Source organism: Neospora caninum, chromosome Ia (assembly GCF_000208865.1).
Source record: "Neospora caninum Liverpool complete genome, chromosome Ia".
Taxonomy (NCBI): Eukaryota; Apicomplexa; class Conoidasida; order Eucoccidiorida; family Sarcocystidae; genus Neospora; species Neospora caninum.
The window spans coordinates 1338390-1616195 of record NC_018385.1 but is presented as its reverse complement, the minus strand read 5'-3'; the positions used below and the strand labels follow the sequence as shown (position 1 = coordinate 1616195).

Sequence of the window (277806 nt, the reverse complement as noted above, 5' to 3'; positions counted from 1 at the left end):
TGGGTAGGGTGCCCTTTGAACACAGGTCCGTAGGAATCTGAATTTGTAGGACACAGAACAAAATTGCCTTCTTATGGGCCAGAAACGCAGATGTTTGAAGTCTGTTGCTTGCCATTTTACCCTCATAAGGAGTATCGAGGAGGGTAGAACACTGGTTAAAGGCCAGTTAATCTTAGAGAAATCAGCGTCAGCGGCCAGCAGGAACTGGTACACGTTCGTAGTAGCCAAGAACGTACCTTCCTTGTTGAGTGCTCTGTAGTTTTTGCTAGTGTCCATCAGAGGGAAGGAGAGAGTAAAGAGAAGAGTGATTTTATTCTTCTCAATGTACGACTTCTATGGTAGGAACAGGCAAGTGATGAAATGGGCCATAGTAGAAATGAGGCAAAGGAAACCTGAAGGAATACCGTACCTCTACGGCGTGCAGTCCGTTGACGGACATTTGTTGGTGTGGCGAAAGACGAAGCGAAACTTCGTTGCTGGTTGCCTGTCGAAAGTCTCTTTCGAGTTAACCAGAAAGCAGTTTGCCAGATTCGGTTCAGTGAATATTTAGAAACAGTGAGCGCCCGTGGCCGACTCGGTTTACGCTCACATTTCAAATGAGTACCACCCAATGGAGGTGGAACGTTTGCTCCAGGGTACATTTTTGAAACAATAATGCAGTGTCCATTTGTCACAGTGATTGATCAGATATCTGCGCATGCCCAAAAGGAAGAAAATATCTCTTCCTTGCAGATTTCAACGTGAGCTGAGCTGAGTAAAACGATAACATAGCAGGTAACGATTCATGCATGACCGTTTTTCAAGTCTGTGGAGATGAGCTAGGTTCAGAAAAATCCGTCATCGTCAATGAATAGGGGTGACCAAGAGTTAACTACTGCTCAGCCCACAGTCCTTTATGTGTACTGGCACTGGCTTTCGGCAATAAAATGTATGGGGAATTGGTATGTTTATGGTAACGCAGTGCTGCCGGTTTCCTCATGCTCTTGATAACAATTTAGCAAAGGAAGCACCAAATACCTTCTGGTCCGTCGCTGTGACGAAAAAATTCATAGGGCATTCGATGATCTTCATCTTTTTGTTTAGGACATGCTCTGAGTCTCGTCACAGGGCCCTGAAGTGGGAACTTCCATAATGCGTGTGTATATATCTCTGGCCCTTCGTTTCCAAGCACAACAGCGGACCTTCCGACTCTTTCCAGTGGAACAGGTTGAAGGACCAGAAGAGTGTTGTCTATTTTTGAGTGTTAGGAAAGGACTTTGGTGATTTCCCAACAGATCCCCACGCGTCGTATAGTTCCACTTCCGAATCTGTCAACACGTCTTTTCCGTGCTGTTTTCGAAAAGTCACGGTAATCCGCATGCGATGCTCCAAGGTGTTCCACCGTCTACTCAGGATATTTCTCGAACAAAATAGAATTGCCAAAGTGTTTCGCGGTCACGTAAAGTCTTGCGCGCAAGGGAGTACAATACACACGCTTAATAGGTAGCCCGAGCATCTGAACAGCAGCTCCTTATTGTACTGGTCAGCCACGTAGCTTGTGATGATCGGTCTATTAAGGGCATATAGGGGGAAATATATTTCATTCTATTAGCTTCACCCAGCTGCACTGGGAGTACAGCAGCGGCTTAGACTGAACTGCCCCGTGTCCGCAGCACGCGAGACGGCACCGAGGTGGAATTTACGATCTCACCAGTTTACAGTTCTCTGGAGTGCCGTAATCTGTTCACCGATACCACTCTTCGCTGCTACTGGGGGAGTGGGGGTTTCCACGTCCAGTATTCGAGTCCCTCCTTGCTAGGTGCCCACAACGACCAACGATTAACGACATAGTGGTGGCCTTTTTCGTTCACGTTTGAAGCCGCAGGACACGATTTTATTGATGCGTTTCCAGTGCAACTGCCATCGAGAGGTCGTCCGTTTTTCCAGCCATGCTCGAGTGTACATTTGATGAAGTTGAAACTGTTGTGCTTGACAATGGATCACACAGTCTGAAGATTGGCTTTTCGGGGGAGGATTTGCCACGCAGCGTCGTTCCTTCCCTACGTGCAACAGTTACCAGGCAAGGAGACTCCGATGACGGGCACATCGAGGATGGATCTTGTCTTGAGACTGAAGTTCTCCTTGGTAACGACGCGTGGAAAACATTTTCAGGAGGTTAGCGCGAACTAGAACAAAACTATGCAGAATCCTGTGTACACAGAACTCGGGCGTTTTTTAAAGTAGTCTCGGGGTATTTCAGGCAACTCCTGGATTTCTTGTGTCGACTGCTGCAATTTCAGATGCCGAGTTAAACTACCCTATACGGAATGGTATGATACTGGATAAAGACGCAACAGAAGACCTTTGGGAGGTAGCATTAAAAAAGCTACCTCCTCCAGAAACAGATGATATGACCTTCCTTCTCACATGCCCCTCTCTGGCGTCAAATTCCATAAAAGAATGGATCTTTGAAGTTTTTTTCGAGCGATTTAGATGCAAGCGGATGGCACTGGTCCATCCAGGGCCGCTTTCGTTGTTCTCTTCAGGTAAGCTCCCTCTATCCGGTATCATTCAGTTTCCTTCTTCAACGAGTTATCGGATAATCGTCGAAAATGTTTCGGTTGCTTGTGCGCCACCAGCGTGTCCCATATCAATGTCTCCTGATGATGGTATGCTCGTGCAGGCCGATCACGGGGCCTAGTGGTCGAGATCGGGCACAGTATAACAAGCGCCGTTCCAGTCTTCGAAGGCTTTCCGCTGGCCTACGCGACGTTTCGATCGTTCAGAGCAGGTGACCAGTCCTCGATTGCTCTCCAGTCAACCGCTCAGCCCTACAGAGAGTCCAGATCACCGTTTGTCATTTGCCGTGCCCGAATGACACGTGCCTGACTGTCCTACTTTCGTCACTTGGGCACACCATGTGCATTGACTGCAGGAGGAGCAATAACATCCTCTCTCAATCAACTTCTTGCAGAAACTTCTTGGTTCGACCCCTACATGCATCTTCACACACCAGCAGTAACGGAGGAAATCAAACACAAGTTGTGTCAAGTGGCGGTCCCAGACGAGCGCTCTCAGCTGCTGAGGGCAGACACGTCGGATTTCGAAGACAGGGCTTTCCAACTACCCGACGGATCGGTCATCGAAGTACGGTTTCACAGTGCTGTCTATGTGGGAAAAGTCAGAAGAGGGGAACATGAGGCACTGAAGAGAGCGAACGTTTGCACTGCTGGTGCTTCAATCAGCACAAAGTGTCGATCCTTTTATCAGTAGCGACACTCCCTTTACAGCTGTCGGTGTCCCACGAGAATCAGGGTACAAACACATTTGGCTAGATGGAAAAGCCGGCTCCATGGTGCCTAAAGCACCGACGCACCCGCAACCGGTGTGCCTTGCATTTTTCCGGTAGAACATAAAATCTCACCTCCGAGTTAGGACGACAAACTTCACTGCTACTCGATTTACGGCTTTAAGATAGCCGATAACACAGAGCCAGCAAGGCTTGATTGTTCCTCTTTCTTCCTCGAAATGAGCAGTTCGAGGTGACCACACATACCCCCCAGGTTCCACACTACAGTGGCCAGTATATGTGTGTTTCTGATGGCGCTGCAGCTTGACCAGAGGCTCCGCTGCAGGCCACCAGAACTTTTGTTCGACGAGTCCTTACATATCGACGCACCTTTGAACGAAGACAATGTTCCACCTTCTCTGCAGAGTGAAGTCCGTGCATGTGATACACTGCAAAGCATTGTCCAAGCTGCTATTGCAGCGACGGACCCCGAGTTTCAGGAGGAGATGCAACAGAATATCGTTCTGGCTGGTGGCTCTTCTCTCCTAGGAAATTTGTCTAAAAGACTACACGGGGAGCTTCTATGTCTACAACAGGTGGAGAAAGATCCTTTCTCTATTGCTGCAGATAGTCATAGACGATTCAGTGCATGGGTTGGTGGTTCAATGCTTGGTAGTCTCGGGACTTTCGAAAAGTTCTGCATCCAGAGGCATGAATACGAAGACGGAAGTAGAACGCTTGCAAACATGATACATGAAAGAAATATGGGTCGATAAATTGCTTCCAAAAGACTGTATTTTTGTCAAATGACCGCGGAATGCCGCGGAGCCACGGAACCTCGTGACGGCTACGATTTTTCTATGGGTCACTGATGTAACTGGTGCTGCCATTACAGGTTCACCAGTTGTAAGTTAAGGTATAAAAAGTGCAACAACCCGGATCTTGCGAACTAGTAGCGCCACCCTGTTGTTGGGCACACGTACGGACTAGTTTGCTGCAGTATTGGCGATTCCGGGCTGATCATTGCAGGTGTGATACGAAGACACTCTAAGTGTGCGTCGGTCGCGGCGAAAATTTTCACTGGGCACATGTTCATTTTCTTGCCAGAAGAGACAGGTTACACTCTGTATGATAAATATAGCCCTTTCGAAGTCATGAAAGATAGCGCACAAGCTCTAGGGGAGGCTCCACTATTGCGAGCTAACGTGTGCATCTGTGGCGCGTGCCGAACTGGAGCGCCATTTGTGGCGCAAAGTAGTAGGCCGTGAGTCTGTTTTTGCTCGTCACCACCATGTAACGGAAGTTTCCTTTCAAAGTATAAGTTGAGAGAGTCCAGCCACTGAATGCTAGGGGACATGTGTCTTCCGTGCATGCATGTGAGAAAGTGACCACAGGTAGGCGATAGCTCACTCCGTTTGCGTCGTCACTATTGAACCACAAGCAACAGATGAAACGTTCGTCTCCACTGTCGTTGCGATCGCTCATATGTGCGACATGTAATGTGAGTATACATGCTTCTTTTCCGTTGTCTGTGAGCCTCCTATCAGCCGTATTGCCTTTTTCAGCGTCTTGGCCTTCATTGTTGTCCGCATCAAACGGATGCCTTCGACATAGTTAGCACTGACATCGTTTGCACCCACCGATGGCATCGGGGAGCCTGTGTTTTGCATTCCACTAGATATCTTCTGTTCTCGCGCGGATACAACCGTCTCACGGAAGATAACTCGAGATAATATTACGTGATACACTGCGATACCCCCCGGAGGTTTTCGTGCACAGATAAAATCTTCCTCACTCGGTCTCCACCCGAGATATTTTGCCAAGGTCCGACTCCACGACGCTTAATGTGCAGCAGGCGTTCCTCTCCACGGAGAAAGATGTCCGCTAAAATCGGCATGTTGACGTTTTTCATCTTTGTTCTCACTTCTTTGACGGAGTCGATGCAAGGGCAGCTGGCTTCGGCTGAGGCGTTGTCCAGAGAAGTGCGTGTCATGAAGAACTTGGACATTAACAGGTACTTAGGTACCTGGTACGAGCACGCCAGCAACCTGGCTGCGAAAGCAACCTTTGAATTAGGGTGTACGTGCAGCACCGCTGAGTACTCCTTGACCCCAGGATCGACAACTGTTGATGTACGTAATAGCTGTCGCAGAAGGGCATTCGGTGAAGTTCGCGGAAAGGCGTATCCGGTGTCGCCGGTTTCAGAAGACGGTATCATCAAAGAGGCACGCTTCAAAGTGGACTTCACAGGAAGTGGCCCGCCATCGCAAGGAGATTTGGGAAATTACTGGGTACTGTGGACTGACTATAACTACGCCATCGTCGGAGGGCCTGTACCGTTCAAGAGACTTTTCTTCCTTTCACGGACAAGCCACGTCACTGATGATGAGCTTGCTGTTATGTACAAGCATGCTCTAGATGCAGGTGTGCTACCAGTGGAGCTTCTTCCGCCGTTTCTGGTACGCACTGATCAGGATCCATACCACTGCCGTGATGAAACCGAGGCGACTCGTTAAGGTTTTTCTTTTGTGCGTTCAACTGGCAGCATTTGCCTGATTCAATACAATGAAACGGACACGAGACTATCCAAGGTAAGCGTGGAAAGTTCTGTCACAGAGGTTTCGATGGAAAAGACTCCTACTACATGTGCATGGCCATGAACGGCTCTGGCAACGTCCCCCTCTCTGGAAACTTTGTATTCAGTGCTTCAGCGCAATGGTGGTAACGTTGGTCAGGCTTTGTAGGTGCATATGAAGGAAGGTAGATAAGAGTTGCCTCCGGGAATGTTGTAAAACTGTCACTGTATTACTTCGTCTCGCATTATTTAAGAAACTCTCAGTGGTGTCGATACAGTTCCACAGGCGGCTGACGCTGACAGTACCAGCAACGATCTGAGCGAATGCCATATCTGACGGAGCGGGACGATGCTTTTTTTGGGAAGAGTTCTGGCCTGCTTCAGTAGAAAGCACATCTACGTATATCCCAGAAGCCTGATTTTTTGTGACACCTCGAGGGGACATGAAATGCTGTTCGAAGGGGTCCAGTAGCACGGGCAAGAGCGATCAAATACCACGACTTCCATTCGTGTTACAACGCCACATTAGGACGAAGTGCCTGGCGTAGAGAGTAATCTTGAGCGACCAACTTCAATTCGCGGAGCGATAGCCCTGAAATAATTTAGCGGAGCTCTGCAGGCGAAGAACACGAACACACATACGAACTGCCACTGTGACGATGACTTACTGCCAAAAATTGCCGGCACTGCTTATGTTCAAGCAGTGCCGGCAATTTCGGCAGGCGTCACACCCCATCTCTACGCCGTCCGCGATTACGTCATTCACTCGAAAGTGCCACAGATCTGAGCTCCTCAACTGGCGTTCAATACGGTTGTGAATTCTAACGAGTGGCAAATGGAAGCCTGCATCAGCTGTGACGCTCCTTACCGGGCGGCGATGGTGTAAAACTGTTCGTATTTGATAGACAACGATGTGCCCTTTCTACACTGCTACCTGTGATATTGGCACTGGGGCTCGTGGGTACGAAGCTGCCAGAAACCACACGGATTTTCTTTGACCGAAGGAGCTGCTACTCGTTAATACAGTATCGTCGCAGCCGGACGAGTGCTCCATCGGCCATGAATTACATAATTCGAGCTTGGAGCCGTCTACAGCTGCTGAAGTCGTAGCCCTTAGAACTACACGTGAAAAATTGTTAACAGCGCTTCCTGAGTACAGCACGGTATAAGACGAAAATGACTGCCATATACACGTGTTGAGAGACAACAAGCTAGGCATGTCATCAACCAGCGGAGTCCGACGCAATCAAACATTCGCGATTGTGTCAGAACGACAGACACCAACCCACGAACACGCTGGTTCCGTACCCATCCACGATATCTCCGAGCAGTGCCGCTTGTGTTAACACCGATGCAAAGGTATCGACAGGCCAAAGCATATACCAGGAAACGAGGGCACTTGGCGGAGCTCTTAAATCCAATTGACGCCTCTTCCTCAGCACACCGGCCCTCCATTCATGGATACTCGGCAAAGGTACATTTGACCGTTTCACCATTCGAGAATCCTGCACGTGAACAGATGAAACGAATAGCTGAATCTATATGAAGTGCTGATGTATCATCAGACGACGGTCATACATCCATGGCCACTCCACTAGTACAAGCGAGCTTCCTGACACATCACATGACAGTTGCAGTCTTCCGCTTGACACTATCCATCACACGCCAGTTCACTGGCGTCCAAGTTATGGACAAACGGAATCAAACAAAAATGCACAGTCACGCTTCTGCGGATACGAAGCTTGCTGGGCTACGTAGACAGCAAAATGCTGATAATTTTGCATCACCTGACGAATATTCACGGTCTGCCCATAGATATTAAGAAACTGAACAAATGGACCAATTCAGTGGCCCTCGCCAAGAAACGAACAACACTGAGGGTCGTCCCAAAGTAACTTTGTGGGCTGCCCCGGGGTAAACAAGGTCTGCAACAACAGGGAAAACATAGGCGTTGCCAAGCCATGACATCTCTCGTCCCACCAACTTATTGTGCAGAGCATTAGCAAATGTATTAAACTCATCCGCCATGAGAAGCGAACACGAACCCTCGACCACGGTGCACCGGAACCGTTCACCCGCCTTTCCGACTCTACCGGATTGACTCTTCTCCTTGACGCTAGTAGCGCTATGTAACGCCCCCGTGAAAAAGCAATCTGTACCTAGATGGGCTTTTCCACGAGAAGAGACACGGCCAATTTGGGCTCCCACGGGGTAGCTGACAGTGTTGGAGAGCCCGCACGTACTCCATCATGACAGCGAAGTGCTATGTGCACGTCACAGCCTGATTACCCTAAGAATGTGTTACTGGACGCAGAAACACACACAAAAATGGGGGTGACTCGTTACGGGGAAATCTCTGCCACAGCAACCACTGTAGATATCATAGCAGAAAGTCACGGACGACAGGACGCAGAAAGCAGCCCCCCATGCAGCACAATGACCCACGCGGGAATTGGGTTAGAAGCACTAGACCACGAAACTGCCATTGACAACAGGAGAACTCCGACCGTCGACTACTGACACGTCTCCTGCAAGAAAAAGGACAAACGGAAGGACCGTAACACGCGATAGCGACACTTGTCACACTTCGTACAATCAAGAAATATTCACCAGAGGATATTGCTCTCAAACACACACCATCCTCTCTTTCCGCACCTTTCGCTGTTGTTGCTGCAAAATCCAGAACGAGTGAGACAGCAAAACAAAGGAAAAGACTCGTTTAACAGCATCCACGATCACACACCACGTTAACCTAGACTAACTGCTGCCGGCTCAGACAACCAAGCAAGCACACTCTTATGGCACTTGCTGCAAGGCTGCTTCCCTTCGTACCGCCAGCAGCCAGAGCCGCACATGCCGGCCTTAATGCTCCAGCGTAAGCCCGGTGTTTCGCAAGGATTTGCCAAGCCATCCCGGAGTCACCAGAAGAGCCTTTCTGTACAGATTCGGCTCTCCTTAGCTAGTGGCGTAAGCAGTGTGACCTCCATCGTTACCCAAGGTCATGCCACCCGATATAAAGACAGCATTCCCACTTGTTGCCCCTCAGGTAGTTCACCTTCCAATTCATGTATCACAGGAGCTCTGCGTTTACAGCGCCAACTATTTTTCCCGTCGTCTTGCTCGACTAAAGCTGACAACAGGATCCGCTGAAGCTACAGTGGCAAAAATGGTAAAAGCACAACGCCCTCCACTACGAATGACAACGCAGCCGGTGGAGGCTACCGACAAAACAGAGGATCTCAAGAATTTATAGATTACGGTAAAAACATTCATTTCTTGTGCAGAAGCGGTGTCGAGGTTCCGAAGACGGACAATACAACACAGAGAATTCTACACGAAACAACCTTGGATTTTTTGGCTGGGTAAAACTTGAAAACAAGTGAGGATGAACAGACGAGCCACGTTACGCAAGTTGCCGCCACGCAAACTCTTTCACCACCTTCCAATGTTCGTCCTGCTTGTAGGAAAGCGTCCTGGAAACCAGGATTCATGGCGACAACATTGAGCTGCTCGCTTCCCCTTGCACGCATTCCTAGAGGCGAAATGACCCACACAGTGACCACGACTGTGCCTGCTGCGATGACACTAATGCCATACGCGCGGTAGTGACGGTCTCCTACGGAGGCGCCGGATCTAAACCTTAGCTTTCGTTGGACTGCGCGCACGCTCCAAGCATGACATGTATGTCACGTTGAAAACGAGTCACGCCGTGCTTTTTCTGCCCCTGCCATCCCACGGACGCTGGGTATCGAGATCACCCACTGCTTGGGCCTCAGAGATCTATCAAGAAAATGGAAACTGACATTGAATGCCTGCTGAAAAACAATGAGCACCAACGGCTTCAAATGCTTGAGTCACTAACAACTGTTGTTCACTTCGGTGACATCTTTCCTGTGAAAAGCAAAACAGCTGATCGGCGATCCGGTTGGAGTTTGCGCGCTCGGCTCGCTTGCACGCGGAGACCAGGGAGTAGCTGTCGGACTTCCAAGGGACTTTTCCAGTCGGAAGCACATATAGCCGTCGTCTTGGGAGCTCGCGGGACCGTCAGAGAAACAACAGCTGCTTAGGGGACTTCAAAATCAACTGGAAGATGCTCCATGACGATGTGCTCTAGACTGTTAGCACCAGTTCCCTTTACCAACCCAGGGAGTCTCCGGGGTGTCTGTTCTGCTCTCACCACTTCCCTCAGGAAGGGCGGTAAACGGCACCGAAGCGACTACAGTGGGCAGCGTACTCGGTTCGGGCACAGGTCGACGCCCACCGACAGAGGCAGGTTGTGGAAAATAGGCCCCCACTGGCGGGGCTGAACCACGGCAAAATCTGCCATCTGTAGGTGCAGTGGTTGAGGGCGGCATTGCTGGAAGACCCTGCTGCGACCCAGGAGCCACCTCTGCAGGCAGCGGCGCCTGCAGGGGATTTTCTTGCAAGCTACTGCCGGGTGTGGTTCGTCCGGAACTCATCGGAGCGACAGTGGAGAGGAAATATTGCACAGAGTCCTGCAAATGGCTGTCGCCTTTCATGAGCAACAGCCGCCGCGGACTCGTACCGGCGTGCTCCCCACCATCGTCTCTCGCCGAAGCGGCGTCGAGGACCGCTGCGGCCCCGTCAGTCGCCAGTCCCAAAAACCCTCCATCCGCCAGCGGGAATGACGCCCCACTGTCCTGAGAACGCGGTTCCAGCGCAGACTGCACTGAGCCTCCAGGTTCTGGCCTAGCAAGCAACTCCAAAAGGCCCACAGCCGTCGAACTCGAAACTGCAAATGATGGTACCGAGGACGTCCGCGTAGTCCTTCCTGAAGCAAGTGCCGAGCTAAGGTGCACCGAATCGAGTCCTGCTGCAGTCGGCACCGGTGTCCAAGTTCTGGGTGACCGTGACTCGCTGAAACCCCGAGCTGTTCGCGGAGTCGGTGTCTCGCGATACAGCGGCCCATGATGCAACCGCTCTGTCGGCGACTCATCGACGGAAGCCATCCTCTGTGTTGACCCTCCAGCGAAGTCCCCTGCTCTGCACCCCAGCAACAACTGAAGCAGCGCGCCCTGTTGCGCCCGCCGCTGCTGGGCAACGCTAGAGGGAAGCCCTTGGACGTTCCGGCTTACAGACTCCAACGGGTCTCCAAAATTTGACGGACGCTGTTGCAATCCTCGGGAAGCGGATAGTTGAAACTGGGCACCACCCGAGCCTGTCCGCGAGACCGGAGCTACAGTCTGGTTGTGCGACATCGACGGCACGCGCCCCCGCATGCCACTCACTGCATATGGTTCCGACACACTCAGTAAGTTCTGTCCTTCCTGACTTGAAAAGTCCGCATTCTGCAATGCCAACAAGGCCGACAGATACTGCGTTAGGGCCGCTGGCACTTGTTCTGCCGTGTCTCTCCACCCGTCGTTTCCTCCGCCGCTCACACTCCAGGGGACGCAAGCTGGAACCTGCCGCGTCACCTGTTCGGGTCTCTGCATGGGCGGGCGACTCCTCTCAGGGGGCGGCTGAATCCATGGAAGGCGGAGATCTGATGCTAACACTTGAGCCAAAGGATTCAGAGTGGGTTGTCCTCCGCGACTCTCCACGGCATCCCTTTCTCGTCCCGAGGAATCAAATGGATCTGCACCGGCGGCGCCACTCGCGTCTCGCGCTCGGCCGTTGTGAGGCGCCACCAGACCCAAGTCGCGCGAAGAGCGATACGCTGTTATCTCCCGGTCTGAAACATAACCTCGCAAACTGTCACCGTGCTGGCGACTTGGCTGCACGCGAGTATGACTATGCGACTGAGAAAAGCCATCTCGGACTCGCTGCGAGCTTGACATTCCTAGGGCGGCAAGGGCCACCTGCGCTTTTCTGTCTTCTGCTCGGCCTTTTCGCTGCGGACCAGAGACACCGAAGCTCTGCTCTGGCCCTGGTGCCACGGCACGCACATGCTGTCCAGCGCCCTCCGTTCCTGCCGCTGGTCGACGAGTTACCGGAACCCGTCGCTCTCTAGTCAGTGCCGCACGGTCCGACGCTTGCGGCTTCTTCTCGGCGAGACCTTTCGCAGTCGCCGAAGGACCACTAGGAGCGGCTCCGTCCCATTTCGACTCCGCCTCGGTATTCTCGTCCTCCTTCGCCCGCTTCCCACTGGCTTCCTTTGTTTTGTGGGCGTCGCCGCTCTCTCCTGTTGACGAAGAAGCGTTACCTTTCCCTCCATTCACCGGCGACGCTCCTTCTTCACTTTGCTGACAGCTCCTCTGCAACCCAGCTGCGCCATTCAAGTTGACCTGCAACTGCGAGCCTCGTGACAGCGCCACAAGTTCCTGCTGACTGCGCTGACGGTGCCGCTTCAACTCCTCCAAGCCATGAGCGTGGCGACACGCTGGACCGGCTCCGCACTTTCCTTTGTTCCACATATGGCAGATTTTTCTGAAAAAAAGCGCAATCAGTTGCAGACCGACCAGTGTATTCGCTCCGTTCCAATGCCCATCACCTGCCGCCCCTCGGTCGGATGAACGAGAACCCGGCACGCAATGACTGGCTGCTTTGCACTCCTGTCCTGTGAATCAACTACGCCACACACCCTCGTGTGTCTCGTCTCCCACATTTCGGCTAACAGGCTTCCGAGCTGCGCACTCCCTCGCCTTACGTTTTGAAAACAGTAACTGTATGACGGAGTTCAACAGCGCTGTGTGCATAGGCACAGGAGTCTTTGTTGGGGCAGGCGCCTGTCTGCTTGAACACCGGGCACAAGCGCGTCTTCTCCAAATTGGGCGGCTCCCTCAGCTCGCTTTCACTATGTGCGTAGACGCACTTGCTATCGCGGGCACAGGCCCTCCCTTGGACGACATACGCACACATTTTCGTCTGAAAAAAACACACGAGACACATGACGTCGTGAGCACCGGACCCAGCCAACAGAATTCGCGTCGCACAGCTGCTTGTCTTCTCTAAGCTACTGCTGTTCCACATGGGCGAACCCTGCGCTCAAACATGCGAGAGAAGTGAATACCGGCCGGATGCAAGCTGCATTTACACGCGTCAGGGAGACATGAGCTCACGCATCCGAAAAAGAGATATGACAGCGTCTAGGTTTTTGTGGCGCGCCAGTTTACTCACTTTGTAGTACTGGGAGTACGCTCTCACGAGGCGAACAGGAGGGCCCGCGACGCTGTCGCCGCTGTCTCGCCGTTCAGAGCTGGAAGCGGGAGGTCTGTCTCCATCACTTTCGTCTAGGTCTGTGGCCCTTGGATCAACTTCGCCGCTACTCGACGGCTGAGCATCTCCGTCGGCCTCGCTGTCACCTCTCCCGCCCGTTTGCGTGGCAGCCGAGACACCTGCCTCGCGCAGCACGCGAATGACAGGCGCCTCTGAGTGTCCCAGGCTGGATTCCACAGCTTTCCCGTGAAGAAGCACCGTTTTCGCGCCCTTCCTCTCCTCTTCGGCGGATGCTGTCGCTGCCACTCGCTTGTTTTTGTCACCAAACTCGGTCACAGTTTCTGCATGGCACGTGCTTGCCTTTGGACGGGCTCCTGCTCGTATGTGACCGCCTGCTTCCTTCTCTTCACGGACCCGAACCGTTGAAGCTTCGCTTAAAAAGTCCGTCTTTCCTGAAGGGCCGGCCTCCTCATGCGAGCTCGGTCCGTCTCGGCTACTCGCAGGGCGTTGCACTTCGCCTGTTGGATCGGAGTCAGTTTGCTCGTTCTTCTCGTCCACAGTCGCCGCGGCCGAACCATGCTCACGTCCCTCCGACCTTGTCTCTGCTTTGTCTTTCTTGCTTCGCCGGCGAGTTCGCTGACGGCCAATCTTCGACGCGCCGCCACTCACAGAGCGCGGATTAAACGCCCCACGGGGCAATTCCGCCTGGGAGGACGCATCCGCCGCGACGGACTTTTCAAGGTGAGAGTGCCGGGGACGGCACGCACTGCCAGTACGCCCGTTCATTACGTTTGGAAAGTGGTCTTGCGCTCCACAAGACATATGCACGATACCATCGCCGTCAGCTCGCCCACCTGCGGGGCTCGCGCGACTGGTCACCTTGCCGGAGGTTGCCGGTGACGGTGTCTCTGAAGAGGAGCCGCCACCGGGTGACTTTCCCGCCTCGCCCTGACGACCAACCATTGTGCTGCCGTATGAGACAAGACTCTGAGAGGCACGACGACAGCATCGGCTTGGACGGCCCGCAAGTGCGCAGGTCCTTTTCGGTAGGGTGGGACACCCTACCGTTTGCACACAGCGCTTAGTCGCCTCAGTCCCAAAATCTCGGTAAACTTTGGAGAGGAAGCGAAACTAAGCAGAAAAGATCCACACGTTTGGTTGACGCTCCTGCTTTACGGGCACGGAGCCCACAACCCCGGCTCTCTGCGGATCGAAGGTCGATAGCCTTTGTGCTATTCCTTCCGCCTGCTTGTGGGAACTAGCACCACTAACGACAGCCGCTCGTTGATTCTCTTGAGTAGAAAAAATCTCACACAACGCAATGGACCCTGGGGACTGCCTCTGAAGGGGGACTGCTCTGAATATGCCCAACAGAATACACTGTGGAATTGAGCCGCCCCCCCCCCCACACACACACGAATGCTGAATGAACACGAACGCTGCCGAGACAGGAACTAAAATGGAGGAAAGCCTGAAGACGGAAAGACACGACACGTCTCTTCAGGCCCTCGACAAACGCATCACCAAGCGGTTCTCCGGAGTCTCCTTGTAAAAGGGACGAAAGCGACAGCAGAGACAGCTCCCGCTTTCCAGGACGGGAATCCGACGAACAAAATTGGCTCGCTCGAGCCGCCCCAAAGAGACGAACCTCGTTTTGCGGAGAGCCGGGAAGAACTGAAAACACTGTGGAAAGACCACGAATGGACACGCGCACCGACTTCCCCAGTCCACTGTGACGGGGAAGGCTGAAGGGAAGGCCAGAGGAAATCCGAGCGAGGCACAAACCGAGGATCCCAGTCGCGCAAGAACCACCTCTTCACGGCAGTGTCGCCGCTAACACCGTCCTCACACGTCACAGACCTGGAACACGGCTTCTCTGCACTTCCCTCCTCGCTCGTGTTCGCAGATGACGTCTCAACGGTAGGGTGAAGATAATTTTAGAAGGGGATTGTCACCGTCTTCAAGACGACCTAGGAAGTCGAGCGATCTGAACCCGTTTTCCCAAGCTCAAAAATTTCGAGGAAAGCAAGCATCGGCTCCCTTGCAAGGTTACAAATGTGTGCACGCTCAGGGTAAACTCTGTGCTTCGAGCAGAAGAATCGAATCTTTCTCAACGGTAAGTCTACGTTATGAAGGGTGGAACGGCGCGGGCCACGTGCCTGTCTCCTGTCTCAAAACGAAGAGCCACACTGCCTCGCTCTTCCGGGCACGCACCGTCACAAAACACACACTTGTGAATGAGAGAGAATTTCACTGTCGACTACTTGACATGTAAAAGGCTTCGCATAGACGCAATCCTTCCACCAGAGCCTCCCTTCCTTTTCAGCAAGCACGCTACAAGACGCAAAAGGCAACGGCGGTACCGTGTCCGGCCTCCTTGCAAGGAGAGGCGAATGCCTGGGAGAAGCGGGAAAGGCAAAAGAATGGATCTGCTACACAAAAGTCGACGGGGAGTCTCGCTCCTGAGCTACCCCAAGATTATTCAACACACAAAACGATAGAAGCAGCAACCACAGAATATCACGAGCGTCTTTGAGTATGAATCCATCCCCACCCTCGGACGAAAGTCAGGCACCTGTCTCCCTTCGAGAGAATTCTCAAGGACGAGAGGAGTGTGTTTCCGAAAGCACCCTGCATACACCTGTTCCTTCTCCGCCTTTGTCGGAGACTCACACCTATTCTTGATCAACTGGAGGACTCCCCAGTCTGAAGACCTCTTCACGGTAGATGGAATTCGTCTCTACTCCCCAGGACACGAGCAAACTCGAGACTGATGATATAACGTACACTTGCGCGAGCTTGCGAAGAATGAAGGAGGCCCTGAGGACCTGCTTCGGAACTCCAAATCAGATGAAGAGCGCCCCCTTCAACTCACAGACCAGAGGATAGACACGCTCCAGCGTTGTGGACACTTCGAAGCCAAGGGTGCGAGGAGACAGCTCAGTTCTCTCGTAACCTGGAAGAAGCGAGCCAGGCGGTCTGTTCAGAAAGACGTTTTGTTCTCATGGACAGTCCTGACATTTTCCATTTTGTTCTTCAATACGGTTATGGCCCCCGTGTGCAAGGGCCGGGGACAACGAACGCAGAGAGAAACTCACGCAAGAAAGCGGAAGGGGAAATGAACCACCGTCCGCTTTCCGCGCATATCTCTCTTGATGATTCTGAGTCCGGTAAATTTCGACGTCAACATGCCCGCGCTTTTGACACGGACGGAGAAACAACTCGCAAAGGGATTTTTCTGCAGCTGCTGGGAATGGGCACGGTCACGTCACCACGAGGAGCAAGGACAAGGGTGCGCCGGGAACTTTTCTGAAACAACTCAAACACCTCCAGGGACCCAAGGAAACAAGGGGCTCTCTTTACGGGGAGACCAAAAGACGAACAGAGAGGATCTCCACACAGCGGCCAACGGGGTGTGTATAGACTCCCCGATCTCCTGGTTGTGGCTTGGCGGAATGGCGAAGAGGACCATCCAGTTATATGAACCACTGACTGGGAAACGCCTGTGGGCCAGAGAAGCCAGCAAGTCCCTTGAGTACTGAGCTCGAGACAATTTGCCGGTCTTAAGTCTAAAAGACGAGCACGCCAAATATGTTACATGCTACGTCCGGCCGCGTCCGCAATGACGAAGCCAGCCGCTGCACAACAGAACCCCGGGAAGGAAACGGTTCGGTTGTGTTTCCGTATGTGGAGCAGACGGTTCTTTATACCTCAGCCACTGAGACGTCGCAACGGAAGACGTGCGCAGTGACCCTTGGAGAAAACTCCTGTCCTTGTGCTTCTGAAGGATCCGGCACGACCCACGGAAGGGATCGGTTTGCAATGTGGGTTTGGAGGGAGAACTACGAGGTAAGCGTTTGAGGGGACGCCACCTTGGGGCAGATGAAACGAAGACGCTCCGAGAAAGGAATTCCTGCCTGCCTAACTCTCCCGGGAGTCTTCGAGCTTGGCGTTTCGGAGATCCACCGACGAGGACGCCGAATGAACAGCGTATCCTCAAGCGAACGACCTAGAGAAGGCGCCCACGAACAGGGCCAAAAGGGAAGGACTACCGACCAACTCGGTTGGCAAGAAAGCCATACAGCGGAATTCGCTGGGATGCACCCGTTGGAGAACGGACAGGGAGCATGTGAGTGAGAGAGTTGTCCCTCACTGAGCCTGCAGCGTTGCCCCTTTCGACCGCTCTGGTGGAACGGGATGTCCCGTGTGTATCACACCGGGAAAAGGGTCCTATCCTGGTTTATTCCCGTCAATGAACTGCCACAATCGTCAGGCCACAACGAGCGGGAGGAGCTGGCCTGGTGAGAAGGTGTATTTGGAAGAATTGCGTATGGAGGGCATGACAACAGAATGCGAATTAGCAGCAAGATGGGGGAAACGAAGAACAGAAACACGCCTGCTTTGGGAATATCCACCGGGAAAAACAAGCGTGGACACCCCCGTTCATGAAATGCACAGAACGGGCCGGTAGATATGTGCACACACACACGACGCACATATAGTTTCTCATGGATTCTCCCTCCTCCGCACAAATCGAACCACAGCTCTTTCTTCTGGACGTGAAAGGAATGTTTCTTCGGGAAACCTGCAGCTCCAGCCGCAACTTCAGAGCAGGAAGCCCACGCACAGGAACAGCATGTCCCGCGTGGCGATGCCCTCCTACTTGAGGGGACGCCGCAACAGGGTAAAACTCTCTTGCAGTTTCCCCTGTGTTCCTGTGGGCGATACAACTTCTTTTCTGTGCGGTTTCGACCGCTCGGTCCCGACAGAAAAATGCGAATGACAAACAAAACAGAAAAGGGAACATCCCCGTGGCCACGCCGAGGAAAGCGGCCGCAGCCAACCGGTACAGTCACACAGCGAGATGGGGCTGCGCTGTTCGCTCGGACAGTCCACACGACACGCCACCCCCGGGCACGTTGCGGCAGGGTCGAGGCTTCCCCGAAATGTGTGTTTGGGAAGTGGAGTGAAAAAACAGAAAAAACACGAGAGACCGGCCTCGTGGGAGACGAGCAGCTTAGGGTGAAGACGTCTGTACGTGGCTCCTCCGAAAATCCCGGGGCTAAAGAAGCCCGTTCCCCCATTTAAAAGGATCCCTTCTGCTCGACCAGAAGTTACACCCCAGGCAAAGAGCAGCACGGTGAGGGAGCAGAGAGGGGGACTACTAACCGATCCGGACTGTCAAGAGGGAGTGGGGACGCCGCCTCCGACGCCGCTCTCGGTCCAACGATCAGCCTAGACGCTCCCCTTCCACAAAAGTTCACGCGCGCACGTCCTCTAAATTGGCTCTGAGGAAGCATGGTGCTAGACCTTTGCAAAAATGCACAATCCCGGTTGCCTTACCCATCGCTATGCTGGCTGCCGCGCAAATCCCCACGAAACGAAGACTGTACATGCCCGATTCGGGACGTCGCGTGCTGCAGCGGCGGAGGGATTTAATGCTGCGGGAGGGCGGTACAGAATGAACGCAGTACACAGTTGGCATAATCCAGAAGACACAAAGAGACTTCCGACACGCTGCGGTGAGACGAAACGACGGTGGGACAGCCGGACGAGAGGCTCGTTTTCACTTGGGTCCGTTTTCCCCCGTGCAGTCTCCCGTCAAACGGGACGACAACAAAAGCGGCGTGCCGGCGCCGGAGGACACAGAAAAGATTGGAAACGTGAGACAGTAGGAAACGGCTCAGCGAGCTGCGCAAGTGAGGCTCCGGCCAACGTGTGCAAGTCCACATTTGACCCGCCCGTGAAGCATTCTTGCCGTAGAGTTTCCGTTTCTAAAAACGAACCAGGAACCCTATTTCCACAAATGCGGAAACCAGCAGGGTTCGATCATGTTAATTTCGTCTGCTGAATTGCGCTTGAGTGCCAACAGTGAAGAATGCCCCAGGGTGCCCTTAACCAGCAGTTGCTCGGTGCGTGGGTTGCTCTGGCGGCAAGAGATTCTTGCCCTAGAGGCCGTGTCGTGAATACTCTGTCAGCCAACCAACAAAGTAAGGATTGCGTAAATTCTGAGAAAGAAAAGGAACGAGCGTTCATCTTCCGTCGTAGCACGGGCGCGACGTTGCCATATCAGGACAGCGGTCGTCATCTGCTGCTTACCAGCAGCCAGCACAATTGCTCAGTGCTCGACCCAACGCGCTGCATCTGGATGGCAGGCGGCTGCCGGGTTTGTGCCCATTTTCGGGAAGCGCATCTTTTCAGTTGCTATGAGATGCTCTGTGTCACCTTCAAGAAAGAATGACAACGTTGCACCACTCGCTCCACACCGGTGGTTCGCCCTGTCCATGCTGCAGTCGACCGTGGGAGGAGTTGCCGGATTTCAACCCCAATGAAGCTGTGTCCTTAGCGAAAGGAGAACCGAGAGGAGACGGGATTCTTCGCGTCTCAGGCGTTGTTTCTAGAGCCAGGAAGCTCAGTTCTCGCCTTCTGTTCGCGGATGTGTCCTGGCCTCCAACCGGTGCGTCAGGTGGGCAAGATGGAGGGGCTGAAGCCGTCACGTGCCGTTCACCACGGGCAGCGATACGCCATGCATCTTTGAACACCACCACTAGTGGCTTTCCCAGAGGTGAAGAAGAGACGTGTTCAAGATCACCAGTTGGTGATTGGACAAAGAGGGACGGAACGAAGGAGATGGAGCCGTCGCAGCACAGTGTGTCGTGCACGGATAGGGGGTGGCAGGAAAACAACTTCATCTCCCCTGATGAGGGAGAAGCCGAGCATCATGCTGCGGGCCACGACAGAAAAGATAATCTCAGCGAACCTAGATCTACGAAAACTGAAGCAGACCCCCCCGGTGGATGTAAAACGCAGCTGGTGTTCGACTTTGCAGCGTTTGTGGGGATCTGCAGAAACTGCTTCGCGCGCAGGATTGGTCTCGAGAATGGGCCGGAAAGCAATCCGTCAGATAAACTCTGTTTCGCACAAACCCAAGCAACAGACACCTCACCGGCGTCCTCTTCTGTAGACGGCCGCGCTTTCCCGCAGGATGTCCGACATACTTTGGAAAACACTTGCCAACCCCCTGAAGCAATTTTCAGGAGCCTCTGTGCTCTGCTGCTCCACGCTGGTTGCCAGTTGTGCGTGGCAGGCAACCCCATAAAAACGAAAAGCGGTCATTTGTCGCTCTCTGTAACGGTCGTCACCTATGTCCAGGCGCCGCCTACTTTTGAAGCTCTTAACAGACTGTGCAAGAGCGTCCAGGAGGCCACCTTGCCGCTAGAGGCTTTGATTGCCTCGACGACCGTTGGGAGTCGGTGGCTCGACTGTTCGGGAACCACGCAGGGGAAGTCGCTATTCCACCAGCTGCTGCAATCAACGGCACAGGAAAGGAAACCTATGCTCAAGAGGCTTTGCCGGCGTCTGACTGATCGGCCACTAGAGAGAATGCGGCCTCCAACTTTTGTCGCAGAAGACCTCGCCACTCTGGATTTCGTACGTGGTTCCGACAACCTTTCAGAGCCTGCTCGTCTTGGAGAGAATAATTCCCAATTGAGGAGAAGCAAGTTCCAGGGGTGCATGCTTCTGGCTGCTTTCTGGCCTTCAGTAAACTTTCGCTTTTTTCCTATTGGCTCACCCTATTAAGGAAACGCATTTTACTGGACCCGGAACATCAGGGAAGCGGGCACAATATAACTGGTGTTTCTCATATGACAGAGACGACCTGCTGTTCATCTTTTTTCCCGTAGTATGCATCCACAAAGTCACATACCAGATGGTGACATTGTTGACACTCTGCAACTAACTGTAGGTTATTCGTAGTAGCTGTACAGAGTAGAGATTTCAATTCGGCGTTCTGTTGACGGGTGCTGTAAACGTGTTGTGTGTTCGCCTGAACCAACAGTTTGGCAAGCGAGTTTCGTAAAGTTTCGTCAGTTGGTGTTCATAGCGCACTGCACTGGATGGGTCCACTTTCAGCCCTAATATCTAGAGTGGAATGCCCCCGCACCTGCAGTCCTACGAGTGTTTACTCTGTGCTGCTGACTGCATGCACCCTGGTGCCGTTCATCCCCAGCGTGCAGTAATGTATTGTTGGTCGGTCTCCAATAACCTGCCTACTTCCTGCTTCAGACAAAGTTGCTTCGGACGGAGTGGCCGATCTCTGACTACTTCGACAATTGTCTCCATTCCACATGTACCGCAGCTGTGACCGGGCCCCAGAAACAAGCAAAGCCCACTGCGTCGTCTACCAAGAAAGCTGCCGATATGCAAGAGTATATGACCCACAAGAAAGGTCCTCAAGTTCGGTGGATGATACAGCAGATCAGGCATCTGTACGAGAGCTTGCACTCGCGACAGATCTCGACACCAAGTAAGGCCAAGGAAGGCGCAACTTTTCCCATTAGGGTAGTTTTTCAAAATGGCAGACTGACACAATCAACAGGCACGTGCACGTCGGCTTCCTAATCGGGATAGTTCTTTCGCAGTGGACACATCAAAGCATGTCTAGATTCCTTCGTGATGCCACTGCTTTGCAGGCTCACCGAGACTCGGAAGCAAGGAAACAGAAACTAAGATTCGATGTCTCGATGTTGGAGGCGGAAGGGGAGACCTCGCATTCGCCTTAGCTACTAGTTTCCCTCAGTTGCATGTAACGGTTCTTGACATCAATGCGACGTCGCTCGCTGCTGCTCGACTGCGTGCGGAAGATGCGGAAATTCCCAACATCGACTTCGTGTGTGAGGACTTCAGCCAGTATGAAATCAGGTATGCACACTCCCGCGCGGACGCGAGCGTCTCGTACAGCGACAAACCACAGAGTGCGACGCCATCCTTGACCTCCTGCAAGCCTTGCTTGCTTGGTGTCGTACCACCAACAGCGCGGGACGGTCAGCGTCGTTTTCGTTTATCTCATCGGGGAAGATTCCAAGGATTCCGTGTAGACACGGTTTGGGAGAAAAGTTAGGAAAAGAACGCATTACCTTGTGCCCGGCTTAGGAAGGGTGATCTAGCTATGTGAACAGTTTGCAAATGCACGGCAGGTGAAACTCTTACGGCGCTGTTGTTTGTATTTTTGCTGGCCTGCAGCTCTGACACGAAACTGATTGTGGGGTTGCACTCATGCGGAGGTCTTGCTGACTCCATCATCTCGAGCGCTATGGCACTAGGAGTAAGCTTCGTTGTCAGCACGTGTTGTTTCTGCAAGCATCCTCATCTCCGAATGGAGTCCCTGGTGAAACAACTGCACGAGCTCCGTAATGCTCGATCGCGAACAGCAGTCGGAGAAGAGGAACGACCTGAACCACAGGGCGCAGAGCGCCTCAACCCAGAACATTCCACCGTTGTGAAAGACCGTCATCCTGTCGTGCTAAGCTATCCAGAGCCCAGGCTTGCAGGAGAGTCGCAGATGGACCAGGTGATAAAGATAGAGCCTCTTCTTCCCCGTCTGTGCAAGTAAGATGCCTTTCCATTATGTGCAGGATACATCCAGCGGTTCCTCCGTATTACTGAACCCACATTTTGCTTCCGCGTGGTAGCTGCAGGAGCTGGTATCCGAGTACTTGTTCTCTCCCGCTGTTTGTAAGAGTGGTAACAGTAATCCATATATTGCGCCTAGAGCGTAACGGCGGTGGAGCAGTCCGGTGAGGTGATGCAGCAATCAGAGTCGACTGAAGCACAGCTTTGCGGGCTGCCCAACAGAGCACATTCCTTTCCCATCCACACTACTGTGCTCCTGCTTTGTATTTGTGCATCCATTGTACGTGCAGGCTAGCAGAAAGCAGCGACAGGGCAGTAAGCCTAGCGGCCATGCACGCGGTAAACGCCTGGCGACTAGCCTGTGTAAACGAGATCAGCAGACAGCGAGTGACGCCGGACCTGAGCGGATGCGAGTTGCCCCCAAGAAATCCTTTGTACGGAGAACTCTGCATAAAAGCATTTGCGCAAGAGTACTCCCCCAAGAACCTTGTCCTTGTCGGTGTCGTGAGGTCTCTTGTGAAATGAACTGCACATCGCCTAGGTCCATGAACGCACCGAGTGTGCACTGTGAGAGGAGGACGGCAGTGATGCTCAGGGAAGCTTCTTCAATGGGGTTGGATAAAACAGTGCAACCGCAAACAGGTACTACGTCTTCCAGGCGCGCAATCAAGTGTTGTGGGCCGAACCAGCCACGGGTTACCCTGGGCGTTAACAAGCCGGGGGAATACGAAACAAATTTCATTCTTGACGCGGGAGACTGTTTGGCACCGAAAACAAGTTTGCTCCACTACCACGCGCGATCGGATAGAAATGCCCTCTGACCCAACAGAATCTGCTATCAACATTAGGCATAAGAGACCTTTGGAGCAGCAGCACTCCCGGTGCCCGCAAGGCACACTGACAAACAATCGAACACCATGGCGCGTTTTTTACATGGTCTATTTTGAAGAGGAGAGGTATTTGCAGAGGCCTGAGTCATAGTATGTCCTGAAGGCCTCTTGAACCATACCCTCTGTCAGGTCAACGTCCTGTAAGCTGTACATGTGTTTTGTCAGCTTGTCGCGATGCTTGCGATTCTCGTTACAGAAACTGGCGATTCCAGTTTGGGCAGCTAGAGTCAGCGGAATGCCGAAGTGTTGGTAGATGCTCTTGACGACTCCAATAGGATTGTTTATAAGGTCCTGATATTGAACATCCATAAATCGCGATGCGAGCTCCGGATGAGAGCGCCGGAAAGCCAAGGCCCGATTGATCATGGTGCTCATAGCTCTCAGCTCCTCACGCCCGAGAGCAGCGGGGTCGACATTGTCCATCAGTGACTGCTGGGCATGTTTTACGAGGCTTGCCCAACTTCCCATTGTCTCCTTCGGATCTCTGAGAATACAATGTAAACAGGGATAGCGGCACACACAGAGAGCCGAAATGACAGCGGTGACCAAGTAGCATTGTTGATTACGCCTAAGCATTGCCGCAGGCACACGAGACGGTATGAAAACAGCAACGCTCTTCTGCGCGCCTGCTAAAAGTATATAATTTCCTTGCATAGCTTCGTGGGACCTACCTATGCATAAAGATAATCTTTGCATCTGGGTACGTATCGAACAGCGCTTCAAGAGTAAATAGGTGAAAGGGCATTTTGAGTAGCCATCGCTGGGCGGGGCGTTGCCACTGAAGATGCTGGAGAAATCTTTTGTGGAATGAATAGCCTTTTCGAGTTTCTTTGTAGTTATCAGCTGCAAGCCAGGCGCGGTACGACGGCACGCTGAATTCCGTGCAGATCGAGTAGCATCGACCGCAGTGCTCGAAAATGACGAAGTCTTCTTCCGGAAGCTCTGCTCGTTGCGTGTGAATCGCCATCCACTCCTCTGATAAACCTAATTGACTATCGAGAATCTCTTGTGCAAACGGGATACGTGGATCCTGCAACAAGAAAACAATTCATAGACCAATAAGATTGAATGGAGGCAATGCGCATCCTTTTGCTCGCCTCTTTCGAACAGAAATATGAGAATTAAACCCCGGAGCGTGTGACGGAAAGAAAGCGTGTCGCTCATGCACAGCCCGAACATACCTTTTTCCAGGATTCTTCAGTGTTCGGTAGCCCCTTAGGCCTGTAGTTTCCATCTGGACCGTACGGCGCAATCATTTCGCAGTAGCGCAGACTGCGGTTGCTGGGGTCCGTGGACATGAGGTTCTGCAAGAAGGTCGTTCCAGTACGGTTGAGGCCGACAATGATAAGAGGAGCCTGTATCTCCTGTTTCTCGATTTCGGGACATTTTGCTTGGGCATCAGCTAAATACATGACGTTCATGAAGTAATGGCGTACAGTCCTATAAACTGCGAGTTGGCCACCAAAGAGCAAGTCACATTCCCGTTTCGCGGACTCCTGCAGAACCTTCCATGGCTGCAGGAAAAAGGCTTCGCCCTCATGACCCATCAATTGAAGGCCGCATATACGACGCGCCTCGGCTAGAGCAACTTCAGGATCGAGAACGATAGACCTCGAGTTCTTCGGGAAGAATCCCATTCGGACGCTGCAACAAGCAAGCAGCAGGGGGTAGTCGCAGGCACACCCTCGGAAACAAGTGAATTTCGCTGACGATCAAAATTTGCGCCAGATGTTATGCTTGCCGAAAGACCGAGTCATGGGCGGATTCTTCCACGTCTAGAGGTTCCCCCTTGCTTCAACACCATCTGCGCTTTTCTCAAGGAGACCCACCTGTACAGAAGGGAGTTCTTGAAGACTTCTCGAAGCGAAGGCCAACGCATATGCGGAAGATCCTCGAAAATGTGCCTATTTGAAATTGGGAAAGACTCAGTCCGTTCCTCAGGATCGAACCAGAAACGTCGCCAGTGCTGCATCAAAGGGACGAACTTGAAGACCGGAGATTCCGGACCTCTCTTTTTGATGGCCTCGAGGAACGCGTCGACCTTGACGCCCACGTAGCTAATGCCGAGTTCTTGGCTCCATTGTTCCAAGTCTGCCCTGTTGTGCACCCGTGACAGCATACACACCACTACGAAGTTACCAAGAAGCGCAGAGAAAAAGTTGGCAATTAAATGCAGGTGGCGCCTCCTCTTCACCGGGATAGTTGCGCGTATCTTATAAATCGCTAAACGCCCCGGCAACTTATTTCGACACAGGATAAGGAGAAACAAGACTCGAGAAGGAACAACGGGCTTCCCCAAGCGAACGCTTCTTCCATTCGGGAAGATGCATTGCTAACGCCTGGGGTCGTCTTACCGCGTGACGAGGCGCGGGTCAAACAAGTGGTATACCCAATGCTTCGGTTTCTCCAAGAAAGACGCTTCGACCTGCAAACCCCCGAATCCAGAGACAAGACAACAAGCCCCCGTCCTTCCCTTGGAGCTTGCAGAGGACTAGCCCTCACTGTATTCTTCCCGAAGAAACCGAGATCAATCATTCCAAATTCAGCGTTTCGTAAGAAAACGCGGTCCGGGCTCTAAGCAGGTTGCCTTTTCAAGTGTTCACTCTGACGAACAAACGCAGTCATATGAACCTCAGGCTCTTTACCCCCATCTGCGTGCTGGGCGTCAGCCGGTTAGATGGGCCTGAAGTATGACCGGCCCAGCGTCTCTTCTTTCTGATTGGCACTAACACACTTACCAGCATATCACAGATTGTATCAACTGGCGTGAGTGGTGCGGTTGCTGCTCCTATAGGGAACACGCCTTCCTGGATCGAGGCTATCATCAAGGCTGTTGCGTAATCGGTTTTGTTCGTGTATCCCGTTTTGTAGGCGATGTAGGTGTTTGGCAGCCGATAAATGGCCACAGGCAGCCCACGTTTTTTGGCTCCCTCCAGCACTCTCTCTGCCGCCCACTTGGACCATGGGTAACCCTGTCGATTCGGAGGGTAGAAGTTCTCCATTTGAGAAACGTCCGGCGTAGAATCTTCCTTAATCGATTCTTCACTGAAATGCCCGGTAAACATCGCAAAGAACGCTGGGAATTGTCCCAGGGTGGAGGCAAAATGGAGAGGCTTCACTTTGTACGTGGTACACAGATCGATTATTGCTTTTACGCTGAGCACATTGGTAGCACGCAGTCGCCCGTAGTTGCTTAGCAAATTCACGTCGCCACCGGTGTGGTAAACGATATCGATTTTTCTTGCAAGCTCTTGGAATTCCTCTGAACTTATCCCGAGCAACGGCTGTGTGAAGTCGCCGGGCACGGGAACGATGCGGCTAACGAAGCTCTCCTGCCAGCACTTGGCCTCCTTGGTTGCTTCCCTGATGCGACTCAGCGCATGATCGGCATCGCGAGCACGAACCAAGCAATACACTCTCAACTCGGGCCGCTGTCTGAGTTGCAGCAGCGAAGACAGCTGAACTCGGCCTACGAATCCAGTGACGCCAGTTAGGAGAACGTTTTTCACCTTGCCAGGAGGGGTTGCCGGCCGGAGTGCGCTCACATCGAAATCGAGAGACGCCAACAGGGTATCCACGTCTTCAAGCGGGTGTGGCATCCGCGGTTTCGGGTGGTCGGAGACGGATACAACCGTCGAAGGAGCCCTGACATCTTTTACAGTTGCACGCTTAGCCGTGTTGATTTGGTTGCATAGATCATCCCACGCTACATGCAGCCGCTCAAAGTCCCCACTGTCTTCAACACCCAAGTCCTCCAACGCAGTGATGATGTCCTCCTCGGCTGCCATTCTCTGTAGAGTTCCATACTCTGAAGCGAAGGAGTCAATGTAGAGAGCGAACCTCTCAGCGGGCTCAAGTATGCTCATGAGCCACTGATCCAGCGGCATGTCCAAGGCAGGGATATCGGACCCTTCACTGCCTCCTCTGGTGCCACCTCCACCTGCTTCGCCGTGTCTTCCTGCTGCCTTATCCAGAATGTAGTCAGAAATCGAGGAAATGGAAGGATTCTCAAACATGAGGTTCTGAGGAAGTTTCACACCCACTTTATCCGCTACGGAATTGCGGAACTCGACTGCTCCAAGCGAATCAAGCCCCAAGTCCATGAGGGGGGTATCGACTGCGGGCTTCTCTGCCGCGCCGGAAACTGCTTGGGCTAAAGTGGAGATGAGTTCACACAGAGCGTCCTTTGTGATTGTTGCCAAGTTCACCGTGGCTTCGGATGATCCCGCGCCGGCCATGGGGACAAGAGCAAAGAAGGTAGGCGTCTCGAACGCATAACGACGCAGGAACTTACGCCACTGGAGAGACTGCGCACCGACAACTGCGACATTTGGATGCATCAGCACGTCCCCCAGAACACGCAGACCAAGCTCGTTGCTGATGCCACGCATTCCAACCTTCTCCAAGTGCTGCGTCAACTGCACAGCCATACCTTGTTCAACCCATGGTCCCCATTGAATACTTTGTCCACAGAGCCCTAGAGATTGCCGGTACATTGCCAACGCATCGAGGCAGGCATTTGCTGCTGAGTAGTTTGCTTGGCCGAAATTGCCCAGTAGGGCAGCAACCGAAGAGAACATGACGAAGATTTCCAGAGTTTTATTCAGCCCCAGAGTGTCACAAGCGTCGTGCAAATTCCACGCTCCAATGGCCTTCGGCAAGTAGACCTGATCTACGGAATCAGCCGTCTGGTTCGCAAGGGCGGCGTCCGCCGTGACACCGGCAGCGTGAAAGATGCCCGTGAGAGGAGGAAGGCCTCTGGCCTCAATTTCCCTGAAGACTCGGAGTACATCATCCTTTTGGGAAACGTCGCATTGCAGCGTTGTCACATTAATGCAGTTCGGCTGCTCTTCACCACACAAGTATTTCCACGTTGGATCTCCCGCCTTCACGCTGCTTGGAGGTTCACCTCTTCGAGAAAGCAGGACAATGTTGTGCGCACCTTCTTCGATGAGCCACCGGGCAACAACTAAACCCAGGCCACCTGTTCCACCCGTGATCATGTACGTCTTGTGCATTTGCTCAGCAACTGGCTGAGACAGAGGCTTTCCGACTGCGTGCGTGGGCGCAGCCTTATCGAGACTGTGATGTTCCTTGCTCTCTTCATTCTCGTTTTCTCCTCCCGAGTTTGTCATGAAACTGTTCACCTCCAGCGCGCTAGAGAGGCGAATCACAACCTTCCCAATATGCTGAGCGCGCTGCAAGAAACGGAAGGCGGCAACTCCCCCTTCAGCTGAATCCGTCATTTCGAAGGTATGCAGTGGCAGAGGCTGAAGCAGACTGCTGTCCACCAGATCCCGAATGCGGTCAAGCATACCACCGAACCACACAGGGTCGTCTTCCATCATTGAGTCTATGGCCACTGTTTCATACAGCACATCGGGACGTTCCGCTTTCATTTGTTCCCGTGTCCAGATGCCACGTTTGCCTAGCTCGATGAACCTGCCATTCGGCGCAAGGAACTTTAGAGTTTCGGGAATGTAATTTTCGATCAAGCAATTCAAGACCACATCAAGCTTGTCTTTGCCGTCTCCAAAAAACTCGTTCATGTCCTCCGCGAATTTCTTCGGATCACGGCTGCTCGTTATATGCTTGACACCCAAAGAACGCGCAAACTCTTCCTTCTTGCCTCCACTGCACGTGCCATAGACTTCAGCACCGACCCGTTTGCAGAGCTGTACTGCAGCAAGGCCGACGCCTCCCGTTACCGCATGGATGAGAACCTTATCTCCCTTTTTCACCTTCGCCAGATCGTGAAGGGCGTATTCAACTGTCGAGGCAACAACGGGAAGCGCCGCAGATTGCTCGAATGTGAGCCTGCCGGGAACGGGGCGAACCAGATGCGCAGAAGTGGTTACGAATGTCTTCAGGGCTCCCTGTGCGATACCGAAAACTGCATCACCGACTCTGAGGTGCTTCACCCCCTCGCCAACAGCAACCACGGTACCTGCGCAGTCTGCGCCAGGAGGACCAGGGTCGCCAGGGTAGAGGCCCATCACGTTCAGGACATCTCGGAAGTTGAGGCCGACGGCCCGTACCCGAATTTCCACGCAGTCTCTCGGGGGGGGCACCCGTGCCGATTTGGGCATGGGTCGGAGCTTGAGCATCGACAAGGCACCACGGTCACTCATGTGCAGTTCGACGGCGCCGCGGCAGTCGATGGCGCTTTTGACCATCCTTGGGACCATTTGCTTCCCGCTGCGAATCACCGTGTGCTGCTCGCACGCGCCAGCAGCGCCTGATGGGTCAGCTTCTGCTAATACCTGCTGTAAAGCTGAGACAAAGGCAGTCGGATCATCCAGAAGTGGATCTTCGGAGGCGAAGTCCAAGGTCCCGAGATAAACCGGTCGGCCAATTATATTCTCCAATTCGAGTTGCGCCGACCGGCAAAAGCCATACAGTCCTGCGTGCGCGGGCACTGTGGCGGTGGGAAAGTCTCCGCATTCCTGGATACAATGCTGACCTCGAGTGACAAAAAGAACATTCGCCAGGGGTTGATCTGGTGCCGTATTCCCGAGAGCGTTGGCGAGAAGAAGAGCGTCCGCTACGCAGGCAGTCGGCGACAAGGTGGGAGAAAGCGCGCCCAAGTAGATGATCGTTTCCCACTGACCGTTGTGCAGCTTTGAAGCGATGCCACTGGCCGGATTTTTCTCATCCATTTCTTCGACAAACGCCGACGCCGTTCCTTTCAGCGCTTGCTGGAGACCCTTCAGCATGGACGACGGCGTCTTCAGCAGAAGCCACTTTGGCTGACCTGTCACCGTTGCCTTACGAGAGGGCTTCTCGACCTCGCCTCCAGTTGGATGCACAGCAGGCTTGGGGGCTGTTGGGTTCGCTTCGCCTGCTTTGTCATGCTCCGTGGCGTTGACGCCCTCCGCAGGTTCCAGTGTTTTCGGGATCCAAGAGACCTCCCACAGAAGTCCTTTCGGAATTTGAGCACCGGCAACTGAATCAAATGCTCGAACGGCGACGTCGATCAGTTGTCCAAGAATAGCCCCCTTTGCGCTGAAGAGTGTGACGTCCATGGTGGCTGACCGGAGGTCTTTGCTTTTCACCACAACGTGACTCCAGACCTCTGAGCCTGCCGGCACGCGAGCGAGGAGTGCACGCTTCACCCCCACTGGCACGAGAGGCCTTTTATGGCCCATTTCTGCGAAAAGGACCGCCGCAGCTTGCAGAGCACCATCCAGCAGCACCGGATGAATGCGGAAGTTCCGTTCAAAGGGTTGGAGAGGCTGCTTAGGGCGCAGCTTCGCGAGCACTTCGTCAGGGGCAAAGGCGTAGCATTCCCGGATCGACTGGAAACGCGGTCCGTATTGAAGGCCCACAGACTGCAGCGTTTCGTACAACATCGTGATCGGCACAGGCGTTGTAATCCGGCTTTGAAGAGAGGCCAGAAGATCAGGTGGTTCAGTCTGGAGACTTGTTCCAGGACAAAGAGAGAAGCTGCAGCGGCTGTGGAAGATTTCCTCGTCTTCGCCCTCCAGCACGCTCTTCAGGGTGATGTCTTTATTGTTGATTGTGATCATCAGTTTGGCAGCCTGGGTAAACTCCCCGGTGGCCGGATCGATTTTCGGGATGAGCATCGGTCGCTCGAACTCACATTCTGTTAGAGCCACGACGGTGCTCGGCAACTTGCCGTCCAGCAGCATGAAACCACCGGCAGCCATGGCCTCAAGGAAGCCGACACCAGGCATCATTGCTGTCCCGTTGACGACGTGATCGTGCAGCAATTCTCCCACCGCAGGAGAGAGAGATACCTGCGAAACTGCTTTCGCCTCGTCCTGATCCTGTACAAATTTATCGACGAACGGATGCACTACGACTGTCCATGGGAAAGCCTGGCGCTTCCAGGTGTACGTGCACGCCATGTTACTGTTGATTTTTTCTAGCGCTTGCGAAAAGCTATTCCTGTTGCTGTCCTTTGGATCAACGGGAGCCACCCAGATGTAGTCATTGCGTGGTACACATTGCTGACCCATGTTCACCAGTGTCGGCCGGGGTCCAATCTCAATGAGAATGCCTGCTTCACCGCTCGTTACCGTTGCACGCATAGCTTGAAGGAATTGCACGGGCTTTGTGATATGGGTCGCCCAGTACTCTGGTTTTGTAAGTTCGTTGGCTCTGACAGAATCCCCAGTGACTGTGGAAATGAATGTAATTTCGTCCTTTGGATTCGATAGCTTCACCGATTGCACCTTCGGCAAGAGCAGGTCAGCTGCTTCCCCGACTAGTGGACAGTGGAAAGCATGCGAAACAGTGAGCTGTTTCGCTCTCGACTGCATGTCCATAGCTTGGAGAACTGCAAGGACGTCGGGACGGGTGCCCGATAGTACGATGCTCCTTGGGCCGTTGATTGCCGACACAGTGACGGCACTGGTCTTTTCACCAAGAGTCTTATCGATGGCAGCCTGAGCGTCCTTCTCGCTTGCTCGGCAAGCGTACATAACTCCATCATTCGGATCGATCCGCTGCATGATTGCGGCTCGCTCGTGTACAAGAAGAAGGGCATCCTTCCAATCCATCACCCCCGCGACAGCTGCGGCGGCATACTCACCCAAGCTGTGGCCCATGACCACGCTCGGACTGAAGCCTTTGCTGATCATCAGCTGAGCGAGAGCGTATTCGACACAGAAGATCGCCGGCTGAGAGTAGCCTGTCTGGTTAAGCAGCTGCAGCATCTTCGCTTCCGTGTCTGCTGTGGGATACATCACTTCCCTAAGATTCACTTCCAGTTTATCTTTCAAGACAGTGAAACATGCATCCATGCGTGAACGGAATTCTGACTCTTCCTCGTACAACTGTTTGCACATATTCGGGTACTGTGACCCTTGTCCAGTAAAAAGGAAGGCAAGGCGTTTCTTGCCTGCTGATTCGGCAGCTTCTGCCGCCCGACTTTCGCCACCTTCCGTCGCCGCGGGTGGTTCTGGATACTCTTCAAAGACCACATGGGCGTTGGCTCCTCCGAATCCGAAGGAACTGACAGAGCCGAGGATCGTCGCGCTCTTCCTGGAAGGCTGAAGCTTCATCTGTTTTTTTGGGAGGATTACATGGAAATCCGAAAGGTCCATGTGGGGGTTTGGCGTGTCGAAGTGAAGATTCGGAGGCACCTCGTGATGTCGTAGACACAGAATCACCTTGAGAATGCCCGCAATTCCTGAGCTTCCTTCTAAGTGTCCAATGTACGACTTGAGCGCACCAACGACCAGTGGACTGTCGGCAGACCGGCCAGTTCCATATACAGCCTTTATCGCTCCCATCTCAATAGGATCTCCAAGAGCTGTTCCCGTTCCATGAGATTCAACAAAAGCGACATCAAGCGGATCCACGTTTCCAAGTTGAAGCGCGCTGCGAATGACGTCTTGCTGAGCAGGCCCGTTGGGAGCTGTGAGACTTGCACTGCGGCCATCGTGGTTGACAGCAGTTCCTTTGACGATTCCAAAAATGCGCTTGCCTTCACGCTGGGCATCAGCCAGATGACGAAGCACAATCGCACCGGCACCCTCTCCACGCACGTAGCCATTTGCCTTTTCATCGAAAGTTGCACAGCGGCAATCCGGCGATAGCATGCGGGCCTTGCAGAAGGCAAGGAAGAGCTGAGGAGAAAGCATGAGATTGACGCCACCAATCAAGGCTCCGTCGCAGTACCCGAACCGCATAGCTTGCGCGCCGCAATCCGCGGCAACAAGGGAAGACGAGCAAGCCGTGTCGATTGTCATGCTGGGACCTTTCAGGCCAAAAACGTAGGAGAGACGGTTGGAAACCAGGCAACCTGAACCACCAGGTCCAGAGTAGCTGCTGCTTTTATCTGGATTGCTTTGCTGCTCCAGGAAGTGCCAGTCCGAATTGCAACAGCCTATCCAGACTCCATAATTCTTCCCGATAAGGTGCTCTCGGGAGTACGCTGCGCTGTAGAAGGCGTCGTAGGCAACTTCAAGCATAACCCGCTGCTGTGGATCCATGTAGGTGACCTCTGCGGCTGATATGTTGAAGAACGAGTTGTCAAACATGTCCGCGTCTTCCATGAAACACGCTTTCCTCACATACATCTTCCCCTTCGCATCGACATCGGAATCGTAGAACATATCCACATCGAAGCGTGTCAGCGGGACCTCCACGACGCAATCTTGCGCCCTGCAAAAAGCGAACAGGCAACCGTGGGCCGATATACCATGCTACACCGCGGAGGGTTTACTGGACTGCTGTCTTCAGCTGGCGTCAAAATTCATCGAGTGCGAACGCAGAGGTAACCTTCATGTCGTCCCGGATCAGGTGAGCCGGCTTCACCAAAGGCAACACGCATGCGGAAATCTGACCGTTTGTAAACCTACGTTGTTGATGACTACGGAAGCGAGAAGCACCTGCAAACCACGCTTCATTGTGTGGCATTTTCATACGCACAACGTGAAGATCCTGTCGAACTCATTTAGTGTCCGTAGACGCCAGACACAACACAGCAAATGCAGGTATACGGTGAAGCGCTGAGAAGGCAGGCGTGGGTGTCTCCATGAAAAGTGGGTGTGCCTTGGGACTCCCGCAAGCGGTACGTGTGCAGCAGTGCGCCTGGTTGACGAGGGAAGCGCCCGTTCGTCCGGCTGTTTGCATATGCGTCTCACCTTCTCAGCATCTCCCACAGTTTGTCGGGAGTCTCGCTGCCCTGAGGAAGTCGGCAGGAATAGCCAACGACGGCGATGGGACTGTCCATTCCCGCTGCAAGGCCGCCAGACAAGAGAGCACCACCAGTTGCTCCTTTTCCTGCGGAGGCCTCGCCGGAAACCTGGTTGACTATATAGTCAATGATGGCTCTGATCGTGGGATAGTCGAAAAGGGTGGTTGCTGAGAGCTTGACGCCGAGGCGTTGCGACAGAGAGTTTCGCAACTCAACGGCACCTAGTGAATCGATACCCAACTCTTGCAACGGTGAGTCCAAAGCGGGAAGTTCACTTGTCCCAAGGACTTGCCGGGCCGTGTCCAGAACGACGTTCGAGACGTGGGCGCGGAGCTCGTCAGGTGTCATCGAGCTATACAGCACTTTGAAGGCACCCGGAGACGCGGTTTCGAACTCGATATTGCTGAAGAACTGCGGAATGACATCGAAACGCTGTACGAATCTCTTCCAGATGAAGGACTGGGCTAGAACGGTTACCACTGTCTGCGAATTGCGCACGGCTTCGACCAACACTCGAATGCCAAGTTCGTTGGAAATGCCGCGGAGCCCAGCCTTCTCCGCCAAGGCTTTCAAATCTGCGGCCATACCCTGTTCTATCCACGGCCCCCACTGGATGCTCTGCGCACACAGCCCTCGAGACCGGCGGTACTCCGCCAAAGCGTCCAGGCAAGCGTTCGCCGCCGAGTAGTTCGCCTGTCCAAAGTTCCCCAACAGTGCGGCGACGGACGAAAACATCACGAACATGTCCAGATTCTTGTCTAGCCCCAGAGTCTCACAGACCTCGTGGAGGTTCCAAGCACCCGTCACCTTGGGAAGGTAGACTTGCTCGAGGGACTCGCGAGTTTGGTTTGCCAGCGAAGCGTCTGCCGTGACACCGGCCGCATGGAAGATGCCTCGAATGGGCGGGAAGCCGCGGGCCTCGATCTCCTTGACCACGCTGATGATGTCGTCCTTCACGGAAACGTCGCATTTGAGGGGCAAGACAGAGACGCAGGTTCGCTCCTTCTCTGTCAGGTACTCCCATGTCGGGCTCTGTTTCACAGCCGCAGACGGCTCGCCTCTGCGAGAGAGCAGAACAATGTGCCGGGCGCCTTCCTCGACCAGCCACTGTGCGACTACCAAACCTAGGCCACCCATCCCGCCAGTGATCACGTAGGTTTTCTGCGTTGTCGTGGGAGGGCCGACGGTGATTCGTTCAAAGTCGAGCGAGCTGGGAATAGCGATGACGACTTTCCCTACATGTTGGGCCTTCTGCATGAACCGGAAGGCTGCAACGCCTCCCTCATTCGGATCATTCATGTTGAAGACTGTAAGAGGCAAGGAGAGGAGTTGCTTGCGGTCTACAAGGGTACGGACGCGGTCGAGCATGATGCCAAACCAGCGAGGATTTTCGCTGATCATGACGTCAATGGCAACGGTTTCGTAGTATACATCTGGGCGCTCCGTCCTCATTTGCTCGTGGGTCCATATGCCTCGTTTGCCGAGTTCAATGAAGCGTCCGTCTTTTCCGAGGAGCGCAAGAGAAGCGGGAATGAACTTGTCAATCAGAGAATTGAGCACAACATCTACTGTGCCTTCTTCCCCAAGAAATTGTTTCATTTCGGCCGTGAACTTTTCGGGGTCACGACTGCTCGCCACGTACTTGACTCCAAGCGACTCCACAAATTCCCGCTTCTTCTCGCTGCTGCATGTGCCGTAGACCACTGCGCCGACTCGCTTGCAGAACTGTACAGCGGCGATACCCACGCCCCCGGACACTGCGTGGATTAACACCTTTTCTCCCGCCCGCACCTTGGCGAGGTCATTGAGCACATACTCAACTGTCGTGGCGACGACGGGCAGCGCCGCGGCTTCTTCGAAAGACATGGAGGCTGGCATTTTGCGTATGATTTGTGAGTTGGTCGTGACGTACGTCTTCAGACACCCGGGCGCGACACCATAAACAGAGTCGCCGACCTTCAAGTGCTTCACGCGGTCGCCCACGGCCACGACTGTCCCAGCGCAATCGGCGCCTGGTGGCCCCGGATCTCCTGGGTAGAGGTTCATCACATTGAGGACATCCCGGAAGTTCAGACCCACCGCTCGGACTCGCAACTCGACCATATCCCCCTTTGGCGGGACTCTGGCAGCATAGGATTGAGGTCGGAGAGTTAGGTTGGTAATTGACCCGCGATCAGACATGTGGAGCTCCAGAGCGCCTCTGACGTTCAAGGGCGAGCGAGCGAGGCGAGCAACAAAGTGTTTCAGGCGCGTTGGACCGGACGAGGTCTTTCCCTTCTCTGTTTTCGGGTCTTCTGCCGCCGCAACTTCGTCGAAAAGAATTTCTCGCTCATATCTTTCTTGACTCTGGATTACAGCGAGGTGCTGGACTACATCAGGCAGACGGCACTCGGGGCCAAGGTCAACACATCCAATGCTGGCTTCTTTGCCCGTTTGAGCGGATATCTCGAGTCGGGCTGTACGCGCAAAGCCCCAGAGGCCCGCGTGGACAGGGTTGGAGACTCGAACATTCTCACTGTGGCTTTGAGCCCCCTTGGTAAGGATCCATATCGGTAAGAACTCCTGTTTCCGGTCTTCCTTGGCAACTTTCTCTAAGCCAGCTGACAGCTGGAGCAGGTAGTCGGCTGCCTCGATAGCGTCGTTTGCACTGCTCAGGCCAAGGAAAAGCACAACCTTGTGCGGGTTGGACGGAGACGCTGTTTCGCCTGCGTCACTGGCTGCTGCGGCTGTGGGTGTCAGCGAGACAGAACTGCCAGATGGAGAGACGCGAAGGACGTGCAGAATGTCGTCGACCGACGAGTCGCGCTCGAACACCTGCACCGAAGCGAACATCTTCTGTTTGAGCTCTTTGACCACTGTGTGCTGCATTCCGAGAGGGTCGATAACCACAACATCGATTGCGCTGGGAACAGGCACTGGGTTCAAACTCTGCCCTTCTTCCCAGTCAACAGTCCAGGTCAGTTCTCGCGGAATCTCTGCCACAGGAATCGGGTCGAGCCGCCTCATTGTCAGCTCCTTGAGACAGCAAACTGGCTCTCCGGTCATCGACATGATGTCTATGTTCACAATGGCCTGGTTCGACTCGCGCTTCACCAGCGCGACGTGGGCCCAGAGGGCATTTGCGACTCCGTGCATAGATGTCAACGTGATACGCTGGATCATGAAGGGAATCATCAGCTTAAGAGTCCCGGGGTTGACCGTAGCGCCTTCTTTCCGTGCCTGTTCGTCGTGGGCCATGACGAGCGCTCCAACTGTTTGAAACGTCCCATCCAGCACACAAGGATGCATGCGGAAACCAAGTTCACAGGACGTGGGAGTCTGTGGCAACTGCAGCTTCACCTTGGCTGTTTTGGGACTGCATTCGATCGATTGAATGGTGCGGAATTGAGGCCCGAGCATCAACCCGTTCTTCCACAGTTTAGCGTACATGTCTCCCGCATCAACGGGGACACGATCCGTGTCTTCGTCGAGGAATTTCAGGTTCTCTTCAGGCGTGCGCGTGAAGGCCGAAGAGTCTTCGGCACTGGCGATTCGGCACGTCGCGTGGACAAACTGCTCCTCATCGCCAGTCTTTGAGCTGGAAATCGAGGCGTTGCCGTTCGAACTGAGATTCGCCATCAACATCTGGAAGATCTGGTGGCCAGGGCCCTCCGGAGCCTCGAGGATCATGGGACGCTGGAATTCAATGTCTTCCAAAGTTACCGCAGCTCTGTGATCAGGACGAAGCATCTTGCGCGAGCAAGGGTGCAGAAACTCGGAGGTGCATGCTGCCGAGGTAAGCGTTTCGAGATAGCATGCCGCGGGCATCACAGGCCTGCCTTCGACCATGTGTTGCGCCAGCAGGTCAAAGACATCTCGCCGGATCTCCATGGCAATTTTCCTGTCATCCGCTTCGGAACGTGTTTCGTGACCCAACAGCGGATGAAACGCTTCATACCAGGGAAAGCTCCGCCGTTCCCATTTGACCGGTGGCGTCTTCTTCTGCGGCGCCTCCGCCGCATTCGAGAGCTCGAAGTGTTCCTCGATCACGACATGCGCATTGGCACCACCGAAACCGAAGGAGCTGACGCCAGCAAACAACTTGCGAGTTACAGGGAGGTCGACAGTGGCCTTGGGGAAAACGGCGGAGAAGTCAGTCATGTCGATGTGTGGATTCAGCTGTTGGAAATGGAGATTCGCCGGAAGCTCACGATGGCGCAGACACAACACCAACTTGATAAATGCTGCTATGCCTGATGAGCCTTCAAGATGACCGATATTCGTCTTGAGTGCTCCGATATAGATTGGATTGTCTACACCCCGATGGTGCATAAACACCGCTTTAATCGCCCCGACCTCGATAGGGTCTCCTAGCTGCGTGCCTGAGAAGTGAGCGGGAAACGAAAGCATGAAATGGCAGTTCGCTGGTGTTGACAGAAGCCTAGCGTGCAACCGAATTCGTTCTCTCTAGCTGGACCACGGTGCCACTCTCTGAAGTGAAAAATATGGCTCGCCCGCGTCCGGTGTGGACCGCCTGGCCGGCTCTTCTAACCGGCGGGTGAATCCAGGGTCTGGTCCTGTGACTCCACGAAAATGTGGATATCTAAATGCATCCCCCGTACGCTGAAATGGTGCGCGTCCTCTTGCAGTCTGTTCCCTGGAGTTACACAGCCTAGTTCTACAGTACCTCTCACCCCGCTGTGAAGCACTAGCTGGCCTCTCCCTTAACGGATGCGAGGCCACCAGACCAGGCCCAATGAGAACGTTGCTTTCAGATTTGAGAGCGGCCGTTGCTTATTCGCTTCTGTTCGCGAGGCTTCGGGAGCAGCACCGGCAACAGGTGTTAAGCCAGCTGCCGTGGTGAGCCGCCGTGCAGCATCTGCAGCCTCTCAGCTCATTACCTGTGCCGTGGGACTCCAGAACGGTAATGTCGGTAGGTTTGACGCCTCCACTCTGAAGCGCTGCGCGGATGACAGCCTGCTGAGCTGGGCCGTTGGGCGCAGTCAGACTGGCACTGCGGCCATCGTGGTTAATGGCGGAGCCTCGCACGACGGCAAGGATTGTGCTTTCGTCTTTCCGTGCGGCGGACAAAGGTTTCAAAAGGACAGCGCCTGCACCTTCTCCTCGAGCGTAGCCATTTGCTCGGTGATCGAACGTTCGGCAGCGGCAGTCGGGAGACAGCATCCGGGCTTTGCTAAAGCAGATGAAAAGATGGGGAGACAGCATGAGGTTCACACCGCCTACAAGAGCTGCCGAGCAAGATCCCTCGATGATTTTGCACATGGCGTTGTCCAGCGCCACCAGCGATGAGGAGCACGCCGTGTCGACCGTCAACGAAGGGCCTCGAAGACCCAAAGTATAAGAAATGCGGTTGGAGATTATCGATGTAGAACTGCCCGTCCCTGCACAGCGGCACGCGCATAACGGTCGGTGGGGCAGCAGAGCGACACCAAGGATGGACCCTTCCTGTGCTCATTAATCTCTGCTGTCTCAACCCTGCGGTTCGGGTGCAACAGGCGAATGTGAGTTCGTGGCAAAGCTACGGACGCGCACATTCTTCGAGCAAGCCTAGTGTGCACAGGAGGAATCCAGCGTTAGGCTACCGTCTGAAAATGTAGACTGCCTCGACTTCGGAAACTGCAAAACTACGCTGTTGAGCGGTTCCTAACTCGCATAAGCAGCGAGGTTGTGCCTCGAGGATCCGAGGCTCGAAAAGCCGCAAAGCTGCGCACCTCTGAAATACGCACAAGGACTGAGCACGTTCTCTCTAGGCAAGCGACAACATTATTACCTGTGAAGGGCCCCGAAGGCACGTCCAGCATGTGCCAATCAGCATTGCAGCAACCAATGAAGCATCCTATCGACTGCTGGCTCGCTTGGCCACTGCTGACGTAGCCAGCACCGACCATTGTCTCATATGCGACTTCTAAAATGATACGCTGTTGAGGATCCATAACGCGCACTTCCGCAGGGCTAATGTTGAAGCAACTGTTATCGAACATGTCAGCGTCCATGATAAAGCCTCCGAGTTTGGCGTACGAAGTGTCCAGAGTGTCCGGATCGGGGTCAAAGAAAGTGTACATGTTCCACCGGGTCAAGGGCACCTCCGTGATGCAGTCTCGCATCTGATGCATCATATCCCAGAACTCGTCGACGTTTTTAACGCCCCCAGGCAGGTGGACAGCGATGCTAGTCACTGCAATATTTCCTTCGAGTCGGTGCATGATTTGTGGAACCAAATTCATCTGGTTCTCCGCCGCCAAGTCTTGGTCCGCACCAGCGCACTGCTCGGCAAGCGTCGAGTTGATATAATCTACCATCGCATCCAGTGTGGGGTAGTCAAACATAGCCGTCGCAGGCATCTTCACACCTAGGCGGCTTGAGAGGGCGTTTCGCAGCTCGACAGCACCGATGGAGTCTATGCCCAGTTCTTGCATTGGCAAGTCCATCGGTGGCGGCTCTGCGAGCCCTAGCGCCTGCTTAACCACCTCGCGGACAGTCTTCTCCACATACGCCCTCCTTTCTTCTGCTGTCATCGTTCGTAGCATTAGGGTCGAGTCCGCAGTTGCGCCCTGGCCGGCTCGCGTGTGTTTAAATAGAGGCGGCACGCGCTCGTACCTAAGTGAAACACCGCGCATCATCCACACGGGTTGCTCATGTCCGATACACTGTGCAGCAACCTCCAGTTTGCAGGCAAAAAGGAGATTCCATGCCAAGAATATTTGCGGAAACACTTTACACAGGATGAAGCTGTGTTTTCTCTCTGATGTTGGCATTCTTCAACCGCTGAAGGGATCATTGCTTCGTATCCGGCTGCATAGCTTGATGGTGCAAAACTGGCTCCTGGCGCAGACTACATCAAATCGTGTGGTGTATCGCCAACAAGCCCAACTCTCAAAACAAGAGTCATGGAAGTCATGTTAAGGGGGCTCCACCTGGTACGGAAGACGACGGAGGCGTCGCTGCGTGAAGCCTCGATTGCGACAGCCCCGAAAGCGATAACCTACGTGAGCTACCACGGGGCAGACCAGGGAAACTTACAAACGGATGGCGTCTGGCGTCGTACAATCGATACAGGCAAAACGACTTGTGTACGTGGAGAAGCTGAACTGCAGAAGATCCAGGGCATGGCTTCGGTCTCGAACAACCGAACAGGAGAAACTTACCTTTGAAGGAACTTCTTCCAGATGACAGACTGGCAGAGAATTGTTGTTGCTCGGTGAGGGTTGCGAACGACCTCGCTGAGAACTCGCGTGCCCAGTTCATTACTGATGCCTCGCATGCCGACCTTGTCGAGGGCTTGCCGGAAGTCCGCCGCCATACCCTGTTCTATCCACGGCCCCCACTGAATGCTCTGCGCACACAGCCCTCGAGACCGGCGGTACTCCACCAAAGCGTCCAGGCAAGCGTTCGCCGCCGAGTAGTTCGCCTGTCCAAAGTTCCCCAACAGTGCGGCGACAGACGAAAACATCACGAACATGTCCAGATTCTTGTCTAGCCCCAGAGTCTCACAGACCTCGTGGAGGTTCCAAGCACCCGTCACCTTGGGAAGGTAGACTTGCTCGAGGGACTCGCGAGTTTGGTTTGCCAGCGAAGCGTCTGCCGTGACACCGGCCGCATGGAAGATGCCTCGAATGGGCGGGAAGCCGCGGGCCTCGATCTCCTTGACCACGCTGATGATGTCGTCCTTCACGGAAACGTCGCATTTGAGGGGCAAGACAGAGACGCAGGTTCGCTCCTTCTCTGTCAGGTACTCCCATGTCGGGCTCTGTTTCACAGCCGCAGACGGCTCGCCTCTGCGAGAGAGCAGAACAATGTGCCGGGCGCCTTCCTCGACCAGCCACTGTGCGACTACCAAACCTAGGCCACCCATCCCGCCAGTGATCAAGTACGTTCTGTCCGCAATATCCTTTGTAAAGGTCCCGATTGCGGCAGTACCCTGATTGCCCGCTCCAGCCAGCACACCGCTCTCTGGGGCAGCAGGTTCCTTCGACATGGAAGGGTTCGTTACCTCAAGGTCACTCGCTATGCGAATGACGACCTTTCCGATATGTTGAGCTCGCTGCATGAATCGGAAGGCTGCCACGCCGCCTGCCAGCGGATCAGTCATCTCGAAGACGTGCAGAGGCAGGGGCCGGATGTGCCCCGTGTCCACGAGGTCCCGAATGCGATCGAGCATACCGCCAAACCATACAGTATCTTCCTGCATCATGGAATCCACTGCAATGGTTTCGTAGTACACATCGGGACGCTCGGCGGCCATCTGTTCCTTTGTCCAGATTCCACGCTTGCCCAGCTCCATGAAGCGGCCACCCGGGGCCAGCAATTTAACGGACTCGGGAATGAAGTTGTCAATCAACGAGTTGAGCACAACGTCGATTTTCTCTTCCTCCCCCAGGAACTCGCGCATGTCTTCCGCGAATGTGCTCGCATCGCGGCTGCTCGTCAGGTACTTCACTCCCAGGGATTTTGCGTAGGCGGCCTTCTTCCCGCCACTGCATGTGCCGTAGACCGTGGCACCCACGCGTTTGCAAAATTGCACCGCGGCGAGGCCGACACCGCCGGTGACTGCGTGGATAAGAACCTTGTCTCCAGCTTTTACCTTGGCCAAGTCGTGCAGAGCGTATTCCACAGTTGCCGCGACGACAGGCAAGGCAGCCGACTGCTCGAGCGTCAGCGACTCCGGCATTCTGCGCATCAAATTGCTGTTGGTTGTCACGTACGTGCGGAGACAGCCCTGGGCAATCCCGTAAACCGAATCGCCTACCTTAAGGTGCTTCACATCGCTCCCGACCGCAACCACGGTACCTGCGCAGTCCGCGCCAGGAGGACCAGGGTCCCCCGGATAAAGCCCCATCACGTTCAGGACGTCTCGGAAGTTGAGGCCGATGGCCCTCACACGGACCTCACACTCGTGACTCTGCGGTGCTGTCCTACTCGCAAAGGCCTGCGGCCGGAGCACGAGGTTCGAGATGGCGCCACGTTCTGGCATGTGAAGCTCGACGGCGCCTCTAACTGAAATGGGTGAGCGATGCAGGCGAGGGCAAAAGACATTTACGGTAAGCTTGTCGTTCGGATTCGCGGCTTCCTTAAGAAGCGATAGCGCCGCAGGAGTCAGCGCCATCCTATCCGCAGCAGCAGAGTTGGCAGAAGCGTCGCTGGCATTTGTGGCCGCGGTTTCCAGACCAACAGCGGCAAAGCTGGCGGCAGCGCCGCGCTCTTCCCCTTTGGCGAGTTGGGCGTCTTCTGCTTCTCTGTTGGAGCCGTCAGGCAAGCATCTGAGAATCAGCTCAGCTTCGAAGGGCTCCTCTGTTCGCTTTTGCAGTATATACTGGAGCGCGACATTTACCTCCAAAGCTTTGTCTAGATCCACGCAGCCAAACCTGACACTTCTACCTATCTGCATCTCCAACTCCAGCCGCACTGTCCGCATCATGCCCCAAAGCCCTGCATGTTTCGGAGCAACGACGCTCTGCCTCGGACCTTGAGCGCCGGAGGTGAGCACCCAGATGCACGGAAGCTTCTTGAACGTTTCGGCAGCGAAGACTTTGACTGTTTCCAGGAGGCCTGCGGCCAGCTCCTCTGCCGGGGTGGCCTCGTCGAGGGCCAGGAAAAGGATTGTTGACGGGGACGCAGGGTCCGTTTTTGTGGCTGCTGCTTCAACAAACTGGCGCAACTGCTGCGCGTAGAGCTCGGGACTGCCTGCCTTGCTCAAAACCTCCACCTCGCAGGTGTCTCGAATGGAGGCGACGACCGCTCGGTGGCCCCCGGAGTAATCAACCAAAAGCAGGTTGTGCATGATCTTGTTCTGGACAGCTCCAGCAGTCTCGTCAATCGGTGAAGGCGCCGCTGTCCGCGGCGTTTCAGTCGATAACCCCGGCATAACAGACGAGACCTCACCCGATGGCGTTTCCGCGTTCTCGCCAGTGACTAAGGGACTTGGCGTTCGAGTCACATCTTCTGCACCAGACGCATCTGTTCCAGCAGGCGTCGCTAAAGAGCCGTGTTGGGGCTTGGAGTATGACCCGGCGAGTTCCCAGTCGACCTCCCACAGAAGCTCTCTCGGGATGTCTGCGGCCGTGTTAAATTCGATCGGCCGAAGCGTCACACCCATCAGGACGGCAATCGGCTCCCCGTCATAGTCGTAGAGGTGAACGGTGGCGGATGCGGACGAGACACCCTTTTTGATCAGCACCACGCGTGCCCACAGTTCCTTTTCAGGCGGGAAGTTCTTCAGGAGGACAGTGTCGACGCCGAAGGGAACCATTGCCCGCGTGCTGCCCTTCTCGAAGGCCAGTATAGCTGAGAGCTGTAGCGCTCCGTCCAGAACAGCTGGATGCATCATGAAGCCAGTCTCAAAGTTGGTCACGTTCTGAGCTTGGAGGAGCCCCAAAACCTCGTCTTCCCCCTTGAAGATCTTCACGATCGTTTGGAAACGGGGCCCGTACTGGAGTCCCACGTTGTGGAGCTGTGCGTACACTTGGCTAGCGTCGACCTCAGTTTTGCAGCGCGCGCGGATGTCCGTCAACGCCGGGGCCGTTGGCAGGGCGTCGACGATATTCACCTGGCAGACGGCGTGGTCCTCCGCTTCTTCTTCGCTGTTCGTGACTTGACTGGCAACCCGCACTTGCCCGCGGGTCTCGACAGTCACCAGTACGCTGAGGGACGTGTCGTCGGGGATGAGCAGTGGCTTCTCGAAAACCAGCTGAGACAGGGCCACCAGTTTCTCTTCTTCCTGGTTGGGAATCATGTGCGTGGTGGCAGAGGCCATCATCTCAATCAGGCACGTCGCCGGAAGCAACGCCTTGCCGTACACAACGTGGTCGAGGAAAAGCGCCTTGACCAAGTCTCGAAGCGGAGCTGAGTAGACGACGGAGCCGTCCGGCCGGGTATTCTTCCCACCCAGGAGCGGGTGGCACGTCTCCGTCCAGGGGAAAAATTTCCGGTCAAACACAGCAGGTATGGCGCCGCTCCCGGACTTAGCCAGTGCAGAGAGAGAATCGAAGACGGCCGTTGCTGGCGTCTCGGGCTCCAGCGAGTTGATCCACTGAACTTCATCTGCAGTGGCTTGAGGTAGACAGCCCTTGCCCATAGTCGACAGCGTTGGCCGCGGGCCGACTTCCACCATGATCTTTGCACCCTGTGCAACGCATGCCTGCACAGCGTCGCAGAACCTGACAACCTTTGTGATGTGCTCCGCCCAGTAACTGGTGTTTTGCAGCTCGTCCCTTGCCACCTTTCCAGTGACGGTGCTGACAAACATGATTCGAGGTTTGTTCAGCCGGACCGTTTCCAGGACTCGCTTGAAGGGGGCGACGGTGTCCTTGACGAGCGGCGAATGGAAGGCGTGAGACACGCGAAGCATCTTCGCCCGAGAAGCAGCGCCAAGTTGCCGCAGCACAGCCTGAACGTCGTGCTGGTTCCCAGAAACGATGACGCTCTTCAGGCCGTTCACGGAGGCCAGGGCAACATTCTTCTCACCGTCCCCAAACAACGTGTGGATCGCCTCTTCCACTTGCTCCGCAGTGGCGCGGCAGGCGACCATCACTCCGTTGCGGGGCGGAGCGCGGCTCATGATTTGGGCCCGCTTCAGGACGAGTTTCAAGCCGTCTTGTATCGAGAGGACGCCTGAACAAACCGCCGCAATGTACTCGCCAAGACTGTGTCCCATCACCATGTCCGGCGCGACTCCCCGGGACTTCCACAGTTCCAGGAGAGCGTAGCCGACCACAAAGACTGCGGGCTGCGAATAAAGGGTCTCGTTGATGGCCTCTTGCATGGCCTCCCTTTCTTCCGGAGTGGGATAGATAACGCTCAGGAGCGGCAGCGGCAGGTACTCCTTGGCAATCTCCACGCAGCGGTTGATCGCCTCTCTGAACACCGGCTCCTTTTCGTACAAGTGTCGGCCCATACCAGCGTACTGCGAGCCCTGCCCAGTGAACATAAAACAAATTTTGGGTCGGTTTTCTTCTTTCCGCGTCGCATTCTGATCGCGCGTTGCTTCCTCGAGGAGGATGTGGGCGTTCACACCTCCGAAGCCAAAGGAACTCACACCTGCCGTGTTCTTCTTCCGAGTGGATTCGACAGAGTCGAGAGAAACAAACTCCGTGACAAACTGCACAGGAAAGTCCTCGATATTGATGTGCGGGTTGAGCGTCTTGAAGTGGAGGTTGGGAGGGATTTCCCGATGGGTAAGGACCAAACAGGCCTTGATCAGTCCAGCAATCCCAGATGATCCCTCCAAGTGCCCAATGTTCGTTTTCACCGCGCCAATCAACAGAGGCTTCGTCTTTTCACGACCGGGCGCGAACACGGTGCGCACTGCGTTGACCTCGATCGGATCGCCGAGTGATGTTCCGGTTCCGTGACTCTCCATGAATTTCAAATCGTTGGGCTTCATGCCTGCGCGCCGGAGTGCCATGCGAATCACCTCTGCCTGGCTCGGCCCGTTCGGAGCAGTCAAGCTGGCGCTCCGTCCCACGTGGTTGCATGCGGTTCCTTTGACCACAGCGTGTATGGTCATTTGTTTTGCTTTCGCTTCAGTGTAGGGCAGCATCAACACTGCGCCTGCTCCTTCTCCTCGGACGTACCCGTCTGCGGAAGCATCAAAGGTCTTGCATTTGCAATCGGGGGACAACATGCGGGCCTTTGAGAAGGCAATGAACAAATGCGGAGTCAGCATGAGGTTGACGCCCGCCACGAGGGCCATGCTGCAGTCTCGCAGCACGAGCTTCTCAAACGCATAGTCCGCGGCAACCAGCGAGGAGGAACATGCTGTGTCGACGGGGATGGATGGGCCTCTGAGCCCCAAGCAGTACGAGACCCGATTCGCGATGACGCTCCCCGCAGACCCGGTTCCGGTATAAGCAGATATTTTGTCTTCTTGGATCAAGTACGTCCAGTCGTGGTTGCATGCACCAACGAACACACCAATGTCTGCCCCAAGAAGCTTCTCCTTCGTCAAGCCTGCACCCGCAAAAGCCTCATATGAGACTTCGAGAAGCAGCCTCTGCTGCGGGTCCATGTGCTTGACCTCGGAGGGTGAGATACCGAAAAATGAATTATCAAAGTATTCTGCATTCTCGATGAAGGCGCCTCGACGGGTGTAGCACTTGCCGGGGAGATCTGGATCTTCGCTGTACACCTCTTCCGCGTTCCACCGCGTCAAAGGAATGTCGCACACGCAATCTGTGCATCGCATCATCATATCCCAGAAAAGATCTGGGCAAGTGGAATTCCCTGGGAGCCGACACGACATCGAGATAATTGCCATGCCGTTTTGGGCGAGGTCATTTTCAGAGATCACTCCCATCTTCGTCGAGAGACTATCATCCTGGCTACTTTCTCCGAACACTTCGCAGAGGTGGTCGATGATGGCATTGAGTGTTGGATAGTCGAAAAGTGTCGTCGCCGACAATTTGACGCCAAGCTTCTTTGACAGAACATTCCGGAACTCGACAGCCCCAAGTGAGTCGACCCCAACATCCTGCAGAGGCGTGTCAAAGGGCGGCGGGGCGCTGCTTCCAAGCACTTGTCGAGCTGCCGCAGCAACTTGAACCTTGATGTAGTCGCGCCGTTCCGACGGAGGCAGATTGCGCAGGACAGCGTTGGAGTCGTGAGAAGTCACCTGGAGGTCCATTTCAATGTTTGCGAAGAACGGAGGTTGCTCAATGTACCGATGCATGAACAGCTTCCATTTGATTGCCTGACAACCAATGACTGGAGTAGCTTTCTCTTGCTGTCGGATCGCGTCGTGTAACACTCTCAATCCTACTTCGTTGCTGATGCCTTTCATGCCGTTCCGTTCAACCTGATGCTTCAGTTCCGCAGCCATCCCCTGCTCGACCCAAGGCCCCCACTGAATGCTTTGACAACAAAGGCCCTTTGCGCGGCGCCACTGGGCGAGGGCGTCGAGGCAGGCATTTGCCGAGCAATAGTTCGCCTGGCCAAAGTTGCCGAACAGAGAAGTGACGGAGGAGAAGAAGACGCAGAGTTTCAACTGTTCATTCAGACCTAATTCCTCCAACGCCCGGTTCAAGTTCCAGGCCCCCTGGACTTTGCCACTGTACACCTTCTTCATCAACTCCGGTGTCTGGCTGTCGAGGAGAGCGTCAGCCAGCGCCCCCGCCGTGTGGATAATACCCGTAATAGGCGCCACATTCGTCTGTATGGTCCTCAAGACTGTGCGGACGTTCTCGTACTTTGACACGTCACAGCTGAAGAAATGGACGTCGCAGTTGATGGTGCTCAGCCAATCCCACCCAGGAATCTCTCCGGGTTGCGGAGCCTCTTCTCGCCGCGATAGGAGGCAGATGTGTCTCGCGCCTTCTTCCGCCAGCCAGCCAGCGACGACCATGCCCAGTGCGCCTAGGCCACCTGTGATCACAATGGAGCCATTTTTAGACGCTTCTTCCACAGGACTTGGGATCTTGAGAACCACTTTCCCGATGTGCTGGGCACGCTGCATGAATCGGAAAGCGGAAACCCCTCCATTGTCACCTGTGTCCGCCATGTCGAAGACATGCATCGGCAACGGCTGGATCTTCTGTTCCGCCACAAGCGCTCGAACACGCTCCAGCATCCCGCCGAACCAAATTGGGTCCTTCTCCATCATTTCGTCCACTGCAATCAGTTCGTACTGCACATCTGAACGTTCGGCAGCCATCTTCTCCTTAGACCACACGCCGCGTTTCCCCAGTTCGATGAACCTGCCATACGGCCCCAGGAGTTTCAGCGACTCTGGAATGAAGTCGTCGATGAGACAGTTGAGAATGACGTCAAATTTGCCGTCTTCACCTAAGAATGCACGCATGTCTTCGGCGAAAGCCTTCGCATCACGACTGCTTGAAATGTACTGAACACCCATGGACTTGGCGAACGCCGCCTTTTTTCCTCCACTGCACGTGCCGTAAACAGTTGCCCCCACGTGCTTACAGAACTGCAGCGCCACCAGACCGACTCCCCCCGTGACAGCGTGGATAAGGACCTTGTTGCCCGCCTTCACCTTCGCCAAGTCGTGCAACGCATACTCAACCGTGGTCGCGACGACAGGCAGCGCCGCTGCCTGTTCGAATGTCATGGACTCTGGCATTCTCCGCAGAAGCTGGGCGTCCGTTGTGACGTAGGTTCGAAGACAGCCTTGAGCGATACCAAAGACACAGTCGCCGACTTCAACGTGCCCGACGTTCTCGCCAACAGCCACAACAACGCCCGCGCAGTCTGCACCCGGTGGCCCAGGGTCTCCCGGATAGAGACCCATGACGTTAAGGACGTCGCGGAAATTTAGGCCGACAGCACGGACGCGCAGTTCAATCTGGCCGTCCTCAGGCGGCAGACGCGAAGCGAACGCTTGTGGACGCAGCGTAAGGTTTGAGATCGCTCCCCGCTCTGGCATGTGAAGCTCGATAGCACCGCGCACATCCACATCAGTCTGAGGGGCGAGACGAGACACAAAGAGGCCGTGTTCCCTGACCGCCGCTTCCGATTCATGGGCCGTGACCACCTTCGACTTCAAGGCATGGAGGATCTGTTGAGCCATTGAAGACACGTCGGCGCCAGAGACATCGAGACAACCCATGCTAATCGGCGAGCCGGCGGAAACCTCCATCTCGAGTCGAGCAGCCTTGACCAAACCCCAGAGGCCAGCATGGGCGGGAATCTCAGCTCCGGGCTTGTCTGCGCCAATATTGCAGAACACTGTGTCCCGCGTAACGAACCAGAGTGCCCCAACAGCTTTGCCGCTGTTGAGGTTAAGGTAGTGCGCCTGGATGAGACGCACGGCTGCATTCATCACATCTAGGGCATCGTACACGCCAGCGGTGACGGCCTCAACGTACACGATTGCTTGCCACTGTTCAGCGTCTAAGATCTTCTGGAGCTCGGCTCTTTCTCTCGGAAGCGCATCTACACTCAGTGTCTTGCAGTTGGATCCCATTGCATTTTCCAGAGCCTCCGCCAGCTCAATGTTGCCACCAATGAAGAGCACCTTTTGTGTCCAGCCGGCAACCTCCTTGTCGCCGTCGTCAACCAACTGCCAATTCACCTTCCACAGCATATCCTTTGGTATTGTCGCCACCACATTCGCAGAAGGATCGACTTGGCGGACGACGGCATTCTGCAGTGAGGCAACGACTTCCCTGGTCGCTTCATCGTAAATGGTAATGTTGAGAGTGGCCGCCTTCGCGTTTGTCTCTTCCAGGTGGACATGTGCCCAGCACGGCTGGAAAACCTCGACCTTAGTCAGTGTCGCGCTACCCACAGAGACCGGTACCATCACCTTATTGCCACTGTGGGACTGTTCTAGAAGACAGCCAGCAGCCTGAGAAGAAACAGCAAGAACGACAACAAGACCTCCCATTTATCAGACATTTATGCGTCACTCGAGCCGAGGAATGGAAACGCCGAGACTAACCAGAAAACTCGAGGCAGCCCTGTGGGGGTTTCTGACCGCTGGGGCTGCGAAACCGGCGGGCACAGAACGTGAACCGCAAACGTGGATGTACCTAGTTACGTAGAGATATCTGTTTCGGCTTTCCTGTGTTCCCGTTAGCCCCAGTGGACTTTTCTGTTGCGCTACGAGAGAGTCACCAACGAAAATCTGTTTTTCGAGCCGAAAACGGCTATCCTTGGTGCCAGGCCTCGTGTTCCGACGCCACTGAAAGTCGCCTACCTGAAGCGCGCCATCTAAGATCGCCGGATGAACGAGGAAGCCGCTTTCGAACGGGTCTTGCTTCACGTTGCCGACAACCTGTACTCTGGCTACAGCTTCTTTCTCCCCTCGGTGCAGTTCCTGAATCGTGCGGAACCGAGGGCCATACTGTAGCCCAGCGTCGTAGAGCATGTCGTAGTACTCGTTGACATCCATACGATGTGCGCAGCGGCTTCGTACTTCCTGTAGCGAAGGGTAGGTCTCTTGTTTTTTGTCGGCGATGACAATCGTCGCATAACAGTGATCGGTCACCTCATCATCCCACACAGTGCTCAGTTCCACCTCCTTCATCTTGGTCACTCGACACCGTATCGTCATCTCCACGCTGAGAGGTACAGCCAGGCCATCGCCGCGGTCCGTAGACGACACAATGCCGCTGGTTCGGCTTACGGTTCCACAGCTTCCCTCTCGGGGATGTCTCGCGATGATGCTTGGCTGAGCTACAGAGGGCGGCAGAGAGGCGGGCACATCACTCTCTTCCGCATGCAGGGCTGCGCGACGAAGCATGTTATGGGCGTAGTCCTTGATGTCCTCCAGGACGCCGAGTTTCGTGTGGCTCGCGTGATGGTGGACGGACACTGGATTCTGGCCGGCCTCAGTCGACGCGGGTCCTGCTGTTTCCGCGATAGCCTTCTCCGCACTCTTTTCGCGGAGACCCAAGCGTGTGTACGCGTCGTTCACGAGGCGTGGAGTCCGCACGGTTCTAGGACTCGTACCTGCGCCTCCTCCTTCGCCTAACGAATGTCTCCTGTTGTATTCATAGGTGACTCGGTGTGCTCCAATAAGCATAGGACGCTCAAAAGAGACATTTTCGAGGGCAACGGCTCCAGAGGTCGTACGGAGGTCAAGAGCGAGCGCGGCAGCGCCAACCATCTCAAGCATCCCCGCGCCCGGCATCATCGCTGTTCCATTCACGGCGTGGTCAGCGATCAAAGGAATCGCTCGTCGAGGGAAGGCATTCTCGAAGACAACATCATCTTTCTCTGTGAACTTATGGCCACTGAGGAATGGATGCGGGATCTCTGTCCAGGGGAAGGGCTTTCGGTGGAAAATGAGTTCTTCTTGACCATGTTGGCCTTCTTCCAGACTACGCTCTTCACCGATTATTTTGATGGCTTCGTTGCATGCATCTATGGCCTTCTCAAAGAAACGAGCGTCGTCGCTGGTGGTGTCGTAGGAAGGTACCCATGTAACGTCCTTTGCGTTGCCGTTGAGACTCTGCTGGGCAAGTTTGGTAAGCACGACTTGAGGGCCGATCTCAACGAACAAAGAGCAACCAGAAGCTACGATATTTCCGACGGCTTGCTGCAGCTGAACAGTCTGAGAAACTTGCCGGGACCAGAAGCGGCCAGACAACGCTTCCTTGTCGACGAACTCTCCGGTTGTGCTACTCACCAGACGGACCTTGGGACGGCATAGCTTTACCGTCGACATGAGATGAGTGAAGGGGGGAACAATATCTGAAACAAGATTCATTGTGAGCACATTGTGCACCGGCAGGTACTTCCACCGTCCGGCAATATTCAGTTTCATGAGAACATTATCGATTTCCGATTGCTCGCCAGACAGAATCAAGTTCTTCCTGCCATACACCACAGCAACGGAAATCGACTTGCGAGAGTTTATTTCCATCTCCGAGAGTGCCATTTCAACCTCCTGTTCGCTGACGCGGCACGCAACCATAACGCCCTCAAACGGCGGGAGGTTGTCGATCAGCTTTGCGCGCTGCGTAACAACGTAAAGAGCTTCTTCAAGGCCCATTACTCCTGAGAAGGCTGCTGCCACAAACTCACCGAGACCCACGCCGAAGACAACATCCGGCTTCACACCTTTACTGACCATGGATTCAGCCAGTGCATATTCAAAGGCGAACAACGCAGTGTGGCCGAACCGCGCTTGACACATCATCTTATCCATCTCCATTTTTTTATCTGTCGGCGGATAGAGAATGGAAAGCAAAGGTACATTCAGCCATCGCTTTAGAATATCGTTGCATTTGTTGATGATCTCCTTGAACACGTCATCCGTTTGATACAAGTGCCGCCCCATGCAAGAGACCTCGTAGCCTTCACCGGTGAACATGAAACAAATGATGCTGCGCTTTGAGTGGCGTTTGCAGGGCGGCTTGTCTCCAGTGGGTTGCTGCAAAGCTTCCTGGAGAATGACGTGGCCATTGGCACCTCCGAATCCAAAGGAACTCACACCAGCAAACAGCCGGCCGCCTTCCTCCCTCGGGAAGGCCATCGGTGCAGTGGGAACGACGACGTGAAATTCTCTGACGTCAATGTGGGGATTCATCTGTTTGAAGTGCAGGTTGGGGGGTATCTGTTTGTAGCGAAGGGCGAGCATGGCTTTGAGAACACCCGCAATGCCAGCAGCTCCCTCCAGATGCCCGATATTCGTCTTTGCGGCACCGAGAATCAGCGGTTTTGTCTTGGCGTCGCGGCTGGCAGCAAAAACAGACTTCAGCGCCCCCACTTCGATGGGATCTCCCAACGACGTCCCCGTCCCGTGGGTTTCAACAAAGTAGATGTCTCCCGGCGTGAGCCCTGCCTGTCTTAGCGCCGTTCGAATGACGCGCTGTTGCGAGGGTCCGCTAGGCGCGGTGAGGCTGGCTGACCTGCCTCCGTGGTTGACGGCAGTGCCTCTCAGGATACAGAGAATCCGGTCGTCGTCTTTCTCTGCCTGGGAGAGACGTTTCAGAACAATTGAACCGAGGCCTTCTCCTCGAACATAGCCATTGGCACTCGCATCGAACGTCTTGCAGCGAGCATCGGGGGCCAGCATACGTGATTTACAGAAAGCCACTGTGATGTGGGGAGACAGCATCAGGTTAACTCCAGCGACGACTGCAGACGTGCAGCTGCCTCCTTGCAGCTCTTGAGCCGCAATGTGGAGAGCGACGAGAGACGAGGAGCAGGCAGTGTCGATTGTCATAGACGGGCCCAGAAGCCCAAAAGTGTAGGAAAGACGATTTGCAATGATCGACGGAGCATAACTTGTGGTCGTGTAACTGCTAATCCCCAATTCCAATTGACTGCACACTTGGTACCAGTCATTCGAGCAGCACCCTACGAACACGCCGACGCTTGCTCGCTGCAAACCCTCGCGGGTGTAGCCGCTATCGTAGAGAGACTCGTACGCAACCTCCAGCAGAAGTCGCTGCTGCGGGTCCATCGACTTTGCCTGCCGGTACATTCCACAGAACAGAGATCACGCAACGCAAGTCAGAGGGCGAACGGCACAAAGGTGAGATGCCCTGAAATGACGCGGAGTTCCCTATCTATCTCACGCACCCTATGATTTGCCGAGGAATCCATACCTCGGGCAATACCTCGGCATGTATGTACGTATCTATATCCGTGACTTTGTTGCAGAACCAGCAACCGACCCCTCTCCGTTCATACAGGTATACAACGCATACACACATCGATGCCATTATCTATCTATACAAATACATACGCATATTTCGTGCTGCGGTATCGCCGACCTCTCTCGTACACCTGATGATCTACGGCTGGTCGCGCTCTACTTGAAGTTCCCTGGCAATGAGGTGTTCCTGGCTGGTGGCAATTTTTGTGACTAACTTCTGATGGGGAAATCCGGAAGAACGCGGCATCGAACATCTCCGCGTCTTCAATGAAGCCTCCTTCTCGAACGTACGCCTTGCCGTCAGCTCCCGGATCCGGGTCGAAGTACTCCTCCACATCCCAGCTGTCAACACCAGGGGAGGTCAAGACATCTTTGTGGAATCCTCAAAAACTATTCTGTGCTCTGCGCCTTTTCCGCTGGAGTGTGCCCAGGGAGCAGCTATCCGATTTCAGAGGTCATCAGACCGCGTGAGCTCCGTTAAAAAACTGAGGGGCGAGGCGTCTTCGAAGCAAGTTTCTGTCCTGTGTGGCTTGAGATCCTGCTATGAGTTACTGAAAAAAAGCTGGCGCGTGTTGAGCTGTAGCGTGTATTTACGGTGTATGTGCAGTGCATGGATGCAAGGGTATGTGCTTGTCTCCGCATGTGTGTACGTATTAGTTTAGATATCTACGCTTATACCTGTGCTTGTACACATGCATTGTGGACTGGCTGCTACGCTGGGGAACAGCCGAAACCCTCGTTGACACGGTCATGTCGCGAACCGCGATTTTTTCGAGTCTACATGGGTGTCTTGGTCTAACCGCCAGGTTTGGAATCCCTTACCGTGAGCGAGGTACTTCGGCAATGGCGTCAACTCCGCACATGAGGAGGTCCCAGAAGGCATTTAATGATGTCGTTCCTCCTGGCAAATTACAGGCTGCTCCAATGATTGCAGCCGTCGTTTCTCTGGTTCCTGTTTTCTCAGGCGAGACTGCCAAGTCCTCTGTTCCTTTCCCTTCCAGCTCCCTTACGAAGAAGTCGATCACATCTGACAGGGTCGGGTAATTGAATAGCAGCGTCGGCTCCACGTCGACCTGGAGTTCCGCTGAGATCAGTTCGGAGAATTCTACCGCGCCGATAGAGTCAACACCCAGTTCATGAAGAGGAGCATCTATTTCTGGTATCTCAGAACTTCCGAGCACAGTCTTTGCTGCGTCAAAAACGGTTTGCTTCACTTTCTCTGTAAGAGCGGCATGTGCGCTACACTCGGACGCTGTGGCGCCCGCTCCAGGCACTTGGTCGGAAGAACTTGTGCCGCTGGCGTCCTCTCGGTGCTTATGCTCTTTTTCAAGATGGCCTCCATGAGAGACAAAAACGCCTAGCCTTCCCCCTGCGGTAGTTGTGTCGCCTCGGAAACTTCCATGGTGCGCATTTTGCGAAGGGCCAGCGGTCGAAATAGAAGTGCCACCGTGCTTAGGATGATCTTCGCCAGTAGCATGAGAGCTCGCTGTGCCTTCACCCGCCGCTGCGCCTCCAGATGGCGTGAGTCCGCTGCCCGTTCGTGTTCGAGGGCGGCTGCTTCCAGCGACGCCGTCACTGAAGAAAACTTGATGCTGATGGTGAGCGTGGTCAAGAAGAATACCCTCTAGCTTACCACTTACCAACTTTTCTTTTGTTAATGATCTACGGACTTTCCCACTGCTTGTTTTGGGTATCGTACGTGGTCGGAGAAGCCAAATTCGGTGAATTGTAAGGCCCGTGTTCGCCGCAACAGACTTCGATATGTCTCGTACAATTTGTTCATAGTGGCTTCTATCAAATTGCCGTTTTACGCGGAGCCAGAGACCTTTGATTCCCTCCTCTAAACGGACTTCTGCAGCCACAGCAAGGGCCTCGTGACCATCGACTTCAATGGCAAAGGCTGCAGAAGAGCCCGGTCTGACCATGGGCACCTTATCGACGGCCTCCTCAATATCTTGCGGATAGAAATTGCGGCCTCGAATGATGATCAAATCTTTCAGCCGGGCAGCCACAAATAGTTCACCTTCGTACATAAAGCCGCCATCTCCCGTCCTCATGCCGAGGGGCGGCGTTGGTTTCCCTTGGATATCTGTGAAACTGTAACAAAATGTTTCCCTCGTAGCGTCAGGCCTCCCAAAATACCCACGAGCGACGGAGCTGCTGTAGACCACGATCTCGCCAACCTTCCCCGGAGGTAGTTCCTTTCTCGTTTCCGGATCCACAATTCTTACTGCAAAGAGAGACCAGAAGGCAACTGAAAATGTGCTGAACGTGGAGTATGGATATCTTTCACAAGACAGTCGAAAACCGATAACGGACGCATGCACTGGAACAACGGTTGCAGAAAACGGCTCTATGGGCAGTCACAACACGAGAATTCAGACATCAGTAGTGAACGAATGGAGGCTACAAGTGAGGGCACTTGACGCTGGCTTGTTACAAATATGTTTACAATGCAGAGCAGCTATGTGCTTGCTTGTACGCAGTTACATACGGCAGCCACATGAACAAGATATCGTGCGCTGCACATCACAGATAGTTTCCAGAACGATTACACATCAGGGTGTCTGTCTGACACTTTTGTTGTTAGTGGAGATCCCCTACCTTGGACCCCTTCCAGTGGAACACCACACCCGACCAAGACCTGGTATTCTTCAGAATTCATGGTAACTGTGGCTTCCGGCGTCAGGGGAACGACCTTCTTCTCGTGCTGGAGTTGAAACGAATCCACGATGAGCAACTTGGGCATTGTTTGCCAGGTTTTCCGTGCCGTGACGATCAAGGTACTTTCAGCCAGGCCGTACGCTGGGCAAATTGCGGAGCGCTTCAAACCTTTCGGGCAAAATTTCTGCGTGCACAAGTGCACACGAAAAAAAATGGACGTGTATTGCTTTTCTCGCAAAATCTCTCCTCTTCGGTATGCATGGATGTTGCTTCAATATTCGAACTCAAATGTGCAAATCATTATCTGACTGGATTCAGGCGTACTGGAGGTGTAGACAGGTAGAACGGCATGGGTACAGACGAACAACGTTTTCGTCATGTACAGCAATCTGTTGTCGCAGAACTGAAATGCAGACGGCGGCAAATGAGAACTACGCAAAAACATTGACCGATACATTCGTACACATGGGCACGAATGGAGATAACAGTAGCTGTAACACGAGGAGAAACAGGCAATCTTCAGCGACAGCCCATACCTCGCAGAAGCGGTCGATGGTTGATGCTCGAATTGGTTCGGCGCCAGACAGGAAACCGCAAATTCGGGACAGATCCAGTTGTTCATAGACATTGTCGGGCATCTTCCGTGTCACGACTTCGAATGCGAAGTTCGGCGCGGCGCAGCAGATGCAGTCGTACTTGGACATTCCCTGGAGCCAGAGCCACGGACGTCGAATGAAGTCGATTGGCGACATTTGATAGAGTGTTGCTCCACAGAGCAGTGGCGAACAGACAAACCCTATAAGCCTGCGAATGACAGGTAATGGAACACACGCTTCCAAAAAGTGCACTGGGGACTTCCGCTGTAAATCGTTTACAATTTCGCTTCAATGAACGAACCAAAGGGAACATCACACAAGGCAAAAGTCTCACCACCTCCAGTTCTCTCTTCAGTACACAGTAACCCAGTTTAGGCTCATCGGTTAACACACTCGGAAAAAGTGAAATATCGAGGTATGAGACAGACATTGCTTGGACACGATATTTATACTTCTACACAACACTCCACTGGCTACTCAGTTTCTCGTCCTTTTTCAACAAATTGGCAGATAGGTGCACCGCGATGCCGTCCTGCTGATTTTGCAGACAACGTCGTGAATTATATTTCGATCTAAACTGTGTCGACAAAGCATTTGACGCTTGAAATCAGATGGCCTCCAACCAGGAGGAAAAACAGGGAATTGTTGAACGTTGCGCGAAGCAGTACCCAGGGAAGAAAACACTAGCACTCAGCAGCGTGTGGCCTATCACCAGAGACTACTACGTTGACGAAGTCAGTTCCAGAGTCACCTGAGCACTCGGACGTCTTCTTTTCTGTATGCGATACACGTACCCCATATCATGGTAGACAGGCAACCAGGAGAAGGCTCGAAGTCTATGTCCTCTGGATTTCAGAGAAATTTCTTGCCTCCGGCGCCAGAATTCCCTCTGGTTGACCAACGAAAAGTCGTGGTTTGTGATGTTTTCATCGTCGCCATCATTCTCGTAGTGAGAAGGGAACTCGTAAGCGCTCCAGCAAAGGTGGCAATTGTGAAGAAGAGACCCGTGAGTGACGATAACGCCCTTTGGGTTGCCCGTGCTCCCAGATGTAAACTTTGAGGACAACATGCACAGAAAAGACCCAGAAAACAAACATACAAATGTTCTCGCATTTCGACTGATGGGGAAGAAAATCATCCTAGCTGCTTGTGGATGGGTCTGGAACAGCAAGGTGGCACTGAGTTGTCAATCGGGATTCTATGCCGTGTAACATTCATCTCTTGGATTGTCAAGTGACAGGACAGGCGTAACAGCAAACCACCCGTGTGTATGTTTTTACTTACATGCGTGTAGGACGTTCCTACTTCTTTATGCTTGCATAAATAAATATATATATATATATATATATATATATATATATATAGCTGAGTGTATGGTTGTAGACATGTACGTGTGTATGTTTTTACTTACATGCGTGTAGTGTAAACACGCATTCACAGAAAAGCGGTTTTTGGTTGTGTTTCTGTGGCACACCCCTACCTGAAGGAACGCTGGGTGATGAGGCGAGAGATTTGGAAAATCAGGGCCAACATTCTTTTTTGCTTCTTCTGCGTGGCGCTTGATGACATCGTCGGTGCAAACCCAGTGAACGGAGCGCCATCGGGAATCTTTGGCAACGGTCGCTATGACCTGCACGACTCGCTTGTACATGGAATTCGTAAGTGCCGTCTTACATCCCGCAATTTCATTGATGTCACAGAACCGGGGCACGTCACTCAGGCCCTTTGAAGGATCGGGGGGATACACTGGCACTGCGACGAGACCCGACGTGATACAGGCAAAAAACGCAATAATGAAGTCAGTCCCTGGAGGATAACACAGAATAAGTCGATCTCCCACTTGCAGTCCAGCAGCTCGCAGAAAGCTGCTGAGTTTTGTGACTCGAGTATACAGCTCTGCAAACGTCGTGGTCTCAGAAATATCACCATCCGAATTCAACCACACAACAGCATCCTCATCAAGATTTAAACGATTCCAACACTCCAACACGTTGCCAAACGGGTTTTCGCCGTAGGCCGCCCATAACTCTTTCAGGTCCCTGTTTAACGGCCGTTCAGGGATATCTTGCAGAGCAGCCAGCAGGTGGCATCCCGCCGCCGATGGGGGGGCCTGCTGCTGACTCACGGGCGGGCGAGTCATTGTGTGCGAAAATTCGCTGTTCACAAAGAACTAGAAACTGTGTACGTAAAATACAAGTAGCGACTCTGTTACGCTGAAGCGAGCTCGAGACGCTCCAATGTTCACTGATCCTAGCAAAAGATTTGCCACACGAGGAACCCTGAGCAACCGCGAGGCCAGCTCAGGTGTATGCAGATCTTCAGATATACATGCATGTATCCCTTGCTATCTTCCTCGTTTGCGCAAAACATAAAATCATGCACGTATGCATGTATGCATATATACACCGAGACTATTCCGGTGCAACTTCAGCGAATCACTGCTTGCCGAGGTCTTAATGCGAACAAATTGAAAGCATGAAGAAAGCCTATATACGATCGTGCCTCAGCAGCTATTTTCTGAAGCTTATCGTGTCTATCACACATGCATGCGTATATGTATATATACATACATGTACGTACAAAGATGTGCAAACATGTGCATATGATATATATACATATATATATATATATATATATATATATATATATATATATATATTCGTATATTTGGGGTAAAGCGCGCACAACACAGGAAAGCCGCCGTTTCCAAAAAAGCTGTTGACACCTGGGCCTTGAATAAGAAGGAATAAAAATTGTCTCGGCTTTTCTGCTGTAGCAGAGATGCACTGCCTATTTTGAATTTGGGCGCGAAATCAGGCTGGTCGGCCAGAAGCGTCTGGAAGAACAGGCAGGGCTCTCTCCGGCGTTTCTGGGTCTCCAGCCACAATTGAGAACATAACTATACCACAGACTGAGGGAAACTTGTTAACAGCACGAAAAAATAACAGCTATAAAACTCCAGAGCACCACAAGGCCGTGTCCTGAACATTGTCGAGGAGGGCGAACGACAACAGAGTAACAGCTATTTTCTGTTCTTTACACGGTAAAAAATTCTACCAGCCGAACGTCTTTGCAAAGGCAAGCCCAATAAAAATCGCTTTGTTGAAAAGCGGTATTTTTTACTTGTTTGGTGGTGCATAGATGAGAAGAATGAAGAGTAGGCATGAACAGACGGCTTCACTGTACGGGACTAGTTGTTTACCCCAGTCGCCTGCGCGGGCATCGCCGGAATCCACAACAAATCAGGTCGAGAGCAAAGGACTGCACACTTGTGCCTATGAATGTGTAGTTGCACAGTATATAACAGAAGGACCGGGATCTTGGCTTTTGGGGAAGAAGCAAAAAATATAAAGTTGGTTCGCACAGAACGTAGTAAGCCACCGAGGCTCAGCCGTTGAGGTCGAGCCGAGGAGATGCAAGTAACGCCGGCGATGACCAAAGATTCGGAAAGCTGAAGCTTTTAACAGGCAATCTGTCTTTTACAGATGGGGTTGGAGTGCTAGATACCGTTAATCTGGTCTGGGCTTTCGGCGAAGAAGCGAAATGCCCTTGAGTTGCTTGAGTGAGAAAAACGGCCTTCTGAAGTGTTTTTTCAGAGAAGTCAGGAAAGGGCATTCAACGGCGTAACAGGATGGAGAAATGGGGACAGAGATGGAGACGCAGTCCTTCTTTGGCAAAAAAGCAGAGAAGTAAGCACCAACTGAAGTCTCCTAGCTCGCGGTGGTGACGGCTTTTTGAAAAGTGTGCGGTCGGGTCTCCCGTCAGAGGAGACAGGAGTTAGGGCCCCAAGGAAGTTTTGCAGGTGCGCCGTTGAGTTTTTGTATGTTCCTTCCTTTACTCAAATAGACTCGTGAAAAAAAGAAACAGCAGCAAAAAGACCGTGCAGTAGTGGCTCTTTTCCCTTGGGTTCCCCAGCGAAGGTACCAGAGAAGACAAGTGTGATGCTCGGTCCAAGTGCCAGCGCGCTCGGCAGAACGAGCTATCACGTCTTTTGCCCATGCTCGTCCTTCTTCATGCTGCCAATGTTGGAAAGTCTTCTCCTCTTTTCCCGGCGCTAGCGGTGAAAAGAAGAGAGAAACGATGTCAATCCCAATGTGGTATAGGCGAGTGGGGCCAACGGACAACGGAAGTCAGGAAGAAACTGAACGAGATACCGTGTCGTTAGGCAACCGGTACCTACTACGAAGCCGAGAACGACATACCAGGGAGGAGACACGGCCACAAAGTGGAGTACGCGCACACGAACCCGCAGAAGAGTATGCGAAACAGCTCCAGTGAAGAAAGCCTAGAGAAAGTTCTCTTAAGAAAGGCTTGCAACACAAAGAGTGCCTAGCGGAAAAAAGCAAAAAACTCAGCTGAATGAGGCAGTGGTCGTTGACAAGCAGTTTGCTCGGCAACCCCCAAGCAGGCTATCCGCCTGTCGGGTGCACGACGCCGAGGAGACACTCTGCAGCCGGAGCCGGCCCGCGCCGCTCGATGTGGCCGGATGTTCCTGCGCTACACCCGAGGAGGTACTTTGGTGACAGGGAAAAAGCTAGAGCCAAAAACAACTCGTTCGGAAGCCCGGAAGAGGAAGGTCGTAGAAGAGGGGAAGAAAAAGCGGTGTGCAGCAAAAAAGAGACGAGACTAGGAGCTTTTTTATTTTTGCAGGTGCCAGCGCTGGACGGGGTCAAGTCGGGCCGCTACTTGCTTGGCGGTTGTACCCCAGTATGCGTCCTTGTACCACAATCGAAAAATCGCGAAAATGGATAGAAAGGCCCTACTTCTTACCCCAACACAGTTTTTGCTGCCGCTTTCCTCGTTACTCCCACCTCTCCGCACATGCCGACAGATGCTGCAACAACTGATTGCACTAGCTCCATTGTACTGGTATTTCCCTTCTCAATGGTGTACTGTGTTACTACGCCTCTGCGGCCCGCTGGCTATGACCCTGAAACACGAGGACCAACGTGGCCGGTCAGGTGCTGAATGACCGTTGCTGTCATGAAGTACATCTGATACAGCAAGGAGGAGGAGTGAGTAGGGCTCTGCAGGCTTTTTCAGACTTTATGAGTATCAAGAGAGGGAAACCATGGACGAACAGCCAAAGTTCTCGATCCAAATCTTCGATACGCCTCACGTGACATAATGCTGCCACTGATGCTGAAAAAAAGAGTCGCCAACCCTTCTCTACCGACCACTTGGGGGGTTGAGTAAGGATATCCAGCCAAGAGCCATGCTGCTGTTGTCTTTAGTGACAGTTGCAGAATCTTCACCAACCCAGTTAGCAAAAGAGGCAGCGTCCACATCGTATTCCAACAGTACCCAGCCTCGACGGCACCAGCCTCAAGGCGCCTCCACAGCCGGCGGGCTACGAGGATTCGCCATTGCACCGGAGCTGAGCACTCTGGAACGTCCACATATCCTTCGGATGTCTAGCGTGTGCGACACATATATGTGTACACCCCGTACATATATGGGTAAAAACTACATTTTTCTGCACTAGCATACATTCACACACATGCATATATATATATATATATATAAATGGCGGCTTCAAAAATAAGCCAGTGGTCCAGGCATGATACAATGAACCGATGATTGTCGACGGCTTAATAAAAACATTGAAGTACTTGGATGCATTCTTCCGTTGAATGTGATCGCGATTTTCAGGCAGATGCCTAGAAATCCGTGCGGGATACAATCACGGTAAAATATATGTCTCTACGGCTTTGCTACCACCTTCGCGTCATCTCACTGAAGCTGTTACCGATGCCGTGGTAACCAGCGAGATATTCAGTGTGTAACAGGCGAGATAATCAGTGCAGGTGTATAATGGTAAGAGAGACAGCAAAGACTGCCACGATTGAAAGAAGTTTATTCTGGGATAAAGGAGTAGATGTCTGCCAGAACATCGTCGCCAGCAATTGGACACACTTGACGATGTGGTGAGAATACTGACAAGGAACAAGAAAGAAGCGTTAACGCAATCTCCCCTCATGAGTTTTTTTTCTCCTCTGTAGAGGCTCTGGAGTGGGACAGAGGGCGAGAAGCATAGCCAGTCTCAACAGAGTTTGGGTGTAGGGGAGGAAGAAGAGAAAAAAGGAAAAACGAGGCGTGCTAGGGCCTCAGATGGAAGACTCGGCTTCCAGATTGCCGATAATCTTTTAGCCTAAAGTAGTGTACCGCGACAGATGGTGTCTGCAGGCCACGTTGCCTCCTGTCGAGACCCGAAACGATGCGGTCTTGTGCATAGTTCATTCTCCATGAAGTGTTCGAGGCCCTCGTGCCTCCCCAGAAGACAAACAGTGACAGGCCCCGATAAAGTCTCGACATTTTATGAACCGACCCCTGCGATCTGTGGTGTTTTCCGCCAGGACAGGTTTTCGCAATGTACCCTAGGGACCCCTGAAACTTCAAAATGAGATGTCTAATTCAGGTCGCTGGTCCTGGCTCTCTTGGACAGTGTTCATGTGAAAGAGGTTCACTAGTTTTTTCCAAGTCGTACTACACCACTGACTTTGCAGCTTTCGTATCGTTCGCGCTCACAGTTGGCAAACGAAAAAGAAGAAACCTTGGCGTGTTGTATGTGGGTGTGAAAAAGCCTTCAACACCGGCATTGGAGTGGACAGAAGACAACACAAGGGGCAGCAACCACACAAGCACACCGTGGTTAACGCTAAAAGACAAACGAGAGTCGGCGAACTTTACACGCGTTATGCATTTTGTCTACACGTAAACGATCTTCGTTGCTTCTTTGTATGAAGGTCATCACCGATTATCTTTGCCGTGGTGCTTCCTGTTGACGTTCTCGCTTAGTGTGGGCTGATGTATCCACTCGAGCTCGCCTGTTTCAAAATTGATAAAAATTTCAATGTACCTGAGGCATACGAAAGCACGATGTTTACGCACGCCACACATTGTTCATGGAAACGCCTGGAACGCTGTATTCTTTCGCATGTAGCATCCTCTCTTTTCAGCTGAGTCAATGTATAAAGACGCCCCCTGGTTGTTGACACCAACCAACAATCTGTTGCCAACTGGCCAAACGGCGCACACTTGCGGAGCAATCAGTCCCTGCCTATCGTCCGCTGTTTTTTTTTCCAGGTGCAATTCAAGAACTATAAAAAGTACCGTCTTCTGACCGTCCCCTATGAAATTACCAGGGGAACTCCTTGCTATATTGGTGACGGCCGGTTTGGAAATGCATCACACCCGTAATCATTCAAATACGAATGTCAGTCGTACCAAGTGGAGCGGGCCATGAGACACCGACCACCAAAGACAGAAAACACAGCATCGCCAGAGTCCCGGCACAAACCGAAAGGTATGTGTACATATTTACTGGAGGCAAGAAAATCAGACCGTCCGACCGTCGAGGTTTGCACTGGAATCGCACAAGAGTAGATCGTAGCATTTCACCGTAGAGCTTACCGTGTCTGCCTGGTAGATGCAATAAAATGTCCCCGCCTCAAGTTAATCAAAAAGGTCATTTTTCCCGAACGAAACCTTTGGCAACGTTTAGCTTTTCCGCTCCCAGGCTCAATATCGACACAAATCTCCAACAATCTACACAAAATGAATTATGCCTTCTCTCTTTTTGTTGAGATATGTCGACAACACACCAAAGGCGACTTACCGGCCATGGAGATACGACCTGTGTTTGTCCTGCTTCGCCCGTCTAGCTTCCTGCTCCGTCTCAAAGTACACTGAGGCCCAGCCGGTGGGTCTGCCGTCCATGCGTCGGTGGAGCTGGATGGCTTCCTCTGGCGGCCCAGCAAGGCTGTAGCCCTCAAAAAACTGTGCAATATCGTCGGTTGTAGCCCGGTAGGAAAGACCCTGGCATAGAGGCAAAACGGCGAAACACGGAATGGGACAGGAAAATAGTCAGGACGTGGTGTGGATCCATCCCTAACCCAGAAGAAAGCCTGCCTCCATGCAGCTGTGAGTAAGCAAATAGATTCGAAACTGGGATGCATATGACTAGCCGTTGCAGGGAAGGCCTTACGGTCGCAAGCAATAAGTCAAATCCGAACGCGACACGCATGTTGTGTGTGGCTGCTCCTCGGATATAAGACGCATTTCACAACCTTTCCTGAGCCTGAGTGACGCTCGAATGCCTGCACGAACTTCCGACTGAAGGTAAGAACAGTATCGCTAAGCAAACGGACGCCATGCTTCACCACTAATCACCATCATAGTGTACGGCCGTACACGGAACGACTATACTCCCAAACAGTTCTTTAAAATTTGTTGAAGACGTCGCCAATTATGGTCGTGCTTTACTTCACCTCCTCTCAGCAGTTAGCGTGTAGCGCTGGACAAAGATATCGTCTTGCAAATGGTTTCTCCGGAATGGAGATATACACACTCTATTTCGTGGGGATACAGTGCCCGCCACGGTTCCTTATTCGTACAGTTGTGGAAGGGAAAGAGAACATTAGCACCCAACCCCTGCTTTCAAGAAACACATCTGATTAATAGTGATCTCTACTGGCTTAAACACGCAGCGTACGCCACGAGCGGTCCTGACTGCAAGTGTAATGCCACACACTAGTTGTATCAAAACAGTCTCTTAGAAATGGAGATAGGCACCAGTGTTTGATCTCCCACGCCATTCTTGCAATCACATGCTACTCCTCGGGTACTCCTCCCACCCCTCTCGTTAACGCGATTCACGTCTGCTCGAGTGGCACACAACAACGTCCGTGCCAAACGCTTCGTTGCTTACCCGTAACCGCAGGGTAGCCGGCTTCTCCTGCATGTGGGAGATAGGCTCAGTTGAGAAGCTTCGACTGTTACCAGTAAGTTTGCACATTCCAGAATGGGTAGGAAAGATGCCAAAATGCGTCTCCTTCGCCTCCCCTGAGGGTGACACGATGTCTCTAACGCTGAGACCGACGGTATATGACGTCGCCGGTCCAGCAGGTACTTTCTGCAGTCCCAGAGCGAGTAAAGAGGCTCCCATCCTCCTCTTTCTTTTCCACAGTTCGGTGTCAACAGGGCATGCTTCACCGCTGAGAGCTGGCTGGCAATTTTTTAATACATGCGGCCGGAGGACGCGAGGATCCGGGGTGTGATGCGGCATCCGCATAACCGTTCCTCCGCGAAAGGCGCACCGTAGGCCGCGAGTTGAGGTGACACACACCGGGAAACTCACCATGTTGACTAATACATAGTAAGGGCGGTTCTCCACTGCGATACTAATTTAGGTATTCTCATCTCCTGGTGTTTAGGATCAATTGAATCATCCGACTCTGCACTGTACGTGGTATGCTTTCCTTTTCTTGGTCAGTTCATTTCAAGGAGCGCAAATGCAACTTAAGAAAAAAAAAACATGTTCCACGAAGTTCCTCCGAGTCCTGGTTACCGCTGCTGATTTCCATAGAACGGAGTTGGAGGAGCACATTACTCGAAATATCGATCGAAGACGTCGGTTAGGCGACAGCGGAAACGAGGCCAATGGTGACGGAATTCCATCGCGAATTGGCGAATGGACTGTCGCCGGCAACGCTGCTCACCCAGAGTATTCGTTGCTGACAGTTTTCGCTGCGTATTCAAGAGGTTTTGTCGTAAGGCTGGAGTAACTTCACGGAGGCCTGGATGTTACACGGCAAAAAAACGCAAGCGCGAGCGACGCTCGAAGACCAATGCACTGAAAACGACGAGTCTTGCCCTTTTCTTACGCGGGTGAAAGGAAGTTTCTGAAGCGGAGGTCTTTAGCGGAACAAAAACAGAGCAGATTTTGCTGCATTCACGAGAACTGTTCATGCATGTAAATGCGAGTAGTCTAGGTTATGGGTCCCAATGAAACATAACAGCGTGCATGCTTCGTTGCATGCGCGCCTTGTTGCAGGTGCAGCCGCTTTCCTTTTTCGCCTCCAAATATTATTCTCTGGTGTATCCACGAAAGTATTAAAAAGTGTTAAAACGTCTCCAAATTTTCTACTGATTCGCCTGTCGAAATATAGCACTTCTCCAGAAGTATCCCCCGCGTGATGTTGTCCGACCACAGGAGTAGAGTAGCTCATTCGGTAATTTTGGGATCGACTAGACCCCGTATCTCAGCGGCAGATGAGTGTGTTGGTGCCGTTTTTACATTGGTATGGGCAGCATCCTAAAAGGTGGGCGGTGGCTTTTGATGCCTTATCCCATGAAATTCTCCAGGCTTCAAATCACTGGTTCTTGGTGCGTCCACTGGCACGTACGAAGGTGGTGGATGTGGTTCACCGTAGTAACGTTTCCGTCTCGCCCACTGCTACGTACGGTTGAAGGATGACTCTTACCTAAGTGATGTTTGCAAGTGTATCTGTAGACTGACGTTGTGGGGAAAGTGGTTTGGCAGCAGACTGCTAGAGTCGTGGCTTGTCCAGGGAAAACTTCAAACTGCAAACTCCACAATATACATGTTGACAGACATTTGTCAACATAGCTGGTCTGGGGTTTTGTGTTTGATTACGCGCGCCACTGTTCTCATTGTTGTCCTTGCTAAACCGGGAACGCTTCTGCTGCGTCACGCGCAACGAACCGCACTTCAGCATCAATGGGTAGCATCACTCGGAAGGCGATCGAATGGAGGGAAAATATTTCGGCGCGAAAAGCGGTGCTTCGTACACACTGCACCCATCAGTTTGGCGGCACACAAGCGGCACCACCCTTTGCATCTTGCAGGTATCTAGAAATGATTGTCAAGTCCCTTGTATCTAGTTAGCTCACTGCGTACTTAGGATCAGACCAAAAAAGAGTTCACTAATGGTGCTAGGAAATAGGAGATCGCGTTAGTTCTTGGGGAAACGACTTCCGAACCCCCAATATGGATTGGTACAGAGCCTTGACGGAATCACTCAAAATAACCGAGCAAGTAGACGGGTTCAACAGACGCACCGCTTTGTCACCGATACGACGCTTGATCCCTTCGTAAGTAGTCTGCGCCAAATCAGCCTGGTGATAGCAACGCCGGCCGTCAGCTGGAAGGATAACTCGTGGAGGTTTCGCGTGGTAACTGTGTTACAAGTAGCGCTAGTTATCACATTTTCCGACGGTATCAGTGAAGAAGTTAAACCGTGCAAGTGTTCCGTATTGCGTTCACATCGAACCAACCACACAAGCTACAGGCTCTGCTGGTCTAGGTCGGATGTTCGCACAGCGTAACGGCTTCCTTCACGTCGCGAACTGCGCAGTCAAGTTGAGTGTAACGCCGGAATGTGTCTCTGCGCAAATAGCGTTCTGCATTGGTGCCAGTATTTCCTGAACTGTGCGTGAGGAGTCGATGGAGTTGAGAAAGGAACATGTTGGAAACGTAATCAGTAGTGACAGCCGCACCGAAGCCGTCATTTACAGTACTGCTCGAGAGCAGCCTAAGCAGGTGTGTTCGTTGTCTTTCGAAAATGAATAAATTTTGCATTGCTTGGTCTTTATCACAAGACGAGACCAAGAAAGTCTTCTGGGGGCTCCATTGAAAACAGCAGAGAAGTGGGAGAGGCCGCGAAATCGTCAACTTTTAGGGCATGGCGTTGTTGTTTAAGCTGTGGAACAGGGTTGACTGATCGTCTACTTTGTATTGTTCCAAACGCCGTACCTTCCCTCTCTTACTCCGATGTTTATTCTCTCTTTCTCGCTGCATTACCTGCTTCGCGTCTGAACGTCTCCCAGATTCATGTGGTGCTTCGTCGTCTGCTCCCATCCGACGTTAGAGTGTTTCTTAGGAATGTTAACTTCAGCGTGGATAGCTGTCTCTTACCCTCATCTGATTCAGTGGCCTACAAAGGCGACCACAAGTGTAGGCTCAACGCTGTTGCTGAAGCTGGTCAGAAGTCCTCTGTAGTTAATTGTTGGCGCCCGAAAGGGGAGTCATTTCCCAACCTGCGCAGATGTTTACGACATTCTGGAAAGTAGCTTACACAGAGAGGGAAACAGCGTCTCTATTGAAAGACGATTACTTTGATGAGTCTGTGAAAGGTCTTTATGTTAGGCTCGCCTGCATATTTCGTATTACACGGTGCGCCCCGGCTCAAGTCTGCTTACACATGCTTACGAGGGACCGCAACACAGAGATTTGAAATTTCATGGAGTAGAAGAACAACGTTCACAAAAACGATGGTCTGCCGCAGTCGGATGCACTTCTGAGCACGTAACGCAATGATACTGATAGTGCCAGAGCAGATCCTGGAAAACTGTTTGCAGGCGCCAGTTCCAGAAAACTGACACAAGTAGCCTACGGCGTCATGCACCCTATGGCATCCTTTAGGCAAGTGATGTGCCAAGGCAGATGGCAATTTATGTTGCCTTGCTCACCCGCTTGCGGACGCGGGTAAATCCCAGCACGATCTGTACGATCGCTACTAGCAGGCGGTACAACCGGAATCCGTTTGGTAGTGCCGTCATGTTTCCCGTTTGTGTCGGTAGTTGCACGGACAGCGCAACCTTCAAAGCTGCATTTCATGGGAGCCTACAGTCGAATCAACCCGGTTCCCTTTTGCGGATAAGAATGGCAGGATCTTTCGGGTGTACGTATGGTACCATCCATCCAAAAGAGGAATCCCCCCTAGGCACCGGCCGGGCAACTTTCCGGGCAAGAGGTCTGGCTCTCCAGCGTGTGTCGAAAGCACAGTGACTGTGTTTTTTTGTGGGATGCATATAACAGCCAGCACTAAAAAGCATGAAACCACAGCAGAGACGGCAAGATGTAGAAATGAAGTAACTGCTTTCAGAATAATTTCGATAGACGCTGTCCTCTTTGTTTGGCACACTTGACAAATTGGAAGCACAATTCTGGACGAAGATGTTCCTCTTTCCACGACCAGATTGGTATTTTTCTGGAGGCTTTCGTATATCACGCGTCCCCCTCTCTTCGAGGGTACGTTCCTTTTTCGGGGATCCATTCTTGGGCTGGGTGTGCCACAGAAACGGCATTAGATTCGTTAAAAACCAGCCCCGCTCTCTCTCAAGGCTACGCGACAGATGTGCCTGTCCAGTGCCTGACGGCTACTCTAACTGCCCACCCGTCTGCCTTCCTAGAAAACCTGTTTCTTGCTTCTCGCCCTGCACGCCAATCCGCTACGAAGTAGCCGGTTCCCGGTGCTCTTGTTACCGTTTTCAGCTGAATTTAGCAGTGTGCACGTCCTAGTCACTCCCATCCCCGCTCGCGTTTTTAATGCCATCCACATTGATTCTGTCATGCACCGAGCCGTCTTTGGACTCGAGTTCTGCAGTATGCAGAAATCCATTGAGGCCGTCTGACCGTGCTCGGTTCGAGGCCGCTCTCTACGTATTTAGAGGCGAGTCCTCCACACACTGTCGTAGTCAGCATTAGCACATGACGCTGACTTTCGTGTGTCTGGCTGGCTTATCGTGTCTTCGGCTGCTTCCACCCCTTCACCGGAATCGGCGTCGACGGCAGAAAGGATTGTTAGCCAACCTCTGCTCCGCCTTCCTCGGTTACGTGGTCTAGGGCTGCCTCTGGACTATGCAATGTGGGCGGCAGGCTAAACCCAGTAAATGTGGCAGAAACCGCGGCAGACGAGCTGCTATACCGTTCGAGGGGATGACAGGAATCGAGAAATGGAGTATGGGAGCAGTTCCACACTTGCTCAAAAAGCAGTGGCGCCGTACTAAGAAAGCAGCTTATCTATTTCAGATATGGCAGCCTACCTGGTGGGGTGACATATGTACGTGCGTTTGTTGCCTGAAGGAAATCTGTGCTACCTGCCATAATGATCTGCACGAGACAACAGGGAACTTCTCATTTATCTCCCCAACTGGTCCGGGCGCTCACCGACGAAGCTAGTAATGCAGATTGTTAGCGCGAGCGGCGCATGTCGGGCCGCCATCCGTATTATCCGTTTCCTATCGGCGCTTTTCCTGTTTCCACACCTGCCTGTTTGCGTTGTCCCTTGCAGACGCCTGCACTGCATGCGGGGTGAGCATGCGATTCTGTTTTTTGAAGCCTCTGGATACCTCTCGACGGTCAGGCACAAGCCTGCGGCACATTTCCTGCTGCCTGCCGCGACAGGTGATGCGCAGGCGGTTTAAAAGGCAACCAACCCCCACCCCCGTCGTAGTAGGCCCCATCACGCAGCATCTCGTCGCACAACGCATGTGGGGAAGTGCCCTCGCCAATTTCGGTTGACGCTCCGGCAGCGGCGCTTGGGGACGGGACCGCGAATCCCATGCGGCTGCAGCACCCCGTCCCGCTCCGCTCTCCTTCTCCCCACCAGTCGGAGGCAGGGGGGGGGTGGGAAGGAGACGGTTGAACTGAGAACAGTCTTTTGTGTTTTCGGTCTTTATTTTTCTGTGCCGTCGGCCTTGTGAATTTTTTGTTTTCCGTTGTGTTCCGTCCGTCAAAATGGGTAAGGAAAAGACTCACATCAACCTTGTGGTCATTGGCCACGTCGATAGTGGCAAGTCCACCACTACCGGGCACTTGATTTACAAGCTCGGTGGTATCGACAAGAGAACGATCGAGAAGTTCGAGAAGGAATCCTCCGAAATGGGCAAGGGTTCTTTCAAGTATGCGTGGGTTTTGGATAAGCTGAAGGCAGAGCGTGAGCGTGGTATCACCATCGATATTGCCCTGTGGCAATTCGAAACCCCAAAGTACCACTACACTGTCATCGACGCCCCTGGACATCGTGACTTCATCAAGAACATGATTACCGGGACGTCCCAGGCAGACGTTGCGCTCCTTGTTGTCCCTGCTGAGGCAGGTGGTTTCGAGGGTGCTTTCTCCAAGGAAGGTAAGGGCGATGCACTGCCTCCCCGCGACAGGTTTTTTCCCTGACCTGTTTTTCGGGTGCCGGGTAACCGGACCCACTGCCGTTTGCTTCGTGGGCTGGTTTTTTCCCGGATCTTTTCGTATTTCTGCTGTGGGACAACTTGGTTACAGGCTGTTTCGCCTGCAGCTGTGGTGGTGTTCCCAATTTTTCGAATCTAGCATTCTACAGAGCACACAGTTGCCGGCCGTGCGTCTAAGACCCTGGAGAGAACCCGCGAATTTTAAAGTCTTTAAATGTTTGGATGGTTTTTTCTTTGCTTCGCAGGTCAAACTCGTGAGCACGCTCTGCTCGCCTTCACCCTCGGTGTGAAGCAGATGATTGTTGGCATCAACAAGATGGACTCTTGCAACTACTCTGAGGACCGCTTCAACGAAATCCAGAAGGAAGTTGCCATGTACCTGAAGAAGGTCGGCTACAACCCGGAGAAGGTCCCCTTCGTCGCCATCTCTGGTTTCGTTGGTGACAACATGGTGGAGAAGTCGACCAACATGTCGTGGTACAAGGGCAAGACTCTTGTCGAGGCTCTGGACATGATGGAGGCGCCCAAGCGCCCGAGCGACAAGCCTCTCCGTTTGCCCCTCCAGGACGTCTACAAGATTGGCGGTATCGGTACTGTGCCCGTCGGCAGAGTCGAGACCGGTATTCTGAAGGCTGGTATGGTCCTCACCTTCGCTCCGGTCGGTCTGACCACTGAGTGCAAATCCGTTGAAATGCACCACGAAGTTCTGGAGCAGGCCGTGCCCGGTGACAACGTTGGTTTCAACGTGAAGAACGTCTCCGTCAAGGAACTGAAGAGAGGATACGTCGCCTCCGACTCGAAGAACGACCCCGCGAAGGGCTGCGCCACCTTCTTGGCTCAGGTCATTGTGCTGAACCACCCTGGTGAGATCAAGAACGGTTACTCCCCCGTTATCGATTGCCACACTGCCCACATTGCCTGCAAGTTCGCTGAGATCAAGACCAAGATGGACAAGCGTTCCGGGAAGACCCTGGAAGAGTCCCCGAAGTGCATCAAGTCCGGTGATGCGGCCATGGTCAACATGGAGCCCTCCAAGCCCATGGTCGTCGAGGCCTTCACTGACTACCCTCCTCTTGGCCGTTTCGCTGTTCGTGACATGAAGCAGACCGTCGCCGTCGGCGTCATCAAGTCCGTCGAGAAGAAGGAGCCTGGTGCTGGCAGCAAGGTCACCAAGTCCGCAGTGAAGGCTTCCAAGAAATAAGCTGTTATTAGGGCGAAATTTACCACCTACGTGGTGAATGGTGGCCTGTATCGCAGCGGATTGTCGTTCTTGTGGCATGCTTTTGGTCCTTCTTCAACTCCTTGGCTTCTGTTGTCAGGCCGGTGTTGTCACGCACAAACTGTCATTGAACGTGCTTGTTTGTTTCTAGAGACTCAAGCTTTCGCTTCCCTGCCAGGGCAAAACAACTTCCTTACCTCCTAACGTCGTGTTACTGACCTTGCTCTATTCGTCCCACTGTTTGAAGGCATTACAATGCACGTAGAGGTAGTTGAGTCTCCCTGGTTGCACCGATTTGTTTTCCCGAAAGTTTTTTTATTCGCATGTGGCACTGTTATACGGGGCGGTGCACTAATAAATATGAATATAGTCATCAAGAAATGTTTACATCGAGACAGCAGCACATCCCAGCCCCCAATTCATCTTAGTTTACTTGATGCCACATATAAATACACTTATGAACAGCAGCACTAGCCGTTACAACCTGTCTGCAATTCTTCGTACGGTTACACAAGATGGCGATAGGCGAGAATGCGTGTGCTGTCATTACCAACTTGTACCATGGACCAGGAAATAGTTCTCCGGTTTTAGTTGGCACTTTCAGGGCCCGATGTAGGTATATAGCTAACTGCTGTCTCCGGGGGACGCAAGGACCAGCTCAGTTTGCTTTCGCCTCCGCCAAGGGGCTCTCTACTATACCTCTCTTTGGTGCTGTTATGTTTGAGACGAGTCTCGTACAACCGCTGCGTCTCCATCAGCACAGCTGAACTCTCATATAGACCTCTCGATGCAGAAGGGCCGGTTGAAGCCCTTCAGGATGCCGACGAGTCAGATTGGCTGTTGGAGTTGACGCGGAGCAACTGTGAGTAGAGGAATTTTGCGTCATTTCTACGTACCTTTTCTATGGAGAGTTCCACTTTCTTCCTAGGCTCAAGAGATAGCACGTCAACTGTGTACATGTTAACGGATGGGCGTTAGTTTCAGCAGCTGCTCCGGGGTACTGCAAGCTGGTGAGCATGCGTGTCTTCCTAGCATGTTTTTCAGCTTGCCGGATCCAGGGCTTCCGCCTGGTCTGCTACCTCAGCCTCCATGAGGGCAGCTTGGCTTTTTTCCGTAACAATGAGAGAAAAGCTTTGCCTGAAATTTCTCCGAGTTCTCTCGGGGTGATAATTGGTGTCCCGCCGGAATGAAAATATTTTCGCGTGAATACCTCGGAACCTCAAACACCACCACGGAGCCGGCGAGTTCTGGCGCGGCTTTCCCTGTCTTGTCGGCGTCGCATGACACGCTAACTGTGTACTTGCGGAAAATGCACCAATGAACTAGCATCCTGAGTTGTCTGCAACCCATTTTCCTTTTTAAACTTATTTATCTATGTATCAATTTTTTTGCCGGACCTCTGTGTGATGGACGTTCCTCCCGCAGCGCGGGCCGCACGAGACAGCTAGCGTTGTGCAATCGCGAGAAATATATCGCCCAGCTTAGTTCAATCAGCCCGTATGTGTGGTTAACGCTGAGTTGAATATCCTTTTCATTTTTGCCAAGTGGTTCCTGCCATGTCTTCAAGGGCTTCGCTTGGACGGCCGGGTGTACCCGGACCGCCAGGTCGCCCCAGATCCATCCTACTACTTGCAAGTCTCTGCAGTTGCCTTTTTCAAGAATTGATCGTTTCCCCAGTCTCAGCTTTTCGACGGTCCGAAGGTAATTTGGTTCGCGGAACTGCTGTCGAAAAGTCCACTCAAAACACAGCACTCCGGTGGCAGCCGTCAGGGATCGATGGTAGAAATCATTTCCATTTCGAACCTGTCAGTTTCTTGGGCCTCCTCGGGGACAACCGTGAGGACGAAGATGGTTCCGCATCCAAAACAGAAGACTCTGCTACGCAAGCTGGGAGTTCTACGGTAGCAGCTGAAGAACAGAAGGCAGCTGAAGCGGAATCACAACAGTCGGAGTCGCAAGGGACTGCAGAGAAAGGGCACGATTCACAGGATGCGCCGCATGCGGAGCCAGCGAAATCTGAGGAACAACCCACCAAGGAAGCTCATGGAGCTAATGGGAAGGGGGTAGCTGCTTCTGGACAGGATGATACTGTGACAGGAGAGGGTAAGAAGCCGGAAGAGTTAACTGAACAAGATTTTAAACAAATGAGCACGAGTCAAGGTCTCTCTATCTTGCTGGGCCAAGGAAAGGGGATGATGCAAGAAGCTGAGCACACACTGGATGGTGTCAATGCCGTCGTTAGCATTACTGATCTTATGGGGAAAGTACGCGACGACATCAGGAAAGATGTTGAAGCCCTGAACCGCACGGTTACTGAAGAGTACCAAAATATCGAACAGCTCAGGCAATTACAAGATGCTCAAACGGCTGTCCTTCGCTCTCAGCTGAACTACCTCATTCCCCTGAATCGTCCTGAAGCCCCAGCTCAACCCGAGGTTGCAGCAACAGCAGAACAATCTGGGTCGTCTTCGTCAATCAGTTTCTACGGAGTTTTTGGTGCAGTGTGCGTTGCTGTGGTTACTATTTTCTTGTCGGAAGCTCATATCTCCTCGGGGAACTAAAACGCTGTGCCCCTAATGTTTTTTGAGTTGTTCTTTCATGACTGCCCTAAGCACAGGTAGCTGCAAGACGAATCCTAGTAGCTTACGTGGGCGAGAGCTTCGTTGAGTTCGTCCGGGCATATGCACTACATCTAGAATTTCGGGGTTTACTCTGTTGCCAGCCGTCACAGAATGGTCAACGATCACGGGCTTCACGATGCGAACTGCATTATACAATCTGCGAACATGTCAACCTCGTGGTCTCATCTGATTAGTGTGATATTCCTGATAGACTACAGGAATAAACACTGAACATCCGAAAACAAGGAGAAACAACTGGGGGGAGTGAAACCACGGACTGGAGGGCGGTGTTCTTCAACAGGGGTACCACTGTACTGGCACTAAAAGCCAGCTACAAGACAGTACCGCGAATACGATATAAAGGCTTCTTTGGTCAGGGTTACGCACCTCCTCCAGAAAACTGGCTTTCAGGCCTCTCTTGTAGTCCGCTCCAAGTCATTGGAGCAAGCCTCTCATGGGTATTCTTTCAATCAACGGATGTGTGCTAGCGAACATCTTCGTCTAGATAAAAGCTGTTCTTCATTTCCCTAAGGCGTTTCGGGCCTCCTCACCAAAACAAAAGCAAGCTGCGAGCTAAGGTGACTCCAATCCTCACGACCGCTGCTGTGTACATATTTTGTCTAGGGGAGGCGGGCCGATGGTGGCGTTAGGCCCTCACAGAAGCATGGAGCTGGCGTCACTCGTTAACATTCAAGGGACTTCTGTCGATAGGGTGGACTAAAGCTTTGCCACTGCCTTGTAGAATTCACGAAGTTGGCTCGCTTTTCGAGATAGACGATGGTGTGAAACAGGCAAACTGACTTCCTCAGAGGGCTTTGCTGACGTTGAGGCGGGTCCACCCCCGAAATGAGAAAATAAGTTATAGTACTTCTAGTGCTTTGAATGCCAGAGCCCTTCTTGTTTTCTAGTAACAGGACGTAGAGCAGACGCGGTTGGTTATCAACGGAGCTCCGTTTTGCATTACATTCAGGAAATCTCCATGGGGCGTTGGAAGAATCCGTTTGAAGACCAATTTCTTGATTCACGAGTATGAACTCTTGTGCATGATTTACGATTCCAGAGTATCTTTTCGACAGGCATACACACAGCAAGGTTATAGTGAGACAACACAGTCGACTAAATCTCAACCTTTTATCGGCATTGTATCCTCGGCATTTTCACTTTCGAGGCAAGGAAGTGTTCGTCCGGAGAAGGATGAGTGTGTTTCTTCACAACGGAAGAAACAACAACTGTGGTCATTGCAGTGGAGAAAACTGCAAAGAAAGGTAGAGCTTGTCAGCACGTCTACCTATTCGGAAGGAAAAAAACACTCCCACATCGCGCTGGAGTCGACTGGTCACCCGTCGCTCGAACACCTCCCTCGTTTTTCCGGGGCGCTGTCGACACGGCGCCATTTCGAGAGAATAACAACCTCCTTCCCCTTGACGTTCCAACAGGCTCTTTGGGAAAAAGTCCTTGGAGCATTCCAGTCACGTTATTTTACCGCGCCTCGAACTCTCTTTTTCCTTTCCTATGATATATGTTTTGGCGTGCTTGTCGAGTTCCTTATATATGTATGTATGGGCATGGCAGACATACATGTACTGCAAGCATACGACTGAAACTGCCATCTTTCATCTTCTTTGCTACAGTCAGTTGCTCATCATGTTCTTACATCTACGTTAGGTTGCGAGGCCGCAGCCCAACTTCATAGAACCAGCTCATCAAGAAAGTGTGTGCGTGTGTGCATTCATTCCCTTCTTGGCAAAAACTTTAGTGTCAGGCGAGGAGATTCAGTTTTCACCGTCAATTCTTGGCTTATTCCGTTCTTCCGTCGTCTTACGCAAACTCCGTCACCACCCAATCACATGACGCGCTTTCAGTTTTCGGGACACGCGCCTTGGATGTAGATTCGAAAACCGCTGTCCTCTCCCCCGGGTTGTAACGCATACCCACCGCAGAATTTGCCGTCTTCTCTTGTCAGAGAACACTCCCCTGCCGACTAGTCCACCGCAATGAGCCTGCATTCATCCCCTTGCACGAATCCTTCACGTGGTCCCATTAAGTGTGGCCGCTATCTCCAGGCCCGCTTAACAAAGACGCGCCTCTGCAAATATTTAACTGAACGAGGAACCTGTGAAGCAGGCAGTGCCTGTGCGTATGCACACTCAGAGGCAGAATTGGTTCCTAGACCTGATCTTCGGAAAACTAAGCTGTGCTATGCATTTCTGGCCAACAGGTGCAAACTGTAAGTTGCGCAAGCGAACGTGGCTTCTTTGCCGACATGGCAAGCTACGGTTGTACAGGACTCAGAATAAAAGCTGAAGGCATTAATGCTTGTGGCACGGCTCACTGTTATAAAATCTTATTGTACATGATTACTTACTCCTCATTATTTTTGCAAAATAGACAAAAACGACGACACGAAACAAGTGAAACCCAACTACTGCTGCACTGCGTTGGGTCACCGCACAGAAACGTCCTTCTGCATTTTGAAACTCTTTCGATTTCTCTTTAGCTGTTCCGTTCGCCACATGCTCTCGTTGAAATGTGGCTATTCGTCGTACACAATGCAGTGCTGAAGGGCTACAGAGAGCTCACCCGAGGAATTCCTGTGATATACATGCTTTTTAGTAGACAGAGCTTTCAAAAGAACCATGGTAGCATATTTCCACACCTGATTGACAGCCTACAAAAACGTCCCCGCTGTACTGAACTGAGAATGAAGAAAAAAAGTCTGCGTTACTGGTGGAGACATACTCTGACGTCAAAGCAGGTAACATGAATATGATTGTATTCACTTGTGAATAGCAGTTCGCGCTATGTGAAACCCGTGAACGTGAAGGAACCATAGAAAACACTGGGCTTACTAGAAAACTCTTTGATGGTTCTCCTGTGAAACGCGTAGTGCATACGCTGGGTCAAGGTCAATGACATGTAGAGGGCCGCTCAACATAGAAAGACTGGTTATGTCTGCTTGACCTAGAACCAGGAAATTATTTTTGAGGTGCCCCAGTTGTTTGTCTGTTGAAATATTTCTTTCAGAGGGGATGCCTGTTCTTATGCCCATACAAGTCAAGAACTTAGAGAGGTCCGACGCTTGGTTCTCCCCCTTGCTGAGAGTGAAGCGGACGGGATAGAGCCAAACTTTTGCTCTCCCTACGTTGAATATGTACCGCCGCCAAATTCGCCATCCTCCTCGTGTGCTGCGGAGGCTCATACAACACCGGGCGACGATTCCACGGCGAAACTGCAAGGAAATGCACATTGCGTGCCCGATTCCACCGACTATACGCCTCCGAAGACGTTGTTCATTTCTTTGCTTAAACATGAGGATCAGCCGGAAAACGCAAAAGGAATCAAGAACCAGGTAGAGGAAGAAGATAGCGGCGAATCAACGCCAGAGACGCCTCTGCTGAGTGACCACCCTCAAGTTACGGCAGCAATTCAGCAGAACTGCTTCGATGCTGCGAAAGGCTTGATGTGGCCACATTTGACGGACCTCCAGAGCTTCCTTCATACGGAGAATCATGCCACGTGGACACGCTCAACTCCCCATCTCGAAAGGCGTTTTGGTACTTGCAACGCAGCGTCATTACAAACTCCCCATCTGATCCCTGTACATACGTCTCCTGCATCTCCGGGTGCATATCTTCCTCTGGCTACTGTAGGAAGCCTCCCAGCATCTCCGTACTTTCCCCAACACCCCTCCCCCCTCTGCCCCATTATGGTGCCCGTATGGAATCAATTCATGACTAACCCTATGCACTCCTCCCCTGAAGTCCTATGCGCCCAGTCTCTTCAGATGCAGTACCCGAAAAGCCAAAACCCACAGAACGGAGCATTCTGCTAGCGTGTTGACTTCTTACTCCTCATGGTTGCGCATCTAATCTTAATAAACGGCGGGAAAACCACTTAGATTCTGTGCGTTTAAAACGTGTGCGTTACGCGCTCCGCGTATAAAAGCTACCTGTTCTGTACCCCCTGCAAAAGCGTGTTTTCATACTTACACGCAGGTGGTGGATCGTTTTCGAGCAGCGACGGTATGTACGAAACTTCCCACTCTTTGCTGTTTCCAACTTTTGCTTCCATTTCCCAAACCAAAAAAGCTGGCAGCTGGTAAAGTCGTGGTGCTCCTTGCAATCATCTTCCGTACAATTCCAACAGTGCGGCACATCTGTCTCCCGGCGCACGCATGCACACATTTCTTGCATGCAATCCTTCGTTCACAGTTAAAGAGAAAAGCTACTGTACCTCCGAGCCAGCCTTTTTGCATTTTTATCGCCTTTTCTTATATACGTGGTACTTCTCCTTTCTCGTGATTTTTCACTTGATCGAGACTTCGCGTTTGTTCTACTGCCTCTAACATACACTTGTGTTTTTCGTAATTCAACCCGCAGACACCACTTTCGGAGAACTCTTGATTTACCCTTTGTGGTAACATAATTGCAGCAGAGAAAGCGGCATATGCTAGTCGATGACTGGAAGAGGTCTTCCGGTTCTGCTCACTGAATTCGGTACCGTCAAACAGTTCCCAAAGTGCCGTCAGTGGGTCGTGCTAGAGTTCGGATGCAAGAATTTTGCCTCTGAGTTGTCCGTGGTTCGTAGCAGGTTGCACAGATAGGTTGCATCTTGCGCTGCGACTTTCCTGCCCCGCTCCCCCTATTCGTCACCGCCCCGTCTTCGTTCTGCTTGCAGCCTAACGTTCACTTCATGAACACGGAAACCACGATGCAACATTTCTACTGAGAACCTTTCTCCCGCTCTTGAGGTTCTGGTCATTTGTTCAGCTTCTCATGGAGGGTGCAAAGTCATCGCCAGCTGCCAACTCCCGGCCCGGTGCTTTTTCCAAGTCACAGCCGGGAGAGAAAACTGCTTCAAATTCAACGGCAAACCCGTCATGCAGAGAGCAGCAACGGAACAAAACTGACCAGGCAGGCCGCCCGAAGGGCGGAGGACCTGCGAGTTCAGGTGAGCTGCTCTTCCACATGCCTTTGCTGCCGAGACTGTCGCACAAACTGTCACCACAGATCAGAGTTTAAACGTTGAGGAAGGGATGCAGTGGCCCAGTTGCCTTCACATGCTTGATCTATACTTGCATGAAATCTTATTTTGCCGCCTTCCCGCGTAGCCCTCTATGAGCACGTGAAGAAACGGAAGTGTGTAGGGTTCAAAGAGCGGTATTCTGCTAAGAACACTGCGCGCGCCCGTGTTCCCGTGCCACCGATCATCAGGTAGACTGGGGAGGGTTATCACAGCTAACGCGGTTAGCTGCGTAAAACCACTTACACATATTTGCAGCCCCGGTGTATGGCAACTCGACCATCTCTACAGGACTGCGTGTACGTGTCCGTAATGTAGTTGTGCTTTCGTTCTCCTTCACAAGTGAGATGCACGGTATTTAGTTACGCACGGAAGGCGAACTCTGCTTGTGCTGCCGGACTCCGTATGATAAGAAAAAGACTTAAGTTAGCTGGTGTCGGAAGTTGTGGGACAGAACCTTCCGTAGAACTGCGTATTCTCTTGTGCTCGTTCTCCCCTTCGGCAATAAAATTAATCCTGAATGCGGCAATAGCCACTCTGTATCACGCTGCTGTTTGCGCTATTCGGGCATGCAAAAACTTGTTACGTGTAGGCTCGGCATCTAGCGGAGGTGGAGCGCCGCGGAGGGCGTCCAGCACTTCGGCGACGAAATCCGCCAGAGACAGCAGCGATACTGCAGGTGGTCCTGCCTCCAGAGAGAGTCCGAGGACATCGGACAAAAATGCGAAAGCATTCGAGCAGGACAAGAGAGGGAAACCTCTCCCTGTTCACTCAAACCAATCCTCAGTGAAGGGAACAGGAGATCGTCTGTCTGCTCACAGTGAGGAAGACTTACTGAAGGGTTTGACGCTTCAGGCCGTCTGGAGTGAAAATGTGGAGTTCACTTCTTTGATGAACGCGGCGTTGAAGATTGCTAGGTAGGTGGAAAACACCTTACGTTCTCGGGGTTGCCGGGGAACTAACTCCCTTTCTTACTGAATTGCAGGTTCAGCAGCGTTCTGAGAAGTCGAGAGCCAAACGGATCTCCTCGCCATCTAGGCTGGGGGCGGTGTTTTTTTCTTCTTTCTGCTCTCAACATTGCTCGAAGAGACGGGGTTTTAGCGGCCAGGAAGAACGCGAAAGCATCAAGCTAATCTCAGAAGTTGGGACGCGGTGACTGGGCGTGTGCCTCCGGATCTACTTTGTGGATATGAGGAAGTCGGAACTCTGGGGTGGAAGCAAGCGTCGACGTGTATGTAGAACGTTCGACAGCAGAAACGTACGTGCCTGTGGAAGACAAGTGAGGATACTCCTCGCACAGGGGTGCGTGTCACTGCACGGGTTTGAAGAGAATGTGCATGCGGCTGTATTTTCGTTGGGTGCGCCATCCCCGTTACGCGTGCATATCTGGGTGTGCCTTCTCCGCAGACTTAGCCCCACGGCCAGTGACCTGGACTGGAACGAATCGTACCACACCTTTCTTCAACTCTTCTCTATGTCAAGGGCACGCCTCGCGCGTCAAAAAAGCATTCTTCAGGCTCGGCAGTGCGATCTCGAAGACATTCTTGCGGACGAGCGGTCCATCCGACAGTCTGTTGCCGATGTGAGAGGAATGGGGAAGTTCTGCGATCCTGTTCGCCGTCAATGTGGCGCTTGTAGAGACTGCAAAGAAGTGGCAGCCTTCTGAGAGTAATCGGCGGCGCGGTCAATTCTGCGGTGTAGAGTAATAGACTTGCTTCTTGGTCCGTCAGTGTTTCTTCGTTTTTGTCCAGGGAACGCAGGCGGTCTTGCCACGAGTCAGTAGATTTCCAAATATGTAGTTGCGTTCGTGACAACGCCGATCCATCGAGTGACGCGTTAGAGGGTGGCAAGGAGTTGAAACAGGACGCGACGGCGGTCGTATTGTTGATTCAAATCGCGTGTGTTAGATGCTGAAGGCCTCAATGATATCGGCTTTTAGCGACGCTGTTCTGCTGCAGTGCGAGCCGTTTCTTTTCCAGAAAATGGAGGGATTGGAAGCCGTCGAACGCGTACCTTGCCGTCGATGCCACACGACATTTTTCACTCTGTCTTCTTTCATGTTGACTTCACGTGTGGAGTCAGAGCGTCCTGGAAACCGGATGTCCTTCCCCTGCTGAAGCATCGTGGTCGTGGCTGCAACGGGGACCGGACGTTTCTCTTAGCGAAGCATTTTACGTGTCGGGGGTTAGTTTGCAGCTGCGTTGCCTTTATTTTTGCGTTTTCTTTTGCAGTGTGAACGCGCAATTGTCGAGGCCCAGAGATGCCTGGCGAAGGCGAAGCGTCACCGGCGGAATCGGGAGCAATACGAGGCACTCGCTCTTGAAGTTTCGAGGAAAGCATCGGTGGCAGACTTGGAAGTCGCCCAGACAGAAGAACTGGAACGGAAAGGTCGGGCAGAAAAGAAGGCGAAACTCGTGGAGGAGCAAATTGCCACGCGACAGCGTCAAACCCAGGTCGTCCTAAAAGCAGCTTCAGATCTTTTACAAGCTTCACAGAGCTCGTCAGGTTCTACTACGAAAGCCAAGGGCTGACGCAGCTGTTTGGAAGGAATCGTACTGACATTTTGGGAACAATTCTGAGACGCAGTAATATTATACGTATGTAAAGATCGGCCCATGGCGATGCTGTAGTATGCACCTTTCCCTCTGGCAGATACAGCTCGGAAACATAAAGTCACTTGGATCTGCTTTCCGCGAAAACTATCGCTTGTCTCTTCTGGATCGATGACATTTGCAAAGAGAGGGATGCCGTTCGTCTGAACAAGCCTATGGTGTGGCAGGTTTTTCGAAAGCCTCAATTTTGCCGGAGTTTCTGTGAAATTGGGCCGGCTTCATTCGCACTGCTTCTGGAAAATGGGATTGTGCTGCTGTAAAGGGTTTCGGACGAAAACGTGGACAGAAAGAGCACGACTGCTCTGTTGCTCCAGTTCCCCATTTCCGCGAAGGGGCTGTGGTAAATGTTCCGGTTGACTGCAAGCTCAGACGTTCTGTCGGCGACTGGCCTATATAATTCCAGGACGAAAGCTCTCGGTGAGAGCTCTTGAACGAAGTTCCGCTCCGCTCTAGAATGATTGCTTACCAACTACACGTAAAGGGAAGCATCGCTAATTCACTGTTTTCTTCGACTCCGGGTTCGTTATTATACGTAGCCCCACTGCTCTGGAGCATGGAGTATGAGGTACTTTGCTTCTTTTTCCAATGGTCCTACTTCCAGGTATTTTCCAGGGGGCAGAGGCACGTTTTTAGAGCACAATTCCGCCAGACTTAACGCTCGGTCTTCACATGTATATCTTCATGTTTTCGTGTGGTGTCGCCGGCAGTTTTCACGCAAATCGGATGTCGTCTTAGACGCGTCAGTGACGACGGCGTTTCCTGGTATAGTTCTTGGAGGGTTCGGCGTGTTCTGTCGAAGGAAGACGGGTTTTCTGGAAATATGGTCAAGAGCTCCCGGCCGCGGACACTCAGATATTAACACAGCTTTTAGCATGTTTAAATACCCGTGACCCAAGTTTCCTTTCTTGCTCTGTAGGTCGACGAAGATGTGAGCGACGATAATCCAGCAACCACCGGTGGTAGCTAGAATGTCAGATCTTAGCAGATAGCGACAACGAATAGATCAAGATGGCCAAAACCGCGAAGGTAGTAGAAAAAAAATTGCTGAATGCAGGTGACAAGCAAATAGGAAAGAACAACCCCACATGAACAGGCCCGGCGTCGATAAGCAATGTTGTGTCGGTTTTCTGAACGACCCTGGGAAAACAATCAGGATGAAATTTTGATACCACAGCTCTTAAAAGGAATCGCAGGAACTCTCCTCAGCCAATGGACTGTGGCTTCAGACTTCTTTAATTTTCCACTACCGACTCGCTTTGCAAAGTAGTCTATCGAAATATCTTTCTTCACCTAGAACATGACATCCAGGGAGTTCTACAGTACTGTTCAGCAAACCCGTATGAGATAGTAACAATTGATGTGGTAACGTCGATTCAACCCAAAAGAAAAATGGTACTGCCGTTTTTTGCATAGAATGCCGAATTCTTCCTTGTCTGGCAAAATCATGAGCAGCGGGTTTTACAGTGAAATGAGGATGAACGAACGTGCCACCAGTCTCATTTGTAGATTTCTTCGATGAAACGGACAGACTGCGAGCTGTGTAGAGTGAATATGAGGGTACATTTTAGGTCTACGTCTCTCTTCCTCTTTCCCCTCTGGTAAGGAGGTTAACGGGTAGACTATTGTGCTACTCATTCATATAAGGAAAAAAGCGCAGAGATGCTCTGTTCGTGCCCTTGAGCTAGGCGTCGGTATATGTTCTGTAGTAGGTCGTGGATGAAAGCGTGCGAGCAAATCTGGTAGCATGACACAGCGATTCCTCAATTTGAATAAGAAGAGAATAGCCCTAGGACGTCCTTAAAACCTGGAGTTTCTTCTTCGTTCTAAACAAGAAGTCCAATCGATCACGCCAGTGAAATTTTCTTGCGTAGAGCAGAACCTCTCTTCCGTTGTTCAGTTCTCATTTTGCCAGGAGACTCAGCTACCCCTCTGCTCCGCGTTCGATTCCTTTGTGTTGGAATCTCTTGCTGCTTGAACGCACAGGCGTAGACGCCCCTTGGCACGAACAATCTTCTTCAGACGGTACTGAGTTCCTCTTCTGATACTTCCAACAACTACTTTTCATCATTGGGTGCTGGATGAAATCGCAGAAGCCTTTTTTCGAGATGGATTCTAGGCGGCACCAGTATCGACAGGAACACAACAACGCCTATTTCTCTTGGGAGGCGCCGTCCGTTTTCGAAAGGCGAAAGCATGATGCTTCGTTCCCGACACAACTCTTTCTCTGGAGTCAACAAGAACATGCGCCTAATCATGAAAACCCACCTCTCCACTGGACACCGCGAGATGTGGAACTCAGAGAAATGTATAAACTGAAAGAGACTATGCAAGCTATGACTCGTCAACGGGGTTTACCGACGAAACGTTCCTCATTCCCGCCCGCCACACTCCTCCCCACGTTTCCTGGGAAAAGTGTTCGCCAAGCATATTTTTCGTATCTTCTGAACAGTACAAAACAACAGAGCGGCGAAGCAGTGCCAGAGTCTTGCTTCCCAGTGGGAGGCAACGCACAGTTTGGGCACTCCGTGGCGTTTACTGTCTGTAGTACAAATGAGTACGGCAATACTGAAGTGTCATCTCCTTTGCAATTCAGGGCACGGGCTCCCAAAACACGAGGGGAATGCTTCTACAAGGCGCACAGGCAGGAGTGCACCGCTGAGAAAACCGTTCAGAAACCCAAGGAACATCTCCCGACCCTGCTGCCTGCCCATCTGCAAGCGAGAATAGGTGGCCGCGGTCTTGAGTCTTGGCTCGATCCAGACGTTGACCGCCCTCGTGATTGCGGTTCTTTCTCTTTGATACAACAGCAACAACAACGGCCTTTGGAAAACTCGAAGCATACTCATCCTCATTCGTTCAGTATTTCGTCCGAAACGTTTCGAGACCGACGAATTCCCTCACCCGAAAGCTGCTTCCGTCCCCATGCGTTTTTTCCCTATCGGCTTCCGCCGCCTCAAGAAGAATTCCGATTTCAGGAGTGGTTACGATTTTCTCCAAATGGTTCCGAGAAGCAGTACCCCTCTATTTTGACTCAGAAGAAAACACCACCATCTTCTTGGGTTGCGGCTTCTCCTAAGCCACAGTTCACAGCCATCGACGGTCACATGGACCCTGTTCAAAGAACAAAGACGAAAGAAAATGCAACGGAAAATAGAAGCACGACAGCGAGCCCTGGGGAGCCCTTGTTCGTGTCCGACGTCCGTGTTGTTGCCGCAGAAATATGGCGGCTCACAAACTGCTGTGGCCTGTTTGACCAAAGTGATGAAACCTCTGTGAACGACGGCACTCACCTGTTTGACAAGGCAGTCACGGCTGCTTTCGAGATGCGCTGGCCGACAGGCTGCAAGCAGACATTCTCGGGAAAGCAGCTGGACCGTGGAATGTAGGACATTCCCCCTGAGGAAAAATCATAAGCTACGAGAGAGAATCCCGACGCGGTCCCATGTTCGTGGCCCGCGTACTGACAAACACCGCAGTAGACGGGCATCTAGCTGCCAACAGCAGGCCTAATGAGCCTCAGGGAAAACGGTGAATGGTTGCCTAGAGTATGAATATATACAAATGCTTAACCGTGGTTTGCCATTTTGTACATGGCACAACTCGAAAAATCTTGCCAGTCCGATTTACTTCCATATTCACTCCGTCGCTCACTGAATTGTGATACCTGTGTACCGTTTGTGGGAAGAACCACCACAAGAAACAGTGTGTTTTTCATTTTGTGCTCCTCTCCCGCCTTTTCACCCCTTGCCCACACCGCAACAGCCCCACTATCGTTTACAGTTCGCAAGAGCCGGTCCAGCGCTCGCCGGAGCGGGCGACGAAAAATCTACTGATTCAACGTGTTAAGCTTCTTGCTTCATTCCGCCCTCGGGTGCACCCTCTAATGTTGGTGTACCATTCATGGTTCCCGAGTGAGGTGGCCACCACGAGCTCTGCCCTGGTGTAGTCAGAGACCTAGCGCATTTCCCTTCAGGCCCTTTTAGACCGTGCCACATCGAAAAGATGAAACACACGTGAATATAATTTCCCTTCTCTTGCGTAGTTCTAAAATCTCGCGCAGTCTCTCCTCAGCCAGCCTCCACCCCTCGGTACGTGTGAGGCCTACGTCCATGCCAGGAATAATGCCGAGAGCCGTGGTTTTGGGGTCGTTCCATGTCTCGTCGAACGACGAAACTGAAAAAGCGATGCTAGCGATGCCAAAGAAGAACTACCGCAACAGAATTCGAATGAAAAGCTTTGTGAAGTGTCAGTGAGAGGGGCACGATTTCACAAGCCTCGACTCTGCTTGCACCAACTGCTATTTTGTGTCTCCTGATTGGGCCCGGAGCCTGCGCCTTCATACACTGAGAACGACAGCCTCTGTATTGGACGAGAAAACAACCAAAACGGCTGTTTGTGTTCTCTGGGTGAGGGCACAGCTTGTTTCCTGCCCGGTTCGGGTAAAACAGAATCTCCATGTGTACATACAGGTACACATCTACGGTCCACTCATAAAAACAGGAAAAAAATTCATCCTGCTATCTCTCCCAGAAGCAGCCTGTGCGAGTTTCTTCAGTTTCCAAATAGCGGTGATCGACAGCCCTTCGCCTCCAGAACACAAAGCACTCACGGGACGCCGAGCGGCGAACAAGTACATGCATGAGGACACACAAGAGAGAACAGAGGTGCACATGATGCCGCCACGGTCGAAGCAGCGTGAGCAGAATTACAGTGGGCACCACGACAGATATACAGAGATCTGGAGACAGGCTGTGCATCCCCTAACGTTTAAGATGAAAGATGAAGATGACAGAAGGGCGAACAAAGTAAGAAGCATCTTTTCGTCCATAGACAGTCGGGTCCAAACAAGGAAAGCTCACTTCCTCGTGTTCCATGTCGTTGCATCTTCAAAGTATCTCTCCAAAATGCTGTGAGTTTTTGCAGCGATGTTGTAGTCCGGGAAAAACTGCATCTGCGACAGCTTGAGGTCGCCCTGCAAACGCATGCAAGCACAAAAACGGGCGAAACGTGGAAAGTTGGAGAAACCCTACCTCTAGTCCCAACGCCACACAGGAACTTTCTACACGCGTAGGCGTCGCAGGTGTGGATGCACGCACGCTATGGGACGCGCATGCGTTGTCTCTTTCACCGTCGCGCGCGTCCAAACGTGCATCTCTTTTCTGACGGCTCCCGGAGCTCGCCATCTCTGGACCCTTCTCATCGCACACCCCTTTCGAGTCATGCAATCTTCCGTTCACCGGTTGGCCTCCCTTTTTTCCAGAACCCCTGCCCTAACCTCTGTCTCTGACTCTTCATTTGTTGCGTTTCTGCCTCCTGCCCTAAAAATCCCGCCGCCCCGTCTGCGCCTGTGAACTGCGAGACGTCTTCTTCCCTCGTTTCCCTCGATCCTCTTTCTGTTCCCCGACACCTTTCGTACCTGCACTTCGTGGAAAAGCTTCGCGTACGGGTTTTCGGTCAGCCCGAGGAGCCGCGCCTCCTGTGCGCCGACCTCGAGAATGTTGTCCAGGCCCCGGAGAATGGCCTTGCAGAGTTTCAAACTGCCGCTGTTTGTGGGATCGCTTTCGCACACCAGTTCGAGCATATCTGCAATGAGCCCTAAACAGGGATTGCTTCCTCCAAAGGACAAAATCGCCGGCGGGGGCTTCTCCGTTATCCGCGGAGTCCCGTACACGAGGCCGAGCTGGCCGCTGCCGAGTCGAGAGGAAGACGAGAATGCGAGGGGCGAGGAGAGGTAGGAAGACACGCCGCTGCCGAACATCGTGCCTCTGTTCGAAGAGAGAGGGCCTTCGAGCGCAGCCCGGGAACTGGAGCCCCGGTTCCGAGAGAAACCCGAGAAGGCGGGAGGGCGGGCAGTGCAGGAAATGATGTACCCGACTTGCTGAGAGTCCGCTCGCGAGAGACACGCACAGACAGCGTACGCTGCTTCAATGCGGGTGTTGTAGTCGGGATCCATTTGAAAGATTTCCACCAGCAGCGGGAAGGCGCGCGTTTCGATGATCGGCTGCAACGCCAAAAGAGGAAAGTCGCAGTTGCAAAAACATCGGATGACGCAAAAAAGAGACAAATCCGACGCGAAGAACAGAGCGGGTCCTTCGGAGAAGGAACCGAGGCACATACAGCAGGACGCAGGCACAACAACAGAGGACCGACACGACCAAACGGAGCAGCGCACAGGCTTCCACTGGTAGGTGTTCTTCACCTCTGGAGCGGACGGCGCAAGGAAGCAAACACGGCAGCAAACGGACAGCGCGAAAAGAGGGCGACGACTGAGAACGGTGCACGACCCGTTGAGAGGGGGCGCGAAACCGGTCGCAGAACACGTGACAAAGAAGAACCTTCGGAGCCCCACGGTTCTGAGAATCCTGTACACCCCGTGGTAAGCGCAGGAGCCAGAACCCAATGTCGGGTGCGCGTTACTCGTCGAGAGTTATCATTCCGGAAACACGTTCCGCGAGCCCCACTCGACGCCGTGCCTTCGTCCACTCCTTGACTGTTCTTGCCGTCACGCTTCGGACGTTTCTCGGGGCGCACATCCGAAGAACCCAGCGAGATCAACAGGGGGATTTGGAAACGCTGTCAAAGCCGAATCACCAGTGGCGAGTTGCCAGGGTCGGAAAGGGACCCGACTCGGCTGCGGGGCGACTTTCGCATTTAGATCGTGGCGTTCTCACCTGGACCTGTTTGGGCGTTTCGCACCCGAGGTTCCCCAGGGTGTTGCACGCTCGAGCCCGCGTGGTGGGGTTGGAGACAGCGGGGTTTTGGAGGACTTCCACCATGGCCTGGACGACGCCGATGTTGATAGCTCTGTCGATTTGCACAGTGCTGCCTACGAAGGCGATTTTGGCCGCGACAGAGAGGGCGTCGAAGACGACGCGCTGGTCTTCGTGGTGGAGCAGATGCAGAATGGTGGGGAGGGCTGGTGAGTTGAGGACGACGTCGACTCCCTCGGGCCGTTCACAGAGCGTCACGCACGCGCTCGCGGCGAGACAAAGGATGGCCTGGTCGTCGCTGTTCTTCATCAGCCAAATGAGGATGGACAAGATCGGCGCGACATCTACCTTCAGCTGCTGGAGGTTGCTCGAGACCAGGGCGTGGATGCAGCGGGTGCCTTCGAGGTCCGGAGCCGCCTTGACGGCCTCCACGACGGCTGGGACAACGCCCGCGGCGGGCCGGAGCAGGGAGAAGTCGCGGTGTGCCTTGAAGTCCTGCGCGAGCTTGGTGAAGAGGCCGAGCACTGCGAGTCGGAGCTCCGGAGCGCCCGTTCCCACACATCCGCCCGTGACACCGAGGAGAATCTGGACAAGCGAGTCGATGAGCGTCGAGGAGACAATCTGCCGGGTTTGCGAGAAGGTCCCACGGCACAGCCGCTGGATGAGGAGGATGCTTTCGAGCTGCAGGTGAGGGTGAGGCATCCCGACGGATCGGACGACATCGCACACCAAGTCTTGGTCGAGCATGTCTTGAATGGTCACGTCCATAACTGCGTCGCCGAGTGAAGAGAAGGCAGAACCGGAGGTGCCGGAGCGCGAAAACGAGGCCGGCGAGGCCCCCAAACCCCCTGCGCCTCCCGAGGACTCCGCGAGGCCTCCCGACGCCGTGCGCCCGCCGAAACCTGGAAAACTCGGAGAGTGGGCGGCGCCCTGCGCCGCCGCGCTCGCGGCTCCGGAGGCCGTGCATGTGCAGCCGGCACTCTTGGTCTGCTGCTGCTCGAGTTCTTGCCGGTGCGCCAGAGAGCGACGGTACGCCTGCGTCGCCTCGAGTCGCGCAGCGATATCGTCCGACTTCAACTGCTCCGCCATGCGCTGGTGGTAGTCCCTGCCGCCCGTCAGCGACGAGGAACTCAGCTGGTAGACCAGACTATCGAGGGCGCTCTCAATCGACGCCGCCGTCTCGCCCTGGCCCGAAGCAGAGGCGCTCGCGCCTGCCGCACTCGCCGCGCCGGAAGGTGCGTCGGACTCTTTCTGCGGATTGGCCGAAACGCCTTCCGCTCCGGACTCGACGAGTTCACCTTCTTCTGGGCCGGAGCCTGCGTCAATGGTGTCGACCGCGGTAGACCCCGGCCCGCTGGCCCCGAGAAACCCCGGCGAGCCGACAGACGCCCCGGAGAGCGTCAGAGCCAACGGCCCCGGAGAAGAGGGCCCTGAGGAGAAGGCCGATGTGGCCGACATGTTTGCGTAGAAAAAACACGAGTCTATTTGACGAGAGGAAAACGGTAAAAGACGGCGAAGAGGCGCGAGGCCCCTCCAAGCGTAGGGCGGCCCCTGAGGGACTGACAGGGTTCGTGCACTGCCCTTGTTCTTGCGTGGAAAAACAGCAACGCAGTGGCCTTTTTGAAAAGGTGCGTTGAAGCGCGCCTGCGATAATCCGGCTTCCCGACTCTTCACATGGTTGACCACCGCGCTCAGGATTTCAGTTAAGCCCAGAAAAAACGTGTCCACTCGCGATGGCGCGTGCAGGCCGTCACCTTCGCTCAGGGGAGTTTTCAAAACGGAAAAAACCGATCTTTCGCAGAGAGGTCCTCAGAGCCAAGATGCTGCAGGCTCCCCCCTTCTCCTGTGCGCACCGCCCGCTGAGGTCGGTAGCGCGTCTGTTTTCGAATGCAAGTCCTGACGGCGGCCACGCCGTAAAAAAACTTCTTTACAAAGAAGTGCGCCTTTCTGCGAACTGTGTGGAAACGGGAACGAGCGAGAACGACGCACGCCAAGCTGCGGTGTGACAAGACGCCGAGCCCTGTCTCCCTGGCGGCACAGTGCAGCGCCAGAAAAAGGACCCTTTCTCTCGAAAAGGAAACGGGTCTGGAATGGTACGGGTGACAGACGTGAACATTCGAGGAGAAACACACAAAACAGGAGAGAGAGAAGCGAACAGACGCCCCTGTTTCTCTCCGGTCTTTGGCGAGGCTCCGTATGCACAAACGGTTGTGGTCTGCGGAGAGTCTTTTCACGCAAAGTTAACGACAACAAAAGAAAAGCCGGTGCATTCCGCGCGGGAGACAGCCGAGACTACGATACTTAAGAGGGAATCGAGTCTGGCGACGGAGGGACTAGAGTATCTGTTGGACAGGGGGAAGGGGCGGGCGCCGTGTGAAAAAATGACAAGGACATAGCACACCTGCCAAAGAGTGTTTCTATCCAGTCGTACACAAAACAAGCGGACTCAAAACCCTGAAGAGGCGAAGGAGACAAACACGAATGACACTCTTTGACAGGTTGTTCGTCCCAAGTCGGTGTTGAGCAACGCAGATTTGGACCTTTCCAGGCGTCTGCCCAGACAAAAAATCGGGGACAAACACGAGACGAAGAGTAGAAGACTGAAAACAGAAGTTGCGCGTCTGGGAAGACGATTGGGTGGAGAAAACGCTGGAGAACAGTGACAAGAGAAGGGATGACGGAAACCAACCGAAGAAACTCGCCGTCTGACACCCCGTTTCGCTCTCTGTCACCGCTATCGAGCTGTACGTACACGTGGCCACATGCGCAACGTCCCGCCTCACCCTGTGGCTTCCCTCATAAAAAGATATTCGAACACGGGAATTCCCACGGCGTAAGGACTAGAGGACGAAGAACCACAAACAGGCACAGCAATCCTGAGACAACAAACAGCGGCAAAGAACTCAGAAGCCTCCTTTCCTTGCGAACTCTGGAGAAAGTCTAGGAAGAAGCACTCAGGGGACGTAGAGGACAGAGGAATAGAAGCGCGCGAAGTGGAGCATCTTTTCCTCCTCCCGTTGTTGCATGGGCGGGGAAGGGCACATCCAGCGCTTTCAAAGGTTCGACACAAATTCCTTTAGCACGTCAGCCACGAATTTTCCGTCCCAGAACGAACCCACAGACGTCGGAAAGGGACTACGAGCAAAACCGGGCGTTCCTCGCTCGTCTTCATTTTCGACTCTACACAAAAAAGAACAACATGTCACCCTCCAACGTGTGTGTTGTACACAGGATGACGCACTCCGATGACGCGCAGACATCCCAGCCGCTCCAAGGGGTCACACGCGTGACGGTACAGCTCAGGCCGGCACTGCACCCGCGCGCCTTCTCTAATTTCTAGGATTATATCGAGTGCTGTATAGACACACAGTCGCGCGGGCGGGAGGGTAAAAGATGGCCTGGCGCGAAAAGGCCCCAAAAGAAGCCACTGTCGCGTGAGCAGTGGCGAAAACCGCACAGCGGACCGTTTCCCGTACCTCGGCAGAGCGAGAATTCCGACTGCCCAGACAGTGGCTTCGAGCACATGAATGGGGGGAACCCTGCTCGGACAGCATGAGCTAGGGAGAAAAGAAGCAAAGGAACAGAAAAGCCCCCGAGGCTCGCGGGAGGGTCCCCTTCATACAGGTACACTCCGTGGAATTCCAGTTGAAGTCCCGTCGAGAACCGCTTTGAGTTTTCTTTCGGACAACGAGGGCGCTTCTGTGAGGACTGGCCAACCTGCTCACTCCCGCTAGTGTTTGGCCCTCCTGGCAGCGAGGTGAGAAATTCTCATTTGCGCAAGCTGTGCATTTGCAACGGCAAAACGCGCAAACGTGACCATTTGACTCACCCAATACGTGAGATCGTCTCCTTTCTACCCCAAAAACGGGACACAAACCGACTTGCCTTCGGACAGAACGCGCGAAGAAACTGCTCCAGTTTTTCTGCCCCCCTCGTCGTCGAGAACGCTCGGCACTCCCGTCTGTTGCGCTTCGGCGAATACCGATACGACTGGCTGTCTTGCTTGCCGACTCGGCCTGTCTCCCCCGCTGTGTCTTCTCGCCTTCGTCATCCGGTGTGAGGACGCGCCGTTTTTGCTCATCCTCTCGTCCCGGCGCCTTCTCTGCGCCTTCTCTGCGCTTTCTTGCCGTGCCGCTGCGTGCACCTGGGCTGCTGGAGAGGGGTTTCAGTCCACCGCTTCTCGTCCCGCGAGCGTAAGAGGACCCCACTGGAGTGCGTCTCCCATCAGGAAGACCGTGGAGAGACACAGGACGATTGGCGCCCTTGCGAGACTCTCGCGCACTCAAAGACGCCGGAGCTGAGGAGGCTGAGTGGGAGCCCGCAAAAATTGTTTTGCGGAGGCTTTTTCTTGTTTGGACTGAAACACGGGGAACCAAAGGTGCCGCGTCGGTTCCCGTAGGAGTTTCACGCCAATTTTTTGCGGAGCATTCCCTTATTCCACTCTTCTCTCACCTCGGAACATGGAGTGCACGCGGTTCGTGGCGGTTGCCAGGAAGGCGGTTCCTTCCGCCTTCATCTCCTCTACTGCTCCCTCCCTCGCCTCTGGCTTGCCAGCCCGCGTTTCTCACCAAACGCGGACGTTCTATGTTCACGTTTCGAGGCCACGGCTCCTCGCTCTGTCCACGCGTGATCCAAACGATGCGGTGTCGCGCTTTCAAACCCGCCGAACATGTCTGCCTTCCTCTGCCTGTCCCTTTTCTTCATCTGCGTCTCCCGCTGAAGCCTCCCCTTCATCGTCTTCCTTGAATCGGGATGCCTCACGTGCCACTCGCTCTCTTGCCTCTTCTTCAGTCCCACCTTCTTCTTCGGCCCCACCTTCTTCTTCGGCCCCACCTTCTTCTTCGGCCCCACCTTCTTCTTCGGCCCCACCTTCTTCTTCGGCCCTCGGGGCTCCGCCGTTCTCTCCGGAGCGTCTCCATTCTCTCTTTGCGCGTGCAGATGTTCTCGCCCAGCTCCTGCATTCGCGACTCGCGCTGCCGTTGCTGTACCCGCTCAATAGCGGCGGGGCCCTGACAAATCCGCTGAATTCAGCTTCGGGCTCTTCCGACTCCTCTTCGGCTTTGAATCCTGTTGCGTCGAGCAGGTGGAAGAGAGAAGAAGTGATGGGGGCCCTCGCCACAGTCACGCCCCTCGTGGTGGCGGCCACGAGCGTGAGTCGCTTTTTGAAGGCTGCGCATGCACTCTCGTATTTCTCGGGTCCGGCGAGCGGGGCGGAACTCCGCACGCGGCAACGAGGCAGGAGACGGGAGACAGACGCCGCAAGCCCCCAAGGCTCCCAGGCTCTGGTCAGGTCCCGGGTGCACTTTCTGCGGCCGCAACTCTGGCGCGTTCTGAAGCCTGGCGAGGAGAACAAGACGAAACACTTGAAGTGGCGATAAGTGCGCGAAAGGCAGGGCGCGAGACTCAAGGGAAGGACCACTGGGAAGGACGAGAAAGCGCCCCGCGATACACAGGGGAAGAAGAGCGCTCCGGTTTTCCCTCTTCTCCTTTCCCAGGTGCAAAGAGAGCGGAGACAGACACACACTCACCAGCAACGCCACGCGGGGGGGGGGGACAATGGTTTTCGTCTGCGCATGGCGATCGTCCCGTCTCGACCGGTTTTTGGGGCTCCAAGAGACAGGAAAACACACTCTAGACTCTGTCTCCTCTAGTGCTGTTCTTTCCTCTTCTAGCTTTTCCGCAAGCAGAGCCCGGCGGACTCGCCAGACAGAAACAGAGGCATCCCGTGCCTTTTTCTCTCCCGTTTCGGCCCCAGTGTGCATCTGCAATTCGACAAACAAGGAGACGCCAAGAACGCGTGTGGGCGAATGCGTGATTCTTCCCCTCGTGTTGCCTGCCCTCTTTCACCGGATGCGATGCAAATGCAGCCTCGCCTGTGTGCGTTTTCCAGTGGGGAGGGAAAAGCTAAAAAGAGAAAACGGGGTCACGGACGTGCAAATCCTATGCAACTCAGCCTTCGCTCCGCCGTGAACTGCGGTGCGTGCTTCAAAAACCTGCATCTCTCTCCCCTATGTGGTCCGGCGCTCGTCTCTTCGCACTTCCCAGAGCTGTGCAGAGGAATGAGAGAGGTGACTGCATGCGCTCCAGTACCTGTACGGCCTCGGCAGGTGCCTCGAGAAGTCTCCTCGGATACACTCTCACGGAGAGCTCGCTACGCAAACAGCGCACATGCAGCGCCTTGCCTCTTTCCGTATACAGCGCTCAAGAAGTCAGGAGCCCTCACTCGGGGTGGTTTTTTCTGTGGTTCAGAGAGAACGTAGACAGGAACAAGGGAGCAAGCGCAAGGTGTGCGTTAAATTCTAGAACAGACATGCGCTTCACTTGCACTCGCTCTGCCTCGCTGCTCTCTGCGGTCCTCGCAATGACCCCCGCACGCGTCCACGCCATGGAAACATCCACACGGCGTCTCCACTGCCCACCTGCCGTCGCTCACTGGAGTTCTCACAGAGTGGTACAGCAAAGACGCCGCATACGAAAAGAGACTTCGTAGATCCTTTTCGCATTTCGCTTAGCAAGTGCACATACACCTGAAAACTGCACTGCAGGCTCAACGGCCCACTGGTGTCTGGACCCTGTTCTCCCTGGCAGACGAACTGCGGTTCGCTAAGCAGTCTGAGAGGAGGCGACGGGGCGGGACTGTGAAGCGGAATAAACTTTGTTATTTCTTGAAATGCAGAGACGACAGGTGTTCAGCGCGGGGGCTGCTCAAAGCCTTCAGGTTTTCCGGCGATGATTCGCTGCGAGAGAATCAGCGTCGGCAACGACACAGGACGATCTGGTGGTGTCTGTAGCCGAGTGCAGTCAGGCCGTTTGTTCTGTACTAGGGGCATGCCCGCGTCCAGCAGCGCTGTGGCTGCTGCTCCTTTTTTACTGGAAAAAGTGTTTTAAGGCTCTCGAGTGGCGCACAGAGCCGCCGTGGTGTATATCCGTCGAAGACACAAGAAGCCACGGTGTACTGTGGAACCCGTTGCGCATCGTAGCCTCTGACGAGACAGTGCGGATTCCACTCCAGTGAGGCGGCGCAAAATGTGTGTTATCCTTCACTTTGGCGACCTTCCTGCTCGAAAAAACGGGCGACGGTCCGCCCAGAGGCTCCTGCGGAGCCGTCAGCGACGAATGCAGACGCGAGAAAACACACTTTTCCATCGCACTCGTCCCCCTCCCCTCGTGAACCTACCGCGAGACGCGTATCGGGTTAACAAACGAGTCCGTTCCATCTGGAATGACCGACTGGGAGGAACACACGCCTGTACACGCCCCCTCTCCCCTGCTTTCCCTCCAGGCTCTTTCACTCTGGTGCTTCACTGGCTTCCCGCCGCTGTCCGTATTGGCGATCTCTGTCCTTCCCCGATCTCTCTACGCGTCGCCGTGGTGCGTCAGAGCCCGACGATTCCAAATACCGATGAAGAAGGCATAAAAGACGGCGACCGCGGCCTTCCCCGCGGCGCCTCAACCGAGAGACACACTTCTTCAGGGAAACACCACTCGCGTTCCGGATCGCTCCAGGGGGCGTTCTCCAACTGATTGACAAGAGCAAGATCGTTGAGCCTCAACGCCGACGGCAGAGCCGCTGCATCTGTTTCAGGCCGTGCATGCCGAGGAATGCGTCGACAGCTCTGGAGCGTCGCCCCGTTCGTCTGCCTCTGCGGCCACGAAGAGAGTGAATCGTCAAGGGTAGGCCGCCTCTGTCTCTCCTCGCTTCGGGTTCCGCCTCCCTCGCCCACCCCTCTGTCCTCGTGTTTCACCAGGTCTCCTGTTTTTCTTTCTCCTCTGCGCTTGTCTGCTTCGTCCCATCTTCCCCACGGGGGAGAAGGCGCCTGGCCGCTGTGTTCCTCTCGTGTGCGTTTTGTCGCGCTGGGTCTGCCTGCGCGCCCCCGTCTCGCCCAGAGCCAAGAGAAGTCTCCCCTCTTCTCCCGAGGGTGCGGCGTTTCGAGAGGCACAGACGCGCATGCGTCGCCGGGGACCGACACGCCCAGGAGGTTCCGGAACCGGCTCAGGCCCTCGGAGACAGCACTGCGGGACGCCTCTTGTCCAGACGCCCCGAGAAGAGAAAAGACGCCCTCTCGGAGTGTCTGGCTCGGAGAAGGGGGACTCAGACGTCCGACAGGCGACACGGAGTGGTGAGCAGAACCACTGCGACCTTCCGAAAGAAAGCCGGAAAACCTAGATGACATAACGGAAGAAAAAAGCGCAGGAGAAGGGAAGTACACGGTCGTCCCACTGTGGACCACGTGCGGGTGCTCAGAGTAGACGAGGAAGCACGGGCCAGGAAACTGGGAGCATGCCGTGGGAAGATGAGGCAATTCGAGGCAAGACGAACTGTCGCGTCCGCCCTTACGGTGCCGTATTCGAAAAGGCCCAGCTCCTTTCGGTTTACTTCCTCTCCGGCGTCGCACGGAACCGAGAGAAGGCGAGGCCGTCGACGGAGCAGAAGGGACCGAGGAATGCCGAGACGAAGGGGAAGAGAACGAGCGTGATCGAGAGGAAGGACAGGATGATCGAGAAGAGGAAGACGATGATCGAGAAGAAGACGAAAATGAGGAGACAGAGCTGTCTTCACCAACGCCTCGCTCCCTTAAATGCGACGAGGCTCTCGCGATGGCGGCTCGCAGCGTCTGGGCCCAGAGGCGCCGCCGACGGGGAGAGGAGAAAAAGACGTGTAGAGGCGAACGGACTCCGTCCCAGAAGGTCTGAGAGAAGAAGGAACAAGGAGGAAAGAAAAAAACAGAAGTGAAGCAGAGTGAGGCAGAGAATGGCGAGAACACAGGGGGAAACCAGTGCAGAAGGGGGGCAGAAAGAGGGCTGAAAACCAAAGAAGATGGAAAGAGAGGAATGCAAGACGGAATACGGCAGAGGAGAGCAGGAAAACAGAGAAAAGCCGTGTGCGGGCACGCCTACAAGGCGAAGGCTACGACGCAGAAGCGAACAGGATGGACAAACGCAGGAAGAAAGAAGACTGAATTAAGACGAGACGGGAGAGGACAACCCCGCAACGAATGGGGAAACAGGAAGACGGAAAACCTCAGAAGTAAACAAGACGAAAGGGAAACGGCACAGAGCGAGACACGGCGGACAAACTCACAGGTTCGTAAGAATCCAGGAGGGCGCAGCACAACGGCAGCGATGCACCGAAACCACTAGACGAAAAACGAACGACGGAGAACCCACGAAAGCTGGAAAGGACGCGGAAGAGCGAGATTTTCGGAAGAAAAAAAAGGTGGCATGGGCCCAATTAGACGGCAACTCGACAGGACAACCACTCCAGTGGCCGACGAAAGCCAAGAATAGAGAGACTTACGGAAAGAGAGGCCCGTGAACTGTGGGGATGAGAACAGGAGCATATTCGCGCGAGAGAGCGGGAGAGACTTCAGAGCATATGCCAAAGACGAAAATAGAGGAAACGCGATGGAAAAAATCTCACCAAAATCAAGCGGCATCGGGGATCTCGAAGCGTCGTTTCGTCCGCGTCGATCCATTCATAGTCGAGGTCATGCCACAGCGTCTTGCCTTCGGCCGGAAAGCCTTCCTCTCCTTCAATCTCTTCATCGTCCATCACGTTTGCTCCCCTTCCTGGTCTTGCCTTCTCTCTCCAGATCCCTCGAAGGCTTCCGTCCCCGCCTTCGCTTCCCTCTCCGTCCTCCTTTTCAACGTGGCCGAGCCCACAACCCCTGCACGTCTTCTCTGCATCTTCTCCCGTTTCTTCGCTCTCCTCGCGGTCTCCCAAGACGCAGCACAAGTCCCCGACGTAGATCGACGCCTCGGCGAAGATTTCCGCGGGAGAGGCGGCTATCGTCAGCAGGGATCCCTGGATTCGCCACCACTTCCGCACCGCTTCGCTCCCCCCCTTCTCGCACGGCAAAGCTCGGAGACGCTCGCCTGTCTCTCTTCTCTCGCTCGCCCCCAGCGAGTCTGCGCGTCGCTGCGGATCTTCAGGCCTCCTCGCCGGCTCCCCGACGAGCGAGGCGAGCAGGCGCGAGAGCGCCTGTGCGAACGAATCGCAATCTTCGCTTTGCGTCAACACGCTGGAGAAGAACGCTGTAAAAGGCGACGGGAAAAAGCGAGAAGCTCCGGGCGGCAGGTGTCCTCTCTGCCACACGAACCCTGCAAGGGCATGCTCGCCCTTCGGTTCTCGCCAGTCTTTTTGCCTCTCTTTCTTCCGAGAAAACCCCACGTTCTCTCTTCCCGCAGGCGGCCCCCCCCTGCCACCGTGTCGCCGTGAGGCATCCACTCGCCTCGGACGCCGCCGGGCGCTCCACTGCGGCACACAGAGGTTTCCCCTCTTCTCGCAGAAGCCTTTCGATTCCCAGTTGTCTCCCGTTGCCATTATCTCTGAACCAAGGAGGCTGTCTCTGCTCGTCTGCTCTTGGCCTCGCGCTCGCGCGTCGTCGTCGCTCTCGGAGTCTGTGTGACTGTCCACTTCGCTGTCTGGAAGCGAGGAAGAGATTCCCGGCATTCCGCTGTTTTCCCTCAGTCCCCGCGCGACCGCGGCCAGAAGCGGAAACGCCGAAAAAGTCGCAGAGGCTCCGCACGTCCTTTCCTCTTCCGGTCGGAAAGACCGCAGGCTGCCAGCCTGCGGAAAAGCGCGGGCGCGGCCCCCGAGAGACTCGCGGGCCCCATCCAGAAGGCGGACAAAGTCTGGTTCCGGCGCGCCTCTGCGGTTTCTCGCAGACGGCGGGAGAGACGCGTTTCTCTCTCCGGCCTGAGAGGACCGCTGGGAAAAAACACCTGCGCCGGCGGCCTCACAGACCGGCAAGCCCAGGGGAACGGCTTGACAGCAAGCAGACGCAGCAGAGAGCGAAGGCGCGATACGGGGAGAAGGCGCGTCGGAATGAACAGACAAAGACACCTGGGGAGAGGCGTTACCAGCCAAAGGGGACAGCGACTCCGGGGCAGGGCCTTCCTCGGCTCTTTCCTTCCCTTGGCCATTTGCGCCCCCGATGGGTAGGCCTGCTCGACGAAACGGCGGAGCGTCGCCCTGACGACCGCCGAGATCTGATCTCTGGTTCCAAGTCTCGCTGCCTCGCTGCGCGTCGACTCGCCGCTGGCTTCCGCCACAGGGGCGGCGCGGCCTTGTCCCTTCCTGCGCTGCGGGCGCCGGAGAGGCACCGGAGCGGCAGGCCGGAGAAGGGGAGAAACCTCCTGCAGTGCCCGAGCTCAGAGGACACACTGAAGAAAAGGTGGCAGACGAAGCCGCCGTGGGTGCCAAAGAGGACGAATGAGATGACGAAAGATTAGAGGAGGAACAAAAGGATGAGGGGGCGGAAGAGAAGGCAGTGGTGTCCCCAAACGCCGAGTCGGCCTCGAGAAAGAGCATTTCAGTGCCTTCAGAGGCGAGAGGGACAGGCACCGTTGACAGAAGAGAAGGCAGTGCGGCTGCCGTCGACAAGGATGCAAGCTGCGTAGGAGACGCCACAGACAGACAGCACGGCGAGGCAAGAGAAGACGCTGCCTTGCCAGGCCAGTCGAAGGGCAGTGTCTCTTTCGACAGACCGCTGGCCACAGAATCGGAGTCGGTTGAAAAGAGACTCTTGGCGGAGGCCGCCTCCCCGGTCCGGCAGACCTGCGGGCTGTCTCGGAACCTCTTGTCTTCTTTCGCTCCCTCTTCCAATGCAGATGCACCACCTAGACCTCTCTCTTCGCCCCGTCTTCCACGTGCTTCTTCCCTTGCTCCTCGCTCCATCATTTGCTTCGTGCACTGTGCCTTCTTTTTTTGAGTCGCATCGTTCTCTGTACCCTGCGTCCGACCTTCTCGCTCCGCCGTTGTCGCTTTCAGCTGAAGCTCCTCCCCGTCGGATTCCGCCACTCTTTGCTTCGCTGTCTCCTTCGCCCCTCCACATGAAGACTTTCGCAGCCTCTCCAAGATCTTCTCTTCGACTCCCCAGCCCCTGTCTCCGCCCTGCGCCGTCCCGTTGCCGTCTCCCGCCAGCTCGGCCCTCACAGCCTGTCTTCTCTCTCCCCGAAAACGCCCACATGCATCGTTCCTCTGGCTGTATGTCTCCTCGTGTCTCGGCGTCCCCGCCCTCTCGTCACAAGCTGCCTCCTCGCTCATCGGGCCCCACTCCGCTTCGCCGGAGCCGTCTCCGCGGCCCCTGCGGGCCTCGACGGCTCGGCGAGCCTCCGCCAGCGCCTGGGCGGCCTGCCGGCGCGCCCGAGCCAGCTTTTCGCAGATTTCCGCGAGAGCCCCCTCCTTGCTTGCGCGTGGCAAATCTGGCCGCAGTCGCAGAAGGTCTGCTGCGAACTTTTCAGCCTTCACGCCACACTGAAGAAAGGCCTCGACGACGCGAACTGCCTTCTCGTAGTCCTCAGCTGTCCTGAGACTCACTGAAATCCGCCCTGTTCTCTCCTCTTCCACAAGCATGGACTGTCTCCATCGGCCCGCAACCTGTCCCGGCACGCCGCCGTCTTCGGATGCCAGGCCTCCTGCGGCTCCTCGCCCGCCTTCCGCGAGTCTGTCTCCGCTCGCGCTCGGGCGAGCGGAGACAGACTGAAACGCCCAACTGGAAGCTGGCCGGCCCGCGCGGCTGTCTGAGTCTTCTTTGCCAGAGGGCTCGAGGCTTCGAGCCTCCACGGAAGCCGCCGTCGGGCGTCGCCGAGCTTCCAGCGCAGGCCGTGGGGAGACCTGGGGGGACGACGAACGGCGAGCGGGTTCGTCGTTGGATCTGGGACGGGGCGGCGAGAGCGCTGACGCAAAGCACGGAAACCGCCTCTCCACCATCTGAGAAAGCGGCGCATCAATCGCTGCTGCCGGGGCGCGAAGGAACGCCTCAAGGTCTCTCAGAAAGGAGACACTGCGATGGACAGCAAGTGCGGACGGGCTGCATCGCCCACTGCGCCCCTGGCCATCGATCCTGGAGCAGGCAGACGACGCAGCGGGTCCAGAAGGCGCATCAAACACCAGCGGAGCTGAGCAGTAGGCGAGCAAAAGGACGCGAGCCGTCGAGAGGAAGCGCGCAAGTGCACGCGGAAACTTCCGCGTGTGCCCCGGCGACGTCAGGAAAACGTCGGGGAGTTCCGCCGCGCTGAAAACACGGAGGAGAGCCAGAACTGTAAAGGCGGGGACCATTAGAGAGCCGTTGGTCGCGTCTTGAGTTCGAAAACGCGTCCCCGAAAAACTTTGCCTGGCTGTCGCCCGTCCTCGTCGACGTCTCTTTCCATACCCCTCTTGGCCCCGTAAACACCTCGACCGTATTCCCCACGTTCTCTTCTCCCGGGTCGAGTTTCTGCGGTCCCCGCTTCTCGTTGCCGCCTGCGCTCGACTTCTGTCCGCTGTGTCCCTTTCCATTTTCCCCATCGCCGGTTCTCCCGACTGCAGCGCAGCCAAACCCCCCGCCCCCCCCCCCCCCCGCAGTTCTTCTCTCTCCCCTGGACGTTTCTCCTCTTCTTGCCGGTCCCCGATCTCCCTCGGCCTAACTCGAAACCGCCCCAACTGAATCTCTCGGCATTGGCCTACCTTTCGGCGGGGGGATCTGTCGCTCGGTTCAGCGACAAGACGCGGGCCGCCAGAGACGCAAAGCGCAGAGGCAGCAGCCGCGTGTGCAGAACGGCGTGGACGAGGGACTCGCCGACACGCGCCATCGACGCCTCCCAAACCGCCGCTCTGCACTGGGGAAGGAGTCGCAGAGAGGCCGACAGGAGCGACGGCGTCCCGTCGACGCGCGAGGGCGACAACAGGGAAGCGAAGACGCTCGTCAGCGGCAGAGCTGGAACGTAGGGGCTGCAGAGAGCAGGAAACGAAGCAGAAGAAACGGGACAAAAATGCTGAGAGACACCGAGGCGGGCAGGGTGTCCCGAAAACGGAGGGGATGTCGACAGTGGTCAGTGGACGCCCGGGAGGCTCCGGGAACGGCCTGGAGCACCCCACGCGCGAGAAGGTGTGCAGGCACGCACCACAGAATTCGCCCCCAAGCTAACGCTATCCAACGCAGATACCACAGGATAAAACATGTCGATATCCTGTCTTTTCCGACAAGTACAGACGTTTCACGTGGCAAGCTACTCTGGGACTGCTGACGCAAACGTGTGATTGGCAGACGCCGTCGTGTGACACGAAAAACCCCACGGGAGAGCACAGACGAAAAACGTGGGAAGAAAGGGAGACACCACAAGAGAGAAACAGAGATCCGTTGGCCTTGAGAGCGAAACGGGCAAAAGCCCTACTGGGATCGGATGAGGTGCACAGCCTCGGCGGTGATGAGTCCGACGAGGCGATCCTTTAGCTCCTGCGCCAAGGTTGCGAAGCGTCGAGCCTCCCGAGCGAACCCGGTGCCCAACTCTTCTCGCCAACTCATGCTTTCCGCGCTCTTTTCGTCATCTTCTTCGACACCTTCGTCGTCTGCCTCGGCTTCTGAGAGAGAAGGCGAAGAACGAGACGCCTGCTCCGTGTCCCGCCGCCACATCTTCGCGTTCTCAGGCCGCCCGCCGTTCTGCATGGCGAGATACTGTGACTCGGAAGCTCTTTTCGGCTCCTCGTCGGTCCAGGCACCTGCATGCAGTTTGCTGTCAGTCTCTCCCTCTGAGTTGGAAGTCCGTCGTTCGCCGCGTGCTCGGAGTCCGCACAGTCGTCTCTCCTCGCGAAGGCAGCCCTCGGATTCACAATGTGGATTCTCTTCCCGCTCGGCTGTGTAGCGTCTCCCGACTGTCGCCCTCTGTCTCCGCCCCGAGTCCGCCGACGCGAGGGCGGCGAGGGGAGTCTCGACTTGCGCGCAAAAGAGGACCAGCTGCGTCAGCGCATTGAGCTGAGCGCAGAGCAAGTCTTCTTCATCGCAAGCCAACTGGATGGCCCTCGCGCGCTGTGCATGCGTTCTGTCCGGGCGTCCTTGCCTCCAGCCCTCCTCTCTCTCTCTCTCTTTCTCGCCGCTTTCCTCTCGCCTCGAGACGTCCGTGGCCAGATTGGAACCGTCGGGCCCCGCAGCGCCTGCGCGAGTCTGGTCTCGCCACGCGTACGCCTTCCCGAGAAAGAAGAAACTTTCGTTAGCCGCGCATGCACGCCCCGCAGCGTGCCTCTGGGTGCCCGGCTCCAGACTCCCCCCTCCGGAAAAAAATGAGTTGGGGAAAAAAGAAGGAGCAGAAGCCCCGTTGGCCTGCGCCGAGCGCCGGACCGCCGACGCGGCTCCTTCGGCGGCGTCTGCGAGGGCCTGTGCAGCTTTGGCGCACGCTTCTCTGTCGGCGAGAAGGAAGCGAGAAGACCGCGTCTCGTCTTCTTCGCTCCTCGGCGACGCCTGGCGCTCGCGACCCTCCGAGACCAACTGGGCGATCTCGGAGAAGTGACGAGCCATCTCGGCAGCTACCCTTGCATGCGCGAAGGCGCCCGCCTCAGCTTGCTGGACGGTGAGGGGAAGAACGGCGGGGGCGTCCGTGAGAGAGACATCTCCGTCGAGCATGAACTTTCGCAGTGCAGCGTGGAAGGAGAAGAGCACGGCGCGACAGAGTTGAAGCGCCACTCTGGACACCAGTGGAGAAGACTGGAGAGCGAAGCGCTCTTCTCGCCAAGACCTGCTGGTGTCTGTTGGGCTCTCCGCGCCGGTCTGCCGAGGCCCCGCATGCGGCCTGTCGGCCGTGGATGGCGAAAAAGAGCGGGCGCCCCGCACACAGGGCGGAGGCGCCGAGACGCCGGAGTCTCCGAACGTAGAAGAACGGCCCGAGGGACCAGCAGCCGAGACAGAAGAGACGCCGCCTGCGTGCAAGAGGCGCATCAGAAGCCGAGAGAGGACGGCAGGCGACCAGGTCGCGAGAGAAAACGAACAAGGGACAGGAACTGACGAGGAGTGCGGGCGGTCGAGCCCCGTTCTCGACAGGTTCACGGAGAATCCGCGGTTCACCTCCGGGGCGCGTCGAAAGGAAGCCAGCGCCTGGAGCGCCTCGTGCGCAGCATCACGCGCGCGAATGCAGGCTGCCGCGCGGGACCGCTCGAGCCGTGAAGGCCGTGAGAAGAACGAAAGACCCAGCCACGAGCTAACGGCCACAGGCCGCCAGAGAAAAGACGAAGAGGCCGCGCAGGCAGAGACGCAGGAAGACCCCAACGAGGCGCTGGAGCTCCTGCCGATGCCCCAGGCGTCGCCCGACCCAGAGGGCGTCTGAAAGAATTGAGACCCAGAGCAGCGCGCGAAACAGTCAGACGGCCTCGAGTCGGTTGCAACCTGCCTGCGACGGCCTCGGGCCTCCGGGGATGCCTGCGCACCCGCCCGCGCGTGCATTGGCGTGTCTTTGCCAGGAAGAAGCGGGAAGGGCGACCGCACGTGGAGCACGAGAGACACAGAGCCGGTAAACTCTGACCGGAGCAGCCCGCGGAAGACGGGGAGGACCTGGAAGAGCGCCACACTCTGCGCGTAGAGGCGCGACAGAGCCAGCAGCGCAAGGTCGAGAGAAGGAAAATGGACTCTGTGGAGACGAACGAGGTGCTGGCGATGGAGCGACAGCGCTCTGATGAGAGTCACCAGAGTCTCGGGGTGAACGGGGAAGGCGCGGTCGCGCTCTTCCTCTCTCCAGCAGAAAAGCCGCACCAGGTACGCGCAAGACAAAAGTTGAAGGACAGGCTCGGTGCACTCTTGACAACACCGCTGGACGCACGAGACGCGAGAGAGCCGATTCGCGTCCCTTAACGCGTACGCTCGCGTGAAGGAGAACCTGCTGCCTTCCTCAAACGCACCGCCATCTGCCGCGCGAGGTTGCCTCGAAGGTTCACCCTCGCGGGCGTTCCCGGCTGCACGGTGTTCGTCGGCGGTGCCTGTTTCCTCTCCTGGACAGACGGAGACGGAATGCCGTCTCCCTCTGCTTCGCTTCTCCCTCGGAGACACACACGTTGGGAGAAAAGAGGGAGAGGACGAACCGGAAGAAAGAGGGGGGGAAGAGGGCGAAGAAGGGGAAGAGGGCGGAGAGGGGGAAGAGGAAGGACGAGAAGAGGCCGCAAGAGAAAAGTTTGTGGGAAGGCGAGAGCGCGCAATGAGGGCGAGATATGCCTTCTCTTGGCGAAGGGAGAGATCACGAACGAAGCGAAGATGAGCGTTGAGCTGCCGAAGATACTCACAACAGAACGCAACAAGGCTTTCGAACGGGAGTTTTTGTGTGACTCGCAGCAGCGCCTCCATAGAAGAGAAAGAGGACAGGACACAGAGCCGGTCACTCGCTTCTCCTTGGCTGCCTGCTCGGTTTGTCTCTGACCTTCCCGCTCTCGGGGAGGAAAGGCTAGAAACTTCGCCTTCCAAAAGAAACATTTCAAGAGAACGCGGCAGCGCCGATCGCCCTGGAACGCTGCCGACAACTCTGGCCTCGTTCCTGGGAGTGAAGCAAGGGGCTTCTCTGCATCTCAACACCTCACTCGAAAAACTTTCCTCTTCCCCTTCGGCCGCTCCACTTTCCTCCTCTTCCTCTTCTCCAGCTTCTCCATCATCATCGCCTTCTTCAAATCCTTCACCCTTCTCTTCTTCCTCGGATCCGTCTTCTTGCTCATCGCTGCTCTCCACTGAAGCAGACAAAAAAGACGCCTGCGGATCCAGCTGCCGCCTCTTGCAAATCTGGGCCACGGCCTTCACGGCCCCGCTTTCCCACTTCTTTCCAATCCAAGTTCTTACGCTCCTCTCCTCTGGTTCATCGCCTTCCTCCTCAGCCTTTTCGCGTGGTCCGCAGTTGTCACACGCCGTCGAGTCTCCAACCTTCCCAAATCTACTCTCTGCTCTGTCTTCGCATGCACTGGGCGTCCCAGTCCGTTCGACTGCAGCCGACCCCTCGTCCTCTGTTGCTCCATCCTTCAGTTCGGCTGTCTCCTCCGTTCTCGCCCCTTCTTCTCCCCCTGGCACCCTTTGTTCGTCCTCGCCGCCCCTCTGCTCTGAGGGGCCTTTTCCCATTCCTGTTCCGCCTGCCTCGTCTCCTTGTTGTCCGTCTTCGCTGTCTCCTGTGCAACACCCAATTTCGAGAGGAGACCCTGTCCCCGCATCCTGTGGTCTCTGTTCTCCCTCGAAGTCTTCTTCACCTCGTCTGCCTCCAGCCTCGTCTTCAGTCGAATTCTCACCCCTTCCTGCTCTCTCCGAGCGCGTTCCTCTCCCTTCCCTTCCCTCCCTCTGTCCACGTATCTCTTCCTCTCGCGCTGTCTCACACGTGAGTCTGGTTCCTTCGTCCCTGCCTGCTGCTCCTAAGACGTCTGGCTGTTTCCGTGCTTGCCTATCTTGCCTAACGTCCTCCCCGTCGTCCCCGGAACGGCGAGGAGACGCCAGCAAAGTCTCATTGACCGCGGTGGTTCCTCCGGAGCTGTGTCTCTCGCGGTCGCACGACCACTCCCTTCTCGAGGCTCCCCCTGCTGATGGCTGCCGCCGTCCAGCTTTCGCGTCGGACTCCGCCGTCTCCTTCGGGTATGCTTTCACCACGCATGCAAAGGCGTCGCCAGTTCGCGCGGTGTCTCTCGCCTCGCACGCAGAGAAAGAGGCCGCGCGGGAATCCGCCTCAAGCCTCCCCTGTAGATCCACCCCGTTGGTCCTCACCTCGACGGCGTCCGTCGCGGCCTTGTCTTCCAGCGGGGCGTCGCCGTTTCCCTGGAAGCCTTCCTCTCCCTCCTCCTGCTCTTCCTCGCCCTCATGGTGGTGTGGTGAGGACGCGCACTTCCTCGCGGCCAAGCCTCGCTTTGCGCAGTGTCTTGCCATCTCGTCTCCTGCGTCTTTCTAAGTCGTTTCCCGCTCTCCTTGCTCTTGTGGTTTGCCCCGCGGGAGAGAGAAGGAAGAAGAAACAGCCACCACCGGACTCACCCCTCGGCCTCGCGTGTGCCCAATCGCTCCCATTCTTTGCCACGTCGCTCACTGCAGCGCTGGAAGGAAATGCTGGCTCATGCGCCCCATCAAGGCGGTTCGAAAAGGAAAGTTGATGTTTTGGGTCCACTTTGCTTCTCCCTTTTGTTCCTGCGTCCGCTCCCGCTCCGGGGGCAGGCGTGTGGCGAGCCCGAGGGAGAACTGTTCTGACAGTCGCCGCGAAAAACGACGGCGGGCGGACGGCGGCGCGTGAGGAAACACGGTGTACATACGCCAGAGCTGGTGAGCTGCATATGCTTCGTGTCGCCAGATCTCAATTCCCCTCGTAAGCTTTGAAACAAAACGCACAGAGAGGCCGCAGGCAGCAATGACGAACGAACCTAGCTAGTAGACTCTCCCTGAAACACCCGGTGGACGCTGCGGCTGCCGGGTATGTGTCATCGAAGCAACAAAGGGGAGGAGAATGAAACATGTGCAGGTGGAGGCGCTGTGGAGAAATTCATCACGAGGACGACGGTTTGCAGGACCATGCAGAGCCGGACCGGGAGGGCGAACCGTGGACACGGGAAAACCTCCGCTGGTAAGGTAGGCAACGAACTGACAGAAGAGAGGAAACAAAGCCCTGGAAAGGCAAGCAGAAGAAAGCACGAAAAAGCCTGAGGGTCGCCTTTCTGGAAAACGAGCTAGAAGCCGCAGGTACCACGTGTTCTTGCGCTTCCTTCACAGGGAAAAGGCCACGCGCCATGACCGGACCTCTGCACGGAAAAAGGCTGCATCACGCAAAGCGCACGCCCAGTGTAGACAAGGCAAATCAGCTGTGTTTGGTGACGATGCTAAACAGACTCTGCTTGAGAGTTAGAAAAAAGGAAGAAACAAGCCCAGATTTGAGACGGAATCCACGCAAAATTTCTCAGCGCATTTCCCGACTTGCGCCGGGCTGTTTGCGCACGGGGGAACATCGAGAGAGCCGTAAGCACGGCTTCAAACTGAGCCCTCGAAATTCCTCCTTTCCCTTGGAGCTGCAGAAATATCCCTGTAATCGACTAACGAAGCGCCACATATCCCCACGAGTCCTGGAAATTCCTTTCGTCTGTTTCTCAAACGCATGCGTCGGACGCAGCGCGATACTCCTGACCTAGCGATGTGCGCCGCAATTGCACTCTCTAGCTCACAGAGCAATCTGTCTCGGCGGCTCGGACGGCCGGAACGGCGGGCGTTTTTGAGTGGTGCAAAGAGTGAAGCCTCGCAGTTTCCAGAGCGCATCTGCTCTCCTTTCTGCCCAGTAAAAAACAAAAAGTCGGTGCGCGTTTTCCTCGCCTCGTTGTTCCGCCGGCGGCGCGGCAGGTGGGGGGCGGTAGCGCTGGCGGTACGTCGATTCGAGACTAGACTCTGCGACATCTCTGCTTTCGCAAAGGCAGGCGGCCGACTTTTTTCACACAACACTTGACGAAAGAGAGTGAAGCGGACGCGTGTCACATGTGCACACACTCGTCTGACACGTGCAAGGCCTCCGGCCCTCCAAACACTCTTGCTGGCCGGACAAAACCACCGGATCCGAGCGTCACACTGCATCTGGAAGATGTGTCGCCTGGCGCCTCCAGTCTTAAAGGGACGGAGCAAATCTTTCTTCTGCAGGCCAGCCTGGACTTTCTTACCCCCTTCGTATCTGTTAAACATCCCTCTCTTTCGCTCCGGCAATAAGGGATTTACTGCCTCGCTGATCTTCCAAGAGGTCTGTCTCCAGTTCGGCGGGCAAGAGACACTTTGGGGGCGTGTGCTTGTGAGCGTGAAGGACGGAAGAATGCCTGAACTTTTTTTCCTCTCCATCGACTCGAGCCTGGCAAGAGCTTTGCCTTCCAGGCGCGAATACGTTACCCCCCGTCCAGTTCTGCGCGTGACGAGATGTGTGTTTGCGTGCGGGATGTCTTCGGCGACAGCCGCTCTGTGACTCGCGCGACTGCAGGGGTCTAACCAGACGGTCCACTGGGATTGACCTTGGGGAGAAAAGAGTAGTTTTCTTCATTTTCTCGCAAGATCGCCTGCCTGTGATATAATGGTGCTCGCTGCTTTCCGTTGAAGGCGCAGTGCGAACTAGGAACCGCCAAAGAAGGGGGACTTGCCGCTCTGGCCGCGTCACCTCGGGGAGAACGAAGTCGTTCATGCTGGCACGGCCCCCCCCCCCGGAGTTCATCCTCTTCGATGCTTATACCCGAATAATAACCCATCCACTGACTGCATTTCGAGTCATATGTTTCCTCGTCAGTACTGTCTTTTTCTTTACCTTCAACGGCGAGGTGATTGGAGACGTACGTTGCTCTTTTTAAAGCCCGTTGACTTCTAGCGGCGCCTCAGGAGTTGCCTTCCGTGTGGGCGTGTGTACCTGGTTCTGTGTTTTTCCAGAGATTCGCTTGCACGACACAAAACTGACGGGGAGATGTTGAGGCAGATCAAGAGCCTCCAGTTAGACGGGTTCTCCCAAAAAGAAAGCCACTATATGACACAAAAACATCGCCTTTCCGGAGCAGTGCGCTACTGCGTGTGTGTGTCCCCCTAAGGCTCTCTTTAAGTGTTAAAAACGAGGTGGAACTATATATCTTACGCGGGAGAGGCTGCGGAGCAAGGAGGACATTCACCGCGACAGGTGAGAGACGTGGGGTATTTGCGTCAAACTTTTCAACTCAGCCGTCGCGGCCCCGCGCTCCGCGCAGGTGTTTCGACGCTTCAGTTTTGCTTTCATTTTTAGAGCATCTGTATAAACGTGAGATCTCTCACTTTAACCTTTTCTCGTCAGTCTTTCCCATCGAACATGAGAATCCCACTGACAACCTTGACGCCCCGACACACACGCGCACGTCGATCCCCTGTACGCAGAGGAGAAGCCCAAAGGACAGCAAGGAAACAAAGGCAGAAACTATGCGTTTGTCTACTCTGCTGAGACCACGTACGATCTTTCGAGTGCCCTAACAAAAGGCTAAAATCACGGGCACTCCACCTGCTGCGGCAACGCTCGGGCCTCCTGTCGTCCCTGTCCACCCCCTGTCTCACTGTCCACCCCCTGTCTCACTGTCACTTTTCAAGTATCGTCAACTGCGCCTTCTTTTATTTGTCGGGGATCCTGGAAGAGAACAGATGGACGCTGATACGCGCGTGAAACGTGGGTTGACATCTGCGTTCACTCGTGGGGGAACGACACCTTCGTTTTATCAGGGGGACCGCGCTAAGGTGGACGCCTCAAGCAGCTTTTGCCCGGCGCGTACATCTTTTTGAGCGTTGTCACGAACACACATCGCGTTCAGCGTCGCTCCTCGAGGGGATCTGAACAATCCAGCGGAGAAAAGGAAATGAAGAACGTTTCTCCTGTGACGGATCGCTTCCAAGGCGTCGAACCAGTCAGATCACTGGCCCACGCAGGGGGATCGTCTATTTGCAGATGTGCGAGCACTGTGCCGCCTTCGGGGGCATCTGGCCTCTGTGAAAAGAATCAAACCGACGGAGGACAGTGCTTGTTCCTCTGTTTCTTTCCTTCCTTGCGTCCATCGTTTCTTCTCTCCGCTTTTCTCTCCAATCTTTTCTCCTCTGCGGCGCCGCCCGCAAGAACCGTTTTTTTCACGGTAAAGTCGGGCAAAAACCACGGCGGCGAAAGAGTCGCGGGGACCTATGTGAAAGAGAGAGCAGCCCTAGAACACGGAAGGAGGACGAAGAAGGGGGATTTTCCCTTCCGCCACTTTTTTCCGCACTTCCCGTTTCCGCGCCGCTTTCCTCCGCTTTTTCCCTTTCCTTCGGCGAATTCGTGGTCTCCTGAGAGCGCATTATATGAAACGAGGCGAGACGGCGCGCAAAAACGGGAATGTTGACGATCCTGTGCTGAATTTCAAGCGAGCGAAAGCCAAGGGAATGGCCCTTGTTTGCGTACCGCAAATCTAAATGTGTCTTTGGCGCTCTCTGTAGCAGCTTTTTTGACCACACTCTCGGGGGGGAAAGCTGGCGGGCTGCCGCGCTGGGCACCCGGTCTCTACAAGCATCTGACGAATCGCTTTCGTCGTTTTCGTGTCTCCGACAACGAAACAGAACCTTCGCGTTCCGTTCATCTGTTCTCGCTCCCGTCGATCGCGCTTCAGTTGCCTCGTCTTCTTTGCTTTCCCTCCCTGCGGCGCGTCTCCCGTTCTTCCCTCCGAGCCACGATGTCGGTGTCGAATCTCTTCAGTTCCGACCCGGCAAGAGCCGATGACGACTGGCTGCGCTCGACTCCGCGGAAGACTTTCCCGTCCTCTTCCAAGTCAACTGCGTCTCCAGCCTTTCCTTCCTCTTTCTCGCCTCAAGCTTCGGAAGCCTGCAACCCCTCTTCCGTGACTCCTCCCGCCACCGCTCCGCCTCCCGTCGCGCCCTCGTACCCGGTACCCTTCCAGATGGCCAACCCATTCGCATCCGGCGCTTTCTCTCCAGCTCCAGTCTCGTCGTCCGGTTCCCTCCCACCTCCCGCTCTTCTGCAGGCCCCCCCCAATGGCGTCGCTTCGTTTTCCCCGGCGGAAACCCCTCCGAACGAAATTTCGGGGTCGGGCGCTGACCGGCTGCCTGACCCTGTTGACGGAAGCCATTGCGAGGAAAGAGTGGAGCCGCCTCCTGCACTGACGACGGGAACAGGTCACGGCGGAGACGAAGATTCCGGAGAAAAGCCTCTGGCAAATCGAGATTCCCTTCCCTCTGCAGGCGCAGTGGTTTCCGCTGCTCAAGCTCCGGGTGTCTGTACACCTGGAGACAAAAGCGTCCCGAGGCCTTCGCCCGACACCTACCCCTCCGTGCCGACTGCCATCAACGCGGGGAACATCCCAAACGGAGTGCCTGCTCATCCAGAGCCCCAGACGGAGGCTCCGGTGCAAAAAGAGAGCGACTACGGCGGCGGGCCCCCGCCCTTCAAGAACCCGTTTTCAGCTCCTCTCAACGTTGGAGAAGAGAAGCCAGGAGCATCGCCCTTCTCCCCTCCACCTTTCACTTCTCCACCTTCAGCTTCTCCTCCGCCTCTGCCTTTCTCCTCTCCTCCACCTTTCTCGCCTTCCTCGCTTTCTGCTTCCCGTCCCGTGGAGCCGTTCCCGGTCTTTCGCAATCCCTTTTCTTCCGGCGCCGCGTTTGCTCCGTCTGTCGACTCTTCGCCTCCTCGAGGAACGGAGACTGTGCCGCCTCCTCCAGGTCCTTTTCCGCCTCTTCACTCCTCTCTCCACGCCCCGGGGGCGGCCGAAACCTCGCCGCCTGTCGACAGGAGCCTCGCGCCCGGCCCTCCTCCCGCGGCTGAGTTGGTGTCTGAAAGAAGCGCCGCTCCGCTCTTTGCCGGGGAGGGCCGAGAGGATGCCGGCGGCGCCTGCAGTCAGACCGGCGATGCTGTTCTCTCCTCGGTCCCGAAACCAGCAGAGACACCCGAGGCGTCAGGAGGGGCCTTCCTTGGAGACGAGGGCGTTGCGGGAGACCAAGTGTCGGCATTGCCCGCGGCTGAATGTGTCCCTTCGAACGCAGCTGCAGAAGAAGCCTGCTTGCGTGCAAATCAAACAGTCGAGGCCGTGGAACGACCGGAGGCGGTCCGTGAAGAGCCCGTTGATCGCCAGAGTTCGCCGAGTCTGTCTGTTCTTCCTGCGGAGGGGCCGAGCACGGGGGCGACGCAGGAAGGGTCTGGAGCTCCGGGGAGTGCAGAAAACGCGCCCGAAGACAGCGCCAGTCGACCGCACCGCGAGGAAGCGGAACAAGGCCTCTTTGCAGAGCCAAAGGCCCTCGCCGCCACCGCAGAGGGGGAAGCGCCTTCTTCCTCTGTCTCGTCTTCCCCCGCGTGCTCCCTGTCCGTGCCTGTTTCTGAAGCGCCGCGCGGACCTGGCGAGAACGGCCCAGGAGCTGCAATGGCTTTTCCAGCGGCTGCGCCTTTGGGTGGAGAACTGGATGCGCCTTCGGACAAGAGAACTGTGGACGGGCCCTTCGCGCCGAGGGATTCCGACGTCCCTAGACATCCCAGTGGTTCGGCGTATACCCCGAGCCTGCCTGACCACGGGCACTCTCCTGCAGACGTTTTGTTTGGGCTGGGCGGTGTCCCTGCTTCCTTCTGCCCCTCGGACGCGGAAGAGGAGCAGTTCGCGCGGGCGTCTTCGGGTGTAGCGACAGAAGGCGGTCAATTCGCTCCCGCCTTCCGCGCCAGACGCGACGCGGAGCAGGCAGCCAGAGGTGATCCTCTCTTTCTCTTTCGAGACGATGACGCCTCCGACAGCGTTTTCAACAGCGCAGCGGCGTGTGAGATTCTCGGCACGATCGCGCGCTCGCCTTTGGCCCCTGCCCCGGAGGCGAGGGCGGTCGAGACCGAACAGGCGGCGGCCGCGCGAGAGGGCGAGGAGGCGGGGCCGGCCGTGCGCAGCGAGGCTGCTTTTTCGTCTTCGGCCAAAGTCCAGGACGAGACTGGGACGGCCGTTTCTTCCAAGGAGACAGAGGAACAGGGCGTGGAGTTCAGCTGCGGAGGGGAAGACGGCGAGCAGAGAAACGGAATCATCGAAGCGAACGGCGCGAAGTCGGCGCCGGGATCCACACCAAATCTGCTGCCAGGGTCTGGCGCACCGACTGGGGTTCAACACGGCCTGTGTCCCTCGTCTTTTCTTTCCGCGGCTGCGCCCTCTGCTGGAGACAGCGCAGCGACTGGGGACACCTCGGGCTCGGGCGACCGAAGAGAAGGCCAGACGGTTCCCCGGTTTCACGACCGGGTGGGAGAAGCAAGACCCGAGAGAGCTGCCGATCTCGGCGCCCTGCAGGGCCTGCAAAGGGGCCCGGAGGCGCAGGACTTTTCCTCTCTTCTCCAAAATCCTTTCTCTTCGACGGCTGCGTCGCCACCCGAAGCACCGTCGCAAGGGAGTGGGGACGGGGCGCAGTCGGCTGTGGCCGGAGCTTCAGGCCCTTCGCAGCAACCGACCGCCGCAGGTGCGTTCGCGCAGCCCAGCGCGCCTCCTTTTGGCGGGCGAGATGAAGAGCAGCCGCGCGCACCTTCCCTGCCCCGGGCGGACATTCCTGCGCCGCCGCCCCCTGCGGCGCCGCCCGCGTGGCTTCGCGCCCCCCCGTCTCTGGGCCCGAAGGAGACACGGGCTCCCGCATTCGAGGAGACAGCTCGCCAGCGCGCTCCGTGGGAGGCGCAGCCCGTTCCCTCAGCTCCCGAGCCTTCCGCGCCTCTCGCCGAAGGAGCGCAGGCGCGCCCGAAACCCCGGCCTGAAAGCCAGTCTCCCCTCACGGGATACTCGAGGGCTTCTGCTTCTACTCTCCCCGAGCCTCAAGTCCCGACGGGGAGTGCCTTGCCGCTCACCGCAGCGCCGCTCGGGCCCCAGGGCGAAACTGCCTGCGCTCAGCGACGTGTGGGGTCGCGGGGTGTCTCTGTCGCCTTTGCGTTGGGTGGGTATATGTTTCTGGGCAGCCCCGAGAACTCGGCCGTGTCGGAACTTCCCCTGACCGCCGCCTTAGGCGGAGCCGCTGCGCCAGGTCAGCCGCTGGAGCTGCTGGCGGCGACTCAGGGGACCGCGCTAGGCGACCCGGGAGCGTCGCTTTTCCTGGAAACGGTGGCAGGGTTCCCCGGACCCCTCGGTGCGGCAGACGCGCGAACGACCGCCTCTCTGATTCGCTACTTTGAGCGAATTGTCGAGGCGAAGATGCGACTCGCTTCCCAGAGCGCAGCTGCAAGTCCGAGCCTCTCTCCGGGCTCTTCGTGTCGGAACGGGATCGGAGCGCCGGGTCCTGCGGGCTGCGCAGGTTCGCGAATCGAGGTTTGCGGGTTGTGGGCGTTTCTGCTTGCTCTGCTCCAGCAGGAACAGCGGAGTCAGACGGGCCATCCGGGGACGCAGAAGGCTTCCTCGCGGCTTACGCTCCCTTCTGCCTCCGCGCTTTTCCCCCCAGAAGACCTGTGCGCGTCGGTGCACGCGGCGGAGTCCCGCGCGCCTGAGCCCGCAGCGCCCCTCTCTGGCCGCGCCAGAGACGGGCGAGAGGCGACGGGCGGAGACGCAGTGGACGAGATCTGCCGACGGGCGTGCATGGGCGACGTCAGGGGCGGCTTCGAGGTGGCCCTCGAGAAGAAGATCTTCGATCACGCTTTCGCCCTCGGCAACGCGTTGAGCAGCGACGCAGTCAACGAGACCCTGCGAGCCTTTTCGGCTCAGCTGGCGAGCGACGAGGAGAGACCGGTAGCTCGAGGAGAGACGGCAGGGACGGAGAAGGAAGAAGGCGCGCCGAGCAAGGCGCGGGAAGTGACACGGAGGTGGAGACGCGCCGTCGCCAATCTGTATTCGGTTGTGGGACAAGCTACCGATTCCTTCGCACTCGACTCAGGTGAGAAAGCGGCTGCTCGCAACCGAAACCACTAGGAGAGAGGGCGAGACAACAGCGGGGGGGGGGGGGGGGGGGGGCGGAAGGCAGAATAGCAGGAGACAGACTCAAGGGAGAAGGAAGTCGAGAGGAAATCGTGGGAAAGAGAAGAAAACCGAATGCGTGAAGAAGACGACTGGATCGAGCGAGAACACGAGGGAGAGCAAGCTGAAGGAGAACACGCGCCTTTTCGTTTCCCTGTTGTTCCTTCACGTCTTTGCTAGCCTGGTCGATGTCTCGATGTCTCTCTTTGACCGCGTGGTGGCAACTTTGCTATGGTGCGGGCTTTCTTTCCCCCGCAGATGCCATCCACGCCTGGTACCCAACAGCCGCTCTCGTCGCGCGATTTGCAGGCCTCGTTCACCCCTCAGCGCAGCGTCTCCTTCTCGCGCTGAGCCGCGCCCTCTCCGAGTCTGAAGGCTCTTCTGTCTCCAGCCCGTGCGAGTGGCGTCACGCCTCTCAGCTCTGTGCGCTGCTGGCGGGGAAGACCGTCATCCCGGCCGCTCTCTCGGCACCCGTTCATCACGGGATGGGGACAGGGTCCGACCCGAGGCATCCGCGAGAAGATGGGAGTCTCCTCTTCATCGGCGGCTACCCAGTCGAGCAAGTCATTTTGACAGAAACCCTGGAATACTTACACCGTCTCCACGACCCGCAAGTATGTCCTAAGACGGACGCGGCCAACAGTGATGCGACGAGGAGGCCAGTCTCGTGCATTTCTATCTACCAATCTGCATGCAGAACTTCAGGCGTAAAAGTGTGTGAATGCACTGTCACATCCACATGCATATACACACACACCTCAATACACACATATATGTACAGGAAAAGTGTACAGATATAAATATTTACTTAAATATGCGTATCTAGTGCTCGACTGGAGTAAACGACGGAGTCGGAGAGATGGATTCAAGCACGTTCATGGGGGTTCTAGAGGTAAGCGCACGAGTGCTTGTCGCCTTTTTGTGTTTCTGCAGTTCATGTTCCCCCAGCTGGTTCCGTCGAAGATTTGGTACGCGCTCTTTCTCGCCGACCTTGGTCTCCTTCAACAAGTAAGAGGCAGCGACAGGAGAGTGTCTGCTCTCGTCACATTTTTTCTCGACTTCCTTCTTCCTCTTCTTCTCTGTCGCTTTTTTCCAGGCGCCTCTCACCTCGCTGCCTTGGGTGCTCTCCTAACAATGTCCAATCCCTTAACTTCCGTTCCTTCTGCCTCGTCTTGGCCCCTCCCGCGCGTTTGGCCTCGTCTGCTTTCCTCGTGTTTGGGCTCTTCCTCTCTGTTCTCCCACCGGTTTCTTTGTCTTCTTCCACTTGTCTGTTTCTTTTTCTAGGCTCAGAGCTACTGCACAATGGCCGCCTCGTTTCTTCGGGCGCTGCCGCAGATTCAGGTTCCGGCGGAGGTGCGGCAGGATCTCCGCGCGGTCCAGCAGAAGATCGAGGGCCTGATTCAGACGGGGAAGTTCGCGCGTCTCAATTCGCATCTGGTTGCCTCCCATCGTTCCGCGCTTGCGGCTCCAGAGCACGCAGGCTTGTCGACTCCCCGCCCCGCTTCCGCCGGCTGGGACCCGAGCCTATTCAAAGGCAGTCCGCAGGGAGAAAGAGAAAAGAAGGAGGAGGGCGGCCTGTCGCTGGCCGCAGTCGTCGGAGGCAGCTGGTTGGAGGGAATGATTGGCGGGCTCAAGAAGGCCCTGAGTGCCGAAGAGAGGAACGTGGGCGTCGAGAACGCGTACTACTACGATCACGTGCAGAAGCGCTGGCGAGAAAGAGGTATACGGAGAGCGAGACAGAGACGTGCAAGCAGAGAGATGCCAGAGGGGGACCGCAGAACACGCCGAAGAGAGGGGAAGACTGCGAGAAAACGGAAAAGGGACTGCTGAAAACAATGGGAGCACGGCCAGAACGAGGAGGGAAAGACGTGGGGAAGGACAGGGACGAAGGAAGAAATCGAGGGGGGAGACAATCGGCCAACCCCACCTTTGGAAACAGACTGGAAACGGTCGTGTTCCTTCGTGTCACGCGCGTTGTGGGGAAGGGTTTTGTTTTCGTTCTCTGAAACGGCCCTCCGACGAGTCCGTTGACGCATGCGCCTGTTTTTCCCCTCGTTTTCTTTCGCTGCCTGCCTGAGAAATCGCCTTGGCCCCCATGGGCGCGCGAGGGCGCCGCCCCTTTGTCGCTTCCCCAACGTGCGCCTTGTCCATTGCTTGTTCTTCCTGCAGGTCGAGAACACGAGGAAGAACCTCTCCCAGCAGACCCGACCGGCCCTTCTTCTGGAGCAGGGACTTGCGCGTCAGCGCCGTCGCCTCCTCCGCCTCCTGCTTGCGGCGACATGGCAACGCGGCCGCGCGTGGGAGCAGATAGAAGAAACAGATACGTCGACGTGTTTACGGCAGGCAGTTCCTCTAACAGGGCCCAACCTGCGGCTCCAGCGGGGCCCGTGATTGCTCCGACGCGCTTCGCCTCGGTCTCCGCCCCTGACGGAACCTCGAGGAATCCTCCGGAGTCTTTCCGAGCAGCAGGTGCGTCTTCTAGTCCGGGCGTGTGGAGGTGGGAAGAACTGGAGACGCTTCGAACTGAGCGCGCAAGTGAGGGACAACGCCACAAAGGGTGGCGCTAGGAATGCGAGAAAAGGGATACGTGGAAGTGGACGAGAGTCCTGGCGAAAAGTGCCTGTCGGACACAACCTCGACCGAAGGCTGTCTAGCGGGGCCGAGGGGTTCCACACGTCGGAGAGGAGAAAGGAAAGGAGTGTGGCCTCGGTGCTGTCTCTGTCGCGCGTCCCTTTTTTCACCACAGGGTGCGTTTGTTGGGTTCGCGCCGCACTGTCTACACCATGCTTGCACTTTGTTTCTTGCGCGTCCTCGTTCTCTTCTCAGCTCCTATGCCCCCTGCCGCCGGCTTACTGACGAATCCCTTTGGAGTCGCGTCTCCGCCCCAGACTCCTAGCGAGCCGGTGTGCGCCCCCGGCGCCGAAAGGACGTCGCCTGACCTGGCGCAGCCTCCTGACCAAAGCTCCGCCACTCCCTTTCCTCCTTTTCCACCTGCGCATTCTGGCCCCACTCCGTTCGTCAGTTCTGCGCCTCCGTCTCACGGAGGCGCCTACCCACCAGGTGCTGGCCCTTCGGCCCCCGGGAGCGATTCCACGACTTTCACAGGATTTTCGGCGGCCCACGCGAACGGCACTTCCCCCTTCCCTCCCTTTTCCGGCAGCAGCGGTCTCGGCGAGGGCTCTGCTCCTTCTGGGACGCCTTCCGCTCCCGGAGGTGCCTTCGGCCCGCCGCAAGGCTTCTCTGGCCCCGCGGGCCTTGTCTCCGCGCCTCAGCAGTCTGTCTCTCCTCCCGCTGCGTCGCCTGCGCACCCGACCGCCGGTCCCGTTCCGGCGCCTCACCCCACAGCGCCCTTCTCGTCGCCCTTCCCGTCCGGCGGCCCAGGGGCTCCGACTGCTCCTTTCCCGCCTCCAGCAGGCCATGTCGCGACGGCGCCCTTCCCCACAGGCGGGCCAGCCCAGCCGAATCCACACGGGTGTCCACCCGGGGGTGTCTTCAACCAGGGGTTCCCTGCGGGATACCCTGGGCCCGAACCTGCGCCCCCAGGCACTCCCGCCTTCCCCGCGGCTTCTCCGTCTCCGTTTTGTCCGCCGGCGTATTCCGGAGACAGTCGCGCCCCCCTCTACTCCCCGCAGCCCCAACAGACGGGCGGGGACGGGAGACAGGCGGGCCACGGCCAGAGTGGAGGAGCCTTTGGCGGCGCGCACCCGACGGCGGTCGGCGAGGAGGGCCTCCGTTCAGGCGCGTTGGGCGCGGGGCCTGCGTGGGGCGGAGGCGCCGGAGACGGGACCGGCGCGAGCCGCGGTCGAAGGGACATCGTGTGGTAAGCAGAGAGGAAAGAACAACGGAGAGAAGAGAACGCGCGCGCCGAAGCGAGCGCGGGAAAGGCACGGACGAGTCCGAGGACGCTGCCTGTCCCCGCCTGTGACGGGGGCGACGGGTGGCGTGCTCCGGAAAATCAGTTCCCTCTTTTCTTGCGGGGCAGGGGAACGGAAAGGTCGAGCGCACCGCTTGTGCCACACTCATTGGCGCCTTTCTGCTTTTCCCACGGAAGTATATTGCCCCGCCCGATCCTCAAGGAACACGGAACCTTTCTGGTTGCTGTCCTGCGTGTGCGCCCCCACCCGGCTCTCGCACGCGTGTAGGCTCCTGTTTGTTCCTTTTGTCATGATCTGCCGGAGCGACGAGCGAGCTATTTGGTGTCCATTTTGGTGCGAGGCCGCTGCCTTTCGGTTGAGGCTGCCTTTGGTGTTGCCGAGAGGGGCATAACGGCCGCGTAAGCTGGTGTCCCCCTCTGGATGTCTAGCTTCATGGCTGGGCATCGACGGGTCTTCGCTCTGGAGTCAGACAAGTCGCGTTTTTGGGACCCAGCGCCTCGCTTCTGGCAACCAACGGCCCTATCTGCGAAGCAGACCACAGGGCCCCACGAGCCTTTCTCGGGTTTTCCCTCCCGTCCCTTCCCTGGACTGATGCGTGTGCCTTTCCTCGTGTGACCTCCCCTGCTGGGGTGCCCATCTCTGCTTTGCGCTGCCTGTAAGTCTCTTCCGGGGTGCTTTTTGATTCCTTCTCGGCCGAGATAAATAACGCCATTCATGCATATGCATACCTGTAAAGAGGTAAACACTGGATTTCGAGGTCCTGTCTGGGGCAGAACACAACCAGTATACCATAAATTCGTCTACATAGATGTGTGTCCGCGTGTTCACCTCAGTGCGCGCTGTTGGTGTCACCGTCTGTCCTTTTTTCACCTCCCCGAGAGAATTTCTCTTCTTCAGTGCCGCCTTCTCGGCTTCGCTGGTCGGGAACAAGGCGCTGCATTGCGAACGCCCTAGTTTGTGTTCGTTTTTTCGGCCTGTCCGTCCCAGAAAGAAGGCCAAGGGGCCCAGGCCGACCTGTTCTTTGTGAAAACAACGGGAATTTCCGTGGAGTGTGCGCATGCGTCGGCGTTGAGAGGATCCTCTTGGAAAAAAAGACACCCTGCTTCGGGAAAATCCCCGTAGAGCCTATTTCTCTGTCCGGAAACATCCGAAGGACAGAACGCGGTCACAAGACTCTCGCACGGACGCCTGTACGGCTGGGGACACAGACCAGCCTCTTTTTTCACGGGTTTTCTGCGCGTATCGCTATCGCCTGCTGGAGCGCTGTGCTCTCGCTGCAGCCTCGAACGGCCGCACTTTTGTTCACGCGTATCCTACGAACACCGTTGTCGGCGAAAGTATCGCCGAAACACCTTGCAGTCCGTCGCATTCTGCATCGAGTAGGCGAGAGGAAACTGTTCTCCTTCCTTCTGCTTCCTGCCTCCTTCCTTCCCCTCTGTAGAGGATCTTCTCTTGAACGTGGACGAAAATGAAAACGGGGACTCCTACCGCCCCCCCCCCTCCCCCTGGAGGCCATAAGGCAGCTCTCACGGGCTCTTTCGCCCATGGAGAGAAGAGTCTTCCTCTCGCATGCGCTTGTAGGCTTATAAGTTGCGCTGTGGAACTCTGTCTAGCCGAGCCGTCGCCCACTGCAGAAAATCTGGTTCCGTGTCTCTGTGGGGGCGGGGTTTCCGGTGGCTACTTGGCTGCAAAGTATTCAAGGAAACGCTCTAATCTGACTGGTGCTTGCTCGACTCTCCGACAGCGCCCCTTTGCGTCCCTGGAGCCTTGCCGTGAGCAGGAAGACGGGTGCCACGGTTTTGTCCATAAGTGTGTAAACCTGTGTCCCTCTCGGGCGAAGCCTCTCGCTCCACCAAGAAAGACGTTTCTACTCGGTGAGAGCGACGCCATGGCTATCCCCTCTCAACGGAAACGGCCGAGACTTCCTTGTTGACTGGACTTGTCTCTCGCCGTCGCGACGTTGCCGGCACAAGCGCTCCTTCAAAATGTGTTGAGTTACCTTCATTAGTTTAAAAAAGGCGGCCAGCAATGAAAAAAAGTTGATTTCACTTTCCCTCGCAACCCGCTGTGCAAAGCTCTTCGAGCATGCACAGAGCAAGGACAGAGAAATCCAGAGCGCAGTTCTGTTCCACGTTTCCGTCGCTTCCCCGTGACAAAGTGAAAATGCGTTTCCTTTCGTCCCCTCCCAAAAGAGCCTCTCGCAGCGCCCCTCCCTGAGATTCACAAAAAAGAATCGCCTCGTAAATGAGCAGAGACGACTCGCTCAAGAACACGACGCATGCCCGACAAACAAATTTCTCTAAGCTGGCCCTCTCTGTTTTCCTTTCCGTTTCGTCCACTCCGAAAACCAGTGTCTCGAAAAACGCTGTGTTCTTCCCAGGAACACTCCACCCTAGAAAGGCGCTGTTTCTCGCTCCGCCCTGCGTCGTCTCTCCGTTTCCCTTCTTCGCCCGTCTCCACCTCGTTTCTCTACAACACAATGCGCCACACACTCCTCGTCTACTCTAGATCCTAACATCGGCCCACTGGAGCGCGCGCCCCTCGGCTGTTTTAACTCGCTCGGCCTTTGCCGGCTTCTCTTCCCTTTCCTGGTGCCGCATTTGTTCCCTTCCCGCACAAAAGATGCCTGTGCGCCTTCATGGTCCAGTCGTCGATTCGTCTAGGTGCTGAGTTCAGCCCCTCAAGACGATCACAGTACTGGGAGTTTCCGGCGCGGTCTGTTTCCGTAAATACTCTGGGCGCGTCAGAAGAAAACGGGGAAATACTGCCGAGACCCGTGGAGTTTCCGCCGGCACACCGGGCACTCCTTCTTGAGCATGAGGGCGTGCTCGAGGCAGCCTTTGCAGAAGACGTGGCCGCAAATCGTCACCATCGTTTGATCCCGATCTTCAGGAGAGTACAGCGAGCGGAATTTCTCCGTGTACTTCTTTCGCTGCGCGGCCTTGTCCGCCGCGGTTTTCTCGCCCCTCCCGCGGCTCGGGCCCCGTCGCCTGCGCCCCCGTCCCCTCCCACCCCCCGGACTCCGGTCGCCTTCGTCGCCTGGCACCGGATCCGTCTGGGTCTCTTCGCGTCCTTCGCCCTCGCCAGCCGTACTGGGCGGGTCTCCCCGGGGGGCCGGAGACACCGTCGCCTCTTCGTCTCGCGCGCCACTCGTTTCCGCTTCGCCTTCTCCCGACCCGCCCCCGGCGCTCGCCTTCCCTTCTTCTTGTTCGCGCTCTTCCATGAGACGCAAAACGTCCGTGTGTCTCCTTTTCAGATTGAGGAGACAGATGGCGCACCGCGGCACGTGCACGTCGTCCTCAGGCTGCGGCGCGGCTTCTGGGCTCGAGAGACACACCGCACCTGGCCCTGGAGACGCGAAAGGGGAACTCCGTGTCGCCCCTTGAGGCGGAAACAAACGGGGGAACTCGAAGGCCTCCGCCGCAAACAGCCGACGCGCAGGGACACGGTTCTGGTCTTCCCTGATAAACTCAACAGCGTCGTCTTCTTCCACGGCAATAATCTCCAAATCGTCTCCGTCTTCTTCCACCTCCTCGAGGTCGTCGTCGCTGAAGCCCTCCGGCCGCGACGCCGGGACTGCCCGCCCCTCGGTGCCCGGCGCGGCAGCGGTTTCAGGGGCGCGGGGAGACACTCGACTCGTGCCATCGGACTCCTCTTCTTCCTTCTCTTCTTCGCCCTCTCGCGGGTCAAGGGCATCCGCGTCTCGACCTTCTGTCCCCTCGCCGGCCGCGTCGACGACTGCCACATCGTCTTCGTCGCCGCTATCGATGCTGATCGCTGCGTGGTGACTCCCCATCTCCTCCACGCTCTCGGCATCATCGTCCCTCTCCCCCTCCCGGGTCCTCTTCTCGCTCTCTGTTTCGCTCCCGCCTGGCGCCTCTTCGTCCATCTGAAGCGCCGCAGAGGCCGACGAGCTGGAAGGACGCGCGCGACCGGCGCCCGAAAGCGCATCTCGCCTGCTCTCCACAAGACTGGACGCAAGACCTCGTCGCGGCATCTCGCCATCGTCGGCGGACCCCACTGGCGACTGGGTGTCCTCTGCCGCGCTTTCCTCGCGTTGTCTTCGTCTCGGAGTATGCACATCTGACGCAGCGGGGCAACTCGGCTCCCGCCCTCCGTGAAATCCCGACAACCCGCGCTCGCTTTCGCTCGCGGAGTCTCGCCCCACAAACCAGCGAAGTCTGCCTTCTGCCCAGGACAGCGCGCTGCTTGCGGCACTGCGTAGAGTGCTTCTCTGAGAATCTTCGCAGCCGTCGGATGACCCTTTCCCAGCTTCTTCCTCTAGGACTCCTCGGACGTCCTGGTGCGCGTCTCTTCTTCTCTTTGCTCCTTCGTCCTCCGCCACTTCCGACCGGCCTCGCCGACCAGCCAGAGACGCAGGCTGAACCCGTGGTCCGCCTCTCTCGTTCTCGGCGGGTCCCTCGCCCTCGCCTGCAGACTCCCCTGCCCCGTGCAGCTGCGGGGGGGAGGGATCCCTGGAAGCGCATGCGGCCGTAGACGCGGGAAAGGCGGGCGGCGAGCGACGAGGAGACGGCACAACGGAGGAAGACGCACACGAAAGACCAGAAGTCGAATAGGGGTCACCCGCATGCGCGTGCGAGAACTGCTTCCTCAGCGCCGCCGCCCCGACTAACACCTCCGCGTCCGCGCTCTCCGCATGCAGCTGGGACCTCGACGGCCCCTGTGGCGCCTGCACAGCGTTCATCTCTGCGTCGCAAGTGCTCACGGCGAATCCGGAGACCAGCCGTCTCGCCTCCTCGTTGCCATCTCTCTCTTTCCGAGAACCCGCTTCGTTCCGCGGGTCGCCTTCCGAGGTGTATCTTCTCTCTCCTCTCTCGTCCTGCACTGGCGTCGAAGGGACGCTTTCTGTCTCTCCTTCTGCGAGACGTCCGTCCGCGGGGGCGCGAGCACGCGAGGGAGTTGGGCGCGCGAGGCCCACAGACAACGGCCGGGGTTTCGAGACAGCCGAGGAAGGCAGCACAGAAGCGACGCTCGACGGGTCTTCGGCGCGGGGGGAGGAAGTTGCGGCGCCAGCCGGGGACGGCACAGGAGACGCTCCAGCAGCGTCGCCGGCGGGAGTGCTCGAGAGAAGGGGAACCGCAGACGCGCCTAGTGCATCCATCCCTTCGGAAGAAGAGAAAAGGCTAGAACCAGAGACGCTAACGGAAGGCTGCAAAGAGGAAGAAGCGAGAGAAGAGGCGGAGGACGGAGAGAGCGGGAAATCCAAAAACGACGGTTCGCACTCGTGCTGAGTCTCTGTAGATGGCCCTGTCGAGGAGACTGCGCGAGACGCACTGGAGGAAGGCGGGAAACTTGCCGAGGAAGAGGCCGAAGACGAGGAGAGACAGGAAGACACACCCGAGTTTATCGCGGGCGGGTGACGGGAAGGCGGCGCCGTGGGCGGCGATCCAGAAGAGATGCTTCGCGCTTCAGATCGGAAATCGTCCGGCAGTGAAGAACTGAAAAGATCCACGTTTCCGCGAACTGAAGAGACGAGCGAGGCAGAATTCCTAGCAAAGAAGAAGCCGCTTCCCGACGCCAGCTCGTCAGCGGCTTCTTCATCGCCGAGATCCTCGTCCACCTTCTCGCTCTCGGTTGAACGCCTCGTGGCGTTGCAGTCTTCGCAGGATGCCGAAAATGTTTCGATCCCTGCAGCCGCGTCTCCCCTCGCCTCGTGCCCCCAACCCTCCTCCCCTGGTCCTTCCACGTTGCCTCTCTCTCCACGCTGTCCCCTCTCTGAGACGCTCCTCTCGCTGAATCGCGAAGCCCGCGCCCTCGTCGCGAGGTCTGTGAGGCACGCGCGTCCACTCGCGTCTGGACCGCCCGGCTCGCCAGAGGGCGAAGCCATTTTCCCAAAGTGCCGTGGGGGTGTTTCCGGGAAAGATTCCGCGACTAAGGGAGTTCAGAACAGAGCAGAAAGAACGCGGGTCTCTGCAGTGCATCCGCGCTACACACAGGCCTTCCTGGCCACAAAACACACTCGAAGGCGTGCACACAGAGAGAACGAGGAAGGAAGAGCAAGACAGAAAAGACGATAGAGAAGACGCGTTGCACGTCGAAAACGTTAAGCGGCGAAGCTGGGATGCGGTGTAGGTGGAGCACAGAGGAGAGGAACGTGACGCGATCTTCGCTGTGTGCCGCTCGGTGTCCCGAGAGCATAAAAACGTGGAACGGGGGAATCCGTGTTGACCCTGTTCGAAAAGGTAAGCGGCGAAGAAGAACTCGATTGCCGTGAAAGTGAAGAGCGCCGCGAGCCGAGAGAAGGCAGCACAAAGAGTCTTCCTCGTCTACGCGGGAAGCACAGAAAGGGGGCGGGGCAACGGACAGCGATCACGTACGAGATTAAAGCTGCGGAGACGGCCTGTATACACACACAGACGAGGGAAAAACGTAAGAGGAGTCTTCCCTTTGGAGATGAGAGATGTTTGCCGAACTTTCCGGTCTTCTCGCACACGTGGATCGTTTTAACTTTCCTCCCGCGTCTCCCCAACTCTCTCTTTTGTTCCTCGCGCCTCTTCCCTTTTCTTCGCGTCTGGCGAGGGAAAGCACGGACAACACGGCGCGAGGCGCCGGGCGAACGTCCCAGACGACGGATGGCTTCAACGGCGGGGCGTGTGTCAGAGAGCAAAGAACGCAGAGACGACGCGATTTTGGCGAGATAGAGAGTGGGGGAAAGACGACCTTTGGTGTCCGTGAAAGGCGTGAGATATTTCCGGTTTTTCTGTGGACGGAAATTCCCGTTACGGCCCACGGCTAGAAAGCCTGCACTTACCCGCAATGCGCCAGCGGGGCAAGCAGCTGTTTCACGTTTGAAAAAAGGATTTGCCGAACTGAATTTTTCGCAAGGCGGGAGCTACGACCACGGTCGGCTCCAGGGACAGTTAGGATGCGCGGTGTCGCGCACAGCGCCTGGGGAAACTCTGAGCATCCGTTTTTGCCAGAAAAAAGAGAAAAGACGAGAGAACGACTCCGCTGGAAGGTCCAAATATCTCTCTCTGCGCCGGTCGCTCGTGCGATGACGGTTTGTGCTTCCCAAGAACCTTCCCGGTCAGTCGACGCGGCATTCACGCGACGGCACCGCAAGTGACGCCCGCCCCCACCGGAGTAAAGTTCTTTCGGGGAAAAGGCAATGAAAAAACACAATTCTGAGGCCCTCAGCCACGGCAAAAACGGAAGCCTCTGCGCGAGCGGTCACGTCGGCCACTTGGGAGCGCTCTGCAAAGACAAAAACCAGAACTCCACCGAAACCGCAGCGTGAATGCATACGTTGTAGCGATCGATACATTTGTATTGTACGTGCATTTCCGGATTTCGGCGCCGTCGGGAAACCCCCAGAGGCGCCTCTCTGTCGCTGCGTATTTTCGAAAAATTCAAAGACCGGCTGGGCTGCCCTCGCTGCTCTCTCCGTCTAGGTTTTCTCGCGAAGCGGAAAGTTTTCGACGCGCACGCCGTGCACACCAGAACCGCCCGAGCAAAAGCGCAGGTTTCTCTGAGTGTCTCGTTTCGTGTGTCTCTCTCTTTCTCTCGCTTTGTTTCGCGGACTGGCGCGGCACAAGGACGGGGCAAACACAAATCGGGGCGTTTTCTCGCAAGTCTCGAAACAGCCACAGAGAGAGAGAGAGGGGGGCGGGGCCGAGCAACCCCCCCCCAAAAAGACGAGAGTTGACTCGGAAAGGACCAAGAGGCGGGATGCGTTGCCGCTCGAGACACAAAAGGCGAGAAGACGTCGCGTTCCTTTTTGCGCCTCAAAACTGCGCGATTTGTGGAGTTTTCTGCGACAACGGCGGCGGGCTCCTCTCTGAGTAGAAAAAAGGGTGCGCGATGTGTTAGAAAGCGAGGAGGGACTCTGGACTTTTGTGCGCCGACGCCTGATCCGTTTTGGCGAGAAACTCGCCAACTGAACGCCCTGGGCCAGGCCACAGTAGTGAGCTCCGAACATTCAGAGAGACCGACGCTGCCGGCTGGCGTTTTTCGATGGGTTTCTCGACCGATGCTCTCTATCTGGATTCGAAAACAGCGGCGGGAAAACCTCGAGCGAGAGCCTGGCGAAGCCGCGCTCGCCGTTGCACGGACCGTTTTTTCCCGCGAGCGTCCAAAGACTCGTGCCGGCCTCTCGCGCCCTAACGACTGTTTTTTGCTCGCGAGGGAATTTCTGGGGAAACGCGTTTTCTTCTGGGTGTGTAAAGCGACTTGACTCAACAGAGTTCGCGGCTTTTTCCTGCAAAAGGCGGCGCGCGCACACGGAACGCGCAGTCGATTTTCAGCGCCGTGTGATACTCCCTTCTGCGTGCGGCGCGTCCCCGCTCTTTTTCTGCCGGCGTTTCACCCAAGCCGCTAGCGATGCCTTTCGTTTCCACGACTCTTGGGTTTTCCGAGGAGTTTTCTGAGTGTCTCCAGGAACTGCCGCGACGCGGGGATTACGCGTTTTTCGGTTCCAGGCACCGCCCGCGCAACAGCTGTTCCCGAGGTTCCCTTTTCCTCCCTCCAGAGCGCGTGCGCGGCCCACGCCCCTGAGAAAATAGACAAGGGGGGGGAAGGGATATCGCGGGGCAATTGGAGAATTCGAAGAGCACAAACAGGAGCGCGCCTGGTTCGCTGTGCGCGCATTCGGTCTCTCTGCTGGCGAGCGGCGTGTCCAACGTCTCAGTCGCTTTTCCTTTCTCTGTTCTCTTCCAACTGCGAAACATCGTCGTCTCCCACTGGGTTTTCCGCCGGCGCAGGTGTGGGCGGGTACGAGAGGAAAACGCTCCGTCGACGTGCGCGCCTGTGCTGAGCGCGGAGCTGAGAGCTGGAGAAAGTTGAGTTGTCTCTCTCTTTTTCCTTCTCGCGAGAATCACTCTCTGCGGTGGATGCTGGTCTCCAGTGCCTCTCAACGTCGCGTTGCAGCCCGCGCCTTTCGCCTTCCAACTCGTGTGCGGCGATCCCATGCGGTTTTAGTGCTGGGGGGGGACAACGCCGGAGCTTCGGGGACACAGAAAGCGGCGAGGAGCCAAAACGTTTGATTTTTCTCATCCCCCAGTCCGGAGGAGAATCCGTTAGGATCTTGCTCCTGAGAGAACCGGATATCGCAAAGGGTCCACGGCACAGAAAGCGTCTCCGGCTCTCGACGCGAGTTTCGCCCTAGATCTTCGCTGTCTTTCGCCTTTTCTCTCGCTGAATTTTTGAGGGACTCTTACGATCGTCTCCGTCCGCCCATGTTTGCGCCTCGCGGCCGTCGTTTCCTTCTCGAGATGCAGTGAGTGTCTCTCTGCCCCGTAGTTCAACCCTTCGCCCCGCTTCCCCATCGAAAACGCGCACCATCTGCGCTCACCTTCCGTCTGCCTCCGGTTGAATTCCTTCGCGACGCGCGACCAGTCCCGTTCCTTTCGTCTGTTTTCCGTCTCTCTATCTTCGCTGTCGACACTCTGGGGACTTGCCGCCCCCCCCCCAACACAGATTGCGTGAAAAGAACTCAGCGCCTCTAAGCGTTCCCTGTAATCCTGTCTCCTCTGCCTGTAACCCTCTCTGTCTCTGTCTCTCCGGCATTCGTATTTGCGTTTCCGCGATTCGTCTCCGTTCTCCTTTTCTTCCGTCTTCCTTTCTCGACCGTCTCGAGTCGCCTCAAGTTCCTGCGCCCTCAACCTCGTCCCGTGGCTACTCGCGAACGGGCGCCGCTGAGTCTGTTCTTCCTCGCCGCCTCTCTCCTCTTTGCTCTCTCTCTGCGGCGTCCCTTGACAGCATGCTGGCGGGGAGCTCTGCCGTGGGGGGCGCGTCTGTGCGTGCTCCCCTGTACAGCACGGCGAATATTTTGTACATCAAGAATCTATCGCCGTTGGTGACCGGGGACCACATTCGCCAGATCTTCTCGCACTGCGGAGAAATCCTCACCATCGGCTTCAAAGCCTACACGAACAACCCTGCGCAGCGCTACTGCGTCCTCGAGTTTCGCGACTCCGCAGGGATCACAGCCGCATCCCAGCTCAACAACACGCCCCTCCTCAATGTCCCCATGGTGGTGACGGTCGTGGAGCCCGCGGGAGGCGGGACCTTCATCGCCCCTCCGGAGGCCCTCGCGACCAGCGGCTCGGGCTCCACTGCCGCTTCTCTCGAGGCCCTCGCGAAACAAGCAGCTCTGAATGTCCAGCAGCCGGTCGGCTTGGCACAGCCTGCGGTTGGCGAAGGCATGCGGCAGCTCCAGCAGCTCCAGCAGCTCCAACTCCAGCAGTTCGAAGCCAACAGCGCGGGTGCCCTCGGAGCCGGAGCCCAACTAGCGACCGCGGGCGCGGTCGCGGCGCTGGGGGGACAGGCCGGAGGCGCCGCGGCTTTTGGGGCCATGCCGCTAAACAGCCAAATGAGCGTGGTCGAAATCGCCATGCAGAACCACCTCAGCAACTTGCAGGTAAGTCATCGGATGGCAGACAAGAGGGGGGGGAAGACCAGTGGGAATACGGATGCGCGCGGTGCCCTCGAGCCAAAAAAAGGGGACACGTGCGGGCACGACGACTGAGGCTTCTTATGCAGGTAGAAGATGCAAAGGCGAGAGGCATTTTTGGGTAGCCTCTCGCTTTTTCGGGGGCGCACGTGCCGGTTTTTTCCTCGGTCGCGTTTCTCGTTTCCCTGATGTTTGTGCGTCCCTCCTTTCTGGGGAAAGGCCGTTTTGTTTTCTGCCGTGTGTTTCCGATATTTGCAGGCGGTTCAATCAGCAGCTCTGCAGGCGAAAATCCTCGCCGAGAAGAAGAAGACGGAGTTAGGCCTAGGTGTCTCCATCGGCCCCGGCGCCGGCGGTCTCCTTCCCGCTGCGGCCTCGCTGGTGACGGGGTGTCCCTACAAGGAGACGGAGCTCCAGCAGCTTGGGCGCACTCTGTTTGTCGAGAATTTCCCCGAGGAGGTGAGTCGCAGAGATGTGCAGACGGCGCCTCGACGGAGCGACGGAAAAGAAAGCAAGAGATAAAGCACTGTTTTCCCAACACGGAAAAAGAGCCGAAAAGAGGGATGGTCGCACCCGCGTGTCGTGAGGTGGGGTGAGGTGGCGTAGTTACCTTGAGCGGCTAGCCAGGGAGGTCCGAGAGGTCGGTCGAGACTGAGACACAACAAGCGGAAGGGAAGGGAGAGAAAGGAGAAGGCGCGGGAAGAGCCGCAAACAACAAGGGACTGTTTCCGTGGGTAGAGAGATGGAAAATGAACGGCGTTTGGAAAAGTTGTCACCGATGTGAAGCAACGAAGGGAACGCGGGGAATGGAAGGGCCTCCTGTGAAGAAGAGAGCGGGGAAAGAGACGCTTGGTAAAGACACCTCGTCCGGGGTGTTTATCAGATGAAGAATCAGACGGGAAACACGCACGAACGGACGACTGTCAGCGATGCGCTGCGATGCGCTGGTTCTCAGTATGAAAAGGAAGAGCTTCGCTTGCTGCTCCGGGACTTCGGGAAAATCTCCGACCTCCGCGTGGATCAGCATCCAGAGAAAAAATCCAAGTAAGCAGAGGAGCCGGAAAGAAAGAGAACAGAAAGGAGAAAAAGGGAAAACTCAACGTATGCGTCTTGCTGAGTTCTCTTTAGAGTGCCTTTCAGACATCCTGAGAGTCCCTAGCCTTCCACATTCGTCCTTCGCCAGCGACTCAGTCTTCACCCGTCTCTGCGTATGTGTGTAAATGCCGCTTCCTTCTCTCCGTTTCGCGTTGTGTCTCCCTCGCCCAATTGCCTCTGTTTCCTCGCGAGGTCTTTTCTGCCTCAGTCTACCTTCCGGCACACTCTCTCTGCGGAGTTGCTACCGGGAACGCTTTTTCTCCTCCGCCGTTGTGCGTGTTGCCCGACTTCGTTCCGCACCTGTTGCACCATCCCCGTTCGACGCATACGTAGTTTCTCATGTGTTTTATTGTGTTCGTTTTGGGTTCTGGACGTTTTCTGTGTCTATTAACGTGTAGTCATTTCGATCATTCATGCATCTGAAACCTTTGTGCTCTCTCCCCCGTGTCTCCGCAGGTTCGCCGTCGTCGAGTTCGAGACCGCTGAAGAGGCGCAGTTTGTGCGAGGCATGGACGGGAAACCGATTGGCAACCTGACGCTGACGTAAGTTCCTTTTCGTGGTTTGGCCGCGGCGCGAGAAAGACAGGAAGAGGCGCGGAGACGCTCACATATTTTACCGGCAACTGCATGCATATCTCTATTGATATGCTTTGACATGCTTGGTCTCTGCGTGCATTTTGATATTCGTCTTACGTGTGCATACACGTGTGTATGAGTCCTGTACGTTTCCCTTCCACGCGCATCTATATATGTGTGCATACGCGTGTGTATGAGTCCTGTACGTTTCCCTTCCACGTGTATCTATACTGCCGGAAGATACAAGCAGAAAGGGCCAGACTGATCGAGGTTGTGGCCGTGTGCGCACCAGGTGGGCACGGCTGTGTGAGGGCGTTTGGGGTTCTCGAGGGGAGCGCGGGCTTTGGTGTCAACTTGTCTCCGTTTCCTTGTGCACGCTTTGCCTGCTCCCAGCATCAAGGCATCGCAGTCTCTGGTGACCTTCCGCGACCCAGACGGCGTTCTCTTTGACGTCCCGCCGCCGCCGATTCTCGCCGTCTTGAAACAGCAGCAGACTCCGGAGGCGCAGCAAGAAGCGTTGCAGAACAAGCTGAAGGAGGTGAAGTACGCGAAAATGGAGATCGAGGACAAACTGAAGGGCCCCAACGGCCTGAAGAGTCGGCCGAAGCGCGAGAGCAGCCGAAGTAGAGGTGAGCGATTTGGACCGAACCGTTCACGCACACACCCGCAAGGAAGCGGCGGGCCAGAGCCCCTCGGACTGCCGACGGCGCCGGCAGGTTTCTTTGCGAAGAACGCGGCTCCGAGTCTTTTTGTCACAACTCGTTGCGAGCGTGGCTTTTCTTTTTCCCCTTAGGCCGCTCGTCGCGCCGCCGTCGTCGAAACCGCAGCAGCAGCGCGGAGCCGCCTCGCGGGAGTGCGAGCCGGCGGAGCCTGTCTCCGGGCCGTCGCGGATCGCTTAGCAAGCGGAGAAGGGAAGAAAGAGCGGAGCGTGGTCGGGACTCGTCTCGCAGTCTTTCTGCCCCGCGCGGGTGTGCAGCGGGGGGCGGCTCTGGGCGAAGCCTCCTGCGCGGCAGAGACAGGCGCGGCGCTTCGTCGCGGTCTCGGTCGCGGCCTCTCCGGAGTTCGTCGGGACGCAGAAGGAGCGTAGACAGACGCGAAGAAAGTCGAAGGATGGGCTCAGAGGGCGCCAAGGACAGGGTGCTTGCGGGTGCGTCGGGGGCCCTGAGGAGCGTAGAACAACGACGGAGCATCAGTCGCTCGCCCGACGACGCCGTGGACGAGATGCGCCAGGCCCCGACCCCCAGCGCACAGAAGGCCGAGCAGAAGGGGGACGACCGGGAGGTGTCTATGTCCCCGAGGGCGACGGACCGAGAAGGCGAGGGAGGGAGCGGAAGAAAGGGCGGGAAGCGCGTGAGTCGGAGTGTGTCTCAGGACGCAGGTGCTAGGAAGCTCGCGGGCAGTGGAGACGTTTTGGAAAAGTCGCCGAGGGAGACAACTGGGCCTGGGGAGGCCCCCTTGAGTGTCAAGGACGAAAAGAAGCCGGGTCACGCGGGCGAAAACGGCGTCGCGTACGCGGAGGATGCGAGCGGCGGGCCGAGCAGTCCGGGGTTTGCGCCCTCGACCAAAGACTCCAAGAAGGAAAGAGACGGTAGGGGCCGCGAGTCGCGGAGCCCGAGGAGGCAGGAGGGGCCATCGAGCAAGAGAGGCGATTTCAGCTCGGGGACGTCTCGCTCGCCGTCCACGGAGCGCCGGAAGACACTGAAAGACAGAGAAATGCCCAAAAGGGGCGTGGACGCGTCCCTCTCGCGCTCGCCCTCCGGCACGCGGCGCAAGGCCCCGAGCTCGGGGCCTCCTGCCCAGCGGGGGGCGGACCCACGCCGTCCTTCTTCGTCCTCACGGTCGCCGCGCGGTCGCAGTAACCCTCGCTGGCGTTCGTCGTCTTTTTCCAGGAAGAAGGAAGACGGCCGCGACCTGTCGCGGGAGAGGAGTGGCAGAGACGGACCGAGGCGACCTTCTTTGGACGGGAGACGAGGGGGACCAGGAGACAGATGCGCGAGGCGCTCCGGCTCGAGGAGACGCTCGTCGGTTTCGGACTCTGACCGCAGCTCTTTCTCCCCAGGGCGCCCGAGGCGAGTGCCGCCAGGACTCCGCGGCCGGCGCCGGCTCTCTGGAGACGATCGCGACCTTTCCTCCAGCGAGCCTGGAGCAGCCTACGGCAGGCCTCGGCCGCGGGGGTTGCCGGCACGACCTGACTCGGGCGAGCGCGGGTCTCCGTTTTCGCGCCGGAGGCGCCGAAGTGTCTCCAGAAGTGGAGACCGGAACTCCGTGGAAGACGGCAGGCTCAGCAGGGGAGGGAGTCGGAGCCGAGGCCCTGGGCGCCCCGGGGCCGGTCGTCGCGGGTCCATCCGACTGGAAGAGGAAATGAGAGACAGAGACGACGACTACCCGCACCGCGGGGGCTTTCCGGGTTCGCGGGCCCGAGGAGACAGACGCGGCGGGGCTCCCTCGCCCTACAGGCCGCCTGGGGGCAGAAAGGCCGGCAGTCGTGAGCCTTCGTTTGGGCGCGAAATGCACCCGGTCGAGAGAGGAGACGGACTGGGAGGTCGGAGTGGAGCGCGCATGCCAGTCCGCGGCCGCCCGAGTGGAGCCCAACTAGCGGATACAGCCAACACGTGGGGCGGAGGCCCCAGCCGCCAGGACAAGAAAGGGCCGCTAGGTCAAGGAGGAATGGGGCCTCGGGGTGAAGATGGAGTGTTCGGGCTCAGAGAAGGGCCAAGGGGACGAGGGAGACAGGCCGGCAGGCGAAGGCTAGGAAGAAGAGGCAACGAATCTGGTGACGATGGAGGGCGCGATGCACGAATGGACAGATACAAAAGCCAGTCAAGGTGAGGAGAATTTCCTATTGAAAAGGAAGCCGAGAGCCAGGAAGGTCGGTCAAGAGCAGACCTCAGAAATCCACCACAGCTGGAGGAAAACGGCGGGCGACAGTTGACGTGGCTGCGGGGCTGTACCTAGAGCGGGCTGTTGCGCCGTTCTTCGTAGCTGTGTATGCCCGGCTTTGTTCTTCCGCATTTGCTATCTCTGGACGCGTGCGCAAATGCGTCGCACACACATCGTCGTGGCAGGCACTTCCCCAAAAGGCCGTTCACTTCTCTGGGTTTTTTCCAAACACGCTTGTGACCCTCTGTTCTTCCTTTGCCCTGGTGATCTTTCCAACAAAGAACCACGACCTTTGCCCATCCCGGTGGCTCTAGCGCGGCGGCATCGTTCTCACTCTCCTTTTTTCCCAGAAGCTCTTGTCCGGGTCTTGTGTTTTTCTCAGGTCGTTGAGTGAGGACAGCGACTCTTCGTCGTCCCCCGTCAGTGCCCGTGGCGAGAATGGCGGCGCGAAGTCCGGAGGACCGTGGAGCCCCGTCTCGCGTGGGGCGCGCGCGGGGCGAGAGGCGGACCTGGGGGACGGTGAAAAGTCTTCGCGCGCCGCGCTGGAGGCGGGCACCAGGCTCGAAAGGGAGTCCGGTGGGAGAGGCCCTCAGGGGACAGGTGGATCGACGGAGAGAGGGGGCGGCTCCGTGGGAGACGGCCTTTCTGGCGCGAAGGAGACAGGAGTCTCCGGGCCCCATCCCAGCCGAGCCCAACCTATGAATGCTTTGTGTGGGGGCCGCCCCGGGGCTTCGGGTACCTCTGGAGGGGCATGAGGGGAGAAAGCGGAAATCCGGGCGTAGGGAAGAAAGTCGGGAAGGAGATGGCGACATGGACACACGAGGGTCGGGAGGAAAGGAGCAAAACACGAGCAAGACGCGCGTTTCAAGGGCGATTCGAATAGTCGTGTCTCCTCTCTGAAAGAGCTCCTGGTTGACTGGCCCTCACGGCAGCCAGTGATCCGCCACGCACTCGACACGTCCATCTTTGTGACAATGTTTTTCGTTCCGTCCTCGCCGCTTCTTCCATGCATCGTGCCTTCTGTCTGCTGGCTTCTGCTGATTAAGCTTTTGTGCGAGGTCACACACCTACATACAGATGCAAGATTTACCGATTCTTGTTTGCTAAACAAGACACCTGTGGCAGTGCGTTTTTCTCTCGAACGCGAGTTTTCTGCATCCATCTCTTTCGTATATATGTTGCTGAGGATCCACGTCTGTGTCATGGACAAACGGAGGAAGAGCGAGGGAAGCTAACTGGCCACCCGGGCTGTGTATGAACACAGCGAAGCCAGGTGGAGTGTGACCGGCTGTCCGTCCCATTTTGCTCTCACCTTCCCCGTGTGTCATGTCCCGTAGTCTTTCGCGCGTTTCTGTGTGCAAACGAATGGCCGGATAATTGCTTTCTCCCTGTGGAGGACGCGGAAGACCTCGAGCGTCTCATTCTCTCCCGCGGCATCTGTTTTCTATCGATCTTCATCTTCGGCCTCCAAAATCTGTTTTGACAGTCGCCTTCAGTCCTTCTCTACGTCTTGTCATTTTTCGTCTCCGGACACGCGGCGCCTGTTCCTTTCGGTGTGATTTTTTCGTTCACGTGTTCTCTCCTGTGTCTCCGAGGAAAGAGTCTGGGCTGCCACATGGCGCGAGAAAAGGCGGGCGCAGCGGGTTGCTTCTTCCCTGAAAGGCTCAGGAACTTCCAAGGACAAAGACCTAATGTGCAAGTGCATGCAGCTGATGCCTGCCTTCCGAGTCAGCCCACTTTGTTTCCATTCTCTAGCGGAAAAGAAGCCCATACGATGTACTCAAGAATAACCCATCCACTGACTACATTTCAAGTCATAAACTGCTGGCAAACCAAGACTCGGGTATGTATAGCTCGCATCTCACATAATAAACATAGATAATATAAGGGATAAAAAAGATTCACCCCCATGCACACTGCAGAGGCTCTTCACACTCAGATATGGACCAGACAAAGGTAGCAGAATTCAAGAGCGTGGCCATTCTACTCGCGAATATCACCGGTTGGGAATTTCGTTCATCGGGAATTTCAAGTCGAACTGTATTTGAATAGACCGATCGAGCACGTGTGCGTGTCTCCGCCTGGGCAGTCTTTTACGCTGTTGCGTGCACCTCACAGACTGCGCTCTTCTCCCCGGCGCTTTTTCACCTCAATTGCATGCAGGGCAACGCAGTGACGATCTGTTCGCGCTGGGTCCCTACTCAAAGTTTTATGAAGCGTACGGCCACAGCTCAAAGCTCGGTGTATGGATGGACTCCATAGACTTACGTCGATATATGTAACGGTAGCTGGTCACAGGTTGTACTTGGATAGTTTTACAGATCTACTTTCATTTTGATTCCAGCAGCCCTGTAGGTAAAGCCAACCCCCCCCCCCCCCCCCCCACTTAAAGTCGCATTTTATCCACCTCTGTTAATCACAGAAGATCAACGTTCAACGCGACATAAATATAGCTCAAAGAAAAGCGTATACCTTATGCTGCCCCGTATATATATATATATATATATATGTATATGCATGTCGATGTGCGCTCACTGACAGGACGTTTTTTCCACGTGAGCGAGTCTTCGCCTCGCCAGTGGCACGCACATGAGACGGGGACGCACGAGCACACACTGGAGACGACAAGGAGGGGGGGTTGTAAGCGGCTCTTTGGCATGGAGACATAGAAAGCTTTTCTCCTCAGCACATGAGATTCCGTCTCGGGACGACACCCTGCGCGAGCTGCTCTGCGGCCTCTCGACTAGAGACGGAAAACACGGAAATGCCACTGTGAGAAGACTTTAAAAGGCACTGTGGACACCAAGCACGAATTCGCCCAATTCCGAGACGACGTGCAAGCGATATGAGGGGCAACCAGGGAGATTCGAGAGATACGGGAGGTTGCGTCCGCTCCCAGTCGTTGCTTGCGATGACAATGAAGAAGCGAGACAGCATTGAGACCAAAGCTCGCGGCTTCCTTTGATATTTTTTGGCTTCAGCGAAATGGCCTCGTTTCAAACGAAACCGTGCGTCTTTTGCGATGGAAACCACACTGGACGAAGCTAACTATAAAACCCAAATAAGATTATAGATTGTTTCCAACTACAATTGGGTGAAACACTCGACAGACGTTTATCTATATGTGTACCTATACATACACTTACCTCAATATATATATATATATATATATATATATATATGGAGAAAGAGAGTTGTGCACGTTGTTCTTGCCTCACTGTGTCAAGGCTTTCCACAGAGAAATACCCCCTTGACATGTATCAGTCTCTCCTCCACCTGAAATGTTCCGACAACGGACGCCTTTTTTCAGGTTCAGACCCGTGGAACTGAGAGACACAGCCTGCTACTGGCACCTGGGATTTCCGTGGTGTCTTCCCTGGGTGCTCCTCACAGGCGGAACCTCTCTCAATCGTGGATGCTTTCCCCCAGTGCATCTCCGTTTTTCCGATTTTTCGGAAGCTGCATGCAAGGTTTACCGAGACAGAGAAATCTCCCCGTGACACACAGATGCCCCTTCTGGCCATTCTCTCTGGCCAACCAGGTGTCAGCCACGTAGATCTACCTGGGTATTATTCATAGATGTGCATGTATATATATATATATATATATATATATATATATATATATATATATATGTAAGCTGCGTTCGTGTGCATATGTAAATGGGCTCATATGTATATACATATATTTGCATGTAGCTGTGTAGACGTGCATTACATTTCGAGCACCGAAGAAGGTGGATCAGAGAAATCAAAGAGAGGAGGAGGGGCCAGTCGCTTGTTTCCATTTGAAAAGTTCTTCACAACAGGTGAACAAGCCGTAAAGACCGACTCATGTGCTTTCTGTTGCGAACATCTCGGCTGATCCTGGCCACTTTTCAAGAGAGTAGACGTGGCTGTCAACGTGTGTGTGTCTGGGAATTTGTCTCTCAATCAGGTTTTCTCTGAGCCTGAACGACTCGCCAGAAGTCCAGACCAATGCCCCCGGAGTGTGATCCTGTTGGGCACGGGCACGAGGCAGTGGGGAAAGCTCTCTTGGCAAAGGCAGCCCAGAGTTTCTGGGCAACACAGAAAGAGAACGATAAAAGGATCTCTTCATTCTCTTGTTTTGATGAGTCCGGTGAGAATAAGGCCTCTGAAGCTGCATGCGCGTAAACAGCCGGTGTCTCTGCTGTCTCGGCCGTGCAACACGAAAAACAGAGATGCATGCGGTCCTTTTCGGTTTCCCCAAGGTTTTCTTCATCTTCCTTTCTTTCAAAGACCTCAGAGGGCCGAAACAGACGGGAAAAGAGGGGTCGATCGTGTGGTATCTTCTGTGACATGAAAATTTACGAGCCAAATTCTCTTCCCCTGTTTCTCCCCTTCTTTCTTCCCGATCCGTCTTGCTTCTTGCCGGACTCCTTTTCTCTTTCTCTCGCAGAGTCTGTTGTCGTTTTTGCTTCCTTCTTTCTTCTTTGTTTCACCCTTTTTCGTTCCCCTTTCTCCGTCCCCTTGCTTCGCCCTTTTCTCCTCCTGGTTCCTCGCCATTTCTCCGGCCCTCCGTGTCTCCCGCTCCCCCTTTTCTCGTTTTTTCTCTTTCACAGCTTCCAGAGCGCTGACAAGGCGCAGGAGACCTGGCGCCTCGCTAGCACAGGATAGCCCTCGCCGGAAAGGAACAGCGGTAAGCCTCGGCATCCCTACCAGGGGAGATTCCGAAAGGCGAAGAGGCGAAACGGCGAGAGAGAATCTTGAAAAGTCGGCAGCAGTTAGTTTGAACCCGAATACGCGCGCCGAGGGAGAGAGGTGAAGAAACAGATGAAATGGGAGTGCAGCGAGGGGAAGGAAAGGAGACGATGCTGGTTTTAGATTCATGCGTGGGCTAGCAAGGAAACTGGACTCAACAGGCCGCCTACACCCCGAAGGTGGGAGATCGAAAACAACGGCAAGAAAGAGAGACGTGAAATCAAAAATGAGGGAGTAGAGCATCTTTCTCAGGGGGGAGGAGTGTGGACGGGCTGACGTGAAGCTGTGGCGTCGTCCTCAAAGGCCTCTCCCTGGATAGAGTCTTCGATCTTTCAGCTGTTCCTCGATCTCCTGATCTTGGCTGTCGTCCTTTCTTCGTTCTTTTGGAAACCGTTCTCCGCAGTTACCGCCTGTTTTGTCCCTGCATCGCCTTTCTTCTGCTGCTGCTTCCCTCCACGTTCGCTTCTTCTCCCTTTCTCGTTCTGTCCTCCCTCCTTTTCTTCTCTGTCTTCTTTTCTTGGCTCTCCTCCTCCCGTCCCCGTCGTCTCCCTTCTTCGTCTCCCTCTCTCTTTCTCTCCTCCCTTTCTCTTCTTTCTTTCTCTTCTTCTCCCTTTCTCTTCTTCTCTCTTCGTCGGGCGTCTCCGGTTCCGGCTTGGGGCACGATGCAGACACCCCTCAACGGGGGTTCGCGGCGCGTTTCTTCTCGCCAGCGCGGCGAGGATCGCGCACTCGCCTCTTCGCTGGAAGCGTCGCGCTGTTCACTCCCGCCCGCTGCCTCAGCGGCTGTCCCCGCCTCGGGCTTTGGCGAGAGGAAGCATGGGAAACACGCGGAGAGAAACCTGCTTCGAGGCCATGCGCGAGGGGGGACCAGCAGCCACAAGGCGCCTTCTCTGGCGTCTTTCGCCGCAATCGCAGCCGACGGCAGATGCGCAGGATCAGCCGCCGTGCGCCTGTGCACCCTCGCCCCCATGACCGAGCTGAGACTCGTGTTGGAAGACGTCAAAGAGTCAGACCCCGGCAGAAACGACGGGAACGCGGCCAGGGGCGCCGGACAAACAACTGTTCTCAAGGTAAACGATACATTTAGGAGATCTCTACAAGCGGAAATTCCCAGCTATATCTCTCTCCCCCTAAATATATATATATATATATATATGTATATATGTAGGTGCACATGCATATATAGAAATATATATGTATATATATGAAGACGCAGACTGACATTCCTTTGTGCATGTCTCTCTCTGGATGTTTGAGAAGTGAACGCTTTTCGGCTTTGTGTTTCTACTTCGCATTTAGGTGCTGCGACCGGACGCAGGCCACGGATCTGGGCGCGCCAGGCATCGGAGCCGCGAGGAGGAAGACTCGGTGCGCGGGGCGCTCTCTGGGACTGCGGAAATCTTTGGCGCAGAGCTTCTCCCCGACGTGGACTATCCCCTCTTGCCCGGAAGTTGTCTCGCGGTTTTCTCCTGGGGTGGCTGTACACTCCAGCTGCGAGGTCGCGTTCAGCAGGTATACATCAGACGAGCGACAAGAAGAAAAACGTGTGAGGGGGGGGGGGGGAGGGGGAAGGGCGCAAGATGCGGAGACGTGGAGGGCGCAGGCCGCCTGGACAGCGCGAGGAAACAGCAAGAATAAAACACTTCAGCGCTCGCGAGTCCTCCCCTCTTCCCGTACAGAGCTGTCAATCTCTTTACGTGCAAATAAAGACTCTGGACAGTACTTGTGTGCGTGTGTTTACATTTATATATTGGACAGTACTTGTGCGCATGTGTTTACATTTATATATTGTTGTAGACACTAACACTTGCCGACGCTGACATTCGACTCGGATTTTTCTCTTCTCAGGAGTACACTGCTCCGAATGGAGCCATGAAAGACTACCTCGCCCTGTCTTCTATCCTCGACGCTCGCAGACAAATCGCCGCGCTCCGGCGCGAAGTCGGCCCCCGCGTAAGTCCGACCCTCATGTGAAAAGAGAGAAGAGAAACGCGACAACAGTAAAGCTAGAGAAAAAGGGGCGAGAGGGCGAAGCCGGGTAGGCCGTGTGAGAGACAAGCGAAGGAGAGCGAGATGCAGACAGCGGGAGACCGAGACGGAGAGAGGCGACCGTGGAGAGGAGGCAGGCAGCGAAAGAAAGGGAATCTCAGGAAGAAGGGAGAGGATGCGAGGAGAAGTGGAGATGAGACATCGTCGGGAGCGGCGCTTTTTTCAGTTATCTGGTTGCTGCGATGCGAGACTGGAATCTGCCGTTATCGGAGACGGACGACGAGTTATCCGATGCTCCTGCTCCCGTCTTTCTCTTTTTCCTCGTTCCCTTTTCGTTCCGGTGTTTTGTTCTCTCTTGTCACGCGGTGTGCATTTCCTTTGAAAGGTCTTTTTCTCTGTTCGTGTCGCAGGTGCTCGTCGTCGGCAGCGGCTGCAGTGGGAAGAGCTCGGTCTGTTCGGTGCTGGCCAACTACGGGATACGCGGGGGGTGGACTCCGGTGTATGTGGAGCTCGACTCGAGGTAAGGCGAGAAACGGAGACGCACACCCGAAACCTGCTTCGAGGGCGAGTCCAGACCGAGGCGCAAAGGAGGGAAGACGCGAAGATGAAAAGAAGAGAAAACGAATTCTCTGTGGATATCTCGCGGCTTTGACGGCGCGCCCGTCTCTCTGGTCGACGCAGCTCCTTCGCGCGCGGCTCGTCGGCGGCTCCCTGCCGCGTTTCTCTCCGCTTTTTTGCCTTCTGTTTTGAGGCGCCGTCAGCGTTCCGCTCGCTTTTCCCCGCCTTAGTCTCTCTTCTCTCTCTTCACCTGCTCTTGTCTCCTTTCTTCCTCTCTCTGGCTTCAGGGGCAGCGCGGATAAGCCGCAGATGCATCTGCCTCCAGGGTGTTTGGGCGCGACTGTGCTGGATTCGCTGGACTTTATGAAAGAGCCGGAGTTTCCGCTCGTCTATTTTTACGGCCGCACCGACCCGCCGTCTTCGCCTGCAGACGTTTCGGCCTCGGCGGGACCGGGTTTCGCGCCGTTCGACGCAGCCAGCCGGGACTCCGACGCCGCAGCCGCGCCTGCGCAGGCCGCGCATGCAACCGACCTGTTCGAGTGGCTCTGCGAGTGCCTCAGCGCGAACGTGTACGCTGCGTTCGTGGAGAATCTGCGGAGGCAGTGCGTGGTCAAGGCGGAAGAGGAGAAGGAGGGCGACGTCCAGCGACTTCTCGCCGCTTCCGGGATGCTGATCAACGCGCCGCCGCAAACGAATCTCGCGCTCGTCTCGCGCCTCGTGGACATCTTCAACGTCGACCTCATCCTCGTCGTCGACAACCCGAGTCTTCTCCACGCGCTCCAGGACTCCTGCAAGTACGAGGAGCCCGCGAACGAGAACATCGCACTGAGCAGGCTTCTCAGCCGCAACGCTCGGCAACCGGCAGACGCCCAGGCGGATGCGAACAGCGCAGATCCAGGGGGTGCCGCCAAAACGCCGGACGACGAAGCGGGCGCTGGACGGGAATCCGAGCGACCCGAAACAGACGAGGAAGATCTCGCTTTCTTCCGCAACCCTGGAATCGAAGTGATTGGTCTCAAGAAGATGGAGGGCGCAGTCGCGGTACGCGCGCCAATCTGTCCTGTTAAAAGACTGTCAGACCTGACACAGATTCACAGAGCTGTAACATACAGAGATCTGCTTCGCGGGGTTGTTTTTCACGACGAGGGGTTGGACGCGCGTCCACCGGTCCCTCTCTTGGCCACTTTCCACCAGTCTCGATGTGTCCTTTCGCGGCCTGTGGGCGTCGCTCACGATCTTGCTCTCTTTGTGTCTCTTGCCTTTCACCTTTCGCGTTTTCTCTCTCCAGCTCTTCCAACCTCTCTTCTCGTCGTGTCCTCTTTTGGTTTCGCTTTTGCTTCGTTCGTCTGCGCCGCGTTGGCATCGACCTCTGTCGAGCTGAGGCGGGACGGCCCTCCGCGAAAGGGGGCGTGTCTTTCTGCGATGTCTGTCTGTCTCCACGTAGTGTGTGAACGGCAGACGCAGTGCCTTTCTTTTCTCCTTTCGCAGGTCGACAACGCGCGGCTCCGTCAGCTGCGTCGCTCTCGGGTCCTCAGTTACTTTCTGGGCCTCGAGGGCGGGAACCGTCTCCGGCCCCAGACCCTGCGTTTGCGGCTGTCGGACTACAATCTCGTGCGGCTCGAAGTCGTCAAGCTCGCGCCTCTGTCTGCTCTCCCCGCAGGTGAGGGGTTTTTGTGTCGCCTTCTAAACGGAGCGCCCGGAGTCCCCGTCGAGTCCCAGTGTGTCGTGGTGTGGGGCCGCCAGTTTAAAAACGCTCCCCAACACACGCCAGCTTTATTGTTTGCCCGGTCTCCAGGGCCGTGTGTGTCCGACCTGGGGCTGCAAAGCGACTTTTCGATCCGTTTAAACACCGTTGCAAAAAGACAACCGGAGAGACACAGGCGAGCCCCCGCCTCATCTCGCGTCTCCTCTCCAGTTTTCACTTTCCTGCTGCGCCGGAGGCGGCGCGCCCTCTCCGTTCCTGCGCAACAGCCTGGCCGCCGCGTTCCTCTCGGCTTCTCTGCATGTAGCACTTCGCTTTCTTTCCGCTGTACATACAGACATAGACCTGTCTATGTGCATGGGCATATCTGTGTACGTGTCTGTACTAAGACATTCCTGTTTTCTCCATGGAGGCTGTTCTATATATATATATATATATATATATACATACATACACATAAGGGTAGATAGATGCATACATAATATATGTATCTCCCTACGTGTGCATATAAATATGTAAGATTTTGAACTGACAGGCAGCCTGTGGTCTCGCTTGCTTGTTTTGGGGTCTCAGATTACGTGAGATCTCAGAGGCAGTCGCCCATCGCCGTCTCTCCGTGGACGGGAAATCCCCTGTCACTCGCGAACGCCCTGCTCGGCGTCCCTGCCACGCGCGACCCGGCCCTCGTTAAGTTTGCGAACGTCGCCTGTCTGCTGCATGTCTTCAAAGTTGAGGTGAGCTCTAGAGAGAAGAAACACGACAGCGAGAGAGAGAGAGACGAGACGAACAGAGAACAGGGAAAGAGATCAAGACGACGGCTCTGGGGCAGGAGTGAAGCAGCGAGAGGCGAACGAGTATAGGGGCGAAGGGCACGGAGATGCGACGGCTAGGAACGAGAAGAAAACGAGAAGAAAGGGAGACGAAGAGGAGAAGAAAAGGAGAAGAAAAGCCGAGCCATTTTGGGAGAGAGACAGACTCAAAGGCGCAACGAAAGAAGCACCAGACGGCACAGACAGCGCCTTCCACGCAGAACCCGAAATGCGCCAAGCCGCATTCTGACGCGAGGCGGCGTTCTTTCTCCGCAACAGCATGCTTCTCATCCTTCTTCCCACAAAACGTTCTGTCCAGTTTTTCTTCACATTTTCTTCTCCCTCTCTCGCGTCTTCCAGGAAATGCCCTCGGCCCTCGGCGAGAACGGCGAAGGCGGGGCGCCGACCTACGTGGCAGAGATCCATGCTCCGGCCCTCCCAGGCGGACAGCTGCCGTCCAACTTCCTCATCGTGCCCGACGATTTGAAGGGATTGAAATTCTTTCTCGACTTGAACTAAGGCAGCCGACGACTTTCAAAGAAGAAAAGAGAGCAAAGCCGAGCCCAGATCCGCCTCGCCTCTCTACGGGAGGCACACACGTCGCCGGCGTTTCCGTAAAAAAGACAATCAAACGCAGGGCTCCCAAAACTCTTCTCGCACCTCAACCAACCACGTGGACGCACCTACATAAACATACCATATATATATATATATATATATATATATATATTTGGGAGTGAGCAGTGCACTGCGATATCCGATCCAAGCCGAGGGGGATCTGTCAATCCATGTGTCCCTCGGCAATCGCAGCTTGTTTGAAGGGCCCTCAAAATGCACTTTTTCTCTCTGTTGACCTGTTTCTCTCCTTGGCGTCGTGTATATATATATATATATATATGGAGCAATGTGAAGCGTGTCGGTGGATGCTTTTTAAGTGTGGACTCGCGAGCGGCGTTTTGTCGCGGATTCGAAAATTGGGAGTTTGCGATGCTGCAAGGCCTCAGCGGACGCCGTCCCTGTGACTGTGCTTTTCAACCGCGTAACCGTCAGGAAAGCGGGAGGCAGGGGTTGTTCTCTGTGGCGCACAACGACTGGGCTGAGGCCCCTCGTTTGGGAACAGCGTCTTCCCGCCTGCGCTTCTGTCTTCTCTTTCTGCAAAGATCATCCTCGCGTGCCAGTGGGTGCACGTCGCTCCACCTGCGCCGTTCTTTGCGGTGTCGCAGAAAGACTCTCCGGCAGCCTTCCCCTCACGAAACAAGGAAAGAGACAGCCCACCTGATATATTCCTGCCTTGTATTTGAGCTTTTGCGTCCGCCTAGGGGCGAGACAGAGATATCCCCAGAGTACAGCGAGCTAGCGTTCCAGGAAGCGTGTTGGGGAACTTTTCTCTCAGGCTGTGCTCATGCTTTGCGGGCGCCTTTGCCGCCGTTCAGCGCGCCCTCCTTTTCCTCACTTCCTGTCTCTCTACGACTCTTGCTGCCTCCTGTGTCCTCCCTATCGCTCTCCCTGTCGCCTTTTATCCTGTTTAGCTGTGTCTACACGTGCCGCTTCTTCTGCGCCTTCCTCTCTCTCTTCCGTTCACCCCGCTTTTTCTCTCTCTCTTCCGTTCCCCCCGCTTTTTCTCTCTCTCTTCCGTTCCCCCCGCTTTTTCTCTCTCTCTTCCGTTCCCCCCGCTTTTTCTCTCTCTCTTCCGTTCCCCCCGCTTTTTCTCTCTCTCTTCCGTTCCCCCCGCTTTTTCTCTCTCTCTTCCGTTCCCCCCCTTTCCTTCTCTATTCCGTTCCCCCCCCTTTCTTTCTCTATTCCGTTCCCCCCCTTTCTCTCTCTGCCGTTTTCACCCCGCTTTTTCTCTCTCTCTTCCGTTCCCCCCGCTTTTTCTCTCTCTCTTCCGTTTCCCCCGCTTTTTCTCTCTCTCTTCCGTTTCGCCCCGCTTGCAAGTGTTGCGCGTGTGTCCTGGGCGACGCGTTCAGTTGGCGGTTTTTTCTGCACGAAAAAAGTCGCCCGAGAGAGGTGGGCACCTTTCCTAAGAGACTTATGTTCGGGTCAGCTGAACAGAAGCGACAGCTGTAAATGTGCTGTTTTGACAAAGCGTTTGTCTCCGCAGTTCGGGGCAACCTACAAGAGAGAGTCGAGGATTAACACCCCAAGCGACACAAAGGCGACCGGCCCTTCCGTCCCGGCGCATGCACAAGACGGAAAAAAAACTCTGTACCCACCCGTCAAGAGACGACTTTCCTGGAGCAGCAGGCCTGCATGCACACCCCATCGGGGACGACCTTCCCCCTGAAGTCTCGCCTCTTCAGTGCGCCGTACAAAACCGAACAATCGGGGGAAGCCCGTGAAGCGTAGCCCGATGTTTTCGACACAATTCGCCCTCGCCTTTGATCTTCCAAGGCGAGAAGGCAGCAAGCGCGCCAGCACCTGAACTTCTCTCTCTGCGACACGAAACTCATGATAGGGGAGGCCCAGGCAGAACAAAACCGACAAAAATCTAGGGTCCCCCTCTCCGATCTATCAGCACTCGAGCAGAGACACCTGCGAGAGGAGAAATCTTTTCTACGAGCTCTCACCGGTTCCCCCCTCGCAAAGTCGCCCGGTGGAGCACATGCATCGTCAAAATTCCACTGGAAACTGCCCGCAGGAAAGTCTTTCTTCCCTCGTCGCAGCTCTCGAGTGCGCATGAATCCCAACACAAAACAACGTTCTAAGCTCGCGTCTCCGCCGCGTCTCCGAGTCGAGGAGTCTCTCCGAACTTTTCGCCAGGCGACGCACTGTCGGCGGGAGGCGACGCACTGTCGGCGGGAGGCGACGCACTGTCGGCGGGAGGCGACGCACTGTCGGCGGGAGGCGACGCACTCTCCGGCGCCTTGCGCGAAAACCTGCGATAGATATTTTTCACAGAGCGGATCAGCCGGTCCAGGCGACTCGTGAGATCCTGCTCGCCGGCAATCTCCACGTCTCCGCGCCGCCTGCCTTGATCGGGAAGCAGTTCGGGGATCTCGAGTTGTCCCCCGTTCGCGTCTGACCCGCCGCCGGGCGAGGCACTCTCGCGTGGCTTCAAAAAGGATTTCCGGCCACACATCACGTTCGCCGCTTCCGCAGACGAAAAACACCAGAACACACCCTTGTTGACGCGAACAGTGTGGTACTTGGGCAGAGCCTGCTCGTCTCCTGGAAAGGGCTGAACCCGGCAGCAGTGACAGCCGGAATAGCCGGAAAAGGAGAAGTTCCCCGGAGGCGTCGTCAACGACTCGTAGTACGCGGGGACCAACAAATACAGCCACAAAACCACCCACAGCGAAACCTACAGGCCACACACACATGATGCAGATAGAAAGCAAACCCGAAATACATCCATCTTTCCACCGGCTCACATATACATATAGATATACATATATAGATACATATATATACATATACATATACATATACATATATATATATATATATACATACATACACATATATATCATATTGATGTATATATATATATATATATATATATATATGTATCGATGTGTAAATGCATATCTAGGTATGTATATGCATATATACACATACATCTAACTGCCTACAAATAGATACGTCGAAACAGATACAGATAGGGTTTTCACAGAGACGGATACAAGTCCACCTGAATCCAGCCTCGACAGAGATGTAGAGGAATCAAGACATATATCTGCACACGACACTTTGAGATCCTTCCACAGCTCTTCGCTTCGCTCAGCCGGCCGGAACATCGGTCTCAGGCGACCGTTTTTCCTTGCATTCCTTGACAGCTCACCAGCCCGACAGTCGCGGCGAGGCGGACGCCCCATTCTCCCTCATGGCCACGAAACTTCCAGGTCATTTTCGGAAACCGAGTTTGTCCCAACTCCCGTTGTCTCTTGTCTCGCAGCACTGCATGCATGCAAACGACAAAGGACACGACGGCATCAGGTCTTACGACGAAGAGTGTCGACACACTCTCCTGTGCAGATGTGAATGTTCCGACGAACAGAAATATGCGCATGTACCTCTGTACCCGTATATATATCCGGACGTAAATACATGTATGTGCACGTAGATAAACCTACATACGCGTGTATATGGATACCGATAGGAAGACCTAGATATCTATCGCCAGAGATCACACTTCCATGTAGTGACACTGACACATATTCAGGAACCTACAGATGAACAGAGATATGCAGACATATATGCATGCATATATGCATGCATATGCATGTATATGCGTACTGTATTCAGAACGCAGCGGTAAGGTAGAGGTGCGGGGATGGCAATGTATTACGAGTAAAGCTAAATGCATCAGCACATATCGATGAGGGGAAGAAACGGCCATTTTACGCGGGCTCGTTGAGTCGTTTCCATTCTCTTTTTCACCGTACATCTTTGCCGATTTGCCTCCTGAAGAATACTCCTTTTCTCGGCGGGAAACATCCACCCGAAGAGACAGGACGACGCCATGCGCTCGGTCACGCCTTGCCACCTGGTGAAACCGGCGGTGCATGCAAAGGGGTAAGAAAATTCGAAAGCGTCACAAGGGCCTAACCGGTCCAAGTAGAGACACGTAGGTCTACGAATCAAGAAACAAAAGGAATATGGCGACATACTGAGAGATACACCTGTAGGTATATCTGTACACGTACACATACATATATATATATATACATACATATGTATGTATATCGGCATATACGCAGATACATGGAACGAGATATGCACAGATAGATATCTCTCTCGATATATAGAGTATATAGAGGACCTATTTAGACAGCTAGAGGAAGTCGATAGCCGTACATACGGATGTGCCTAAGCGCATGTTATTTATCTGAATTGGAGAGAAGCCTCGCGTTCACGCGGATGTGGGGAGGACACCCTGGGGAAACGTCAGGTCACGAGGCCATCGCTGGAAAAGGCAGTCGGCGATTCTGCTCGAAAGGCAGGCGTCCCAGGTGTATACAGAGTTCGCTCCTACCGGAAAGCATGCACGGAGCGGATGGTGGCGAGGCCAAAGAGTAGACCGCCAAGGAGCCCGCCAAGATGGGCATTGTTGTCAATGCCTCCCAGGCCGATCATACTGCCGAGCTGGGCCACCGTCTGTCGCCAAACGCGCGTGAACAGGGGAAAACGCACGTCCGGACAAGGAGAGGCACATGAGAGGAAGCAAACGCGAAGGGAGAGAAAGGAAGGGGGCGTCGCGCGAGAGGGACAGCCGGGGCGAGGCTCCAAACGACCAAAGGAAAGACGGCAAGCGCATGCAAAAAAGAGAAGGCAGAGAGAGGACAAAGCATATCCCACGCGCGCCACAAACACGCCTGCTCAACCCTGACGCGCGGAATCCGCGAGGAACAAACGTTCGGGGTCATGGCTCACCACGAGGATTGCGACGCAGAAGAGAAACCAGGCGGGGCTGGTAATGTGGTCCCAGTATTCTGTAGAGACAGCCGAAAGACGAGAGGGAGGTTGCAGCACACAACACACGGGCGTGTGTGGATTGTTTTCGCTGTTCTCCACTTTCTCGTCTTTTCCCCCTTTTTTCTCACGCTGCCTTTCGCGGTATCGCTCCGTCCTTCCCTCCGTTGGACGACCCTCTCTCGGGCTTCCGCTCCCTCTCGGCCCTTCGGCCGAGGCGCGGTGTTGCATGCGCTCGCGAAAAGCACGCGTTTCCTTTCCATTCAGGAAGGCCACACGCCGCGCATCTCCACGCGCGTCAGGCTGGCGCCAGGGCAGAGGCGTCGGCAAGATTCCCCGCGTTTTTTGAAACGTGGACTTTCCCCGGCCTTCTTCCTGTGCCTGGGGGCGTCGGCCGCGCTCGGAGCGCGTGAGAGATCGGTGGAGTCGGCAGCAGCTGCCTCACACTCGGCGCCACGCGGTGTCTCACGCAAGCAAAACCGTCCCCGCACGCTCCAGCGAGAGACAACACGAAGCAGGGGAACACGCGACGCAAGGTGCGAGCCTCAACGTTGCCGGAGTCGAAGCACTCACCGATAGAGAAGGGAATGAGCGCGCCGAGCATCCCGAAGAAAGCCCCTGAGGAGCCTATGGTCACGGTGCACGGATCGACGACAGCGCTGAAGAGGTTCCCCGTGACGCCGCCGACCAGCCAGAGAAGCAGCGTGCGGAAGAAGCCCCAACACTGAACAGAACAGAAATTCCAACCAGACGCGGAGAGGGTATACTGGAGAGAGAAGCTGCAGGTGGGTGGACGAGAGCCGGCTTGAAGTGAAGAGGCTTCTCGAGTCGAGAGCAAAAACCTACAGGTTCGAGGATCCAGAAGGCGTGCAGCTGACACGCGATATTGTTGGCGAGGTGGAGCCGTCCGCCGTGGAGATTCATTGCCCAGAAAACGCGGAAGACTTCGCCGTAGTTGCGAATCTTGTTCGTGTCTAAGCCGCCGGCAGCCCCGAAAATGCGCGCTGCATACACACCGCGCGACAGAGCACACGCGACCGAAAAGCGACCGGCTGAAACCCCGAGCTTTCCTCATCTCTCGAGCAGAAAACCCACGCTTTACACCTGCGGTCTGCGGCGTCGCCCTCGCGCAACACCAAGCACTGTCTCGTCTTGGCCCTTTTGCTTTCTCACGACGCTTTCCGCTTCTCCTTCTCTTCAGCGGTTTCTCCTCGCCCTCAGCCGGCTTCCCGCTGAGGCCGAACTCGCCTCTCTCGCCTTCCAGGTATGAAGTCGTCCGCGGGGGGACGCCGATGCCTCGAAGCCCCGCGAGCGCGCAGACGCTGTGGGTAAACGTGGTAATTCTTCTCACGGTTCGGCGAGTCGAAGGCAGCAGAGAAATACTGCGAATTGCCTCTGCGGACGAGATGATGAGGCCAGCCGTTGTCGCCCGCGCACGTCCCCGATGCGCACCTCCTCTGTAGCGGTCCGGGAGACCACTCTCCGCCTTCGTTAGAGTCGTTCTCAGTCTCCGCGTCCTGTCGCTGCAGGCCTTGACGGTCGTACAACGACATGCCCAAGTTGTGCTCACACGCGCCGTAGCCAAAGCTCACAATTCGGGGCTGAAAAAACAAAGAAGCCAGGGAGCGAAGGCCTTGGAGACGAGACACCCGCGAGCGCGTTGAGAGAAGGAAGAACGAAGACAAGAGAAACGCGTGTGGCGAGGAAAGAAAGGTGCGCGGCTTCGCTTTCTTCTCTATCCCCGCCTCTCCTTCATGCTCTCCCCCCTTGGTGGGTTTCTCACCATTCGTTCCTCGAGGGGCGCTTCGTACGCCGGGTACAGCACGGGCGAGATGCATCTTCCGTTGAAAGTTGTGAAGTTGACGACCAATCTGAGCAAACCGGCACATCGACCGGCGACTCGCATGGCACACGTCAGAACCCACCCACGACGCAAGACACGAGGACAACACCAGCTGGACACGTGCGCGCGGCTGCACACCCCGCGCTCTCTCCCTGGTCACGTGACGGTCGAGAAACACAGCGGAAGATTCAGATCACCACCCCTCACACCAATAAAGAGAAAAGCCCATACGTGGATTTGCAAGTGAACGTCTCCGGCACTCGCTTCCCTGTTGCGGCTCCGGTGACATGCGTGGCCGGCGGAAATCCCTGGAACTTTTTTCCTGCCTTTTCGAGTGTCTTTTCCTCGAATCGAAAAGAGAGACGCACGGGCGAAGGCAGCACACGCCACAACACCCGCACCCCCCCCGTGTGTGGGATGCCCATACCTGAGATCCTTTTTCGCCCCTCACCTCGTGCCAAAGAAGCGAACAACGCTCTCCCTCGAGGCACATGAAGGTGACGGCACACGCTTTCTCCAGGAAACCCGTGGGTCTTCTTGGTGACTCTCACGCCTTACAGCGGTCCCCCTCCCTGCGTCTCCGGGCGAGGCGGCGTCTTAACTTACTCTTGAAAAAAAACAAACAGCAGCACGCCACTGGTTAAGAAGGCCACCAGCATCGTCCCGCACATGGAGTTGACGCTCCCGCGCTCTGCAAAAGGGTGGGAAATCTCCTTGAACGAGCGCTTGTAGAACTTATTCCACTTGTCACACCAGGACGAGGCCACTTCTGCTCCTGCACTTTCTGGCGCGTCAGGGGGCGATCCGGAGCTCGCCGTTTGAGAGGGTAGGCGTCTCCGTTTCCGTTCTCTTTCGGGCTCGGCGCCGCGGTCGGCGCCTTTGTCTTCTCCCCCGCGGAGAAAAGACGCTGGAGGGCCCTCGCGACTGCGAACATCTTCCACCGCCGTCGAATCCGCGCTCAGCGCACGCGCTTGCCGCAGTCCGTCTTTGCGTCTGTCTTTGGGTCCGTCTTTGTCTCCTCCACTCGCGTCCGCCAGCCGCCCCGCACTGCGTTCTCCGAGACGCGAGCAAGACGAGGCGCCTTCCGACCGCTGGCTCTTTTGAGCGGACGCTTCCCGACTGTGACTCTCCCGAGGGTTCAGTTCCTGCATTTGCACGATGCACGATTCGGGAGGCGCATCCGCCTCCTCGCAAGCGGCGCCTCTCGGGACGCGCTGTCGCGCCCGTCGTTCGCGTTTGCGCTCCGCGGAAGGCTTCTCCGCGGGACTCCCCCCCTCCGGGCGATGCGCATGCGCGCCTCTGCTGCTCCTGCAGGCAGGTCCAGCCTCAGAGCTGCGGAGAGGCCGCGAGTCAGAAGCGGGCGGCGCGTTTGACTCGGACGGTCGCGACGACGTCCCCTGAGGCGGCGACGCCGAGGTGGGGACTTCCGCTCCAGCGTCCCTCGAGTCCACGGAAGGAGTCTGGGAAATGCGAGAGGGTTTCCCTGCGTCTGCAGCGAGCACGTGAGCTGCTCTGGTTTCCGGAGGCGCCTGTTCCTTTTGAGCCTCCCTCGCTACCATCCGTTTCTCCACACGCTCCACTTCATTCCGAACGCGACCGGCTTCGACGGCGTCCTCTCCTGCAGGCGACGACGCCTCGCCGACGTCGGTGCCTGTCGAGGGGATTTGAAGGGAGCCGCCTCGTGCCATGGTAGCGGCTCGAAGAAAGGCGCGCGTTTTCTGCAAGTCCAGGCGAGACTCAGACGTCCGAGGCCGGCCTAGGTTGTCGAACGCGCGCGGCTGGTCGACCCCCCGGCGCGCGGAGAAACCGAGAAAAAAAGAGCGACGGGGGCGAGGAAGAGGAAACAGCTTTTACCTAGAAGCCGACGGAGGGGAAAGCCCAACGTGAACGCGGATCAGAGGAAAAACGCTTGGGAAGCGACGGGAATTACCTTCTAAGTCTATCGGTTTCAGAGGTCGGGGAAATCTGGGAAAAACACATGTTTTGGAAAGTCTCGAGAAAAACACGACGCATCCCCACCTTCCTCACGAGGGGTGTCCGTGTCACAACCGCTCGTGGCCTCGACAACGGTCTCTACACTTGAGCGGTACTCTCTGGTGCACGAACATCCTATGCGTGGGTCGCGATTATTCACAGAGAACGCCGCCGAGCGCGGCATGGCGACTCTCGCCACTCTCTCCACAAAGCCGCCGACAGATTCGTTCACCTGCGCACCCTTCGCCTTGCCCACAACCAACTACACGAGCGGCGGGAGAGCCGGCCTAGTAGACACGAGACGGAGCACGTTTGAACGTCTAGTTTGCCCGCTGCATTCGCTCTCCGCCCCAACTACACGAGCGGCGGGAGAGCCGGCCTAGTAGACACGAGACGGAGCACGTTTGAACGTCTAGTTTGCCCGCTGCATTCGCTCTCCGCCCCAACTACACGAGCGGCGGGAGAGCCGGCCTAGTAGACACGAGACGGAGCACGTTTGAACGTCTAGTTTGCCCGCTGCATTCGCTCCGTCTAAAGGTTCCCCGTTTCCTTCCGCTCACCACTCTTTGCCCCCCTGGCTTGTCGAAATGTCCACAAAAGACTCACTCGAAATGCCCGAGTGAATCGCTCGAAATGTCCAAAGGAATCGCTCGAGCGATTCTCTCGCAGCCGTCAAGGGGAGACGCACGCCGGCGCTGCTGACAGCGGAGAGAGTCCGGTGGAGACACTTTGGATTTGAGGAGCGTCGAAAAGAGGGGTTTTAAGGTGAAGCGAAACGCGGTCCGTTGCTTTCGCGTTCGTTTCTGCAGGGCACTCTGCAAATTTGGATCATCTGGCGCCTGTCCCAGCAAACTCACACGGACAGTTTGAGACTGCAGTTCACCGCGTCGGCGGAGACCCCTGCCGAGAAAAGAGTCTTCGCGCGACGGAATGTGTCGCATGGAAGAGAGAAACGAGCGGAAGTGACCTTTCCTTGCACGCGCGAGGAGATTGACCGCAAGCAACGAGGCGGTCGCGGCGAAACCGAGACAAGCGACGGTGGAGCCGTCGCAGAGGGGCGAGATTGTCCCAGTCGTGCCTCTCTCTCTGTCGGATTCGCATCTATGTCCCTTGAAAAGGAGCGAGAAGAGAGCTGCCGAATCGCGATTTTCTTCCTAGAGACGCGCACAAAAAGAGCGGCGGCACACTCAAGCGAGGCGTTTCGTCCCCCGCGGAAACCGGACAACGAAGAGCGTCGAGAGACAGGACAAGACGGTCTCCGGTGAGGGCGCGACAGCTTTGACCCGTGAAAGGGCGAGCTTTACTAGCGAAAGAAAAAGCTCGACGGTCGTGAAAAAGGACCCGCGACGGGCTCTGGTCTTAATCTAAAGATCTATCCCGGCCTCTGTTTTTTCAAACACACCGGGGCTTTCGATATTTCTACTAATTCAACGCCAAATACTTGGACAGAGGAGAGAGTGCACGACGAACAGCCTGCCGCCGTTTTCTCGCTGCTTCCTCTTCTTCACGCGCCCGAGGCTTTTTCACCGAGGCGAGTCGCAGTCCAAAACGCGCGCACGCTGCGCCGACTCGCGCGCGCGCTCTGCAGGAAAAAGCCGAAGACGACGCGTGATTTCTCGGGGAGGTCAAAGGACTCTCCAAGCACCGGCCTCTTTTTTGGCCCCGACCCAAGCGTAAATTCCGTGTGGAGAGAGAAAGGGTCATCCTGCGCGTAGAACAGGCGGTGTACACGCGGAAGAGTGCACAAAACCGCGTGCGTCGAATTCGAGACGAGGCTCCTCGAACACAGCGACGGTGATCTTTTTCTCTCCTCCTTGCGCTCTCTTCGCTCGAGAAAAGCTTGGCTGTCACTCACGCTGCGCAAAGTGCCGCAACACGCGTGTCCCAGGCGCGCTCGCAAGAAAGCCTCGCCGCAGGTTGTGTGGCGAGCAAGGGGGAAGCCGCGCGCATGCATACACCCTTCGCCAGGCTGCAGACGTGTGTCCTGTTTTCGCCGCGCTCGAGGACGGGAGAAAAAGCGGGGGGAGAGGCCGTCTCTCTCTCTCCCTGGGCACGGCTGGGAAGCCCCCTGGACACGCTCGCACAGGCTTTCTTCTGGGAAAACGGACAAGGCGGAGGAAAGCGACTTCCGCGGAAGCGATCCGAGAGACGGGGGAAGATTCCTTTTACGTCCTTTTCTGCTCCAACGCGCGCCCGCGCACGCGACTGCCTGTGTGGGGGGGCGTGTTTGCCAGTGACTCTCTCTCGTCTGCCCGCAGGGAAAACGCTCACTTTCCCGTTTTTTCGAAAACTTCCCTTTCTCATCTTCTTCTCTCCGTCTGCCGCTCCGACCGTTGTTTTTCTCGCGCTGCTCCTTCCCCTTTCTGCCACAAACTTCTCCCTGCCCGCCCCGTCCTTTTTCTCTGTCTCTCCGACCGCTCAACTCTCGCCTTTTCTCTCCTCTTCGATCTCCTGAGGAGTTTTTCGTCCAAGGTCTCGACGCGGAGCAACCGCGTGCGTCGTCTTCAAGCCAGCGCCTTCGATTTTCTTCCTCGATCTTCGCCAGGTTCCTCCAAAATGGCGGCAGGTTCGTTTCCGCGGGGTCTTCCCTTTTGGCGAGGGTTTCTTGCCCGCATATACACCTCACATTCCCTTGCGGCTGTGTGCTCCCTTCTGAGCTCTTTTCAGGGCGGTTGATTTGCGGAACAAAACGCGCGGCGGGAGGAAGAGAGAAGACTAGGGGGGGCCTCTGTTTTTGAAGCGCAACACACAGAAACGAACACGCAGCTTAGTGACACAGAGGGACTTTCTCCTTATCTCTCTTCCTTTCTGTCGCTCCTCCCTCTTTCTGCCTTTTCCCTGGAATCTCTGAGGCACTCTCTTGCCTGCGCTGCTACGTTGTCCCGGAGGTTGCCTTGAGTTTGCGCTCTTTGTGGAGCTTTTCCCGGGGGCTCCACGGGTCTCTTTCCTCTTCCTTTTCTTTTTTTCTTTCGAGAATTCCCTTTTCCTGTTTCACCCCTTTTTTTGCCCCTTTTTTTTTTTACAAATTTTTATTTCCAGTGTTTTTGTTTTCCGGGGGTTTTTTGGAGTTTTTGGCCTTTTTTAAGGGGCTTTTTTTTTTGACCGGTCTTGTCACACCTGGATTCAGGTTTCCCCTTTGGAGGCACGTCGCTTTGTCGCTGGGTCGAAGTCACTTGTCGGTCGGTTGCAGAATGCACTTTCATTTTTGGGTTTCCTCTGGGGCCACGCGTCGCTGGGGCGCTTTGTGCTGTTTCCGTGTTTCCCCCGGGGTCCTTTTCGGGGTACAGAATTTTTTTTTTGTTCCTTTTCGGGTCCTTTTCCCTGGTTGGGGTTGGCCCCCCCCCCCCCCCCCGGCGCATGTTCACCCCCTGTCTACACATGTGCACACACGCTCGTGTAGAGCCTTTTAGGTGCTCCCGCGTGTCGACTTTTCAGCCCACCTCTTATCAAGGGAACATGCTCGCCAAATGTGCATTTTCGCAGAACGCAAATGGGCAGATTTTGAGCTCGACGATGACTACGAGCTCGGCGACCTGGTGAACACAGCCACCGGGTTCGAGACAAAGCCCGACGAAGAAGGCATCAAGACCGTGACGACGTACACGCAAACGCTGCGAGGCGAAACCCTCAAGGTGAGAACAAAGGATGCAGACGAAGGCAGAAGAACGGAGGGAGAAGGCGCAGAAGAGAAAGAGAGGACCAGAGAGACAGAGAAGAAGTGTGCGAAGGTGAGAAGGCAAGTGCGCTGTGTGCATGCGCGTTCTGTGCAGGTCACCAAGAGGATTAAAGTTATCCGAAAATGCCAGCGCATTAACAAGGAGGTGTACGCGAGGAAGAACATTGTCCCTTTCGGTCTCGATGCGGAGGACGGGGATCCATCCCTGCGGGCGACGACCGTTCGGTAAGGAACGCGAGAAGCGAACAGAGAAGCAATTCCCAGGCCAAGGGTACAGGGCGAGGGGTACACAGAATCATAGAATGTTGTGTGTACATGTAAATCTAATAGAATCCTAACTAATCCACCGGTAAGAATACGTATGTCTTTGTTGGTGCTATCTTGGGATTCTTTATTGAGAGTATTTATAGCTCGCTCACAGGCAGAAGCGTGTGTTTTGTTTTTCCTCAGATCTCACGAAGAAATCGTCATCGAAGTCCCGCGCAGCAGCAAGCAACGCAAGTTCAAAGAGGAAGAAGAAGACGACGATTTCTACATGGGAGTAAGCCCTCCGTCTTACAGCGTCGATTCTCGCCACATACCCGACGGTTTACCAGTTTCTGTTGATGCAGAGAGATAAACAGATAGATAAAGAGTGTAGATTCCGTACGTCGTTCTTCGTGTTCATGCAGCCATTTGAAGGCATCGGCATGTTGGCATTAGGCATATATCGCCGTAGATATACACACAGAAAGATACATCTGCAGATGCACGTGTGTGTGTGTGTACGTGTTCGCACGCGCCTGCGGGGAGCGCGGTCTGCTGATGTGTTCAGTGGCTCTCCGTGCGCGCGCCTCCATCCTTTTCTCTTTTTGTTTTGGTTTTGCGCAGGACTTGAATCCTTCCAAAACGTCGCGCGACTTGCGCCAGAAATTCCGAGCCCTCAGAGAAGACGACGACGGGGTGAGAATCTCTTCCAAAGACGTGTCTCTTTGCGCTCCAGCCAGAGACGGGGGGAAACGAGAAGAGGAGACCGAAACGTCGTAGGGTTTTGAAACCCAACGCTTTCAGAGGGAGACATGACCACATGCTTGCGTCATGTATTTACATGTACGTAGGTATGTAAGGTATGTATGGATGTATTTACATTTATGTATATGTATGTATATATATGTGTGTATGTATATATCTGCATTGTTTGCGTTTTGCATGCAGGGTGCTGCTGGCGGCGACGGCGATGAGGAAACGGGGTTGCGCTCAGGCGGCGCTGGCAAGTAGGTTTCTGAGTCTATTTTGCCGTCGCTTTCTCCGAGTGGCAAAAACTGCCGCGAACATTTTTGCTCTCGACTTCCTCGCTTCCCTTTGTTCAGGTGTGGGCTGACTGCGTATGCTCTCGTGTTTCGCCTTCCAGGTACATCCCGCGCGCGAGGAGAGACGGCGAGACTCTCAAGGATGTGGAAAACCGCCGCCGCGAAGAGTGCACAATCCGCGTTACGAACTTGAGCGAAGATGTGAAGGACGAGGATCTGACGGAGTTGTTCGGGAAAATCGGGAAGATCGATCGCATCTACCTCGCCAAACACAAGTACGTGCATGCAGCGACTTTTTTGTTGCCGCGCGCTTGCGGGGGCCGACACAGGTTGGCAGAAAAACACGCGCAGTGTGTGTGGACGAGGAGCCTTTGCATGCATGTACTTACCAATGTATGTATGTATATATATATATATATACATATAGAGAGAGAGAGAGAGATCCTATGTGGAGGGACAGCTGTGGGGAGATATATATGTTGTAGGAGTATGTTTTTCTAGTCGGTGGAGGTTGTCGGAAAGGAGACGAGACGCTCAGGTTGGCGTTTTTCTGGTGCACTGAGGCCTCACTGCTTGTTGCGTAGTCTTGATTGCGAGCAAATCGCGGAGTATCTACACTGGACCCAAGTTAATTGCTCTGTGTTCTTTTCAGGGAGAAGAAGTGCAGCAAGGGGTTCGCCTTCATCACTTACCAACGAAGAGAAGACGCCGTGCGTGCAATTCGACAGCTCAATCGTCACGGCTACGACAACTTGCTCCTCAACGTAAGTGCCCAGGTTTTCTGGCATTCGAGTGTTCCCCGAAACCGCTGTGTCTCTTACGCTTCTGTATTCTTTTTGGGACACGTCGCAATCGACTGACCAGGCACAACGCTTCACAATGCACCCTGTTGGTCCCCGCTGAGATACGCAGAATGTGCATGCAGGGCGGTAGATTTGCATGGAACATGCCTGTTTCGTGCCCAGTCCGTGGTATGTATATATATATATATATATGTAGACGTATATTTATGCAGAAGTCGTTGTTGGTATCGGATGTGATTGTGTTGCATACAGTGTGCATGTGGGTATGAAATGTTTTCATTTGTTTCTATCCACTTCTGTCTATGCATATAGCTGTATGTAACTGATGCCAGATGTAAATCGGCGTATTTCCGAGAGTTGTGTGAACGTCGCTTTTCGTGTTTCATGTTTGCTCTTCTCGCTTGGTTCCGCAGGTCGAGTGGGCCAAGCCTTCGAACAGGGATCGATAGAGGAAACAGACTCAACAGGCATGCATACACCCGCTGGACTGCTCGGAGGAAGGCGATGGCCACCGTCGCGTTTGGTTTGTGGTTCTTTTCCCGCTTCGCGGCCGTGCTCTCTTCAGGGTGAGAGCTCTGGTGAAAGCCGAAAACCAAGCGAGGAGGCGGGGGAGGAAGAGGAGGCTCGAGAACTCGACCTGTCGCTCTTCACCGGACTGTCTCTCGGAACCTCACACAGCGGGGTTGGGCGAAGGGGAGCATTTCGGGGCATGTGTGCTGCCGAGAGGCTTCCATGGGAGAGTCGAAGCGGAGAGTGGGTCATCACTGATTCGTTTTCTCTCAAAATTGTTACTTCTCTCTGTGGGTGCGCTTTGGTCGCAACGCTTTCGTGGAAAAACACCCTGTGCACAACGGAGTGTGCAACTGCAACTACATGTTTAGATGCAAATTTAAGCATGTGTATTTAAACGGATAGGGTTGCAATTAGGAAAATGCCTGTCTAGGTCGTCTCGCCAGCCCTGTGCTTAAAGTGAAGATGTTTACCTCGGGGCATGAGGCGTACCCTTCTGAAGGACCAGCCCCGAGTAGGCAAAGAAAGTGTTTTCGCGCGCTTCACATTCTCCTTGGACGTTCGCGATGCTATTTAGGAAACTGGTCGGCTGTACGTACATGACTGAGGTCGCCAGAAGATCTGGTCTTTCGAAAGAGGTGCTTTCCAGCACAGAAGCAACACGAATAACAGAGCATTCAGCACAGGAAGTTGCCTGTGCCCACACAGTGCGCACCAGGCGTCTATTGCGGGAACGCCGAGGTGGATGTAGAATTATAAGTGTATCAGCACGCTGGTGGAAACATCATACACGAATACCCACAGATTCCCTCCTGTCCGTAGTGTTTTATATATATATATACGCATAGAGATGTAAACATGTGACCAGATGTATGTAAATATGTGAAAGTATACAATGTGTTTTATTTGATACAGTTTTATGTGAGTGTCTGGAGTTCGAAAAAGATAGGGGCGTCCGCCCACATGAAGAGAACGCAAGTTTCCAATTGAAGACCAAGCGGCAGCTCTCCCAGGACTTGACTCAACAGCCAGTCCCCATGCGACTCGCTTCGCTCGACTCAAAAACACACGTTTTTTACAAAGTTCTGAAGACATATACAAGGAGATTACTGTTTACAACTATATAAGGAGGTATGCATGCTGGTATACAGATGCGTGTATATATGTATGCACGGGTTTATGTAAGTGTTCCAGTATGTATTATCTTTCAGTCTCTATAGAGAGGTATGTTTGGCGTTACATATGGATGTGTTTATCTGGACATGAATATCTCTGCATAAAAATGCGGTTGCGTGTACGAGTGAAATGTACACAACTTCGGTGGAGGGTATCTTTTCCAGCGCGGGGAAAATCCGCGAGACCGCTGTCGCAGAGACCGGCTTCCTCTTTGTGTTCAACAGCAAAGGTGAAAAGCAGGAAAGAACGTAGTCTTCGGCAAGAAAAGTCGCGCTTCCTTCGCTGTGTGTTCTCGCTTTGGAAATCCGGCGCTTTTCCGTTTCCTCTCGCAACGGCCCGCGCACCCAGCCGCTGCCGAGAAGTGAGAGTAAGGGGGGGGGGGCTCCGCTGGGACCGAAGTGCGCAAATGCGCGATTGCTGTCAGAAGCACATAGAAGCGTCTCTCGCATGCATGCGCTTCTCTTGGCGGGACGTAAAACGGCTTGATTCCCTGCTTAGACTCCAAAATGCGGATTTACCTCCCTGTGGATACCTCCGCTTCAACGCGTCCTGTGAAGTCGTTCGCGTTGTCCTCTGCAAACGGCGGCAGCAACTTAGCTTCCTCTCACTTTGCAAGACAACTCTATCGCAACGCAGTCGGCTACTCGCGCGCATGCGCATTTCTCGATTTTCAACGCTTTTATAGTCACCCAAAAATCACGGTGGGCATCCTCCTCACGCTGTTGGGCATCCTCCTCACGCTGTTTGCGGTGTACATACACCTCCGGCTCCATCCGCGGCGTCCCGACGCCGCAGTCTCTTGTGGCGCTCACAATACGCCGTTCAGCCTGATCCGTTTTCAGAGCCATTCAGGTAGAAGACACACACACTGTCTATCTCGCTTCTCTGTCCTGGTCCGAGAAGCTCTGACGTCTCTCGGCGCCCGTCGAAATTCGCGCCAAGAACGGCGGCGACCAGTAACTTGCCGTGGTTTGTTCTGGTGTACGTACACCCCGTACAGAGCTTGTCGGTGCGAAGACGCCCAGTGCCAACGAGGGTGACTCGCAGAAGGTATATCTTTGGGGGCTGGTTTCAGCCCCGTATGACTGGGTATTTTCAAAGGAGCTGTCTTCTCCAGATACTTTGTAGTTACCAGGTTTCTGCCCGTGGGGAAATACCTGCTCAGTTTTCGTCCGTCGGGAGGCGTCGCTCTGTCTTTCCGGCTCCGAAACGCCGGCTTCGCTCCTGTCCGACTTTGCACTTGAAGGTCGACTGGTCAAAAAACGCTGAGAGAGGAAGCGAACGGCGAGACACCCTGCTGAAAGAAGGGCCATGGGCAGGACGGGGAAGAATAGGAGGAAACTGTACACTGGAGAAGAAAGAAAGGAACAGACCGAAGAGAAGAGAGCCCAACAAAGAAACAAGACTAAGGAGGTGCATCTAGTGTTCACTTCTCTCGTCACTGCACTCCTCAATCGACTGCCTCTCCGTTTCTGGCTCTGTGGACCCGCTGCCTCCCTGTCTTCGTCTCACTCCTCTCCTCTGGAGGCTCTCTGTGTGGAAAGGAGAGAAGAAAGCACGAGGACGGACAGCAGGCTGCGAGGGAGAACAAGCCGCCACGAGCCGAGAAGGAGACAGAGAATGTCCGCCTGTGGGTTGAGAGGAAGCAAGAGAGCATAGGAAGAACGGCAGATGAGCAAGAAAGGGAGAAGGAAAGAGAAGGAGAAAGGAACCAAGAACATACAAGATGGAAGAACAACAAAGAGTACGAGAGAACTGCGTGCTGTAACGCGTTTTTCCTTCTGGTCAAAACTGACTAGTATCTTTTCCCAGTTCTCCTGTTTCCGATACCCCTCTCCAATTATTTCTCTGTGTGTCTCTGCCTGTCGCTCTCCCCGCTCTCTGGCACCCTCCCTTTCGTTCTCTGATCTGGAGCTCTCTGGGTTGCCCTCTTTTTTCGGTCTCTGCGTTTCGCTCTCGGTCTCGCTCTCTCTGCGTTCTTCTCTCTCTCCATTATTCTCTGCTTCTCTTCTTTTCGATCTGGTTCTCTCTCTCTGCTACAGCAGTGTGAACTGTCCCTCTTGGAGACGGCTACGTGCTGTCTGAGGGAAGAGAGCATCGAAGGAAGAAGAGAATCAGCGGAACGGGAGTCAGAAGAGACAGTGCAGGATGAAAGTTCTGAAGAGGGGAGATTGAGTCTTCCTCGGAGAGACAGGAGAGCCCTGGTGGTTTCCGAAGCCTCCTTCGACGAGTGCCTGCAGAGTTGCGATCGCCAGAGTCTAGAAAGTGAGAAGGAAGCGAGAGAAGAAGTTGAGACTAGGAAAGACAGGACCACCGCTGGGCAGAGAACCGCAAAATGAGACACAGAGAGCCACCTTTTTCGGAAAAAGCGAGGGGAACGCGGTACAAAAACAACGCAAAACGACGATGGAAAGCCGATACACCCTTGACCGTTCGCGTCTGAGGATTTTTCGAGAGGAAAACTCCGGAAACTGTGCAGCAAGAGGAACCGGCGGACATGCGAAACGGCCGCGAGGGCGGAGACGAAAGAAAGGGAGAACAGGCGATTAAGAAGGCAGACTACGGAGCGCAGACGGTCTGAGATTTGTAGAGAAGTTTATAAACTTAAGCTAAGGAGAGGGCCGTCACCTCTGTGCTCACGCCACGTGAAGAAGGAGACACTGCCCGGAGACCCAGTAGCTCTGGGATGCAGAAACCCCCCTGTTCACTCCAGTCACAGAGGAAAAGTGTGGGGAGGCACGCGACAGCGGATATTCTCCCGTGGGTTCTAGAGAGAAGGCACGGATTCTGCTCCTTAACGCCAAGTATTCGAAACTAGCAAGCAACCCCAGTTAAAGCGGGAGAGAGACGGTCTCGGCCGACGAGCGTTTGGTTTCTATGCCTGGGAAGTGCGAAGGCTTGCCTTTCCCTCGCACGCAGAAAAACACACACGTACACGCTCCCCCCAACGCACGAAAGAGGCCTTTTCTACAGCATCGAGCGCACACCCAACGGTAGATAGAGACAAGTTGACTCTCGAAAGGAAAAGAAACGCGAGAGCGGCAGATGATGCGGGACTAAGCCTGTCCCTTTCTGCATGTTTTGCGACGTGTCTCCTGCTCCTCTCTGTCCCTCTCCATCGTTTTTTCCCTCTCCATCGTTCTTTCCCTCTCCATCGTTCTTTCCCTCGCTTTCTGCCCCACTCTCTCGTAGACTTGGTCGTGGCGTTGTGGGAGAAGCTTCAAAACGCGCACAACTCGCGGGTGAACGGCGACGAGGTGCTGCCCTCGCCTTTTCTCGGCTTTGCCAATGAAGCGGAACGAAACGAAGCCGAAGTGCCGAAAAGCGAGGAAGACGTGACGTGGCCACTCGGCAAAAGCAACCGTGGAGAGATGGATAAACGAAGAAGGCCTTCGCGAGAAGACCAACTCGTTCCAGCGCCCACAGTCCTCCCCCCTCCTGGCGGCCTCAGAGGAAAAACCGAGAAAAGACAAGCGCCGCCGCACCTCTGGAGTGTCTCTGCAGGCCCAGCCGGTGACCGGCCTGCGAGTCCAGCTCGGCCGACAAAGTTCGCCTTCTCGTCTTCCCCGTCTCTTGCAGGGAAGCTGGGAAGCTCTCCCTGGAAGAGCCGAGAGGCGAACAAAACGACAGAGGCTTCGGAGGCTGCCGACCCTTTGCAGGCGAAGACGGAGGGTGACGAAGGCGGAAGAACCGGAGAGGACGAAGGGCGAGAGGCTCGAGATTCCAGAGCACTCGAACAGGAAGTCGATCTGGTGACTCAAGCGGCCACAGGCGGTTCATCTTCGCTCTTTTCTTCCCCTCAGGCCGCCTCGGCGCTTCCCGGGAAGTCTAGCGCTTCCTCCACGATTCGAACCGAACAAGAGAGACGAGGCGGAGCGCGGTCGGGCCCCGAGGGGACACTCTTCCCAGGAGACAGAAACCCCCGAAAGGAGACAGATGCCCGCGAGCAGGAAGGGATTTTGGGGCGAGAGAAGAAAGAGGAGCAAAAGGCTGTGGAGGGCATTCCTTTGTTTTTTCCGTTTTCTTCACCTCGGGGAAAACCGAGCAGCTCTCCTCTGGGAGCTGCAGAGAAACCTGCTTTGAGTTGTCTTCGGCCTCAGAACCGGGACGAGGTTCCCAACGCTTCGCAGATTCAACACGACCTTCGACTCTGCCTCTCCGCGTACGACGCGCGCCGCGCTCGCTCTCGGATGCAGAGCCCCAGTAAGAAGCGCGCGACAGAAAAGGGAGAGAGAGATGACGCAGGACGAGGCGGGAGCGCGAAGAGAGACGCCAGGGCCGGACACCGAGGCGAGACGAACTCTGAGGAAGCAGAACTCGGGAAAGGGCGAACCCGTGGAGAGCAGAGAGAAGAGGGAGACAGCTCCAGGACACTTCAAAGCGAGGGAGAAGAGAAAGAGGAGAACGCGGAAAGCTCAGGGAAGACAACCTCGGAGTCCAGAGAAAGGGAGAAGGAACCTGACGCAGAAGACGAGGAAATGCTTCCTCCTTCCGAAACAAGTCTTCGTCTTCCTCTCGGCTCGACTTCTCCTTCTCTGCAGGTCTCGAATGAAAAACAAAGCACGAAAGACGAGAAGCTTGCTACGCCAGTTCCCGGGCATTCTGGACCGGAAAAAAGAGCAGATGACGCGCTCGGCCTCAACAAAAACCAAGCGGGGGTGGAGCGACGCCGCGACGTTCTCCACGGTTTGCCGTCTTCGCCCGACGCCTGTCTCCGTCCGGGGCTCCCGCCGGCCTTGCGTGTCTGTACAGAGTCGCAGTCATTCGCTTTCTGTCGATTCGTTAGCGCGGTCGAGTCGGAGACGTTTGCCACCGCCAGGCAACTCAGCCTGGTCTCCGCACCTTCAGAAGGAAACGAAAAGCGCGCTGTCTCGCCCAATGTCGCGGAGAAGGACCAGTCGCCTTCTGCGTCAGAATTCGTTAAATCTTCTGCATCCTTCCCGCTCTCGCCGTGCGGAGAAGGCTCCCGTTCGGCGGGAGGAGAAAGAGGCGGTGACGAGCACGAGTGTAGCCACAAACAGTCTACGGTGTCGGTACACCCCAGACAAGAGGCGAAGGAGGACCGAGAAGAAGACCGAGACAGAGAGAGTGAAGTCACCGAAGGAGAAGAAAGCAAAGACACACGCCGAAATGGGACAGGCAAGGGGAGACAGGAGGAAACGGATTCGAAGGGGACAGCCACGGAAGCAGAGAAAGGGGAGAAAGGAGAGAGGGGGAAGGGAGAAGAAAGATATGGAAAAGGAGAGGGAGAGGATGGAGGAGACCGGGAAGCCGCCGCGTCTTTCGGCTGGGCGTGCTGTCTCCAGAAAAGCCCACTTGTTGATCCTGTGGAAGAAACAAGTTGGCGGTGTGACGAGAATCCCCAGAGGGATCGTGGACGCGAAGCTGAAGAGCGAGAAGAAAGAGAAAGAACCTCGAAGGATGGCGCACGTTCTTCTCCCTTCTCGTCGGCATGCGCTCCACTCCATGCGTTGCCTGTGGCTCTTTCCCAGCCCTCTCCACACTCTTCAGAAGTGACAGGTCAACCTGCCGGCGCTCTCCCGCCTTCTCCTGAGAGCCTCGCTCGCAGGTATCGCTGGCGTCGTGTCTATACAGTCGGCATATCGGCGAGCAAAGACAGATGGTCTTATGGACGAGAAGCGCTGCGCTCCATGCCACAGAACAAAGGAGGAATCTGGAGACAGAGAGGGCGGATTTGCCTCAGGGCGCGACGACGCGAAGGCAGCCGAGTCGGGGCACGGGGAAAGGGAATGCGACAAGGACACCTCGCGCTGGGAAAAGCAAAAAGCGAGTTCTTCGTCAGCGCGTCGTTCTCCGAGGCTCGACAGGCCTCTTCGGACCCTCTGAAAGGAAGAGGAACGCGACCGACAGAAGGCAGCGCGAGAGACAGAGACAGCAGCGAGGCGCGGCAGCCAGAAACCACAAAAGATTTAGGCATCCACTTCCGCGAAGAAGGCAGAGAAAGCGAGAAAAGCCCGTCATCTCAAGAAACGGAATCGAGAGAAAAAATGGAATCGAGAGAAGAAACGGAATCGAGAAAGGAAACGAAAACGAGAGAAGCAACGGAAACGAGAGAAGAAACGGAAGCGAGAGAAGAAACGAAAACGAGAGAAGAAACGGAATCGAGAAGAAAAATGGAAAGGAAAAAAGAAGCTGCCGAAACAGGAGGGCTCCACGGCATGCCTGTAGGAGACAGTCGCGGAACATTGTTGGCAAGCGTCTCGGCGCTCCGAGAACAGGAAGCGCTTCAAGGGGACCGCGAGACAGCGCGCCTTGTTCGTGGAGCAGTTTTGCCTGATGGGCCGAGATCCGCTTTAGGGTTTCAGCGCCTGGCATTTTCATCAGCAGTTCTGAAAACCATAGAGTCTCGCGACCTTCCGGCATCCGTGGCGGGACGGGAGATGCCGAACCACCCGCCGCTCGAAACGCGACCAGTTCTCTCCCTCACGGGTCTTGCTATCTGCGAAGCCTCTCCCCTCCTTCTCGCGCCGCGTGCTTCTGCAGGTCGCCCTTCTTCTTTGTCTGTTTCCTCAGCGCATCCTCCGCTCCCGTCTCCATCTTCCCCTTCTCTTCCTCCTCTCCCATCTCCATCTTCCCCTCCTCTTCCTTCTCTTCCTCCTCTTTGGGTTTTGTCGCCGCGGTTGCCGCATGCGAGCGAAGAGGCGGAGATGGCGGGACGGACCGCCGTTGCAGCGCCCGCCGAGGGGGGGCGAGTCTCCGCGGCCATGTCAGTGGACGACAGTGACGGGGAAAACGCGACGGAGGCGGCGCACGTCGAGGGATTTGTTTTCTCTCCAGTCGAACGGGGCGCAAACGCGCCGCAGGCAAGGCGAGGAAGAGGACGAGGCGAAGAAAAGGGCATGCTCAAGACCGCGACGGGAAGGATGGAGTCACACGGGGAGAATCGGGTCTCTGAGTGGCGCTGGCGAGGAGAAGACGAGGGGGAAGAGGCGGGAGAGAGGACCGAGAAGGGGAAGGCTGTCGCGCGGTGGGCAACACTGTCTTCTCCACCTGGCGAGAAGGAGGAAGAGAGCGAAGGATGTGCACTCTGTCTCCGATCTCACAGAGAGCGCTGCGCCTACCGCCGAGTCAGGTCGCGGCGTCATTCGCGGGGAGGATGCGAGGAAGAAATCGACGAGCTGACAGAAGAAAAGGGCGAAAGTCGAACAGAGAAAGGAAGAAGCCGGGAGCAAGGGACAGACAGGAACGCGCGCCTCACGGAGACAAAGACAGAAAGAGAAACAGGGGAAAGAGAACGCGACAGCGGAAAGTCCTCCCTGTCGGGATCTGGCCAAAGCCACCGCGAACAGTGTCACTGTCAACCCCAACCACAGCTCGAAGCACGTCGCCAGGAAAAGAAAGACAGCGAACGAGAGACGGAAAGAGAGAGAGGAAGAGAGAAAGAAAGAGAGAAAGGAGAGAAAGGAGAGAGAGAAGGAACGCCTCGCGCCATGTGTCGGAAAGCGCGCATTTGCAGGGGTGGACGAGAGGTGTTGGGTGTCGAGGTTTTGTCGTCTTATCGAGAGCATGGATTGGATGAAATGTGCGAGGAAGAGCGCGAGGGACTTGCTGCGAACCATCACCAGTTGGTGGCGCTCCTCAACAAGCGTTTGGTCGAAGGCGTCGCGCACACTGGAGCAGGGAGAGGAGACCGAGGAAGAGACAAGACGCGGGCACAGAAAACAGACAGCGGGTCTTCTCTTTTTCGACACCCGTCTGTCCGTGACCTTCGCGGCAACTCTCCTCGAAAAGAAAAATGTGGGCGGAAAAGTGTTGCGTGCAGCAAGGCGACCTGCGAACACTTCGCGTATCGTCGCATAGGCGAGTAGTGTCGATCGCAAACACACTGTGAACGAAAGAGGGAAGAGGGACGAAAAGCGACATCGCCACATCCTTTTGTGCACAGGACGATCTGCATGAGCTGCATATTTAGGTGTGGTTGTTCAGGCATACACCCGTATAGATTTCGATTTGTGCGACTCGTATGTATCCACTTTTCTGTGAATGTGCCTTTGTGGATTTCTCTGTCTAGGGGATTCACATGTATATTCGCATGTATATGTTGTATCTGAGCTCTCTGATTACTCTGCCAAACCATAGAGTGCGGTTATTATGGTGCGGAGCTTCAGCTGCATGTTGCCTTTCGCTAGGCCACACGGAGGTGCGTGGACACCGGAGTGCGTCCGCGAGGTTCCAGGCAGAACTACGAGCCAGGAAGGAAGCGCCCAGTCCTTCTCAGTCGTTTTCGTCTCTACCGTCGTTCTCTCCTTGTGCACCCGTGGCGCTTTCTCCCCGTTTGCCCCCCGTCTTTAAGCGCCTGACGGAATTCCAGCTACCACGCGCTCTTCGATTAGCAGAGGCGCGTTTGCTGCGAGGTGAGCCTTCACTGAGTTTTTTCCTTTTTCATCTTGTTTTGCTCTCGCGATTTCGCCCCTCGCTGTTGCAATGTGGAAGAAAAACAGCGTCTCCCCCTCGCCCATGCAAAGGGAAACGAGGAAAGAGCGTTCGTCCCGATAGAGCCCAAAAGGCGGGGGGTGAAGGCGGGTGTCGAGACGTTAAACACAGAGCGAATAAGATATCGAGATGGAGACAACAAGTAAGAACTGGAGAGAACAAGGGAGAGAAAGAGAGAACAAGCACGAGAACACGAAAGAGCACGGAAACTGGAAAATGTGTATCGTGGCGTCCCGGTGAGGCCGCCTCAGAAAGTGAGAAGCGTCGATCAACGCGGCGAAACGCGATGGATTCCGAAAGTTCAGGGTAGCCAAATAATCGAAGAAAGGAGAGAGTCTCGAGAAAAAGACGGGGACGTCGAACGGCGCCTATGGAGACACGCGAGAAACTCACGCACACACACCAGTCGCCTGCGGCGCTTGCATCCCTCGTTTAGTGTCAACAAAAGCAGAGAGAAACCTCCTTGGTTCCACCTCAGTTCGCTTCCTGCGTCTTTCTCAATTCCTCCCTCTTCTCGCAGAGCCTTTTGCCTGTCCGTTCTGCCCCATCTTTCTCGGTTCGTGTTTTGCTCTCTTGTTTCCCAGGACAGAGTTCAGATGCTTTGACAGACGCGCTTCGCTGCGTGGTAGAAGTCCGTCGCTTCCTCGAGCACTCGCTTCCAAGTCGGTCCTTCAGATCTTCTCTCTCGCACAGAGCCGCGTCTCTCCCTTCCTCTGCTCCCCCCTTCTCCAGAAGCAGAAAAAACATGTGTCGGGTCTCGCGGTCTTCTTCTCGTCATTCTCTTCGTCCTTCTCCTCGTCCGTCTGTTTCGCCGGCTTCTCGGAAGGCGGATAACGAATGCCGAGATTCCCAAGCAAAATTGGAGCCTTCGTCGAGACTTCCTCCATGCCCTGCATCTCTGTCGGCGAAGCTTCACGCGCCGTGTGAAGGTTCGGCGGATGAAGCTTCGCTGGAGGGGGAACTGCGAGAGGCGGCGACTCCGCAGTTGAAGCCGAAGAAATTGGAATTCGCGACCGCGATCCGCGCGTGGACAAGGCCTGGGAGACACGAATCAGGTCGGAGCTCAAACAACTCCACAGAATCGAGAGAGAAGGAGACACGCATCGAGAAGGGAAAGCGAGAGAACACGCGAGGAGAAGGAGAAACGGAGGGAGGAAACGCGAGAGAGAGGCGCAGAGGTCGAGGCACAAACACGGAGAGGAGAAAAGAGACAGCAGTGTCCGCGGGTGCGAGCAGTTACTGGTTGTTCCTTTCTCCTGCCTCGTTCTCTGTCTCTTTCAAACAGGAGGGAAAGGCGCCTCCAGAGAGAAAGCATGTGTTCTGTCTTTGCGCTGTTCAGTTTTTGCCCACGGCAAGAAGCGCTGCGTCTCCTTCCTCGCGGCGTCCAGACAAAGCGGAAACTCAACAGGCCAGGATTCAGCCTCTCCTCCGGATGCTGCCTGTCGAGATGAAGCCGTGTGTCCCGGGCGAGGAAAGGCGTCTTGCTATCTCTGTCTTTCTTCGGCAGCGGCCGCGAAGCCGGCAGCCCCCGTTGTGAGAAGGCGACAGCTCTGCACGTGTTCCGGCCTCCGGCTGCTTCCTCGGAGACTGCAGAGGCAACCGAACGGAGTCGACTGCGACGAGAGAAAACGGGAAGGAAAAGGCGGAACTGAGTACGAAAGAGAAGGAAGCGAAGACGAAGTGGATGAAGGCGCAACAACTCAGGAAAGAGAAGGGGTGGACAGAGACGAAGGAGAGAGGGACAAGGAGACGGGCAAGGATCGAAAGCAAAGAGGGGAGACTGCGTGGTGTACATGTGACTGCGAGTCGGAGATTTCCGCAGTCGACTCTTGCCTCTCGCAAAGAGGAGACACGAAAGAGGCGAGGAAAGGAAATCGCGAGGACGGACCAGCGGCGAGTCAGGAACTCTGCACATGCTCGCAGCGTCGCGAGACGGAGAAGACGCAACCAAGAGACGAGGAGAGAAGAGGACCGCGAGAGATTGTGCAGAGCGAAGCCGAGACGGCGCAGCGAACAGAAGAGGCTGTGGTTCTTTCTTCCGCTGCTTCCAGAGACAACGCAGAGTCGAGCTACCTGTTCGTGGGTCACCGGTCGTCTTGGCGAACGCGCGCGACAGGCGAGAAAGTCGGTGAAGTCCGCGAAAGCGTCCTCGCGCTCGCGCGCTCCAGGCCGCTCCGAGGAGAGCGCGAAAAAGAGCGAAAGCCAGCCACTCGCACACCTGCAGGCCGCAGTGCCGCGAGCGACGCGCCTCCGAGCCGCAAACGCAGTGCGCAGGAGGTGAAGAAGATCACGGAGAGGTGCGTGCGGCGCGGGAGTTGGGGCTGAAAAAGAGAGGCAAGCGACGCCACAAAGAGCGGGGAGGCGCAGAGGCCGAAAGCCACAGAGAGAGAGACGTCCCCAGAGGCGAGAGGCGAGAAGCGGACCTGAAGCGGAAAACCAGAGAGAGCAAGGCACAGCACAGAGGAAAGTTGAGAAAAGGTACTGACGATGGAGCTTTCGGAAGTGGTCTTTGCCCTGTTTCTTCTCGTCGCAGAATGTGGGGAGACACCCTCGCCTACATGGAGCGGCGCCGCGACCGTTGCCGTCTGCAGAAAGAAGCCGAGGCGCGTGCCCTCCGCGAGGCGCTCAGAGCTGACGCCTCTCGGCGCTCTTCTCCGTCTCCCGCCTCGCGCATCGACTTGGCAGCTTCTGCCGCGGCGCCGGGACCCACAAATCCTTCTGCGAGGCAGTTGAGAGGCCTCGAGGAGACAGAAGCGCGGCGAGAAGCGCCTGAAGGAAGCCGGGGAAAACTGACGCGTCGCCTGCACGGAGAGGCGAGAGGAGCGCTCCGACGCCGACGGGGTGAAAGAGGCGACCGGCGAGAACTCGACACAGAGGCCGAGAGAGACAGAGAGAGAGAAAGCGAGAGAGACTCAGAGAGACAGCCCCGTTTGTCTTCCCCCTCGGCCAGCTCTGGCTGTTTCATTCCCCCGCGGAAGTCACGAGAAGTCGACGAAAGCTGTTTTGCGCGAGGCAGGGGCCCGAGCCTGCGTGGCGACAGTGCGGTTCTCTTGCCTTCTCCGCGGAGGGATGAAGCGCCGGATTCTCCCCGGCACACCGAAAAGCCGCCACCGGAGTGTGGTGACTGGTCGAGCTCCTCAGCGGCAGGCGGCGCCTGGCGAGGGAAACGCTCTTTCTGCTCGCCTTTCCACAGCCCCAGAAGCGCGAACTCAGCGAGAGGAACGCGCCGCTCGCCGCACAGCGCAGAGAGCTCTGGCGGCTCGTCTCGATCGCCGTCAGATACTTCACCGCGTTACGCGCCTTCCCCTTCTCGGCGAAGGAGGCCGCAGCCGCAACGGGCTGCAATTCTACCTCGTGTGCCTCGAGGACGACATGGAGGAGGCGAACGCGCAGAAGCAGAGGAACGAGACGCTAGACACTTGAGAGACACGGAAAGGGAATCTAGACACTCGCGAGTCACAGAAATGGAAGAAGTATGTTTGGAACAGGCGAGACAGAGCGAAGTCCTCGCGATGGTAGATCCTCTTCGGTGGAGCAAAAGGGTGGGAGAGGCAGCCCCGAGACAGCGAGAAGACAGAGTTCGACCTAAGGGCTCTAACTTTGGTTCGCGCAGTGCAGAAGAGAGACAAAGGAAGGAAACTGAGGACGAACTGCTCGTGCCGCAGTTGGGAGTGTCGCCAGGAGACCGCCGCTTCCAGGAGCGAGGCATCGACGTGCATGCAGGCGAACTCAGCCGCGAACGGTAAGGGTGGTCAGACGGGAGGGCAGAAAAGGGACGGGGCGAAGAAGCGGAAACAAGGAAGACACTAATCTTGCTTCACCAACTGTCGCTTTCTGTCTCTTCAGAAGTCGTGAGAGAGAGGCGCCTCTCCTCTCTCTCTCAGCCAGCAGCAGTCTTTCTCGGAGCCGTCGAAAGCGTCCTGGCATTCCCACGAAAGTCGTCGATGCTCCCGCCCCAGTCGATCAGAGCTTTCATTCCTCTTCCCATTCTTCTTCTGTGAGGCCCCGCGCGCCGCGTTTGTTTCGGCAGGAAGCCTCGCAGTTCCGGGCAGCGCTTTCTTTCTCTCAAGTGACATGCGCATCGAGTCACTCGAGCCGAGAATTTGACTCGAAACCTGGACCTCTTTCCAGGTCTTCTTCGACACTCGAGCCGTTGTCTGCTCGCTCTGCCTCTTCTTTCTCCTTCTCTTCCTCTTTTTTCTCGCTTTCTTCACCAGACATCCTCGCCCACGACGACCCGCTCGCGAGTGCTTCCGCGAGCCTAGCTCGATCTTCTGGGTCTTCAAAACCCAAAGGCCCGCAACAACAGTCTCCCTCCGCCTCGTCTTCTTCCTCTTCCGCATCGTCTTCCTCCTCTTCCGCCTCTTCTCCGTCCTCTTCTTCCTCTTCTGCCTCTTCTTCTTCTATCAGCCGAAGGACTCTGCTTGAGGCTAAAGCGAGCCGCTTGGCTGATTTTTCGTTTTTGTTTTCCGGTGTGGGAGACGACCGCCTCCCTACTTTCCGAGCAACGCGGCGTCACTCCGCTTCCTTGAAATCGCCTTCTTCTCCCTCCTTGTCGCCCTCGCAGTCTTCGGCGACATCCGTGCGCGTGCGCCCGCCTCGGGTGGCTCTCGCGCTGCAGAGGCGTTTCCTCGAGGGGCAGAAAAGAGCCGCCTTCTCGGAGTTGTTCGGCCAGATCGAAGCGGCCGAGGAGACAGGGTGTCCCCCCTCAAGAGAAGACGGGAACAAGCGCAACGAGGGAGCGCAGAGAGAAAAGGGAGCGGCGACAGGACAGACGGCGGCAGAGCCGACCAGCGAAGGCTCGCGCAGAAGACGAGAAGGACAGAGGAACCGGCGAGAGAGAGAAGACGATCACGGACAAGACGAGATGAGACCTAACGGAGAGACAGAAAGAGAACTTGTGCGAGAAGGCCTCCAACCCCAGTCCGAGTCCTTTCCCCGGAAAAGCGCCTCGGGAGACGCGCTCCTCGCGGGGTTGACAGATATTGTGCAAAGGCTGAAGCGGCCTGGGGCTCGGTGTGGCGAGACGTCTTCGATTGTTTTCGCAGCTGAGACGGAGAGCGATCGAGCGAGAAACGACCGAGGCAAGATCAATCTGAGAGACACCGAGATGGCTCGGCGGCCTGTTGAGGCGAAGTCCGACGCCCAAGAGAAAGATGACGCTGGATGGACACTCCAGAAAGTACGTTTCAAGGGCGGAAGAGAGCAGCGAGGGAAGGCAGCGGGGAGGCAACAGAGAACAGAAGAAAACTGCCGATTGCGAACTCGGGACAAGAACAACGCGGGCGCTTTCGGCGCGTGTGTGTGGAGACTACCTCCTCACAACAGAAAAGAGACAACCACTGTTTGACAGAGTATGCGATCTTCTTTGCCCTCGTGTTCTTGCCGCCCTTCACGTTTTCTCTTCATATTCAGCTCTTCCCATACAGGCAACCATCCGTGTGTCTGGGCGTCTCCCTCTCCTGCCACAAGTATCTCTCCATTGGTCTATGGCCAGAAGCCAGATCCTCTCTCAACGAACATAGTCATATATATATATATATATATGTGCTCATACAGATATGTGCATCATTACAAATGAATATATAGCCTGTCTGCTTCCATGTTCTGTTTCGCCGTCGCAGTTTCTGTCTATCAATTGTCGTCTTTTCATTTTCCGTGCGTGCTTCCAATGCAGACGAGCGGCTGCCTTGTGGGCGCCGACTCGGCGCCGCCCCCGCCGAGGGAGACTTTTTCCACGAGTCCGTTTTTCTCTTCTCCGCCTTCTTCGCTGTCCGGAGACGACAAGACCGGCATCCTCCTTACCCCCGCGTTTCCGGTTCCGGCCAGCCCGCCGCAACTTCCAGCAGCGCACTTGCCGCGAACGCTGACCTTTGGGGAAACGGAATCGGAGGTTTCTGGCGCTTCGCTGTCTTCGTTTTCCGATCCGAACGGCTGTCTAAAACCTGCGCGCCACGGGGCGGAGAAGAGGAAGACTGAAGTTGCCCTCTTGCGGAAAGGGCTTCCAACGCGAAAAGAAGAGCGAGAAAAGGCGCTTCCGTGGAGCCTTCCTCGACACGGAGAAGGGCTGTCCAGGCACCCTCCAGTAGTCCTCTCCTCTGCATGTGAGCAGCGTGAACGTCTCCTGTGTCCTGACTCCGCATGCGCTCCTCGCGTCGGGGAGACTGCGCGTCAGCCGTGTTTGCAGACGCAGCCCCGGCGAGAAGGCGGTTTGCCCCCGACAGAACACTTTATCAAAGGTGAAGGAGACGGTGGCGTGTGGCCAAACGCAGAGCCTGCAGGAGATTCTCGCGAACGGTTCCTCCCTCGCCTACGGTTTCAAATGGACGACGAGATGGAAGGGAGCGCAGGCGACGTCGAGGCAGAACACGAGCAAGGCGCGGACAGGCGGGTTGTCGTGGGGAAGCACGAGGGGAAAAATCGGCTGCGAGACGCGAGAGAAAGCGAAGCGTTCGCGGCGCCAGGAGACGGGCAAAGGGACGGGTACGCGATGCGAGCGATACGGACAGTGGGAGAGCAAGAAAAAGGCGAAACGGAGGCCTGTCTCCAGCGCGAGGCACTACCGAGGAAATGCAGTCGAGACGAGACAGAAGGCGAAAACGAACACAGAGACAGCCAGGGAAGAGCGGGAAGAGGCGAGACACCTGTCTCTGGATTCTCCTCTCTCGCGCCGTCAAGAGAAGTGACCCATGTGATTGCGTGCGCGGCCACACGCCCGTCTTCGCGTGCGCTTCCCAGCCTTCCGGAAACGCCCGATGTGCGCCTCATCACCAACGCCATTTCTGCCTTTTCCGGAAAAAGGCGAGACTCACAGAAGGAAAAGGCTTGAAGCGCGCCTCCGCTTAGCGAGGCAACCGCACGTCGGGCAGAAAGCAACAGGGATGTCCGCGGTAAAGTTTCCCGTCTCATCTCCGCACGAACGGACGAGTCACCTCGGGAAAGGATTTGGGAAAATTCCCCTCAAAAAAGATCCGTTGTGGACAACCTAGGCTCTTTGAGAAATACGATCAACCGCGGTCTGCTCCAACGCACACTAAAAAATTTCCACATATGCACATATATGAGTAAATATATATATATACATATATATATATATATATATGTAAACACAAAAATGTGTGCGTCATCTCTATAGGGATATATATGCGCAACAGTGCGTGCAAGTGTATGTATCTTGGTCGTACGAAGTCCGGATCCACCGGCCTACGTTGAAAAACGAAATGCGCCCGGATACATAAAAGTACACGAGTTGAAAATGAAATTCATTCGACGGCGATTTCTTCGAAAGGCCGAGTACGATTCCGACAGTTTGGCCTCGACAGGAAATGGAACAAACGCGAGGAGTCACGTAGCCGTCTCAGGCGACGCGAGTGTAAACTCAAAATCGTCCAAGTGAATGGGTCATATATATATATATATATAATATAGCATGGGCGTTTGATACATCACTGATTCTCGACTTCTTCAACATCGCTCATGCCTGGTGCGCAGATGTGTCGACTGGAAGAGGAACTGGAGGCCTATGAGAATATGCGAGTCTGTGCGTCTTTATGGTGTACTGTGAGGTCGTTTGTTCTTGTCAACTGACAGACATCTCGTTAGGCAGCAGGGGAGGCTTCGCCACGTTCGCCACACGCGGCAGAGCCCCGCAAAGTCGATGTTCTAATTTTTATATTGTGTGGGGACGCTGCACTTTGAGACCTCGCTTTGGAGACTGGAGGAGTTCGGCGATCCCTCGAGGCGCCAACATGCAGCGACAGAAACCGCCTCTCGCTCCCTCCCCCTCGCTTTTTCTCCACGTCGCCCCTCTTCTCTTGCCCGTGCGTAGAGCCCCGCGCGCGAACGCGAAAGGACTCGACTGGGGAAGGCGCCCCAAGAACGGACGAGGCCCAGCGCACGCTTGTGTCTCTTTCTTCTCCAAAGAACGACACGTGATGACAGAGAGAAAAGCGAGGAACAGGGGAGACGCCGAACCTCCCGCGCGTCTCTCATCGGGTTTTCGTTTCAAAAGCACCGGATTCAAACGCAAAGGAGAGTGTGTCTTGCGCAAGCATCTGCAGGTTTAAAAGACTGGCGCAGAGAAAACGCGACACCACAGGGAACGGACGCGTTTCGCATAAACGCGGGATAGCCAAAACCACACTCCTTCTTAGACAAAAAGGCAAAGTCGCCAAACACAGCTCTGACGCTTTCCCAGAAAGATCTTTCCCTTGCCGGCTTGTAACTCTGTGCATGAGCTGCGATTCCCCCATACGTCATTCGACAAAGGTAAACAAGCTGTGATACAAAGACGTCAAAAAGGTTCATCCTATGCGAAAGATACACTGCATACAAGTTGTACTTCTACAGGCCAACACAGACATGCACGTAAAAGTCTGAATGTGCATTGAACTCGTGCAGCGTACGCGTGCGGCTGCTTGTCGCCAAGGTTGAAACTGGAAACTCAACACATCCCACAACTGACCGGCCGACAAGGAGGTCTGACTCACTGACACAGAACCCCGTCCTGGAAAACCATGGTTATAGATGTGCAAACGCATGTCTAGACAACACATGTAGTGGATGATTTGAAATTGGGGTTGCACAAATACAGAGGTTCCCCCCTCTCGATCTGTCTAGAGCCAAGACGGTCACGCATCTGCCCAGAGGACCCCAAAGAAGCTTTGTCTTTGACAGAAACCCATCCCCCATCCCCCCCGTCTCAAAAGCGATTCCTCCGTTATGCCAAAAACTTCTCTCAGCCCCCAGAAGACTCCGAGAGGCACACACGTCGTCCTCGCCCAGACTCCAAAACCCCGTTCCTACTCCCCGCTTTGTTGACTCTAAAGGATCGGAAGATCCGCGCGTCCCTCAGCGTGGTCGATCTCTCGCCGCCGCCCCTTTCACATCTTCCCAAAAACATCTACAAATATCCTCACGCCCCGCCTTACACGCACCCAGGCGCAGCTACCTACAGAAACAACTATACTCTTTTACACTGCCACATGAAACATATATATATATATATCTGTATACATTTATATATGTACATTTATATATATGTATATTTATGTATGTCTGCACATGAATCTTAGTCGGACAGACCGCCTTAGCCGGAGCACATTTCACAGGGCTCGTCGGGGGAGGCGCCTTTCGGTCTCCACCTGCAGACGGGCCCCGAGGCCTCTGTGCGTGCAGTTTCGACAGGATCCGCTGAGCCAACGTCCTGTCTCTTTGTCTCTTCGTCTGCCGCCGAGCTAGTAGTGGTGGTGAGGACGCCTGAGAAAGTGCTTCCGCTCAGCTTCGCCTTGGCACTCATCGCCAGCTGAGAGTCGACCGTGAACTTGATCGCATCCGCAGCAGCCTGTGTGCGCAGGTAGTACAAACCCGTTTTCAGGCCTCCACGCCATCCGTAAAAGTGCATCGTGGACAGTTTCGCGTACGTCGGATTCACCATGTGGATGTTGAGGGAGTGGGACTGGTCAATGTACGGCGACCTGTCGATGGCGAGGTCGAGGACCACGCGCTGTTTGATCTCCCAGACCGTCTTGTACAGCGCCTTCAAATCATCCGGGATAACGTCCATGTTCAGCACACAGCCGTTGTGGGCAATCAGCTGTTGCTTCACGTCCTCAGACCACAAATCGCGCTCCAACAGATCGCGCAGCAAGTGTGGATTCACCACGAAGAATTCGCCACTCAACACGCGACGGTAGTAGATGTTCGAGGTGTACGGCTCGAAGGCCTCGTTGTTGCCTGGCGAAGAAAAAACAAAAGGAAACCCGTTCACATGTGCCACGCATCCAAATGTCACAAAACAAAAAGCACGTGCTCGACCTCGCCATCGACAGGTCGCCGTACATTGACCCCGAGGGGAGACACACGAACACGAGCGGATCGAGAGACAACAAGAAGCGCTCTCCCGAATTGCAGGATATCTGGACAAACACCGGGGCACGAGAGAGGGTCAACGCTGAATCCCCCTGGCCAGAACCTCGCCACGGTACACTTTTTGCAGACAATATGTGAGGTTCAGGGTCTCTTTTGTCTTCTACTCGCGGATCCAGAAGCCTTACCCAGAATCTGAGACGTGCTGGCCGTCGGCATAGGAGAGACGAGGAGCGAGTTGCGTACGCCGTGCTTCTTAATCTTCTCTCTCAGCGCAGACCAGTCGCACAGACCGCTGGATGGAGTGACGCCCCACATGTCGAACTGGAGAATACCCTGCGACATCGGCGATCCCTCGTAAGTCGCGTAGGGTCCTGGACCGCAACAAAAACGCAAAATCAAACCAATTCACGGATGCGCCATGCATGCAAGGACTCGCACTTTCTACCCTGAACCTGGGGAACGCCTCTCCCCGCAATCCGGGAAAGGTCCGACTGGTCAAAACGCTTACACAGCCCCCCAAAAGTACAGATATCTATCTCCTCTCTAGTCGCACGTACACCCTCTATCATTTATATATATATATATATATATATATATGTACGCATGTGTGTATTGGCCTTTTGATGGATTAGATCGGTCCCTCTTCGACGGGTCTACGTTGTGAGATCGCTTCAGGAAACCTGGAAAAGAACTATCGGGGTGCTTTTTCCCCGAGCCGTCGCCCCGAAACTCGACGTCTCTGCCGTTCCTCGCGTGTGAACGGCGATCCCCTCTCCCCTCTCTTGTCTCCAAAGCCTTACCTTCTTCAGCAGCCAACTCGCAACTGGCCTCGAGCGCGGCGTAGTAGATGCACTCGAAGATGTTTCGGTTCAGGAGGCGAGCCTCGGGACTGTCGAAAGGATAGCGAAGGAGCATGAAGGCGTCGGCGAGGCCCTGAACGCCCAAGCCGACCGGGCGGTGACGCAAGTTGCTGTTCTTGGCTTCAGGAACCGGGTAGTAGTTTCGGTCGATGACGCGGTTCAAGTTCCTCGTCATGACTTTAACGATTTTCTTCAGGTGCTCGTAGTCGAAGGTCCGCGTTTCGCGGTCCACGAACTTGGGAAGCGACACAGACGCGAGGTTGCACACGGCAACTTCGTCTTTGCTCGTGTACTCGACGACTTCCGTGCACAAGTTGCTACACTTGATCGTGCCCAGATTCTTCTGGTTGCTCTTTCGGTTGCATGCGTCCTTGTACAGCATGTACGGCGTCCCAGTCTCGATCTGCGCTTGCAAGATGGCGAACCACAAATGCTGCGCCGGAATCGTCTTCCGGCCGCGACCTTCGCGCTCGTAGCGCTCGTACAACTCCTTGAACTCCTCCCCCCAAACTTCCGTCAAGCCCGGGCACTCGTTCGGGCACATCAGCGTCCAGCCCGCTGAAGAAAAAAGGATCAAATCCACATGGGTTGACACAAGCATTCACGTATATGTGTAAAAGTAGACGTCTATCGGCATACAAATATATATATATATATATATGAACATGCATGCACATTGCAAAAAGACGGCAGGCGGTTCTGTTGGAAACCCATCGGTGGTGGTAAAACGCTTCCCTATCTAAAACACATGTAGACGTTACAAGACCCGGTCGCATGCATACACATCACATAGCCCTACATGTCTAGATCTCTCTACACATACACATGTATACCACATATATATATACGCATTGCAAATGTGCCTCAGCTTCATGAGAGTGTGGTGTCTATGTTGGACTCTCTCTGCTTAGGTTTCACACACGTGATGGACAATTCCGCCTCGGGTTCTCACCGTTGTCATTGACGCGCTCCATGAAGAGGTCGGGGATCCACAGGGCGCAGAAGAGGTCTCGGGCACGCCGCTCTTCCTTTCCGTGGTTCTTTTTGATGTCGAGGAAATCGAAGACGTCAAAGTGCCAGGGCTCCAAGTAGATGGCCAGGCTGCCTTTTCGCTTGCCGCCGCCCTGGTCGACGTAGCGCGCCGCGTCGTTGAAGACGCGAAGCATCGGCAGGAGCCCGTTCGAGTACCCGTTCGTGCCCCGGATGTAACTGTTGGTGGCGCGGATGTCGGTAACGGCCAAACCCAGGCCGCCGGCAGTCTTGGATATCAGAGCGCACTGCTTCAAAGTGCTGAAAATTCCGTCAATCGAGTCCTCCTGCATCGTCAACAAGAAGCCTGCACACCACGGAAACACAGACACACCCTTCTCTGGTCTCTGAAGAGCAGTCCAAGAGATATGCGTGTAGAAACAGACAGGTGCGCTGTTGTGGATACAGAGCGAAAAACACGCAGAGACAGGGGTGGGTGAACCGGCTGCTGCACATGTGCATACTTCTAGCGAGGGCTTTTCAGAGAGTGCGGCATAGACCCCAGTATACGGGGACGACAGGACCATGCTTGAAATCGGTTTTCTTCGACCGCGGACGCTTGCTGCCACCACGGCACCTCCCGGCGAAGCCCCGTCTCGTGGGAGGCAGTCCTTCAGGCTGGCTGAACTCACAGCTGCTCATTTGGGGACGGGGCGTGCCGGCGTTGAAGAGGGTCGGAGTTGCATGCGTGAAGAATTTCTGACTCATCAGCTCGTAGGTCTCGACCGCTCTCTCGACATTTCCGCAGTGGATGCCGCACGCAACTCTCATGAGCATGTGCTGCGGGCGTTCGACAATGCGGTCGTGGATCTTCAGAAGGTAAGACCTAAAAAAAAACACAGCATCTCTCCGCTTCTCGTGTTGCCTGTTCGACTGCTGCCGAGTGTGTAGTCTTGGCCAACGAAAGTGCGAGACAGGCGGCTCGAGGGAGGAGAACCTTTCCAAGAAGCGGTCGAGAGAGTCCGATATTGCCGCCCTTCCCGTCTACGTGCATCTGACGAGTCCTCTACACTCACCGTTCCAGTGTCTTGAATCCGAAGTAGTCGTACTCGAAATCCCGCGAATAGTTGAGGGCCTCGTTGAGCGCCTTCTCATTCGCCTTGACGAACTCGTACACCTCGGTGCTGACCAGCTTCGCCTCGCGTCCCAATTTATCTGAACGGAGAACCAACGCGAAGGACGGTGTGGAGACCCTCTTTTCTAGCAGTTGAACAGAAGACAGCTAGGCGCCAATACCAAGAAACGAACTGCATGCACAGAACGGGCGCCGGGGCTACGGTCCACGCGACAGAGGCACAGAAACCCTAAAGGCGCTTCCGTGGAAGATTCAACCGGTTGTAGGTTCCGCGAGCGTCTCCGCGGAGACGCGCGCACCGGCCCCATACCAGGAAACCACCCGGTCCTAGAAAACGAAGAAGAATCCGACGTGTGTTCTTTCTCTTTTGACAATCTGGTCGAGGCCCGGCGCCAGCCAGAGGGCCAGCGAGGTGTCGAGACACTGGGCGTGCGCGGGAATGTGGACGTACCGACGTAGCCGTGGAGTTGTTCAATCACGGTCAGGAAGTTGTCCGTTGTATTTTTATGCAAGTTGTCGATGGCGATGCGGGCGGCGAGCTTGGAGAAGTCGGGGTGAGAAGCGGCCATGTACGCTGCGAAGAAAGGAGGTAAACGGATCGAGAGACAGGAATGAACACTGCCGCAAATGTGACACGCCACGACGGGCCCAGACAGCTGTAGCAGAGCGCGAAGCAAGACCCGGGCCCTTCTCCCTATACACCCCAGAATGCCGACCAACGGGAATCATTGACTTGAAACCATTCTGGATGCGGAAACCAGTCTGAAGCGGAAGCAAAAGACTGGTCTTTCGACGCGGTACAAGCGTGGCATTTGCGGGTTCGGACGCTCGGAATTCCCCTTGGGAAGCGCCCCTTCTCCGTTGCGTTTGGCCTTCCTCGTTTTCCTTTTTTTCTTTGCCGTGTTCCCCTGGACCGTTGTCTGTTTATCTCACCGCTGGTTTGGGCAGCGAGGTCATCGAGCTCGCTCGTTCTGATGCCGGCGTACATGCCGTTGATAACTGCCTGAGCAACTCGGGCTGGGTCAACGAGAGGGTGGAGACCAAAAGAGAGTTTTTCGATTCTCTTGAGAATCTGGTCAAAGGAGACAGGCTCCTCTTCGCCCCGTCTGTTCACGACGTACATCCCGCGGCCGCTTCCGTGAACTGGAGAGGCGCCTGTCGAGCCCGACGTCGTTTTCTTGGTAGGAGAGGTAGCTTCAGAAAAGGAATTTGACAGTGCGGCCTTCAAGGGCATCGTGGGAGCTGAGACGAGGCCCGCGGCTCGCGTCAGAGAAGACGGCGTCGAAGGTGCCGGGATTTCCATTTTGGGCACGGGCAAAGGTGACACGGAGCAGACTAGACAGCCGGAGCGAAGCGGGGAACACCGGCGAGAATGGGAAGGGAATCGGAGACAAGTGAGCGGAATGCACGAAACCTGGAAAAAGGTGAACTGCGTTTTTTTCCGAGCAAACACTGTCAGGTGTGGGAGGTGGGTGCGTGGAGGGGAGTCACGGGAAGACACGGAAAACCGGTGTGTAGCCGTGCGTGTGACGGGGAGCGGGGCCACGGCGAGACTGCAGCCGATGTCTTTGCGACGGAAACCACAGCACCGAAGAATGCCAAGAGAAACAATCTGGAGAGCAACCCCGCGAGAGAGGGACCACGGGACAAGGCTCTTTCAAACGCCAACACACGCGCTTGGTGACATGCACTCAAGTGCTGGTACGATACACACACCTAGAAGCGAGACGGGTGAAGAAGAGATACCTTTACAGTGTGGAAATGCGAAAAGAAGGGCACACACTTGGTTTTTCTCCCTTTCGTCTACGTGGCAGTTTTTCGGTGGAAATTGGAGAAAATCCGTTTTTCGCGAGACTGTCGAGTGAATCCGAACTGGGGATTTGCTCGCGTCTCGTGGTGCTGGACAGTCTACACGGGGGGAGGTGGGGGAGGGGGGGTGGAGCGGCGCTGAGTGGACGGAGGGCAGCTGGCGGTGCGGCAAAAACCTAGCCGTTGTCGCGCCGGGTGTTTGGTGATTACAAGAAACAGCGAGCGGGGGTCCGCAGCGGATGTTCCACGAAATGCACGACCTGCGCGCCAAAAATCCGAGCGAAAAGGCGAAAAATCAGTTCCTAGACACCTCAACTGACGTGAGAAGGGTGTCGCGCCGCGAAACCGGGCGTCGCTGTGTACAGAGAGCGGAGGGTGTTTTTGAGGCAAACAGGCGCGCACGGGAAACAGGCAGAGACGAACGCCTCTGGCGGGCACGCAACGAGACTCGGCTCGCGGGAAGGTGCCACAGGCTAGAACGGGTGAAAACGCCAATGTGCATATGTTCCGGTGGCAACACATAAAACAACGGAAACTTCGACAAAGAAAGGCGAAAAACACGGAATTTGCACCGGCGCGGTGTGGCACACAACAGAACAACGTATACGAAGACAAAAATGGGACCCAAATGGGGGGGGTTGCCACGCTGCACACGCCAGCTGCCCGTGGCTGTCGACTGGCGCGAAAACGCTGGTTTCTTCACAGTTAGCAAGAAAGCGTCAAACAAGAAAGGTGTACATACACCCCGCAAACGATCCACAAACAGACGGTTTTCCCCCAAGAAAGTGAAAAATGTGTGCACTTTAAAATGCGGCGACACAGGCAATACTAGGACAGCCACTGCAACTCCCACCACGGGAGTCGCAAGCCACGTGTGCTGGCACAAACTCAGTTGTTTCGCAAGATCGCACCACGTATGCACACTCTCGCACACCGAGTTCTGTAGACGGATGCACACATACCCCTCCAAAAAGCACGTAATCCAGGAAATTCGCAGTTCTCACGCCAGAGTGTCTATTTTTCACCGTGCTCTTTGGTGTGACGCGTGTTTCGATACCTCGGCGCGTATGTCGACAAGCATAACTGCGGTGGATGAAATATCGAATCCCCAGGACCGTCTTAGGGGGTGTCGACACCCTTTTCGAAAAGCCCTCGAAAATTGACGCATTGGTTTCCACGAACAACCCTCTGGAGAAGCGGTTTCACATCTTCTGTCGAAAACGCCATCCCGCCAGGTTCTAGAGATTCATCCATCGGGGGTGCCGTTCGCTCTGTAGCGACAAGTTATAGAGAGGGGGAACAAAGCGCCGCTACGATCAGCACAGCCTAGCAGCCACTTCTGCATGCAAGTACACAGCGAGTTCGTCCTCTACAGGGATTGAATAATCACGGCATCTTAGCGGGGAACGCTGAATGAATATGCCAAAATGAAGCACGGCCTCGATGGGCGGTAACAGTCAGGATCCCGAGTCATGCTGGACTTGGACCCGCCAGGGTACATTTTCCAGGACCATTGCTATGTTCGCATCGATACCAGTATTCACCAGCCTAGAGAAATATATAAATAAGCGTGTGTTGTGGTCCTCGGTGGGGTACTCGATCCTGCTGGCTTCGAAGAAAACAGGGAAACGCTCCGCCCTCGAGTCGACACCCGTTTCTCTACGCGGTGCAAAGCGAGACAGTTTTTGAGAAGAGTGTGAAGTGAGGCAGGCACACCAAAACTGCGCAAAAGCCGGGGTGTGGAATCAGGAACCAAGCGGTTTCAGTCGAAGAGCTGTTTCTTTCCGTTACGCGGCAGTGTGCAGGAGGGAGGAGCAAGACGCTGGCCAAGCTCAGCTGCAGGCAAACTTGTCATTTTTTTTAAAAGCGGTAAACGGCGTCTTCACAGAAAGTTCGGCGCATGACACATCTCCTCGACACATACACGAACATGTGTACGTATGTGCATGAACACCTACAGATCCTATCGAAGAAGAGGTATGTGTACATCATTTTACCTATAGTAGCGGAAAGAGTTGTCCTGCTCCCTGTAGAAAGACTACACTTGAGTCAGCGTGGTCCATCACAAAGTCCCTCGCCCTGTGCAAGTGCCCGCCACCTACTCGTACTTTTTTACTAACAAAAGTGGTCTTTGGTGCTCAGCCGCCACCTGAGTGTCTCCTCCCCCAGAATCATGGCAAAGAAAAAGAATTGTTCCCAAAAAAACATTCAGACATCAGATATCCACACCAAAGAGCCTCTGGCACACATCCGTTGCATAGCCGCCGATATCCACATACAGTGTTGCGTGCACACAAAATTGCGACACTTCCAACACACATCTACGCGCGTTACACCTATAACTCGACACAGACACATGGAAGTGCGTCGCTTTCACAGATCGATGTCGCGACACAAAGCACTGTTACAAACATTAGAGTAGGCACAGTGGCTGTCTTCCCCGGTGCCTGGCGTACTCCTAGTCAGACAACAGTACCGACGGAGCAGCGCGCTTCTCTAATGAACTACGCACATGCACGCGCTTGCCTGTATTCTATAAAAGGGAGAAAACACGACACATATCACTGCACACTAAGGTTTGCGGAGACGTGGAGGGCGGGAACCTTTCCCCCCGAAACTTGCATCAGACAGGCTCCAGGAAGCGGCCGGCCTCAAACCGGCAAAAAAACAGTCTCGTTCCTTCCTCCTATGTTCACATAAACATACGATTGGGGATATGAGATACAGAGACACGCGAACCTCTGGGAACTTCGACACGAATGGCGCTTTCGTCGCATGCGTTCGCCCTGCGCTAGACTACACGTTGCCCCGCTCACCGAATTAAGTCTCGATCTGCATTGAACTGAAAAAAACCAAACGGAATCACTCGTTCATCTTGTGACTCATCATTTCAGCGAACGAGGGGCATCCGTGAACCCGAGGCTTCGAAACGCTTCAAATGCATAAGGGTTAGAGTACTTCAGTTTTGGACGCATCCGGTCTCCCAGGCCTAAATTCTCCAAACACCGCTTCCACTGAAGAAATGCACCTCGAAAAAAAGCGAACTGCACATGCCAACGGACGGACTATATGCATGCGTACATGTTCTGCATGGGCACACGCCTCAGGACACACAGAGGCAACCCAGTACAAGGAAGGATCTACATTTGTGTAAGTGCATCTTCCTTAATATGGACCTGTCTGTATACCGTGTTGTGCCTGCAGGCGCCTCGTTCGTATTTTTTCACCTCCTCTATGTGCATGCAGATCTCATTCATCTGCATGTGCGGTGCGGACCTGTAAACCATCCGTGATCCCTGGCCTGCCCACATCCCCGGCCGCACATGCAGAGAGCGCTACTCCCTTAGAGGCACGTGGCACCTTCTACGTGACTAATGCCTCAGCGATACCCTGCCAAAACGCAATAAAACGTGTGCCTGTCAACAACTACAGATGCATGCATTCAGTTATGCAAATGCACGCGTGGCGAACGCTTCCTTTATATATGCGCGCGCGTGCCCATGTATAAATCTCTATATAGAGGTGTCTTTGCCTTCTTCGTGCATCTCTTTTTAAACCTGCACGCGTCCCTTAGTTTCTCGGTCTGCGATACCGAGAACCCTTTACCTCTTTTCAGCGCGTCAGTTTCCGTTCGTGTCGTTCCCTTCGCTCCTTCCCCACCGCTTCTCTCTCAAACCACTTGCATTTCCTCCCCTATGTGCAGTTCCGCCTCATTCACGCGCGACGGCGTCTCTTCAAGCGGCGCCTCCGTTTCCCCCACAGCACTCGCACAGCCCAAGAACGAGTTCAGTCTGCCAGTGTCGGGCGGCAAAGGCACGCGGTCAGTGTCAGTCAGCTCCTCCTGCAACGGAGGTTTTGGAAGAGGGACTGTACGCCCCTCCAGTTTCTTCGGGCCATGGCGTTTCCGTGCCTTCGACCGGAGACAAAAGTCGACCAAAAGTTCTTCATCTAACTCGAAGCCTTCACTCAACTTCAGCGCGCTGCCTGCCGCGAAAGTGTCTGAGAGACCGCACGCCGCCAGAAAACACGACCAAAAAGGCAAATGAGCGCAATGTCCAGATACACTCCAAAAGCACACGCAGATATATATATATATATATATATATATGTTTGTATATATATGCTTGTATATATATGTTTGTGCATGTATCCGTGTTGAATTTGGTAGATATCTGCACTTGGATCCAGTTCCGGCCAAAGTCGCGGCATGACCTCCTTCACGCATGGTGTTCACGCGGACTGATAAATTGAATGCAAGCGCGATAAAACGCACGACTTATACGGGGACTTACGTGGCCAGTAGCGTGCGCATTTAGTGTCCTCCGGCAGTGCACCAATCTCCTGCAGAGAAGACAGAGGCGCATGTGCGAAAGTGGATCCAAAAACTTTGTCAACACAAAAAACGCCCGCCTTTTTAAAGGCCTCACGTCACCAGCAGCTTTTCCGCATGCCCCTAACTGAAAGAAAGTGACCGGGGTGAACATAAACCACCTCAAAAACTTGTCCATTTCGAGAGATGCAGGTGCACATACGCATTTTAAAGGCATGCATGCATGCAACGCCATATATGCACCTTCAATTTCCTTTGAAATGTACACGGATATAACAAGGGCTGTCTACATTTTACATGTATTCATATACGTCGCAGATTCAACTATCTATACGGAGGCAGACTGACACCAGTACTTCGCGGTCGACCAGGCCACCTCTCGATCGCCGTACCCCTGGCTTGGGCCGTCTTTTCGAATTCGTCTGTCAAATCGAATGCAAACCTCCGACTGCGTTCGATGTTCGTCAGGCCGCGTGACAAAGCTCGACAGGCTGTGTCAGACCAACGACTAATAATCTCTTGACACCCAAGCGCCTAGCGCGCCGGAGCTAAAACCCGACGCACGACGGTTTCGATCGCCTACACCCGAATGAGGAACGGCGCTCTTTCTGCTCTCTGGAAAGACACATGCTTTCTTTCCGCTCTGCATGCGCTGCTTTTTCTTGTCTGTGCCGACATCGTACCTTGAGAGCCGCCGCGACGAGCTCCGAGCAAAAATAACCTTTGTCTGGTTTGTCTGGGGAACACAGGAAGCCAGGGGTCAACGGATCGGCTGTCTACGACATTGGTGTGTACATTTGCACACATATTATCTACACACCCCTGTACATGCGCACACATATGTACACATATATATACATATATATATATATATATATATATATTGTAAGGGGAGCTGCTACATTCCCTTGGAATAACGGTATATGTAGGTGCATGGATTTTTTGCGCGCGCAAATCTCCGCAACCTCTAACGGGGCTCCCGTTGCTCAAGTCCATCGGAAAAGAGCGGCCGTGCATGCGCGTAGAGACCAGATCCCTTTCGCAAGACGGTCGCGCCCAGTGCCGGGCACACCAGGGACAGAGACGCTGTCTCGCAGAAAGATGCTTCTTTCTGTCTGTGCCTGTATTTTTTTGCCAACGGCTTCCCCCTTCTCTCACCAGGTGCAACGCCAGTTGCGAACAATTTCGAAAACGTGAGTTCGTAGTTTCTGCCAACAACCTTCTGAAGAAAGGCGAGGAGTCGAGACAAGCTCTCTGGCTGTCTGGACCACCGGAGGCGACGCAGGACCACTCTAGGGACGATCGAGAGAAAAGAGACATCAAAGAAAGAAACGCCCCGCCATACAGGTGTGTGTCTGTGCGTCTTCCACCGATGCATATGCCTGCATAGAACAGTGGGAGGCGCGCGCGGCAGGGTACCCTTTCAACAGAAACTGCGTGCATCACATGTTTTCGCACGCACCTGCGTGCGCGAAGGCGTGGAAAGATGGGCTGCCACATGAGGCGCCGTCACTCGCCTCAGGTCCACACGAGATTAAAAAACAGGAGAGACCGACGGGAAAAAAAGAATTTCCGGAAGATCGCAGAGGCGCGAAAGACAAAGCGGTCAGCTTCGAAGGTCCTCTCGAAGCGGTTCTTTCTCGCGCACAGCTGCTGTTCAACAGAGAACTCGAGCGAGGCCAGAGAGAAGATTATCCGAAGAGAGGACAAAGAGGAAGACAGAAAAGAGAAGGCTTCTGAGAAGAGAAGCAATCTTACTTGCGATAGGCTGTGTACCACTTGGCCTTGACAAAAGTCTTCCACGAAGTAATAATCACTCCCTGAAAACGCACAGATCCAAGAAGGAAAACGTATACATCCACAGACTCGCCCCGAACCAGAAACCTAAGCACAGCATATATGTCAACACAAACAAAGGGACCGCCTAAGCACCGCCACAAAATAGCGTCTGTTCTCTCCTCTTCTCGCAGCGGCACCGACATCTATCTTCCCTCACATCTATCTCTGCCGAGATATACATGTGTGTCTCTGTCGAGGTATACATGTGTGTCTCTGTCGAGATATACATGTGTGTCTCTGTCGAGATACACATGCATATACATATAAATATATACATACATATATACATATTAAATATATACATTTGAAACGGAGATGGGCCGGCATCACAGATCAAAGCCTCTCCTCCTCTCTATGGGTAGCGGCAGAGTTCGAATCTCCGCGGTCGCTGTTTTGCGGTTTTCCTTACGGTATCCCCCATGCTTTCGAGGATGAAGATATCCTTGTCTTGATTCCTGAGCATCATGCCGACGTGATCGTAGTGCCCGCGCGTGACTGCACGCTGGAGCTGCGCGGGGAACTTTTTGGTTCTGAAAAAACGGGGAACACGCAAAATCGCGGCCTGGACCCGCTCTGAGGTGTACAGACAGCGTTCGCTGCGTGACCCTCTCTCACTGCGCGGACATTCTTTCGCCCACTCTTTTGCCTATGAGGCGACGGCGACAGCAACCAGCCGACAGGAGAGGCGAGCAGACAGGTGCCTTCTTCGACTTTGAAGAGTCCCCACCCCCAGGCGAAAGCGGTACCTGAACAAAATGATGTCCCCTGTATCGACGATTTCCTCGAACTTATCCGGAGAAATCCTCTCCACCTTCCAGAAGCCCCGCTGCTGCGCCACCCGGCGAACATAGTGTCGCGACACGTGGCAGCTCTTCACCACTTGCCTCAGCTTGTCGATCCAATTCACGACTTCCACGTACGGACCCTGGGAGCACAGCACGAGAACAGAGAGAGGACAGAGAGAGCGCAGCGATAGCAAAGACTCAGATGCAGACAAGAGTGAAGAGACGCCGGGAACGAGGCGCGGGAAAGCATACGGAGGGAGGCGACCCAGCTCGCGTCGTTACTTCGCAAGACCGGAAGCGGTAGCGTCTTGCATCGGCTCGACACGTCCTTGCATGCGTCAGGTGTACGCGAGGAAAGTGAGGAAGGACTTACAGCGAGTTCGAACACGCGCGTGCACCCAACAGGCTTCAGTCGAAATCGCACTTCCTCCTGTAAGTCGTTTGCGGCTACCAGGAGCTGAGAGCCCTTCGGGCCACTTCCGCAGCAAAGCAACTCCATCCATCCGGCTGAGAAATCGAAAGGAAACGACCGACCAGACCCTCGCCGTTGACATCGATGGACACACTGTGGGGCTCTGCATTGAGTTGCATGCGTGCACACGGATGTATCTGCTCTTAGACACATGCAAAAACGCACGGCGTCCCCTACAGATACGCCTGCGGAGTCAGCAGATGTGCCGGACTCTACCGCGCTGAACGAAGGCGCTTCGCCCCTCTCTGCTCCGTTTCTGATTGTCGCAAACGATGTGACCGGAGAGCGTGCGAGGCGCGACTCGTCGTTTGAGAGAAAACGCGTTCTCTGCCTCTCGACGCACTTGCAGCAGAGTACCCCGGCGTCAGAGGTTCCAGCATGCTGCCGCTCCGGCACAGGAGACCGCCGTGGAACTGTCGGGGGTTCCAGAGACACTGCACAGGAATCACGCACGCCACAAACTCGTGACTAAAACGAAAAAAATCACTACCTAGGTATGTGCAGGCAGAAAAAAGAGACGTTTGAACAGATTCATGCGGCAACACCCGCGCAGAAAAAAAGTGACCGAGACAGATGAACGCGCCTGACCACATACACTCAGGACTCTCCAACATATATATATATATATATATGTAAATATAAGTAGATATATATATATATATATAGATATATATATAAACATATATATATAAACATATAATAAACATACATATAAGCAGGCAGTAGCCGCCCTGAGTGAAGTTGCTAGGGCCCGTGGCGCCAGTGAGTCGGGGGAATTCATGGGTATGTCTGAGAAAACGTTTTGTCCACGCGGCAAGCACAGGCGTGTGCGCATGCGCATGCGTGCAAACATAACCCCAAAAACTGCAGGCGTCGTGTTCTGCGTTTACCTGGATTTTGATTTTGACGAGCTCCAGATCGATACGCCCGGCGGGGGTGCGGTCTTCCGGCTGTCGATAGTAAAGCAACCTCTTGTCTTTCAGGACGAACCAGCGGCGCTGCCATCCCACCAGCCGGTTGGGGCTCCGTTTCTTCAGATAGCCGCAACACGAAATCCCTCTTTTCTGGCAAGACACAGACACGAACCAGGCGAGGGAGGCAGTTGTTTGTGCGGCTCCGTGCACTCCAAGGGGACTGGAGAGAGACCCATGCCTTCACCATCTCGCGTTCTTGCCCCGAGGTTGGTCCCCCGCGGCCGGGAACGCGTCTCACAGTGTATGACCTCACGAGTACTTTTCGGCGGCTTCTGAGAAGCCTGATCCAGGGGCCCAGAAGGTGACAAGCGGCAGGAAGTATTAAAACACGGGATATCCTAGACGCGTTTCAGGGGGGGAAGTGCTTCTCTGTCTCCTGCTGTCTGTGACTCTCTGGACAGTGACAGTCGCACGCGTCAAACAACGGAACCCTTTTGCGGCACACAGCCCCACTTCCAGTTGAACCCGGAATGTCGGAGTGCTTTATGTCCGGGTTCCTGGTCTCCCTCCTTCCCGGTTTTCTCCCTGTCTCTCTCTTTTCTTACCCTGAGAGCAGCCTGGTAGAGGAAAGTGAACTCTTGCAACGCAGCGACCGAGTCGTCGGATGCAGTTCTTCTCCGCGGATGCACCCCACCTTCGAACAGTGCATCTTCCGGGGATACTGAAAAGGCACCAGCAAAGAGCAGGAAAAGCTGGAAGAACGTCACGTGAGACACGCGGGAAACTACCTCTTGCGCCGTCCTCACTCTGTCGTGACGCCGCGGGCCACGCCACGAGCCTCTGCTCCGGCTACTCTCTGGGACTCGTGCTTTCCGCCTTAACGAAAAACAGAGAGAAACCAAACTCAGGGCTTACAGACTGTCTCGGTCGCAGCCGTCTCTGGACTGCTATCCTCGTCTTCGACGGCACGCACACTGGGCTCTCCGTCCAACAGCTCTTCAGATTCGTCACCCTGTGGTACGCGCAGGGGAAGGGTGCGAACAAAATAAAATTAAAACAGAAGAAACACATCGGACGACTCAGCTGCCTCTTCTGTCGGATTCTCGAACTCCAGAAACCCGGTTTCCGCCTTCGGGTCACCGCTCCAGCGACCGAGTACCTGCCGTCCCTTTCTCCTCGATCTGTACAGCTGTGCATGGACACCTGCGCACCCCTCGGAGTTTGCTCTTTTATGCGTGTCTGTTGTTTGCCCCGGGAAAAATCACTTTTCCCGCACACGCTTCGGACTCTCGAGATTCGGAGCCGAGCGGCCTACCATGAGCAGGTCGTCTCGTGAGTCGAAGCTCTCGCCACAGAACTCAAGGACTTCGCCTTCTGCTTCCTCGTCGCTGTCAGTCTCTCCCATGTCTCCATGTCTCCCTGTCGTTCGTTCCTCGAGCCTGAACGGGCTGGGATTTTCGTCTTGCGTGCTTGGCCCTTGCCTCTCAAAACCCGCACAGTTCGCCGCCTCCCGACTCGGTCTCTCCCACTTCCACGCAGAGACCGCAGCGCCTCGAGAGCCGAGAAACGGTCCCTGAGACCAGCGAGGCCGCGCCATGGCGTAGGAGCGACTCCGCGTTTCTTGCCGCATTTTCTCGCGCTCGGCTGTCGAGCAATCGACACCCAGGCGAGACTCCACACCGAACTGCGAAGAATCCGCAAGGCCAGGAGACAGCGCCGAAGGGCGCACGGAAGAAGTCGGAGAAGCAGACGCATCCGGAGCTGAGACACTCGAGGAAAAAGAAGGAGAGGCTGAAGACGGAGAGGCTGAAGACGGAGAGGCTGAAGACGGTGAGGCTGAAGACGGAGCGGCTGAAGACGGAGCGGCTGAAGACGGAGAGGCTGAAAATGGAGAGGCTGAAGATGGAGAAGCAGAAGACGGTGAGAGGACTACAGCCTGTTCGGGGGAAGGAACAATTGTTTCTTGTTCTTCAGGTGGAGAGAAGGCAGAAGGGCGGGGAGAACGAGGCCGAGACTGGAGAGAGTCGACAAGGAGGGCCTGTTCTTGTGCGGCATCCTTGCCTGGAGGAAAGGACAGGACATCCGGCGAGTGCTGAAACGAGAGGCGCCTCTCGCGAAGAACGGGAGACGAAGACGGCGGGGAAGGTTGCCCAGGCACAGCTGCTGGGGTTGGCGCAGAGGCGCCTTGAGTTTGCTGTGCCTCAGTTGATGGAAGGGACACGCTGACTCCCTCGGGAAGCAGAGACGGCGGAGGCACAGGAGGGGACGATTCGGACGCACGAGAAGAAGACAGAGTAGCAGCGAGAGAGGCTGAGGCGAAAGATGAAGACGCAGCAGATGGGGCAGGAGGGTAGGATGAAGTGGGAGAAGACGAGGCAGAGGATGAAGACGAAGAGACAGAAGAAGAGGATGACGACGAAGAGACAGGAGGAGAGGACGAAGACGAAAAGACAGAAGGAGAGGATGAACACGAGAAGACTGAAGGGGAGGATGACGACGAAGGCAGGGTAGCAGCAGGAGAAGGACCGAGACCAGAGGAGGTAGAAGAAGAGAATGAAGACGAAGAGAGAGAAGGAGAGGATGAAGACGAAGAGAGAGAAGGAGAGGATGAAGACGAAGGCAGGGTAGCAGCAGGAGAGGGACCGAGACCAGAGGAGGTAGAAGAAGAGAATGAAGACGAAGAGAGAGAAGGAGAGGATGAAGACGAAGAGAGAGAAGGAGAGGATGAAGACGAAGGCAGGGTAGCAGCAGGAGAGGGACCGAGACCAGAGGAGGTAGAAGAAGAGAATGAAGACGAAGAGAGAGAAGGAGAGGATGAAGACGAAGAGAGAGAAGGAGAGGATGAAGACGAAGAGACAGAAGGGGAGGATGAAGACGAAGAGACAGAAGGAGAGGATGAAGACGAAGAGACAGAAGGGGAGGATGAAGACGAAGAGACAGAAGGAGAGGATGAAGACGAAGAGACAGAGAGAGAGGATGAAGACGAAGAGACAGAAGGGGAGGACGAAGACGAAGAGACAGAAGGAGAAGGACCGAGACCGGAGGAGGCAGAAGACGCTGGAAAAGATGAAGCGGCAGAAGAGGGAGGGGATGAGGGAGCAGAGGGAGGAGATTGAGAGGAAAGAGATGAAGAACCCGAGTGCGGGGGCCGCGCGGCAGAGGGTGAGGAAGGAGCAGATGAGGCCGGGAGGGACGAGGAAGAGGATGGAGGCGAAGAGAAGTCTTCACGTTTGCCTTCTCCACTTGCACTCTGCGGCAAAGCGTCGTCAGTCCGTTTCTCACTCTCTCCCGACAGGGACGTCTGCTCCTCTTGGTTAGCCATGTTGCCTCAATCCGTCTCACGCTTGCTGTCTCCTTGCATGTGTCTCGTCTCCACTTTGCCTTCTGAAGAGAGCTGTTTGATTACTTGTCACGTTCGCAAAAGTTGGCGCTTCTTCGTCCACTCGACCGCGTTCCGTTTCCCGCCCTCCCGAGACCCGCGCGCCGGCTCGTCGCCAACCGTCGACTCTCTCTTCTCTCTTCGCTCGACCTGGTGAAAAGCGTCTCTGGACTGACGAGGAAGGAAACGGAGAGACGGCAGGCAGTGTGTGTGGAAGAAGCCGCAGCCGCTGTGGTGTAGGTACAGCCCCAGAGATGGGAGTCCAGGGGGCGATCGAATGCGGCAACGGCAAGCTAGTGTGTACGCCGACACGCGAGCGCCAAGAGCATCTCTCTTTTAAAAATGGGGATAGAGGTTGATAGAAATTTCAGAGAGACCGCCAGTTCTCGTAGACAAGGCACTCCGCATGCATGTGCACCTTTTTGCTACTCAGAGCCGAGGTAGCCGACGTGCCGGGAGTCGACGGCTGCCGTGTTTTTTCCCTTGGAGCGTCGAAACGAGAAGTGCGCGGAGAAATGTGCAGAAAGGACAAGAAGCCTCGCGGGTTTTGCAGAAGCTCGCGGGAAGAGAGAGAAATCGAGTTTTCCACAGCTCTCTCCAGGAAGCGAAGGTCACCCGGGAACAGCGATCTCGCGCTGTCGGGCGCTGTGTTGCCAGTCTGGGTAGCAGAGACGTGTGCGCAAGAAAGTCGAAACGGCAAGCGTCGTCCGCCAAGAATGCGGCAGCAGAAAGCGATACCGAGCGATTTCTCAGATCTGCACGTCGCTTTTTTCCTCTCCAGTCTGTGCCACGCGGCCTCGGATTCGCCCGCGTTTTCCACCCTGGCTCTCTGAGCTGCCAGCCGAGGAAAGATAGACACACCAAGAATGCGGGGAACGGGCACGGGCGGAAAAGCACACGTGGAGAGTTCACCGCGATCCGATAGTAGAGACGGAGAGAGACAAGAACGTAGGAAAGAGAAGAATCTGAGACTGGCCGGAGAGTTTTGCGCCCTCTTGCTTGCTTTGCGAGCATGGAAGAGAGACGCGCCGGATTGAAGCCCTCAGTCGCTCGGGTTGGATGTCTGCTGGGGTCACCTCGGGAGGGGAGAAACCGAGAGAAGCAACAACTGGGCAAAAAAATAGCCGTACTCCTCCCGGAACACAGGAAGAAGGAAGAGGTTCGCCCCAGGTGAAGAGAAATAAAGTTCCACGGTGAAAAACAGCGAGACGAAGGCGCCGGCTGAAGATGTGCGCATCCCCCGTCTCGGGCAGCTAGATCCATGTCGAGACAGTTAGGGGACAGCGCAAAAACAATTTCCCCTGGGATCTCACACAGGAGCCTGTTCCAGAGATATCATGCGTCTCTCTACATACGGTAGAGTCTGAGAGAGCGAGAGGGTGTCCTGTGTACGGGCGGCGTTTGTGGAATCCGACGACAGATTTCTCTAGGTCGCGTTTCCTGCACGCACACCTCTCAAGAAATGCTCGTTTACACGAACACATGAATAACTAAATGCGTGTAAGCGAGTACTGCACATGGATGCCGCGGCTTCCTGTGACTATATCCCATTCCGGTTGTACCCTGTTTGGTTTGCAAAGAGCACAGGCAGTTTGTGCCCGACACTGGCGCGCTCCTGAGCTGCATTTCAAAAGTCGCCGATGACACCGAAAGGCGTGGAAATGCAGCCCTGTGAGCGGGGCTTCCGCTCTGCCTCAGCGGTGGTTTTCCTTTCCTGCTGTTTCTCTGCCTCTTGAACACTCGTCGCTGCCAGTGGAAGAAAGCTGGCGAAACGCCGCGGGGAATCGGCACAGGGGTCCGAGAACGCGCGCGGCCCACCTCGAATGTGCGAAAATCGAGAGTCCCAGGGCTCTCTTTTTTCACGCGCAAAACTGTGGAAAGTTTACATGCGGCGGAAAGGCTATCTCGCTGTTTTTGGCGTCAGTCGCCGTCTTAGGGCGGCACTTTCCGCCCCCGGAGCAGCCGCCCAGCTTGTTTGGGTTTCCATCTGGTTCCACGAGTTCGCTGACCTTCTGCGGAGTCGCTTGGGTGTTCCAAGTTCCTCGCAGAAACTTTCCTGCTGTACCTGACTGAGTGGCTAACCAAGCAGAGGCGCCTCGCTGTTTTTTCTGCCAAGCTGAGACGGTCGGTCTCCAGTTTGGTCGTCTATCCTCTCAGACTAGGCTCCGGGGGGAGCGCTGGACTTACGGAGCAGCCTTGTGGGAGAGCCGGGGATGTCCAGCAAGTCTGCCTGTGTGTTCCTCGCGAGTGTTTCCGCATGGGTCACCCGCAGACCGGTGAGTCCGAGTGCGTTACACCCGGCGTCAGAAACGGAGCTCGGCCCAGAGTCACGCGCGACCGCAGTGCGGATCCCAAGAGCACGGCTTTTACAAGCTAAATTGGCTCCGAACAGTCTGCATAGAGGCGTGGCGAAAGCAGCATCGACGGCTCGATTGTCACTGTGTGTGGAACGGCAAGTACGCAGCTGCGTCTTTTATGAGGGCACAATGTGCATCTGGGGAGATTTCGACGCCACGGAAACGGGCCAAGAGTCCCGCTGAGCGCTCGACAGCCGAGGCAAAAGCAAGAACCGTCGAAGAGACCGAGCTTTTCTTTGCACTTTTCTCAGCTGTCGCCTTCCTAGAGGGCCTGAGGCAGCCGGCGCGGAAAAAACTCGCTTCTAACTCAGAAGAGAAGGAATGGGCGTCGCTGAGAGAGGAGGCTCATCCTGAATGAAGTCGCCCCCCAAAAGAGAGCAATCCCCCCCCCCCCCCCCCCATTTGATTCGCCTTCTTTCCGTCCCAGTCGAAGATTGGTCACAATCTCTCGAGGGCTGTTTGTGACCGAGAGCAGAGCCTCGGCGGCGACGCCTGTTTTCCAGTGAATCGCTGTCCTAGACTTTCTCCTACTGCAGGGATTTCCCAAAGTTGCGCACATCCGCGTTACCCCCCGCTGGTTCTCGCACAAGGGCCGTTTTCCTCAGCCAGGTCAGAGCTTGCTTCCGAGACCACAGAGTGCCTCCCCGCTACGTTGGCGTCGCCGCCTCGCCCTCCCGCGTTCTGCCTTTCTCAAACAGAAGCCCAGTGTGGACCCCTCGTGTGAAAGTCGACCTCGCGCACAGGGAAAGACGTGGATGGTCAAAACGTACTCACTTTTGCACGCGGAAATGTGCAGGTACTTCGACTGTCACGCACCGCGTTTTCGGGCCCGAGCGAAGCAGACACACGCATCTCCACTTTTTGTCTGCGGTGATTCAAAGAAAACGGCACACCGCGAGGAGACGACATCCCCGAGAGTCCAGAGAGAGGCACGAAGAAGACAAATCGCCAAGATGCGCTTTTTAGAAGCGCATGCCTCCGCGAAGGCACCGCGTGTCGCCACACAAAATTTTCTGCGTGTGTGTCTCTTTGCTGCTGTGTGTCTCCCCTGTTGTGGGGAGAGCGCCGGCGTCGGCTTATACACGGAGATTCGGCCCGCCCGCTGCTCTGTGGGAAGAAGGGGTGTTTTCCTCTTTCGTGTCCATCGACGGGTTTTGGAGAAAAGCCTTTAATGTGTAGGGGAGGAAGCAAAGGAGACCCCGAAAAAACTCAATCCAGAGGGAGAGAGGCAAGTTCTCCAGTCTAAACCGTTGAAACTTCGAGGTCTGTGCGAACCACGCAGCAGCCCCCCCTCCTCCATCTTCTTCCCTCCCAGCGAAAAAACGCGTGGCTCTCTCGTCTTCCTCGCCCCTGCTGTTGTGGAGGGAACGTTTTGGGGTCAGCCAGACTCTCGTCTACTTTTTCCTCTTTCTTGTGCTTCTTGCACTCTCTCTTGTGGTCCTGTCTCGTCGGCTCTTTTCCAGTTTTTCCGTCTGGTCTCTCCCCGTTTCGGACCCGTCTGAGAGCCACCCTGTCTCTGTGTATTGTTTTCGGTCTCTCTTCTTCTCTCGGCACGTCGCTCCATCTCCCTTTAGATTCTCGTTACGTCTTCAGCAGAAAGCAACTCCTTCGTCTCTCAAAAGGAAAATCTTCTCACAAACACGTCCGGCGTAGGGAACCCCCGTTCTGTTCCCCTCCCCTTTTCCTTCTCCAGGGTACTTTCTCCTTGGAGCACCTCTTCCAAACCAGAAAGAGAAGGAAGAGGCATCGTCTCTGTCTCTTCTTTTTCCCCCTTTTCTTTTTCTTTTTTCAAGATGCAGTCGAAATTCTGGGCGGCAGGCAGCGACGACTCTGAGGAGTCCGGGTTCTCCTCGTCCGACTCCGAGGGAGAACAGGAACAAGTTCAACTTGGCGAGGTAAATCTTCGGCGGGGAAACTTGGCCTTTTTCACCCAACTTTCTTCGGGTTCTCGCGTTCAGCTCTGAGTGACTGCTCCAAAAGGAGAGACACTCTGCTGCCTTTTCTTTTTTCTCTTCGTCCCGTCCGCCAACGTTTTCCCCCCACAGACTGTGTCTTTCTGGGGCCTTCTCCAGTTCTCTCTGAGCCACCGCAGAGAAAAAGAAAATTCGCGCTCTACCCTGTCAGAGTTCTGTCTGTTTTCCATTCAACTCCGCATGCAGCGGCGAGGAGGCTCTCCTAACCAAGTTCGTGGGGCGTCTTTCTGTCAGAGCCGTGGTGTCTCCGGCGTGTCTGTTGGAAGCCACTCGATTTGACCACCACGTCTCGCGTTTGTCTCGAGCACGAACGGAGGGCGCAGCGTCCGTCTTCCCTTTCTCCGCTTTTCTCTTTGGCTGTGGTTCGTCCCATGCAACAAACAATCTTCGCGTCTCCCTCTCCTGCGTCTCAGCTTGCTTCACCTGTCTTGTCCTCTCGGTCCCCGTCCGGGGCCTAGACCTGCTTCCGCTCTCCCGTTTTAAATCGACGTACGGTTTCTTTTCTTGTTTGCGTCTGGATAACGAGATGTGCAGGAGGCTTCCAATCCTGCCTGCCTGAGGGTGTCTCCTTGTGAGGGCTCACCGTGCAAAGAAACCGTGTGGCGTGCGCGTTTCCCTTGTCTCGAAATCAGTGTGTCTGTACCGCCATGAAGACGCAACCTCTTCCTCGAAGCCGCTGTTCCTGCGTCTACTCCGTTTTGGATGCATAGTGTCAATCCTTAACCGGAAGAAAATCTGCGCATAAGAAACTTTCTCCTCTTTCCTTTCTCTCTTTCAGACGACCCGCCGCCCCGTCGTGGCCTCGCGATGGGCTGCAGCGGAGACGAGCAGCAGCGATGACGAAGGCGGGCGCGTGGTGAAGTCTCTGAAGGATAGACGCTGGACTGCCATGCGAGAGACAATTCGCCAAATGAAAAACCACATGAAAATCGCGGATTTCTCGGAACTCTACAAAGGTAAGCGAGCAGGGAAATCTGAAGATCTTCTCCTCTCCGCCCCATACCCTCGCGATGTGCAGATCCCTGTCACAGTTTTCGGAGCTCTGTCTCTCTCCCAAGGAGCGGGTGGGGGGCGAGGGGTTTCCGCGTGTGTCCCCCCAGTCTGCCTCCCCGCTCGCGCTGACGAGGATTCAGGGTTTTCCCATGTCCCTGTGTCTTTCTTGCCTTTTCGCCCCTTTTTCTGATGTGTCGTGCGTCTCGCTTCCGAGTCGTGTCTCTCCTGCAGACTACGAAGGCCTGGTTCGCTGCTTGCAGAAGTCTCAGCAGATTGTCGAGCATGAGGGTTTGCCGAGTTTCTTCGTGCGCATCATCGTCGAGCTGGAACAGTTCCTCGAGGAGAAACACCGCGACAAGGAAGCCTTCAAAAAGCTCTCGAAGGCAAAAGCCACCGCCTTCAACACCTTGCGTGCGAAAGTCCGAAAGACCAACGAGCAGTGGCAAGAAAAAGTCGACGCATGCAAAGCGGACCCTTCCCAATTCGCGTCCAGCGAGAGCGATGATGACGACGGCTTCGATGTAAGTTTCGAAAAGATCCGAACGCCTCAACGAGAGAGGTTGCGAAGAGGCAGACTCGGGAGCCGCCGCGCGTGAGAGACGTGTTGCTGTTTCAAATCCCCGGAAACGAGCAGAGCCATGATCAGCCCACAAATCTTGACAGATCTGTGCATGTCAACGCTTTTGAAACCACTCGTGGTCAGCTTCAGTCTGTACCATGCATGCATACACGCACATGTATATATGTATGTATATGTATATGTGTATGAGTGTGTATTTATGCACAGATGCCTGTATGTATATGCCCATGTTTGCATGTGTGAAGCGAGGGAGTATGGTGTGTTTTTGTGGTTCTTCAGTCGGATGACAGCAGCGACTTGTCGGATATCTCAGAGTCGTCTGAGAGCGAAGACAGCGAAGATGAGAAGCCGAAGAGGAAGGCGAAGGACGACGATTCGGAGGATTCAGACGAGGGCAGTGAGTGGTCGGATTCGGAGGCCTCGTCGTTGTCTTCGGGCGAGGAGACGGACAAGCACAAGGCGGCGATGGCGAAGTGGGGTTTGCGTTCGGATGGCGAGAAGTCTCGGAAGCAGAAGGAGAAGAAGAAGACGAAGCGCGTCTCTTCAAAGACGAAGGACGATGGCGTCTCGACACCTCGGGGCGAAGGCGCTGCCGCCGAGTTCTCGATCAAGGACATGGAATGTCTGTTTGACACGAGTGACCTGAACGCCGACGTGATTCGCAAGCGAGTCCAGATGGTGGTTGAGAAACGCGGCCGCCGCGGAGTCGACCGCCTCGAGCAAACGAGGATCCTGAAGCGCCTCGCGGAGCTCGCGGCTCTCGTGGGGCCCCAGAGCGAGTTGGAGGTTTTGGGTCACCTGATTAGCGCGGAATTCGACACGACCAGCGGCGTGTTTGCATGCTTGAGCAGCGCCATCTGGTTGGATGTTTACCACCAACTCGAGTGCGTCCTCGGCCACCTGGAAGAAGGCGTGAGGAAGGCGCGAGAAAGCGGGAAGACCGAGCAGGCGTCGCTCTACGTCCTGGTCCCCACAATCTTGGCCTCCACAGACGCCGTCGATGCCGCCCTCGCGGCGCCAGACGCCCAGGCGGTCTCTTCAGGCATTCTCACGAGCTTCGTCGAGCGACTCGACGATGAACTGATGAAGAGTCTCCAGTTCACCGACGTCCATTCGGAGGAATACAAGGAACGACTCGGCCAGAGCGTCGACATGATGGCCGTCCTCTGCCGCGCTTGGGTCCACCTCACGGACTGCCAGTCCAAGCCGCAGGCGGCGACTCTCGCACTCCGCATTAACGAACACATGCACTACAAGTAGGCGCTTCCGGGTGAAGAATAGGGAACGGGAACAAACGAACTGGGAAAACAGATGCAGTCTGGGTCACGGACTCTCGATCAGGAGAGAAGGGGAAGGACGCGGGGGGGGGGGGGGGGGATCCAGCTTCGTCGCTGCGGGTTGATGGAGAAGCGATGTCCTGGCGAGTTGAAGACTTTTGGGCTCCGGGGTGTCTCTGGCGGATACCGGAGTGGGGAACGGGCCGAAGGTCTCCAAAAAGCTAGCTCTGGCCGCGCCGCAGGACGGCTCGGGGACGTGCTCTGGGTTTTCTTTGCGCATGTGGGGAGTGGGAGAGCTCAAGAGGTTCACGCGAGTCCGTGCATCTCCAAACACGAAAGAGACCGTTCTTTTGTTCCTCGCACTGCGGTTTCTCCAGGCATGACACGATTGCAGCAAGCATGTGGGACCTCGTCCGCAAGCGCGTGCCCGCTGACGTGGCGGAGCACCTTCCCGACGAAAACACCAAACCGTCCGATTTCGTCGAGAAACTGACAAACATCGTCTTCGAATCGGGTGAGTTTCTCAGAGCTTTCCGCCTCAACGCACAACGCCCCTCGAGGCCTTCGTATTTCTACCCCGCTCATCTGCTCGGAAATGTAAACAACCTCGGCGCGTGCATCCATATCTGTATTCACATATACACGCATACAAACGTATATATATATATATGCATATATAAATATATATGAATGCGTGAATATATCTGCATACATCCGCCGGTTCGGGCTCGTCGCTGGGCGTGTAATTGTCCATTTGGCCTGTCCAGAAAGAAGTGTTTTTCCTGGGAAACGGAACTTGCGTGGGTCTGTGACGGCTCTTTCTGAAGGCGGGCGTGCTTCGTTGGCGCGGCAGGTTCGGCGCGTCCGTCCCGATTCCCCGTTTGAGTCGGTTGTCGGTGCGACGGCGTCTTCTCCCGCGCACCATCGCGGCTCTCCTTTTTGTCTCTGCAGAGAGTTCGCGCGAACGCACGCGCGCGTTATTGCATCTGGCGTACAGCCGAGCCCTTCACGACGACTTCTACAAGGCGCGCGACTTGCTCCACACGCCCAACATGCAAGAGCTGGCTCTCCAAACGGACACGCAGACTCAGATTCTGTACAACCGTGACCTGGTCCAGTTGGGGTTGTGCGCCTTCCGTAACGGGCGCATCAACGAGGCGCATGCGTGCCTGTCCGAAGTTTGCCCGAAGCACAAGGAGTTGCTGGCTCAGGGACTCTCAAACCTGAAGAACGTCGAGTGCACGCCTGAGCAGGAGCGCGCCGAGAAGCGCCGCCTGTTGCCCTACCACATGCACATAAGCATGGAGCTCATAGAAGGCGCCCACAACATGTAAGGTCCACCTCGCAGCAAGCTGTGCGCCAGGGGGGGGGGGGGGGGCTGGCTGGAAATCGGCCACATCGCGAGTGATGCGATTCTATGCGGGGGATGCGTTTGTACGTCCTGGGTTGCCTAGAAACGGGCGTCGAGAAACGCGGAAAGGCAGAGACGCAAAACAGTCCAGTGCATATATGCATTTGTACAGAGCGAAGATTTAGATGCCACCAAAGACCCGAGAACTTACACAATGTTGCGTGTGCGTGTGTGTGTGATTGTTCAGCTGCGCGATGTTGATTGAAGTTCCCCACATGGCGCACGATCCGTACGAACACCGGAAGCGCCCGATCAGCAAGCACTTCCGCCGCATGCTGGAGACCTACGACAAGCAAGCGTTTCTGGGCCCGCCGGAGAATGCGCGCGAAACTGTGATGGCGGCGACGAAAGCTCTTCAGAGAGGCGACTGGAAGGAGTGTTGCCGGTTCATCTTCAGTCTCGGCATTTGGGAGAAGTTGATGAACGCCACGGAAATCCAGGAAATGCTGAAGAAGAAAGTGAAGCAGGAGGCCATGCGCACCTACATCTTTACAGTACGTCCACCTGTTGACAAAAAGCGAGAACAACACCCAATAGAGAAAGCTCAGACTCAAGTTCGATCGCGGCGGGGCCTGCCGAAACGCTCCGTGTTGCTGTCGCAAACGAGACTTGCAGGAAAAGGTTTTTCTCCGAGGAAATGTGAATGCGGGCCGGCGCGAGTCCACATCGCGTCCTGCTCGTGCATCTCCGGCGTCACCGCTTTGAGAGAAATCTTCTTATGCAAATCGAGCCTGTGTGTGTTTTTCCCTTCAGTATCTGACGCTCTACGACTCCTTCTCCATCTCGCAGTTGTGCGGCATGTTCGAGCTCCCGGAGAGTACCGTCCACTCCATTGTTAGCAAGGTACGCTCTTTCCCACAACAACCGTTCAGAGGGAGAAAGGACTCCGACCTTTTAGAGGCAAATGCCTTCAAGTGTGGCTGTCCCCTCGTTTGTATACAGGGGTGCCTATGTACTGGTTCGGCGGCCCATTCTGGTGCGTAGGCAGCAACGCTGTTTAGGGTATTCTTGAATATTTCTGGACAGGATGGCGGCTATGTCGTTGTCCTCATGGGCTTGCGTCTTGGGTGTCTATCATTTTCGATTCTGGAAATGGTTCCTGGCCTGCGCGGATCTGTGGCAGCTGGAATGTGCGAAAGAATTCGTTCTTCATGGGTGTTTGCAGATGATGATCAACGAGGAAATCCACGCGAGTTGGGATGAGAGCAGCCAGTTCATTCTCATTAGCCGCGTGGAGCGCACGCGTCTCCAGCAACTCGCCACGACGCTGGCAGAGAACGTGAACAACGCTGTGGAGCAGAATGAATTGACCTTGAACATGAAGAATCCAAAGTAAGCAGGCTAGTGTCACATCCACCCTCCACAAGACGAAGCGTATCGATTGGCAGGTGTTTCTTTCCACCTCGGCACATACGCGCACATACCTATACATATATATATATATATATATACCTATGTATATGCACCCATATATATATATATATATATATATATATATACATATATATATGCAGTTGTGCATACGTTTTCGCCGTGAAGCTTCCATGTGACCCGTGTCGGTTTGGTAGGTCACTTGCTTTTTTTAGGGAGCGTCGATCTGCGCGTTGTCATTGCCTGTCGACTCGTCTGTTGCGCGCGCGTGTGTGCAGGTTCGCCCTTTCTCACGACCGTCGCTTCCAGATGCGGGGCGACGGCCAAGGCGACAGGTTCGGGTGGGGCGGCCGCGAGCGCGAAGGGGACGGCGGCCCAGGAGGCCCTGGGGGCCGGCGCTTCGGGCGCGGGGGGCGCGGGGGCTTCGGGCCCGGTCGGGGTGCAGGCCGCGGAGGTCGGGGACGGGGTCGCGGAGGTCTTCGCGCAGGCGCCGGCCGAGGCTGGATGGGCGATCGCGGCGAGGGCGGGAACTGGGGCGCCGGCGGGGGCGACAGGTGGAGCGCGCGACAAAAGTATTGAGCGCGTCCTCTCGACTGGCGACATGCGTCTAGCAAAAAAAAGACGATCAAACGTTAAGCGATATGGACTCGGCATGTGTGCACTTGTACGGGTGTGCGTGTAGATATCACTGGGCTTTGACTGAGCTGTTTGGAGATTGCGTAGGGCTCGCTATTCTGTCACGTACCTACATATTCTACACCCGGTGGAGGGTTTCGCCAGTGTGGTCACCCGCAAGAGCGCGAGAGGCTCTGCGTGTGACCGAGAAGCTTCGTTCTCCGTTATGGACAGGAAGATTCCTGCGTGGAGCAGAGATTTAAGCCCTGCGTATGTGTATATGTACATGCATATACCCGGACCCAAGTGGCGCCGTGTTCGCATGCTTCTCCATGTGTCGAGACTTCTCTTTTTCTGTTACCTAGCTGAAAGGAAAGCTCTTTCTCATATGTACCGTCTCACGAGTGAAGGAGGGGATGAAGGTCGCATCGCCTGTCGCAGTTTCTCTTGAAGCTCGGTTTCTCGACATGCCAGACAGGTGGTGGTCCACGAAGTGTCTGACTGAAACGGACATGCGTATATATGTATGTCCATGCCCCCACTATACATACATTTCGTATACAGAGTCTGGGACACGTGCCCAGAATATAACTGACGGTGCACTCATTCAGGCCGCTTCTGCGCGGGAGAGTGTCTGCAGTGCGCGTTCTCTTCTCCGGAATTCTTTTGCTGTCTAGTCTTCTCTAGCAAAGGGACACTTCGGTCGTTTGTGCGCATCGATTGAGCGAGGCTTTTGTCTCCGACCCCTTTCTCTGTGTCAGTCGATTCACGAGGTTTGACCACGCAGAACGAAGCAACTCGCCCCGCTTCGCAGTCCTTTTCGACGTCTTAGGATCCAAAAGGTTCTGTGCTTCGTGATCCGGCGACTGCGGTCGCTCGCCTTTCCTTTATAGGCGTTCGGGCCCAACGGTTTCACGCTGGAAAAATAGGTGTGCCTTTCGTTGTCTGTTATTTCCGACAGAGTAGGATGTTTAAGCTCGGTGGTCATCTGCCCGAGAGAACTCTCCCGCCGGTGCCAGGACACAACGGACGAGAAAAGAGCATGCAACGGGATTTTCTCTTGCAGCGTTTTTCTTGTCTGCTGCCTCTATCTGCACCGGGGGGAGAGCGATGCGAGTGCCCAGCGGGCGGGCGCGTGCGTTTTGCGCGTTGCCAAAGTCCGTTTGTCCTCGCTTGAAGAAAAGGTCTCGGGCAAAACTAAACTGTGACGCTGAGTCAGCCTGGTGTCTTGTTTCCCGGTTCGCGTCGGTGCTTGGGTTTCCTGAGCTTACCGTGGTTCCCAAGTAGTTGCGCGTGTAGGGCAATGTGGCAACTGGGTGTTACGTTGCGTTGTCATTCCGGCGAGTGGTTGATGGGAAACACATGCCCCATAAGCGTGCGGGAAACAGCTAGGGGGAACTCATGTCAGCCGCATACGGTTATTATGATTATAGATAGCTTTGTATGACCCGGTGTGGAAAGTTGCTGGCGAAAGCGAATAACACAAAGAGCAACGCGCCGGGATGAGAAAAAACGCGCGTGCCAACACGCTATACATTGTGGGTGGAGAGATACAGCAGACAGTCGAATCTCTTACAAGTCCACTTTCTAACCCTAGATGTCGCCGTCCATCGAAAAAAAAAAAGAGAACTGCCCAGGCGCCGGCGTGAGAGCTTGGCAAAAAAGTGGCCTTTCGTGCTTCAACGCTTCTTTGTGGCGCTTTTCAGCCTCTCGCGAAACTGAGTGGCAGAAAGCAAATGGGACTACACGAACGGGCGAAGGCAGTCACTGTCAGTGGTAGAATCGCTGCTTGTGTTTCTTTGCCCACAAAAGATAACCAGGAGGAACCCGGCCCTGGAGGACCACGCAAATATATACATATATATATATATATATATATATGACTGGTTTATTGAGCTTCCTCGGCGCAGCAGTAATGAATATTTTCAGCTTGCATTTTTGAAGCGGTCTCTCGAAAAGAGGAGCTGTCCTATGTTCCTTGGGAAATCTCAGGGCTAGGATGCCACCTTTCTCTTGTTTCACACACTCGATTCCTTGAAGACAGACAGCTTCAGCTTTTATTTTGTATCCAATTTCGAAGACCCATCGATGCGGACCTCTAGGTTCTTCTTGCTGTCGCGACAGGGGACCGCTGTGGGATCTCGGCGGAATGACGGTTTTCTATGCTAGTCGTGTGCTAGGGAATCAGTATGTCGAGCCACATGCAGGGAAGCCTGATCGTGTGCACACTGAGGTGTTTTCGTTTGTGGCAAGCTGTTTGATACTGTCGTTGGAAATTGGCAATGCGGTGTACCGAAATTATTAGCAAACACATAGCTGAGGAGAGGCTTCACTTCTACCGTGAGACAAGTTTAGTATATCTGGACAACCATATTCGCCTTCATTTTCATAGCTGTCCGTAATTTAGCCTGTAGTTAATTTTACGCCGACTTGCCTACACTGTAGCCCCGATTTTTACATGAGCCATGCGATTTCTGCGTTTCGCACCTCAGAAGCGAACTCAAAAGAAAACGTAAAGAACAGGCTGACAGGACCGACTGGAAATCCAAAAAGACTGTCGTGCTCAACCTACTGTGTGTGGATTAACGTGTAGACCAGTCGTCAGAGAAAACGGGGGGACACGGTGCTGTTGCCGCCTGTCTATTTCTGCTTTGCGGTGTCGCATCCGGGTGAGAAAGATAGGGTTACCACTTACCCGAAAACGGTCATTGGAAAAAGGAAGCGCTTGTACGGACACAGGAGAGGCGTGTAAAATCTATGGAAAAACGGAACGGAAAGAGTGTGCACCAGGCTGCTTGGCTCGGCGTGTCCGTCGAGGAACGGCCGGCAGTCTGTGCGCTTCGCCTCGGCGGATCTGTGTGCCGATGCGGCCGTTTTTTCGTCGCCCGCGCGTTCCACGTTCTCCATACTTATTTCTGCATTTACAAACCGGATTTCCTGCGAGATTGCGCGAGACGAGGAATCGAAGTTCGGGTCAATGCTCAGCTGTGCCTACACGAGGTGCTGAAAGACCTCGAGGGTGCGAAAGAGAAACGTCTCGGCAAAGCATACGCCTCAGGGTCACGAACTCACGAACTCCGAGAAGTTCCAGCTCCCCTGATGGTCATGCAAACTGGTGTCTTGCAGCCGTGCCATCCGAGCGCAACTGGCGAGTGCGCGAACCTGTGCGCGTTTTGCCTGGTGCTAGCCATTGGGTTTTTCATGTCGAGAGTAGCTGCCACGACTCCGATGCCTCGCGCCTGTACTATTCCTGTTGGCGTTTGTTTGAGCATTCTTCCTTCCTCAGAAAGAGAGAGACGTACACGCAGTTCGGTTGCCCCGTAGGCTTCTTTTTTCTACCAAGTTTTTTCTCCGAAGCATACGCTTCAGTTCTTTGTTCGTTCGGAGCGTCTGGAAAACCGGACACGGCAGCAGCGACCGCTTGCTCGATACCCGCTTCCTGCTAACGCGCTCCTCGACTTTGTTCCTTTCCGCGATTTCCCCCACTTTTTCGTCGCTTTTTGTTGTGAATAACGAACACGCTCGTCAATTCCGTCTTGAGGACTGGTATCCGCTGACTGCACTCCCCAGAAATCAATTTTTTGCGGCCAGATTGTACCAGCGATTTCGCGTCGAGCGCGCCGTCGTGCCCGTCCACCGAGTGTCCCTGGCAAGACCTAACCGGGGACAAGACCTGCGGAGGAAGCCGGTTTGAGGGGACGCGAACTAGGAAGTGTCGTCCCACCGAGAAATAATTGACCCTCTGTCTTTTTGTCTCCTGGACACATTTTCGTGTTGCGTTTGGTTCGTTCGCTGTCTTCGTTTATCGTCGTGCGAGGCACCCGCTGGGAGAAGAGGCGCGAACGGCTGGGCGGCTGGTGCGCCTCTCTACACCCGATTGTTAGCTGCAAGTCAAAGAGCGCCTTCTTCTTTCGCTCAGCGTCGTCTCACTGCTCACCGGTAAACATATGAAATAGCCTTCCTGACTTTTCTGTAGGGTAGAGTGTTCTGTGCTAGGTTTTTCTCGAGAATCGCTGGACCAGCATCTCGACAGAGAGCTATTTCGAGTGTCACGCGACGCAACCTGAAAACTTCACGACCTAGGGACATCAAATTCGAGGATTTCCAGCAGTATGCTGTCGACATTTTCCAAGCTCTTTTCGGGCTCCAAAGGAGAGCCTGAAAAGCCGTGTGCCCCCGAAGATGGGCCACAGCCCCAAGCCAACGGCGCGGCCGCGCCGCCGCTGGACCCGGCGAGCCCCGAGTGGTTGAGCTACTACGCTCAAGTGGCGCCTCCGGAGATCAGCAGATGGGTGAATCCCGAGGACGGTTCGGGTTCGATTCCATATGAGAAGCTGATTGAGAATCTCAACTCCCTGAACATCCCCGCAGTCCCGATGAAGGCGTTCTCTCCGGAAACCGCCGACAACGGGTCCGCGCCGTTCCCACTTGCCTCTCTCAGGTCTCGGAATGTTTCCACCGCCTCAGCTATTCCCATCCGCCAGGCGTCCCTTAAACAGCCTCGCGGCATCTCGCAAACTTCTGCACAGCGTTCAGCCTCGGCAGCGCCTTCGTCCAGGGCGCCAGACGACCGGCTTCAGAGTGAACTGCAAGGCAGTGCCGTCCAGGCAGGCGCGGCTTCAGAGGCTGGCCGCCCTGCCGGCTCGCGATGCCGATCGGTGAGCGTTGCGTCGGGAGTGTTTCCACACGCAGCTCAAGAGCAAACTGCGCGTTTCCACAGTGCTGCGCCGTCCGAGCCTCCCCTGTATGTGCCGGTCACGTCGACGACTCGTGCGTACATTGGTCCTGTGCCGGACGTAAGAGGCCCCATCAGCGGGATGGCCAAGGCCGAGCTTTCTCGCCCCGGCCCTCACTCCCAGGTGCCTCCAGACTATATCGAAATTACCAACACGCGCCAAACGCAGTACCACGGAGTTCCTCCCGCGTTCCAGATGCAGGTGGAAGGCGCAGAAAACACCGGGAACGAAGCAGGCGAACCCGCGGGCATCAACGCGCCCGTGGTTTCGACTGCTGGACAGCAGGGAGCGCCACTGGCTCAGGTTTACGGAACGCGTTTGGCGTCGAACGGTCCCTTCCACAAACCCCCCGCGATCTTTCTCCAACCCGTGCTGGACGGGCAGGACGCACAAGCAGCGGCAGGCGGAAAGGCAAGCGCGCCTGCGCCGCCTCTGGAAAAGGGCGTGACGTACAAACTGGGCCACTACGTGTGGAGCGAAGAAGACGTTAGGTTCGGAACGGCGCATAAACCGGACCCACCTCTGGACCCGCTCGTGAGGTACCTTTGTGCTGGTGCAATTTTCCCTGAGGTCGTAGGTCCGGAAGAGCCGGAGAAGCTCACCGACGCCCAGCAGCAGGAAGAAGCCCCGCTGCCTGGTGCACAAGCGAGCGCGGAGAACGGGGCGCGCATCAGCGGCAACGCTGAAGAACCCCCCGCCATCGCCAACACCGTCGAGGACTTGGGCATTCCGTCCATCGTGGAATTCTGCCAGAGAAAGCGCACAGAGTTGGAGAAGATGAACGATGACTGCGTGAGGGTTCGGGATGACGCTGAGAGCAACGGCAATCTGAGCAACAAGGGCGGCCGTGGCGGGCTCTGCTCGGCGCGACGCGTTCCGAAGGGATTTGTCGTGTTTGTTGAGTTGCCGCTCATCACTGCGGACGTGAGTGCGGCTGGCCTCTGGCCCGCGTTTCAAAGTCTCACAGACGAGCAGAAGGCAACCCTGGAGACTCTCGAAGGCAGCGCGGCTGATCTGTCCAACGTCGAGGCTCTCACGTGCACGCTGCAGTGCAAGCAGGCCGGCATGCTGAAATCCGCCGGGGCCTTCCAGGATTTTTTCGGGAAGATGAAAGTGAACGCACACGCCTTGAGCAGAGGACGCGGTTGGGCGCTCTATCCTCGAGCGGCTCGCGTAAAGCACTCGTGCCGACCCAACGTGACGTACCGCAACCTCGACGGCTTGTTGGTCGTTTTTGCCCTCGAGGACATTGAGGAGGATGCCCCGATTACAATGAGTTACATTGATCAACTCTACGTTCCAACGGAGGAACGACGCAAGCGCGTGATGGCCACGAAACGCATCTTCTGTCAGTGCACGCGCTGCATGGATGTCTGCCAAAAAGAACGGAAGATCCTGTGCCCCGAGTGCCGCCCCACGAAGCTTCGCTTTACTGAGGATCGCGAAGCGCAGGAAGCCTCCCAGGTATCGCCGCTGTCTGCCGTTGTTCCAACGACGCTGCCTCCGCTGCCGGAAACGGATCAGGAATATCTAGACGCTCAGCGAAGTGCTAGTGCCGACGAAGAATCCGAGGGATGCATCGCGAAGGAGACTCAGCCGAGCCTCAAGACCGCCTCTTCCTTCGAAGAATCGTGCCACAGTTCCGACTATGAAGGCAGTGCGGAAGAGAAGTCTTTGGACTGCTGTTCATCCGACTGCCTGTCCTCGAGTGACGGCGAAGAAGAGCATCGGTGCCAAGAGGTCGTGGCCGAGACCAAAGACGACCAGCAAGACGCCGGAGCCTCCGACGAGGAGATCTCCAGCGGAGCAGACAGCTCGAAGCTCAAGACAGCTTGCGTCGACAGCACGACGGCGTCGCCCCCTTCGAGCGAGACCGAGTCCAGAATCGATGACGAGGCCGCCTGGAAAGCAGGAGGGAAGAGCAAGACAGCTCCGAAAGGCGCACTGCTTTTGAGCCTCACGTCCGCCGAAACCATGGCTAGTGCGAGATGCGACGCGCTGTCGAGCGGCAGCAACGACAACTGGAGCAGCGATTCAGAGGCCGGACAGGCAAGCAGCCTGGCTGGGGGAACTGAGAAGGATGTCGGTTCGGAACACGAGGAACGAGAACTTCAAGGCCGTCTTAGTGGAGCCGGTATGCCGAGAAACTACTGCGTGTATGAGGGCGAGGATTGCTGGCACTGCTACACCTGTCAGAAGACGTTCCGAGACGAAGATCTGCCCACGGGAATGGAGCGGTATTTAGTGGGAAAATACGGCGTTCTGCGGGAGAAGTTTGGACGGCCTTGCCCGGAGGAATGGAGCGACGAGTGCGGCAAGCTGCTGAGGACTGTCGAGAAAGTTCTCGGAGTCGAGCATTGGCTGTATGCCGCAGGTCAGTTGTTGCTTGCGCAGCTGTACCTCGGCATGTGGATGGGTGGTCTCGTCGTCGACGAAATTTTCTCAAAGGCCACGGAGCACGCAGCAACCTTCCTCGACTTTGCAAACCGTTTCGTGCCTGAGGCGCTGTCAACCGATGCGGCACCTCTCTTGGTGGCCCTCTTGCGTATTCAACTCTTTAGTGGGCAGTGGAAAGATTTCGTGGACTCGATTGAACACTACGGCATACTCACCGTCATCCGAGACGGCTTGGGAAAGTGGGACGAGGTGTATGCGTCGTTTGCAAGCGCATATCTATATCTGAAAAAGCAGGTGGAACAGAAGAACGAGGAGCCTGGTCTTGCGATTCTCCACCGTTTCGCTCACGCTTCCCAGTACACTTTAGCTCTGGACGCTCAGTACTACGAGACGATCGAGACGGAGAAGCGAGCAAAGATCGAGGCAGCAGAGCAGGCGGCACGCCAGAGAGAGGAAGAAGCGCGTCTCCGCGCAGAGGACCGGCAGCGTCGCATTGCCCAAGCGAAAAAGAACATCGCAGCTCTGAAGGCTGCCGCACCCCTGGCTGCGCCAGAAAGCCAGAGCATGCTGAAAGTAACAGATGTCACGATGACCCATCCGGATGGCGTCGTCCAGAAGTACCTGAGGAACCACGCACTGCCTGGGCACGCACAAGACGCGGTTCGTGCAAGTCGTCTCATGAAAGTAGGCGACAGAGCTGTCCCGGCGCCCGGTGAAGGCATCACGTCTGTGGTTTCGAGCGCGGAGCGCGCAGCTGAGGCGGCATACGAGGACGCGAAACGTCTTCAGCAGCTGGCCGTCGAGGGGCACTACTCCGCCGCTTTGGCTGCAGCGGCAGGTGTGCCGGGTTCCCAGAACGGCACTTATTTGCCGTTGCTCATGTTGGCTGATCCCCTTGAAGCCCGAGCAGAGCAGCGCCGTCAACTGAGAAAGACAATGCAGCTTCTCGAGCGTGAGCGGAAGAAGCGAGAACAGATTATCCGTGCGATTGAGCAAGGCAAGGAAGAATTCGACGCAGAGCTCGACTTTGGAGACGACGGCGAGCTGGGTGATGACTCGTCTGAGCAGGAGGCAGCCGAGGAAGAGAAGGAGAAAGGATTTATCTACAGAATCCCGGGGCTGCACGGAACAGCGCCAGGCGAGTATGTGACCATCTCGCAGCTGAACCATACGAAGAACGGGAGATACCCGCCGCTTCCTTTCTTCAAATCCTTCTTCTACATCGACCACGAGGCGCGAAAGCTGGACGGAGCACCCAAGGACGCGTCCGCGGTGAGTGTAATCGGATGTGGATCCGGGGGACCTCCACCCCTAAGCTTTGACGAACTGGAGGATATCGAAGGCGCCAAAAGGATGTACCTGCAAAAGGAAAACAAGGAATACTCTGAAGAGCTGCAGGCACGGGTTAACTACCGTTTGGCGCAAAGGACGGCAGAGGCCGCAGCTGCGCTTCGAGCGTCCGAGACAAAGAGAAAGGGCAAGGCCTCGGGAATGTTCGGCGGACGTTCCGCGCAAACAGACGGCGTGGAGGCCGCCCCGCGACTCCTAGTCGGCGAGAGACTCCGCGAGAGAGAGCGGAATGACTCAGCTGCTCTGCTCGAGGCGACAAATGAAGCAGTTCGGGAAATGGCTCTTTACGAGGCTGAGACGCAGCGTCGCATCCAGCAGTTCCGGGAAGAGGCTCGAGCAAAGCTCGGGCAGAGCGGGCAGGAAGTCGCCGGTCAGGAAGATCTGGCGCATGTCGGGCGCGCTGACGATGCCGCTGCGATCGAGATGGCCTCACTTGAGGAAAGCAACGCTCTCCCGGCGGGTGCAGAGAAAGGAAATGTCCTTATGGCCCCCTTCTCGCAGCAGAAGGTCTGCTACCGGGTTGACGGACAAGATATCCAACAAGTACAGGGCGATATGGACGCGGCGGTCTCATTGGATCGCAACGACCAGACCGTCTGGGCGGTTCAACCGCTTGAACAAGGCCCGCAGGTGACAGACAGAATTGACCGTGCATACGCACAAGTTGTTCAGAGCGAACCAGAGGAAGCAACGGCTGACGTGGAACAAGCTGAGTTTCTCCGCTTCGAGCCGCCCCAACCACAGGGACACGGACTGTCCCTTAAGCTGAAACCTCTCGACTTTTCTCACGTTCCCCCTCCTCCTCCAGTGCTCAGTGCACCTTCAAGTGGAAGACTTCAGCCTTTCGACCCCAGCATTTTCTCCCATTCTCAGTACAAGATGGTATGCCGGAAGGGACTTCAAAGATTGCCGCACGGCAACTAGTTGGGGCTCCCACAGCGACTCTCGAATCCTGTGCACAATCGTCCGATGGAGCAGGCATATTTCAGCAGGCGTATCACCCCGAACATGCCTCTCAGAGGGAATCCCGATCTCAATTTAATAACGTCAGGGAAAGTACAACAAGAGCAATGATGTCTCACAAGAAAACCGCATCCACTGTTTTCTGCCACAAGCAGGAGAAGCCGTAAAAAAGGCGATCGGCGTTGGTGTCGTTGTTTGCTCCTTTCATGTGATAGTTAGGTGCCCCCTTTCATCTCTTCCGGGATACAGACGGCTGTTCCAGTTTCCACTTTTTAGGATGCATGCGGCCAGATAGTGTCAAATAAATCTTTCGGCTTTAGTTCTGGCGCGCCGGATCGTGCAGGTCTATTCGCCGCTGAAATTCGTGATGATCGCCAAGGCCTCATTTCGATTAGAGTTGTCCCCCCCTCTGTAATTAGAATGTCTACCTGAATACATCTCCGTTGGCATGTTGGGCCCAAGAGAAGTTGCCTACATGCTCTACCGGTCAACAATGCGGGGCAGTCTTAGGTTTCGAGACACGTAGAGGGGCTGCGACGCTCCTTTGTGGTCAAAAGATGTCTTTTTACTGAGTCTGAGTCTGTCCATTGGTCCCACTCTTTAGAGGTGATGTGCTCCCAGTTTTGCCCAGCACGAATGATTTTCACTGGGGGCCATGGGAAGATGCTGACGGGTAGCTTTGACCATCCGTCTTCGTTTCACCTGTTTCATACCAATAATGCAGTCATTTTCCCAGCCTGCTGTGTAGAAGGCGTGAAGGCCCTATGATGGCATTAGTGAAACCGACAAGTGTCTTTCATGATGTGGGAATCTTTGGGCGTCTGCTTTAACGAATTGTGTGAAATATGGCACGGTATGCCCTGTCTAGACGCAAGGATGATCTCGGCGGAGAATCATCGATCCCTTTACTTGGCGTTTAATTGGCGTTGTGTGTGCATTTCTTTCTTTTTAGCAGTCAGTCATGAGGGGCGAGCTCACTGGTCAATTGTTCAAGCAAACGCCCATTTTTTTGTAGCAGGCCATTCTCGCATGCATGTAACGATTTCCGCGTGTGCTCCTGTGTAGGCTACGCAGGTGGCCACGTGCCGCACGCCTGCTTTCGTGGTCTTGTGCAAGAGTTTTTTGGCTTGTAGAGGTTCAGCGGCCGAGGAGTTCTGAAATTAGCAACTTTGTAGCCAATCGTATTCCAGCAGGAAAGCGTGGCGGATGAATTCGCACAAGTGGACCGGACGAGCCAGCGACCTCCCGCTTAGCCACGACACGTTGGGGCAGTGATTGAAGGGAAAATGTGTTCAACGACTTTTGTTTATACATGTATATCGATCATCGCATTTGTGACCAGGCGTCTGTGACGCAAGTCACTTGAGAGAGCATATTGAGACAAGAATTCAGTAGTTTAACCCGAACTTGCGCTAAATGGGGATTGGAACAGATGTCGCAGGGGGACAACTACTGGCTGCCCCCAGCCGCCAAGTCACACGCGGAGCAGAGCTTTCGCAGTCGACACCTGGGCCTGCGGTATCGGTCTTGTCCTCTTGAAGCACACTGACTCCCATGGCGTGCTACCCGTTCGAGGTTAAAACCCGCCCACACTACGGTTTTGATGCATCTCTGGCCTCAGACTTAGTTTACACTTCACTATCATCGCGTGCAAACATCCCTAAAAATTCCTTGTCCACCAGCAGCGATCCGTCCTCTATTTCACTAGCGAGCTTGGGCTGTTCGAAGTAGGCAAGTCCTTGACTATCAGTGCAAGAACACTCTCATTTTTCACCCGGACGCAGTGACGAGGTGCCAACCGCGGTTGGCGTCGGAGCAGGAATCGTGACAACAGGGAGAAAAGCACCGCTTACCATTGTGGAAATAATACCTGGCAGTAAAAACGTTATTGTATCCTTAGGAAGCCAGCTGCTTGTTAAGAGATCCTCCTACTGTGTTCTACGGAACTATGTGCAGTACGTTATTCAGGATAGAGGCCATCCGAGTGGTATATTAGGTATAACGCGTGAGGATCTACCTGAAACATCACCTGTGCATTCCAAACCGTACCGTCTGCTCCATCTTCCTGGTCAGTCACCGTTTCAGTATGATCGTATCTGGCGCAAATGCCAGGGTGTAGCGGCTGCTTGGTTGCGCCGTCGATCATGCTTCAGGGTGTGCACCGCATGAGCGTTCCACGAAATCCTATGAAAAACCTACAAACCTTGAGCGTGCACGTCGTCCGTTTGACAGAGCTGCAGCACGTCAATGCATTGTTGGCACATCTCAAAAAGTTGACTCCCTTTTGCCAGTATTAAACGTTTTCTAGCAAGAGAGATCTTCCTTCGCTCAGGCAGAAATCAGGAGGCTGAAATCAGGGTTTATCTCTAACCGTCGCTCCGTAGCTTTGTAAAGGCTTTGTGGTATCTGGAGAAAGTTGTTAAATACTGTCACGGATGGAGCTATATGCGAGCTACTTCCTCTAAGGGAATGAACGTGCTCCTTGGAGACGCATCACACAAAGGCTGCATCTACTGTTCGCGGTCAAGATAACTCTGAAAGTAACGCTGCTGTGCTCATACGAAGCGAGGCTGCTTCCGACAATGGGATCAATTCATCCACAAGTTGAAGGGCCTTGTCATTCGTTCAACATGTCTACATCATGCATGGGGGACACAAGATGCAATGATACTCATCCTGGGGAACAGGATGCGAAAGATCGAAAAATCATTCAGCGCACGGCTGGAACATGTTAGGCACTTAGAGTTTCTTGCCAGGTGGTGGAAGAGGAGCGCCGGTCACTGGAAGCTCGACACACTTCTCTTCATACGCGACGTCGTAGCACGTGTAGGGAATCTGAATACTATCAGACCTGAAGCATGTTCCAGCACGCTCCGATTTCAGCGTCTCGCAACGGATTGCTGGTTGCTGCTTCTTGCAAGGGATTTGTTGAACGTCCTGGATGACGGTTGTGCAGGTGCCCATCTCATACACCGGAACATAGATGCACTTTTCCTCAGTCGTCTGCTCAGGGCATGGCACCTCAATCTGATGCTTCTTCTCTTCCAGGCACGGCTGCATGGTAAGTTGCTGCTCATCACGGCAGGCTTCCTGGAACTCTTGTCGAGTGCATGGCTTCTCAACTGTCTTGAACAAGGTTGCCACGCAAGTGTCCCTCTTCGGCTTCTTCACCTCGTAGCACTTCTCCTCAAATTCATGTCGCTGGCACGGGAAGCTCTCGTTCTTCTTTTCGAAGCGATAGCCTTGCTTCTTGATCATTTTGGGCACATCATCGCACACTTCTTCTTGAGTCTGAGCCTCGCAAGGTACCTCAATCTCTTTGGAAACCCGTCGGGAGCAAACCTTAGGGATAGCAACCGATTCCATGGAGCACTGCGTGTCTGGGACTTGCTTTGGGCACATTTCTGTCACATTCTTGACGATTTGACGCGTGCAGACTTTGGGCACTGCCACTAGAACTTCCTCGGTGCAAGGGTACGTCTCAATCTCCTCAGATAGGACCTCGACCAGCTCGCAGTTCCCGCCTTTCTTCGCAGGCCCCAAACGCCTGAGTTTTTTCGAATGCTCTTTCTTGCTGGGGGCGCATCGCTCTATCAGTGCCTTCTTCGGAATACGTCGAGAGCAGGTCTTTTGAACTGAGTCGTGTTTCGTTTCACTGCAGTCATAAGCCTCCTCCGCAACAATTTGCTTTTCACACGGCTCCTGAACCAGCTTGGAAGTCTCAAAGCACCGCTTTTCCCACTTTGTCTCAGGGCAAGAATACTGCTCTTCTGTCTCGATACGCTTCCGGCATTGCCCTGCTTTCGTGTGCAGCTTCGTTGTGCACACTTTCTCCAAGATCGTGTCTTCGTACTCGTATGGCACAGGCGACTCGACCGTCCTGTTGCACATGTCATTCACCAAGCGCATCTCAACCTCGCATTCTCGGTGTGTCTCAGAACCCCAGCACGCATACTCCTGCTCAAACGCTTCAGATTCGTAGCAAACGTCTTGGCTTGGCCGAGAGATAATCTCACACTGTGGCACGTTGATGATTTTTGGGCAAGCTCCAGCAATCTTCTCAGTCACCGACTTCTTGCAAGTCTTATTCAAGGTGACGGGGATCGTCGAGCACAGTTGCTGCTTGGTGGCCTTCGGACATTCATATTGGACTTCTTTTTGGACTAGCTCGTAGCAGGTATCAGGTGCTTCCTCACTGATGGTATGGCAAACCTCTTCTTCAATAGGCGAGGGACAAGTGTACGGGCGAGAAACTTTTTCTTCCTTGTAGCATGTCTTCTCGATGCTGTAGGGAACTTGAAAGCACTCCCTCTCAACATTCAAAGGGTTAGGCTTTGCAGTGGTTGTCGTAGTGTAGCCACCTTTCTTTCCAGGTCCGGCTTCTGCCCCATTGCTCACTGCCAGAAAGACAGCGACGGAAACGGCTCCAGCAAACTTCATCTTGGTGGTGTATGATGATCTAGACGTGCTCGTCGAATTCTGACAGAGCTTTTCCAAGAATAAGAATTACACAAGTGGTTTGCTGATAGTGCTGTGGATAATGCTAAACCCCCTAAACTAGAGTTTAACTAGCCGAGGCACTAACGCACGAGCGCCGACGACGGCATTTCGGCAACTCCCGAGCACAGGTGGTGGATGTAGCCGGGAAAAATATTCATTATTCTGGCCCTCGCTTTCACCCGAGGCGCCACAACCTCTGCTTTCTGTTTTCATCAGAGAGACTTCGAAACCCCGGGAATTTTTCACGCCCCACTTGCACTCGACAATGCTATTTAATCATTCTCGCTTCCCTAGAGCTCCGGACTGTGGTCGGGGATTGCCATGCAAGTGCTGAATCACATCGACAAAGGACGCTTGGCTGAAGAACAAAATTCTGGGAGGCGGGTGGCAAGATAGGACGGAATGGTTAATAATATTGTGCATGGCAGTAGTCCAAGTGCGGCTCCCCGATTCAGCTATTCACACTATGAGACGGTTAGAGCTGCCGGATGTATCTGGCCGGCGTGCTCTAAAATTGAATGTTACTCACGTTCGTTTCATCGTGACGTTGCGGTGATGCAGCAAATTATTAGATCCCTGTCGACCTTGCGCGCCGCAATGCGTGCCCTTCAGGCAAATTCGAGCCCATTACAGTCGTGATGCAAGAACTGGCTTTATGTGGCACTGCGCTAACAAGATGGAGCGATTTGATTCGCCGTGAATCGTGGAGTCCAGTCAGACCCTCAATAATCGCCTACCGCCTGGCGAGTTCGACAGCAGCTTTCTTTACCGAGAAATAGGAAATCCGGCTCTTAAAAAAAGAAACTTGGCAGATTGCTCACATGTAATTTTGTCAAAGAGTTCTCTCTTTCGTCACATGTAGTAGTCGCAGAATGCCGGGTATGTCACGATGTCATGTAGCATTTGCAATGCAAAGCGTAAATAACGGAACCAAGTTTTGGCGCCTTCCATAGCTTGGTGCTCGGCGTCCCCAATGCCAATTAGTCCTTGGCATGAGGCAGAGCTTCGGTATTGCTTTACCGCGCTGTTCCCGTGTTTCGTTATCCGGAATGGCACGAATCCATGCAGACAATATCTGTCTAGGACAGAATTAAACAAGCTGCTGGCATGAGGAAACTTCCCTTGTGGTGCGGCTTTTTTCAGGCAACTGGTACGAAATGATTCCCCCCAGGTCGGTCATTCTGTCTTTTTCTGGGGAATTTCTGGGGAACATTACGGTCATCGAACACGGGTGCCACAACACTCACTAGCTTCCCCTTCCAAATGTCTCCACGTGGGCCTGCGTGCAAATAAAGGTGTGCATTTCTCTCTTGATGAGTTACATCTCCGCCACCCCACGAAAATATTTTGGATGTGTATGCATCGGTAAATGAAGCAACGTAGGATTTTCGTGTTCTCTCTAGTTTACAGAACGGTGAGTCTGTACAAACCCATATATATAGAGGAGGGAAAAAGCATACGGACGCTCCTTGACTGCAAGGGTCGCCACGTAAGTCTACAACAGAATCAACTGGAATGGACAACTGAGGACCCATTTTCGGACGGATGCAGAGACAGTCCAGATGATCAGTTCCTCAAAATAGTACAGGCAACTTTCTTCGCTCTTTAAAACACCCTATGGACCCTCGAACTAAGAAGGGCCTCCCCTAGACACTCTCGACTCGTGACCTCTTGGGAGGAGCCACGGGCAAATAAATTGTACACACATTCATTTGGTCCTTCACGGAAATACTGAGATGTTCCATATACCGAAAAACAGTAAAATCGTTTCCTTCCCCTGCCCAAACAATTCAACAACATTCCCTTCATCCCACGCTGTAGGCCGAGCGAGACGCCAGCCTCCTCCCTTAAATTACGGAAACACAACCAGAGACCTGATGGCTGTCTTCGTCTACAGCGTGGCCTCGTGTTTTCTTACCGTTCAATTTCACAAGTATTCCGTGTTTTTGAGCGGGCTTTTGCTTCGGAAAAAGTAGCGCCTTTTCTGGATAACTCACACATTTTATATCGAATTTATGTTTAACCGGAAAGGTACGCCCAGTGTTGTAACTACACTGGCTCAGCATCTTCAGAGTACAGAATTTCCTTGAGGAGATCAAGCAGCTCCTGCTCCTCATGTTGGTTATCCTTCCAGTCTTTTGCTTCGCAGAAACGTTCAATTTCGCCTAGTTTTTCCTGAAAAAGAAGCAGGAGGATAGAACCCGACGTGACTGACAGATGCCTGGGAGGAAAAGTGGAAGCAAGTCCAGTGCGCCATTCCGTTCTTCCTGACACGGTGCAATTGTGTCTCCCTTTTATATGGGCGCGTTGCTTGGAAAAGTAAACGCGTATGAAAGAAAAGATCTACAGGTCACACAATGCGTCGGAGACACTCAGTCTCGTCATGAGCCTGTTTCATGTCTCCGGTTATCTCCGTGAGAGTATCTGTGAGAATTGTCACCCAATTGTTAGATACTTGCCGGGGAGGCAGCGTACTGCCACAAGCATTAACCGAAATGTAGGCACGGATCCACAAAACTGTATGTACAAAATATGAGATATTAACAGACACATACAATTAGATACACGTATATTCCTTGATGCATGTAGGACACTCGAGGGGATAGCAAGCACGTTCTATCTGTCCTACTTCCTTGTGCCTTCTAACTCTCTGTTAGAGATCCACACCAGCACTTTTGCGAAACAATTAAAGCCAATCCGAGTGTGCGGCTGCATCTCTTCCACTACGTAAACGGGAAAACCCGATGTTCTCATATCCCAGAATGACATGGAAAAAATGGCATCCTGGAAAACAGTATTTCTCCACAACCCAGTCTCGCCGCCAGCAACGCATTCCTTCTTCATCGAAACAATATCATTCGTACATATGGAAGCATCTACCTAGATCTATACATCTGTAATCAGAGGACACCTTAGCGTAAACTGAGGGGTCAAGTATATACACACTGTACAAGGATTGATTGTGTCCATCTGTGCATCAAAGATGAGACTCGGTATATGTTTTAGACGCTAACTTTCTGGCTGCGTCTTTACATTTAGATATGGATACACGCGTAACCCGTTGTCTCTGCGTTTACCAGATACGCATTTCGTTCTCTCATGAGAATCAGCTGCTCGAGTTTCAAGTGCTTCGCTGCCTGCTGACATTGCTCGTCCAAGTCGAGAAGGCATTCGAGCTCGTGGACTGCTTCGCCGACGATTTCCTTGTCTCCCAGGGTGGCTGAGGTGTCTGAAGACGGAGAGGTGACAGAACTTGTAGGAGGAAACGGTGTTTCCTCATCGAGAACACAAGATAGCACGCGACTCGCTCGCCCACTGCGTCCAGTTTCCCGACAGTCTTCCTTCTCGGCACACATGTGGCCTCTCCGTAATTGATATTTCTCGCCCCTAGAGGACGTTCGGGGTTCTCGGATCGAGGAAGACACAGTGGACGGACTGGGAGGACACAACGGGCTTTGAGCCGCCGAAGACGATATTGAAGATATTGTTTTTGTGTCTTGTTGGCACGGAGTATATGCATGGGAGGTACTTTCAGAAGCGAGAAGGTAGAATGAGGGCGAGTGGACGGGCAAGACTCTATGCCGTGGATGCCCACACCCGGTAGACGAATTAGAGGAGAGGAAGGTCGCACTCATCATCAATAAAAAAACCGATAACCAAAGCGAAAAGAGGCGATGAAGCAGGCACCCAGGAACTCACATCACTGCATGTAATGCTCTCCACTGTTAAAGGAAGATACCTCACGAATCATGACCAAAACTCCCCGACGTTCACAACTATATGTTTATACGTTTACACATACCATTCGCATTAAAAAGGCGGATATCAATGACAACATATTCTTATATAAGCACAAGGTGAATACACCTACATGCATATACGTGAATAGGACGAGTGTATATACATATATATAGAGAGAGGGAGAGATGCAGATATAGGCATGCACGTTTCTGTGCAGCTATCTTCGTATCTATCTACCTTTGCACGCCTATGTAACCAACCTTCTCTTCCTTGTTCTCTGCATTTACGCTATAACGTATACACACATTTTCCCTTATGTCTGTAGGGAGAAGATAGTACGGCTACTTCCGCCTACTGATTTTTTCTCTATTTCCGTTATTTGTGTTGCAGTGGGTGTCAGGTGCCTGCACTTAAAAATTCAAATATCCGAAACGGCAGACGTGAGATATTGCAGCGAAAAATCGAGCAGCAATAACGAATCGATTTTTGGGAGGATGCGACAGCGAAGAGGAAATGGAGCTGCAAATGTCATTTTGACTTCGAACGTTGTCCACCAAACATCCGCGTAACAACTGCATGCGGTCGCTCGACGTCTTGATTGCGAAAAGACCCTCGTTGTCTAGGAAAAAGGTCCACCGCCGCAGACTCCAACACAATAAATGACAAACCTCGAATGTAGCTACCCTTAGCATTGCGCATTCTGTAGAAGCTACTGGTTTTTTCCAAAGAGAAACATCCCCAGGAGCTCCCACAGTCTCTCCGAACGTGTCCTGGAAAACAGCGCCGGTAGCTAGTCACGCAGCACACTCAGCGATATCTATGCGTTTGCGCAGGGCATGTTTTCGTGATACGGGATTCTAAATTTTTGCTCATGGCTTCTCCCGTAGTTTCCATTTCCTTGAAGAGCTCTATGGTTTCCCTACAGAAAGCCCCAATTGAAGGATTCAGGAAAGGACACGAAAAAACGTCCCCTTACGTGCTGCGTTCCCCTGTGTCTTGCGCGTCTCATCGCCCGTCAGAATTTTGGCGAATAGAAGCGCTGGCAGCAGCCGAAAGCAAACATTCCCTTATTCTCTTTTCCCATAAATAACTGATTTACCAATACAAACTAATGTGCACTTAACAGCTACACGAGCGTTCGCAGTTTTCCGGTTTGGAGTCGGTAAGTGGGTATGCCGTCGGGCTCGTGGAGAGGGTTCTGCTATGCTAGCGAGGAAAAAAAGAGCTATAGACCTGTGTAGAGCGGATGGCATCTGGAAGGCTCAAGTTGGAGACGAATTGGAAGAGTCTGGTGGTGGGGAAGACCTAAAAAACCGTGGAGGTTTTGCCAGCTCCTGCCCCAAGTCTGAAGTCGTATAGCCGGTCAGTCGATTCTGTAAGATATACTGCGTCAGTAAACACCACAAAAATCAACGCTCTGTGAGCGTCGCGACGAAATATTTCCGAGTAAAACCAACTTCACCAACTAGGATAATCATGGGGACATAGGATAACCGTTATGAGTTCGGGTAGAATAACGTTACATTGGGTTAGTAAATCTGCGGCTTAAAAAACACATTTCAGTATCAATTCGATGGCTTGATTGCCGTGGAGGTTGGAGGCGACGCAGCAGTGGTTCTATCTGTAGAGGCCACTGATATTTTATAGTTATTTCTGCTGGATCCGCCACCACGTAAAACTACACGCCTACAGCTTCTGTTCTTTAGCCGCTCTCGCTCTTCCGTCGGTCTTGCTGATAATTAACTTTGGAACAATAAGGGACGCTTTCACCATTTTTCATGTATTGTGCGAGAACTTCTCAACATCAGTACTTATTCGTCATATTCGCTTTCAGAAGGCGTGTGAATGTTAAACATTTGCGGTCGATCTTGCAGATGCCATGGTTCTGTTGCGTGTACTGTAGCTGATGCTTTTCGTATGTGGTTTTCACCGGGAGAAATGATGGCGAATCTATGACTCAAGGAGCTCTGTGACATCAGACCTGAGAGAAAGCATATCCACAGACCCGGTGTTGGTACACATAGGGAAGCACTCAAAGGGTGTAGAAGGTCGGAAAGAGTCATCCCATTGTGCTTGCAACGTGTTACTCAGCAACAAAATATCCTAGAGACATGAAAATGGAACTGAAGAACAAGCGTATGGTTTGAGATGTATATACATATGTAACGCACTCGCGTCACGAAGAGGCAGCAGCAAGGCAGTAGTAGAAGATGCGCCGCCTCTCGGACGGTGCGGAATGGTGCCACAGTAGTCACGAACCCCACCACCTCATTTTCAACCAGGGAAACCCCACTTTCGACATGCCTTCAGTTCACAATGCTTTTCGCATCTGAAAAAATTGGTGTTAAGAAGGATGATGAGAGACCAGCGAGGCATCCTACAACCACGAAACGACACTGATAAAGAGCATCGTTCCATTCGAACTCCGGCGATGCAAACACGAAGAGCCATCGAAAGGCATCATGTGCCCAATCAGGAATTGAATCGCCCGACAAGGTATAAACCACTGACCAAATGAGTCCTTCCAGGTGGATCAAGGTACGCCATCGAGCTAGAGGAACCCAGAAATTCAAAGGGGTGAAACTCACCTTTACTCCTAAGTTGCCTGATCAGCTGAGTGACGAGCGCCTCGTGCTGCTGGTGTGTCGGTGTATGAGCGTTGGCAGTCAAAGCACACTCCACTACGCGTCCATTGGGACAGATGACGTACGCTCCGGGGAAGGAGACACGCATATTGCCTCCTCCCGCGGCGTGTAGGTAGCTGCATTACACCCCAAGAAAAAAGCCAGGACAACCGTGGCTGCTTCAATGGTTCCAAAAAAACAGCGGAATCTCTGTGAGCACCACACTGTGCCCATCAATCTCATAATTGGAGAAGACGGTACAGCCGTTCAGAACACTCAGCATAGACTGATACTACGGTCTAGAGCTGTGTGTATCCCAGAAAGACCAGTGATTTCTGGTGGAAATGAAGAGTTGCTAGGAGTTATGTAATTCGTCGAGAACCGCGGACAGATGCATGATGGAGACAGCAACACCTCAACAGTCTCCTAGCTTTTTTTCGAGTCTTTTCATGTAGAGAAGACAGGAGAAACAGTCGCCTGCAGTCACGAACGCAGAAGGCACCTTACTTTTGCCCGCTTTTGCTCTTGACGACGAAAGTGACACTTCTTTGTTCCGTCAAAGTGACACTGCCGTCAAGCTCGCTGAATTGCTTCTCCACCCAGCTGCCAGCATGTTCGACCATATAAAGAAGCGAGCCTCCTGACCATTCCTCGTTCTTCAGGAGCTCGTGATCCAGGCGGAGAGTAATTCCCGTTGTGGTGACTGTGAACACACGAACAGACGTGGTGTTTCTATCTACTGCGGCCGTTTTCAATCAACAGCCTCAGCAACCGCCGTGACGCCAGAGCTTCGCCTGTTGCCATTAGGAGGAGCACTCTGAGCAAAAGCAAGTAAGCATGGCAAAGACATGCCAGTTCCACGCTAACGAAACGTCGATGGGTTTTGCCAGGTCGCCACACCCTGTTCGATACCCGCCTACTTTTATCCACGTCGGCTACTTCGCCATCACGGATGGTTGTAACGGGAGCTCCAGGCGGAAAGCAGTAGCAGCGTCGTCCTCGAAAACGAGAATAGAACTCGGTGGGAACATCATTCGACGGCCACTCAACGGAGTTATACCGACTTCCAGTCCCTGGTTGACAGTCGCATCCAGGTAGGGCCTGTGCAGGGAAATCGGCATCGTCGCTGTCTCCGTCTGAAATGAGCGTAACAGCAAGCACGAGCAACCACTAGTCGTTGATGGTGCAAAGGAACGAGGGTTCCAGGTTATCTGCATAAATATGATGTCAGGCACGGAGAGTCTGGTCTTTGGGCAGTGCTGGTATTAAGGCACCGGGAAGCCCTCAAAATTACTTGACAAGATTTCGGGGGGGTATGGATATCAACAAAATAGGGAGTTCAGTGTCTATGCTTGCTTGTACCCTGTTGGCAGAGCCAATAGTTGTCACACATGTGCGCAACCGCCTGCCTTGTTAAGGCTCCTCACTTCTTCAGAACTACAACTTTTCACATGGAAGCAATGATGATTCCACTTGCTGTGTATAGAGTCTCTGGAATATCATTTTTCAAAGCGAAAGGTACATGTGGATCTTCTGCTTCCCACGTGCCCACCACAAACGCGTATGCGAGATAAGCTTCGCTAGTGCAGCTGCCGACGTCTTGAGTTGTTACACTGTTTTCCGTAGGAATACCAGCAATAATACGATGGCTGTGAGAGAGAAACGTCATTTTCGGTTGCAAATGCAACCACAGGTGTCGGGCCTCCTCCCTACAACGAGAAAACGATCGCACGGACAAAAACCATGTCAGCTGTGGACGTGGAGGCACCTTCTCCCTAGCTCCGAAACGGTATGTTGCACGACTGAGGTAGCGAATCCAAGATCGGAGGCAGGCAGATGTAGAGGGCGCGTAGGGACGAGAAATGTGGGACTGCGGACCGGTCACAACGGGCGAATTTTTGTACTGACAACATAGGCTCAGCGATAACCGTACCAGTAAAGAAGCAGCATTTGAGCCTCTTGGTGTTGGGGACGAAGAACACGCCAATGAACAGTGAATCTGCATTGCAGGGATCTTCCATCACGAACAGCATCTCCTGGTTGTGCCATTCCCCCCCCGTCGTACTCCCGCTGTCGTTACTTGTTCCGCGGACACGTAGTGAGTCTCCAAATTTGGCAGTGTCGGCTTCTGTCTCTTCGGCACGGGAGGCCGCTGTCGTGCTCTTGGGACCTTCGACATAGTAGTGCACGTTGCATCGTTTCCTAGCAACACACACAGGACGCATGCTTCAACCGAGTGTCTTTTACAGCGCTCTAGAGGAGCTTTGGAAGGCTGGCGTGTACTAGCGAGGAAAGGCTGCCGCACAAAAAGGAAGTACCACTGGGGTTGCAGCGTTTCTAAAGGGCCACTCGACGGTGGTCTTCTCACGTCAGATGGCCTTTCGAAAAGGTAGGTAAAGGGCTTGGTACTCGTCCGTTGGTCTACGATCCAGAGGCATATATTGGGTTGGAGAAAGGGTCACGCTACGCTGGTGAGCCGGTTGTAGCGGTGGACGAGTTCCGTACCATTTTCGGTTCCTTCCCCCTTCCCTTCTGAATGCGGGAATAGCATATAAAAGAACAAAGCGATCCGGGCCCAATGCTGCTGTCGTCCCGGACTCATCGCCGACGGCCTCATTGAACCTGTCGTCTTGTATCGCAGGTGTAGTCGCTCTATCACACCGCGTAATAGACTGGACAGCGTGCCACAAACGTTGGTATCGGAGCACCGCCTTGTGTTGCACGGACGTGAACATATCCTCTGAAAAAAAACGAGCCCACACGAAATAAGTTGTTATGCGTGCCCGGTGGACTCGACCAGAAACACGAGTGGTCTCCCTCACGTACAGTTTTGGTCGATAAGCGTTACCGTTTCAAGCTCAGGACCCTACCCGTCGAAAGGGTTCGCACTGCCCACTCTTCATTACTGTACTTCTACTGACTATCCTGACGTGATCTCTTAGTAGGGGGATTTATCTTTCGTTAGCGGTACGAAAAAGATAACGAAAACTTGTTCTTGTACTTTTTAGCACGCCGAGAAGGAATTGTGTTCTTTGCGAATTTTGAATCACCGCACAACCTCTGTCGCTCTGTGGCTTTGTCCGCCACATCATAATCTTTTTTTTGTGTACGTCACAGCACCCTCTGCACAGTCGTCCCATCAAGATGAGTAAGGAAAACCGGGGTTTGATAGAGGATTGCCTGTTAGGCATTACTCAGACAAGTGTACCACATGATCAATATCGTCAGTGACCTCGGGAGCATTGCGTCAGATGGTGCTTGGAAACGTCAGAGTACGTGCGTTTCAAAGAAAAGTCGTTTCTGTCACTTGTCGCGAAACTCGTGTGCTTGGTAATATCAGCAGCCTCGTGAAGCAACTTCTCCGCTTCATGAGTGAGTGCGGATTCTTGCGTAGGATTGCGATGACAGAATTTCTGCTAGCCGCACAGCACAGGCCTATAAGGTTAGCCTGAGAACAGGCGCTATGCTTTCAGACTGACCCCATCCATGAGATCCGGCAAGGAGGCGCCACTGATCTTCAACGAGCAACGAAACCTCCTCCGCTGCTCTACTCCGGATGCTACCAGAGGGCAGGTGTGGAGCAATAGCGGCATACTGGTCCAGGAGTTCACTCTTTTCAGCAAACCCTGGCCGCAGCATTTTCTCCGTAGCTTCAATCGGGTTCGAGATGCCAACGTCCATCCAGTTTTGTGCTGGCAAAGTCACATGTTCCGCTGTTTCGCGAAGGCTAAAACCTTCCACGGACAGGAGAGGCGGTGATGCATGATCTGACGTGAATCCAGTTTGCGGCCCACAAGTAGTGACACCGTGGCATCCTTTCCCATTTGGTTCGAGGACAAAGTGCTGATCAGTTGACTCCACATTTTTGTCACAAGGTGGGTCTTTTGGAACGTCACCTTGGCCTGCCATAAGATTGCAGCAACCCACTCGAGCTGCTTGGGTGCCACTGTGGTGCACACAGACCAGATCTTCATCATGCTGTTCATCTCGAGTTTCCTTCTCGGCTGAAGAGGCAAATGAATCATTGCCTTCTCCTGCATCAACAGAACTATCTTTTGTCTTCCAAAGACCAAATGCCGCAACCGCTGCCGCAGCCGCGGAGAATGGACGCTCGAGTAATGTCGGGGGACTGTGGCCGGCCAAACCCATTGTGCTGGTGCGTTGAGAGGACAAGGAAGCCTTGCTCGCACAGTAACGCTCTGTCGCACGTGACTCGATTGAAAAATCGTCTTTGCTTATGGCCGGGACCGCTGAATTTTCGTCGACATCTGTGCTCGGTAAAATCTGTTGTCCGTTTGCCTCCTTACTGTTGCCACCAGCTGCTGAATCGTGCTGCCGCGGGCTTGGCAGAGGTCGTAGGTCCCCACTTTGGACACCAGAGACTCCATGAAATGACTTGTCTCTTGGTGACGGTAACAAATATCGCAGACTCTGCTCTTTTCCTTCCTTCTGAGATAAATCGAACTCTTCATCAACAGAAGAATACGTTGACGATGCAGATGGAGAGGACGGCAGAGATCTGAAATCAGGGGAGAGTCGGGGAGAGACACTACACGATGTTTGATTTCCAAGGAGCTGGGGAGGTGGCGGAAGACGACGTGAAGGGTGATAGCTATTCGCTTTCTTCATGATGCCAGTTTTTTTCCGGACGGCGATAGTGTTGACATTGTTGGACGTCGAGGCGATATTGTGTTTGTCTTCGCTGTTGTTGAAATGGTATCCTATTACACTATTCTCCGTGCCAATCCACGCAGTTCTGTCATGTTCAGGCGCCAGCACTCGGTTTTTAGCCTTCTTGTTCACAGGAAACGAAGCACATGTGTCGTATCTTGAGCAGCTAGTGGTGTCGGAATCAGAATACTGCGTCCGTCGACATCCAACAGAGGAAGAAAGTGGTTGCGCTGGACGCTCCAATCTTAGACTGACATCATTGTTGCCCACGCCGCCCTTAGGTCTCCGTCGTCTTTTACCCTGAGAATTTTCCCGGCTAGCGAGTTTTATGGCGGTACTTCAGGACGAAATTTAACCGACTGTGGCTGCGGTAACATCAGCCGCCGGGAGCGTTGAGTTTCCTTATCCGCAAACGTCTCTGAACATAAAATTGTTACACCGTGCTCGACAAGACATCCTCATAATAAGGCAGAAGATGAGGTTAGAGAAGTATGTGGAAACGTAATAGGACCACACGCTGGATCATCGACCCTAACTCGTCGACATCCTGTTGCGGGCGTTCTCGACGCGCCGTGTTTTGGAATAGAACCTATGAAGAACCGTGCTAGTCGATTTCTGACGTCCAGATATGTAACCACGTTCCAATCACAAAGATAAACACGGTGACAACAGGGGTGGAATGGGGACAGAAAGGAGGATTAAGGTTTTCCATTGATTGTGGAACGCAGAGTGGTCGCAGTGTGCAAGGGACATTGGGGACAGGCGCACGACCTACCTATTGCGGTTTTGTCCCCGATTCAGAGCCAAAAAGTTGGTCGTGACGACCTAGATCTGTAGCCAGGTGCGGTAAGCACCGCCCTGCCGCGCTTGATCTACGGATACAGAATAACGGCGTTGAAGAAACAACAGCGGCAAAAAACAGTTGTCGCTTGCCGCTAGTGCGCGCTGCATGTCAGCTGACTGTCATAAAAAGCTGCTGTCCTCGCAGAAAAACACAAATCTCCGATATGTTGCACACAACCGGGCTGAGAGCCGAAGGTGCCGAGGCCGGACCAGCGGAGACACGGCCTGGTGAAGAGGGACAAGCGATACCGTGTGTAGGTGGCATGGGATGAAGCTAGATTGAGTGCTGACAAGCGCTGGTATTTTCTCGATTATTGTTGCGACAACCAGAGCAGCGACCCAGAAAACTGTCATTTTGCCTTCAGGAGTTTCGGCGGGCCATGTATTTCCGTAGGTAAATGCACAACTTGCGAAGACACACATGAAACGTGGCAATTGATACTCGTCGGCTGGCACGATGGAGAAAACCCATTGTCGTTTGGCTTTGTCGTTGCCGGCATAGCGAAAAAGTCAGGTCTCAAGAAACCCTAACGCCTCTAAACATTCGTCGCAGCCACGTAAGGAGGCACCAATGAAAGAGCCTCACTTGTTTCAATATGAAACTGAAGAGGAATATCAAGAGAAAGAAACTATGTGGTTTATCATCATTGCGGCTCCACAAACAGGCGTTGGCCGCCGGTTTTCTCCATGGGAAACTCATCTTCACAAAACAAAATACTTATTAGCTGTTCATAGACTTCGACTGGACTACAACGGCTAGGATTTTTTGCTAGGGTACTGTGTCGACGGTCTTGCTACAGGGAGCTCGCTATGTAGGGCCGACATCTAGGTAAGCAGAGCTGGATACTGCCTTTTCGTGCTGCACGTTAAAAAGACCTGGAGTTGAGGGTTTCTTTAGCGTCGGTGCGTGAAACTCCGTGGCAATGGACTGCTTATGTTCCGTTTTTTTCACGCAAAGCAGTAAGCCAATAGAACGTTCACTCGGCCGTGCACTACTTTCCCCTTGTGCCGTCAGTTGCGTTTCGGGGGCATTGGTGTGCGTCCCGGTGGCGTAACTAAAAAACTTCAGTCAGCCGCTTCAGCTGTTATTGAGAGGCGTCCACATATTTCATGAATATTACGGTCTAAAAGGGGTGAATGCGCTTGCCAGCCGACGCGCGCTGCTCAGAATGGCAAGGGCATGTAATATATGGGACTTAATGCAATGGGCAACGAAGCAATGCAAACCGGGAGAGGCTGAAGAGCGCCGAATCCGGGAGCCGAGCACCCATGCACGAAACAAAGATGATAATGACGGCCGTGCCTCCTGCCACGGTTTAATAACTGGGCACGTGAATACACTGGATCGTACGTATTTGGAGAACGCTCCAGCTTTCCTGCCGGTATGAAGATACAAAAAAATGTTTTCATGCAAGAGAGAAAAAGTTGGATCTGCCAGAAAATCATTGTAAGAGCATAGCGTGTGATACTGTGAAACGGGGTACCTTCCGAAGAATTATGTAGCAGAGGAATTTCCGGCATATACTTGACTTCCAACACGCCGTATAACCTTACTCCATCAAATAATGGCCCGAAGGCTAACTACCCAAAAACGTTTATTTGAATATGAATTGCCTTCAAGCAGCTCATAGGTCCGTCTAGGCATGACCTCACAGGCAGTCAGATCATTGGCCGTGTTCCGAATATGAAAGGCCAAAAACCCGTTTGGTCACTGGTCACGATATGGGTATATACCCGAACGTAGCAATAAATTCGTGCATCACTATATAATACAGCATGCCGTAATTCGTTGGAGTATCACTCAGAGTCGGAAGGCAGAAAGTAATTCTGCGATAAAATTTCGAGAATCTGGTCGCTCAGTATAGTACACTTCTGCCGTGGTCTGACGTTCACCTGCGCGACCGGCGAATCCAGAGACCGGAATTGCTCAAGCCCGTGGCAACATCTGGAGTAGATTGGCCGAAGTGGAGAGAGACAATGAGATAAGAGAGTCCTGTCATTTACGATGCAGTTCCGCCAATCAAGGCAGTGGCGAGGGGACTCAACACGGTTATCAATTCCGCCAGTTGTGTTATACCACAAGACTTGCGTTCACAGGTGATCATCCCCGGTTAGAGGTTAGCAAGAATCTTCTTTACGAATGAGTCCATCCAATGGGGCTCGGAGAGACACTCGGCCAGCGCCAAGCTTACTGCGTTGGAAACCTGCATAAAGATACAACCGTGTGCATGTCGTGAGAGAGGGAGCGTCAATTCGTATCAATATACCTGCCGTGTGATTCGTTTTATGCCGTCCTGGTTTTAGAGCTGTTACTACCTCTGGGGAGTGTTTGATCTACTCGAATAATTATTTTCTTTATACTACACGTGTTGACATTCGGTACCTAAATTCGCCGGGTAGCGGTGAGCGCAGAGCCGCTTCTTTCGTCCCACCGATTCGCTCCTCTCCCCTACACAGCACATCCTGATGGAGCGGTATGTATCCTCTTTGTCCATACGTTCGGCCCCCATGCGCGTCAACATATTTTCCCAAACAAGAGAACGCACACTTACAACAGCGGCTGCAGCAGATGCACAGAATGAATGGTGCGCCCCTCAGCACACGGGAAAACCGTGACTAGTGTGTATGGTTGACCGAGATATACCCACGGGGAAAACGTGAAAGGCAATGCCACCTCAGAAGGCCTGACCTGGCAAGGAGCGACAGGACGGTGGAGCTGTAAACTGCAAAGTTGCGCAATTGCCTCAGCTCCCGAGGCGTCAAGGGCGGGAGCCGGCGGAGATCCATCACAGGCGCGCGGGGTGTCGCAACTAGTACCGCTACTCTCGGCTCCGCTAGTCCATCTTTGGGATGAAGGCTCTGTACTGCTGCTGCGTTGCTGTCTGCTCCGGTCGCAGGAGCCCCGGTGCGCGAGGCGGCGTGAGCCTTCACTTGCTGGGGGACTCATTGCCAGGAGCTGTCGCCGCAGTGCCTTCCCAATTGCAGACGAGGATGCTTGCCGTAGCTAACGAGATCAACCACGCAGAAAAGCAAAGTGGGCGCGAGTAGCAAAGGATCGGATTAGATACAACCGTTTCGCGCTGAGCACCCAGGATTCGAACGAATTCTGCCAGGCGCGTCGCAGGAGGCGCCGACGTACAGACCTTCACAGGAACTAGCCACACACACACACACGGTCAGCCGATGGCGACTCTCCAGGAGAACAGGAAACCGGAGAAGGCGGCCGTCGAAGGCATGGGTCCGCCGCCCATTCCTCGGCAGTTGGGAAGTTTGGCTTCGCTCCGCGGCGTTTTGCAAGTTTTAGCACTCTGTGACCGCACATACTCTCAACCGCTACATCCAACGCCTACGATATTCTAAAAGAGTGAGAGAGCGTGAACCAAGCTTGGACCAAAAAAGAAGTGATACCAAAAATCAGCCTCGGGGGATAGTGCACGTGGTACGTTCTTTGTCTCTCTTAGATACCTAAAGATGCTGAACAGAGCGTTCAGGAGGTTCTATTTCAGCGCTGCATGCCAACGCGGCCGGTGTACCGTACTCCCGTTGCCAGGCTGTGCACCACGCAGTCCGTTGGGACGTCGAGGTATCACAGAATATGGCGAAGCCAGAGGCATGTGACGTATCAGGCTGAGAGAGGGGATTTCGTCTTGTGCTTATCTCGATAAAACAGCTGTGTCTCATACGGATGGCCTCCCCGGCTCACTTTTTCCTGCTGAACTCTGAGCAAGAGCATGTCCACTAAAGAGTCGTCAATGTCGGGATGCACAAAACTGCTTCTCCCCTGAGCGTCTCCAAGGCTGGGACAGGCGGCTGTGTCGTCCCTCGGTGCAAGGAGCGAAGCAGATCGATCTCCAGAGGGTAAACTATCAGCGTCCTCTGCATGGCTAGCGTTTTTCGTCTGTTGGGGTCCTATTGCGTCAATGAGAAAAGAGGCGCCTTTAGTTTTGTTTCTCGTGAGGCCGGCTGAAGCTGCGCAGAGTCGGGCGCTCATGAGTGCTTTTCTTACAACCGCTCCATCGAGAGAATGCTTGACGATCTTGATGCTCACGGCATCGCACACGTTCACATGGCCGAGTTTCCGAAGAGCGCTCGCGGCCTGTTTCGCCCGGCTGCCGTCACTGCAGTAGACCACGAGCGGAGTCTCCTTGTTTCTCGGCAACAAGTGGAGGCAAGACAAGAATTGTTCGCTGGGCACGTTGATGCTGCCTGCCACTTTTTCTGCTGCAAACTCTTGCGGCGACCGCACGTCCAGCAGGAGGACACTCGGCTCCATCAGGTACCGGTGCACGCGATCGAGAATCGAAAACTGATTCGTGTTCTTGCTAGCCACCGAGCTTCGCCCCCTTCCAGATCTGGTCTCTCCACTTTCAGTTTCCGTCGGCACTTTCTGCTCCGCTGCTGCCCCTCCTTCGTCTTTCCCGTCCTTCTCCTGGAGGCCAGGAACCGACCTGGACGTGCGCGGTCTGTTTTGCTGGAGATACTCGAACTGCTTCAGGTGTTCGTGAAGCTGCTGCCTTTGTGCACCCGTCAGCGTGTGCCTCGTGGCCGAAGACGAGGCGATGCCTTTGGCGTGCGGTGACGCGCTGGCGTCGGTCTCCCCTAGACGCTGTCGTTTTTCCAGCTCCTGCCGTTGCTCTTCGATGTGCTTCTCTTTCTCCTCTAGTTGGCGTTGCTGTCGGAGAATCGTCTCCAGTAAATCCTGCTGCTGTTGCATCTGTTGTCGGTGTTGCTCCGCCTGCTGCTCCAGCTGCCGCTGAATCTCCTTCTGTTGCGCCTGGAGCTGCAGGAAGACTTCTTCTTGCTTCTCGTCGCGCACCTGCTCCTCTGACAACCGCTTCACATCGGACGGGATGAAGAGCGACAGCGTGCGGGCTCGCCCAGGTGTTGGAGGTGGAGGGGTGGGGTCAAATGTCGGCAGTGTCCCCTGCTGAAACACGGCTTTCTCCGCCAACGCAGAGCCGCGACGCTTCCATCCTCCTGGATCTGCTTCAGGTGTTGTCGAACTCTAAAATAATGCCACGGCACACGACAGAAAACCGTCGCCTCGGTTACGTTGCCGAGGCAGCTCAGCTCGTTTCTCGCTTTATTGCTTCAAGCTTTGGAAAAAACGTCGGGAGGAAACTTTAGCTGGCCAGGTTGCGGAACTTCTCGTGAAGAGGTGTTTCCTGACAAGTCGTGACAGCGCACTGCGGAGACCTCCGCTCTTATGCCTCCTGCCAGGGGAGCGACGAAGTCCCTCAGCCAACACAGGTCTAGGAAGATGCCTCACCCGTATGCCAATGGCGTCTGCAGCATCGCCCTCTTTGATGCTGCGCTGGAGCTGGGTCAGCCGGACAGATCCTTCGTTCTTTTGCATGCCCCCTTCGGGAGTAGGGATCGTCAAATGAGAAGCGGTGGTTCGCCTTCGCCACTGTTGCTTCTTCAACGCTTTCTTGGCTTCTTCGCTGGCCTGACGCCACTCAGGCGGGTAAGTCAGAGGAATGTCCATACGCCGCAAACAAAAGGCACAGTATGTTTTTCGAGTCGTGTGAGGCACCACGGAATCTGAGCCAGAACGCCGCAGTTGCAAAGACAGCCGCGCGACCAGCTACGTTGTGAAGTCGGAGCTCTTCTCGAGAGCTGGAAAGGCGTCTCGCAGCCGAGGTAGTGATTTCAGTATCTTTCGCACACGCTGACTACCAGAGGAACAGAGTAACGGAGGGAGTGTCAGGGGAACACGTACCTCTTCTTCCTCTTCCTTCTGCTGCTGGAGGAGCTGGCGTTGCATGTCCTTGCTGACAGAGAGTGACAACGACCGTAGTTTCCCTGGAGTACGCGGGGGTGAGGGCTTCCGTGTTAGATCCCGGGGGGGAGACAACGAGTTCTCTGGTTCTGAGAGCATTTTTCTTGCTTCAAATGCCAGCGCCGAGCTTCGCCGTCTCCAGTCACCGGGGACACGAGCGACAGCGCCGCTTGTCGGGTACGAGGGCTTGTTGTAGAGGGATATCTCAGGCTGAGTGCGACAGCACCACCACATTGCATGTGCCTCGGGGTCGTTCACATTCTAATTCCACCACTCGATCGATGAGGAGAAAAAACAGGCAGATAACTTGTGCAAGAAAGAGTACTTTGTCACAAGTGACGCGGTTCGATAGGTGGTAAATGGACCCCGGCAGAAAGGACACACCTAACAAGAGCAGTTTGGAGCGGCGTAGGGGTTCATCACAGACACAAACCGGGGGAGAGCACCGGATGTTTAGTCTTACCTCTGCTGCGAATGCGACTCCCATCCCTGCTGAACCATGCTTCGTCTTGTGCGAGTTCTGCAACGCACTCGACACTTTCTCGTGTGCCTGCGCAGGCGTTGCTCCCACGCGCTCGGCGAGGGCTACCATGTCGATGTCGGGGCTCCCTGGATCTTCGTCGTCGGATGACGTCGCCATTGATACGACAGAGTCCTGTTTCGACATCGCAGCTTGCGGGGCCTTGATGACGACTGCACAGTTGGTGTTTGTCGCCATCACCTTGCTCGTGTCGGACGGTGCAGAGGCGATTGTAGCCACCTCTTGAAGTAGCGGCGGATGGTTCGCTGACAGCAACCGCTCTCTCTGGAGAGTAAAAGATTCCTTCTTCCGGTTCAGGGCCCAGCCTTCCCCCGCTGGTCGCTTATCGATTCTGTCACCCGCAGCAGATTGGCCTGTGGTATCTTCGAGCCGTTGAGTAGCGGCGCCAGGCTGTCCTGATGGAGTCTGTGACCTCCTCTCAGCGTCGCTGCCGTATCTGCATGCATTAACTGGAACATAAGCGAGGTACGCATCTCCGTCGTTATTGATATCCGCTGCCGAACATCTTCTTGGGTCGGTCCCGCTGATTTCCACGACCTCACCGCTGCTGACGGAAGACGTTGCCCACGGGTATCCGCCACACGTTTGTTGAGAACCGGCCCGTCTCCAATCAGGGGTTGTTTCCGGTGTAAACGGTTTTGTTCCGGCCTCTCCCGCGCAAGAGTCAGTAGATTGTGGTTGCGCTGACGACTTAGTCGGGGTCGCTTCTTCTTTGCCTCTGTTTCCTGCGTTCTCTACTCTCCCCAGTTCAGGTAGAATCGACAGGGTCATCTGAGGGCACGAACGACTGCTAGATGGGGACTGAGGGCGGAATGCCGTGGAACGCGTCACAACTTGGTGAATGTTGATTGGGGACGGGGACTCAGATGCTAGCGAAGCAGCCTCACTAGCGGCCCTCGGCTCTTCCAAGGGACCGGGGTGCTTCCCTGCAGCTAGCAGTGTATGCCTAGGGCTCATGCTGTTGGAAAGCGCAGTCGCGAGCTTGACGCTCAGACACCGAAAGACACCAACAAGATAAAATATCGGGTTCTCCAGTTGAGGCAAGATATTCTTGCCAGCAGCAACTATAAGGAAGACAAGGGCGGCCCCCACACATGGGGCGCCGTCTAGAAAATTCAAGTCACACCACGCCAGTGTGGTTCCGGGTGCAGAAACCGAAAAAAGTGAATCTGGAAAAATTCTGCTTAGTGACGTTTGCTTCTCTTCTCGACCAATAAAAACCAACGACAGATCGGAGTTCTTTGCTTATATATGATGTGCACCCCCTCTTGTTGGTCGCATCTGTACCGTACGCATAGATTTCTCTGGCGCTAGCCCACTCTCTACACGTAACTATATGAGCGGTATGCATACAAGCGGTCCTAGGAATGACACTTATCCTTATACTGATGGAACAAATACTTGTGTGATTTAAAACGGTGACGTTCGCTTGTGCGACGGGTCACAAGGTCTTCTATATTGCGCTACGGAACGGACACGAGTCGCCAAAAGATAGAGGGGCAGAGAAAAGAAAAGAGAAAAAAGAGTTCCACAGGATGAACCGAGGAGAAGCTGGACGACGGACCCAAGAGTGGCCTAGAGACGACGACAGACCGAAAGAAACTCGAGCTCGACCAGAAGGATCGCAAATTTCTGAACCGGAGTGTATCCAGCGTAGCGAATGATATGCTCTCATCCTGTAAGCCACAACTACACGCTAGAAATCGGCAATGGGGCTCCTGGCGGCGGCGAACGAGAAGGCGACAGCGTCGTGAATTGAGGCTTGCATCCTCAGGCGCAAATAACACGCTGCTTCCACCAAACTCCTCCCTTAGCTTCACAAGAACTCTTTACGCTTTCATGTGGCGCCGATGGGAACATAGAACGCCCGTACAGGTGAGCAACTGTCGATTGGGGGCCAGCCTCTGTCCGGTTAACGCGACAGTCATGCGCTGAATCCGTTCCTGAGCTTTCTCCTGCCAAGAAAGCAAACGGGCTGCTTGATTTTAGTTCACGCCATGCCATTTTCGACACATTCGTGTGACGACGACGCGCTGAGTTACTACAATGGGCTCACAGCGCACATCACGGCCAGAAGTGCGACCTTGCACGTGCTGCGGATCATCAATTGTCTCATCCGAAGTAAGGAAGCGCTACTCAATCAGAAACAGCATAGAGGCAGTATCTAAATAAGCTTAATGGGAACCACTTTCGTTGATGGGCTGTCAAATCGAGCTCTCTCAGGGCGCAGCCTCACGAAGGGCGGTGATTAGGCGACACCGGAGAAAGCCCCAGTAGACAACAGGCCCGATTTCCCAGTTTTAGAAAATATTTATGGACCAAAGAAGGCAACCTGACCGATCTTCTCCACACGAAAAGGATTTCTGTGCCTTGGGTGTTAGCAAGAAGCCAAGTTTCCGTCAACAAAGGACGGCTTTAGGGAGAGAAGCACCAACAACAACCCACAAGCTAGAATCTAGAGCAGCAACTTGACGAGCGTCATTGATGGCGTAGAAATGGCAGCCATGAGCCTGTTAGACGATGTCGAAGACTAGTAGTTTTATGGTGTTACAGGAAATTTGGGCAGTATTCAGTACGGGAACACAGCCTTGCATCGGACGCCTGCACGAAATAGGAAAGTGCAATAGTATACTTTGAAACAAACATAGCAGTGCTCCACGAATCAAACAATATCTCGCTTTTCGGCTTCCGTTACATTTCAACAGGAATCTATCAAAATGACTGTAGGGGAGCTGCAGCAATTTTCACCAACCTAAAATTTGCTGTCAGCCACATCAGAGCGAAGCTGCTTTGTCCGCACTTCCAAATGAGATGGTGGCATCGGTACCTTCAGTAAGCAAAACAGTGTTTGTCGTCATTCTGGTCTGCAGAGAGTACGTGAGTATCCGGCTTCCGCTTCAAATTATTTGTCACCAGAGAGTTGGTATGTACCAGCGAATGAACAACCAGTGCATGCACTTCGTCCTATTCGGAAAAAGTATCCTGCTACGGTCAAGACCGTTTTTGTGTACTGCAGAAAATGAATCAAAACCCACTGTACAGGCATACGACACTGCTATGGTTGAAGCGGCAAGACGCAGTTTTCCGTCATTTGACCCCCGAGTGGCCGAGGCCTAAGGAGAGTGGCAACACGCGCTCTCAAACCGTAGCAGGTACCATGTTCCACAACTTGGCAGCTAGTGGTGGCGTGTACCGATCTTATTATTGTCGGGTTCCTGCTCTTTATTTTGAGCTACCAGGACTGCGTATCACACGGTACTAGTAGTTTCGCCGGACAGACACCGCTCAAGCGGCCTGTCCTCAAATGCAAAATATGAGTTTAGAATGGGCTTCCACGTGGTGGGTCATTGCCTCTGGGGTTTCCGGATGCCGCTTACCCGGAGAAGACTCACTTCTTTGTGGTCCATATCGAGCAGAGCCTGTTTGTATATTTGAGCTAGATAGAGGCAAGAAACGTTAGGTTATCCACTTTCAGCAGCGCACTGCCATTGTGACTCACTTGCATACTGACAGTGACGTGACATCGCTACCAAGAAGAACAAGCAGAAAAGGCTCGTCTAGCACCCACACACCAAAGAGATAAACAATGGCGCCACCGGCATTTGGGCGGTAGACAAATTTGCTGAGGAGATACGGAAGGAAACCAAATGGCAAGGAACTAATGGGAATGGCGATAACATGCTTTCGGTTATCCAGGTTCCCCTGAGATAAGTTTTAGTCTAAGCCAAGGCGAAAAAAGGCATTGTAGGCCCCTGAGCTGCAACACTGGACAGCGGATGGGACTTGGAAGCACGGGCACGGAATTCACTGCACCCGGCAGCGACGGCATGTTTTTCTGGTGTAAGACTGCATCGTGCGCGGGAAGAAGACGTTGAGAAGCATTGAAGCGCAGGCAGTGGACTCTGGCACCACTGACACGGAAATCAACATATAACAGAGTGACCGCGATGCTTCATTCGTAGAAGTTGCGTGCGTCATTCAACCGAGACTATTGAAGACACCAGCACTGGCCGCACCCCGCTCTTGCTTGAGGGGAATTTCGGGAACCAGGGACGCGTACGACCGTTTCTTAACACCACATCAGTGTCTGTACTGTAGAGCCTGCGATCTAAATGTAATGACGTCCTCTATGACACCTTGAGTGGATGCCAAGGAAAGTCGATAGGTCTGCTTCGTGGAGTGAGCGCTGCCTTTGTCTTGCAAGAAGGATGGCCGCGCCACCCTGTCGCAAACAACTCCATCGCTAGCTGGACGCTAGCCTCCGAGCGGGTAAGCCCGCACAGCATATTCAGGCGTTGCACTGAAATTTCAGGAGAGACAGAACATACGCCCAAACTACATCTCGCTTGTCGGGCCTGCAACTTGTTGCTGTATCCTCCGTCTGTAGAGTTTGATGTGTTCCTCACTCTGCGAAATCAGCCACAGGCCGACCAAGGGGTAGCGAGCCTGCACGCTTCCGTTTGAGTAACTGGCCACACAGAAAAGCAGCGTGTCGCGCCCTGTGAAAGTTATCCTTTTTTCGGTAGTGTCTCTGTTTAACTGCTGTCTCTGCAATGCAGACAACAGTGATATGCCCAGCATCCTCCTTTGAGCGGTTCGCTTGCCTCCACTTTGTGCGATGGCAGACAAGCGAATCGAGCCAACCGCTTTAGCTTGGTAGACTGACCGTGGCTGCTGACGGGGACGGCTTTGGGTTCCCTTTCGCGCCAAAACAATGTATCGCGGTGTGAAACGCCATGCCCGCAGAATGGAACAGGCTCGGCACTCCGTTCTATTTTTGACACTTCTGTTGCCGTTATACTTTGGTGATGTCAGAGCAGTTGCGCACAGCTCCTTGCCGCCGCATCGCTACAGCGCTCAACGCTTGCTCGGTAGCAGTGCAACCTCAATTGCGACTGAAAAGACAGAAGCTGCTACTTTAGGCGCATCAGCGGAAGACGGTGGGAAACGCAACGAAAAGCAAATAGCGGGCGAACCCCTCCCCTCTTGGCTTCAAATAGCGGGCACACTTCCCCTGTTCTCTCGGAGTCCACACCACGCCCAACGCACAAGGGGGCAGTCACCCGCGCCTCCTTCCCGAAATCGGGTAACGAACACTGCTCAGGCGCGTGCTCCCCGTAGCCGAGGAGGCCCTATGCGCCGCCAAACTGGCGGATTTCCCTATGCACACCGACGAAGCCCTCAGCCGGGTGGACCTGTAGCGGCCGGCCCTCCATTCACCAGAGTTCCGCGTGCTGGAATGGACGCTTTTGAGCCGTTTGGTCCACGAGTTCAGCAGCGACTGGTCGCACAAGCGCCTCTATCTCCATTCGCTCGTGTACCACGACCTTACTCTCCGGCTCCTCGTAATTACAGGGGCGATCCCGGAGGCTTCGGCCCTTTTCAGCTAGAAGACCCTGACATTGATTCATTACCCCATTCTGAGCCCCTTCCTCATACACGAGATGGGGAACCGTCTACGGGTGCTAGAATCGACAGAGCAAACCCACCATTCTTGCCACCTCCGCTGCCGTATTCACCTCGGGCGCTCAGCGCCGCCGCGCCCACAGGCCTAGGGTCCTTGCCATCGGCGTCGAAGAACGTAGATTCGCACACCCCGCCTGCAGCCAAGGCAAGCAAAACCCTGCCAGAAGGCACGAAACCGCCATTGCCTCGGCCGTGGGTAGAACCTTGTGCCTGTTCAAGTGTGAGGAGATCGGAACTTAGACAAGGCCAACGTTTTCTTGCTGCTGTTGTCGGGGGGGGCTCACCGCAAACTGCATCCACTGTACAGAAGCCGTTGCCAGCAAGGCCTGAGCCCCGTGCAGCTTTCCCTGGCAATCAGTTACCTGATCCACGGACGATGCAACCAAGGATGTTGCCTGAGGCACCACAATTTCCCGCTCAGACTCCACTCCATCGGCAACCCCATTCTGCAGCACAGAACTGGAGAGCCTTCCTGCAGATAAGCACGCCAGCGTCTGCGGTTCCTCCTTCGAGCCTGCTCTCGTCTGGGAATCAAGCGATATCACAGAGCTTCGACCGTCTGATTCCTCCGAAGGCAAGTTATTCGGTTTCCGCCCCAGATGGGAGCACGCGGCTTTTTATGCGCGGGATGTTCCTAGGTTCCGGAACCACAGGAATCGTAACTGAGCTCATTGAAAAAACAACAGGTTCAACTTTCGCGGCGAAATTTTTCTTCAGAGAAGTGGCGTTAATGGATGGCGCGCCTCCGGCTGCTCTTCAAGCCGCCCATAAGCGACTGAAAAAAGAAGAAGCCGGAAACAGATTGCTGCGTACAAAGGCAGGGCCCGTCAGCGACTTGTGGCAAAAAGGCCTCGTTGCCAGTCTAGGCACTTACAAATTGAGTGCCAGAAGCGGGGAGGGAAGCCAGTTGCTAGGCACAAATTTGGTGGATCCCCAGTACGACGGGCTTGAAGGTCACCAACTTATGGTCGTTACCGATTTTCTCCTCTTCCCATTGATCGGACCCAGCTTAGCATCGTTGTCTCGCAATGCTTTCTCTGAGAACGCATTGAAATATCTCTTTCACAAGCTTGTTACAACGGTTGCATCCCTCCACCAGAGTGGCTTTGTTCACGGCAACATCCGAGCCTCCAGTATTGTCATCAAGAGAACAACAGGAGAGGCTGCACTCGCAGACTTCTCTGTTCTTATGCCATCTGGGAGTCCTCTGGCTGAAAAAGCGAACATACATCCCACACAGTGCGAGCCGGAACGCGTCCGGACTATCTTCGGCCTGGGCACTCAGCTGCCGGCGAGCGAGGCCTTGGATTCGTGGAATTTGGGCCAGTTGCTCTTTCGCCTTTTGTGTGGATTTGAAAAGTCTGCCTGGGATCTCGGGCAGGTGTTCGCGGGATTTGCCGCGGAGATGCCGTGGGAAACGGCGACAGAGCAGTTTTACCGTCAAGTTATAGTGGGAGTGAAACGTGAAAAATTCGACGCCTCCTGCCAGGCTTTGACTGGGGCGAAATTGCAACTCATGAGCATGGTAAAGCTGTTACTGGATCCCGTTCTTGAAATGAGGTGGACAGCACGGAAACTGGTGAACGAACACAACTTCTTTAAGGTAGTAGAAGATGCGTGAGCAATAGAGTAATACGGCTTTGTGGCATTCCTCGCAGTCCCTGTGTGCGCGTCATCGGTGGGCAGCATATGAAGACTCAACCTCTGCACTTTGTCTTCGCTTGTCATTCAGTTGCCGAATGCAATCGAAACCACTTAGTGGACGAGTGGCGCATGTGTGGCGGTCAGAAGCTACGACAAAGGTTGAACGATGAACGTTTTTACTGGCGATTGTTCTCTAGACTGGCGGTTGTGCGAACAAGGGCCTTTTATGCCAGGTTAAAAGTGAAAGATAACCGGGGCACCTTTGTTATGATTGCGTTCAATTTGTTTTATAAGGGAGAATCGAATTTTTTCGTGACGAACTGCGAGGGTAGTACCAGAGCACTCGCTTGTCTCGTCTCTTGTGAGTTCCCCAATTCTTGAAGCTGAATACATATCGTTCTGACCCACCAGGGTGTCTGGTTTCATTCCAGGGTCAGAGGGGTGTCCAAATCTTCGTCTTTCTTTCCGGGTGAGGTTGTCACCTGTGCCAAATTGAAGGTACGATTCCCGCTCAGTTACCCTCCGGTGTCTAGCGACGGTCCCCTTGTCCAGCTCCCAAGGATGCGCATTTTACCTCTAAAGCGTGACTGGAACACATCAACAGTTCCACAGAGTCTGACACTCAAACGCTCGTGCATGTTGTCTTTTTGTGGGGACACGCTCGCCTTACGCCCACGTATTGGTCTCCTGGTTTACATGAACACAGGACCTCGCGTGAAGTATTGCTTGAGGGAGAGCACTCGTCTTTGTATACATCAGGTGCTTTATGTGAAAGACTGAAATTCAGAAACGGAGTAGACTAAGAGTGGGCCAGTTCTGAGCAGACTGCCTCGAATACTCGATCGTGGCCCTACCGATACCGTTTCGTGTTGAAGCTGCAGCACAGGTTAACGGCTGAGTAGGCGGCGAGTCCGCATCGGACAGCAAAAGAGTAGATGTAGAGGGAGGGAATCGAATGCCGGTGACACCAACCCTGGCTCAGTTTGTCTGGGCAGACATACAACCACGTGATACATGTTTGTTCCCTTAAAGTGCATCTAGAGAATGGAATGCTTACTGACAGATGCGCTGTCGCTAGGTTAGCTGGCCTGGATTTGTGCCCATCTGTTTCTGTACGTAAAAATTACGTGCGCATCGATCGGCCTTCGAGGCTATCCATATTGTCTTTGCCTCCCCAGAGCAACTGTAGGCAGCACGCCTGGCTCTGTTAGGCAAAAAGTAAGGCATGTAGAGACCAGGACACTACAGGAGTTCTGGAGTGTCGCCGGCTACCGGCACTTTTTTCTCATATGCTGAGACCGTTTGTGTATGGGTTTCGCGTATTTCTCCTGCCTGAAAGGGACGCTAAATATGCCAAGCAGAACAGCTGCTTTCTCGTGAACACGTACACCCGCGCCTTGCAGCATCCTCGACGAAAGAGAGGAAAAAGCATGAAATAATTACACGAAGCACGAGCTCAGTGCCTTTTCTTCAGGTTGCATCTCGAACTGCCGCCTACGGCAATAGGAAAACAAATAGAAAAATAGCTTCTTGACCCTTATCCTACTGTGTCATTTCTGGCTGTGCTCCCGGAATACATACACATAAAGACACATTAATAGCTAAATTTACACGCTATCCCACATACTGTTCTTCGCAAACAAAAAGAGCAAACGTGTTACAAGTCACTCCATAAGAAGAGAGACGTGCCGCGCTGCACCCAGACGTCGGAGCAAACATCGCGGGGGAATGGAAGCTTGCAGAAGGCCACCAGTTCTCTGTATATACACACACAGAAAGCAAAACAGTGTTTATACCCTTTGCGAAGAAGAATCCGTTGACAAAGCTCTTAAAATACCGCCGAAACGCGTCAACATATTATCTCTCGCACAACTAGAACTGCATCTGCGTCTGCTCAGCATATAAGCACCTACGCAAGGGTCTGTGTGTTGATACAGAAACCCCGGGAACGGGGAAAACCTGTAAAAAGTATAGAACTTATCGTGTTCATGTCTTACGCTCTCGAGTGGTTGAGGAAGAGTGGAACATCCAAGGGCGTCTGATTTGAGAAGACCATTTTCGGACCCTCGTCCTTGTGCCACCATCGAATCGCCACGGGCGGCAAAGAAGCCTTCAGGCTCTCTGTCAAAGTTAGACACTGAATGGAGCAGACAGAAAGACGACAAAAGCATAGCCCCTGTTCAACTCGCAACACTCTCCATCGTGACCATTGATAAACATATATACGCAGCCGTACACCAAAGTAAAACAACACCTCTACAGAGAGAGGACAGCACGTATGACCAGGCGTTGAGTCTACACAGGGCGATGGAGGTGCTGATACAATCTGAGGATTAGAATTGTTGGCGTCAATCGCGCGAGCCTTCGAAACATTTTGCACACCAAACTCGCAAGGCGGTGAGGACAGCCTCTCAGCAATACATTTTTGATTTCCGAAACGTGTCCGGGAAATTGGTTTTCCAGAAAGTAGAGGTTTCCATTTTAAATCCCCCTTCGATTAATATTTGCGACGAGAATGCATATTGAAAAACTTGAGTATTCGTAAGAACCCCTCGTGTTTGCACGGGAGAAAGAAGAACCTTTTTGGAAACGCACGTGTCATTATGGCCAAGTCTCGTTTTCTCAAGGTTCCTCCTTACCTTTCCTTGCGTGTCCCACGCAGCTCCTTCGACAGTCACGCCGGTGATGACGAAAGACTGGTCATCTTGAGGCTCGCCGACCCCGATTTGGACTTCCATGGCCAAGTCGTCGAGAGACCATCCCTTTGCTTGCGCCACAGCTTGGCGCGAGGCAGTTAAATACGCGGACGGATACAAGAGCCCTCCCAGCCAGACGCGTCGCTGCGTGAGTTCGCCGCCGTCCGACTGGCGACTCAGCGCAGCGCTCAGTTCCTCCGGCTTCATCCGCTTGGGGGCGTCTTCGATCGCGTTCGGTCCGAAGCTCTGCGCCACCAGCATCAAGTGCTTCAGCCGCCGACTGAAGTCTTCGATCCACTCCGCGAGCGTCAACTCCGGAGCCGACGTGAAGACGTTCTTCCATTCCGGAGGCACCTCCGACGAACTGATGTGTTGTGCGAGGTCGCGCAGCGCGTTCGTCAACTTCGCCTCGCCTTGGCAGACAAGAACCAGCTGCGCGAGCGCGTCGTGGATCGTCGCCAACAGCCTGCACAGACCACGCACAGCCAGCATGCACGCGGGGCTCAGGGCCACATGCGCCGAACGGGCCGAGTCGCGCAGGACAGCAGACCGCAGACGACAAAGACACGGACGCACGCCACCACAGCGCCCCTTCACGTCGACACCCACCGGTCCCCAATCCGCCAACCGAAAACTCGAGCCCGCACACGCCCCTGAACTTTCCCGTTTTGGGTTTCTCCGTCTCTCTGTCCCCAAAACACGCCCGGCTCTTCTCCTCGCGTGTTTCTCTCTTCCCGCTGTGAACCGTTTCCGGAAATGGGCCCACCGTCTGGCGACCGTCGTTTCGCGCTCGAAGCACCGGAACATCGGATCCTTGACCGTTTCTTCGGTGCGCCGCATGTCCGGGACCGCTTCCGGCAGCATGTTCACCATCGCCTGGACGCCAGGCAAGAGATCCGAGAGCCAGGAACTTCCGCCGGCGCCGGCCATCTCGGAAGACATCTGACTCGTCAGCTGCGCCGAGAGACTCGCTTCGTCTCCCCGCCCTCGAGTCTGCTGGCGCGCGCCAGGCGCCACGCTACCCTGCACGGCGATCGCCTGGAAATCGTGCGCCTCTTCGTTACCGCGCAACAGCACTGCGGCCCAGGAGCCGACGGCTGCGAGCGACTGACGCGACGCCAGGAGACGCTCCGCATGCGCAGAAAAGCCCAGCCAGGTCGGGCTGTCCACGCTCCATAGCTGGTCCGCCCACGCCTCGTACGCTGACGGCTGCTTGAAGAGGTCTGGGGCTGTCAGCAGCTGCGGCACGGACAACGAGTCCGACCCCGTCTCTTCACTCTCCGCCATGATGTTCAGCGGGAACGACGCGTCAAAGGCCGCCGGCTGGAACAAATAGTCGACCAGCGAACTCAAGATTCTGCAGAGAAATTGAAAAGGGAAGACGGAAAAGATAAAACGAGAAGAGAAAAAACGGGAATGAGACTCTCCCTAGAGCCCCGGACAAGGCAGAACCTGCCTCGTCTTTTCGGTTCGCGGCGCGAACATCCTGCGTGTTCCGGAGGCGCAAAGCCTGTGTTGCTCTCCCAGTTCGTTCCCTTTTTTCATCCGTCCCTGTACCCCGCGCCGCAGCACCTCTCGTCACCAGGCATGCGCCCGCCACGCACTGCGTGTCTCGCGCCGTCGCTTCCGCCCACCCGTGACTCCCGGGGTTCCCCTCTCGATCCCCGCCAGAGTTCGCGCGTCTCCGTGCACAGCTGACTCCCCCATTGTTTTTGTTCTCGCGTCCTCCCTTTTCCCTCTCTCGCTGGTGTTCTCGCGTTTCCTGTTTTGCTCCCGCCGAAACGCTCACTTTTGGTCCACGGGGTTGTCGAGTCTGCCTCCGTAGCAGACTTGCTTGAGGAGGGTGCGAATAGCCTCCCATGGCAGTCTCTCGGGGGCGATGAACTCGGCCATCATTTTGTCTCCAGGTGCGCCTTTCCCAACTGCGGCGACGGCGTCGACCCACGAGTTGATGATTTTCAGCGCACAGACTTGGTCCGCGTCAGAGAACTCGTACTTCTTGCACCAGCCGACTGGCGCGTATCGGCGTCTCTCCAGCACGACTGCATGCAGGAAGGCGAGCAGGAACTGGAGTCTGCTTCGCGCCACGAGCGGCGGTTTCCCCACGGAGACGCCGGGGTCGGGACTGGCGAGGCCTTTCTTCGCCGCACTGCCGGCGCTTTCTGCGTTCATCGTGGCGTAGGACCGGAGCAATGACGCCTTGACGCCGGACGGCGGCTCGAAGACAAAGGTGTAGGAGACGCGCATAAGGTTGAGGGGAAGCGCCGGTGTCGCTTCCATGGTCAAGAAGATGCGGAAGTTCGAGTGGACGCCCTGCATGCGGTACAACTGCTTCTCCAGTCCCTGCAGCCACTTGGTGGACAGGTGGACGTTCTTGAAGAGGACCCAGTGGCCTTGGCGAGACGCCTGGCCGATCGCCTTCTCGGCGAGCAGGAAACCTTCTTTGCTTCCCATCGCAATCGAGGTGAGGGGTTGGTTGTAGGCTGCAGCCAGCGCCGTAACTTTCAAGCTCGGATCGAACCCAGGAGACGAGACGAGCGCGACGGGGACAGCTGCCCCGGCCTGGGTCTGAATCAAGTCGTAGAACGCGGCCTGCGTCAGCTCCGGAACCGTCAAGAAGTTCTCGCCCAGCACAGCCTCCACGAGTGCGGCGAGCAGCAGACTGACGCGATCTGGCCTCAGCGCTCGGACCAAAAGAATCTCCCGCAGCTGCCGCAGCCACTTGGCCTTCGTCATCTTCCCGCCGACCCCAAAGACGCCGTCGTCGTCCGACTCCGCAGCAAGGACGCCGCTCGGAACCAGCTTCTCGGGTTCCGGACTCGAGAGCATGGCCTTGAACGCGTCGCGGTGCTCCCCCATCTGTCTCTCCAGGCCCGCGAAAAAGGGCAAAAGCGACAGCTTCTGCAGCGCCTTCATCTGCTCCGCGTTGATCCCCCCGTCCAAGTCGTCCTTCCACTCGCGCCGCTCCTCGTCGCGCTTCTCCGCCGGAGACTCGTCCCCGGCCTCCCCGTCCGCCTTCCCCTTCAAAATCGTCCCCGCCAACAGCAGCTGCATCTCGGCGCTCCAAATGGACGCCTTCAAGTCGATCTCCGCGCGAATGTGCGCCATCTCCAAGCCGACCACCAGGCGATCGCTGTAGCGCAGACCCGGCGCCAAACGCTGATACGCCGTGCTAAAAAGCTTCTCCATCAAAAACTCCAAACGCGCCGCGTAGTCACTCGAACCCACCTTCTCCAGATCTGGGTGACGCAGCGTGTCGTCCAAAATATCTACATTTCACACACACACGCACATGTGCACATATATATATATATATATACATATATACATGTGTATGCATGCATATGCATGCATGTATATACATATGCATATATATATATATATATATATACTTTGACGATAGGCATCGCCACCTTTTACGCAACCACAAAATCTGGGGTCTTCTCCCGTTGCCGCAAATGCACATCGCAAATCTACCATCGACCTATCTACATATTCATACAGTGCCCACATATATATATATATATATATATGTATATATGAATACGTATTTATACATAACTGTATGTACATAACTGTGCAGCATTTCCGTGAGGTTTGGAGAGGTTTTCGGAGGGGAGAGGTTTCTGGCGGCCTTAGCTTACTGAGGAAGAACCGTAGGTCGTATTGGTAGAGAAAGGAGATGCACGAGAGGTTGAGGAGCATGAAGTAGATTCGTCCGGCGGCGAGGGCCCAGACGAGGTACATGTTGCTGGTTTTTTCGACTTCCGCCATGACGTCTTCGGTGCGCGCAGCTTCTCGTTCGACTTCTGCAGCTTGCTGTTTGAGGTTTTCCATGGTTGCGAGGACGGCGTCGTCGTCGAGGATGTTGCCTTTCACGTTGGAGAGCGCCTGGAGGAGGCCGTCTTCGAGTTCGCGGATCTTCACTTTGAATTCGCCCTGGAGTTTGAGCATGTCTGTGCGGCGTTTGTCGACATCGGGGCGTTCGCTCTTTAGAATCAAGTTCAGACACTGGTTCACCAGCGACGAGGGCGTGAGCGTGAAGTTCACGATCGTCACGCGACTGCAGAGGTCGGGCGTGAACTGCGCCGTCGGGTCTCGAGTCGCGAGGAAGAGCATGAACGCGGGCGACAAGTCGATTTCGGCGTCGCCGACCGTGATCAGTTCGCGGCCGCCGAGTTTGTGCGTCTCGCGGTTCAGCACCGAATTCAGGATCGGGTCGACCTTCTCCACGTCTTGGACCAGCAGGGTGGTTCCGAAGCGCAGAGCCGCCTCCAGGGCTTTGAGGAAGTTCTGATCCGTGAAGGACGTCTTTGTCAGCTTCTTCGCCGCCATCAAGTGCGTGAGGAAGTTCGTTGCCTGTCCCGCCGGGTCGATGACCAGCGGGTAGCGCAGGAAGCGCTTGAGAATGATCGCGTTTTGAATCGACAAGTCGTCGGGCGGCAGCCCGCAGGCGACCCACTGCAGGCGCTCCGAGGGCAGTGAGAGGAAGTCGACGTACGAGAGGTCTGCGCAGAACCGGACGCGCTCGACTTTGAGGATTTGTTGCCACTCGTCGAGCAGCCGCTGCCGATGCGCGTACTCGAAGAAGCCTAGGTACGCGCAGAAGGCTGCAGCGAGCAGCGAGTCGCCGATGAACGTGAATCCCGCCTGGCACAGCGCGTCGGACTGCTCCAGCCAGCGGCCTTTCTCCGACCCGAGGTTCTGCAGGAGGCGCATGGAGCGCGCGCACTTCTTCTGGACGTCTTCCATCTCGCGCTTGATCAGCTGGACCTGACTGATCAGCTGCGCGTAGTCCTTCTTGTACTGCTGGAGCTTCGCCTCGAGTTGCCCGATCAAGTCTTGCTGCTGGAGCAGTTCCTCCTTGTTCTTCAACGCCTCGACCTCGAGCACTTCGATCTCCTTCTGGAGCGGATCCACCTGCTCGGAAATCGTCACGAACGCCACGCTGCTCTCGACCCACTTGGCGAGTGGCCCGGCCGCCTTGCTCGCGCGATTGATCTTCTCGAGGTCCCACTCGCCGCCGTGGATGAACTTGGACTGGACGCACCTGCGCGTCGCCGGCGACACGCAGCTGCAGTCAAAGTTCACGACCTTGGTGATGAAGTCCTGGTTCTTCAACACCTTCCGCGCGTCCTCCCAACTCAGCGGCTTCTCGCCTGCGTCGGTGATCAACAGCGCGACCGCCTCGACTGCGATCTTCGCCATCGCCGGCGGATTCGCCATCGACTTGAGCTCGTCGAGACTCTTCTTCGGAATGTTCGTCACCGCTTCCGCGGCCTCCTGAAGCAGCGGCTCGACCTCCGCGAGTTGCTTCTGCACCACTTGGCGACGCTCCTCAATCACACCCGTCTGCTCGTCCAGCTTCCGGGCCAACTGCTCCGCGCCCCGCTTCTTCTCCTCCGCCTCCGCCTGCTGCTCAACCATCTGGCCCATCTTCTTCTCTGCCTCCTCGTTCTTCTCCGTCAACACACTCTCCTTCTCCGTCAGCTCGGTGCGCATCTCCGCGACTTGCTCCTCAGCCACGCGCAGCGTCTGGAGACCGGCCTGCAAGTGCCGCTGCTGCTCGCCAGTTGCGTCCGCCTTCTCGCCGACGAGATTCACAAAGTGGTGCAGAAAGTCGAGGAAGTCGCGGGGCGTCATCCAATTGCTCTTCTTCCCCGCCCGCTGCAACTTCTTATTGTTCAGTGCCACTGCCGCGTGAAACGCGACGATCGACGTCGCTAGACGCACGCGGCGCGCCTCGTCGTCCACATCCACCGGTCCTGAAATCGCCACAGAAAGCGCACACGGGAAACGGCTCGGGGTTCAAAAGGTAGGATGGACTTCAGGTTCAAAGGAGCCTTGAAAAAACGCACGCCTCTTGACCACGAATGAAAAGGCAGCACGGCAACTCCCACACGTCGGCGAACCCGCGTGCCGTCCCGACCTCAAAAAACCTAGACTCCAGTCGGGAAGTTTGACATCCGAAAGATGGGCAGAATACGCGAAAACGCGACAGACATCCACGAGACCTAGCCGCAGAGAGAAGTCGACATCGACAGCGGCAAGCGTCCTTTCCGCGTGTGTTTTCCACGTGTTTCTCTTCCCTGTTTCTGGGAGGAATTCGCGTCGTGTGCTTAACAGCGACGCGATCCCCAGAGTGTGTCGGCTCCGCGCCGCGAGCGCGTACCTGAGGCGTCTTCGCCCGTTTCGGTTTTTTTGTTTTCGACGGCCTCGATATTCACACCGACAGCCGCGTCCGGTTCGAAGCCTTCGGGAGGGAGGAGGATGGGTGAGGTGAACGCCTTTGCGACTTCGAGCATGGCGCGTTCGTTCCAGTCGCCGAACCAGTCGATGACGCAGCGGTTGAACAAAGCCGGAGAGGTCGCCTGGCGGTTGTAGAACTCCGGGTTCGCAGGGTTCATGGTGAAGATGATGTGGAGGTTCCGCTGGACAAGGCGTGTGAACCGCGCAAAGATTTCGCCGGACTCGTTGCTCAGGTACTCTCCCGATCCGTACGCCGCCTTGCACTCGTTGATCAGGGCCGTGTACTCGTCGCCTTCAAACAGGCCGGGTACTTCGCCCGAGGCAAGCAGCGCGTTCATGCGCTCCAGGAAGGCCGGGCCGAGTGCGTTGCTCTCGTCGAGAATGAACGCAATCTTCTCCTCCTTGATCGCGGCGCGTTTCATGACCACGCGCAGATCCTGCTCGAACGCCGCCGTGTTGTAGTTCCGCCCGGCCTTGATCTGGAAAATCGACAATCCGTTCATCCACGCCACGAACTTGGTCAAAATCGTCTTCCCTGCGCCGGAAGCCCCCACCAGGAGCAGGTGCCCGAGCGGCTGACGCAGCACGCGGTCGATTCGCGTCACGTGCTCCAGAACCTCGTTGAAAAAGACCAGCTGAACGTTGAACACTTCCTCGTTGAAAACGCGCAACTTGCCTTGCAATAACGCCCGCAACTCCTCCCTAGACACCTCCTCGTAGCGCTTCGTCACCAAAGATGTGAGAATGATCGGACGCTGCAACGCCGAAGGATCCACGCCGTGGAAGTGCCTGAGGAAACAAGAAGACATCCACGGACGTTAAGCGCAAAGATCTCCGCACAGTCGTCACAAAAACGCCCAGACACACACACAGAGGCACATCTTTGCCTGTGTTTGCGGTACGCCGACGTGCAAATCCTGTATAGCGTCTTCGATCCCGAGATGGCGATTTACCTAAGCGTGATTTCGTCGATCATCTGATCGGTTTTCTGCCGCTCCGCTTCGTGGACGAGACGGTCGGAGAAGATGCGCAGACCCTCGTGGGTGTAGATTCGGACCATCATTTTCACGTCGACCTCTTCAGGCTCGAGACGGCCTGAGTCTTCACCTCGTGCGCCGTCGACGAGGCTCGACGCGAAGAAGTTCGACACGCCTGCAGTCTGGTCCCTCTCGCCTTTCAACACCCTGCTGCCCGTTTTCTGCAGGACGCGGTCGCCGCCTTCCAGCGCCTCCGCCATCGCCAGCTTCCACCGCGTCAGTTCACGCGGCGAATAAATGTAGTGCGGCTGCATGTCGACTGTGAAGGCCCGCGAGAACTCGTCGTAGAACTCAACCATCGAGTTCGTCAGCGCCTCTGCATGCGCGCGAAGCTGCGGGAAGGGTCGAAGCATCGCGCGGTTGAAGGTGCCGTAAATCTGCAGAGAGAAAAGTTCAGAAAGACGCTCCGATGCGTGAAAGGCGCGAAATGACGGGACCGAGAGGCGCACGTCTCGACCCGGGAACGGAACCACGACGTCCGAGACACACATCTCCCGTGTGTCGAGAAAGAAGCCGCCGAAAAGCGAGGCCGCTTTGAAACGTTTTTCATCGCGCCTTTTTACTGCCTGCATGCGTCTCTGAGTGTCTCCGGGCGTGTTCCGAGATTGCCACCCTTCTCTCTCTCGCATCGAGCCGAGAGCACGCTCCGCGCTCGACTTCACCGCGTTCGTTCTCGTGCGAGAACGCCCCCGCTCCAGAGCCGCACCACAAGCGAGCGCAGTCCAAAGCCTGAGCGCGGCCCCGCCTCAACACAACTCTCGTCGCCCGACTCCCCGCTCGCTCGGTCTCTCAGCAGCAAGGAAAGTTGGTTCTCAACTAGGCGGTGAAACCTGCACCGTTTTCGGCCTCCTTCCAACTCTGCGTTCGCGGCTCTCACCTGTCGGAGGGACTCGGTTCCCGGGAAGTCGACAAAGAGGAGCGGCGCGAATCGGAGGAACCGATCGCTCATCGGATGCCGCCCTGCGTCTGTCGGCGGGTTGCATGCGCCCGCGAATTGGACGCGCTCGACCTTCACCCAGACCCAGGGTCCGCTTTGCGCCATTTGCGGCATGAGACGCCAGAAGCCTCCCGTCTCGGTGATTTCGCGCATGAATGTGATCACAGACTGCGTGCCGTACTTATCCGGCGACGGCAGGTTGCACTCGTCGCAGAAAACAATCAACTTCTTCCCCGGCTGCGTGGGCCTCATAATCACCACGCCCTTTGGAGACTTGGTGAACTCGCAGTACTGATCGAAGGTCTTCAGGAGCTGAGGCGTGGGGAACGAACCCGAGAACGAAACAGACATGGCAAGCAAGACACGGGCAAACGCACGCGCAGCAGTTCAGTGTGGGAAAAGGGACACAAACGGGGACAGGGAGGAGACGGCGCCTGGAGACGGAGAGACGAAGCGGGCGACTCAGAGCCACGCCGAGAGGCACACGCGCCGCAGACTGGCAGAGAGGGGCGGGGGAAGAAGAGAAGCGGGTGACACCGGACGGCACGGCAAGAGAAGCACGAAAAGACTGGACGGCCTCAAACGGCGAGGGACTGCCTGGAAGCAAAGAGAGAGGAGAGAGAAGCGCCCGGGACTAAAAAAGGCAGGAGCACGCGAAAGAGAGAGCGGACAAACTTACCACTTGCGGCGTCGTTCCGGAAGAAAAGTTGAGGAAGGCGATGTCGAAGTCTGTTCTCTCTTTCAAGACAGACGTCAACGTCATGGTCTTTCCCGATCCCGGCGGGCCACAGAGAATGAACGGGCGTTGCTCGTCTAGCCAGCCTTCGACGACATGTTTGTGTCGGAGAGTGTCGACTGTCTGAATCACCAAATTCGCATCGGCGACCTGAGAGAAACACAGAGAGAGACGCAGGCAGGGGGAAAGACACGGCCGCACTGCGTCCGGGGGAAAAAGAGGAAAGTCGCGCACATGCGGAGAAACCAAAAGTCGGAGACGTTTGCCGCGACAAACGCCCCCGCGCTCTGTGCTTCTTCGCAAGCGAAGGCTGGTTCGCGCTCCTCAGCAGCACACCCACATATGCACATTTACACCGACACTTGTCTATATGGGAAGAGGAGTATGTTTGTGTTTATTCCATATGCACATTTACACCGACACTTGTCTATATGGGAAGAGGAGTATGTTTGTGTTTATTCCATATGCACATTTACACCGACACTTGTCTATATGGGAAGAGGAGTATGTTTGTGTTTATTCCATATGCACATTTACACCGACACTTGTCTATATGGAAAGAGGAGTATGTTTGTGTTTATTCCATATGCACATTTACACCGACACTTGTCTATATGGAAAGAGGAGTATGTTTGTGTTTATTCCATATGCACATTTACACCGACACTTGTCTATATGGGAAGAGGAGTATGTTTGTGTTTATTCCATATGCACATTTACACCGACACTTGTCTATATGGGAAGAGGAGTATGTTTGTGTTTATTCCATATGCACATTTACACCGACACTTGTCTATATGGAAAGAGGAGTATGTTTGTGTTTATTCCATATGCACATTTACACCGACACTTGTCTATATGGGAAGAGGAGTATGTTTGTGTTTATTCCATATGCACATTTACACCGACACTTGTCTATATGGAAAGAGGAGTATGTTTGTGTTTATTCCATATACATATTTACACGTCGCGTCAAACTACATGATTTTAAACACATTCATGTCTTATGAAAGCCTACATATACATATATATATATATATAAATACGGGTGAACATGGGAAAAGTATGGACGGGGGGGTTACCTGATGCGGTTCGATTTCGACTTGTTTCACTTTCTCTTTCCACATGTGCCACGCGCCGTCTTCGACGCTCGGCTCGAAGTCGAGGAGGGTGACGTCTCTGCCGTCGGCGTCGTCGAGAGCGGTAGGCAGACGAATCGGCGAGAGGCGCTGAATTTCCTTGGTGAAGTTCAGGCGATTCGCCAGCGACATGGAGCCTCCGAAGCCCCAGAGCATGGCCAAGAGCAGCCACTGGACACAGAAAACACACACGCAAACGCATCCTTCTCACCCACAGACCGCGCGCGCTTCTCCACTGCCTCGCGGCAAAAAATGGTGGGCGAACGTGTGTCTCTCTGGAGTTTTGTCTCAGTCTCAAATTCCTCGGCAGCTCGCCACCCCAGGAGAGCACGCGTGCTTGTTTGCGTCCTTGTGCACACACGGCGCGCGCACCTTGACGAAGAAGTCCTTTGCGACGTTTTCCTCGGGATCCTCGCCTTCGCCTTTCTTCTCGGTCTGGTACTCCGCGAGTTTCGCAATGCCTTTCTTCAACAGCGCGACGGTACTTTCTACCAGGCGGACGTGCGTGGGGACCATTATGTGTTCGTAGCTCATCGCGCGCGCGAGAGCCTCACAGACGAACCCGTCCTTCTCAAAGTACGGTCGCCATACTTCCGCGGCGATGTCGCAGAGCTGCGCTTTCTCGGCCTCCACGCCAGTGCGGAGAGTTGCGACGCCGCCCTGTCCGTGAGATGCCGAAGACTCGCTCCGAGTCAGTTCCTTTTCGGGAGTCTCCCGGTCGTCGTCTTTCTGCGAAGGCAGCCGCCCCAGCTTCTGCATCGCCTGCGTGCCCTCCAAACTGCCCATCTGGATCTTCGACAAGTGGTGGCGGAAAAGCGTCGAGACTTCCACAACGGAGTCCGAGAACCACACCATGCCGCAACGACTGACTGTCGCCAGCGTCGCATGCTTCAGCGTGTCCACCTCGAAGAGCAGTCGCACGTTGCTCGGAATCTGCAGCCGCTCGCCATTCGGCAAGGTCAGCAACTTGTTATCGTCCAGAACCGAGTTCAGATTCTCGGCCCATTCCGGATCCACGTCGCCATCAAACACAATCCAGTGACGCTTCAGAGCGCCAGGCGCAGATCCCGCCTGCTGCTGAGCATTCGCCTACACACAAACACAAAACACCCTTTCTACCAAATACCCATGTACTTACACATATATACATATACATACATATACATATATATATGTGTAATTATGGATACTTATATATTTATATATATGTAGTGCCGATCCTCGACGTTGCGTTGCAAGGGCAATCGGATCTCTCACAGGTTACATGTTTGGATGTTTCTCGGTCGTTTCGGCGTGTGTTTCAGGTTTGGTTACCTGTAGGATTTTGCGTAGAATGGCTGTGAAGACGCCGTCTTGCCACTCGAGCGTGGTGGAGTCGAGGCGACCGTAGAGTTGTTCCTTCGGCACGGCTTTGGGATCGAGAACGTGGGCGTGTCCCTTGATCCCGTCCAAGCGTTCCATGGCGTCGAGGAGAATTCGCCACGCGGCGGACTTTCCAGTGCCGACTGGGCCGACGAGCATGACGCCGTGCTGGAGCTTCTGAATCTGGTACAGCTGGAGAATCTTCTCTTTCCACTCCCCTTTGCACTGCATGTGGCGGCGCTGCGCGAGTCGTTCAATTTCTTCGCAGAGCACCTTCTCCTCCAGCATCGAAATGTCTGAGCCGGGGAAAACTCCAGCGAGGAGACTGCGGAGCAGCGGAACGTCTTGGGCGACCAGTTTGGGGACCACCGTGTCGCACACGGAGCGCAGAAGGAGCGTTTCCTCCACCTTCACCACGCTCGCTTCGCTCTCCTCGGGCGCGGACTCGGCGCCCTCGACGCTCGACAGGCGATCCTGCAGCCACTGCCGCTTCAGACTCCCCGCCGAGTTGAGAGCGGACTTGAGCGAGCGGAGACCAAAATCGTAGTGAGGCTGCTTCGACAACTGCCGGTCGCACAAGTCAAACAGCGAGATGATTTTGCTCGCCAGACGCTCGGCGGAGCGGAACCCCTGCGCGAAGAGCGTCACCTGCGCAATCAGCTGCTTGTCCGGAACAATCATCGCAATCTCGCGGAAAAGCTGCTTCAGGTTGTCTGGCAAATTCGAACGGCCCGCATACCCCGGATTCATCGTCACAAAAATACCCACATTCGGAGACAACTTCACCTTCTTGTCCAACAGCTCAATCGACGACAAACCTTCCCTCAGACCAGTCTGAAAAACAAACAAATGCACGGCGAAAAGAAAACGAATTCCAGTCATCCACACATATGAAGAGTGATATATATATATATATATACGCAGAGGATTATATACAAACATATGCACATATACATACACAAATATATATATATATATATATGTATATATATATATATATATATATATGTATAAATGTATATGCATAAACGCAGACGTAGGTATCGAATTGGAGGACTATTGCTTGTATGGATAATGTGGAGAATCCTTTCCAGTTCCGTGTCCTTCTCCCACTCTCTCTTTGGCAAAACGTGCCTGGTTTCGCATGCGACCACCAGCTCACACAGCCACAGACACGTGTTCGTATATAACCCGAACCGGTGGGCACTGGGAGAATCTGCAGGCGGAACTCAACGTCTCCATGCATGCATTCAAACATATATATAAATGCATTCTTTTGTTTGTGTGTTTGAAGAGCTTTGTCGACTTGAGGCTTCGGAGCGCGATGAGTCTCCGCGTGTCGGCGGAAGTCTCCGCGTTTCCCTTTCTAAGAAGTTGGTGTTCTTCCGCGAAAAAGAGGCATATTGAGTAGCAAGAGGACATAGAAATATGGAACCAAATACAAAGAGTAGATAGATAACTTTTCCCGTGAAAAACCTATGTTAGAGCACGTGGTAGTGAAGACACGTTGGAACATTTATGCATAAAAGTAATCGATTTGAAAAGCAAACGAGTCTCCAGAACCATTTGAAAAGGCGATGCTCACCTGAATGGTGAGAATTTGCTCGGAGACAGCAGAGAGGATTTTCTCGTCGAGACGGTTGAACTCGTCGAAGCATCCCCAGGCGCCCACTTGGCACAAACCAGCAAACAACCTCCCCATCGCGTTAAAGTCGAAAGTCTCATCGCAGTTGAAGACGAGCGTGTACCGCCCCAAAGCAGTTCCGAGAGCTTTCACAGACTCGGTTTTGCCAGTGCCTGTAAAAACAGAGAAAAAGCGCAAAACCTCGTCTGACGTGCCCACAGTCCAATTTCACACACCTCGATAGGTCTGTTTTTATCTGTATATATATATATATACAAATATATACACATATATACAAGTATATACAAGTATATACAAATATATATGTGTATACACTGGTTACATATGTATGTCCAGATCTGCACTATTTTGCGCTTGCATGTACAAAGAGATATAAACGTAGAAATGGTGGGTATGTTTGTGTGCGCGAACCTGCGGGTCCGAAAGGGTTGCCTCCAAGTTTCATGTTGAGGGCTTGGGTGAGAGTCAAGAAGCACTTGTCGGTCAACGGCGTCTGAATAAGACGCTCGGCCATGCCTGAAGGGAAAGGACAAAGCCCGAGGCAAGGTGAGAGAGCACAGCGCGGAGAGCGGCAGGCGAAGTTTCCACTGCAGGCGCGCGCGAGTCTTCACAGAGCACGCGGTCTATGGCGACGCACACACACCGAGTCACGGCACGGGAACGCGATGGGAGAACAAAGAAGACCCGCGGGAAGCAAAGACACCCAAGAGGGCGAACAAGAGAGAAGAGACGGAAGAGAGAGAGGAGAGAGAGAGAAGAGAGGAGAGGGATGAGAGAGAGAAGAGAGGAGAGGGATGAGAGAGAGAAGAGAGGAGAGAGAGGAGAGAGAGAAGAGAGGAGAGGGAGGAGAGAGAGAAGAGAGGAGAGGGATGAGAGAGAGAAGAGAGAGAAGAGAGAGAAGAGAGGGAAGAGAGAGAGAAAGAGAGAGAGGAGAGAGATGAGAGAGAGAAGAGAGGAGACAGATGAGAGAGAGAAAGAGAGCCTCCCACCCAGATATTCAAAGCCGTAGGAGAGAGTGGCGTCGGCCATGGCGATGCGGAGGGAGTTTTGTGGCAAGGCGTTCTGGGTCGGCGGCGTGAAGTAGAAACGCATGTACTGGAGCCAGCGGAAGTCGTCTTTGGCTGTGACGCCTTGTTCGATGAGAACTCTGTTCACGAACACCGCAGCCCAAAGAGCGACAAACCCTTGGAGCACGAGCATGGCCTCTGAAAGCACATCTTCCTTTTCTTTTATCCATTGGCCTTCTCCCGTTGAAAGTGGATCGGGGCCTTCCCTCTTCCCGCCCGGACGAAACGCGAAACACTGCAAGAGCACCCTTCCCCCCTTTCTGAGTTTGTTTTCTCTGTGTTCGCTCGGCGGCGATCCCCACAAGGAGGAAAGACCTTTGATTTGTCACCACGGGAAAGCGACGATTCTACGGTCTCAGCTCTCTCCCCGTACCACGCAGTTTTCGTGGGCTCCCACGCACCTGCAAACGTCGCGCTGGTGCACCAACTCGGTGATGATTTGGACCATTCGCTGCCGGACGGTGACGCCGACATCCATGACCACTCGGTCCGCGAGGAAGCCCAGCAAGTTGCAGGTGTAATCGAGGACGTCTGTGGCAAGCGGGTGAGGCTCCTCTCCTCGTTTTTGTGTCAGGGCCGCCTCGACTGAGCGTGTCCAGGAGACTTGGAGTGCAAGGATGAGCGCCTGCAGCGGATAGGCGGCGATCCAGAGGAGGAACGGGTGGTTCGTCACCGCGCCGTCGGTCTCCTGGCACGAGGCCAGCAGCTTCGGCATGTTCACTTGCTCCAGCTGCGCGATCGCCGACGCGAGATTCTCCGCCAACGTCACAATCATCTGCTGCTCGACCGCCCCCAGCCACTCCTTCAAGGACGCGTACTGCAAAATCGGAATGGTTGTCGAAAACGGGACACTCTCCCCTTCCTTCGAACTGAAAGAACACAGACGAGCGTTTCGCAAACCGCACAAATGTGCGAGGAAAGCTGAGTGACTTTGAAGGAAGAAAGACACCGATTCACACACTTGAAACGATATACGCACACACGCCTCCAATAGAGAGACCGAGACACGTCGATGTCTAGATCCCTATGGATTAAGAAATATATAGAGATATATGTGTGTGCAGAAACAAACAGCGAACGTTGACAGGTGCGTTGGGTGATTCGGGTGGCTCTAGTTGGGTCTCCCTGCAGATTCGTTTTCTGGACGTTTCCCGACCTCATTCCGACGATGATAGCGCCGTTTTCGGGGTCGGTGTCGAGGACGGCGATGCCGGCGAAGAGCTTGTTGATGTGTCTCTGAACAACCTTCACGTCTCGCGCATTGCCAATCATTTCGAGGAGATCTTCGTCGCCGACAAAGTAGAAACGCGCAAACTGTTCCCTTTGCTTCTCGAGGTACTCTCCGAGCGCCTTCTGAATGCGCGAGAGAAGGTCCGAGAGACGTTCCAACTGCCTCCCCAAATCGTCGACCGCCGCCACCTGGAAAGACGGCACAAAAGAAAGCTACAGAGCCGAGAAGAACGTGAACCCAAGGAAACCTCGTGGGGACCAGATGAGGGAAGATCTAAAACGAAAAAACGGGACGGTAAACGGACGCCAGAACGATCGTGCTGTTCGGACTTCTCCCTTCTGCTTGTTTCCATCGACCTTTCTTCTTCTCTCCCTCTGTCTTCTCTCCCTCTTCTTCTCCCTCCGTGTCTGTGTCGGTCCCACGCAGAAGATTCCCCAGCCCATGTCGAGCATTCCTCTGCGCGCACCTCCATGACGTTCTTGACATTCGCGGCTTTCTTCATGATGTTTTTGAAGTCTTGGTCGATTCCTTTGAACCGATGGTGCTCCTGGGGCAGGAGCATGGGAATGTCCTGCGAACCGGTGAAGACGCCCTCAAGGTATACCCACTTGCGCTGGACCTCCACCCAGCTGTCGAGCAAGCTTCGGAGGCGGTTCAACTTGTCTTCCCACGTCAGTGCCTCTTCCTCAAAGATCTTAAAGTAAGGCGACATCTTCATCGACTGCAGCGCCGCCAGCTGGTCGTCAATCAGCTGAAAAAGATCCTCCCACCCCTTAACCAACTTTGTCTTTGTCCCGTACGCCACAAACACCAACTCGCGGTCTTGCCACGAATCTTTGACCTACACACACAAAAGAACAAGGCACGCAAAGTATGCATGAAGAGGAAAACAAACTCCATATACAGCAACTCCCCCATACATATATATATATATATATATGTATGTGTGGGCATGGGGCAGTGTTTGTATATCTGGAAACGGGAGAAGCCGCGCGGAGAGGCCAGAGTGAGTAATAAAAAGTTTTCTTTCTGCCTGCACTCGCCTGCAGTCTCTCTCTATACGCAGCCACAAAGGCTAAACACAGTGCTGCAGACGTCGGGTGTTCTGAGAGGTCGTTGCTCACCTGTCGCAGGAATTCCTCAAGGGCGGTTTCGCCCTGGGCCTGCACGAGGATTTCTCTGACCGCGGCTTCGTTGGCGGGGAGGTCTGCGTGCCAGAGCAGGCCGAGTGTGACGTCTTGCAGCGGTTTTTTGATTTTCAAGAGGCCCAAGATGAGTTTCCAGTGGCGCTCCTTGAGAGCATCCGTGCGCAGGTCGGTGATCAACAGGTTCAGCTTCAGGAACGTCGTGAGCTGCGTGCGCATTTCCTCGAACGCGTCGTACTGTCGGAACCGCGAAGGGACCGTCTTGATCTTCTCCAGAAGCTCCTCGAGGCGCTGTCGCACCGTCTTGGGCACGACGCTCGCCCACGGCGTGTCTCGAAGAGCACTGACGTCGTCGAAGAGCGACCCGAGCGCGCTCCATACGCCCTTCATGTCTCGGATCTCTTCCGCGAGGCTGTCGGGGGTGAACTGTTCCTCGTCGCCTTGCGCGAGGTCGTCGAGGCCGAGGACTTGCTTCGCTTTGGAGCCGAACGCGTACTGCTCAGAGAGCTGCGTCAACTGCGTCTCGTAGGTCGCCAGCACCTGCGTCGCGTGCTGCGGAGACACGTCGCTCTTCACCGGGCGGTGCGTCATCCACTCCGAGTAGAGATGACTGAGGCGGAACTGGACGCGGTCGTTGTACCGCTTGACCATGTCGACGATTTGCTCGCGATTCTGCTCCACCAGCAGCGCCTGGTGATGCAAAATTTGCTGGAAGGTTTCGAGCTCGCCCTCGACCCTGTCAATCCACAGCCAGTCGCTCGGGAAGGCGAAGCGCTGGCCCTCGAGGAGTCTCTCACTCGCCCGGAGACTCTCGACGGCGGCGCCCCACTCCACGTCCGCCTTGGACGCTTCCTGCAACTTTAGGAGAAAGCGCGTGAGGTTCGAGACGAGCGAGGACAGCAACGCGTCAGCCTGCGGGCCTACGTCGTTGACGAACGCGTCCATCTGAAACTGCGACATGGACAGAAAAGTGACGGCGGAAATCGACGTCTCCGTCGGGTCTTCCGCGCGACCTTGCTCCTCCAAATCCGTCAACAAGGAATGCAAATGCTTGTAAAACGCCTCGCTGCGCGCCGCCACCTTCTGAGCAAACGCATGCAAAATCTCCCGGTGCCAACCGTCGTACTTGACGTTCAGCTTTGCCTGCGCCTGAAACACGAGAAAAGAGAGAAAAAGGGTATGAGAGAAAGAGACAAAAAGCGGTAAAACAAAAGTGGAAAAGACTGGGCGGACACGATTGAAAAACGCGAGTTCTGGGATGCGACAACACCGCTCTTGATTTCTCACATCGAAACAGCTCTTACGCTTTACGGTGCCTCCTGCTTCACCGCACACGTGGACACATTGAAACATCCACAGAGAAACGTACTAATATATATATATATATATATACATAGATAGATAGATACATAGATAGATAGATACATAGATAGATATAGACAGGTAGATATATGTATATAGATGGATAGCTAGAAACGCACGCACACTTATGTGGACCTGGTTGCATGTGTCTGCATGCACGGGTGTATGTATTGGTGTGCGAAATGCATGCAGCGAGACACGTGGAGAAAAATGGAAACGGGTTTCGATGTTTACTTGTTGGTGGTCGACTACGGTTGCGCCGAATTCTTCTTGGTTTTCGTGCGTGTCGAAGGTGCTTCGCGCGGCTTTGATTTCGTTCAGAAGATGCTGCCATGTCTCGATGTCGTCGCAGAGTCGGCCTATCACCTCGTTCACGTCCACGTCCCACAAAACCTGGTACTGGAGCCATGTTTGCACGTACGCCTTCACCCGCTGAATGTGAGCTGTACACCCCAAGGCAGCAAACGACACTCTCGCCTTCTTCGAGGACGACGCAGAGACAGAGAAAGGCCAGAGACAGCACGGAACTCGCAGATAAAGGAAGAGAAGAAGGCGACGGGCGAGAGATAAAAGACACGTAGAAACACGTCCAAGGATTTACCTCTCGGGGGCTCAACTCGGAACGCAGAGCCAAGAAAAAAAAACACACGTTCTCCGTTGTTCTCATTTTCCTTTCACTTTCTTCTCTCGTGTTGCTCTGTTCTCAGTTTGTTCTTTTCTCCTTTCCTCTCTGCCTTGGACATTTTGCGTGTCCTCGCCTTACCGTTGATGACGTCGTACGCGTGGTAAAAGACAGTGGGATCTACAAGTTGCGACAGGTGTCTGTACGTGCGGTCTTTGCGGAGTTTCGGCCTCTGTAGACTTTCGTCCTTTCCGTTTCCTTCTTCGTCGGAGCTTCCGGAATCATCGAATTCGTCAAAGGCAGCCGCACTCGCGCCGATCCGAGACGACAGCCGAGGCAACAAACAAACTGACGCGATCGTGTTGTGCAACTCTCCCATCCAGTACTGGTGCGCCGCCTCAACTGGGGGGAAGACTTGCAACACCTGGTTCCGCAGCTGAGAAAAAATCCACAAAAACGCACGCTAATACAAGCATGAATACATATTTTCATATATACATATGTGTATGGACGCATATACAAATATGGATGCATATCTGCGACTACGATGATGTTCGGACCTTTCTCCAGACTGCGGAGCAACTTCGTCCGGAGGCACGACTCGAAAGAAAACGGCGGACGAAGAGTGCATGTCTAACCGTCGAAAAGCGACTCTCGCGGAAGACAGAGATTTGTGATCGATGCATGGACGTACGGCCAGCGCGTTCTCTACAGCGGAGTTGCACATCCCTCACTCAATACGTATATATATATATATATATATATTACAGGTATCGATCTGTATATATATGCATGTCTCCAGATGCCTGAATAAATCTATATATATATATATATATATATATGTCTACAGATATCTGCATATTTCGTTCAATACCGGTATGTCGCAACGTAATCGACTGTATAAATGTGTATGTCTTGGCCCATTAAGGTGCTCGCACCAGGAGCCACCGCCGAAGTTGCCAGTAAGGTTTACCTGAATCTCAAGAACCGCCGGTTTTTTGACGAGGGAAGTACCGGCATGGGGCCATCCTTCGAATTGCTTCACCCACGCGTTGACGGTGTCGACGACTCGGTTGCGGAGAATCGTCTCCACGTGTCTGTCGAGCAACCGCGTCCACCGGGGAATGTTTGAAAAGTGCTGAAGCTGTTGCTCTTCAATGTGTTTCTGTACTTTCACCAGCATCTGGACACAAAACCCGCACACAGAGACACGCAGCACAACAGCTTCTAAATACACGTATGCGCTGAGCAGGAAGCAGCAGAGACAGAGGCGGTGAAGAGCGAGTCCCATCTTGAAAAAAAAAGGGTGAATTCGCCGGCGAGACCCGTTGGGACATCCCCACGAAAGAAGCACTTCGTGCAAATACGTCTTCCCAGCGGAAAAGGGGAATCTGAAAAGGCTGCTGCAGCTCTAGAGGTCTTTTCTATATATATAAGAGAATAGAGATACTTGTGCCCATGGGCAAATGCGCATATATCTATCTATCTATCTATATATATATATATAGATATATACACATATAGATATATATATACTACCGCATTGATAGATATAAATGCAAATGTGTACATATAAGCCAACACAGGTACATACGTCTATGTATGTATGTCTGCATATATATATATATATATATATATATATATAGTGTCTACAGCACTCTGTGGAGTCGCTTGCCTCTTGGAGCGTTTCTTTGGAGGCGTCGAGAGGGACGTCTTTGATGGCGTCCATGTCTTGGAGCGCGTCTTGGTGGCGTTTGATCCCTGCGTCGACTTTTCCTTCGAAGCTGTACATGACATCGGAGACTTTCCTGACGTACGCCTCGAGTCTATCCGAGTCCCAGCGCAGTCCCATGCCTTCAGCCAGTCGCTGCTGCGCCTCACGTTGGTAAGACGCAACGAGGAGAGCAATGATCGAGTCTCCGGACCTCGTGCGCATGCCGCCCGCGCTCACGGGCGACGGCGCGCACTCAATTCGGCGACACGCCTCCGCGTACGTCCTCAGGACGACGCGCAACGTGGTCACAAACGGATACAGTACCTTCGCTTCGTCAGCCATCACCTTCACCGAATACGGAATGCGAAACTGCAGTGTGTTCAACAGCCGAACCTGCACAAAGACGAAAAGGGGAAACAGCATCTCAGCACATTCAAAACACGTGGCTCATTCCAGATATATATATATATATATAGAGAGAGAGAGAGAGAGATCTATATATATAAAGATATATAGATATTAATGTAGATACGGGCGTGAATCGCATTTGAGCGGCATGTATGGTCACTCCCATATATATATATATATATATATATGTCTACTGACTGTACCTCTGTATACCTACGTCGCGCATATATATATATATATATATATATTGGTGTGTGAGGTGGGGCTCTGCGCGGCTCTGTGTTGACTTGCCTCTTTGAAGAGGGTGAGGAGGTCTGAGTCGAAGTTGACGTCGAGTTCGAAGCCTTTGCCTCCGAGAACGCGGATGACGAAGATGTGTTCGCTGGCGTCGAGGCGCTTTTCGTCCTTGACCATTTGCAGCCAGTTCTCGAAGAGTTGGTTTTGACTCAAGCGCTGCTTGAAGGCGTCGATGTCTTGGCGGAGCTTTTGGCCTTCGACGTGTTGTTCCCAGCCTCGGCCGAGGACGTCTTCGATGCGGCGCACCAGGCCCTCGAGTCTCCGCTCGAGTTGCCGCTCCCAGACGATCGATCCGGCGATCGGCGCCATGTCTCGCGCCTCAGCCATCGTGAGGGTCTCCACGCGCTGGTGGCCGTCGAGAAACGCCTCCTGCAGTTTGCGCAGATCCATCTTCACTTGCTGGATGAGCGTGGTTTGGTACTCCTGGATCGCGCCGCGGACGCGCGGCCGAAAGAAGAGCGCGTTGAACTGCGAGAAGACCCGAAACATCTCGCCAGAAGTCGTCGAGGCGCCGAGGCGGTCGCGCAAACGCGCAGTGATTTGCGACTCGACCCGATCAATCCGGTCGTCGTACGCCTTCCGAGCGGCTTCCCACGCCTCCTGGCCCGCCCGGGACAAATCCAAGACGTCGACAGACTGCATGAGTTCGTACGCGCTCGCCACCTCCTTCTGCGCAGTCAAGTCGCCGCCTGCACTCTCCGAAAGAACCTTCGAAATCACCTCCTTCAGGCGGTGGTGTTGCCGTCGAAACTGGCGCAACTCGCCAAGCCGCTCCTGAATCACCAAGTGCTCGCAGACGAGCTTCGCCGGCGGGCGCTCCGACAAACCGCGCTTCTTCGACTGGTCTCGAACCATCTCCTTGAACTGACGCACCTCCTCTTCCCACGTCCGAAACAACTCGGAACACCTGGAGAAGAACGGGGACAAGCCGCGCAGACACACGCGCGAGTGCCGAGAACATCTCCCGCGCGCGAAACGAAGACAGCCCGCGTCCGAGACACGAAGAAACGACGGAAACCCCAATGTCTCTATGCGAGGAAACCGCGCCGGTGGAATCGAGGCGCGCTGCCTCTGCAGGAGACGCGAGATAAACCACAGACGCGCGCGCGCCCGGAGAAGGTCGCAGAAATGTCTAGACAGCGACGTCTGTATATGTACACCGGAGCGGAGGCAGCTGCAGAGAACAATCTTATGTCTCTGTATAAAGGTTCCGCGATCCAGAACTGTACAGATCAAATCGAATAGAGACATTCTAGTACCTAGGATACAAAAAGCCGACAGTTGGCCTCTTTGTCTGCTGGAAGGCGGGCCACATAGTTTGGGAAATCACTCGCGATCGCGATCGGAGAGTGCTTCCTTCTCGCGGGAATCGATCCCGAAGTATGCACGCATCCCAAGTCGACACGCATCCCAAAGTAAACAACCACCTTTCTCTCCTTAGAAAGCGCGCACAGGGTGTTCGGTTATGTATCTCTGTAGAGCGTCTGGAGTCTGACAGATTCAGAGCCAGGCCGCGCAAGAGGTCCCGGGGAACCCGCCACACAGTCGACTTACCCGCCCGTCGCGTGTTCGAATTCCTCAAAGCTGAGGAGGAGCAAGTGTTGCTGCGAGAGCACGGCGACGAGTCGCTGACTCAGATCTCTGGACAGCGCCTCCACCAAGTGGTAGGCTCTCGAGAGAGGGTACTGCGTCGCGTTCTTCAACTTGCGCAGATGCATGAAGACAGTGCGGACAGCCTGCGTCAGTTGCTCGACGGAAGTTGCGCCGAGCAAGTCGTTGACGGGGAAGTCCCGAATCAAAATGTTCACACTCGCCACCATGTCTGACGCCTGCTTCAGTCCGGCGTCTTGCTCAAACGTCATCGTCGCAAACACCTTCCGCGTCTGCTTGAGCACCTGCAGCGTCAGCTCGGCCTCCGGCGTCTTCAGCTGCTCCTCCACGTGCGAAATGGCCCTCTCCATGCCCACCCAGAAGTTCACTTCTTCCGCCGCGCTGCCGGTGCTCGCGTCTCTGAGAAAAACACACGGAAACCGCGAACGCTGGCCGCGAGATGAGAAAACGACGGAGCGAAGAAAACGCGCGCCGCAAAGAACACAAAGAACAGAGGCGCAGAAGACACAAAAGAGAGACAAAAGAGAGATGAAAGAATGGGAGAGAAGAGCGAGAAGCGAGAGGCGGCAGGGGATGTAAAAGACCAGGCACGCAGCCGAGAAGACGAACGCAAGGCAGGGAGACCAGGTGTGCGTGAGAAGGTGTATCGTGCCCCCAGCGGCTACGACTCGTCGCTTCAAAATCTGCTGAGCGCGAAAGCCCGAGACGAAGAAAAGAAACACTCTGTCGCAGGCCGGCAAGACCTTTCGTCTCCGAAGCGGAAGAAGTGAGGAAAAGACAAGAACGCGCGTTAAGAGGGTGGCCAGGCGTTCGGGTGACGCCTGGTCCGAAACCCGTTCGCTGTCACTCGCGTGTCTTCTCGAGCCGGGACCGTCATCCCCCGGCAAGCTGCAGAAAAGTGAACCGTCTCCCGTTCTATCCCTCTCTTTCCTTGTCGTGTCGGTGTTACCTTTGCATTCGGCAGATCTTTTGGATGTCCTTGATCCATCGATTGACGTGGTTTTGCAGCGCAATGAGGTAGCCGGTGTTGTGGAGGTAGTCGCCCAAGTCCTCGACGGTCGCCTTTCGGCCAGCAGCCTGAGCGGTCTTCACGGCAGCCTCGATGACGGGGTCGACGGCGAGTTGAACGAGAGGAATGTCTACGTTTTGCTGTGCCTGCTGGACGGCGAGGAGCAGCTCGGCCATCTTCTTGTTGACTGTTTGGTGGAGACTGGAACTCGCGACTTTGTTCTGCGCAGGGCCCTCGGCGGCTTCTTCCTGACCGCCCGCCGCAGAGCCGTTCCCGCCAGCCTGCGCGCCGCCCGCCGGCGCTCCTGTCCCCTCTGTCTCCTTTTGCGTCAGCGCCACGTTGAGCATCGGCGCGAGACCCCGCTGCATGTACAGCTGCGTGACGTCGAGGGACGTCTCCGCTTCTTCTCCAAAGCCGCACCGCATCACGGCGAGTTGCTGCCCGATTGTTTTCCGTGCATGCATCGGCGCATGGTGCACAGACTCCCCCGCAGGGGAAGCCTCGTCGTCTCCGACTTCGGGCGAGGGCTCCTGCTCCTCGAGGGAGAACCCTGGGCGTTTCAGGAACGCGACGGAGTTCGCCCGAGTCAGTGCGTGGGCGGCGAACCCCAGTTCGACAAACAAACGAAACTGTTCCTCCTCGTCGTTTTCGTCGGCGGGAGGCTCCTCAGGGCGGTCCCCAGGGGGAGCAGCCTCGGCGCCGCTCCCCGGGGCCCCGTTCTTCTTCTTCGCGACCGGTTCGCGGCCGACGACGAGAACCTGCTGCTGCTCCAAGAGAAACGTTTGCAGCGTGCGGTCCGCCTCCTTCGCGAGGAGCGACTGGAGAGACTGGCGGCTGCAGTTCAGCAGCGCCGGGCAAATCTCCAGCAGAAAGTTGCTCAGCGCGATCTTCTGCCGCTCCATCTTGAACAGAACTCAGGAATCAGAAGGCGACTGCGCGCAACGGCCGAGAAACTGGTCACGCGCGACTCCACTCGAGGCGCACGGAGGCAGGAACATGACAGAACGAGGCGGGAGCGCAGGAGAAAGGCGGGAGCGCATGAGAAACGCGGGAGCGCATGAGAAACGCGGGGAACGAGGGAAAAGCAGAGAAACGCGGGGGGGAAAGTGGAAATCGGGGCTATGGGCGAGCGTGGCTTTCTAGCTACGTACTTGCAGCCATATCCGAACATAGACAGAGAAGTGTGGTGTATATCGAGAGATATGCCGAGGGAGAGAGGTACACACTGCGGAGACTTTTCCGGAAGTCGGCGCGCGGCGCAGAGCACGGCGAAAAGGGGTAGCGGGTCCGGGAGGGAGCGGGGCTCGAACCCAGAGCTGAAGACGAGCTGGAGCGGGAAACCTGAGGAAGCGTAGGCTGTCGATAGTGGGAATGACGTGCGAGGGAAAGTCGAGGCGGGAGAGGACGAAGGGAAAGTGCTGCCTGTCGCTGTTGACGCGTGGAAATGGAGAGACGACGGGAGAGAAAGGACAGAAAACGTTGTTCGGAAAGGAGCGAACGCAAGGGGCTCATGCCCGACTAGGGGAACGGAGGAGAGCGCATGGTAACCTTACAAGGAGGTTAAAACGCCGGAGAGACTTGTGCAGTTTCGTGAGCAGGACGATCACAGGAACACACACTTGCCAAGCGGGGGGACAGGCGAAACCAAAGAAAATGCCAAAAGATAGATGCAAACCTCGGAGAGGAGTCTAGCTACGACGGCGTGCGTCTGCAAGCGGCGTCTGTACACCTGACGAAGCACGACTGGTCGTCAGTGGAGCCGGTGAATTTCGCAGAAAAGGGAACTGTCCCGGAAAAGGAGAGACGCACAGACGACGCAAGGACAGCGCCGCTCGTTGCCTCGAGACCGAAGCGCCGCGTTTTTCCCGCTTTTTCCCGCGCGGAAGACGAGCAAAGAAGCCATGGAGACGAATAACATTGCGGGCTCGAACTTCCGGCACGCAAAAAAGTCGGACAGCCACTAGCGAAACCGGACAAGAAAAGAGTTCTCTAGACGGGAGCGCGGAACGACTGGAAAGCGAACCCTGGCGCGTCGCTCCTTGAAAATAACGCAGTGAAACTGGACGCAAGAAGGCCTTCCCGAGCTGCCTTTGGTTTTAGCAGCCACACTGGTCACTACACCGGCTGAAAAAAGCGGAGCTTTCGAAGGAAACAGGAGCGTTTCAATCGCAGCTAAACCGCCCGCTGGCCAACCGCCCTCGCAGCCAGCAGCCGGGCACTTTTCTCTGCGCGTCCTCTCCTGTGTCCTGAGAAGCGGAGGATCGAGGGGGGGTGACAGCACTGCAGCAGGAGCCGTGAAGAAAGCTGTGCTTCCAGAAGAAAGTGTGGCGAAGAAGGAAAGCGCGTCTGTGTCTCGCCTGAGAGAGAGGCGCGCGCGTCGTCTTTCCACTGCTCCCTGCGAAACGCGGTTTTTCGCCGCTTTTTTGCAGGAGAGGTACTCGCAGGACAGCTTGCCGAGGTGATGCCCCGAAGGAGCGAGAACCCGCGATGACCCTCCTTCGAAAAGGCTGGTCCGGAGCGCCCCAGCAGAGCGCGATGCATCGGGGCGCACCTTGGCAATCTCTCGAATCGACTATCTGTTTCCTTCTGGGTGTTTTCGCTGTTCGCCACTCTTGCACATCTTTCGTACAGAGAACCTCGATGGAGGGGGAGAGTTGGAGAAACCGAAAAATACACTGTCACGGGCCACAGCCAGAGCGCCTTTCGCACCCCTCCCAGGTACGACCTCTCTGCGGGGGGGAACTCTCTCGACGGCCGCTCGCTTGTTCACGCGAAAGGCGGAAAAGCGTAGACGGAGGACTGAAGGTAAGAAAATGCAGATTTTTCTGGAACTTCAGAGAAGCACCGTCGGCGACTGCAGATATGAACCAGTGCAGTTCAGTGCTCTGGACACACGACACAGAAATACGCGTTCCTGGCGCTCCCCTGCCTCTAGGAAGTCTGCACTGTGTGGCAGTTGAAAAGTTCAGCGGAACCGCGCGAGCGACAGGTGTGATCTCTACAGCTGCTCCAGGCACGGAGAACGCGAGGATTTCCTGCTTCGGGTCCCATTGCCCCCGTTCTCTAGTTCGTTTTTCTCGCGGTGCGACTCATGTGGCGCTTGCCTCACGCCGGCGGGTCACGGACCAGGCCGCCCACCGTTTTCTTCTGACCACTTTTGGTTCTCTGTTACGGATTACCGCTATCACTCGTATTAACAGCGAGAGAAAACTGCTACTCAGGTGCTAGTATGATCGGTACCATCGTACTGGGAGTGATACTCTCTGAGACAGCGGGAGACTGGAGGCTCATGTACACGAGCGCTTTCTTTTTGCACTCCAGAGTTAGTCGACCACTTCAGATGCGCGTCAGGACGGCTTTTTTCCGGCTGTGTCAGTCCCGGCGAAGCGAGCGTTCCTGCGCGCGGCGTCACCGTTTAGCATCTTCTCTGCCTTCGAGTGCACCTTCAGTCGCTCGCCACAGGTGCGATTGTGAGAAGGCACAGACTAGGCGCGGTTGTCCACCCTTTTATCGTTCCACGCTGCGGCACTGCTACGACGCACACGCAACTTACGAACGGATGCGAACTCGCGCAGGGATTCGTGCTGGACGAGTAAGGAACGGGGTCTGTGTTTTCGCGACCGTCAGTCCACAACCGCAGTGTTCCCACGCTTTCTGGAGGGAAGTTCCAGGATACTCGTGGACAGTGGCTGAAGCGGCTGAACACGCCTAACGACTGTCCAAACAGCCCAACCCCGTGACAGCGATACAGGAGAGGTCTGGGGTGTCCAGTGTATCACCGCCGGAAATCGCGAGCGTGGAAAGCCTCTGGACAGAGGGATTCGATTGGGGTTGCAGCTGCACGAGAGTTCTTGGATTCGGGTCTCCGTGTAGAACCCCGCGTCACAAACGGACTGAGTCCGAGTCTTGAGAGCTCTGCTATGATGAGGTGTTTCACGGCCAGGGAAGGCTCCAGGCTGCCGTTCTGCGGTTTCGCAATGGACCGGAGCGACGAACTGAATGCAGCGGGCGATTCGCATGGGACACAGTAAGGAGCAAAGAAGTGCATGTGCTAGGAAGGCGCTCTACCCATTTCTTCTGTGTGGATCCGCACTGGGTGAGCAAAGAAGTGCATGTGCTAGGAAGGCGCTCTGCCCATTTCTTCTGTGTGGATCTGCACTGAGGCACCGAGCCACTTTCTGGAAGATGAGAGCCCGTGGAGTTACACGTTGTGATACCTCTTCTCTGGGCGCCGACCGTTTGC

The 277806-nt window shown here is 54.9% G+C and overlaps 29 protein-coding genes across 29 annotated transcripts; 15 read left to right on the top strand and 14 right to left on the bottom strand.

The window, feature by feature from the left end:
• Nucleotides 1-2311: 2311 nt before the first annotated feature.
• On the top strand, nt 2312-4044 carry NCLIV_001730 (putative actin-like protein 7; the record flags this gene model as incomplete). Its single annotated transcript, XM_003879671.1, has 4 exons — nt 2312-2525; nt 2663-2770; nt 2915-3139; nt 3557-4044. The coding sequence occupies 4 exons, from the start codon at nt 2312-2314 to the stop codon at nt 4042-4044; spliced, it is 1035 nt and encodes a 344-aa protein (XP_003879720.1).
• A 1101-nt stretch (nt 4045-5145) lies between these two features.
• Nucleotides 5146-5784, top strand: NCLIV_001720 (lipocalin-like protein, related; the record flags this gene model as incomplete). The annotated part of the gene is made up of 1 exon (XM_003879670.1): nt 5146-5784. One exon carries the CDS (start codon nt 5146-5148, stop codon nt 5782-5784), a length of 639 nt encoding a protein of 212 aa, XP_003879719.1.
• A 4177-nt stretch (nt 5785-9961) lies between these two features.
• On the bottom strand, nt 9962-13925 carry NCLIV_001710 (putative zinc finger (CCCH type) protein; the record flags this gene model as incomplete). Its single annotated transcript, XM_003879669.1, has 3 exons — nt 9962-12233; nt 12454-12671; nt 12924-13925. The coding sequence occupies 3 exons, from the start codon at nt 13923-13925 to the stop codon at nt 9962-9964; spliced, it is 3492 nt and encodes a 1163-aa protein (XP_003879718.1).
• Nucleotides 13926-19199: 5274 nt separating this feature from the next.
• NCLIV_001700 (conserved hypothetical protein) lies at nt 19200-22901 on the top strand (the record flags this gene model as incomplete). Its single annotated transcript, XM_003879668.1, has 5 exons — nt 19200-20393; nt 21030-21270; nt 21437-21665; nt 21987-22352; nt 22667-22901. The coding sequence occupies 5 exons, from the start codon at nt 19200-19202 to the stop codon at nt 22899-22901; spliced, it is 2265 nt and encodes a 754-aa protein (XP_003879717.1).
• Nucleotides 22902-23314: 413 nt separating this feature from the next.
• NCLIV_001690 (short-chain dehydrogenase/reductase SDR, related) lies at nt 23315-59394 on the bottom strand (the record flags this gene model as incomplete). The annotated part of the gene is made up of 18 exons (XM_003879667.1): nt 23315-23750; nt 23938-24296; nt 24448-24910; nt 25096-25362; nt 25621-25691; nt 26005-33400; nt 33883-38296; nt 38816-39316; nt 39706-40532; nt 41081-50232; nt 50584-53808; nt 54210-54336; nt 54817-55078; nt 55694-56224; nt 56599-56842; nt 57195-57462; nt 58049-58308; nt 58735-59394. 18 exons carry the CDS (start codon nt 59392-59394, stop codon nt 23315-23317), a joined length of 29463 nt encoding a protein of 9820 aa, XP_003879716.1.
• Nucleotides 59395-64004: 4610 nt separating this feature from the next.
• On the bottom strand, nt 64005-66396 carry NCLIV_001680 (putative RRM domain-containing protein; the record flags this gene model as incomplete). The annotated part of the gene is made up of 3 exons (XM_003879666.1): nt 64005-64113; nt 64873-65072; nt 65965-66396. The coding sequence occupies 3 exons, from the start codon at nt 66394-66396 to the stop codon at nt 64005-64007; spliced, it is 741 nt and encodes a 246-aa protein (XP_003879715.1).
• A 5181-nt stretch (nt 66397-71577) lies between these two features.
• On the top strand, nt 71578-73227 carry NCLIV_001670 (elongation factor 1-alpha, related; the record flags this gene model as incomplete). The annotated part of the gene is made up of 2 exons (XM_003879665.1): nt 71578-71968; nt 72272-73227. The coding sequence occupies 2 exons, from the start codon at nt 71578-71580 to the stop codon at nt 73225-73227; spliced, it is 1347 nt and encodes a 448-aa protein (XP_003879714.1).
• A 1574-nt stretch (nt 73228-74801) lies between these two features.
• On the top strand, nt 74802-75806 carry NCLIV_001660 (conserved hypothetical protein; the record flags this gene model as incomplete). The annotated part of the gene is made up of 1 exon (XM_003879664.1): nt 74802-75806. One exon carries the CDS (start codon nt 74802-74804, stop codon nt 75804-75806), a length of 1005 nt encoding a protein of 334 aa, XP_003879713.1.
• Nucleotides 75807-80641: 4835 nt separating this feature from the next.
• NCLIV_001650 (conserved hypothetical protein) lies at nt 80642-83419 on the top strand (the record flags this gene model as incomplete). Its single annotated transcript, XM_003879663.1, has 4 exons — nt 80642-80816; nt 81676-81805; nt 82296-82470; nt 83120-83419. 4 exons carry the CDS (start codon nt 80642-80644, stop codon nt 83417-83419), a joined length of 780 nt encoding a protein of 259 aa, XP_003879712.1.
• Nucleotides 83420-88355: 4936 nt separating this feature from the next.
• Nucleotides 88356-91668, bottom strand: NCLIV_001640 (conserved hypothetical protein; the record flags this gene model as incomplete). The annotated part of the gene is made up of 3 exons (XM_003879662.1): nt 88356-88472; nt 88917-89501; nt 90172-91668. 3 exons carry the CDS (start codon nt 91666-91668, stop codon nt 88356-88358), a joined length of 2199 nt encoding a protein of 732 aa, XP_003879711.1.
• Nucleotides 91669-94864: 3196 nt separating this feature from the next.
• On the bottom strand, nt 94865-108839 carry NCLIV_001630 (putative armadillo/beta-catenin-like repeat-containing protein; the record flags this gene model as incomplete). The annotated part of the gene is made up of 6 exons (XM_003879661.1): nt 94865-95547; nt 99293-99347; nt 99632-103229; nt 103661-103924; nt 104368-106945; nt 107525-108839. 6 exons carry the CDS (start codon nt 108837-108839, stop codon nt 94865-94867), a joined length of 8493 nt encoding a protein of 2830 aa, XP_003879710.1.
• A 4283-nt stretch (nt 108840-113122) lies between these two features.
• Nucleotides 113123-121173, top strand: NCLIV_001620 (conserved hypothetical protein; the record flags this gene model as incomplete). Its single annotated transcript, XM_003879660.1, has 6 exons — nt 113123-117269; nt 117608-117963; nt 118283-118357; nt 118634-119069; nt 119519-119818; nt 120176-121173. The coding sequence occupies 6 exons, from the start codon at nt 113123-113125 to the stop codon at nt 121171-121173; spliced, it is 6312 nt and encodes a 2103-aa protein (XP_003879709.1).
• A 2794-nt stretch (nt 121174-123967) lies between these two features.
• On the bottom strand, nt 123968-127072 carry NCLIV_001610 (conserved hypothetical protein; the record flags this gene model as incomplete). Its single annotated transcript, XM_003879659.1, has 1 exon — nt 123968-127072. One exon carries the CDS (start codon nt 127070-127072, stop codon nt 123968-123970), a length of 3105 nt encoding a protein of 1034 aa, XP_003879708.1.
• A 3870-nt stretch (nt 127073-130942) lies between these two features.
• NCLIV_001600 (possible RNA-binding protein, related) lies at nt 130943-136938 on the top strand (the record flags this gene model as incomplete). Its single annotated transcript, XM_003879658.1, has 7 exons — nt 130943-131602; nt 131894-132091; nt 132588-132676; nt 133184-133270; nt 133697-133932; nt 134280-136128; nt 136566-136938. The coding sequence occupies 7 exons, from the start codon at nt 130943-130945 to the stop codon at nt 136936-136938; spliced, it is 3492 nt and encodes a 1163-aa protein (XP_003879707.1).
• A 4628-nt stretch (nt 136939-141566) lies between these two features.
• NCLIV_001590 (hypothetical protein) lies at nt 141567-146481 on the top strand (the record flags this gene model as incomplete). The annotated part of the gene is made up of 8 exons (XM_003879657.1): nt 141567-141974; nt 142204-142416; nt 142753-142857; nt 143304-143413; nt 143739-144492; nt 144940-145111; nt 145727-145887; nt 146323-146481. The coding sequence occupies 8 exons, from the start codon at nt 141567-141569 to the stop codon at nt 146479-146481; spliced, it is 2082 nt and encodes a 693-aa protein (XP_003879706.1).
• A 2182-nt stretch (nt 146482-148663) lies between these two features.
• Nucleotides 148664-154905, bottom strand: NCLIV_001580 (putative rhomboid-like protease 5; the record flags this gene model as incomplete). Its single annotated transcript, XM_003879656.1, has 10 exons — nt 148664-149263; nt 149744-149859; nt 150348-150535; nt 150938-151059; nt 151336-151394; nt 151948-152098; nt 152221-152378; nt 152726-152975; nt 153158-153245; nt 153824-154905. 10 exons carry the CDS (start codon nt 154903-154905, stop codon nt 148664-148666), a joined length of 2814 nt encoding a protein of 937 aa, XP_003879705.1.
• Nucleotides 154906-157747: 2842 nt separating this feature from the next.
• NCLIV_001570 (eukaryotic translation initiation factor 3 subunit G-2, related) lies at nt 157748-170474 on the top strand (the record flags this gene model as incomplete). Its single annotated transcript, XM_003879655.1, has 11 exons — nt 157748-157757; nt 158675-158823; nt 158962-159092; nt 159318-159408; nt 159738-159809; nt 160062-160120; nt 160258-160431; nt 160809-160920; nt 161212-161222; nt 163331-163497; nt 165838-170474. The coding sequence occupies 11 exons, from the start codon at nt 157748-157750 to the stop codon at nt 170472-170474; spliced, it is 5613 nt and encodes a 1870-aa protein (XP_003879704.1).
• A 754-nt stretch (nt 170475-171228) lies between these two features.
• On the top strand, nt 171229-177928 carry NCLIV_001560 (hypothetical protein; the record flags this gene model as incomplete). Its single annotated transcript, XM_003879654.1, has 6 exons — nt 171229-171241; nt 171684-171761; nt 172439-173396; nt 174713-174841; nt 175231-176281; nt 176777-177928. The coding sequence occupies 6 exons, from the start codon at nt 171229-171231 to the stop codon at nt 177926-177928; spliced, it is 3381 nt and encodes a 1126-aa protein (XP_003879703.1).
• Nucleotides 177929-180187: 2259 nt separating this feature from the next.
• On the bottom strand, nt 180188-185236 carry NCLIV_001550 (putative ribonucleoside-diphosphate reductase, large subunit; the record flags this gene model as incomplete). The annotated part of the gene is made up of 8 exons (XM_003879653.1): nt 180188-180834; nt 181155-181340; nt 181770-182387; nt 182782-183165; nt 183491-183684; nt 183875-184013; nt 184385-184507; nt 184867-185236. The coding sequence occupies 8 exons, from the start codon at nt 185234-185236 to the stop codon at nt 180188-180190; spliced, it is 2661 nt and encodes an 886-aa protein (XP_003879702.1).
• Nucleotides 185237-189412: 4176 nt separating this feature from the next.
• NCLIV_001540 (putative PH domain-containing protein) lies at nt 189413-195487 on the bottom strand (the record flags this gene model as incomplete). Its single annotated transcript, XM_003879652.1, has 13 exons — nt 189413-189741; nt 190035-190083; nt 190756-190808; nt 191231-191364; nt 191831-191892; nt 192321-192441; nt 192658-192836; nt 193070-193203; nt 193512-193602; nt 194059-194232; nt 194688-194803; nt 194998-195094; nt 195398-195487. The coding sequence occupies 13 exons, from the start codon at nt 195485-195487 to the stop codon at nt 189413-189415; spliced, it is 1629 nt and encodes a 542-aa protein (XP_003879701.1).
• Nucleotides 195488-195677: 190 nt separating this feature from the next.
• NCLIV_001530 (hypothetical protein) lies at nt 195678-197198 on the top strand (the record flags this gene model as incomplete). The annotated part of the gene is made up of 3 exons (XM_003879651.1): nt 195678-195682; nt 195749-196002; nt 196462-197198. The coding sequence occupies 3 exons, from the start codon at nt 195678-195680 to the stop codon at nt 197196-197198; spliced, it is 996 nt and encodes a 331-aa protein (XP_003879700.1).
• A 4413-nt stretch (nt 197199-201611) lies between these two features.
• On the top strand, nt 201612-208002 carry NCLIV_001520 (eukaryotic translation initiation factor 3 subunit C, related; the record flags this gene model as incomplete). The annotated part of the gene is made up of 10 exons (XM_003879650.1): nt 201612-201713; nt 202570-202747; nt 203016-203305; nt 203644-204620; nt 205019-205155; nt 205593-205971; nt 206240-206546; nt 206806-206895; nt 207218-207384; nt 207702-208002. The coding sequence occupies 10 exons, from the start codon at nt 201612-201614 to the stop codon at nt 208000-208002; spliced, it is 2928 nt and encodes a 975-aa protein (XP_003879699.1).
• A 4148-nt stretch (nt 208003-212150) lies between these two features.
• On the top strand, nt 212151-217445 carry NCLIV_001510 (conserved hypothetical protein; the record flags this gene model as incomplete). The annotated part of the gene is made up of 1 exon (XM_003879649.1): nt 212151-217445. The coding sequence occupies one exon, from the start codon at nt 212151-212153 to the stop codon at nt 217443-217445; it is 5295 nt and encodes a 1764-aa protein (XP_003879698.1).
• A 2778-nt stretch (nt 217446-220223) lies between these two features.
• Nucleotides 220224-221924, bottom strand: NCLIV_001500 (hypothetical protein; the record flags this gene model as incomplete). The annotated part of the gene is made up of 1 exon (XM_003879648.1): nt 220224-221924. One exon carries the CDS (start codon nt 221922-221924, stop codon nt 220224-220226), a length of 1701 nt encoding a protein of 566 aa, XP_003879697.1.
• Nucleotides 221925-224033: 2109 nt separating this feature from the next.
• On the bottom strand, nt 224034-230370 carry NCLIV_001490 (conserved hypothetical protein; the record flags this gene model as incomplete). Its single annotated transcript, XM_003879647.1, has 7 exons — nt 224034-224159; nt 225062-225213; nt 226702-226764; nt 228314-228486; nt 228857-229052; nt 229270-229485; nt 230283-230370. The coding sequence occupies 7 exons, from the start codon at nt 230368-230370 to the stop codon at nt 224034-224036; spliced, it is 1014 nt and encodes a 337-aa protein (XP_003879696.1).
• Nucleotides 230371-231784: 1414 nt separating this feature from the next.
• Nucleotides 231785-232978, bottom strand: NCLIV_001480 (conserved hypothetical protein; the record flags this gene model as incomplete). Its single annotated transcript, XM_003879646.1, has 1 exon — nt 231785-232978. One exon carries the CDS (start codon nt 232976-232978, stop codon nt 231785-231787), a length of 1194 nt encoding a protein of 397 aa, XP_003879695.1.
• A 4507-nt stretch (nt 232979-237485) lies between these two features.
• NCLIV_001470 (putative rhodanese-like domain containing protein) lies at nt 237486-240957 on the bottom strand (the record flags this gene model as incomplete). Its single annotated transcript, XM_003879645.1, has 3 exons — nt 237486-238868; nt 239133-239312; nt 240109-240957. 3 exons carry the CDS (start codon nt 240955-240957, stop codon nt 237486-237488), a joined length of 2412 nt encoding a protein of 803 aa, XP_003879694.1.
• A 5323-nt stretch (nt 240958-246280) lies between these two features.
• NCLIV_001460 (uncharacterized protein) lies at nt 246281-247273 on the top strand (the record flags this gene model as incomplete). The annotated part of the gene is made up of 1 exon (XM_003879644.1): nt 246281-247273. The coding sequence occupies one exon, from the start codon at nt 246281-246283 to the stop codon at nt 247271-247273; it is 993 nt and encodes a 330-aa protein (XP_003879693.1).
• A 2016-nt stretch (nt 247274-249289) lies between these two features.
• Nucleotides 249290-274465, bottom strand: NCLIV_001450 (hypothetical protein; the record flags this gene model as incomplete). Its single annotated transcript, XM_003879643.1, has 26 exons — nt 249290-249433; nt 249936-250458; nt 250759-251349; nt 251782-253231; nt 253637-255757; nt 256165-257030; nt 257195-257655; nt 258156-258527; nt 258895-259101; nt 260034-260261; nt 260583-261179; nt 261405-262286; nt 263038-263249; nt 263509-263613; nt 264087-264244; nt 264566-265033; nt 265321-265583; nt 265862-266236; nt 266520-267689; nt 268137-268345; nt 268666-268960; nt 269498-269707; nt 270236-270631; nt 270977-271850; nt 272498-272953; nt 273504-274465. 26 exons carry the CDS (start codon nt 274463-274465, stop codon nt 249290-249292), a joined length of 14595 nt encoding a protein of 4864 aa, XP_003879692.1.
• Between the last annotated feature and the right edge of the window lie 3341 nt (nt 274466-277806).